This window comes from Phaseolus vulgaris, chromosome 3 (genome assembly GCF_000499845.2).
Source record: "Phaseolus vulgaris cultivar G19833 chromosome 3, P. vulgaris v2.0, whole genome shotgun sequence".
NCBI lineage: Eukaryota > Viridiplantae > Streptophyta > Magnoliopsida > Fabales > Fabaceae > Phaseolus > Phaseolus vulgaris.
The window spans coordinates 49,870,303-50,080,212 of NC_023757.2; the positions used below are offsets into that span (position 1 = coordinate 49,870,303).

The 209,910-nt window shown below is 31.1% G+C and overlaps 18 protein-coding genes, 2 non-coding genes and 1 pseudogene across 34 annotated transcripts; 9 read left to right on the forward strand and 12 right to left on the reverse strand.

Annotated features, from left to right (window-relative positions):
* Positions 1–5,957: 5,957 nt before the first annotated feature.
* LOC137805698 (cytochrome P450 84A1-like) lies at positions 5,958–9,252 on the forward strand (annotated as a pseudogene).
* Positions 9,253–19,077: 9,825 nt separating this feature from the next.
* LOC137808437 (cytochrome P450 84A1-like) lies at positions 19,078–22,140 on the forward strand. The gene is made up of 2 exons (XM_068609544.1): positions 19,078–20,097; positions 21,378–22,140. Exons 1-2 carry the CDS (start codon positions 19,198–19,200, stop codon positions 21,996–21,998), a joined length of 1,521 nt encoding a protein of 506 aa, XP_068465645.1. The 5' UTR covers positions 19,078–19,197; the 3' UTR covers positions 21,999–22,140.
* Positions 22,141–24,359: 2,219 nt separating this feature from the next.
* LOC137808439 (protein FMP32, mitochondrial-like) lies at positions 24,360–28,713 on the reverse strand. The gene is made up of 8 exons (XM_068609546.1): positions 28,425–28,713; positions 27,972–28,229; positions 27,677–27,808; positions 27,476–27,535; positions 25,220–25,296; positions 25,064–25,120; positions 24,892–24,958; positions 24,360–24,812 (listed from the first exon to the last, which is right to left on the reverse strand). Exons 2-8 carry the CDS (start codon positions 28,164–28,166, stop codon positions 24,693–24,695), a joined length of 708 nt encoding a protein of 235 aa, XP_068465647.1. The 5' UTR covers positions 28,167–28,229; positions 28,425–28,713; the 3' UTR covers positions 24,360–24,692.
* A 534-nt stretch (positions 28,714–29,247) lies between these two features.
* LOC137808438 (uncharacterized) lies at positions 29,248–35,928 on the reverse strand. Its single transcript, XM_068609545.1, has 15 exons — positions 35,471–35,928; positions 35,313–35,394; positions 34,629–35,123; positions 34,167–34,335; positions 33,917–34,069; positions 33,327–33,424; positions 33,040–33,131; positions 32,767–32,837; positions 32,541–32,676; positions 31,755–31,814; positions 31,587–31,669; positions 31,317–31,393; positions 31,160–31,230; positions 29,670–29,727; positions 29,248–29,555 (listed from the first exon to the last, which is right to left on the reverse strand). The coding sequence occupies exons 1-15, from the start codon at positions 35,707–35,709 to the stop codon at positions 29,433–29,435; spliced, it is 2,007 nt and encodes a 668-aa protein (XP_068465646.1). The 5' UTR covers positions 35,710–35,928; the 3' UTR covers positions 29,248–29,432.
* Positions 35,929–39,279: 3,351 nt separating this feature from the next.
* LOC137808440 (protein CHAPERONE-LIKE PROTEIN OF POR1, chloroplastic) lies at positions 39,280–43,022 on the forward strand. 9 transcript variants are annotated; one of them, XM_068609547.1, is made up of 5 exons: positions 39,280–39,443; positions 40,295–40,469; positions 40,575–40,678; positions 41,915–42,359; positions 42,548–43,022. In XM_068609547.1, the coding sequence occupies exons 2-5, from the start codon at positions 40,327–40,329 to the stop codon at positions 42,702–42,704; spliced, it is 849 nt and encodes a 282-aa protein (XP_068465648.1). In that variant the 5' UTR covers positions 39,280–39,443; positions 40,295–40,326; the 3' UTR covers positions 42,705–43,022. The 9 variants fall into 9 exon arrangements, with proteins under 9 accessions (XP_068465648.1, XP_068465649.1, XP_068465655.1 ...); XM_068609548.1 differs by having other exon boundaries at positions 39,280–39,407; XM_068609554.1 differs by having other exon boundaries at positions 39,280–39,407; positions 40,611–40,678.
* A 1,725-nt stretch (positions 43,023–44,747) lies between these two features.
* LOC137808441 (probable serine protease EDA2) lies at positions 44,748–60,033 on the reverse strand. Of its 2 annotated transcripts, none has more exons than XM_068609557.1 (12): positions 59,590–60,033; positions 59,336–59,461; positions 57,719–57,874; positions 48,028–48,210; positions 47,723–47,839; positions 47,530–47,583; positions 47,357–47,428; positions 46,268–46,473; positions 46,059–46,153; positions 45,597–45,671; positions 45,116–45,199; positions 44,748–45,013 (listed from the first exon to the last, which is right to left on the reverse strand). In XM_068609557.1, the coding sequence occupies exons 1-12, from the start codon at positions 59,773–59,775 to the stop codon at positions 44,898–44,900; spliced, it is 1,470 nt and encodes a 489-aa protein (XP_068465658.1). In that variant the 5' UTR covers positions 59,776–60,033; the 3' UTR covers positions 44,748–44,897. The 2 variants fall into 2 exon arrangements, with proteins under 2 accessions (XP_068465658.1, XP_068465657.1); XM_068609556.1 differs by having other exon boundaries at positions 47,530–47,586; positions 59,590–59,941.
* Positions 58,289–58,362, forward strand: TRNAP-UGG (transfer RNA proline (anticodon UGG)). The gene has a single exon. It is a non-coding gene; the product is annotated as a tRNA-Pro (tRNA).
* Positions 58,536–58,609, forward strand: TRNAW-CCA (transfer RNA tryptophan (anticodon CCA)). Its single transcript has one exon. It is a non-coding gene; the product is annotated as a tRNA-Trp (tRNA).
* Positions 60,034–62,646: 2,613 nt separating the features above from the next.
* On the reverse strand, positions 62,647–67,781 carry LOC137808442 (probable serine protease EDA2). 2 transcript variants are annotated; one of them, XM_068609558.1, is made up of 12 exons: positions 67,536–67,779; positions 66,891–67,016; positions 65,909–66,064; positions 65,362–65,544; positions 65,122–65,238; positions 64,956–65,009; positions 64,785–64,856; positions 64,039–64,244; positions 63,830–63,924; positions 63,275–63,349; positions 62,980–63,063; positions 62,647–62,909 (listed from the first exon to the last, which is right to left on the reverse strand). In XM_068609558.1, exons 1-12 carry the CDS (start codon positions 67,719–67,721, stop codon positions 62,797–62,799), a joined length of 1,467 nt encoding a protein of 488 aa, XP_068465659.1. In that variant the 5' UTR covers positions 67,722–67,779; the 3' UTR covers positions 62,647–62,796. The 2 variants fall into 2 exon arrangements, 1 of the variants encoding a protein (XP_068465659.1); XR_011080707.1 differs by having other exon boundaries at positions 62,852–62,909; positions 63,802–63,924; positions 67,536–67,781.
* A 10,628-nt stretch (positions 67,782–78,409) lies between these two features.
* Positions 78,410–87,773, reverse strand: LOC137808443 (B-box zinc finger protein 18-like). Of its 2 annotated transcripts, none has more exons than XM_068609559.1 (5): positions 87,475–87,772; positions 86,631–86,727; positions 86,429–86,544; positions 86,082–86,324; positions 78,410–78,720 (listed from the first exon to the last, which is right to left on the reverse strand). In XM_068609559.1, the coding sequence occupies exons 1-5, from the start codon at positions 87,595–87,597 to the stop codon at positions 78,709–78,711; spliced, it is 591 nt and encodes a 196-aa protein (XP_068465660.1). In that variant the 5' UTR covers positions 87,598–87,772; the 3' UTR covers positions 78,410–78,708. The 2 variants fall into 2 exon arrangements, with proteins under 2 accessions (XP_068465660.1, XP_068465661.1); XM_068609560.1 differs by lacking the exon at positions 78,410–78,720 and adding an exon at positions 84,789–85,232 and having other exon boundaries at positions 87,475–87,773.
* A 4,197-nt stretch (positions 87,774–91,970) lies between these two features.
* LOC137808444 (kinesin-like protein KIN-7G) lies at positions 91,971–99,352 on the forward strand. Of its 3 annotated transcripts, none has more exons than XM_068609561.1 (14): positions 91,971–92,208; positions 93,195–93,611; positions 94,149–94,238; positions 94,341–94,441; positions 94,530–94,643; positions 94,717–94,798; positions 94,923–94,990; positions 95,076–95,141; positions 95,239–95,363; positions 96,139–96,475; positions 96,995–97,099; positions 97,191–98,135; positions 98,345–98,664; positions 98,779–99,352. In XM_068609561.1, the coding sequence occupies exons 2-14, from the start codon at positions 93,401–93,403 to the stop codon at positions 99,098–99,100; spliced, it is 2,886 nt and encodes a 961-aa protein (XP_068465662.1). In that variant the 5' UTR covers positions 91,971–92,208; positions 93,195–93,400; the 3' UTR covers positions 99,101–99,352. The 3 variants fall into 3 exon arrangements, with proteins under 3 accessions (XP_068465662.1, XP_068465664.1, XP_068465663.1); XM_068609563.1 differs by having other exon boundaries at positions 92,008–92,208; positions 93,201–93,611; XM_068609562.1 differs by lacking the exon at positions 91,971–92,208 and adding an exon at positions 92,743–92,914.
* Positions 99,353–110,786: 11,434 nt separating this feature from the next.
* On the forward strand, positions 110,787–115,011 carry LOC137808445 (probable LRR receptor-like serine/threonine-protein kinase At4g36180). Its single transcript, XM_068609564.1, has one exon. The coding sequence runs from the start codon at positions 111,089–111,091 to the stop codon at positions 114,551–114,553; it is 3,465 nt and encodes a 1,154-aa protein (XP_068465665.1). The 5' UTR covers positions 110,787–111,088; the 3' UTR covers positions 114,554–115,011.
* Positions 115,012–119,606: 4,595 nt separating this feature from the next.
* LOC137808446 (V-type proton ATPase 16 kDa proteolipid subunit-like) lies at positions 119,607–122,150 on the reverse strand. The gene is made up of 3 exons (XM_068609565.1): positions 121,897–122,150; positions 121,530–121,815; positions 119,607–120,063 (listed from the first exon to the last, which is right to left on the reverse strand). Exons 1-3 carry the CDS (start codon positions 121,970–121,972, stop codon positions 119,931–119,933), a joined length of 495 nt encoding a protein of 164 aa, XP_068465666.1. The 5' UTR covers positions 121,973–122,150; the 3' UTR covers positions 119,607–119,930.
* A 2,451-nt stretch (positions 122,151–124,601) lies between these two features.
* LOC137808447 (NAC domain-containing protein 37) lies at positions 124,602–128,671 on the reverse strand. The gene is made up of 3 exons (XM_068609566.1): positions 127,430–128,671; positions 126,822–127,093; positions 124,602–125,551 (listed from the first exon to the last, which is right to left on the reverse strand). The coding sequence occupies exons 1-3, from the start codon at positions 127,584–127,586 to the stop codon at positions 124,988–124,990; spliced, it is 993 nt and encodes a 330-aa protein (XP_068465667.1). The 5' UTR covers positions 127,587–128,671; the 3' UTR covers positions 124,602–124,987.
* Positions 128,672–143,753: 15,082 nt separating this feature from the next.
* Positions 143,754–153,552, reverse strand: LOC137808448 (uncharacterized). Its single transcript, XM_068609567.1, has 11 exons — positions 153,242–153,552; positions 151,653–152,983; positions 151,474–151,563; positions 150,927–151,391; positions 145,383–145,497; positions 145,118–145,285; positions 144,771–145,012; positions 144,558–144,648; positions 144,413–144,465; positions 144,246–144,327; positions 143,754–144,159 (listed from the first exon to the last, which is right to left on the reverse strand). The coding sequence occupies exons 1-10, from the start codon at positions 153,405–153,407 to the stop codon at positions 144,259–144,261; spliced, it is 2,790 nt and encodes a 929-aa protein (XP_068465668.1). The 5' UTR covers positions 153,408–153,552; the 3' UTR covers positions 143,754–144,159; positions 144,246–144,258.
* Positions 153,553–157,659: 4,107 nt separating this feature from the next.
* Positions 157,660–166,229, forward strand: LOC137808452 (zinc finger CCCH domain-containing protein 6). 2 transcript variants are annotated; one of them, XM_068609573.1, is made up of 5 exons: positions 157,699–158,132; positions 163,265–163,474; positions 163,619–163,743; positions 163,831–164,927; positions 165,432–166,229. In XM_068609573.1, exons 1-5 carry the CDS (start codon positions 158,073–158,075, stop codon positions 165,509–165,511), a joined length of 1,572 nt encoding a protein of 523 aa, XP_068465674.1. In that variant the 5' UTR covers positions 157,699–158,072; the 3' UTR covers positions 165,512–166,229. The 2 variants fall into 2 exon arrangements, with proteins under 2 accessions (XP_068465673.1, XP_068465674.1); XM_068609572.1 differs by having other exon boundaries at positions 157,660–158,132; positions 163,831–165,437.
* A 2,592-nt stretch (positions 166,230–168,821) lies between these two features.
* Positions 168,822–172,107, forward strand: LOC137808454 (peptidyl-prolyl cis-trans isomerase Pin1). The gene is made up of 2 exons (XM_068609574.1): positions 168,822–169,206; positions 171,730–172,107. Exons 1-2 carry the CDS (start codon positions 168,963–168,965, stop codon positions 171,852–171,854), a joined length of 369 nt encoding a protein of 122 aa, XP_068465675.1. The 5' UTR covers positions 168,822–168,962; the 3' UTR covers positions 171,855–172,107.
* A 4,204-nt stretch (positions 172,108–176,311) lies between these two features.
* Positions 176,312–180,831, reverse strand: LOC137808449 (peptide methionine sulfoxide reductase A5). Its single transcript, XM_068609569.1, has 4 exons — positions 180,320–180,831; positions 178,733–178,845; positions 178,490–178,634; positions 176,312–176,993 (listed from the first exon to the last, which is right to left on the reverse strand). The coding sequence occupies exons 1-4, from the start codon at positions 180,647–180,649 to the stop codon at positions 176,796–176,798; spliced, it is 786 nt and encodes a 261-aa protein (XP_068465670.1). The 5' UTR covers positions 180,650–180,831; the 3' UTR covers positions 176,312–176,795.
* A 1,333-nt stretch (positions 180,832–182,164) lies between these two features.
* Positions 182,165–183,587, reverse strand: LOC137808450 (large ribosomal subunit protein uL2x). The gene is made up of 2 exons (XM_068609570.1): positions 183,091–183,587; positions 182,165–182,668 (listed from the first exon to the last, which is right to left on the reverse strand). The coding sequence occupies exons 1-2, from the start codon at positions 183,528–183,530 to the stop codon at positions 182,326–182,328; spliced, it is 783 nt and encodes a 260-aa protein (XP_068465671.1). The 5' UTR covers positions 183,531–183,587; the 3' UTR covers positions 182,165–182,325.
* Positions 183,588–191,034: 7,447 nt separating this feature from the next.
* On the reverse strand, positions 191,035–193,793 carry LOC137808451 (uncharacterized). The gene has a single exon (XM_068609571.1). The coding sequence runs from the start codon at positions 193,274–193,276 to the stop codon at positions 191,273–191,275; it is 2,004 nt and encodes a 667-aa protein (XP_068465672.1). The 5' UTR covers positions 193,277–193,793; the 3' UTR covers positions 191,035–191,272.
* An 11,074-nt stretch (positions 193,794–204,867) lies between these two features.
* LOC137808455 (small ribosomal subunit protein eS4z) lies at positions 204,868–207,097 on the reverse strand. The gene is made up of 5 exons (XM_068609575.1): positions 206,961–207,097; positions 206,376–206,453; positions 206,116–206,296; positions 205,714–205,811; positions 204,868–205,471 (listed from the first exon to the last, which is right to left on the reverse strand). Exons 1-5 carry the CDS (start codon positions 206,961–206,963, stop codon positions 205,037–205,039), a joined length of 795 nt encoding a protein of 264 aa, XP_068465676.1. The 5' UTR covers positions 206,964–207,097; the 3' UTR covers positions 204,868–205,036.
* Positions 207,098–209,910: the final 2,813 nt, after the last annotated feature.

Genomic DNA, 209,910 nt, shown 5'->3' on the forward strand with positions numbered 1-209,910 from the left:
GAGCATATTATTAATAACACTAGTACGTAAAATCTCTTAGTCCCGGTTCGTGTTTAGGACACATATAATTACTCAAACTCAAAGTTCTTTATTACTTAGTTCACTTTATTCTGGAAAATGTCTCCTTGTTATTGGAGCACCCAAGCATGAAATACCTAAGTGAAAGCATATAAAATGGTGTAATTGTGGTGATGAAATTCGTTATTTGGCTTTTCATGGACCCTATAGTGTTTCATAGAATTTAGAAACGTCAACAAATATTATATTAAATATTCTTTCTAATAAGAACTTAAATTATATCATACATGTTTCTCAATATTCAAGAACAAGAACAGTGTTGTTATATAAGTACCTGTTATAGTACTCTAAATAAAAACTATCAGAACAAACAACTGCTCTAATAATAAAACTGCATAAAAATTTAGTTCTTTAGATTTAAGAATCAATTACCAATACCCATTGTGTTATGAGAGATAAATATACACAAAGAACCACATAATGATGTCTAGATCTCCAAATGTATTCCTTTTTTTATGTATATTAATTAGCATAAATGATAACACATGATGTTTGTTCTGCATCATGTTTGATAGCAGCAGTGCATTATAGTCTTTATTTCTGCTATAGATTAGATTATGTTGGTCTGCTAATTACATATAAGAAGCACTTCCTCTGAGAAGGTTAGCCATTGGCTTTGCAAGTTGAAAACCTCTATAGCTATTATAATTGCAAGTCCATTAAGTAAAGAGATTGACGATGGTGTATATGTATATTGCGTAAAGCACATGGAATGGAGAGGGGATATTGTTGGGTGGGATGGTGTTGGCTTTTTCTTAAAGATTAGAATTTTGGTGGAAGCTGTGGTAGTGGCCTCGTGACAAAGATGACATGTGGTGGACCTGAAGAAACAATATCGAATAGGTATGGCAGGGATGATTGGTAGTAGTGGAGGTAATGTGAATGTTGCATAATGGTGCAGTGTCTTGGATTTTTGAAGTGCATTAAAAGAGTTGCAATATGTGGGTCTTGGTTGATGCGAATTGGAAGGTGGATTTGTTCTTGTCCTCCCATCATTTCTAAGTATGGAGGAAATACTTGCTTATCCTTCTGTTCCTTCTACTTCAGCCTTCTTCAACCTTCCAGAGGGTCTCATACTAGTACTCGTTTAGGTGCTCAATCTTTATGGACAAAATTGACTAGTGATTTCACTCGAATGAAAGGAAAATAATACCTTTACCACCAAGTCACAACCATTATGATAACAGTAGTGCAAACCCCAGTAATATATATATATATATATATATATATATATATATATATATATATTTTTTTTTTTTTTTTTCTCAACATGTTGAATAAACTTTAAATGTTAATTTGTAGGTTTTAAAATTAAAAATTACTAAAAATAAAAGAATAGAAAGACAGTTTTGTGAGTGAGATTTTATTATATTGTTAGTGGGATTTTAAAACTATAATGAAAATTTTTCTATAAGAACTTCATAAAATCTATAAATAGATGTCCACTCAGTTGTAAGATATATCGAAATACAATAAAGAAGAAATACAAGAAAAAGAGTATTTCTTTAGAAAAAATAATGTGTTTTTTTTTTTTTTAAGTGACTACCTTGGAGTGTTATCTTGGATAAAACATCACATTCACTTAAAGTGTGTTATCCAACTTTAAACTAAAGATCAATTTTATTTCACTTTTAAAGATTCATTCATTTTATCTCTTTAAACCACATTTGTCCTCTTTCAAGTTAAAATGTTTGTTGAAATAACTACATATACTTATTTAGACAATCTTATAATTTTATGATAGATTGTCTCATAACAATTTATAACAAAATAATATTTTTTAAAGTGATATGTATAATTTTGTGACAGAAAATAAATTATTTGTAACAATATGTTTTCTGTCTTATGACAACGTTATAATTTTGTTATAAATTATCTCACTAATATTTGGTAACCGGTTTTATTTGTTTTGTGACATACCTTTTGTCACAAAATAATTTTTTTTTATTAATAAAATAATAATTAACATGTATTTTTGGTAATATTTTATTATTATAAGATGTTTAACAACTTTTTTAGAAAATATTATATATTTTCTGTAAAAAAATATTTTATAATAAAAGGTTTGACAATTTTATAATAACAAAAACTACAAAAAAGAATCAAATAAATCTGGAAAACATTGATTTTGTTTAACTCAAATTTTATATTAAATTTAAACCAAATCAAACCTAGAGCTAATTATTATGTTTAATTCAAATGATTATTTAATAAAAAAATTGAAGCAAACTAAGTCACATGCATCCCAATAAATAACATGGTTTTTTTATATGTAAACCACCAGATTCCAACTATAATCATTCAGTGGGGCTACGATGTGAGTGTGTATATATATAGAGAGAGAGAAGGTCCAAGGAGTGACTCTTGATTCTGATTAGCCCATGCAAGTTGTAGCCCAACAAACAAAGATTTCAAAATAGACCATTAATATTGGCACAGCCAAAAATTACTATTAAAACCTCCCCTGGTAATATTTTTTAACCATGGAAACTTTCGTTGTATATTTATTTACACTAGATTTATGAATCAGGTGAAAAATATCTTTGGAATATAATTGTTCTATCAGACATATTTTTATACTTTTCTTTTTCTTATTTTCAAAATGGATTAAATAGTAATTTACTTTCTCTCTTTTCTCTTATAAAAAATATAGATAAAGAAAAGGAGGTTGTGTAATAAGATTATGTTTTAGATTATGGGGTGGCAATTCAACTAGATAACAAAACTGGGAGCACTTTTGTATCGTAAAAGGATTGGATCACTTTGAAGTAATATATATTTATTAATTTTTATTGCTGATAAAAAAATATTTTAAATTATTAAGAAAAAAAATTATAACAAAAGCATCCACATTAATTAAAGAGTAACAAATTCCAAACTGTCACCCATAAAAGGATAAACATGAAGTTAACTATGTTTCGATTTTCAAAATTGTCTTTTGCTTATTAATTGGTTGAACAAATTTGATATTGGATGGAAACTTTTAACGTAAGAAATATCAATGAAAGACCTTAAAACTAATGAATCAATGTTGAAGCTTCCATTTGTAATTACCAGTATGCCATCTTTCTTGTTATATTTAAATTTAGAGAGACGATTCCTCAACTGTCATTTTTTAGGCATTATTATATTTGTACGAGAATTTTTCAACTCCATAAAGAGCTCGGTATTCAATCCTTTCAGTCCTTGTTCTTCACCTCCTTTTTTTATTTTTATTCTTTTTCTTTGTCCATTTGGTAACTGTGTTTGTCACTCAAAATAAACTAATCAAATTAAAACATACCGAGACAGCTTAAAAAGAGATAAAGGAGAAGATGGAAATGTGGTGTAATAAGTATATTGTTTAAAATTAAATTAAATTCAATTCAATTAATTAAATCCATAGAGTTACCACTTTGACTTGGTTAGCCCAGATATGAAAATGGTGTTATTTGAAACTATTAATACCGATAAAAACAAAGTCGTGAGAATGGTACTCAGTTTCGTGTTGAAATTATGTAGTGGTATTTGCACAATTTTGTTTAATATGTTAATTAATTAAGTTGGGTATGGATGATGATAAAGTTTGTTAGTTTGTTTTTTTGTTAATTTATTTTGGAATTTTTCTATTTGTAACTCCTTTGCCCTTATATTTGGACCTTTTGTTTACTGTTTTGCCTTTTTATATAATGCACCCTTGTAATTACTAAACACATTGAATAATAAATTCTCTTTTCTCGGTATTATTGTTCATTGTTGTTATTTTTGTTATTCCTTTTAGTTTAGGGTTCATCATGCACCTCTGTTTTCTCCTTTTCTGTTTCTTTCGGAACGTTGAGTCTCTATGCTTTCTTTGTTGCCGAAGACACGTTCTTCATAAGTGCTTCTTCACCACGAGAAAAAGCCATCATGTGCACCATCATCTTCCTCAAGGCGATTACTCCACCACTATTTGGATCAATCTTATTAGATGACATAATATTCTGCATAATAGTGTTTTAATGAAGATTAAAAATGTTATATTAAAACGGTTTGATAACCATTGTTACTCTGGATGTCAATATAAACAAATGATTTATAATGACAGTTCTAGAACTGTCATTATAAATGATTGTTGGTTGAAAACAAAAAATTAAAAAAAAAACATATTTTTAAAGACGGTTACAAATGGTTTAGGGTTCCAGATGGAATCTTCGTTATAAGTATATTTTTTTAAAATAAAATATTTTATTATTATGCATATACTCTAATCTTGCATAAAATATCAAATTTTTATAACAATAATGCATGTAATATCATAATTTAAATATAAAAGTCTACATACAATAAATTTGTACATATAACATTCTACAAAATGTTGTACAAAATATGAATCATAAACCCCAAATTTTAAAATGTTTTTGTATTGAGGTATTACTTGAAACCTCTATCAATTTCAGCTTGCACAATAGTCGATATCCAGTGCATAACATAGTAACCATACTCATAATTTTCATATTGCTTTAAAGTGAGTGAACAAATATATTTTAAATATTTTAAGGTGCATCCAAGTGAGGTTTTTTTTTCATTTGCACTTCCCCTCCCACTCAACATGTTATATCCAAAATAAGCACTAAAATAATAAGATTTCATGTTAGAATATGTATGAGTAATAAATTTGTGAATGTAATATAATCATAATGGTTTGATAAATCTCTAAATTTATACTAGGGAACATCATGCAAAATTTCAAATTTTTCTGACAAGTGAAAACATAGGAACTAAAACCTTAAAATACCTAACAAATACCTAAATAAACCTTAAAAATAAAAAAATAATAGTAAAGGGTAGATTTTTGGAATTTGGTCGACTCCAATCCCCTTTAGGGCAACTATCTTTGTTTGGGGTCGTCATATTCATATTTTGTACTAGTCAGTGTAAAATAATACAACTGAAGTTGTGTTACCCGTGCACAACTTCAGTTGTATTTTTCTCCACTGAAATTGTGTCAGTCAAGCACAACTTTAGTTTGGTTGTGAAAAAAATAGGTTTAATGCGTGAAAGGTCTTAATTTTTTTTACTTTGTGGTATATTTACAAATTTTAAAAATATATTTTTTTCTGTATATTATTTTAAAGAGTGGTAAAATTTATATTTGTTATAATGTGTTAATTGTAATTATTTGCAAATTACAGTATTATGTAAATTTGCACATGTTAGTTGAATGACATATAAGCATAATAAATGAAAATTCAAGAAAATGTGAGGTATTTTTTTATAATAAAAAAGTTTATTTACAAGTGATGACACGCTATTGTCGATACGAACAATTGTTCTTATTGTGTTCTTCATTTTTACAATAAAAACACTTTTTTAGTTTGTTTCGATCTGGATCATCTATTTCGATACGTCTAGTCTTTGATCTTCCAATTTTGATACTTTTACATCTCACAAAAACATATTTTCTATAACGTCCAACATATTTGTTACTTCTACCATGACACATTCATCATCATACAATCCACTTTCACTATTTGTATGAATATTCATTATTTTTATCATTTAATTATTCTTGTTTCGTTTAACTTAATCATACAAATTTTTTATTCAAAAAATAAGAAAGACAACATAATTACACAAATAATAATATATATTTTAAAAAACCCAACTTCTTCGTGTTATCAAATTATTCAACAAAAATAATATAAACCAATACACTAAAAGAAAAATAGTTTTAACAAAATTATTTTTACATTATCTAAATTAAAAAATCTGTTAAGAAATTTAAAACTATCGATTTTATAAAAGAAATCAACGAATTGCAGCTTTTTCTTAATAAAACGACCGGTAAGTGAGCCCATAAAAGGAACCGTCTGCCCTACCGTAGCAACTCACGGGATTACAATCTGTACAAACTTTTCAAACTACTCCTTTCCTTTCATTCCGATCATAATCAAAACAGCAGAATATCATATAGGAATCAGAATAAAAGTTTTGTTAACACTGCAAAATACTAAATAACGGCATAAGATTTCGTAACCAAAATCCACACCATGGATTTACTCCTACCATTGTTAATAATCCCGTTCACGTTGGTGCTGTGGGTTTTACTGTCTTCAATTCGCAGAAAAACGGCGCCGTATCCACCGGGGCCAAAAGGCCTTCCCATCATAGGCAACATCAACATCATGGATCAGTTCACACACAGAGGCTTGGCCAAAATCGCCAAGCAATACGGCGCCGTTTTGCACCTCCGCATCGGCTTCCTCCACACGGTGGTCATTTCAAATGCCGAAGCGGCGCGTGAAGTGCTCCAAGCCCAAGACAAAATATTTTCCAACCGCCCTGCCACCGCAGCCATCAGGTACCTAACCTACGACCGCGCCGACATGGCTTTCGCAAACTACGGACCCTTCTGGCGCCAGATGCGCAAAATCTGCGTCATCAAACTCTTCAGCCGCAAGCGCCCCGAGTCCTGGAACTCCGTCAGAGACGAAGTCGACACCGTCGTCCGCACCGTTGCGGCGAACGTGGGCAGCCCCGTTAACGTGGGGGAACTGGTGTTTAACCTCACGAAAAACATCATCTACCGTGCCGCGTTCGGGTCCAGTTCCCAACAGGAACAGGAGAAGTTCATTTCAATTATTCTGGAGTTTTCAGTGTTGTTTGGAGCCTTGAACATTGCGGACTTTGTGCCTTGTCTCGGGTGGATTGATCCTCAGGGCCTCAACTTGAGACTGGTGCAGGCACGCGCCGCCTTGGATAGCTTCATTGATAAGATCATTGAGGAGCATGTGGAGAAGAAGAGGAGTGGGAAGAGTTGTGACGATGAAAGTGACATGGTTGATGAGTTGCTGAACTTTTACAGTGAAAATCCCAAATTGAATGAAGAATCAAACGACCTCCACAACTCCATCACACTCACCAAACACAACATCAAAGCCATAATCATGGTATCCTACTTCTATGCCCTTTTAACTCTTCTCTTCTCTTCTCTTCTCTTATATTTCTATATAATTATTCCAATCAAATACTTCTCTTCAGATTTACATCGAGGGATTCATCCATTAAATTAAGTTTTTAAAACTCTTTTTTTAAAAATAATTTTTAAATCTTATTACTTCTAATTATTTATCATATTTAACTATGGCATACAAGCGATGGTAAAAAAGTTAAATATTTTCTTTTGTAAAAAACAATTTAGCGAAAAATTAAGTTAAAAAATTCTCAAAAAAATGTTTTCTGCAAATATAGTTTTTTAAATGATAAACTAAATATGCAAAATTTATGGTTGAAATTTTGAAAACTTTATATTTTTTTTGCAAAGGCTACCTTGTACCCACACAGTTTTTTTATGGTAAAAATTAATATTTAATAAGATTTGTGTACATATTGTACTTTACTGAGAATTAAGGACTATCAAGTGTTTACTGTTCCTAATTTAAACTTTCTATATATAATAAAAAATTGAATGAATTCAATCGCATAACATGTAATTATTACATTTGGCTCTATGTTTAGAATATTTATCTCAGTATATATATTGTTTTCTAAAAAATCAAATAAATTAAAATAATTATTTTTAATGTTATTTTAGGGTGTCACACTAGATTAAACAGTCGAAAAGGTTTGGTTTGCGTAATTTAAAACAACAATTATTCTTTCTTTTTACATATTTTCTTATTCATTAAAACTAAACAAAAAAAGTTAATGCTAAAAATGGTAATTGTAATGTAAGTGAGGACTTGGACATTACGAACAAATGATATCACGTAGTGTGTATTGCATGAGAGAGTGCATGCATAATTTTCCAAAGAATAAGGTGAAAGCATAGAAGTTCGTTACTATTTCACTTTCACTTTTTCGACCATAAAAGGGAAAAACAAATAAGTGATAACAATTGCACAACATGCAGCACGTTGTGCAGGACGTCATGTGTAGAAACATTGCAAAAGACAGAGTTTTGGGATAAACCTGTTTCAAGCAATTTTTACTCTGTTGTATTTGGCTACATCTTTTTGTTTTTTTATGTGGTTTTTAACGTGGAGATGAGAGAATAAATATTATCATTGAAGAATTAATTTCTATATTTGATCATTTTGGTCAGTGTAACTACAAAAAGTATTTTGTCATTCAAATAAATATTTGGTATTTGGGTACAATAATTACTATAACAATAATATATATTTATTTTGGTAGAAATGTTCAATATTTAAGTGTAATTATTATTATAATAATAATGTATACTTGTTTTGCTTATTATACCTATTTATAATACATAATATATTGATGGACTTTTTACTTTTGGACTTAAATCAAAGTGTATATGTTAAAATTAATTTGATACTACTTAATTCCTAATCATAATACTTTGGATCGATACCGGAATACTATATAACTCAATTGATTGTTGGGATTATATACCTTATCTTTTTATATTATATATGGATTGTAACATTTCTAATATTTATTTATTTATTTATTAATTAATTAGTGAGAAAAAATAAATAAAAATGCAGGACGTGATGTTCGGAGGGACCGAAACGGTGGCATTAGCAATTGAATGGACGATGGTGGAGCTAATGAGAAGCCCAGAAGACCTGCAACGCGTGCAGCAAGAACTCGCTGACGTGGCAGGTCTGGACCGGCGCGTGGAGGAATCGGACCTTGAAAAGCTCGCCTTTCTGAAATGTGCGGTGAAGGAGACGCTGCGGATGCACCCGCCGATTCCACTTCTCCCCCACGCGGCGGCGGAGGACGCGGTGGTGTGTGGGTACCACGTGCCGAAGGGGTCGCGGCTGATGATAAACGCGTGGGCCATAGGAAGGGACGGGGACTCGTGGGAGGAGCCGGAAGCGTTCAAGCCGTCGCGGTTTCTGAACCCGAGCGTGCCTGATTTCAAAGGGAGCAACTACGAGTTCATTCCGTTCGGGTCGGGTCGCAGATCCTGCCCCGGAATGCAACTGGGTCTTTATGCGCTGGAAGTGGTCGTGGCGCACTTGCTTCACTGCTTCACGTGGGAGTTACCCGATGGGTTGAAACCAGCGAGTTGGACACGAGTGACGTGTTCGGACTCACCGCGCCCGGGCGAGTCGACTCGTGGCGATTCCATCGAAACGTGTGTCATGCATGTCCTCTCTAACGTTTGCTTATGCAAAGAAGAAAAAAAGTACCTCAAGTGTACGAATAACGGTCATAAGAAATTTAAATAAATAAAAATATAAATTAGTTTATAAATAAATAAAATTTACTATTCAATTCATTTCACAAAAATCATTATATCTCTTCCACCTTTCTTTTATAATTTTGAATCCACCTTAAATATTTTCTATGAACTGAATTATTCAACTTCTTTCTGTATGAGTGTGAAATTATGTAAAAGATTAACGCATTACTATTAATCCAAAACCTTATATATATCTAGTGGTTATTATTTAATATGGATTGATAATATATACTATCATGTTATGAGTATTTTCATTTAAAAGCCAACATTTTCTTATTATTAACGTGATTTGCTATATCCTAGTTAGAAGAAAATAATTATATAAGTGGTAAATGACCAGCTAGTAAAAGAAATTTATTTGTGAAATATATAAATATAAAAAAATATTTGGGTATTCTCTTGTGAAATATAAAAATATATATTATTCTAAGAAGTCTAAAAGTTATTTGATTAATAATGTTAATAGTTATTTGATTCAAATTGGCTTTAATCTAGATGTTTCAATCAAGATTTATGTTGATCATGTTTCTGCAATTAATCTTGCAAAAAAATCTTGTTTTTCATCAAAGAATTAAACACATTGATATTCGATATCATTTTCTTATAGACCAAGTTGGAAAGAACATGATAAATTCAAATTCAAACATGAAGGTGGTTCAAAATCAGAATTAATGGATTATGTTGATATTAATTCAGATTTTATTTACTAAATTAAAGTTTGAATTAGTCTTAAATTGTTGTCTTAGTTTAGTGTTAATATTGTATTAATGGTTTAGTGGTTTTGAAAGTGTAATCCGGTATTAGTATTGTAGGTGAGAGTTGAGTTATTACTCCTATTTTATAGGTTCTGATAGTTTTGTAATTTTATTTATATATATTGTCAAAGTAAATCAACAATATGCATCAACATTATATTGACTTCTATTATTTCTTTCAAATACATTAAGATTTGATGTTGATTGCTTGCTATATAGGTAAATGCAGAGATTTATTAGACGTATAAGAAGTAGATTCTATAAGTTATACAGTATTTATATAATATGATATAACATCAAATTAAACAATAAAACTGTAAAATTAATCAGAAACAAAAACAAGTTGATTCAGATTTTTTTTCTATTCAAACTTAACTATACATGACTTTTATGTTTTTATTTGGATATATTTTTAATAATAAATTAAACCAACCCATATCACGAACACCCTAATTTTAAATTATTTATGATAAAAATTAAGAATTTGAACACACATATATATATAGTATCAATTATTGATTGAATAAGTGGATTAAAAAATAGAACTATGTTAGTGCATTTGAATTAAATTATAATAATAATAATAATATATTGTTTAATTTAAAAAGCAAAAAAAGACATCATAATAATATTTTTTTTAAAAGAAAACTAGGATAGAGAAAATGTCTTTCAACATATGTGGGAAATGATGTATACTTTTCATAAATTATTTTTTGTTCGGCAAAGTATACTTTTTATAAATATCTATTCCGAATGACAAATTGAACGGGGTGACGTGATAAGCTTGGATAAAAATAAATAATAAAATACAGAAAGAGGCATACCTTAAATAAAAATTATAATTTTTTTTTTGAAAAATTTATATTGTGTTTTTCTATAAATATGTGTATTTTCATATATAGTTTCAAAAGCCTACCTAGAATAGGTGGCTCTACCTTAATTAATTCTCATTTAATTCTTTTAATATTTTTAGTTGTAAGATTTTTCACAAAGTTTTAATTATGTAGTAATTTTAACATTTCACTTTCAACAAAGGGTACTGTATTTGAGTAATTTATTTCATTTATTTTCAATATATTTGATCTTAAATAAATTTAAGAAATTTTAATTTTAAGATTAAATAACAATTATAAGTATTATCAGTAATATTATGTGAGTAATACGTGCATTAAACATATAACCTTTTAATATAATATATTATTTTTGAAAAAAAATTATAATAAGACAACATATTATTCAATTATTTAAATCAATAGTAATTTTAACTCTAATGTATTAAAAATGCTTGAGCCTTCCAAACTTTGAACCTTAGCCACTAAGTTTATGATCTAATATTAAAGGCAATCATAAAACCGTTACCATGTCTCCATCCGTCTCATTATTTTTTAGTATTTTTCACTCTTTTAATAACTAAAATTTGTAATACAAACTTGCACATAATATTAAAATAGCCTATTTATTTCTTAATAAAAACAGTATATTTAGAAAGATAGAAAATTTCAAACTTTAAATTAAATATTAAAATACATTTTATATAATTTTGAATATATCACTACAAGAAAATCATGAAATAGAAACCAATTTTTAGAAACCAAAATAATTAGTTACAATAGAAACTAAAATAGAGACCATTTTAAAAACTAAAAAAAAAATTGGTTTTTAAATTAGTTTCTATTATTTTCTATTATTGTTAAATAGTTTCTAAATTGATATCTAATTAGCAAGATACCAATTATTTAGTTTCTAAATTTAGTTTCTAAAACCTTGGTTGCTAATTAGATACCAATTTAGAAACTATTTAACAATAATACAAAATAATAGAAACTAATTTAGACACCAATTTTTTTTTTAGTTTCTAAAGTGGTCTCTAATTTAGTTATTATTGTAACTAATTATTTTGGTTTCTAAAAATTGGTTTCTATTTCATGATTTTCTTGTAGTGTATAATGAAATTGATGAAAGTCCTCCATCACATGCTAGACTTTTTCCCTTATATCATGTTATAAATTAGTCATCTTATTAAATAAATTAGAATGTCTTTTCCTCGTCATTCGAATTTTTAGAATTCTTATCTTACTCGCTTGATATCGAGTCTTTTCTCAGTAAAATGAATGATACATGCAAAAGATCATCCAATGTTCAAGTTAGTGATCGGTATTCGGTGGTTGAAGGTAATAATTATCATGGAAAACATACCTCTTATCTTGTTCCTGATTGTGTATTTATAGGATTAAAGAGGTCCAGGTGAGTTAATCTTATCATTATGGAAGATTTCGTACACATGAGTTATGCTTAATTAATTATCTTAAATGGTGGTTAATCTTGAAATTTCAAGATATGTTAGACTTTTAGAAGGTTTAGCCACTTGTACCGGTTTCTAGTCCATCATATGAAATATAGTATTTTTGAAATATTCAGACACGCATGTCGATTCCTAGTCGGTCATGCACAATATAAATCTCATTTGTGATACTATGTTTATAAATAATTTGTAATTTTTATTGTGTTTATAGATAGTTTGAATTTTTATATTTGTCAAAAATTAAATTTAATATTTTCTATCAAATAAATCATCCGTATGAATAGTTAGTGATTATCACTTATAGATTTGTAATAAATAATTTATATCAGAGTATAAAGTAAAGCCTAATTATTTGATGATTTATTTATAAAAATTATTGACTAGATTTAGAAATAAAGATAAAGATATGGAAGATTAAGTAGGTAAATAAAGAAGTAAAGAATAATTTATTACTATTTAGAGATAAATGTGGCGAGCAACTTTTTGGTATTTATATATTTAGTGATTGAATTATATATTCTTATTGAAATGATTTTTATATAATATGATATCTTCAGTGAATCAGATTTTTATACATATGGTTATGAACTGGTTTTAATATATTAAATTGGTTTTCATATAATTGTTCATTAAACTAGTTTATGTATAATTGTTCGCTAAATTGAACTTTTATATAATTAGTTTCTTTATAATGATAATTGTTAGAAATGTAAATAGAAAAGTTGAGTAATATTTACAAACTTAATATCTTAAAGTTTTATATTGAATATGGCATTATAGTGTTTTTTATTGACTAAACTCGTGAGTTACTTATGGTGAATCTCCTTAATGTAATTGATGATAAATTAATTTTTAAATCAAAATTAAAATTAATTTTTAAGATTATCTATCAAAGTTTTACCTACTTTCTAAGAAATTATCTCTACTTTAATTCTTTTCTTATACAAAATTTTGAACTGTCAATACTCGAGTAAAGCAAATTATAACACCTTCTTTATGTTGATTTGTTGTGAATAAAAATATTATTTTGATGTAGGTCTCACATAATTAGATTTATGAGTGTTCTATGGTATGGTTTAATTTACTTTTAGACTAAAAATTATCCAAACCAAAAAAAGTGTGATGTGATTTGTTTTGGTTGAAATTAACCATGGAATCTATATTTAATCAAACTTTTGCCGCTTGAGTTGATACTATTTATGGTTATAAAATAATTTTGCTATGTATTATTTATTAAAAAAAACATTAATTAAAACATAAACTAAATAAAATATAAATAAATAAACATAATGTACTGCGTGATTGGATTTGCTTTAGTCTTTAACTCCTAAACTACTAACTGAATCGAATAGAAGATTTTGAAGGAAAAAAAAAATCAAATACAATGAAATGATGTCCAATTTTTCACAATTTACAATTTTTAATTTGATTTTCAATTTTTAAATTAGATTGGTTAGATTCTAAAAATCTTTAATTCAATTGTTTAAATTTGAACAATTATTAATAATTCTCTTCAATCTCAAATCACTCAAATTATGACACCTACTTAAAATTTAGGTTTTTATTTATATTTTTTTATAAATAACTCTTATAAAAAAACACTAGGAGTGTGATAACTTAATTACACAAAATTATAGATTTAAACGAGTTGCATTATCAAATTTATCCACTTTTAATACTAAATATTGATTATTTTATTTTCATTAATTTCATTTATTATATATATATATATATTTTTCATGACTTAATACGAAATAAAACAATTTTTCTTCTTGTCTTCCTTTTCATCTTCCACAGTATTGTTGATAATTTGACTTTTGGTTACTAGGCTGGTTGACTTGAAGTTTCCTTGATTGAATTGATTTAGGTTTTTTCTCAATTAGATAGACTTAGATTCTCTTCTAATTAGATGAATATATTTATAAAGTACTTCAATAATAAAGTTAGAATCTGTTCGATTAAGTTATACTTTCATAAAAATATTTTATTTCTCTCAATAGCCATGTATTTTCCTACCCTCTATATATACATAATTACCACTTAATTAATTATGTCTTGGTTGAAAAAAATAATCGATAATATGAATAAAATGTTTTTTAACATGATATTTATTTATTTTATTTACATAACAAAAGGTTAACATTTTTATTCAATCAAATAAAAACACATTTTAAACTAATTTAGTGACGTACCCAAGTAAAATTTTACTTCGACTTCGTCCTGTTTACTTGGTCTCTGAATCTTGCTTTCTCTTTAATTTAGTCTAAAGTTATTTTACAATTGTATTGTAATATTCATGCACCTTTTTTTTGTTTCTAATTAAGCTTTTAGGTTTATTTTAAAAAAAAGTTTGTTCCGTTGTCTAAAATCATATTATTTAAATTAAATTTGTTTGCGATCCTTCGTTTAATCATAGTTATTAAATGATCAATCCAAAGTTAGTGTTTAATCATGATTTAAAAGATCAAGGAACAATTTTTTAAACGGAAATACATACAAAGAAAAATTGAAAGAAGTCTTAAGCAACCCATTTATTTTATTTTATTTCTTACTTGCTAGATAAATTTAGGATTAAAAAATAAAGAACTCAGAAAACCTCATATAGTTTGTGCTGCAAATCATATTTTGACCCTCTTTTCACCCTCCCACCCTTCCTAAGAAACAATAAAGAATAAACAACATGCACATATAAATATATAATGGTAGTTGCACAAGCAATTTAAACTTTATATAATAAAAAAAATCTTCCTAAGAAACCAAATTAACACAGAGATTTCTTTTAATAAAAAAAACAAATTGACAAAGACATGGGTTCGCAATAAAGCAAACTTAGGATGATAATAAACTATATTCATTGCTTAATGTATAATTTAAAAGAAAACCCAACAACCCAGCATGAATAAAATACAACACACATGTATGCGTTTCTCTTATAAATTTACCAATTATAATTAATCCATTGGTAAGATATTTGCACTAACAAGTTGGTTAGGGTACCACATTTCTATCACATGATGCTTTTTTTATATTATAGAAATCTCAATTAGCCTCAACTTTTGAATATGAGTGAGTGTCTTTAACTCTTTATAGCTAACCACCTTCGCTTTGTTCATCATTGAGTTTGATTTTCAACTATGGTGAGCAAAGTTCCTACAAACCCATTTTCGATGGTGAAGGCAGTGTTTCACTGAATCATGTTAATGGCACAATCTTCACATTTAAAACGTTAGAGTTATGAAGTTTTAAAAGTTTAATGACATTGTACATTAGTTTTATTCAACCACTTGATGTCAAATCTTAGAAAAATGGGTTTGAATTTATCTATCCAAAGCATTTAAGTGTAATGTCACTTCATCTTTAGGACAATAATGAATCTTATAGATTTGGGAGATATAGAAGAAGAAACTTTTAATCTTCTAAGAATTTAAAGCTGGAAAAACATCTTCTCTATGTTCGATTTATGTTTAAAAGCTAAAGTTTTCAATAAATAAGGTTTCGGAGTTGGTTTTTATATGTCAATATTCATAAAAAAGTCATGGAAGAGATAAAAACTAACTTTTCTAAATTAATTAACATAAATATTTTGATGAAAAAATAACATTTTTTATTTCATCATTTTATATAATAATGAATAAAGATTTTGATAAAAAAAAAATATATATACTATCTATACATAGTTCATAATTTCTAAGACTTCATATAAAGTTCCTTTTTAAAAGTTATGTAGCAAAGCATGACCATGTTCAAATGTAAGCACCCTTGACTAAATAAGATCATGTCCTTGTTGGATCACTATTATTGTGTTTTCAGTCAAAACAATTGTTACCTCAATACAGTTTTGTTGAAACTTGCATCTATATAAAGCATTATTATAGAAAATAGGCATCCAAATTATTTTTTAAATATATTATTTTCTATAACTGAAATTTAAATTTGATTTTTTTATCAATGAAATACAAACCATACATATATAGGTACATAGGAATATTAGAGGTGCTATGACCTTATACAAATTGCTCTCAATACAAATATGATAATATAAGAACTAAACCTCAAAATTAAATAGATAATCATTTTATATCTCACCACTTAAAACCAACAATAATTTTAATTCTAGACATTATAATAAAAAATATCATAAAATCTTGAAACCTAATTGTGAAATTGAATTTGGAAATGAGATTAAATACCAATATCCTTTTGAATAAGATCTAAGTTAGTCCCTAGTATTACATTATTTTGTAAAATATTTTTTGATATATTTATGCAACTAGAATGGTGTCATCACTTTTTTTTGACAAATAAGTACTTGTAGTTTTTTAACCAAAATATGTAGTTCATTTGTAAAAGCTTTTAGTTTATCCTTGATATTTTTTAATAGCTTAAGTTCGATGGTTGCCTTTTGATCTATTGTTGCTAGAACTATTTTACTTTGTTTATGGATTTCTTTCACGTGTTCCTTGTGCTACTTTTATAAATCTCTCGTATGTTTATTATTTTTCTTTTTGTACCCCCAATCAAGTTTATGAAGTTGTTAGCAACTCAAGAATTGTTCATGTTTTCTGTTCATTGAATTACATAATGTGGCTTAGGAAAGAAAATTCCTAGACTTTATGATGGGTGTCAAATATTTTTAGTAAAAGGTGGAATGTTGTTAAATGAGTTAGGTATTCTCACCAAGTTGTATAGATTCTTAAGTTTTAAAAGAGATCACTCAATATAGAATGAATATCTTTTTGAATAAGATTCTTCAATACTCATATTTGTTATAAAATAAATTATTTTTATTAATATAAAGAGCAAGTGAATTGAGTGAGATAATACACTCTTGAATATTAATGTAATCATATATATGCTTTTAGCTTAAACAAACAAGGTCAAATTAATCGGATAATCCAACAAAAATTAAAATTTATTATAAAATTGTTTTGTTACCTATAATAGCAAAATATATTATTGGAGATCTCACATCAATTAGAAATAAAATCAATTTATAAGAATAATTTTGAAGTCGATTTTGTAAAAATGAGTTGATCTTAAATTTTTTTTTTAATATGATATCAATGTCTCTTAATCAAGATTATTGTGTCTAGTGTGGAAATAACCCATAAATATTTAGTTTCACATAAAGATGTTTATACCTCAACGAAAAAGTATATGTTGGACATCTCATAAAAAAAAAAAAAGTTAATTTATAATATATAATTGAAAACAATCCTTACCTTTCAACTTGGTTTTTTATATTTAAATATAAAAATAAATTAAGATTAAATTCACTTTTTAATATATATAATTTTGGTTAATAGTTAATTCGATTAAGATGTAATTATGATGATGAACAGATAATATAGTTATAGAATCTGAAAAAGAAAAACACGTTAAATAGCAATAGTAATTTCTGGTGTGTAGTAAATTATGGTTGGAGCACGAATAGTTGTATTAAAATAGTAAAGATAAAAAAACTCCTTTGACGGTTCTATAGCTACCCTATTTGTTTAGGTAGCTTTTATGTTTTGCTAAAGGGCAAAACAAACGTAGTTCATCCTAATTCTACACGTTATGGACATGCAGGTTTGCTAAAGGACTATTCTCTTTCTAACTACTGAAAGTGAAATTAGTACAAATAACGTTTTTTGAGTTTGAAACAAAAGGTTAAAAAATATTTACTTTGATCTAAAAGTATTTTGTGTTACGGATTCCCGTGAACAAAATGAACAAATAATTGGGAGACACTATTGTTTTTCGGAGTACATTTTAAATTCTCCTCACTAAAATCAAAACATACACAAGAAACATGCAAATATATACCAGTTGTAATTATGTTCGGTAATACTTGCTGTACGAACTGGTAAAAAAATAGGTTTCGTCTAATAATATTAACTACTAATAATTTAAATTATAAAATAGTTAAAATCTTTAAAACTAATTATATATTAATTTAAAAATGATTTATTAATAATAAAAACTATTTTAAATATTAATAATTTTTTAATTTTTATAATAATGTCTAATTTAATTAATATAGTAATGGATTATTTTTAGTTTTAAAATTAATTTTTATTTAATAATATTTTTATAATGAAATAATATTATCAGATTTTATTAGATGGAGTTGACATTATGTAATAGTGTGAAATAACACTTCCTAACAGAAGTCATATTGTCATTATAAATGAAATCACTAATTAAGATGTTGATGGTTCCTTATATTTCTTATTCATCATGTTTTGTGGTTAATCATTTTGTTTTATCAGTTATCTCATCATTTAAATATTTTTCTATTAATAAAAAATAATAAAATAAAATGGAACATTTTAGATATGTTGAAATCCTTATTCATCATTGTAATGTTATTTTCCTTCGATATTGATGTACAAAATTATTAGAATTAACTTCGTTATACTCTTGTATTTATAAGGGTATGAAATTAATAACACATGTATTCTCTATTTTATGGAATAATTAAAAATTCATGGCTCCTTCCATTGTTTTTCTTTCAATCAAGAGCATCAAAGGTGGAATATATAATGATTAAAATAAATAAATAATCAAACACCCTTTATAATACATACACCTATCCATGTACTAAAAATAATTATATTTATAAAATACGAAAAATAATAAAGTAACACATGGCAGTGAGATGATTAGATCTCCTTAGGTCATTAGTCTCTGTCTAACTTTAAGTCTAAGTCTCATATATATTATAAATAACTAATAATGATACTTGATAATCTACATTAAATTAGAATTAGAGAAATAAATAACTTTTAATCTCCGCTTATAAAAGAGAGTATGTGGCCTACGTAGAAACAAACACGGGTTTCACAAACTCTTCAAACTTCTTTCATTCCGATCATAAGCAGCAGAGCACAGCCATGGATTTACTCCTACCATTGTTAATAATCCCGTTCACGTTGGTGCTGTGGGTTTTACTGTCTCCAATTCGCACAAAAACGGCGCCGTATCCACCGGGGCCAAAAGGCCTTCCGATCATAGGCAACATCAACATCATGGATCAGCTCACACACAGAGGCTTGGCCAAACTCGCCAAGAAATACGGCGGCGTTTTGCACCTCCGCATCGGCTTCCTCCACACGGTCGCCATTTCAAATGCGGAAGCGGCGCGTGAAGTGCTCCAAGCCCAAGACAACATATTCTCCAACCGCCCTGCCACCGCAGCCATCAGGCACCTAACCTACGACCGCGCCGACATGGCTTTCGCTCACTACGGACCCTTCTGGCGACAGATGCGCAAAATCTGTGTCATCAAACTCTTCAGCCGCAAGCGCGCAGAGTCCTGGAACTCCGTCAGAGACGAAGTCGACACCGTCGTCCGCGCCGTCGCGGCGAACGTGGGCAACCCCGTTAACGTGGGGGAACTGGTGTTTAACCTCACGAAAAACATCACCTACCGCGCCGCTTTCGGGTCCAGTTCCCAACAAGGACAGGAGAAGTTCATTTCAATTATTCAGGAGTTTTCAGTGTTGTTTGGGGCCTTCAATATTGCGGACTTTGTGCCTTGTATCGGGTGGATTGATCCTCAGGGCCTCAACTTGAGACTGGTGCAGGCACGCGCCGCCTTGGATAGCTTCATTGATAAGATAATTGAGGAGCATGTGGAGAAGAAGAGGAGTGGGAAGAGTTGTGAGGATGAAAGTGACATGGTTGATGAGTTGCTGAACTTTTACAGTGAAAATCCCAAATTGAATGAAGAATCAAACGACCTACACACCTCCATCACACTCACCAAAGACAACATCAAAGCCATAATAATGGTATTGTACTTCTATGCCCTTTTAAATCATCTCTTATATTTCTATATAAGAGAAATATATATAGAAAAGTTTTTAAAACTCTTTTTCTAATATTTCATTTTTTACCCACGAAAATATTTTATTTTTCAATGGAGTGGATATTCGTCAACTTTTAAATTCTGTATTTAGTAGTACAGAATGTTTTTTCTATAAATCATGATTTATTAATGATTAAAATGTTTTTTTGAAAATACTTTTTAAATCTTGTTACTTTTAATTATTTGTCATATTTAACTATATGATACAAAAACGATGGTAAAATATTAAGTCTTTTCTTTTTGTAAAAAAAAAATTAGCGAAAAATTAAGTTAAGAAAAATCTTAAAAAAATCTTTTCTGGAAATATAGTTTTTTAAATAATAAACTAAAGGAAAAAGTTTTGTTGATACTCTTCCAAAAAAATAACATATACTTGGCACACCGATTTAATAATATAATAATATATATTAAAATTTTAAGTTTAAAAATAACACAAATATTATTAAAATATTATTATTTAGAGTGTCGTGTATGTTTTTTATTTAATGGTGTCAATCTATCATCATCCTAAATTAAATATGAAAAATATCCATTTTCTATTTCATAGTTTTGAAATTTTATATTTTTTTTAGCAAAGGCTGCCTTGTACCCACATACAGTTTTTTTATGATAAAAAATAACTATTTAATAAGATTTTTGTACATATTATTGTACTTTACTGATAATTAGGGACCACCAAGTGTTTACTGTTCCTAATTTTAACTTTCTGTCTATAATAAAAAAAATCAATAAAATTTAATGTTATTTTAGGGTGTCACACTAGATTAAACAGTCGAAAAGGTTTGGTTTTGAGTAATTTAAAACAATAATTTTTTCTTTTTCTTTTTACATATTCTCTTATTCATTAAAACAAAACAAAAAAGTTAATGCTAAAAATGGTAATTATTATGCATGTAAGGAGTTGGATTTTAGGAAGAATTGATATCACGTTAGCATGAGAGTGTGCATGCATAATTTTCAAAAGAATAAGGCGAAAGCATAGAAGTTCGTTACTATTTCACTTTCAAGTTTTCAACCATAAAAATCAAAAACATAAAACACATACACTCTACAAACTAATAAATTATTATTTTAATTATATTTATTTTAGTTTTTAATTTAGAATATTATTATAATTATTTATTAAATGTGTGTTTTACTATTTGGTTTCAAAATAAACTTTTCCAAACCCAAACAAATAACTGATAACAATTGCACATGCAGGATGTCATGTTCGGAGGGACCGAAACGGTGGCATCAGCAATTGAATGGACGATGACGGAGCTAATGAGAAGCCCAGAAGACCTGCGGCGCGTGCAGCAAGAACTCGCTGACGTGGCGGGTCTGGACCGGCGCGTGGAGGAATCAGACATTGAAAAGCTCGTCTTTCTGAAATGTGTTCTGAAGGAGACGCTGCGGTTGCACCCGCCGATTCCTCTTCTCCTCCACGAGGCGGCGGAGGACGCGGTGGTGTGTGGGTACCACGTGCCGAAGGGGTCGCGGCTGATGATAAACGCGTGGGCCATAGGAAGGGACGGGGACTCGTGGGAGGAGCCGGAAGCGTTCAAGCCGTCGCGTTTTTTGAAGTCTAGCGTGCCCGATTTCAAAGGGAGCAACTTCGAGTTCATTCCGTTCGGGTCGGGTCGGAGATCCTGCCCCGGAATGCAACTGGGTCTTTACGCGCTGGAAGTGGCCGTGGCGCACTTGCTTCACTGCTTCACGTGGGAGTTACCCGATGGGTTGAAACCCAGTGAGTTGGACACGAGTGACGTGTTCGGACTCACCGCGCCCAGGGCGAGTCGACTCGTGGCGATTCCGTCGAAACGTGTGTTATGTCCTCTCTAATGTTTGGTTATGCAAAGAAGAAAAAAAATACCCCAAATGTAAGAATAACGGCTTCTAATGGCCCTACTTTTCTGGATTTCAACTACATATTTCGCATTAAAATTACTATTCAATTCATTTCAAAAAGTTATTATCTCTAAAATATTTTTCATCTACTTTTTCTCTAAGTTTTTTTGAGAGATCCACTCACATTAATGTTACTTTATTTAAATAAAACCACGTCGTGAGAAATAATAAATAATATATAAATACTTATACTATGATTAATCACACTATTGTTAAATTATTTAAACTAAATTTTTCTATAAATAAGTTTAAAGAAAACCTCTTTTTACCATCTTGAAAAACCGGAACAAAAGGAAATTATCGTGCAAAAGTCTGGAAAAACAAATTAGGATTTTATAAGACAAAGATTACAAGAACACTAAATATACAAATAAAATAAAATCGTAAGTTTAAAATTAATATATTAAAGGAGTTATCAATATAACTTTTCTGTTATAACAATTAATTAGAAATGAGTTTAAAAGATATAGAACACCAACGTTAAAAGGATTATACCGTATCTCAAATAGAACTTAATGTTAAGATATATATATATATATATATATATATATATAAAAGTTAACAAATTTAACATATGTGATAGTTTATGACCAAATAATATTGTAAAATAATTTATATTATTTTTTCATTATAAATTGTTTTAAACACAAGTTCTAAAAGTAAGAGTGTTTATACCTGAACTGATAAAAAAATTAATAATCAATCCAAAAAATGTTATCCGTTAAAATTGAATTTTTTATTGATTTGGATTTTTTTAAAATTAAACTTTGATACTTAATCAATCAAAATTGAACCGGATCGAAACTAATTTTTTAAATATTATTATAGTATCTATTATTTCAACAACAAATTATATTATGAGTATGTAAGAGAAAGAATAATGTATTTAATTTCATTCATGCTAATAAATATGCGACAAATTAATAATACAATATGTTTAATAAAGTGGAAAATGCCTAAATATAATATAAAAATTGAACATATAATTTGAACATAAAATTAAACATTATCAGTAATATTATATGAGTAATACGTTGTATTATTTTTGAAAATGTATAATAAGACAACATATTATTCAATTATTTAAATCAATAGTAATTTGAACTCTAATGTATTAAAAATGCTTGAGCCTTCCAAAATTTGAACCTTAGCCACTAAGTTAATGATCTAATATTAAAGGCAGTCATAACACCGTTACCATGTCTCCATCCATCTCATTTTTTTTTAGTATTTTAACTCTTTTAATAACTAAAATTTGTAATACAAACTTGCACATAATATTAAAATACCCTATTTATTTCTTAATAAAAACAGTATATTTAGAAAGATAGAAAATTTCAAACTTTAAATTAAATATTAAAATACATTTTATATAATTTTTAATACACAGTGAATCTGCTTGAAAGTCCCTTCATAATATCACTGTTAGTTTTTTTTTTCTATCATGTTATAAATTAGTCTCATTGGTGATATATTATGTTTATTGATAGTTTTCTATTTTTATATTTGGCAGAAATTAAATATAATATTTCTATCAAATAAATCATCCGTGTGAATAGTTAGTGTTTAATTATTATGCTAATCCATCGAATTTGTTTTTTAATACATATTTACGGTAAAAGTTGAAGTATTTACTTTTGGTATCAATTATTTGTACTTGAACGTAAAAGATATTTTACATCTAAATTTATTTTTCAAGAACTTTTATTAAATAAATTTACAAGTAAAAATAAGTGAGAACTGGAAAATAAAGTAAAAGGAAAATGAAAGAAAAAACAATACAAATCACCTTTTTTTCAAACAACACAAAGATGGTGTGTAGAAACGTTTACCATAGAATCTAATAACACAGAAAACCTTCCATATCTAGATCTACTGAAAATATTTACCATCACCACATAAGTTAAGATTTTTTTTTATTAATACCAATTTAATATAATTGAACAATCGAAATCCTTAAATCAATGGTTTAAAACTCAAAGTTAAAGTTAATTCTATTGACAGGTATGAGCAATTTACCACTATCTGATAATATTTTTCCCTTTTTCTTCCTTCGTGTTAAGTGAAAACACATTGTGCTTATAGCATTATGTATATATATAATACAACTATGACTGAAAGTCGATTGTACAACAATGTCGTGAAATTCAAAAGCAAATTAGAGCATCTCCTTACAAGAGTTATTTATGAATTGAACATTATTTCAATCTAAGTTTTATACATTTAAGTTCAATTTAAGTAATCTAAATACGTGGAACCTAGAATAATAAAATAATATTTTTATTCACAAACAACTTTGAAGATGCTATAAAAATATGCATTTAAATTCTTCCGCTTACGCATTATAATATCCAAGATGCTTGTGTTTGTATTCATACCATATGGCAAATAAATAAACAGAAAGAATATGGAATGGGGCTTAAAAAACAGGCCCAATTCGTGCCTACTTGGAGCTTCTTCCTTTCTGCTCCACTAGTGTACGGACCAAAGCAAAATAAAGGAAAAAGAAAAGGTTGAACTAGTATTGTAATGCAATTGTTTCTCTGAGAGAAGACAGATCTTCAAAGCAGCTAGGTACCCTAGATTCTTTTCCACCTCATTTTTTAAGCTAATTGGAATACAATCAATTTACATCAAAATACGTAACACAGCAAGACCAACAGCAGAGATCGAAACCAGTGTTCCTATGCAGTATTTTATGACATCATATTTGGCTGCTTCCAGCTGTGCTCTTAAAGAATGGATCTCCTGCATATGAATAAGAGCAAAGGGTTTCAGAATGTAAATTACTAAATTGGCAACTTCTAAATGTCACATAATTGCTTACTCTGTCAAGTTTGTTTGTCAAGTTGTTAGTTTCAGCATTCTGATTAGACAATTCATCCCTTATTCTCCTGCATTTTTAGCGACTCATCAGCACTAACAGATGAAAATGGGAATTTCAGTCTAACAAAAGTTCTGTAATCTATGACAATCAACAGTTTATTCTCAACTCTTACCCCCTTTCAAGGTTCAAATCTAATCGCTGCCCAGCAGTGACTTTATCAATCTCATATCTGCATCGCAAATCATGTTATTTTACCATAAAATCGTAACAAAACAAAAGACGACTATAGTTTGATCAAGGCCAGTTGCTAAAATTGATAAAAACATACGTCAACTGATTACGCATCTTCTCTATATCATTCCTAAGCTTCTCAGTCTCATGTTGTAAGAGAGAGAAATGGTGTCCCTGAATTACAAGTTTTTCAGCACATTACAACATCGTCAAACAAAACCAACATCATCAGCATCAGTATAACATTCATTTTGAGGTAAATAAGATTACAAGGATGAAGAAATGTGAAATAAAGACAAAGAAAAACGGTTCCTAACTTCCTAATATAAAATGAATGCACTCCCAGCATAAATGTTTCAACAAAATGCAACAGAAACAATCATAAATGCTTAGCATGTAATTTGCCAGCACATGAATTATGATCCAACCATTTGAATTACTCCCCTAAAAAACATATAAGTACCACGAATTTACGGGGCATGAGTTCGACCTTTCCATTTGGAAAAAAAAAACAAGTGCCATAAGGTTTTTCGTTTTCACTTTCAATCACAAAAATGCCACATTTCCAATTAGTAAATAATGTTTTCATTGTTTCCTATCCTCTACACAAATATTTGGAAACAAGAAACAAAATTAAAATAACATAGATATTTTGTAATTAAAGTGAAAACAAAGAACAAAAAACTAAAAAGATGATATTTTCTCAACCAAACATTTTAGAAATTAATCTTATGTTTTGTTTTCCCATTATTAAATGAGATAAACCTGGAGGAGGATGACAATCGTTATCCTATCATTGTTGTCAAATTCTCATGTGAACTCAAACTCTTACAAATTTATGATTCAAAGTAGAAAAATGAATTAAATCGCCATCAAACTAATTTGGATAAATCCATATAAAAACTCAAATACTTTAATCAAGAAACAAGTCTATTATTTCAAAATCAAATGAATTTTTGCACGATATTGACTCCAAAGTGACTGTTCTATACAGCTCAAGCATTGTTTTTTAAGCCAACATAAATATAACATTTTCTAAGGGCTCAAATGATTTGAAGAAATTAACTCTTTTCAAATGTTTTTACTTAAAGAACTTATGTTTTTATGAATCTATAGATTATGTGATTATTTATGTAGTTTGATATTATGTAGTAATAATTACTATCACATACTACTGTGAGTCGGTACTTCGCTTTATTATGGAATTGAAATTTTGAATCATTGCATTGTGTCATTAATAGAATTTTTATATTATCTTTCAACCATATAAGTCAAGTCTTTAGAATCTTTACCAGTTTAAATATACTCTCAAGTTCGATAACCTTGCTTCCTACCACTGCGAGAAACACATGAATAATTTCAAGAAAACATAGAGCCCATTTAATTTAAAGATTTTCAAATATATAGGTTAACCGGACAAAAGGATTTAACAAGTTTATCTTAACCAAAAAACACTACAAAACGGACATCTAAATATCATAAATAACCATTTAATAAACAATAGATACTTAGTATATCATCTTTCTTTTCTGTTTCTAAATTAAAATTTGTGCTTACTTTCATCCTTAGCATTTTATAACAGTATTCAACAAACACCGTATGTTAGCAAGCTTCCCCACAGAGGTTTGAACATGTCATTGACTATCTTATGCAGCAAAGTTAATAACTAAAATAAATATAACATCATCATGAAATGTGACAACATACTACCAGATCATAAGTTTCTATTAAATCCCAAAATTGAAGTGCTTCTAGAAATCCAACAACTCATTGATCATGACCACACCAATTAAAAGAGGGACTAAGAAAGTACATTATGCTATGGATGCTAGACGCAACTGAGAAGATCATCTACAAAGAAAAATTGAGGAAAGAAGAAGAAAAGAAAAGAAAGTGAAGTGTCGGCCTCAAGAGAGAAGCATAGTGAAGAAAGTACGTGAGCAACTTAATCTTATATCTTCATTCTAATTACTTTCAGCTTCAGAGAACATGATCAAACAATGCCATACGCATGTTTTATTGCTGCATTAGAACAAAGACAACAATGGCCACTTCTCATTCCTAATAATGGAGAAGCAGGATGCACATATTCACCAAGACATTTTGGAGGATCCAGGCTCAACGTTTTATCAGTAAGTAAATGTAAAAGGTACTTTTCATCCGGAGTTATTATAATCCACGGAAGTCAAATTTATGGCAGTAAAACAGGATGCTGGCAATGAATATAAGCACTATACCAAATACATTCTTCAACCCTACCACCTTAACTACCGGTAGAACCAGGGCATAAGACCACATGCACCAAAATCATAACCCTCAAAGTTTACAAAACATCAACATATTTAAGAAATACCTGTAAGCTCTGCACCTCTGCTTTAAACTTGGACAGATTGGATTCTTGCATCATCTCAGTCTTCAAAAGAAAATTGACCGAAACAGCTTATATTAGTACCAATTGTACCGTTATGAAATTTATAAAACTGACAAGGGACAATGTGAAGGCGGATTTTAAATCCACAAAACAAGGATTATAGTTGGCACTAAGGGGTCTTACTTTCTGCATTTCTCCTTTAGATACTAACGACTGAGACACATTTTCGAGACTGTCATTCAAAACTTCGGTTATGGCAGCGGTTATTGCCTCAGCTTGTTTCGAGGGTACTCCTTCCCCCTCTAGTCTTCTAACCTATACGCCAAAAAAAAATAAAAAAATTAAGCAAACAAATCAAGCCAATAAATTGAAGCAAACAATTTGCAACATGGCAATTCACTAACCCTTGTTCGGAATTGCAAATAAAAGTGAATTCCAAACAAGGGAAACAAATGAGAGGGAAAATGTAAATTATTACAAGGGCTAAGGTGTCAACGAGAAACAAGTGTTTTCCGTTAGATTTCACCAATTGAGAAAAATGTCTTGTCCCCGAAACAGGAAATGGATGGAATATTGCTCTTTCGAACGACGACGACGACGAGACTTGGGATTTGAAACCCCCAAAAGCTCCGATCCCAGATAACTGCCATACCCGCTTACGAACCGCGGCCATTTCTGATTCCACGAACAAACCCCAAAAGTCGCACAACAATTTTCAGCCTTCGCAGCAAGTAATCTACAAATCGAACAAAGCACAGATTTATATCGCACGAAGAGAGCACATAAGTTTGTAAAAAAATCACGTTTCTTATTTCTCTCTCTTTAATCCTTGTTTTTTCAGTAATGGGAATGAAAGGGTGTGAAAGAATGTTAAAAGAAAAGGAAAAGGTAAAGATTGATCGGCCTGGGGAAGTGTGAAATGGACGGTTACCTCAAGCAATGACCAATGGGAGGAGGAGAATGAGAGAGAAGCTGCTCCACCTCGTTAATCAGTGTTGTTGCAGTGATGAGTCATCAAATCGAAGACACGAATACTAATGGTGCTCGTCAACAAAAGGAGTTGCTTTGCTACTATCAAAGGCAAGCAAAAAACGGAACGAATCTCTTGGGGGTTCACCACACCATCCCTTTCCCTTTCTTCAACTGCAGACACTGAACGCGTTACGACAATCACAATTTCAACTTATTTTCTAATACGGATTTTGATTTATCGGTTTCTCAAAAATAAAAATTTGGTTGAAATTTCATATTTAGAGTTTAATGTATTGATTTTAAGATCATTTTCTTAATCTTTAATACTCTAGTTAATTGCACATGCACCAAAAATAAAATGAACCACGTTATCAGTTAATTTTATACCTTAATTTTGATTTGTCTATAAAACCTTACGTCGTAGCTGTATATAAAAAATAATACAAGGGACTTTTATCATTAGGGAATTTTATTTAGGGAAGCTGCTATCAGAAACACCTTTCAGAAAACTACAGAAAGCTGTTGTTTTTCATTATTTTATTGTATAATAATGACAACAAAATTTAAGTTTACTACTATACAAACTTTTTAAACTCTGTTAAGCCAATCCTAATGGGTTGCTTTTGTTATCCATTATTAAATCCTATTTTGCACCTTTTAATTTTAATTGAAATTTGTTTTGAGACCCATGCACTTCGTGCTGTTTTCTATAGTAACAAACAGGTAATATTATTAGGTCCAGAATGCGATGAAGAATAAGATTAAATGGCAAGAAACCAACATCCAAGTTAAAATATACCCAATTTCTTTATAAAAAAAAGTAACATAAATAGAACTTTTTACATTTGAAACTAAAAAAAGTAATACATCCTTATAGTAATGCTAATACAGAAATAAATTTCATGCATAACTTCTGAATAATGTCAAACTTTTAAGTGTATGCAAGAAAAGCACCCTCATGAAAGGTTCACTGTATGCAAGAAATGTTGTTATATACAGGATAATATGTATCCAATTGAAGTTGGTCTAAGATCCTTGGGGTAGCCCACAGATAAGACGAATGGCCTTCAATGTGATCTGTCACATCCACCTGCAAACCAAGAACAGACGCACATTCTCTTAAAACATAAATATTCATAACTTATGAATGCAACTTAGAAAACTAGTTCTGTATGTCAGCAAAGAGGATGAAGAAGCATCTTACATTTTGGATCCCAGGAATATCGACAGGTTGGATTCCAGCTAATCCTTTCGTAAGTAGACTGCTCAAATTTAAAAAAATATAATGCTAAATAATTATTTTTTATTTGTGTCTATTAAAATCAATTCTTCTAAATTAAATTGTTTTACATGTTCCTAAAAGAATGGCAAATAATCACTAACACTGCGAACTACACAGGTCAGCTACACATAATAAGTAGAAAATTTCTCGTGATATGGCTGAAAGTAACACCTCATCTCCAAAAGCAATTGTCCCATATGCACCTATTGTTCAAGTTGTGTCACCTATTCATTTCCTATATGATACTTAAGTCATAGTTATCAATGAAATATCTATTCCATACAACTAAAAATAATTTATAATTTTTTATTTAGACAATCTAACAAATATAATTTTAATTTGGATCCGCACAATTACAATTATATATTTATTATGTTTTAAGAATTTTTACACATTTTTAAATATATATTTATCTCGCACCATATCCTCTTATGTTCAAAATAAGCATATCACTACATCATAGGCAATGAGTCTACTACCACACACAAAAAGGTTTATGCCTTGTTTGGATTAGGAAGTGGGTTTGAGGGAGTAGATTTGAGATGATTCGAAGGAAATGTGTGAAGAAAATGAGATTGTTTGGATTAAGGTAAATAAAATAGAAAGTGTAGAAAAAGTTTATGAAAATTTGTGAGTGATGGGATGCATCTGATTGAAATTATATTTTTCTAATTGATAAAATTATAAATTTACAAATTTACTTTTATATTTAAAAATTATTAAAAAAATTAATTGGATTGATTTATTTATAAATTAAATAACTTTATTATTTTTATCTTTATCTTTTATAATTAATATAATTATTATATAAATATATTTTTTTATTTAAATATATTTATTATTATTATTATTGTTTATATTTATACTTATAAATAATTAATTATGTTATTTTATAATAAATATTTTTTTACAGTTTTAATTATATTTTTATATTTGAATTATAATCTTATTTTAAATAAAAATAATAATTTTAGTTTAAAATAAATAAAAAAACTAACCTAAGCTATAAAGCAACTTTTGTGGCAATTCTTTCTTACCACAGAAAGTTTTAAGCAGACAACCTTTTTTTTTTCGTGTTTTATTTAATATCTTGTTTTTCATGTTTTACTCTCAAACAATAAATCTTCTCCTTTCCGCTCCCAAAAACAAACGGAGCCTTAATGTGAAGATGACGACAATCCACAAAAAGACATACTTGAAGAGGCATCAATGAATACTTACCAACTTCCACTTCAGGTATAAACATACAGACCAAAACATTGGACGATGGGCTATGTAGTGTGAAACTTCTTCTCACGTACAAAAAGTTATGCAATTTCATGATATTGGTTTCTTTTATCAAGTTAATAGGTATCACGGCCAACTTGAAATACATAACTTTGCATACATTTAACAATTATATCTCAAGATACCTGGCACGGAAGGCAAGTCCAAGCATCCAGTCATTCCTCGAATAAGCATTTACAAATCTTCCTGCTACCATCTATAGAATACCGTGATGTTAGAAAAGATTTATTCTCATTATACGGATGAGAAAGTTGTACTAAGAAAATTAAATGCCCCACAAACCTTTCGAGCTGCTTCCCAGTTCTCGTCCTTGATTGGGATGGGTGCTCCAAGAAGTACAACTCTTTCTACTAGTTCAGCTGCCAATAAATAAAAGTGACAAGGTAACTTCATTCAATGAATAAAGATGGCTAGAGTATACCAAGGACGTAACATTATATGCATCCGTCACTAGAATCAATAAATGAATAAAAGAACAGGAAATGATCTCATGTGTAGTAAAATAATCTAAACACATCAAGGATGAACAAAGGAAAGGGAGGAAATACCTACCACTGTTTTCAGTTTTAGCCAAACACTGTAAGCACTTAAAAATAACCCTCGCCCCTAGTGAGTAACCTATAAGTGTCACGGGCCTGAAATTCAAACATCGATAAGAATACATCCATCTACAATTTTCTTGGAGCGGGAGTAAAAGTAACTCTGGAATTCGTCAAATACCTATTTCCCTGCAGTCCTTTTAACAATACTTCAGCAAGCAACTTACCAGCTTTGTTTGATCTGAAAATCAAGACTAACTCAGCATGTAGATCCAAAAGTAATCAAAGAAAGGAAACTGATCATGACAAATTTTTCATTGAGATTGTGAAGCCATCACATTAACAAAACCTTTTATCAAGAAAAAAAAAGCACTAGATACTCCTTGACATGCCAAATCAAAACCACCTTGACATCAGCTTTCAGCTTTGCATATTAATGATCAATTAAATTGACACTTTAAAAATACAAGTTAAAACATAATGAAACTAAACTTGAACATGATGATCAAACAACAATTCAATCCTCAAATAATAATTTTCTAATATCTTTAGTGGTGAAAAAAGTGAGGGGCAACTTTAAATTCCTCAGAAATTTAAGTTAGTCCCAGGCAGCCGTCAGATACCAGGACCCAGTTATTCAACAGATTAACTCACTAATACCACAATCCAACAAAAACAGTTGAAACCTTGAACTGAAAATTAGAACACTGATATTAAATGTGATATGTTGTTTAAAAAATTCACCTTATCCATATATTTATAACAACACTCTAGGATCAGTAACTTTAATAGTCCAAATAGTACAAACATAGCCAAAACAATAAGAATCATAATTCCTGATATTTTAACCATTTAGCAAATTGAATTGCATTCATGATATTCAGTAACAAAAGAAACAGGAAGAAGCTTCTTCTCCCCGCTACCAAGCAATGTTGTATTCTAGACAGAATCGGGAAACAAAATACACCTGCTTATAGCAATTGTCCATTTACTGTCTATAAAATCGGTTGCTGCAAGTAATGCAGCTGGCCAAGCCAAAGCAGTTAAGAGTGAACTCAAAACAGTCATCATAGCCCCTCGTTTCATCAGCTCCATCGCAAGTCCTGATGCAAGTCACAGCAATATAAACATCATTCAAAGAGGTACTTATGTAATAATAACAGTTTTATTAGAATCCTAAATCCCAAACTCACTTGAAGTAAGCCAATCTTGAATTGCAGTGCTCACAGCAATCAGATTCTTGGACTCCCACTGCAGCGCATACCTAACTTTAGGCAACATAACAAGAAAGGTCATTTCTGTTGGCAAGGATGGTCACTGTCAATCATAAGAATAATAACACTACAGTTTCAAGATAAACTAAACTAAAAATACAAGCTGATTTCAATAGAACAGTGTAATTTTCTATCAACATCAAGCTTTCTAAGGTGTCCTTGACCATTGAAGGGCAATATTCACTATTGTACCTCTCCAAGTTGTCATTACATCCTTCCCAAGGCCTTATAAAATCTTCCTTCTCAAAGACAAATCCAGAGACTAAGATCTCAACCCCTAGCCTCTGCAAGCAGAAGTTCAACAAGAAACTAATTTAAAAAAATAACCAGGTACAGATGTATTGTTTGATATATAAGAAAGGTGGGACAAAGTTCATACAAATGCACACAGAAACATAGTTACAGAAACATAGTTCATAACTCAATTTAAGCAAGTGAAGTCACAAGAAAACAGGAACATGAAAGATATAAAAACCTACGCCTTGGTTATGGTTTTCTCCAATAGCCTTGAATTCAAACTCATCAACTCCCCCAACTCTCCTAGCCATTTTGCTTCCAGTAAGTCCAGCTCCTGCAGCTGGAAGAAGTAGAACAAAGAGATACATAAAAAATTTCATTGTTTAAAAAAGGAATTTGACTGATACAAAAAAGTATAAAGAACTGCAAGATCAATGAATCAATTGCCCTACACATTGACACTTTCATCACAATAATAATAATATTATTATTTGTTAACAGATAAGGAACCAGCGTTGTGTACTTTGAAGAAATCAAATGTACTGTCATCACAAAACAGGATATATCAGATATTATATGGGCCTGCATCACTCCTCCAGTTAGTTACAATCTAAAGTAAACACAAACTCTCATGTAAAATTTGTATTTATGGCAATCTAAGAGGAAGTTATCTTATTTAAGCAGATAGTGTAAGCATGTAAATGGATAATTACAACAACAAAAAGCCTTAAACTACAAACTAAACTTTAAAAAAAATGAGAGAAAGGATGCCATAGAAACGGGATATGATCGAATTCTAGGAAATCTAATCACATTATAGGCAAATATAAACCTCCAAATGATGCAGCAACAGCAACAGAACCAGCAACTGTTCCTGCAGCACTAGCGGCTGCAGCAAATCCACTTGCTCCAATTACAGGGATCAGAGTACCCAATGTTGGAGCCAAAGCACCTAGACCTGCTGCAATGGCTGGTGCAGCTAACCCTGTTGAATGAAAACAAACATATTTTCTAAAAAGCTAATTCATGTGGAAATTCTATATTCCATAATACAGTTACAAAAGATAACATGGTCTGCATACCACCAGTAATAGCCAACAAAGTTCCACCAGTTATTGCTGCAGCACCAATTATACCACCCCGCTTCAATTTAGCCCACTTGCTTTCTTTTGGTTGAGTTTCTTCTTTCTTTGATTCTTGTGCCTTAATAAAAGCCATCGCAGAACAAGCAGCCATGGTCTCAATGGCCTCCTACAAAAACCAATACTCGTCTTAATCATTAAAGATACAGGACCAGTGAATATGAGAGATTCAAATAACTGACAATACAACGCAATTTTATAACATACAAACATTTACAATCACATTCAACTTGAATTCCAGTAGCTTAGAAATCAAGGCAAACATATAGGCAATGTTCACCACAATCCAGCATACAAAGTCAGAAGCCAAGGCACTCATCTAACGATTCCCAACATAAGACAAGTTATTTACCAATCAGGCAATCATATAAAGTTCCATTCTAAAAATTTCATCAAACAAACCATTTTCATCCACTTGACATCAAGCCATGTTGCGAGCAACCGCAGAGCCACACGATGTCGAGCATCATAGCCCTTCCTTCTCTGCCCGATATCTTCACCTAAATTTGACAAACAAGCAGACAGTAGTTCATACAGAACTGTCACCTTCCTCTGATCACTCAGCATCATTACTTCCTCATTTGGTCTATCATCAATCTTCCAACTAACAGACCCATGCTGTGGCTCTTCAGAGTCAACTATAGGAGCAATATCCATTACCTTCTGAACTTCGAAATGATCATCTACCTTTTCATCAAGAGGCTGAACCTCACCAATTGAGAACTTCTCACGACATTGATTCTCATATTCGCGAAGCATCTCCCTTTTAGACTCGGAAGACTCCAAGTTTTGCTGCATTTCATGTGTGATACCATCAACTGCACTTGACAAAGCAAGTTCTTGATCTAACGTTTGAGAAGAACCATCGTCCAATTCTTGTGAAAGTAACCTCAAGAACTGTAACATTCAAATGCATATTATTTTCTATTAGCAATATATCAAAATGAAAAAAAATGCCAGTTACACGCTGTCTAACAAACGATTTCCACCACAAGTTCTACTGTTAATTGAAACTCTTTAGAAATCAACAGAATCACTAATGCGTAATTTCCTTACGAATGAGAACGAACAAGTAGTGAAACGTACCGGTCCCACGTGATGCGTAGCGGAAGAAGAACCAGCGGTTTCCTCTAGTCCAAGCCACGCAGCGGAATCAATTTCAAGAAACCTGTTCAAATTCGGATTCATATTCAGAGATTCAAAATAACTATCAGGATTTTCCCTGAATTAGAATTAACACGTACTTAAAAACGGGGCGGAGCAAACCCGAATTGTTGTGGACCCAAAGATCCGGGTCCTCGGAGACCGAGTCGCTGCTGGAGCTACTACTGGTTCGCTGCTCGGATTCCTCCGTAACGGGTAACGGCAACGGGTTGGTTTGATTGAGTTGAGCCTCGTGCAGTGCCAGGCCAAACAATGCGCCGGCAGCGTACCTCTGCGTCGGCGACAAAAGCGACGGCGCCGTCGTCGTGGGTTCCGCCATGTGCGGTGCGATGATTGCGAAGATGAAGTATCGTTTTCTTCTTAGGAAGGGTTATCTGAGAGAGAAAGAGGAATCGACGTCGTTTGGAGGTGAAGGGAAATGAAAATGGGGAACATGTGTGTGCGCTTCAAGGAAAGACGAAACCAAAGAGGTTTAATATGTTTGCATTTTTAACTTCGTCGTGTGGGGTGACGTGGCGCACCGGACCTTTTCAGAATCTGAACTATGTATCAATGCCGGATAAATATAGTGTTTTTTTTTATAATTTAATAATTCAATATTATTAAAAAAAAAGTAAAAAAAAAACTCGAGCACACAAAAAAAAAAAGGTCAACCTTGTGTATATCGATATAATTTCTTACTTTTTAAATAGGTGAAATTTGATAAAAAAAAATATAAATAGAGATATTCAGTTAATTCAGTTTTTAATATGGATTATATTGAATATTCTGAAAATATTTTTTTATTCTTAATGGGTTTATTAAACTCTTGTAAAATTACTTCTCATAAACAACTATTGGTGACCCTCTGAAAAAACAATAATTAGAGACTCGGAAGAAAAAAAAAGTGTATATAAAGATGTAACATCTTTTTACAAAGTGAAATCATGTTAAAATTCAATTTTATAACTATGATATACATTATGCCATGGAATATAGATATGGAAAATATCACATATTTTATCATTTATCTTACATCATACTTGAATGAATCATTGGTTATTTAGATTTAGACTTGCTTTACCATTAATAGTTGAATAATTATGCCTCGTATATATATGAGGTATATTGACTAAAGGATGAAGTGTAGGTAGTATAAGTATCATCTTGTAAGCATATAAAGAAATATATTCAAAAAAAATACTAGAAATTTATAATTAATTCTTTTAACTGGATTAAACAAACATACACAAAAGAAGATAACAAAATCATTTAAATAAAATCTATATAAAATGCTATGATTCTTATATAATAAATGTAATACTTGATATAATGCACACATTAGACAAAAGATATGTACACATATATAAATTGTAACATAATATTTTAATTTTACCCAAGAAAGTGCTTTTAAAACATGATCTTTATATAATAGATACTTTTAAAAAAAATAATTAAATATGTATATCTTCATAGTCCAAAAAAGGAGAGGTTTATATGAAAAATCTATATATGCCTAATAATGCCTTCAAAATATTCATTGACATTTATTCATGTATTAAATTCTATCATAACAAACCAAATAATCATTGACTTTTTAACATTAAATCTGTATACAACTAAATATGGTGAACACAATTTGACACAAGACAAAAAAAAAAAAAAACTTATAAAATTCATATTATAGTATGATATATTAGAAAACTAACACCTTATTCAATCAAACACTTTGATCTCTAAATAGATAAAAAAAAATCAAAGATCAATGTAAGTTCATTACAATTGATAATTGTATATCTACAAATATTTTATGTTTGTAATAATTTTTCCTCAACTTCTTAACATATGATGTCTTAAATTATATAATTTAGATAATTAGTGAGTAAGGAGATTTTTTGTTATATTGAAAGTTTTATTACTTAATAATCACAAATACGATCAAGATCAACACGTCATCCATGCATATGCGACTTAACCAATCTAATTCTAACATAATAATATCATATATAAATAAAAATATAATATTTGAAACCATTTATAATAATTATAACACATGAAACTACTTCCACACATATAAAATCATAACAAAGTTCATTAGTTGAGTGATTTACACTTAAGAGATATAAAATCATAACAAAGTTCATTAGTTGAGTGATTTACTCTTAAAATAATTCTTAGCTCACTAATTTATTTTAGCTAGACGAATTTTATTTTATTTGGCTTACTCACCTAAATTCATTGAGAAAATGGTTATTAGTTGGACGAATTTAGTTTAAAACATACCTTAACTTTATGACTGAGATTTTATCTCTAAACAAATTATACAAACCAACCGTTTTACAAAATTTACTAAAATTAATTTCAAATCCAAATTAACGCATTCACATAATTCTAATAAATATCGATTAATACATATAAAGTATAAATTTCATGTAATGACTAGTATTATTCAAACGAGGTAATACAACCTAAATTCAAGTGAAAAATCAACAATTCCAGATAAAAGATAATTTAATCCAATCATATTCCATTTAAATAATTATTTCTAACTACGTAGTAACAAGTCTTAAACTTCAATACTAATATGTTTTTCAATCCAAATTTTATATATTTCAACTTAATATGGCTACCTAAAACATAAGTATCCATTTAAAATCAAACCTTCAAGTTTAACAATAATAACAATATATATAGCAAATAAATGGGAAGATATAATTTTTTTATTTTTATTTTGTTTAAAATTAAATTAAATTATCGTGTCCTCATCTTTTATCATCTAAAAGAGATAAGAGTTAAAGTTAAAATTTAAGACTAAAAACGATTACTTTATGGAAAATAAAGAAAGAAAAGAGAGAAAATAGTAGAAAAAAATGAGACTTTTAACTTATAGATCCAACCATAGTTGTGAGTTATGAAAAAGATTAGCCCAAGTAACTATTGTATTGATTTAGAAGAGAAAACCATTTTATTCAATTATTTCGATTTTCTTAAATGATAATTCATTCAATTGGTTTAAGTAAAAAAATTATATAATTTAAATTGGTTTTATTGAAATTCATTTTTATTTTTATTTATTCTTACTTTTTAAACATCAAGATGCATAATCTATAACAAATATATATAAAAGGGATTTTTTTTACATATTTCATTTTCTAATTTTATCCTTTATAATATTAAAATATAATAAATTCAATAATTATTTATTTTAAATTAAAAAATTTAGAAAAAATGAATTTGAAAATAAAACAAAGAATCCAATTTCAATTTTACTTTTTAAATAACTACTTTTTTTTAAAATTCAAATAATTCTTCCTAATCAACTACACAATAACAAAATTACATACAACAAACTTAAAAAATTATTTTTCTATAATTATTTTTAATAAAAATATTTTGTATAATTTAATAGTAAAAATAGTCTAGATTTCATTTACACGTCATTACATAATTAGTAATAGTATACAGTTTTAAATATACACTGCATCAATGTTTTTTTATACAAACATATAATTATATGCATGCATTACTCAAATAATTAATAAATTGTTTAAATTAAATAGATTCTTATAGAAAGCCATAAGTTACATGATGACGATGCAAAGATAATGTAATAAATAAAAATATAAACACAAGTAATTTTAAAAATTACTTAAACGTTTTTAGTTAGGAGTGAGTTTTGATTTTGGTTTCTTAATTTTTATTTATTTTTACTGTTTAAAATTGCAGTAAGAGTGTAATGAAAAATGAAGTTAGTGTGTTGTTATTGTCATTTTTCTTTTAATAATGTTTCTTTTGACACTTTTTTTTTTAATTTTTATTTTACAATTTTTTTAATAATAAAATAAATAATTTTTTAAAAGAAAATAATAATATTATTGGTGGTGAAGTTAAGAGTTTCTTTTTCACAGTTGTTGTTACTGTTATTGATTTTCATAAAATTGTGTGGAACAGGGTTTTGGTCTTCTCCTAATTCTCCCCTCTCTCTTCTCGTTCCCATTGCTATCCGTTGCCCCTTTCATTTTCTTACACCTTTCAGTGGTAACGAGCGTATCAACTTCTTCTTTCGATTCAATTGTATGTAATATGCAATAGTTTTTTGTTGTTTTCTCATTAACTTAATCCCTCTGTTCTGGAATACTATTTGATGATGCTTATTTCTTTTTTTGAACGGTTCTTACAACGTTCTAGTCTGTGCCCAATTGCGCCGGTATTAAAGTTCAATTTTTTCTGTCTCTCCTTACAGTCCCTGAGGTGGCTGCACCTATTTTTATGATTGTTCTTTTTGTTATAATGAACTCCAGTTGTAGTGGCATGAAGGTTTTAAATTGAGCTTGAAATTGCGGAAAACTGATGGTAAATGATTAAATGTGGCCGGAGTTGCGATTGGGGAGATTTTGGAATCAAAACCTCTGGTTGCAACTTAGTATGACACTAGGGTGGTCTGCCCTAGTTGGTGTATGGTGGTAGTAATAGGTGTATATTATCTCGTCTTTTTGTGGTTAAATACTAGATGTGCTGAAGTTGATGCATGGTAGTAGTAATAGATGTGTGGAATTGTTACCTTGGTAGTGCTGAAGTTTCAATGTGGATAATAAGATGATTAAAGGTGTTTATACTGAACAACTCGAACTAAGTTTTTTAGTTTATGACAGTTAAGTTGGGTCTACTAATCCCTCGAGAAAAAGGGGGAAATGGTGATATATATAATCAGAAAATTATAAATTTAGAGACTAAGTTTAGGAATCTAACAATTAGTGGATTAATTATATTATGATAGCAATTGGTTTGTATCTGTAATATGCTTATAATTGTCTTTTTATATACTGCAATCTTTGTCCATAGATTTTGATTTTCTTGTCTATTTTTTTTTCTTTGGACATTGAAATATCAAGTTGTGTTCTCAATTTCTCACAAAGCATAAACAGGTAGGTCATATTCCCAGAGGATTTTAGTAACAATGACTGCATCTGGGTTGAGTGGCTGTCCCTCAAGATGTCCCCAGCTACCTTTTAGTCGCCTAGGATCACGCCATGTTCGGGTTATGGCTTTCTCTGTGGCTGGGAAATCCAAACAAGGAATGGAGTTTCTCCAGGTTAAAAGGTACACTATTAATCATCACCTCATGAGTTTGAAAATTCATGCAAGGTTCATAGCAAGTTAAATGGATAAACAGTTTTTTATTTTCCTCACCTTTTCACTTTACAGAACAAGTTATTTTTCTCCTTTATTAAAATGCAATAGACGACGAGTTCAGTTGATCAAAAGTGCCATGGATGCTTCATTTGGTGATATGGCTAATGATTCTGCTGGTAACATTTCTTTCTTGAAGAAGCTCTATCCTTATGTTTTATGATGTAGAAAATTTCACTGCTAGGGCATTGATAATGTAAACTGATTTGTTAGGTGCTTGGTAAATGGTACTTTTTCCTCAAGCAATACATTAGTAAAATAAAACTTAATTGAAAATGATTATGTGATCATCGTGGATGTTTGGTCCTCTCTGAGTGCTAGGCTGGGAATTTAAGCACATTGTTCATAGCTCTTGGGGTGTTTTTGAGAACTGGAACTGGAATGTGATATAAATGTTAGTGGTACCCTACCAGCTGGGGAGGCTAGGTGAACTAACTGAATGCTAGGCTGGGAATTTAAGCACATTGTTCATAGGTCTTGGGGTATTTTTGAGAACTAGAACTGGAATGTGATATAAATAGAGTGACACCTTATCTGCTGGGGAGGCTAGGTGGACTAACTGTAGGAGATTGAAGGTGGACTAACTGAATGCTAGGCTGGGAATCTAAGCACATTGTTCATAACTCTTGGGGTGGTTTTGGGAACTGGAACTGGAACTGAAGTGTGATATAAATGGAGTGGTACCCTACCAGCTGGGGAGGCTAGGTGTGGACTAACTGAATGAGATTGAAGGTGGACTAACTGTAGGAGATTGAAGGTGGAAACTGTTTTTCATTCTTTTGATTTCGAGGGTACAATTTTTTTTTTCTTTTAGTTTATTAATTGGTTTATCGGTAATAGATTATGCTTTACTGTTTGGCCAGAATGGATATTTCCCTTCTTTCCCAAGCCCCCACCTTTCTTGTTGAAAACTGAAAGATATTAGTTGCTAGTTTGATGGATTTCATTGTAATGAATTTTTTCATTAATTATTTTCCACCTAAAGCGTATGAAACTTGAATCTCTTACAAAAAAAGCCATTAGGGTTTTAAATAGCGTGCCATAGTGGTGGAGCAGTTGGGAGAAGCCCCTGCAGAGGGGCAATAGCAAAGTGGTTTATTGTAGTGGGTGTAGCACACGAAATAGTGGCACGCTGTAGTGGTTCCAGAAAGCCCTTTGAACAGAGAAATTAGAACTTTTTTGGGGAGGGTGTTTTTGGGATTTCAATTTCCAAAATGAAATCTTCAGCTGTAATAGTACGTGGTAGATGCTATATCTTTTTTGGGTTCATCCGCTATCCAGGATTTAAAACTATGAAACCAATAATATATTATTGCGTAGGTTATCATTTTACTGATGATTTGCTGCAAATGCAGCTGTTTTTCCAAGAATTAATGTGAAGGACCCATATAAACGACTTGGAATAAGCAGGGAAGCTTCTGAAGATGAGATTCAAGGAGCAAGAAACTTCCTGATTCAAAAATATGCGGGACACAAGCCAAGTGTAGATGCTATTGAATCAGCGCATGACAAAATAATCATGCAGAAGTTCTATGAACGGAAAAACCCAAAAATTGACATTAAGAAGAAAATGAGGGAAGTTAATCAATCCAAAATTGTTCAAACTGTCAGAGGAAGATTTCAAACTCCATCCACAAAATTCATTATAAAAACATCACTAGCATTCTTGGTACTTGGAATTTTAACTGTCCTCTTTCCAACTGAGGAAGGGCCAACTCTTCAGGTAGCAATATCTCTGATTGCCACAATGTACTTTCTATATGAGCGGCTGAAGAGCAAGATTCGAACTTTACTATATGGGTACGTACACAAATGCGTTTTGTTCTTTCAAATGTTATTCTCTGTTAGCTCATCATATGTTATTTTTTCATTTAGAAACATCACATTGCCATGGTGTGACATTCTGATGTTGATTTCATTGTGCCTATCTCTAGAATTTTATTCATCTGTGGTTTTTCTTCTTATATAACGTGATGCTTTGATGCAAGGTTTGGAGCCTTTGCTATTTCGTGGCTGTTGGGAACCTTCTTGATGGTGTCAGTAATTCCTCCTATTACCATACTTAAGGGACCAAGGGCATTTGAAGTGATCTCATCATTGATTACATATGTTTTATTATGGGTTTCATCGACCTATGTTAGGTGAAGAGGGTTTAAGGCAGAAGACCAGTTTTTGCAGTGGAAGTTCACAAAATATTATGGCTTACCTTATTCAGTGTTCAAATTATAGCTCAAAGGAAAAAAAATGAAATTCCTTATTTTGTTGATGAGCTGTTTTTTTTTCTAGATTCAATATTTCAATGAGCCAAGGAACTGGAGTTTTTTAGACACGGAAATGAGTGCGTTTTGTTCAGTATGGCATGAAAGTTTTAGCTTTCATCAAATTGACATATATCTCCTTCAAAGAGATCTTTGTCCCCTTGAACGAGTCTATCTAACGTGATTCGAATTACTTGTGATCTAATGTAATTTCTAGGGATCAAGGGTCTAAAAAATGTTTACATGCATTAATGTTGTTATTCAGAACTGTGTGACCAAAGCTTTTCTGATATAATATAATACATAACCAGTTTTCTTTCTATATAAATAAAAACAAAATTCTTACAAACACAGTCATGCCCTGCAAGCAAGTTCATTTCCCAAAATGCTACTAATGACATTTCAGTCTTGGTAGTAAAAATAATATTAATCTTAGGCCATGCTTGGTGGTTATAGTTATAAGTTTTGAAACTTTGAACTTCTGATCATTTTTTGAATTATATCAATTTTAATTGTTACTTTTTTCGACTTTTATCATTTTAAGTGTTATCTTTTGCGTTTATCTGATTTTCACATTTTTAATTTTCATCATTTTATCCTTTTTCTAAAATTCATTGTCGTAACATATGGCTACACATTTAACGGGCTGATATAAAAAGTAGAATATTAAAAAAAGTTATAGAATATGAAATCAACTTTAAATTTTTAAAAATTAAAACTAGTTTTTTGTTTTTTCTTCTTTTTAAATCTTCATGTTAATCTTATAATTTTCCGTTAAAAAGTTCATTGGTAAGATGCAAGACACTTCACGTGAGGCAATTATAAAGATCTGAGAGTTATGAGAATCGAATTAGTCAACAAGCCATCAACTTAGTTATGAATCTGTATCACTAGTATAATACCCTCCTTTTTGTTTGATTTTTTTGTATATGTGAATAATTATTACGAGAATTTTCTAAATAAGTAGTTAAATAAATTTTAATTGCAACATAAGTTTGGATTTTTATAATTAAAAATGGTAAAAAGGTTATTTATTGACGGAGTTTTGTATCAGGCACCTTATCTTATAGTATATAAACATTTTCCCTGGTAAATGAAAAAAAGCTTAAACTTGGAAAATGCTCCCTCCACCGTATCAATTTTTCCATGCACCTTTTCCCTAATACGAGAGGATTGGGAAGGACGCACCTCTCGTGTGCCAGTTATCATGTCCACGGTAAACGCTGAACGGATAACTACTGAAAGCATCTAAGTAGGAAACCCACCCCAAGATAAGTGCTCTCCTATTCTGACTTTCCCAGAGCCTCCGATAGCACAACCAAGACAATGATGGATTCTCTACCCCAATAGGGATGGAGCAAATGAAGTTTTGAGAATTCAAGAAAAGATTACGACGAGACGAGCCGTTTCTAATTAATGATAAGTGTCAAGTGGAAGTGCAGTGATGTATGCAACTCAACCTGTTATTGAAAATGACAAAAATACCCTCTAAAAATGACAAAAGTAATCTTAAATAAAAAGAGTAATCCATAACCTTTTATCTGAAAATATTCTGAATTTGAATATTCAGAACACATTTTTGAATTCCAAATTCTTTTATCAAAAATGGATTTTTTATTTATTTATTTTTGAATTATATTTACTATTCCAGATTTTTAAATCCGAAATAAGAGTAATTTTGAAAATTTAAAAAAATATAAAGTGTATGTTAGAATTGATATAGTGCTGTGCCCTTAAACTTTACAATCCAAACCCAAATTTTAAGTCTTGAACTCAATCTCACTAATATACTATGATATTAGAAAATCAACTTTAAATTAACTCGACTTACAAAATTAATTTGTAAAATAGAATTTACACCTACTTATCTTTAATCAAGGTGAAATATCTAATACAACTCTTACGATGAGATAAAAACATAAACATGCAGTGAGTAGATATGTTCTGCTTTATATTTGGTCATTTTATATAAAGTTACTTAACAAATATTGCACGGTGTGATAATTATCTTTTTAAAGGAAAGAAATTCGAAAAGTAATCGAAAGTTATAGTGCATCATTGAAAGGGTGCATGTAAATAATCATATAAAACTGCTGCCTGTGTCCATGCATTCAGATAACCATAAGTCCATATTGTCTGAAATCTTTTGCCTTACTTTGTGAACTGCATCAGGAGAGGTACAGTTTTTCTCACTACCTGAAAACAAAATACAAAATTACAATGTTGGCTCATATTATAACATGATTAAGCTAAACCAATCTGAATATCATTTATTAAAAACATAAAAGAGACACATACCTCCAATGGTGAACGGAGCTTGAGGACATCCTCGATAATCAGAACAGTGGCCACAGTTATAACATGAAACAACGTAGGAAGGCACTGAAAGGTTTAATAACAATTAGGCAGCATTCAATGAACTGAAAAAATAACAGTATTGCTTGCATTGCACACAATCAAGGCAAAACAATGTATATTTTTTACGATGTAGCTACATGATTCAGAATACTTCTTTTCCCCCCCCTTTATTAGTCAAATAAGGATAATGTTTGAGCTGTAACCTAAGATCATGTTGCTAACATTCAAGCAATTGAACAGGGTCACACATTGGTTAATGTAACTTTTATTGGAAATGAGCCACTCATTTGTCCTAGATAACCATCAAATAAACAATCCAAGTAAGATTCTAGAGAAATATGGTTCAAGTATAACCCCCCAGAAATAACAAGGATCACAAAAGTTACTAACTAAACTGATAAAAAAGTAACTAGCAACTTACAATCAGGAGATGAAGTTTGTTTGGACGCATGGCGCCAAGGATCTTGTGAGCCGTTTGTAAATATTATTTTGGAACCTGTTCACGTACACCAGAATAGAATTACATAAAATCAGGTCATATTCAAGAAATAGTATGCATAGTAAAACCATAAGACGCCATAAAAAGATTGTACTGAAGATTTTTTTCATATACTAACTTATAAATTTGAAATATGCAACAGAGAATATAATTTTTTTCAAAATGACATCTTAAGCTCGTGTCAGGATAAATAACTATGAGCAAATCTATGAGCAGGATAAATAACAACAGTATATATAATATAATGGGAAAGTCAATGTCATGTAAATATATTATTTATGAATTTTGACATGTATTGTTAAATGTACATATGTTGCTAAAATGACTGGGGTGTTAAGGTGGAGGAGAATAACATAAAATTCAGGCAAAGGCAAGTTTCTATACCAGCAATTTTTGTGCCACCATAGTATAAATTAGTTGCATCAACGTCAGGAAAGGTGCCCTTTCCAAAGACATTTTCGCAAAGGTCCAAGTGGTATCTGCAATGTATGAGAAACCACTCTGTACATATTAACAACATTATAAAGAAAAAAAATCCAATAACTACAAACATGAGAAGTATGTAAAGCGAATAGTGAGGATAAGGAACTTGCTTTGTATCAACTTTTGAGGAGCGAATACTATCATTTGAGGGAGCCACCTGAAAGTATGCAACTTCAGTGCAAACTTGAAACCACCATAATCGAGAAGCACTGTCTTCATTAATATCAGTTCTTTTCAAGTACTTCTGATCATAACTCTGTACAGTAACACCAAAAGTTCCAGAGTAGTACTCTTTAACATATTTGGCATAAGCATCCTGCATGTTAAAATTATTGTTTCCATCAGATGTATTAATCCACAAAGACAACTTTCTAATGAATTTAAAATGGTGATCCCGTGCACAAGGCTGCCACCTGGTGCAGTTAGGGGAGGGTAGATGCGCACAACCTAACTCACAAGATGGAAGAAACCTTACCACTGTGCCAAGACTTGCCCTCTAACAAATGAATGTAAAATTGAATAAAGACAATCATTGTCTGATTAAATGCACTATCTCTTGCATATTACTTAAGAAAGATACAAGTGACAAAATGAAAAACAAAAATAGAACATTATTTCAATGTGCTAAGAAAAGAGGTGGATGGAGCTAATGAACATATCAAATCAAGACACTCAATCTAGAGAATTCCTTTGTGACAAAATACCAAATTACATGTTTAGTTATGAAGATCATGATTAAGGGGCTGAATACATCAGCTAGTGTGACCATAACGAAGTAATTGGAGTTAAGAGAAAACTAGTAAAGTAGATATGTTGTTTGTAAATATTTCAGATAAAAGGGGCAGCATAAATGAAGAACCACACGCTATCATAGTGTACATCATATTCAAATTTGAGACTTTAAACCCCACCACCTTTTATGCAATGTGAGGAATAGAACAAATCTTGACTGAGTTGTATAAAATGACCAAGAATCTTCATACTATTAGACTATAATTTAGAGTGGCAAAAGGAAACAAAAAACTATATAAACTATCCATTTGCAAACCGAGTGAACAATTGGAGGGGGTGGGGAGTGTCAGAGGTTGTCAGTAAGTTATACTAAATCTCCCACCAGTACACACACACATAAGGGAGAGAAGAACTCCATCCACCAGTTTCCTAATTTTTGGGAAAAGGAACCAAGTTGAAAAGCATACCACCAAGTCCTCTCCGGCCTTCTTTGCTTCAACAAGAGGCTCACATACTTTATCTGGATTTCCATATTGAAACTGTAAAATTCAAAGATCCAGAAAAAAGAGAAGACTGTTAATGAAATTTGAATACAAGAAATTGCAATTAATAACAAAACCACTTTAATCGAAACACTTACTGCTGTAGCAGCAGCATCAGCCAAATAATAAAAAAAGTCTCCATCTATTTCAAGCTGCAAAACAGAGGGAAATAGTCAGTGTACAACATGACAAGAAAACTAGTAAGCCTAATAATGAGCAAGATAATTCATGTCCTGTGGCAAAATATAATATCCTTTTGCAAGGAAAGAGTAGCAAAGGAACAAAGCATACAGCATCTGCATCAAAAGTGGCCTTCACTTCGCTTCCACTGCTTGCAAGTTTTTGTTCAACAAGTTGAGTAATCTCTTGAAGCACTGCTTTACATTCAGGACCTGCTGACTCACCAATCTGCAGGTGAAAAATAAAACCAAAAACTTAAAATTGGTGGAAATTAAATAAGAGAAAACTTTATTCTCCTTCTATTTCATTTTATCACTCGTTTAAAGAAAAACAATAGATCAATAAAGGAAGAGCATTTTTTCACAGTGAAATGGGGGGGAGTCAATGCTACTAAAGAAACAAAATATCTTCTCCACCTGCTGATCAAATTCGGTGAAGTTATAAACAGCAAGAACAACTGCTGAGCTTGCTAGACTTCCACATGTTAAATGGGGAAATTTAAGACGGAACCATGCACTGAGTGCTCCAGAATATGAGCCACCAAAAATGAACCAGGGGTTTTCAATTTTTGTTCTATTAAGCTTGGCATTTAAGGACTCCTGCATGAAATGACAGCAATAAATCAAACAAAATTGACAGGAAACCGGCAATCTAATAAACTATAAATACCATATCTAGGAATGGATTATTTAAAAGTTTGAGTCATGTCATAGACAAACCTGAAGTACAGTGAAAAAAATCAAACAGAAGAGGGAAATATGATTAATTGATATCTAGAAAGCATCCCAAAACTATTAACAAAATACTTGATTGGTTTAACAGATATTACCTGAGATATAATCAAATATGTTAGCAGGAAACTGTACAACTAGAAATTGAGGCTTGAGTGCAGGAGTAATGTACATGCAACCACAACTCTGATATGACGGAGAATGAGGCAAACCAAACTAGGGTAAACAGGGTAAAGAGACCGTATACATCTATTATTAGGATTGGGATTCTATTTTGTTGAGATGGCATTCTATTAGGGCATTCTATTAGAATATTTTTAGTTAGAATCTTAGCACATGGACCATCACTCTATCATGTTATTTAGCCTTTCACTATTTTGGATATGCACAATCTAGTCAATATTTCTTTTCTCATATGTCATTCAAGGAGCTTCTTTTGACCTCAAACTCAGAAGAATACATACTCTCATTTAGTTCTTTCATTGGGAGTACCTCACTCCATCTTGACCATGGTTGGCATACACGTCCAAGAATACTAGCTCTCGAGCTAATAGGTTTGAGGAAATTGTTTAACAGTTGACTCGCTCCAAACTTATTTCACTAACAAGACAGAGAATGTGGTCAATTGAATAGTGGCTTTGAAGGGTGATCTCCCATTGTTTTGCATGACTCTAGTCACATTTTCACGAGAAGCATTTTTTGAAGCTTGATGCCTTTGATTGATGGTGACGATCCTCATGGTTGGATCTTTAAAAATCATAGTTCTTTTATTATCATGCAACTTGAGAAGAGAGAATCACAAAAACCCCATTGCCTAAATGCATTATGGGGTTAAACACCTCCTTCTTGTTGAGTTTCTTTGCCAAAAATCAAACATGAGGCATTAGCGCAACAACTTAGCACACTTAACTTAACCATGTTGCACCTCACATGGTTGAATTAAGATAAATTGCAAGATCTTCTTTGCCTTGCTCACCACCGCCCACCACAAGAATGTTCACCCTCGTGACCCATTGTGCCACTCCCGCACCATCACCCATACAACAATTTTCTCCACTACTTTTGGCTCCTCTACCAAATGCTTGATTTAAGCATCTCACCAAGGTTGAAATTGCAGATTGAAGTGAGATTGGTCTTTGCTTCAATTGTAAACAAATAAGGTCACAATTGCCAAGTGAGATATTATTTTTGGTGGCCGAAGAAGTTGACATGTTTCAAGGAGACTTGAGAGTGTGACCACAGACCTAGAAGGCATTACATCTCAATTGTCAATAGAAGCCCAATCGACCCAATCAATCCTTAATGCTTTGTCCACAAAACTTGCATCAAATAAAACGGGACAAATTGCCCACCATCCAATAATGATTCTTGTTGATAGTAGGAACCATACTACCTTCAAGATGGAACAACTGATGCTTTGGGCCTCACTCACAACCCAACTTCATTGATACGTGCAATGATTAGGAATGGGGTGCAATTGACGTGTAATCGAGTTTGTAAAACAATACAAGGATTGATTCAAGGTCAACAATTCATTGTGGACCTCTACCTCTTGGAAATGAGTGGCTTAGATATAGTACAAGGAGTCCAGTGGTTGAAACAACTTGGCCCTATCTTCGTGGACTACCAAGCTCTCACCATAAAATTTGTTCATGGGCATCATATGTGGAATTGAAGGGTTATACCAGTTTTAGCCCAAATCCACTCAGTTATAACCATATATGTAAGTAGTGTTATCAATATCGGATAATGAAAATTATAATAGGTTATGGCGGAAGCATCAATACAATATATACATATAGATAATTTAAAAAAATATAGAAATGTAATTGTAATGCAAAAATAATGAAAGAGACAACCATAAATAATAATAATATTATGTCTAGAAATTCAAATATAATCACATCAAATAAAAACACCACAAATTTCAAGTTTAAAACATAAAATAAATGTCTTAAATTTTTAATTATCTGACTCTTCTTCAATCCTAACATAATTATCTTCAATATTATCCAGTGGGTCATTTCCCTCCTCCTCTTCCCTCTCAGAGAAACTCTTGTCAAAGTTAAGTAATTTTTCGAACTTAAAACCAGAGCTATCATGACAACCCCAATTTGAATCTTCTCTTTGCCCCTCCTTGTAGGGGTTGAAGTTGTCCCTCGACCTTTCTTACAAGCATGGGAAGATCCAATAACAATACCACCACTTGATGGTTGTTTTCTTTTATTGGTTGCATGTGTAAATTATTGGTTCTTCAACACCTAAAGCTTCATAAATAGTTATCCAATTCAGAGTGGGATCATCATAACAAAAAAGCAACTCATTCGCCCGCTCTTCATTATCCACTGGTCCCACTAACCACTCATTAATGTCATTCAGTACAATAAGGTTTATTTCATCCCTAATATTGTATCTTTGAGCAAGTTGTTGGTTATACTTTATATAAACCAAATCATGCAACATTTTATGGTCCATCCTATTCCTTTTGAGTGAATCTGCATTATGAATAAGTAAAATATAAATTAATTTCTTTCTAAATTTTATAAAAAAAGATAACAATGAAATGAATCATGAACAATAATTATTTCTTGCTCAAATACATTCCAATTGTGCTCACATCCCAATAAACTACATGTCAAACTTAAAATCTTGATTACTAGCTTTTGTAAGTTAGTAGCTACGTGTCTATAATTCCTCCACCATTGAGCTATAAAAGCAAAGAAAATGAACATTATATCTTAACGAAATTTAGAAAGTGTTTAAGTGTCTTACCTGAGACTATGTCTTTCTTGATTCTTTGCAAAATCATCACCAAAGAGTATACTTCCACTCTTATAAAGAACTGAGTTAAATTTTTTTGTTGCACATCTTTACTTGACACCAACCTCTTATACAAACACACAATTCATTTGTAGCTTCCAAATCATATTCTTTTTCCAGACTGGAATAACAAAACTTTGGGTTCAAAAAGTGACCAGTCGAATGCAATGGTCGATGAAGTTGACATGTCCATCTATTATCAGTGATTCTAAATACATCCTTGTATTTACTTTCATTATTATTGAATGACTTCATTATTGTTTTTTTGGCTTTCTCCATTGCTTCATATATATAACCCATATCTACTTTTCTTTCCATCCACCAGACAAAATACATAAACAAGAGTCGCCATGAATTAGAGAGTAAATATTACATCATTCCAAAATGAAAACCTAAGAACAATTTTTGTAGCTTCCCTCTCCTTAGCTACCTTAGACAACTTGTTCTTGCTCCATTCATTTGAAATGAACATCTTTCTCAAATTTCCATTCTTTTGATGCAACCTTTGTAATGATAAATAAGAGGTACCAAACCTTGTAACTGTTGGCTTACCAATTCCCTCTTATTTGTAAATTGTCTTAACAAACTAGAATGACTATAAATAAAACCAAGAAGACTAACTCCTCTTTGAATTGTTTTATTTATCATAGAAAGCTTTCCAATTTTTTCAAGCATCAAATCTATACAATGGGTAACATAAAGAGTCCAACAAAGATGAGGTAATTTCTCTTCCAATAATTTACCAACTAACACATAATTGCTTCCATTATTTGTGATAACTTGAGCCGCATTTTCTTCTCCACAAGGATATCAAACATCTCAAATAGTTTCTCCCCTGTATTTACAAATTTAGAACAATCATTGGACTTGACAAACATTTTTGTTGCATAGGAGTTCACCAAAAATTTAATCAAACATCGTTGCTTCCGATCAGTCCATGCATTTGACATGATAGAACAATCATATTTGCTTCATTGCAATATATAATTTTTCAACAACTTTAGTGTAGTCAACTTCCTTGTTGAGAAGCGGAACTCTAATTTCATGATAAGTAGGAGCTATCAAATTAGGTTCATAAGCACCTATAGCATCCATCATATCTCCAAAACTCTTCAATCTTACAAGGTTGAATGACAAGCTGCTTAGTACCAAAATCGAGCAATATATTGATGAACTAATGCCTTTAAATTTTTGTCAGAAAATTTCTTTGATATGTTAGGCATAAATCCACTTACTAAGAGTCACCTTGTGCATCTTACATACAATGTTACTGAAAATTTGTTATGGCAGTGTCATGGTGGAAACCGTTGGCGAATTTGCAGCGTATCGCCACAACATGGCAGTGGTGATCCGGGTTTCCCAATGTGGCTTTAAAGGCATCGACTCGTCAATACATTGCTCAATTTTGGTATCAAACAGACTTGTTATTCAATCTTATAAGATTGAAGAGTTTTCATTATATGATTGATGTTATAGGTGCTGATGAACCTCATTTGTCAGCTCGTACTTAACATGAAATTAAAGTTTCACTTTTCAACAAGTTGATTACACTGAAAAGTTGTTGAAAAACATGGTTGTTCTATCATGTCAGATGCATGGACTGATAAAAAACAACGATGTTTGATTAACTTTTAGTGAGCTCCCCTAGGACAATGTTGGTCAAGTCCATTGATGATTCTAAAGTGAAAACAGGAGAAAAACTCTTTGAAATGCTTGATAGCCTTGTGGAGAAGATTGAAAAAGAAAATGTTGTTCAAGTTATCACAGATAATAAAAACAATGTGTTGGTTGGTAAATTATTGAAGAAAAAAGATCTCATATCTATTGGACTCCTTGTCCATTGTATAGATTTGATGCTTGAAGTCAATTCAAAAAGCAGTTAGTCTTGTTGGCTTTAGTTGCTTGAGTTTGTTGAGAGACAATTTACACGGGAATTGGTAAGACACACGGTTATAAGGTTTGCTACCTCTTATTTATCATTACAAAGATTGCATCAAGAGAAATTTGAAAAATATGTTCACTTCAAATGAGTGGAACAAAAACCAGTTGTCTAAGAAAGCTATGGGGAAGAAAGCTACACAAATTGTTCTTATGTCTTCATTTTGGAATCATGTCGTATTTACTCTCAAAGTCATAGCTCCTCTTATTCATGTACTTCGTCTAGTGGATGGAAGCTATATATATAAAGCAATGGAGAAAATCAAGGAAACAATAACGAAGTCATTCATTAACAATGAAAGTTTAATAAAATTATGTATTTACAATAATTGATAATAGATGGACATGCCAACATCATCGCCCCTTGCATGCAACTTGTCACTTTTTGAACTCAAAGTTCTATTATTCCAACTCAAAAATGGAATATGATTTAGAAGTTACTGAAGCATATTATTCCATAATTAATGCAAATTTCATTTTCTATTTATTAGAACATATTTGATATCTTTTGGAGTTTTGATTTGTATAGCTTTAATCACCTATTTTTTATTTCCTTAATTAGGTTGTAAATAGTCTATAAATTCATATTGTAATCACATATGAAAATACATTCAATCTTTTTCTTTCAACTTGGTATAGAGTCATGTAGAGCCTATCCTAACAAGAGTTTGTTGAACTTATCAGGTTACCCGATATTAGACCACTCATAAATATATAGTCTCACACACGAGTTGGCAGATCTCGGTGTAACAACGACTAGAGATAAGGACATTTCATAGTTATATAAGTAGGTGCAAACCTCATTTTATAAACCAGTTTATAAGGTTAAGTTAGGCTTAAATTTCACTTCCTAATATGTACTTGAAAGAAAAATATTTAATGTATTTGTGAATGTATTTTCAAATGTGATTACAATATGAATTTATAGACTATGTACAACTTAATTAAGGAAAGAAATAATAGGTAATTAGTTATAAAAATAAAAACTCCAAAAAGATACCAAATATATCCTAATAAATAGAAGATTGAATCTGCATTAATTATGGAATAATCTGCAACACTCTCCCTCCAGCTGGTGAATGTATATCTATCATGACCAGCTTGCAAGTAAGATCTTTGAATTGTTTTGAGGGAAGTCCCTTAGTGAACATATCTGCCAATTGGAGTCTTGAAGGGATATACTAGGTGGATATACTCCTTAATGAAATGTTGGCATATCTTTATGTGCTTTGTTTGGTTATGTTAAACTAGATTGTATGCAATACTGATGACAGACTTATTAGAAGTTACAAATGGATTGTATGCTTGCATCAAGAGGTTGGGGCCAAGTAAAGATGTGCAACAAAAAAATTTAACTGAGTTGTCTCTTTATAAGAGTGAAAGTGGACTCTTTGGTGATGACTTTGCCAAAGAATCAAGGAAGACCACAGTCTCAGGTGAGACACTTAAACGCTCTCTAAATTGCGTTAAGATATAAATTAAATCATGTAATGATTACATTCTAAATTACTTTCTTTGCTTTTATAGCTCAATTGTGGAAGAATTATCGGCATGCAACTCCCAACTTACAAAAGATAGCAATCAAGATTTTAAATTTGACATGTAGTTCAATTCGGATGTGAGCGTAGTTGGAGTGTATTTGAGCATGTAATAATCATTTTTCATGACATGACGCATTTCATTATTATATTTTTTGTAGAATGTAGAAATAAATTAATTCACATTTTACTTATTCATAATGCAAATTCATTCAAAAATAAAGTAATAGACTGGAGCACAAAAGGTTGCATGATTTGGTTTACATAAAGTATAACCAATGCTCAAAGATACAATATTAGGGATGAAATAAACCCTATTGTACTCAAGGACATTGATGAGTGAAATGAGTGGTTAGTGGAACAAATAAATGATGATAATGATAATGAAGAGGGGGAAATGAGTTGATTTTTATTAATGATATCTCACTCTTAATTGGGCAATTAGTTTATGAAACTTCAAGTGTTGGAGAACCAATAATTTACACAAGGAAACAAACAACTAGTAAAAGAAAACAACCATCGTGGTGGTGGTATTGTCATTGGATCTTCCCATGCTTTTAAGAAAGGTCCAGTTGCAACTTCATCCCCAACAAGGAGGGGCAAATAGAATATTCAAATTGGGGTTCAGAATGAATTGCATGATAGCTCTGATTCTAAGTTTGAAAAATTACTTAACTTTTACAAGAGTTTCTCTGAAGTGGAAGAGGAGGAGGGATATGCCACATTGGATAATATTGAAGACAATTATGTTGGGATTGAAGAAGAGTTGGATAATTAGAAGCATAAGACATTTCTTGTATGTTTGTTGTTATTTTAAGTTTTGAATTTGAAATTTGTGGTGTTTTGATTTGATGATATTGTTATTTTAATTTCTAGACTTAATATTATTATTAGTTATGTTTGTCTCTCAATTTTTGTTCTTAGACGATCTTAAACAAGACTTGTAATTGCATCCTCTATTCCCAGGAGTTGTGTGCCAAATGCCAAGATACTCCTGACATTGTCCACAATTTCAACTCAATGATAGATTTCTTAATTTTCCAAAGCAAAATTTGGATTAGCCTCTATTGTTTCGCAATCTACTCTTGAAGGTATTCCATGAATCCCATATTATAGGGCATGCTGGTTTCGCCAAAGCATTGAAGCACCTGCCACAAAATTTAACTGGCCTAACATGGACCAAGAGGTGCGAAGTTTTGTACCACAATGTCCAACTCGCTAGCAAACCAAGTACTCTCCACTAAATCCTACTGGTTTACTTCAGCCACTTCCAATTCCAAGCAACGTGTGGGGAGATGTTTCTCTTGATTTCAAAACTAGACTTCCTCCACCATACAACTTCATTATTCTTGTCATAGTGGACCATTTCTCCAAAGCCATTCATTTAGGTGCCCTGCCTTAGGATTTTACTAGTTACAAAGTGGTTGAGTTATTTGTCTCCATTGTTTACAAGCACCACAACTTCCCAAGAAGTGTTGTCTTCGACCATGATCCTAAATTTATTAGTCATCTTTTGGTCTGACCTAGTCAAATTAAGTGGCACCCTATTGTGCATGAGTTCTTCTTACCACTTGCAAATTGATGGATAGATAAGGGTTGTGAACCACATTGTTGATCAGTATTTGCACGCTTTTGCTCACATTAAGCCTTCTCTCTGATTTTGCTACTTGTGTTGGGCAGAACTCCATTATAACACCTCGGTTCATTCTTCCTTGGGCTTCTCTCCCAATCAAATTGTATTTGGCAAACTACCTCCCTCTTTTCTCTCCTACACAGCAGGTGTCTCTTCAATAGCTGCTTGTGGTTCTAAGTTACAAAGCCGTGATGAGATTTTTTTCTTTGCTACATAGAAATTTACTTAAGGCACAAAAGTCCATGAAATCTGCAGCAAATAAGCATCATATTGATCTTAGTTTTGTGGTTGACTTGTGGGTTTATGTGGAGCTTCAGCCATAAGCTTTCTAAGCACTTTTATGATCCTTATAGAGTGCTTGGCATCTAGGCCTTGTGGCTTACTGCTTAGACCTGCCACCTTCATCTAAGATACACAATTTTTCACTGCTGCCCCTGAAGGCACATGCAGCAGGTCCACCTCCTACTCACATTGATCAGATTCCATGTTTCTTTGTTGACAACAATCCTGCGGTGTCTCCTTTGGCAATATTGGTTCTTCAAGACTACTTTTGCACATGGCTCTCCTATCAAATTCGCCTTGTCCAATGGCGCCTTATCCCCTGACGATGCCATGTGGAAGACTTGGGATGACCTACTAGTTGCTTACAATCTTGAGGACAAGGTTGTTGTGGATGGGGTGGGGGAGATAATGTGACAGAGAACGAGGCAGCCGAAACTAGTAGGTCCAAGAGGATTAGTGAACAGAATAAAGGCGCTGTATGCATCTATTATAAGGAGATTCTGTTTTGCTGAGATGGCATTCTATTAGGTATTATGTTTGAATATTTTCTATTAGAACGTCTAAGCACATAGACGATCATTCTATCGTGCTATTTAGCCTTATACCCTTCACTATTTTGGATATGCAGAATCTGGTCAATATTTCCTTTCTCATATCTTATTCTAGGAGGCACCTCTAACCTCAAATTCAGAGGAATACATACTCTTTCAAACTCCACGTACAATCATAACATATTTCAAGCCCAGGTAAAGTACAAAATCAATTATTTCTTCTTTAAAACATTAGGAATATCCAAGATTTATCTTTCTTATACTTCATTCAATGCAATTTAACTTATTTTAAATAGATGAAAGTTAGGTAAACTGTGTAACAGAAAACATCATTCGAGAATCAACTCAATCCCACTGAACGTTGCCTTAATCTGTATCCAAATGTCAATCACAACCACACTAATCATTTCTGATGAACGTTTACAGTTTTTTAAAATTTGTCAATCACAACCACACAAATGGCTTGCATTATTCATGCTCTTTTAGTCATCTAAAAAACTTCAAACAAAAAACAATCCACTATTTTTTTAACCCAATTTCTTAGGCCAACTTTTTTACTAGCGTCATTTCTACCAAATTGTTATCATCTACAACAGAAAAACACTGTAGCTTACCTGATAATACTGGCGAAAAGCGGCCAAATCAGAGAGTGCCTGCTTGGATGAAAGATATTTCAAATTTTCTGTCTCCAAAGAATTAAACGGAGAGCTCTTTCCATAGTAGCGATGTTCCAGAGAAACCAAAGCTGCTCCAAACTTCTTTGCCAGTACCTAAGGACGAAAAATAACAAGGAAATATGTTTATAATATTACGTTTTCTTCAAAAAGACCCACATAATTATTTGTTGGAGCAAAAAGAAAATTCACTCTTGTTGGGGAGTGGATCCTAACTTCCTCATAGACGATAAATACACGGGCCAACCCAATATTTGTTAGTACAGATGAGTACCCTTTTCCAACAAAAATATATTTTCTCTCACTCTGCCTTATTACAAGACTCAATTACCTAATTTATCAAAATTAAGGAAAACGCGGAAAGATATGTTTTTAGATCTCGCATTTCAAATCCTCCTTTCTTTTGATTTATTATTTAAGTCTTTTTTTCTCTGTTGATAGATATCAACAAAGAAAAATGTGGAAAACAATATAAAGATTCTTTACAATAACACTAGAAACAAATGGAAAAGGGATGTAGCGCAGCTTGGTAGCGCGTTTGTTTTGGGTACAAAATGTCACGGGTTCAAATCCTGTCATCCCTATCCCTAACTATTACTTATCATATGATATTCCGTATTCTATGAGATGAGCAATAAACCGGGACCCCCTTCCCTTTGAAGACGAATTCAAATTGAACATACATACTGAATATATATATATATATATATATATGCAAAATTAATTTGGATCAGATAAAAGAATTAATGAAAACAAAACGCTCTTAGTTCAGTTCGGCAGAACGTGGGTCTCCAAAACCCGATGTCGTAGGTTCAAATCCTACAGAGCGTGATTCTAGTCTTGTTCGCTTGATAATTACACTGAAATAATTGAACATTCAAAAGAAAGTATGAATTTTATCCTTGTCGATTAGGATTAAAACTAAATAAATAGGAAATCCACAAAAAAAGAGACATTAATGAATCAAAGATCCAACTGATCACCTCGTCGGTATTGTAAATATGCAGTTACAAATAATCCAGCCAAAGTAATAGGAATTAATCCTAAAACGATTCCAAATAGAAAGACTTCAATCATTTTTATTTGTTCGGAAAGTAAAAAGAAAGGTAATATCTATCCTTAAATATTAATCTGTATTGCTCATGAATCTCAACGACCGAGAATTGGAAATTTACATAGTAAGGAATGATAGAATGTCTTATACCAAAATGGACTCTTCCTCTTCTCTCAAAATTACAAATCAAATAAGTTGTATTTTACTAAGACCAATAAATAGAGACGAGGTTATAATTAAAACCGCTAGTAAAAAACCGAAATAACTAGTGATAGCGTTGGATGTAATAAACCTGTCATAAATATCTATATTTTAAAACCACCCTTTTCATTTTCTAACTTTTTTTATCTGTACAATTTCTTTCTCTTCTAATTAGGGGTATTTTAGTCTAAAAGCAATTAACGCAACAGACATTGTAATTGGCTCTTAGGAAAATGAAACTGCATTTCATAAATAAAAAATGGAGAGTGCTGTGCAAATTCGGTCAAAGAATTTCAGCTTACAGCTAGATAGTCATTTGCTATGCCATTGGATGTGCCTTCACCACCGATTAACAAAAAAATTGGTCCATCAGGAATCCGGAAATAGTCCAGGAACTCATAGTAACGCTGCCGGAATTGTCGGTGATCCTGCAGTGAAACGACCAATTTTCTTAACACACAATAACATTAATTTTCCAAAATTAGAAAAGCACAAAGAAGTGTAACGCACTGAAAATTGTGGTTCTAATTTAGTATTTAGAGAGAGAAGGGGATACATAGGGAGAGAAGTGATCGAGGGTTTGGTCGAACCAGAGCGCCTGATTAGTGAGATATTTGCTCTCCGACAACTTATTGAGCAGCGTACGAGGAGGAACAAGCCCGTAACTGAACGTCGGAAAAGAAAGAAACAGCAACAACGTTAACGCCGTCGCAATCACCCAGTCTTTCTGTCTCATGGTCATGAATACTCGGTTCTCTCGCGCTTGCGCTTCAGTGTGTGTTTCCTTGTGAAAATGAAGTGTTTTGCAGAGTCTTCCAACCTCAGATATTAAAATATATGCATGCTACATGAGATGCAAACAAGAAAAAATATCAGAGACCAGCGCCACGCATGTATAATTTTATTTTAATATATCTAAAAAACATAATTCATATAAAAGATGCAAGAATTGAAATAAATAAAAAAAATTATATCAAGCAAAAAAAGTATAAAGACACATGAGAATGATAGTCTCGTCTCTATCTATATATAAAAGAGAGAAGAGAGTGAGGTTTGGAATATGTTATTTAAAAGATGTTATAATTAATAATTTAAAGGGGAATAAAAATTATTAAACTGACCAAGTTATTATATTGATAACGATTACCTAAACTGACCAAATAATAAGTTATGATGAGAATCTTCATTATTATATTTGGAAGTGAAGTTATTAAATTGATAACTGTTATTTTTTTTTTAAATATAAAATTGAAAAAAAAAGTTATAGAAACAGAGAAAAAATTGTGTACATGAAAATGAAAAGTAAAAACTATGTGTATCTGCAATTTTTTATTTTTATATATATAATTATGTTTAATATTAAAAACTAAATAAATTATGTCATTATTCATACACTTATATTGTCAGTATAAATTTATAGTTAATTTTAACAAATATGAATATACATGAGAAGCCACACAAAATTTCTGAGTTCACATAGTGATATATTATAATCAAAACATAGCTAACATAGGAGTTATATATGGTATATTTACAAATGTCATGCAAAATTATAACATATATTTATATATATACATATGTGCTAAAGAAAAAAAAACGCTAATTTGAAATGTCATGATTTTGCATCAATAATTTATTCTTTAATTAGGAGACCAGATAAAAATTGATATTCATGATGTCTTTTCAACTCCTGTGTCATTCATGGTTGTTAACGAATATGATCAATCACCACATTCTAAGTATTGTCTGCTTTGGAGTTTGTGAACTTCGTCACGATTTTGTCTTTAAAAAACGTATCCGTGGGTTAAGGGAGGAAGGTATTTACAAATTACTTTTGACTTTGACACCAAAACGATGTGATACTATATTGGACGTAACAGAACAAATTAAAAATATTTTATTAATTAAAGTGATAGAAAAATATTTTTATATTATTTTTTATATTTATCAATTCGATAATCAATTATTGGATATTTAAATTTGGTATCTCTAGAAATATCAATTTATCCACATTAAAACAACCACAATTAGCTATTTTAGAAAAAAATTAACAAACACATTTGTTGGGCTAAAATTAATTTTAGAAAATAAAAATTCACATTTAAATTTGAAGAGATTAAAAAATTTACTTTTAAATTTTGGAAAGTAAACAACTACTTTTGAATTTTGAAATTAAAAAAAAATACTTTCAAATTCAGAAAACTAAAATAAGCTAATTTACACTGATAAGATACCATCAATCTAAACGATTTCAACTCAATTAAAATAGTTTGACTTACAAAATGTATGAGTAGAACTCAATTATCCATGTTATAATTGATACACTTTTATAACAAAAATTAAGAAGTCTATTTATCCATACATTTTTTTTTTATCTTTTTTTCACTTCTGGGTTAATATTTTCTTCTTTTGGTTTAAATTATTTCATCAAAGTTCATATGTAGTATAAATATTTAAAATTTATATAAAAATGCATTGGTAAAATATACCAAAATAATGTATTAAAAAATATACTAAATTTAAAATTAAAACACACATATAAAATTTTAATTCAATTAAATAGCGTAAGAAAATTTCAACACAAAGAAAAATATGCAATATTTGACCCCACTTTTCAATCTTTTATTAAAAACTATATATATTGATAAAGTGAATTTAAGTGTGTTTAAAAATATTGTTACATAAACTCTTATGAAAGATATAAGGTATGCGGGATGTAAATTTGATAAGGGATGACTGTTTATTAAATTTTGTTTGGATAAATTCTGATATAATTTAAATATAATTTATTCTTGCAAAATTAATTTGTAAGAAAAAAATATATCGTATTTATATATTTTATATTAATTTTATTTATAATCGATATGAAATTTATAAGATTTTAAAATTAAAATTATTCATATAATTGAGAATTTTATATATTATTTGTGGATAAAGATCTTTAACATGTCTTAATTGTGACTAAACAATCTATTTCAACTTGATTTTAGCAAGTAGATAATAAAAAGAACCAAAGTATAACATGTTTACATGTTTTTTAACTCTTTTCTTACAATATGCTCTACCAAACCTCCAATATTCTCTTACTTTATTCCTTATTTTGTCTCTTCCTTTCTCTTAACAAACAGACCTAATTGCATGTTATGCATGTGATTTGGAATTCCTAAACCCTAAATAATTCAAATAAAATCTTAAGTTTAAATTTTATGAAAATAATATGATAAAATAAACTTAGACACATTCCATTTTTAGCAAAAGATTAGTGACAAACAAAATTAATTTACACTCTTAATCAATATAATTAAAAAAAGGAGGGAAATTCAAATGAACAACGTTCACTTCATCAATTTTTTTTTTAATCGTCTTTTTATGGTAGTTAATACATGAGATGAGTTTCGAGTTATTTTACGAGTCATCCATAAGAGATTTTGACACAACTTTCAATTCAAAACCAAATACATTAATAATGTGAGTCTTTCTCCTTGAATATGTCCTTCTCCCTCATCTCCACCCAATATAAGATTCTAGACTCCACACTTGAATTTCTAAAAAAAATAAATCCTTTTTATTTAAGTATAACTCTGAAATTCTTTTTTATTATTAGTTAATACTATTATTATATAAACAAACAGGGTGACATGTTTTCATATTTATTTCTAAATATATAATAGCTATGGATGAATATGAATTTGGTATGGAGTAGTATATTTAGCAGTACATACATAAACACATCTTGGGTGAGTGCATTGTGAACATATAGTAATCACATATAACTCTTCCCTGCATCGCACTCAGATAGCCACAATTCCATATGTTTTGAAATCTGTAGCCTGACTTTGCGAACTGCATGAGGGGAGGAGCAGTAGTTCTCATTACCTGAAAAGTATAAAGAATCGTTATCACTAAGCAATTGACAAAGGTATGACAATAATTGGAGTAGAAATACCTTCAAGGGTCAAAGGAAACAGAGGACATCCTCGTAAATCAGTGCAATGAGCACAATTAAAACATGTGATAGTGTAGGAAGGCACTGAAATAACAATTAGGTAGCATTCAGTGAACGACTTAAAAACTCTATGGCCATTGCAAAATGAACACAGAACATTATATATAACCTAAGATCATGCTTCTAACATTCAAGAAAATAACCCCACCTGGGATTCTTGAAAAAAATACACACCAAGATAGCCAGAATAAAGAGTGTTATTGCTAAATTCATTAAAAAGCATATGGTAACTCACGATCAGTAGATGGAGTTTGTTTGGATGCATGACGCCAAGGATCCTGTGAGCCATTTGAAAATATTATCTTCGAACCTGTTTATGTACGCACAGCACAGAAAGATGAGATCATGTCAGATTCAAGATGCTTTGTGTAATAGTATATTAAGAGTAAAAGCATAAAAGAATGGAAAATATGAAGCATCCACAAAGAAGGATGAGATCATGTCAAATTCAGGATGCTTTGTATAGTAAAAGCATAAAAGAATGTAAATGTGATGCCATAATGAAGTTTTAGGGTGAAGAATACATGTTTAATGAACTAACTTATAATGGTATGCACATGGTTCAGATTGAAATATGTAAACATAAAAGAGATTTTTTTTTTCAGAATGAGTTTGTAGTTTGTGTTTCAGGAAAATAATCATGACAGTCTGGAGATATATGATAAAAAAATAAAAGGAAAAATGGAACCATGAGGGTCATATAAGCATATTCTTTATGAATTTTTGATTGTATTATTTGAATGAAGGGAAAAAAGAGAATACAAGTTCAAGCATAAGTAAGTTTCTAGACCAGCAATATTTGTGCCTCCGTAGTATAAATTAGTTTCATCCACATCAGGGAAGACACCCTCTCCAAAGACATTTCTGCAAAGGTCCAAGTGGTATCTGTAATGTAAGAGGAAAGAGCCAACAACCACAATGTTAAAGAGTAGTGCAATAATGATATGTTAAATAAGAGCAAAGAGTATAGAAAGTGAACAGTGAGGATAAAGAACTTGCTTTGTGTCAAGTTTTGAGGAGCGAATACTATCATTTGATGGAGCCACCTGAAAGTTTGCAACTTCAGTACAAACTTGAAACCACCATAATCTAGTAGAACTGTCTTCATTGATAGAAGTTTTTTTTAAGTACTCCTGGTCATAAATCTGTACATTAAAACCAAAGGTTCCAAAGAAGAACTCTTTGACATACTTGGCATAAGCATCCTGCATATTGAATTATATAGTTTCCGTCAGATGTATTGGACTAAAATACACAACTAGCCCCAGAGGGAGACAGAGGAAGTGGAATTCATATTGATAATTGAATGTGGAAGGATAATCCAATGCAAATCACTGACCTAATGGGGTCTACCTGTTATGACCCCATACTAGAAAATTAAATAAAAGAGAGAAATTTGGATTTCTTGATGGCCAAAGAACAAAATAAAGAAAATAGGTCTTTCTATCACCAATATGTGCCTTCTGGAGTTATTAGGATAAAAGCCCTTATGAGTTAGTTTATGAAGAGTTTCCCAATCTCAGATTTAAGAGCTTTTGGTTTTTTATGCTATGTTTCTATCCTAGCACTGCATAGGTCGAAGTTTGACACTTTTAAGCAATGTGAGGGATATAACAGATCCTTTGCAAATGGTGACCAATTGATGTAGTGAGGTAGTTTATAAGTTATATTAGCAACCCCCTTCCTCACCAAGTTTAATTGACAGTTCCATAATATACTGAAAAAGGATCTTAAATGAAAAATACCACCAAGTCTTCTCCTGCCTTCTTTGTTTTAACCATAGGATTGCATAATTTATCAGGAGTTCCATTTTGAATCTGTGACATTCAAAAATCCAGAAAAGAGAAGACAGCATAATGAGTTGAATAAAAGAGATGGAAATGACCAAGAGTAACAGCTAAAGTCATAGATCTTACTGCTAAAGCAGTAGCATCAGCCACTAAATACATAAAGTCTCCATCTCTTTCAAGCTTCAAAACAGGGAAAAGGTCAAAATGCAACATCAAAATCACACTAGATAGTCTACTGGGCATCATGATTCATGTTCTTCGGCAAAAAAAGTAACACAGGAACAGATCATACATCATCTGCATTAAAAGATGCCTTCAGTTCCTCTCCATTGCTTGCAAGTTTGTGCTCAATGAGTTGAGTAGTTTCTTGTAATACTGCTTTACATTCAGCACCAGCTGAGGTACCAACCTGCATGTTAAAGATACAATATAACTAACTCAACTTAAAATTTGACTGAACTAAAATAAAAGGGAACTTCAAATTATTTATAGCATATAAAAAAATACATGAAATAAAAATCATTATCTTAACCTGCTGATCATATTCTGTGTAGTTATAAACAGAAAGAACAACTGCAGAACTTGCCAGACTTCCACATGTTAAATGGGGAAACTTGAGACGGAACCATGCACTGAGTGCTCCAGCATACGAGCCACCAAAAACGAACCAGGAGTTTTCAATTTTTGTTCCATTAAGCTTTGCATTTAAGGAATTCTACATGAAAATGACAGCAAGAAGTCAAATAAAACGAGTAGCAATCTAATAAACACCATATACAACAATGGATTATTTAAAAATGACTTATACCATAAAAAAACTAGAACTGAAGTGAAAAAACAAACAAAAGATGGAAGTATATTAAACTGACAGCTACAAAAGTACTGAAGAAATAGTAACACAAAGAATTGCTTGATGAATTACCAGATATGCATTAATCAAACAAGCATGGTGGAAACTATAGAACTTCAAACTACTGCATGCATGTTTGAATTTATTGTTTGGAGAAAGTAATAAGTGACAATGCCAATAACTTGCATTGCCTATGTTCCTGTAGTCATCTAAACAGCTTCAAACTTGCCTGATAATACTGACGAAAAACAGCCAAATCAAAAAGTGCCTGCTTGGATGAAAGATATTTCAAATTTTGTGTCTCCAAAGAATCAAATGGGGAACTCTTTCCATAGTAGCGATGTTCAACAGAAACTATAGCTGCTCCAAACTTCTTTGCCAGCACCTATAGATAGAATAAAATAAGGGATGAAGATTTGTTTATAATATTATCTTTTCTTGCCAAAAGCTACACCACTGTTCACAAATTTACTAGTAAGGCACTTTGCCACTACCCCCATAGTGTTTATTTATTAACTCTCAATTTCATAATTTTTACAAACAATTTAACCAATTAGAGTAAATGTTATTATTATTATTTTCTTTATTAATTATTTTATTCATTTATTATAAATAGAGGTTTAAAAAAATACCTCAAATCTCCTATAATCGAATAAGGACCCAGTTCTGCATTTTTTCTTGGTTATTGTGCTGCAAATAAATTTTTGAAATCCCACACCATTAATAAACTAGTCACTTCTCTCTCTTTTTTTCTTCCACCACCTGTTACTTATCTCTTACTAAATTCCTGTGAATTTTTTGTATCTACCTCCCCATAAGAAATAAATGCACGAAAATATCTAATATGTTTTTCGTTTCTTTACATTTGTTTTAATGTTGGAGTAATTTTTAAATAATTTACAACGTATATTTATTATACTAGATAGATAAACAAATGAATAAAACAAAACACTATAATTATTTCATTAAAATTAAAAAAATATTTTTATTTTTTAAAATAACATTAAAAGACATATAAAAAGGAAACAACCAAAATATAGAGAAGAATAAGTACAATACAAAATTATATAACTATTATATTGAAATTTTAAAAAAATATTAATCTTAAAAAACATGAAAAATGAAGTAGCTAGAGAGTAGGGTATACTAGGAGAGAGAGATATAGTGATGAATGCAAGCAATAAAAATGTGTACCAACACTTGCAACTTACACCAACATAGTCATTCTCAATCCCCATCAATTCACTTTCACCACCGATTACCAAGAAAATTGGTCTATCAGAAATCTCAAAATATTCTACAAACTCATAGTATCGTTGCGCAAATTCACGGTGATCCTGCAGTGCAAACCTCATCACAACTTGATTAACATATGTGCCAAAAAAACACAAAACAATCCTACTCAATAGGGTGTGCCATATTCAAAGAATTTGTCAAAAAAAAATATTAAAAAATAAACTTTAAGTCTAACTCAACCCCATAAAACCGGTTCATGGAGTGAAATTTGCACTCACTTACACTCCCTCACGTTGAGGGGTGACCTGATAAGCCCAGCAAACACTCGCTCTGATACCATATTACATAGTGAACTTTAAGCCTAACTCAATCCCATAAAACCGACTCATGAAATGAAGTTTGCACCCACTTATATACAATGAAAGTCCTAATCTCTAGTCGACGTGGATCTCCAACCAGAAAGAAATTAGAATAACTATAAACTATTTTTTCTCCTTAACTTGGAATAAAAGTTGGCTTGATAAGTTTAACTCCACAATAATGTAAAGGGTTAGCATGGAAGTTAAGAAATTGCAGAGAAATATATGTATTGAGAGCGAGAGAGAGAGAGAAAGAGAGACATGGGGAGAGAAGTGATCTAGGGTTTGGTGAAACCAGAGCTCCCGAGTGGTGAGAAAAGTTCCCTTAGACAGCTTACTGAGCAGCGTACGAGGAGGAAGAAGTCCGTAACTGAACGCAGGAAAAGAAAGAAACAGCAACAACGTTAACGCTGTTGTGATCACCCCATCATGTTCTCTCATCCTCATTGATACTTTGGTTCTTTCTCTCTGAAAGTAGAATACTGTTGAGTCTATTTAGAAGGCCATGATATTTAAGTGTGTGGGGGGTACTAAAATCCACAGCACAATAAAAATAAATAAATGTGAATAAATGAAAATGCAATTTCATGTTGGATTTGTGTTGTACTCATAAATGGAATGCAGAAATGTTCATTCTCCCACTAAGATTATCAAGGTGGATGAAAAAAAAATATGTGAAGGATTTTGTTTTTAGTTCCAAAGGAAGTGGAAGGGAACTAGAGGGCTGATTTTAGAAAAAAATTATGTTCTTTTGTACAAGAGAATATTTAATATTTTTTTACTTGAATTTCTAATCACAATAACTATAATATAAAAAGATAAATAAGTTTTTTTTTTAACTTTTATATATGGATCCAAGACGTAGGACTTGTTATGTATATCTTTTGAACAGTCTCAGTTCTCATATTCGTGACATTTTATGATATCTTAAATGATAAAAGCTTCTCTAGTTATACATTAAGGGTTTGTTTGGATTGAGGTGGGGATTTGTGGGGAGGGGAGGGAGTGGATTAGAGAGGATTAGAGAGGATTAAAGAGGATGTGTGAGGTTGTTTGGATTAAGGGATAATAGAGTGGATTTGTGAGGATGGTTTATTGAAGTTTGTGAGTGATGTGATAGTTAAGAGATAATTTAGAAATTATTTTAAAGATGTAAAATGCAAATTTACAAATTTATCCTTATCATTATTAAAATATAATGAATTATGATTTTTTTTTTGTAAGTTTGAGTTAATTGTTTTTTTCAATATATAATATTTATAATTATTCTTATTTTTTTAATAAATGATAATTTTGTGTTAAATTCAAATAAATTTATTAAATATATTAAAATTTATGAAAGTAATTTTTATTGTTATATACATTTGTTATTTTATATAATTATATATATTTTGTTGATATTATCATTTTATTTTATTATTTTTATTATTTATAATTATATGATGTTATTAATAGTATAATTAAAAATATTTGAAATTATTAAATAAATTTATGTAATATTTAAATTTGTATATTGTATGTATATAATTATATTAATAATTATAATAGTACTAAAATAAATAATACTGTTAATATTTTGAATAATTATATATTTTAAAAATAATGTACAATTTAAACATAGTAGCATGATAAAATTCACATATTTTCATAAATATTATGAAATATTAACTACCAACAAGAAAAAAATTATATTTTATTTTTTATGTATATTTTTTTCTCTCATTTTGTATCCAATAAAAAAAAATAACAACTTTCGCTTATCATTAATAAACATTAGATTAACATGAAATAGTCGGTGATTAAAATAAATAAATGAAGTCATTAAATTAGAATCCTAAATGATGTGTCATGAAAATTTAAAAAATTACAAACATAATAATGTCCAATAACACATTAAATTTAACTGACAATCAAAATAAGTTCAACATAAAAAATAATAATAACACAATAAAAATACAATTAATGTTCTTTATTGAGTTTAAGCTCGTGAAGTGTATCTTCAATTCGGTCCAAACGTGTGTGGATATTTTGAATTCCCCCCCAAATTTGTGTTAACATTGCCGAATCATGGGGGATCTCGGGTTGAGGATGACCGCCTGCAACATGAGGCAGTGGAATGTCTTCGTGTTCTTGTTCATGTTCATCGTCAGGCCTTCCAAGTTGCCACACACCATTGACCTCAAAGATATTCATTTTCTTCATGGTTTTTTCCCCGAAGAAGTTATTCCACCCTAACGTGATTGATGACTCTCCCATCAAGTTAATGCCATATAGCAACATGAGGTGTGTGATTAAACAACCATATGAAAGAGGCATATCATTGTCACGACATTTTATCATATGTTGCATGATATAATGAGGCCAATTAATCATCACATTACTTTTTAGGCACCATAACATGAAAACATCTTCATGAACCAACTGCGAGAAGTTGCTCCCCCGAGGACACAACATGTGCACCCATGTGTAATGAAGTAGTCTATCATTCATAGTTAAACTACCTATGTTTCTTATATTTTGGCCGTGCACCTCTTCTCTTGTCATGGTTAATAGGGCTTGTTGACGATCAAAATGTATGTCCTCAGGGATGGTACCAGGGGTTAACAAGAGACCATCATATTTCAGATTCGCCACGTTCATCCAATCCCTATGTCTAATTATAATCTTGTGGGTGCCAATCTGAGTAGCAAGATAACCCTGTGTCGTTAGATGGAGATTTGAATAAAAAACCCTAACCATATCCTCATAATATGGTAGTCTTATACTAAGAAAGTTTTGCAATCCTTGGAAGTTCAAATATTCTTGAAACTGAAAACCAGATGTGGCAAAAAATGGGAAATCTAAGACTTTTGGAGGTATGACTGGTCTTCCATGAAAATTTTCCTCAAATGCAACCATCTGACGTTTCGTTTGGAAATACCGGGAATAATCTAAAACACCCTCCCTCCTTTGTAATGGGATCATAGGAACTTCATCATCATTTCTTCTGCTTTTACCCTTACCCTTGGCATTTTTTGTCTCTTCGTAGATGAAGATGCCATCGATAAAGAAATTCAAACCTATGATGAAAATGTTACGAAACAATGACAAAATAATAGTATATTAGAAAATATCCTCGCACATAAATTTCAAATGAAAAACAGTTCAACAATAATAATATAAGAAGTACAATGTTTGTCTTAAATTAAAAGTAGATTGATTAAATTACAAATTGAAGAACATAAAAACATAATTAAACATAATTTATTGACGCCGAGTCATGATGTTAAACAATTTTGCCATTCTTCGCTCTTTCGGCATACCAAATACTCGCATTGCAATAGCTGGATTTTCACAGAGAAAGTCATAGCATTGGTCCATGACTGCTTCATCTTGAATATTTAGATCAATTAGCATGGACCAAATATCTGAAGGCGAGTATTGATATGAACTCTTACGACGATCATTTTGTACGTGTTCACCATAATAGTCATTCCGTCGTTTGATTTCCGCAGCGATTTCTTGTGATGAAGTGGCTTGTACACGAGCAATGGCTAATACCTCATCAACAGCATCGTTACCACGGTTCATGGAAGCGACACAATTTTGCAGGTTCGTATTCAACATATTGAACTGATTCTCAATTACATCCACCATGGGGCCTTTTCTCTTTGATCCCCTAGATGACGATGTCCCACCGGATGGTTGAGAGGGCGCAGATGGAGTATTACTTGGACTGTCTGTTGATTGAACATGCGCTACAGGTGAGCATGGAAGTTCATGGTCTGCAACATTAAACTCTGGCGGCTCAGGTATGTAGTCCATGTTATGATCGCCTAGGTCCACACTTAAATTTTCCGTGTGCACCTGTCTAGATGCCAATCGGATTGTCCTTTGACCACTTCCAGTGGCCCTGTCGTTTGACCACAACTCCTCCATAAGATTGTAGTGTCGAATGGATTTGGCACGCCACTTATCAGCAGATGGTTTCGCCTACAAAAAGTTGGGTGTTATTATAATAACAAATTAAGGGATATTGTCATATTTAATTATTGGATATTGTCATCTTTAATTACTTTACCTGAATCAAGTTTTCCCAGACTTCGTCCTCGGCCTCAAAACATTTTGTGGCTTGGTTCCAACCAAAACCACTAAGACCACTAAATAGGTCGTGGACCTCCCGCCACCTGTCCTTCAAACATTTTTGTCGGTTCTTTACATTATTTTTCGTAATGGCAGGGAGTCCAGCCTCGTGTAATGCAAGTACAATGTTATTATATCCCTGAGTCGTCCAACTGCCATCGATTCTCGACCCTCGTCGTGCCTCGTCCACCATGGCATTAAGCAGGATAAAATCCATATCCGTGGTCCACTTTGTTGTTTGTGTGAACCCAATGGATGAACTTAGCTGAACATTTTTACTACGATCCATCTAAACAACCATTATGAAAGTTAGGACCAAATAGAGTAAGCATAATATAAAACAACATTTAGTAAAGTATCAATTGTTTACATAATCTTGCCACATTTCATTTGCTATAGTGTCTCTAATGTGTGAACCTAGTCTATGATCATCGTCACGGACTTGAGAAGCTGAAACTTGTATATCTTGTTGCAACAATTCACGATCCACTTCTTCTATTAAAGAGTCATCATTGTCCACTCCGCGAAGAAAGTTATGCAAAATACAACAAGCTAAAATAATATTTGTCATGGTATGCAAATCGTAATGTGGCTCGATCCCACTAGCTATAATTGGGAAACGTTTTTTCATGACACCAAATGTCCTTTCAATTACATTTCTAAGCGACGAATGACGATGATTAAACAATTCTCTTGAATCCTGTGGTCCTCTTCGAGAATACTCTTTCAAGTGGTATCTAACCCCACGATAAGGTGTTAATATTTTTGGTTTTAACATAAAACCTGCATCGCCAAGATAGTATTTTCCTACAAACATTCCAAGGAAACATCCATTAGTTATGTATATTATCACCTTTGTATCTATTGTTATGAATTCTCAAACACCTTAAACTTGCCTTCTGGAATAACCAAAGGATCCTCTCCTATGAAAGCCTCCTTCAATATCCTCGAATCTGAGGCTGTTCCTTCCCACCCAGCTAGAACATACGTGAATTTCATATCCAAATCACAAGCTGCGAATACGTTTTGAGTTGGCCAATCTTTTCTTCCTCGAAAACGAGGTGCATCAGCACGTGGGACCTTCACACGTACATGAGTGCCATCAATGGCCCCTAAACAATCCTAATGGTAACCAAAATTTCAGGTCTAAACAAATACAAATACAAAAGACATTATGAGAATTGTAAAGGAAATTTGTAATAAACAAACCTTAAAGTAAGGGAAAAATCGATTGTTGTGTAAGATTTGGGGTTGGACATCAATACCATCTGCTTGCTTTATGAATTGTCCTTCCAACATCAAAATTGCATTTAATACGTTGTGAAAGTGACGAGAAACTGTTTCTCCAGACCGATGGAAAAAAAATGAAACACTTCGATTCTTGACGTTATGTCCAATAATATGAAGAAATTTAGCAACTTGTTCTTCAACTGTTGAACGATATGCATCCTTAACAACTTCGGTTGCCCTAATCCGTTCACATAATTGAATGAAAGCTTCTGGTCCCATGCGAATAATGTCACGAGAACGTTCGGTGTGCACCAAATACTCCATCAATTCTTGTCTACGACGCTCTTTTCTTGGTTCAAACTCAGTAATAGAGTTCGTTGTACCACTTAACATACGCAACAAATTCAAACCAAAAGCAATGATGCAAAGGATCATCACTGATGTAAGTTCAGTATTTCTTTTCAATTGTTCTTGTATTTTTGAAATTAGATTCATGTTCGCACGAGTAAGATCATTATAAATTGCAATTGTATCCTCAAATTCTTGCATGTCTTCGTCGTCCCAAAGTGGTTTCCAATTGTTCTCGTTATCCATGTAATCTTGACCTTGCCATTCACAACCATAAAATAGTTTATGGATACATGTGAAATAGTTTATGTTACGAATAACTCTAACCACTTTAAGTTAGAGTTACTATAATAGCATTAGGGTTAGGATTAAGATTATAATTAGGGTTAGGTGAAAAATACTAATAGGGATAAGATGTACTTGGATTCTTATAATTAAATCTATACACAAGTAATAACACTACCAATAATAAAAAGAAATAAACACATAATAATAAAAAATATAAAAAGTAAACATATAATAATAAAAAAATATAAAAACAGTAAACACAACCAACACATAATAACAAAAAAAATATAAATAAAATTGTAAAAATTAAAAACAGTAAATGCATAAAATAAAAAATTAAACAGTAAAGACATAATAATAAAAAATATAAAAACATTAAACAAATAATAAAAAATATAAAAGCAGTAAACACATAATATAAAAGAATATAAATACATTTATAAAAATAAATAAAATTGTAAACACATAATAAAAAAATGTAAATACATTTATAAATATTAAAAACAGTAAACACATAATAAAAAATCAAATAAAAGTCTAAATATATTTATAAAAGTTGAAAACAGTACATACGTAAAAAAATAAACAACAGAGTAAAAATCTAAAAAAATGCAAATTCAATTATTAAGATTAAAAACAGTAAACATATACAAAAATTAAACAGTATCTTGTTAATAAAAAAAATAAAAACAATAAAGACATAATAAATATATATATATATATATTTATAAAATTAAAAACAATACAAATAAAAAAACTAAACAGTAAACACAAAATAATAAAAAATATAAAAACAGTAAAAAAATAAGAAGAAGAAAATATAAATAAATTTTTAAAATTTAAAAACAATAAACACATACAAAATTTTAAATACATTTATAAAAATTAAAAATGATAAATACATAAAAAATAAACAAAACAGTAAATACCTAAAAAAACTGTAAACAACAATTATTAAAATTAAAAATAATAAAAACCTAAAAAAACACATAACATAAAAAGACGTAATAATAAAAAAAATAAAAAATTAAACACCTAATAATATAAAAAATAAAAACAGTAAAAAAATAAGAAGAAGAAAATATAAATAAATTTTTAAAATTTAAAAACAATAAACACATACAAAATTTTAAATACATTTATAAAAATTAAAAATGATAAATACATAAAAAATAAACAAAACAGTAAATACCTAAAAAAACTGTAAACAACAATTATTAAAATTAAAAATAATAAAAACCTAAAAAAAACACATAACATAAAAAGACGTAATAATAAAAAAAATTAAAATATTAAAAACGTAATAATATAAAATATAAAAACAGTAAAATCATAAAATAAAAAACTAGTAAACATAATAATAAAAACTGTAAAATCAACAAACACATAATAATAAAGAAAAATAAATACATTCATAAAAATCAAAAACATAACCACATAATAATAAAAAATAACTACATTCATAAAAATCTGAAAAAAAAAACTGTAAACAAGAAAATAAATTAAACAATAAACACATAACAGAATATAAATATATTTATTAAAAATAATAACAGTAAATATATACAAAATAAATGTGAATATATTTTTAAAAATTAAAAAAGTAACAGCACATCATAAACTAAACTGTAAATATATTTATAAAAAAATAAATAAAAAAACTTACTTGAAGGTGAAGAGCACAAGAAGAAGCACTGCAAAGAAGAGATGAACTGGAAAGAAGATGCACTGGAAAGAAGAAGAAGAAGAAGCAATGTGATGAAGAGAATGTGGAAAAATAAAAAAAATACATAAAAGAATCCAACATTTTTCTCAATCTCACACAAGGGAGAATGGATTCTCCTTCTACCTTCAAAAACCACAAAATCGATTCTCCCAAATCACTTCTATATAGAGAATCGATTCTGCATCTTTTGAAAAAATTTAAAATCGATTTTCCACCATCAAACAATATGTAAAATCGATTCTATACCATACACAAACATTGGAAAATCGATTCTCTAGCATGTAAGAGATAAGAAAATCGATTCTACAGCTTTTACAGTGATACGAAAATCGATTTTGGAAAAGGATGGAGAGAAACCAGTGCACCAAAAGTGAGTTTTACCTTCCTCAAACCAATTCTCTTTCGTTTTCTTCTTCTTGTTCTGGGCACAGCACAACAATCAAACCTCATCTCATCTCATTTATAGCAAACACATTCAGATTCACGGGTCTACTGTTTTGTTTTGGTCAAGATTCTTCTGCACAAGTAGCACTGCGGAGAGTCTAGTGAAAAGAAAACTCTGGCTCAGAACTGCACCATACTAATTCATTCACATGTGCAAGGATAGAAAAGTAAAATCCTATGTCAATAGTATTTGCCAGCTGTAATCGTCTCAAATCTCCTCACTTTTGTGAGGATGAGAAAAACTGCCCCCTCCGCTCACCCATCTTCGCCTGCGCCTTCAAATAAACCGATCCAAACGTAAATCATACCCGCTCGCCCCTCCCTCCTCATTGCTGGCACCCGGAAACAAACACTGCGTAAGCAAACGTGTTATGGATTATTAGTTCTTAGTAAATTTGAAGTAATATGTTATATTATTTGAAGGGAGATGATTAAAAGGTTATATGTTTTTAGAGTTAAATATGTTTTTCGTCCCTCTTGTAGTATAAAAAATTGATTTTGTTTCTGGTCTAAACTTTAGACTATCCAAATATTTATAATATGAAAATTATTAGAATAAGTCATGTTATAAGTAAAATTGGTTGAATTTGAGGTTCCACTTCATCAACATATTGGAAGTAGTTACACTGGTCATCAATCTGCAATCAAAGCACCAACGAATTTTGAAAAAAACTATCAATCTTTGAAAAAATACTAATAATAATTTTGTATAGTTCAATTTGAGATTTCACTTCACCAACACATTGAAAATATTTACAGTAGACATCAATCTACAACAAAAACAACAATAAATTTTGAAAAAAACCTATCAATCTTTGAAAAAAAACTAACAATCATTTTGCATACAGAATGACTTATTTCAATTATTTCCATACTACAATCATTTGGATGGTCTAAAGAACCAGAGACGAAAACCAATTTTGTATTGCAGTAAAGAGGCGAAAACTTATGAAAGAGAAGGATAAAATAAAAGGTTATGTAAATAAGGATGAGGAACATGCAAGGGATATGACGAAGGTCTTAGTAGAGGTGTGAGGATTTGAGGGAATAGATGTGTGAGGATTTGAAAGAAAAGTGTGAAGAAAGTTAGTGTGTTTAGATTGAGTATGTTAGAGTGGATTTGTGAGAAAGTTTATTGAAGTTTGTTAGTGATGTGATGTTGTGGAAGTATTTTTATTTTTTTCAAAAATGTAAAATGTAAGACTACAAATTTACCATTGTCTTTATAAAAAATAAAATAATCAAATATTATATATTTTTGTGTAAATTTAGATTAATTAAAAATATTAGTAGTATAATATAATACAATTCGAGAATTAATTTCTGGAAAAAAAAAATACGAGTTACTTGACGAAAAAATAATTTACATGCAAAATTTTGAATATGTAAAAAATTGTCAATTGTTATATGGAAATAAAAAATTTAAATATTCATAAATTTAAAAATTGTAATTAGAAAATCCTTTTGTATTAAATGTAAATAGTATTATTATATTTATAATTATTATTATTATATAATTTGTTTATTATAAATAAGTATATATTTTTTTATTCAAATTTTATTTTATTATTAATTATTATTATTATTTCATTTTATTAAAATATTTGTGTTAGATAAATTTATTTAATAAAAATAAATTCAAAAATAATCTCATAACATGAGGTAAATTTCCTATTTAGTACCATTTACACTTTTATTTCCCTAACTAGCACCTTTTTGTTTTTATTTCCCTATCTAGCATCCTTTTATTTTTTATTTCCCTATCTAGTACCATTTCAAAAATAAATAAATAAATTATTTTTTTTTTATAATTTTAATTTTGAATACATTAAAAAGTAAATATTTTTAATGTTTAAAATAGTTAGAAATATAATTAATGAATAAAGAAATGAGTTTTTATAAAATAAAAATAAAAAATAATAATAAATTTAAAATTTTTAGTTTAAAATTATTTTTTTAAGAATGAAGAAAATAAAAAATTAAACCCTACAACAACATAAAAATTGAATCTATAAACATAAATTAATATTTATTTTTATTATTATTGATGATGTAATCATGTTAATTTCAAGTGAAAAATACATGACATAATTAAAAAAAAAAATCAAAGTCGTAATAATTGAATTGTACTGATATCCTAAGATATATTAAATAAGGTAGAATCTGAAAAAAAAATTGTGTATACTAAAAAAACAGAAATCCTCTCTATATATAAGTATAAATAATATTTTTTCTATGTAAAATACACGTAACTTTCTTTTAACCCTTTCATCCGGTTTTTATCTTTTAATATCTTAAATATGAAATAATTCAAAAGGACAAAATTAGAATATATTTTAATTTTTTTATAACTTTTTAATTATAATTTATAATAATATATGATAGAAACTCCCTATTTAATGTACATATTGTTTTATTTTTTTATTCTTAATAATATTGTAGAGTCATAATGCAAAATTCACAGTGATATCAAGATACTAAAAATAAAAAAGAAATTAAAACATAGTGGAGAAAAAAAATTAATAGGAAGTGACTACTACATATATAGATTACAAGAATAATTGTTCACATTATATACAGTTAAGTTCTAAGTATTTAGAATATTTAATATTTAATTTTATACAATCAAACCTTCTTCTTTTTTTCTTTTTTTGAACCATGAAAAAATTTCGGAAAAATTTCGAGAATTATCGGAAAAAATTTGAGAATTTTGGAAAATTTTTGAGATTTTTCAAAAATGATTTTTTCATCAAACCTTTTTTATTTACAACATAACTTTATTATAATGTACAATAAATAATATATTTAATTATTTTTTTATAATAAATAAATTTACATAAAATAAATAATAATAGTAATGGACATACACATGACATAATAAAAATTATATACACAGGAATGTGACCTATTTTTTTTTTAAAAATTAATTAAACATTACTATAAAACCTGATATCTTAATTAAGCTAATAGACATGTATTTTTAATAGGATTTAAAACATGTTTATTGATGTGTTTTTGGCTAATATCATATATGATTTCATAATACAGTATCTAACTTAACATAATAACATTTTACAATTATAAAAAGACATAGTAAATTGTCTCATCTATTTACATCCTAAATTGTCCTAAAACGTATTGGTTTTTTTTTTCTTTCTCATTTGAACTTCTCAAACTCTTAACTAAAAGCATCTCTGGTTCTTCTTGTGGGAAAAAATGATAGAGGCTTCTGTTTCCCCATGCAATGTGAGAGGGCCAAAAGAAGAGGAACATCTCTTAACTGTAATACTGAACGGAAAACACATGCAAATTAGAGAAATACAAAATTTACTTACAATAGTTCAATATAAACAGTTTGATCGTTGTTAGAGTGACCACCATTTAAAGAAAGCAATAAAAAATTTCACAAGCAAACCATATTCGTGCACACAACAAGATATCCTAATTTAAGGGAATATGCATGCTCTCGTATTTGATACTATACCAAGTTTGTTTTGGCTTTTATATATATGAATTTATGTTAGATATTATTATACAACTTGACATTTAAGTTAAACTGACACCTCAAATAACAACAATAATTTGTTATCACATGAAAAAAATATTATTAAAAAAAATACAAGAATAAGAAAAAAAATTTGTTAACAAAAACAATACATACATATAGCTAAATTATATCTATTCATCGTGGAAATTTTTTTTTCTATCAACTTAGTGTATTTTCAAGTTGTCCCTTTCATCCTGTTATATACTTTAAATATATAGAGACTTGGACAATAAAACCATGAATAAACATAGGACAATTCATTATAGAAAGATAATACTTTTACATTCCTAGAAAATAATATATAAACTTTACAACTCATTTTAATATATATATTAAAAAAATTAAGTTAAAAAGTAAAATAAATATGATTAAAATATTATTATTTTAAGTTGTTAAAAAAAATATGTGTTTTTGTTTGGTGGGTGTCAAAGTATCACGATTCTTCATTTTATGTGCGATCTTATACTATTCTCAATCATGGAATTTTATATGTATGTGCGATCTTATACTATTTTTAACCATGGAATTTTATTTGTATTGCTCTCATCACAAAACCCTTCCCCTCTACCACGCATTTATTTCTTTCCTTCCACATGCACCATACAAATTGTGGCTACTTGCAAACCAACATTACACAATGGTTCTACAATCATTTTGACTAGTCATGCAATAATCATATTGAAGACCATTGATATTAGATTAGTAAATAAGTTTTGTAAAGGTTGTTAATATTCTACTTATTAATCTTGTATAGAACATAGGATGCATTGTCTCTCGTTGATTCTCTCTGCTACCAACTAGAAACGTATACAGACTTATAGGTTGTTGTCTACGTTTTAGCTCATTGTATTAATGTGAAAAACATGTTTATATTATATAGAAGTGACTAATGACATGATTCACAAAATTAGTTATAATTTTTTTTATACATATAGGACATTGTGTGAATGCACTAACATTGTGAGAGAGCATTCATTTGAGATAGAAATGTTTGAGTTATAATATCTGAAGTTTTTTATGTGACTTTGAGGAAGAAGAACTTGTTTTATAGTGAATTGTTTGTGGATGCATATTAAAGTAAGTTCATTAATAATCTTGATGAACCGGTCTAACTTGTGTATTTTTATTCTTTCTTTTTTATTTCTTGTCAATGTTTTTAATGTTTTTAATATTATTGTCATGTTTGTTGATTGTGGTGTTCTTGAGTTTGGTGAACTTTTCCAAAATACATAACAAAATTATATGATGAATAAGGTTCTTTGATTCAATTATGTCTTATACAAAGTACGAAGTTGAGAAGTTTACTAAAGTCAATGATTTTAGATTATGGTGATTTACAATGTGTGCACTTTTTTTCAACAAGGCCTTTCGAAAGTGAATCCAAGATAGATTTTGGGATGCTGGGAAGGATAAGAGAATTTTGTTGAAAATAACTTACAATGCTATTATTTTTAACCTTGACGATAAGGTATTAAGGTAGGTGTCAAAGGAAAATATAGTTGCAATACTATAAACTGTACTCGACAGGAGTATTTGGGATCTCGGTCCAAGCACTTGGGTGTGGTCAGCTCGGGTTTTGGACAAGTATGGGCCAAAGGGTGGATCATGAGTTTGATTCGGATATTGGTAGTCAGCTCAGGAAAAATAATTAAAGATAAAATAGGTATTTTATTCTAGTTGTAATACATATGTTAGTTAAATACAAATAAAAAATTGTTGAGAATAATGTTGTTAGCACCCGAGAATAATAGTGTACATGTAAATAGAATATTTTCTTGTTGTTAACACTTGAAGATTAGAGGTGCACGTGAACAAGTGATTTTTCTGTTATGGTTATATGCTTTTTGTTGAGGTTATACTTTCATTGGTAGAAGTTGTAGAGGGGATATCTATAAAAAAGGGCTTGAGATCCCCGGTAAAGGTACGTTGTTTCTGAATAATTAAGACTGAAACTAATTTGATATTTGAATGTTCTCACTGACTTGATCGTCGGAGTGTGATCAACAGGTAGAACCCCTTTATCCTAGCGAAGCGGCACCTTGAAGCAACAATTGGAGACAAAGCAGAAGAGTAACTTACCCATTCAATCCGTTCGAAGTCAACCGACGAGAACATAAACTAAGCTTGAAGTCTTTATATGACGAAGTCTCTAGTGAATAATCTAGTTCAATCAAGTCGAACCCTACACTTATAAACCACTCATTCTTAAAAATAATAATTATATGTAAAAAAGTAAAACATATTATAATAAAAGTTAAAAAAAATTATTAAAAGACATGTATTATAATTTATATATCACATCAGTATATATATAAAATTTATAATTAATTTCATTAATATAACTTAAATTTTTAAAATACATATATTTTTTATTTTTTTATTTAAAATTATTTTATTACTTTTAAAGCAAACCAAAATAGTCACTTGATCTGATATAGGGTCGATTTGAGCCAAAAAAAATTATATTGTATTTATAATATGGGTTGAGCTAATATAAATTTATTAGGCAATTCATTACACCAGGTTAGGCCAGATTGTTTGACACCTCTAATCTTACCCAATATTTTATTCATTCTTATACTTTGAGCATCTCAAATTTAACCTTGTCCCTATAATGACTTGACCTCAAATATTTTCTTTAGCTCCAACTATTTTTAGCTCAACTTCACACTTTAAATATCCTTACACCGACTTAACATTTTAAGTACTAAGTCAAGTTTTAGGTCTTGAACACTTAATTTGTACTGGTAAACCTACTTGGAATTAGGGGTGAGAAATTGTATCCCTTCATTTTTCTATTGCAAGAAAATGCCAAATTTTAAATTTGTGTGTCAATAAATTTATATATATTAATGACTCCATTATCAAATGAGACATATCTTCTCACTCACCTTAGGTTTCCTCTTCCTTCAAGCTCATCTCACCTCCTCCTTCAAGTTTGCATGTGACAACTATGACGATGAAAACTTACTCTTTAAAATTCACACATGAACATGTAACACCCATGAACAAAACTCATCTCACCTTACTTTAGGGTTTCTCCTCCTTCAAGCTTGGAACATGACAACTACGAGACATCTCACACACAATGTCAATTAGGTTTTCATCTCTTAAGGTATGGTTTTTTCCTTCTCTCCCGAAAGGTTTTCAGTTTTTATTGTTATGCTATTGCTATAATATGGCATATGAATGTGTAGGCCAAGTCACATGTTTGGAGTTATGTGGATCAAACAAATTTATTAGGCATATGAATCAAACAAAATAATACACAATTGTTAAAGAGACTATTTCATTCCAATTCATTTTTTAAAAGTTAAATGTGACCTTAACATAAGAGTCTTTATTTTTTATTATGTTGCTTTTCTTTATTAATATTTTCTTCCAAATTATATGCGATGGTCTTTTTCCCCCTCATTATTTCTACTACTTCAATGCATTTGTGTTCATGATTGTTGAACTTGTAACCAAGATTTTTCTAATCTCTAGTCCCATAATTTACTAGTTGAACAACATTCTTTGGGCAAAATAGCTCAAGATAAAACAATACTTATTATCTAAATCTCTAAAATATTTGTTATTTTCTTATCATATATTTCTTCATTTGACAATATCATTGCATAAAAATATGAATAAAATAAAAGTATATTGCTTTTTATCTTTCAGAAACTGAAAATTGTCATATTTAACTAGAATCTTACTATCATTAAACCTCTACTAAAGTTTTTCTATTTTTCCATGCCTTGAATCATAAATAGTTTCAAGAATTTCAATTTATAGGTTATGTGGCTTAATAATCTTCTAATAAATTATATTTGTTTAAACTTTATGTTTTTTCTATTAGAATTGAGCCAATTAGTATTGTCAATATCATCTGTAACAGATTGTTCGCTAACTTATTCATCAACTAAACTCATTGCTAAATTCTTTTCATGCCGAGTAACAATTTTATCAAGAACACCACATTGAGACTGAGTTAATTTTTTGAACATTTATCCTTTTTTTCATATTTTTAAAACCAAATTCATATATTATATTTTACATTTTCCATTGCAATTCTATAAAGTGTAAAAATATAATAATAAAAATAATAAGAAATATAAATTAACAAATTTTGCAAAGTAAATAATAGAAAAGTATGAGTAGATAGGACTGAAAATAAAATAGAACTACACATTGTTATTTCCTAAATAACAATTTCATATCAATTATTCAATTGAGATATCAGATAGTTTAAAAAATTCAAAAGAAAAATGATTAAACTAAAAGTTAAAAAACTGGTTGACTATAAAGGTTGAAATAAGGCATTTTAGAATTTAGGTCGACTTAATTATACATTTAAAAAAGAGTATATATAATAATAACGCTTTACGCATTAGAAAATTTTCTTTAAATATGTTAATGGACCTATACTTATATATAGAGGTTAGTAACAAATATGTAACATTAAAATATTACTCTAAAAATCTTAATATAAATATTTTATCATTACAAATAGTATTTTAAAAAATCATTCTTTAATGTCCAACTATTTTTAAATAGATGGTGCAACTACAAATTATTTAACATTGAATCAAAATATATTTCAAAAATTGAAGTATGTTTAAAATATTTTTTTTGGAATGATGGAATGAAGTAATTGATTCAAACTTTATTAGTATCTGAACCAAACTATGTGGACTTTTTTGCACGTTTTATCTTAGACTAGCTCTCTTTTACATAATTATTCTGACTTTTTAGACCCCATTAAGAAAGCAGAGAAAAAAAATGCTGCTTACACACTAGTTTCTCTGTCATTCAATTATATATACCTTTCGAAGCATATTAACCATAGGGTAGTATCCCTGCTGAGCATTGATTTAAAGTGGAGGGACCACAGACTAAAACAGAGTAATGCCAACCAAGTTCCATGTGTTGTCGTTGTTGTAGTTGGTGTTTTGGACCAATACAATAAAAGGAGAGAAAATTTGCACCATCTTTTGTTAGGATGTCCCTTTCTTGAGTTTCAAGAAAGATGTGCTCCAAAGCAAAGAGATAAGGGTCATGAAAGTAAATGAATGAAAAGAAAAAAATGGAAGAGACAATTAGATACTGAATATGTTTCGGTTCCCCGAATGGCTGAGAGACACATAAATAAGTAGTTGCAACAGTGAAGGTCATCATTATAGTAGTAAATGATGGTGCCTTTCAGAGATAGACAAGTGCTCAATAATTCAATATTTCCACATGTGTAATAAGCCAACTGAGTCTTTTGAAGATAAACAAGTAAAGCTAGAAATCAAGGCTACTTCTACTTCCAACCTTGAAACAAAATGTCTTAATCAATCAATCAAAGAACTAGGAAAAAATAAAAGATTTCAGATGCGACAACCTACCACCATAGGTGGTTTGGCTAAAGTTTGAGTTATTATACTCTCTATATCTACCCTTCCCTACCCCGTGTTTGTTGGAAATATAAGAGAAACACTGTGTTGTATCGTGATAAATAAGACTTCCCTGTAAGCAAATTCAATTCAAGTGATCTGTGGTGCAACCCTTTATTCAGTTTGCTCATCAAGGTTTATACACTGCGTGTTTCAACCTATGCACTCAAGATCAAACATGTTGAAACTTCACAAACAATCCCCAGAAAATTCTAAAAGAAAACAATCCCAAAAAAGTTCCAAAAGAAAGACAGAAAAAAATATTGTAGAAAGAATGTATTCTCGTCTCACATAGTCTCTCGTGATTGTTCTATGTATACTCCATTGGATATATGTTTCTGTTAGCCACCATTAAAACACAACTTCCAGCCTTTTGAGAACAAAATCAATGGATTTAAAAGACTACAATTATCATGATATTGAATCTTACAACTGACAAAACCACTTTGAACTTTATAAGAAATATAAAAGATATTAAACCTCTAATTCATTGTCATAAAATAATTTCAATAATATGAATAAATAAAAAGATTAATTGCCGTTATTCCAACGTGTTGGCTTTTTCAATGGCACAAAAATCCTTCGAACCTTAAAAGTTACCACACAATCCATTGCATGGGGATTAAAGATTTACAGTTAACAATGCTAAGCAGTAACATATGTGTTAAAATAGGAAATTGGTCTCCACCATACTCCTCAAATGACTTGATGATCCAACACATTTGAGAGAATAGGATTGTGAACACAGTAGTATGGCAATGCATGAGAAATATATAAAGCCTTTCCACTTTAAAGATATCTGGTGTATGATCCTGTTGCAACTGCATTTATTGCTGCCAAGATAGACAAACATTCCTGAGAAATGTGTATGCCACTACATGTTATGCATACTGTAACATGGATATGTGTAGTAGTACAAAAGTTACATGGTTCTACTTTACTTTCTTAGTCACCGGTTGACTGCACTCTAGATGAAAAGAGGAGGGATATAGAATGGGAGTCATAAAAGGGTCTTTTAATTGTTCTCTATATCATTCTTTACTTCAACTCTCTAACCAAACAATGGTTAAGCAACAGACGAGCAGAAATTTCAGTGTTGTTAGGCGGAACATTGACCCAGCGTTACAACAGGTTCTTACCATATAGAGAAATCAATTTCTAATGTTTTGCCAGGATTTACTGGTCCCTACTTCAGAAGGAAGAAGCAATTCCTAAAAGTATGTAAAATTCCTTTTTACCAGTGTAACTTTTCTTTACGTCAATATATATCTGAAGGATTTTCCATCCCACAATTAGGAAAACATACTAATAGTCCTTGGAGGTTGCTAAACTGCTTATTCACTAAACAACTAGGTACCCGAGGTTGAATGATGCCATGACAGCCATGCTTTAAATGACGTTTAGTTAATCGTTTAACACGATAACTAATTGAAGACAACATAACACTAGAGATGAATGCAACAACAATTTCAAGGCAATGATCCAGGTTCAAGTGTAGTAAGATGAAATTCTGCTATTTGAGTCAAAACTTCATAAATTCATTATCCTAGTAAGACTTTAAAGAGGAGATGTGCTTGCAATATATGCAAGTACCTGAAATGATTACATTTATGTGCAACATACCCATAGCAGAACATACTTTCTAACTAGTAAGGCAAAAATTACTTTTCTTGCATCCTAACCTGATTATTTGATGCTGGCTCATGTATTCTCTGAGGCTTCATGTTCAAATCAATCATTTTGGTTCCCATCATGGCATGCTCATCAGCATTGGGTTCTGGCGTCAGAATCAGAGGCATCCTGTAATTTTGCTGTTTCTCTCCCATTTTTATTTTGGGCAGTGCATTTTGTCCTCTTTTAGTCTCACCTGGATCCAGAGGCTGTGAAGCTGGGTTTTCTGACTTACCAGGTTTATCTCCTGGAAACTATGTTGCAAGCAGACATTAATTTTTTTTCTTAAAACAAAAGGCATCACTAAGACCCTCCTAAACCATGGCCAATTCATGTTTGCAAGGAGAGAAATACATACCTCAACTCTCTGCCTAAAAAGAAGATATCTTTCGTGTGTCCTTTTACCTCCAACATGAACTATCATATCACACTGCAAGCAGAGGGAACTTCCATCTGTCTCACAATAGAAGAAAGCTGCATCCAGATTCAAAGGAAAAAACAGCAAATGAGGAAAAAGAATATGAGAATCAGAATGAGGATAGTGAAAGAAGAGTATCTACCAGGTGCATTCTCACAAATGTCGCAGCGCGGCACATCACTTGGACTTGCTAGACCAACCCTTGCATGCCGGCTTGCTAGCTTATTACACATGTGAACCTGCCACCCCAACATAGTTTAAACTGTGAGCCACTGTTTGAAAGATTTTGACCAGGAAAGGAAAAGCCAAGACATTAAGTAAACCTTCGAAAGATTTTGACCAGGAAAAGCCAAGACACGAATTAAACCAACTTGGATTTCAGAACTACCCAAGTCCAAAGAAAGATAATTTGATAAAAAAAAGCATTTACCTATTATGAAGCAACATCAAAATAGGTGAGTTAAATTCAAGTCCTTCAATTTGAAGTACCATTTAGGCATAACAGCCCATAGGTACTTACTTTTAGTAAGGAACTTTCTGCTTTCTCGAAGTTCAGCCAATGATTCCAACACTTTTTGGCATAACCAAGTGGTATGCCTTGACACAGCACTAAAGTTGCGCCTTGGTAACCGATTCGTCATAGATTCAAATCCAGAAATAACCTCTTTACCTTGAAAAGACAAGGTCATGTATAATCCAGAAGTATAGTTGACCCTTTTCCATACTAAAGGGAGGATCAAACACTAGACTTGATTAAGGGATGTCACACAGCATTTGGTTCAATAATTTCAACATTGTTAAGTCTTGGTTAAAGCTTTGTGGGTGAAAAAAAGACGAAAACTTCCACTAAATGGAACAAAATTGATAAAATGAATGTAAAAGAAGCATGAAAGGTTGAGAAAAGAAGATAGTATATAAGAGACATTGAGGGAGCAACATGAATGGATAGTTGATCGAGTAAGAAAGAAAAGGGTGGAGAATTGCACCTTCTTATCACAGGCACGGCATAGGGCGGCCTCATCGGCGGCGCAGAAAACGATAGCGGCGGCGCTCTCACAAGCATCACAAAGCGTTCGCATAATTGAAGTTGAAGGTGTGTTGTTTTGCATGATCCAAGAGAGAGAGATGCATATGTTTGTTTATTTATTGTTAAAAATTCAGAAGCAGTGACACAATAAATGTGTGTTTGTCAATTTTGTTGGTCTGAGAGATTACTTCTCAGCCACAAATTGAAAGCCACTCTGTCTCTGTGCGGTGTTGTGTGGCCTTGACAGCACCTCTCCCATTATTCTCTTCCTAAACGATTCATATCGCACCTGAGTGGGACCCATTTAATGCTCTTTATTTATGCTTAAACTCAAAAATCAAAATCTTTTGCTTATTTCAATAAACAATCCATCCACTTCCAAACCCTTTCAATACTCTCATATTAAACATCTACATTTATATATAAAATTTTAACTCAATTATTTAATTATTTAGATTTTAAATTTGATAGAAAAAAAACTTTATAGCTAATTAGATACCAATTTATAAAATCACTAAATAAAAATCAATTTTAGAGATAAAAATAATTAGTTGCTATAATAATTAAATTATAAACCATTTTAGAGACTAAAAAAATTATTGGTTTCTAAATTAGTTTCTATTATTGATAAATAGTTTCTAAATTGATATCTAATTAGCTACCAAGGTTTTAACTACCAATTATTTAGATTCTAAATTTGGTAACAAAAAACTTTGGTAACTAATTAGATACCAATTTAGAAACTATTTATCAATAATAAAAACTAATTTAGAAACCAATTTTTTTAGTCTCTAAAATAGTCTCTAATTTATTCACTCAACCCATCTTTTGGCTTCCAAAAAAATTAGATTTTGAAATGACAACTAACATAATTTTATAAGAGAAATGTTACATTAGACATTCTAGCAGCCTTTCGACAAAAGCCAGCACCCACACCATACTTAGATAAGGACATTAATCTCAATTAAAGAGATAATAAAACGATATCAACGTCTATTGGGCCTGTTTGGGCCATCTTGGCACGACAAAACCCATCAGAGTAGTATAAATAAGGGAGGAACCCTCATGGTGAAAGAGAATGTTATTTTGAATCTTGAACTATACTATTGATATTGATCTCAACTGACTTAAACGTCTTTACAGGTACTTCTCCCGCCTAAAAAATAATAGAAGGATAGTCGAACTAAAAGGAAAAACAAGATAAATTATATAAATAATATTCGATCTCAAATAAATTTGTAAGAACAATAAAGCTTGTTATCTTAAATATATACATAAATAAATGGAAGAAAAACAAGAAAGTTTGTTATCTTGAATATAAACATAAATAAATGGAAGAATAATGTGAAAAACAATTATGCAATGCAATACCCATCAGACTCAACAATGTTTGGTTTCACTTTAAAATTTCATATTTTGTTTTTAATGTGAAAAATTGAATAATTCCAAGTAATTTTAATTTTAATAGAAAATAACATTTTAAAAATATTGTTAAATTTTTTTAGTAACATTTGTTTAATAAAAAATAAATTATAAAATTTAATTTGAAAATTTTGTAGTAAGCTTCTTTTAATAAAAAACACAACATTCTAAAAATGTTTCTAAATTTTTTTATTTTAATAAAGACAGCATTGCAAAAATATTACTAATTTAAATATTTTGTAAAGCTCTAAAATTATTACTAAAAAATTTTAATAACAATTTTTTAACAAAGGCAAGGTTATAACAATTGTAAAATTTTGCAACATTAAACAAAAGTTCTTAAATTATTTATTTTAAAATAAAATAGTTTTTTAATAAATTATACAGACAAAAATTCTCTTTATTAATGTTGATTTTTATTATAACTGAAACACATTACTAGTATAGTGTAATATATTTAGTTAAATTTAGTATTTACAAAAATAATTTAAAAACCATAATATCTTTATTATCATTATTATCTATATACTATTCAAATGATAAATTTTCTTATATGATCATCCTTATTTAGTGTTTGAGAAGGATAATATTATAAAGGCTACAAATAAAATGTGAATTAAAGTTGAAAAGGGCTATGAAATGTGCATAAGGAGTATTTTAGCCTAATAATATGAGATATGTTAGGGACATGAATTTATGGTGAAACCAGAGTAGTGTGGAACCATTAACAATACCTAAGTGCAATAGCTATTAATTCTAAAACTGCTATAAGCCATTAAGACATGGAATGAAAATCTATTTCTGGGTGCTTCAGTAATATAGGTATGGAATTAAATTAAATAAGATGGAAATTATAAGTATAAAGATCACACATGCAAAAGAGTTATAAATATAAAAACAACAGTAGAATAAATATAATTTTAAAAAATAAATAAAATATAAATAAATTTAAGTTTATGAATTTACTAAAAATAAAAAGATATGAATTTACTAAAATTGTTAAATTTATACTTAAATTTAAAAAAATATAATATGCATTTGAGTTACTTTTATCTATACATTACAAATAAATGTGTATGTGGTGATTGTTATTTTTTTATAAAATGATGTTTATATTCGTTAAAATATATGTGTGTAGCGATTTTGTGTATGTTCATAGATATGACCGCCACAAAATATAATATGAGAGTTTATTACAAACCGTCCGTCCTAGCATGCATTATATAATATCTTGTATAAAATGATGATTTTAAACATGTAATTTATATCAACTATAAATATTGTAATTTTCTAATAGGGTAAAACAATTCCAACACTTTAAACGTCACTATATACTATATAATATGATATTTATATATTAAATAGTGAATATTTATTTAAAAAATATCACAGTAATATATATATATATATATATTATTTATAGTAATATTTGGGTTTGATTTTCACGGACGGTATTAATATTCTGATTTCAAGTCTATTAAGATAATATTACTAGGTTAATTATCTCAGGTATTGTCCGCTTTAAAGTTCATTCATTTGACATGAATTTTTAAGCGATATGAAACGTGTTGAGTGTAGTGGAACAACTATTATAATTTGTATAATATTTTTAATAAATGTAACTAAGAAAAGAAAATAATTTGAAAAGTACTAAGTGGTGTAGTGAAGAATGTACGAGTTTGTTTTCCAAGGATCGATCATCATGGACCAGTTTTTGGATCTTAGCCCCTTGTCTCTGTACCCTCAACTCAACAACCAAATAACATCACAGCTTGCTCTGTGTCCTATTGGTTTCCAGAAGAAAAATTGTGTGACAAAGTAATTATGAAGACGTATGATAAAAACACAGGAGTTTGGTTTCTAAGCATTGATCATATAAGAATTTGTATACGGTGATTTCCAATTAAGGTAATCTCAAACGCAGGTGTTGTACCAAATTTGGATTCAATGATTAATTTTTTCACACCTTTCTTCCTACAAACTTGTGGCTTCTAGTGTTATACATTGGATAAAACACGAAAAGATAATATTTCGTACGAAAAACAGAGTGTAGAAGTTGAAATTATGTTGGAGGTAAGTGTGGTGCCGTAGTACAGTGGTTATCTTTTTTCACACACACACGTCAACGACTGCACCTGTAAAAGTTGAAAAAAAGAAGGTACCACGTGCATGTGTTTCACCCATTTATTTATGCTCTCTTCTCTTCCTACATAATTCAACCCATCTCCTTTCTTTTCCTTTTTTGCCTCTCATCAAAAATATATATAATTTTTAAAATATAAAACACGAATATATATATATTATATAATTTATATAATTTAAAATTATATAAATTAAAAATAAATATTTATATAAAAAATATGTTTGAAATTCTTTTGGAAACATAAAGATATTTTTTTATGATAAATTCAAAAGAATTTATTTCTTATTTTTTAATTATAATAAAAATTTATACAATAAATTTGAGTTCTTATAAAATATTGTATTTATATCTTTTAAAATTGTGTTAGAACCGTGCTAGAATTTTAAAAAGTCCAACAAATAATTTTTGAATTAAACACTTCACTAATAAGTGTCTTACGAGTGTGGACACCAATACGTATGTTCGACACGGATACGTCATTTAAGAGAATTATTTAAGCTTATACTACATTAATTAAATTGCATTTCGTAATAAATCAAATTATTAAAATATCATTAATATTATTTTATAAAATAGAGTTAAACTTAAAATTAATTTTTTATGATTGTACTAGAATTATATAGAATTTATTTTAGTGAAAATTTATTAGTTTTATTCTGCTCTTGAATTATTTATTGTGTAGTTTTACACATAAATTGATAGTATCGAGAGAATATGTTATAGATTTAAAAAAATAAAAAATTAAAGATATTTAGCAATGTGAATCAGGTAGACTGGTACAATGTAGCGGGTAGGTTGGTAATTTCCAGCGATTGTGATCTGTGATCTCTGAGCGAGGAGTGTTTGTTTATAGCGCGGTCGTTAAATTTGTTTGAAAAAAAGAAAGAAAAAAGGGTGAAAAAAAATGTAGAGTGAACTGCAACTAACAAATTAAGAGGGAGACGCTATATCTTCTCCTCACTGTTTCAAAAGCACATAACACACTCTCACCATTTTCATGCTTTCACCATTTTCCTTTCTTCTCTTTAACAACGCATCTTACTGCACCTCTCAACAACTTTCAACTTCCATTTTTCCTTTTTCTCACCTTCTTCTCTTACTGTTCGATTTCAGCTTGCGTTTGCGCAGGTGAAGAAATGCTTCGACGTTTTTTTTTTCTTTCAAGTTTTTTTTCCTGCATTTTTATTTTGCTTTTCCGTTCATTTTTTTCAGAACTTGTTTCTCAACTTCCGCATTGTATTTTATTTTTCACACTACCGAGGCTAAAAGCCTTCTCTGTTGTTGCTTATTAAGGCTTATGAATATTATCATCATTCGTGTTGTTGTCTTTATTGATTTGTTAGTATTTGTGAGAGCTTTTTCTTTTTTCTTTTTAATTTGATATAGAGTTTTGTTTTTGCTGAAAATGTGAATTTCCTTGTGCTTGATCCGTACTAATAGATTAATGTTTATTATCTGAAGCTCGGATATTTATTCGGGATCTCCAGTTCTAATTTTAACCGTTTCTTCTTAAACACGGCAAAATTTGCGTCAGATTAACGGTTCAGCAATGAGGCACTTTACAATTATGGTTTTATTTTTAATATAATCTTTTGTTTCTAATTTATCTCCTTTTTTGTTTGGATCATCTTATACATGTTAAATTTAGGAGAACAAGAAGACAATTCTACACAAGAGAAACACGTAGGAATTTTAGTAAGATAATTACATCCATTCAAAATTTTCTTTTCTTCTGGCAATACCATTCCAGATATTTTATTCCTAAATTTCGCAGCACACCAAGTTGGTGAAGAATTTCCTGCAAAACTTGACTCCCTAGTCTTTGTCGCCGTTGGTAACTCTCTAAAACTAAGTCTAAAAGTTCAATGTTCCATGTGAGGGAGAATTTGACAGTCTGTTCTGTGTCTTGGGGAACATCCCAGAAAACTACAATTTTTCGATTAGAATAGGCAGAGCACCGTATTTTTGTGTAAAATTATATGAGCATGTCATGCTGGTCAATTATTATTTTTGGCCCCTCTCTGGTATCTTTGAATTTAAAACTGCGAGAACAATATCATTCTTTTTATTTTCATTTCTTGTTTATGGAGTTGTAACCTTCGATTATTTTGTAGCAGCAGATAATGATTGGGGGTTGAAAGCTTTGGTGGCCCTTGTGTTCCATACCGTCCCAGCAATAGTACAAAACAAGATTCAGAAAACAACTTAAAAAGTAATAAAATAACTGAATGCCGAAGTGGCCTTTTTGGGGTACTTTGAATTCGGGACATGGTTTCGTTGTCACTGGGGGCATTGAAGTTTTAGAGAGAAAGTAGAAGAAATGGGTTCCATTGCAGAGGAGGAGGCAATGCAAGGCTCAGCAGGCAGTGAGGAGAGGATTCTTGTTTCTGTTCGCGTGAGACCTGTGAATGAAAAGGAGCTCGCAAGAAATGATCTGTCTGAATGGGAATGCATTAATGACGCTACCATCATGTACAGGAGCAACCTTTCAGCTACAGAAAGGTCCCTGTATCCAACAACTTATACATTTGGTATGAAGAGGCTAACCTTACGAATCCATGCGTATATTTGCTGATGTTAGGTTTATGTATGAAAGCTTATGGTCGAGATGCAGAATGCTTTGGGCTGAAAACATTTTTGAGTGAATAATAAGTTAGTGGAAACACGGACTTAAATTAATTTGCTTCATACAAGGCTACCAGGGTTGTGAAATTGTTGGGTGTTTTGAATGGTTTTTCATTTATAAGATAAGGCCAAATGAATTAACTTGGAGGATGTGGTAGGAATTCATCATAATTGATGTTGGTGGCGCAAGTTGCTGGAATGTTTCGGGGTTTTCAATCAAGGGCTCTTTGGGATCTTTGTTTAGTCAAAGTTATATAAAACTGTCATAAATCTGGTCGTTTCTATACATGGAAATAGAAGGCGGTTCATTGTTTTTATCCATTTAAACAATTCTACCAACACCATACTCATGGCTTTAATTTCATTAGATCAACATGGGTTAAAAGCTAAAATTAAGTTCCTCTCTTGATTCACCTTAATTTTTTTTTTCTTTTTTGCTGTAGATCGAGTATTTAGTAGTGACGCCCACACAAGGCAGGTGTATGAAGAAGCAGCTAAGGAAGTTGCTCTTTCAGTTCTCAGGGGCATCAACTGTGAGTTTTTTCCCCTTTATCTGCCTTTCTTCCTTCATTAGAATGAACTTCCTTGGAATTCCTATATGGGCTTATTTGGTCTTTGATTAACTATTTGATCAGCAAGCATTTTCGCATATGGACAAACAAGCAGCGGAAAAACACACACCATGAGTGGTGTAACAGAGTACGCTTTAGCAGATATTTTCAACTACATTCAAAAGGTAAATGAAATCTGAACTCATCGATTAATCACTGCATGGCCTTTTCATTGTCAGAACCCTATATTGATTACATTTTGATTTTTCACAGCACGCGGAAAGGGATTTTGTTTTGAAGTTTTCGGCATTGGAGATCTATAATGAATCTGTCAGGGACCTCCTTAGCGTTGACAGTACACCTCTCAGACTTCTTGATGATCCAGAGGTAAATATCTTTTATCAGATTTTTCAAAAAGCTAGTGCTTCTACATTATATTAACAGTTTGCAAGTTGAACAGAAAGGGACAGTTGTTGAGAGACTCACAGAGGAAACTTTAAGGAACTGGAACCATTTTCAAGAACTCATTTTTTTCTGTGAAGGTAAGGACTAAGGAGATTTGCTCTATTAATTTTTGTTTTCGTTTAATTTTCCTCAATACAAATTGAGTTTTTGCCCTGCCAGAGCTGACTGCTAAGTTATCACAAAATTGATTGCATTTTTCAGCTCAAAGGCAAATAGGGGAGACAGCACTGAATGAAGTGAGCTCCAGATCTCATCAGATTCTTAGACTGGTACGTATGTTCCTATTTTTGTGCAAGGGAAAAGAAGTTAATTGGACCTCATTGCTAAGATTTCCTAAATAATGTGATTCTTCAGACAGTTGAAAGTTCTGCAAGTGAATTTATGGGAAATGACAAAATGAGCTCCCTTGCCGCTTCTGTGGTACGACTGATTCACTCTGATTACAGAAAAATATAGAAGAATACTTTTTTATGTTGAAGAACAGTAATCGAAACTAAATATTTTTCCCCGGGTACAGAATTTCGTTGATCTTGCTGGGAGTGAGCGGGCATCCCAAACTAATTCAGGTGGTACGAGGTTGAAAGAGGGTTGCCACATAAATCGTAGTTTACTAACTCTAGGAACTGTCATCCGCAAACTGAGGTTAGCTTATGAAGTTTGCATTTCAATATATATTTTACTCAACTAAATGCATACTGTCTCCACATACGTTTAGCCTTATCCAGAACTTTACCCCACAAGCAACCAATCTTTGAGCATGTTTGAAATAGCAGAGATAAGTGTTGTTGGAAGATTGTTCACTGTTTTATAAACATATAGCTTTTTTTGGCTACATGAGGTTACTTTTCTTATAATGACATATGGTGATTTCTTAACCCCCTCTTCAAAATTCAAATATGAGGTGATTTTTTTTATTTACTGATCTTTACAACGCTAGAACCTGCAAAACTGTATTAATACAAAAAAGGAAACCACCATAGTTTTTCTGTCGTCTTTCTCTCTTTTTTTTCATCATCTGTCATTTCACTGTTCACTTGTATGCATGTTCATATAGATTAACTGGTGAGCTTTTTCTCTGTTTTTATAGATATACTCTAATTGTGGTACAAAAAGATTATAGATAATAAATATTGACAACCAATGAAAGACACAAATATTTACCATTTAATGCCGAAAACACTAGGACACTACTTAATCGTTAATTTACATTATTATTATGCAATAATCTGGCCATTGACTCTGTTACTACGAAGTTTATTATTATATTGGGAATTATGAAGAGAAGAAACGTTTTCAAACTTTTTTTCATTAACTGACCGAATGTGTCAATACAATCAATGTTTGATATATAAAGAATCTTTTGTACTCATTTTTAAGAAACATTGCTTTAACCTAAAAACAATTATTTTGATGACAGCAAGGGGAGAAATGGACATATTCCTTTCAGAGATTCAAAGCTAACGCGCATACTGCAGTCCTCATTAGCTGGCAATGCTAAAACTGCAATCATCTGCACCATGAGCCCTGCAAGAAGCCATGTTGAACAAACCAGAAATACCCTTTTATTTGCTAGTTGTGCTAAAGAAGTGACAACCAACGCAAAAGTCAACGTAGTGATGTCTGATAAGTTGTTGGTCAAGCAACTGCAAAAAGAGTTGGCTAGACTGGAAAGTGACTTAAAAAATTCAGGGCCAACGTGCCTTAAACCTGATACTTCAGCATTACTGAAGGAAAAAGATCTCCTGATTGAGATGGTAAGGATCAACATTTTCAGAACAAAGATTCATTACGTCTGTCAGAGTAGAATTTATTACGCTAATGAAATATATTAACCACAATGTTACATCATGTAAGTGCATTTCCTTAAAAGGTAAAAGTAGATTTTGCACTGTTTGTAAGATAGTACATTCTTTCCTGATTGTTATTTAATTTAAACTATTTGTTACTAGTCCTGTAATGTTCAGCAGTTCAGGGTTTATTCCACACCTTCCCTGATGTAGACTTTTTATTCTTAGACAACAAGGGTCCCTGAAGTGCTCACAGAACAGCTAGTTTCAGCTGGTCTTTTTAGATATATAAAAAAAAAAAGCATTTTGGTGACATAACTTCAAATGTTTTCCACTATGTATCGTTACTGACCATGTACGCCCAACCAGCAGATGAGTTTTAGAATATATGGGGAATGAGGGCACTATGATTTCCTAAAGTCTGAGCTTGTGTTTCCCTTTTAAGCTGTAAATATGAAACCAGCTGTTGTTCCTCTGTTCTTGCAGTTAAAGAGAGAGGTAATGGATCTGAGGATGCAGCGGGACCTTGCTCAATCTCAAATTAAGGATATGCTTCAAGTGGTTGGAGAAGATACGTCCTCAACTGAATTGGTATGTGTACTATATTTGCCTACTCTAAAGCATTAAAAGTAGTAATTGTCATTCTTTTTTAATTTATTTTATGTTCAAACCCAATATACAGGACAGTTTGGGTAATCAATATCCCAAATTACGTGTGCGAAGTTCATATGACTTTGATAATCAAACTGCCGAGCGACCAAAATTGCCAAGTTTTGACTGCATTGAGAGTGTCAGATCTTTTGATGCATCTCAATATTCAGATGGACATAGCATTAGTTCTGATGAGAACTATTTCCAACTTCCTGATTTGGAAAAGAGTATTCCCGTCAGGATTCCTTCTCCTGTGTTTTCTATTGAAAGTCTTGATGGTGCAAGTAATGATTTGGATCAGAAAAGTGTTGAAGAACAGCACGAAGATAATTTAGAGGAAGGTTGCAGGGAAGTTAGGTGCATTGAGTCAGAAGACATGATTACAGACACCCCTACACATTCAAATCCAGCAGATATAAGTAAAAATGTATACACAGACTCTGTTGCATCATCTCCAACCGTCTCAGGATTAACCGAAGTTGATAACAGATGCAAAGAAAATCTAGATTTGTGGTCAGCTGAGCTAAAGGAAAACAAAGAAATAAACAGCTTAGAAGAACGTTTTGTTCTTCCCTCTCCAGAGAAAATATCTCCATCGCTGACACAAAGTGGTTCATCTTGTTCTAAAGCCGTCAAATTAACCAGAAGCAGAAGTTGTAAAGCGACTCTCATGAGAGATACATCTTCAGATTGGTTTGACCAAGAAGAAATAATTCAGAACACACCCCCAATAGGAAGCGAAAAAGACTTCACTGGAAGACCGGAGGGCCTTCAAAAGACTTATACACTCAATTGTAATGCCAATACTGAGATGTTACCATGGGATGATCACGAGAATTCCCAGGGAAGTACTGTAGATATACTGAATACGAAAACAGATATCGATTACGTAGGTTATGACGACAATTCATTAGCACCGGGAGAAAAGGAAAAAGATGATGGTCTTGAAAGTTCAAATCTGCAAGCGAACCCCGAGGTATGCTTCTAGTTGTTCATCTTCCTTAATTTGTTTTTTTGTGTGTCTTCCTTTGATCCAACTAAGAATGCTTCTAATCTACTATACCGATTCAGTTTTGAATTTTGGTTAACCATGCAAGTGATGGGAAGTAGCATTCCTATATTATTAACCAAGCCCATCCTGTAATGAGATTTCAACCAGTGATTATGACTTAACTTGCATGGCAGGTTCCAGCAACTGGTTTGCAGTCCGATAATACTGCAAAGAAGTTCAAAGATGTCGGTTTGGACCCATTGCAATCTGAGGAAGGAAAACAGTTGGAATGGCCTTCAGAATTTAAGCGGCTGCAGGAAGAGATTATTGGACTCTGGCATGCTTGTCATGTTTCATTGGTTCACAGGACTTACTTTTTCCTTCTATTCAAAGGAGACCCATCAGATTCTATCTATATGGAAGTAGAGCTAAGAAGGCTGTTTTATCTCAAGCAAACTTTTGCCAAAGGGAATGAGACTGTGGAAGACGGACGTATCCTTAACCCTGAAACAAGGTAAGACTTCAAGCATTAATCCTCTTTAAAAAGATTTATGAATTTTTATTTAAACTATAAGTTTCACAACTTTTTGTGATTACAAAACCTACAATGCCTTTCTTTTGCAAACAGCCAGAGGTACCTGAGAGTTGAGAGACAGATGTTGAGCAAACAAATGGAGAAGAAGCTGTCAAAATCTGAAAGAGAGAACTTGTATATTAAATGGGGAATTCGTATAAGTTCAAAGCATAGAAGGTTGCAGCTGTCCCATCGCTTGTGGTCAAAAACAGATGACATAGACCACATTAGAGAGAGTGCCAACATTGTTGCAAAGCTGGTGGGTTCGGTAGAGCCGGATCAGGCTTTCAAGGAGATGTTTGGGCTCAACTTTGCCCCACGGTACACAAAAAAGAAACATTTTGGATGGACAACTAGTATGAAGAATATTTTGTAAGCTTGATTGTCAAAGCAAATTATTTTTTAGGAAGTTTGATTTGGCCATGTAAAAATTCCCCTTTGGCTCCATTTAACATAGGACATTCTTTTTTTCAACCTTCTTAAAACAATCAGATCTCTATTTTATGTTTCTAACTTCAATTGCTGCTTGATTGTAAAGAGTTTATCAGGATGTGCAATTCCTAGCTACAGATTTCTTTTGTACAATGTGCTTACCTAATCATTGAGAACTACCCTTACTGTGTATAAATGAATGCATAGCACTAGTCAACAGTTAGTTTTTATATATAAACCTTTTCTTTCACATATCTCGACTTTCACATTTGAGGAATCTATAAAGCATTATCTAGCCTTTGCAATTTGAGTTAGAGACGAAGTTGTTAGAACAAGAGAAGAAAATTATAAAGAAAACTCAATTTTGATTAAATTTCATATGAGAAGTCTAGGTTTTCTTGCGGAGCAAGAAGTTATGATAATAAGTTTTAACCTTATTTGGTCAAGTTCAATAGAGATGGACTCTTGTTAAACTCAGATGATCATTTTGCTAGTTTAAGAGTTACGTTATGTTTGGATCTGCAGATGTACAGTTGCTGAAGACGGAATTGTAGAATGAAGCGCTTGGTTCTACGGATGTGTGAAGAAATGCTAGCAAAGATTTATGCGATGCTACACTGTAGACATCCTTTGTGAGCTACGAAGAAAGCAAGAAGAGAAGGAAATTCATGTCAGCAAATGCCCTTGCTAATCTAAAAGGGTAATTGATTATGTTGGTTAACACAGAAAGGAATAGATTGTGTATATAATTTTATAATATAATATTATTTTATAACATAATAATAGTATAAATACATTTATATATTTATAATAATAAAAAATATTATTAATACTAATAATATAAATAATAATATTAACTAAAATAAAATTTTAAAATAATCATGATAAATGTAAATCAAATAATTTTAATAAATATTATTATTAATAATTATTTTAAATTAATTTTATTTGTATTAGATATTAATAAAAATAAAAATAATTATTTATATACAAAAATTATATAATAATAAATAATATTAATTATATAAATTAATTTACTAATTTTTGTATATATTAAATAAATTTGTGATTTTTTTTTCAATTACAGTGATCATATTATTTATAATTTTTTTTATAAAAAAATTGTGTTCTAAAATTGATAAGAGACTTGTATTTTTTATATAAAAAATTAATTAAATTAAATTTTACAAAATATTTTAAATATTTTAAAGATAAGGGTAAATTTGTAAACTTACATTTTAAACATTCAAAAAATAAATAATTTTTTTCTACAACCATCACATCACTCACAAACTTCAATAAACTTTCCTCAGTCATCCACTCTAACCTACACATCCCAACACACTAAACTTTCTTCTCAAATTCTCACATTTTCACTTCTCCACACCCTCAATTTTTCACTCTTCAATCCAAACAAAACATTAAAGATATTGATAACACTCACTCGAATTAAAAGATGTTATTTTTCATGATTTAGTCACATCAACCCTATCTTCCTTTCCATTCTCATATTTAATATTTTAGATCAAATTTATGTATTTTTATTATTTTATATTTTTGGGAGTAGTTTCTATTTTTATTTTTTTTTATAAAAAAATATATTTAAGAGAATGCAATATCAAGACGATTAGGAGTAAGCATTTGATGAGATTGAACGGGAAAAGAAGCCCCACGTTCGAGGAGTCCTCCTGCAAGACAACATTTGGATCTCGAGTTGGTTGTTCGAGGAGGTTTTTGCTACCAATTATTTAGATTTTAAATTTGGTAGCTAATTAGATACCAATTTAGAAACTATTTAACTATAATAGAAACTAATTTAGAAACCAAAAACTCTTTTAGTCTCTAAAATGGTCTGTAATTTAGTTACTATAACAACTAATTATTTTTAGTCTCTAAAATTAGTTTCTATTTAATGATTTTCTTGTAGTGATTGTCTCCCTAACTCATCTCATCTTATTCGATAACTCTATAAAAATGAATTTTAAGCTTAATTCAACCTTACAAAACTGGTTTGTAAAAACGAGATTTGCATCGACTTATTTACTATAAATTGACCTTATCTCTAATCGATGTGGGATATTCAATACTAACGATTTTTTTTTCTATAGAGCTTCGTTGGTACCGTGAAACTATAAATGTAAAACATTTTTTTCACTCAATATAAGCAAGTAATTTGATTAAAAAAATTCAAAATTTCTTATTCTTTTGTGAAAACAATCTTACATACCGAAAACTCAGATACTATTAATATTGGAAACCAAGTTACACATTAAAAGGTTATTACCAAAGTTAGACATAGTCAACCTTCACTTGTTAACTAATCCAAAAGATTAACAATTATTCTCTTTTGTTACAAAGAAATTTTGCAAAGACTTATGGCTTGCTTGCTAGAATGCATATCATATCACTTGAGATTGTGAAGAAAAATAATTTTAATGAAGTTTTTTGCCACAACATCACCCACATATTCAATGGACTACTTTAGACCACGCAAGAGGGTCTTTGTATTGAGCTCACAAGTTTTCCTAATATTAGCTTTGGTGGAACCAAATAAGTGATGGAACCAAAGTTATGTAGTTGAGTTGGTTGGAAGTTTGTCTTCATAAAAGTTATACATGTGGGTTAGGGTTAGGATGCTCTCATTTGATTGCTTTCGGACTCTCTAATATACAAGAAGAATTGGAGATTTATGAATCTATTATTTTTATCAATTTAAAGAAAAAAAATTTTGTCACAAGAAAATCATTAAATAAATGTCCTACAAGAAAATCATTAAATAAAAACCAATTTTAGAGACAAAAAAATTAGTTGCTATAGTGACTAAATTAGAGATCATTTCAGAGATTAAAAAAAATTACTTTCTAAATTAATTTATATTATTTTTAAATAGTTTCTAAATTGGTATCTAATTAACTATCAAGATTTTAACTACCAATTATTTATATTCTAAATTTGGTAACAAAAAACTTGATTGCTAATTAGATACCAATTTAAAAATTATTTAATAATAATATAAACTAATTTAAAAACCAATAATTTTTTATTTTTAAAATAGTGTCTAATTTAGTCACTATAACAACTCATTATTTTTTTCGTTTTTAAAATTAATTTTTATTTCATAATTTTCTTATAAAGATTTACTGATAAAAAAATAATAATTTCTCTTTCATAAACATAAACAGAAGTAGTAGGAATAGAGCATTAGAAGAGAAGTATGTTGGAAGCTACAAGTAAGGGTTTAATGGGAGATTTTTTTACATAAAATAGGAAATGGAATTATCAAAAAGGAAAACAGGGAATGGATATGAAGTTGATGCCTTAGAAGAATAGATTCTGCAACCTTTCATCTCATGACCACTACAATTAATACTCATAAGTGTTGTCATTTATTTTGATGTCCCATTCACATGGGTTTCTACTTTGGGTTGGTTTGCAAAGAGGTGAATAGTAAGTTTTCCAGCTTCTGACAAACTAAACTCAGATTTACTTACAATTTTTTTAGTTCACATATATTTTCATAAAAGACAATTTTGTTCAAGTGGGAAAAAAAATAGTGAAAACTCTTTGTTAACACAGTCGCTTACTAACTTTTGATTAAGTTAGAATACTCTTATATCAATTTACTGAGGTACTCATACTTAATGTTCTTAAATGAGCAACTTAGGAGATTAAAAAAGAAAAACTGAAAACAAAAAACATTAACTCAACACATTCAAGTGAATATAGAGTAATTAATTGATTACTTAATTTTTTATTCTTGAGTTGCATTCTCTTAACTTCTTTCTTTGTTTTTTTGTTTTGTTTTATTAACAAAAACAAAATAAAAAATGAAGAACAAAAGGCTAAAAAAAAAAACTTTTTAGAAGATAACATTATTTACTATTGATATTATGATAGAAAATACCTACAAATAAAAGAAAGAAGAACATTGAAGTTTTATTCATAAAAAAAACAAGGTATACATTTGAGACAAAGAAGAAAGAAAAACGAAAAACATATAATCATATTATGTAAATTATAGAGAAGTAAAAAGAATCTATAATAGGAAGAGAAATTGTTACTCAGGAGAAAACGTTGACCGTCTAACACTTAGTAGACGTTGATTTAACACTAAAAAGACATATGAGTGTCTGCTTATGTGTAGACCGTCTAACACTATACTCCATAGTGACCGTCTATCACAATATTATACAAAAATATCTATTTCTAATAAAATCGTCTAAGACCAAATGATACAAAACACAGATCGTTCGTGTGATAGAAAAATCAAACTATAAAAAAAAAAAAGTTAAGAGTATTGAGTTAGTTAAAGTTTTATAGATAAGAAAAGTAAGAAAAGTATGGGTAGTGTGGAAAATGAAGGTGTGGTGGGTTGGGTTTGTGTGGTGGTACATAGTGATTATTGATAAAGTATCTATTTGTGTCCAAAAAATGGTATGCATAAGAGGTGTTGATGCATGGCCACTCTGCTTGGTGTATAGAGAACATGTAGAATTGACAATTAACCCACTTCCCATTCCCATCTCTGTATAAGGTTAAGACCATTCAACATCATTATGCTTATGTCTCTTCACTCACCAATCAACAAAGTTTCCAACTACCATAGTCCTTTGCAAACCATTGTATTATGCTGTTTATTTCTACACAAGGCTACATATTAATAAAATATATGTTTATGGTGCACCCTTTATTATAAGGTCCACTACTCTACTATTTCAAACTACAACACTGTATGTTGTTGTTGCAAGCTTTCATTAAATGCATTGCATTAAATTTATATATAATGCAATGAAAATTGTGGAAAGAAAAAGACCATAAAGTACTTTTTTTCTTTTAATTTCAAGTTATTTACAATAAGTCTTAGTAGGCAAGATTTTAGTAGTAAATTATATACCAGTTTAAAAATTAATTCATAAATTTTATTTTATATATTTATAATTTCTAAAATAATATTTTATTGAATTAATATAATGATTATTTATTTTTAATTTCTAAAATTAATTTTTATTTAATAGTTTTTTTTTATTGTGGGTTCTAAAAAAATGAAAAAACCTTAGTAGGAGTTCTTCTACTTCCATAACCATTAACAAAGGCTTATCCATAATATAGATTCGAGCATTATTCTATAGTTTTTAAATTCTCTTCAGTACCTGATTGAATGGGAGTGAATATTTTCGATTAATTGTTTCTTCTTATTTTTATAAAATTTCTAGGACGAGTTCAATAAAAATATGTAATATTATGTGTTTGTTTTTATTTTTTTGGGTTTTCTCTTTTCGATTGAAGGATACAAATAAATTATAATATATAAATAAAGACAAATTTCATTTTATTAAGTCAGAGATTAACTTAAACTTAAAGTGTTGTATTTTTATAAAGATAAAACCAAAATAGCTTCTAACCTAGTATACCTATAACTAAGGAAGTGTTGCTTTGGATGTATCTTGAGTAATGTTCATGGTTTGTTTATAAAAAGTGATTTTCTGAGTTTTGCTGGTTCTGGATTTTTTAAAATGATTTCTTCTACCCTTTTGTTAATGACATGGCCTACATATTTGTAGGGTGTTCGATTGGATCCAATAATTCAACAATAATGCGATTATAAATTTACACTGCAACAAAATCATTAAATAGAAATCAATTTTAGAGACAAAAAATAATTAATTGTTATGACTAAATTAAAAATCATTTTAGAGACTAAAAAAATTATAAATTTCTAAATTAGTTTCTATTATTGATAAATAGTTTCTAAATTTGTATCTAATTAACTACAAATGTTTTAACTATCAATTATTTAGATTCTAAATTTGGTAGCAAAAACTTTGATAACTAATTAGATATTAATTTATAAACTATTTATCAATAATAGAAACTAATTTAGAAACCAAAAAATTGTTTAGTCTCTAAAATAGTATTTAATTTAGTCAATATAACAACTCTTTTTTTTTTTATATAAAATTGGTTTCTATTCAATGATTTTTTTTATTTATTGTTATTTCATTTTAGAATCATATTCACGACCCTATTTAACATGATACTTAACTAAAATTACTAAATAACATTAATAAAAATAATAACAATATAGTTATTATTCATTTTATTCTATAATTTTATTAAGTAATAGTGTATTTATAAAAAAATAAATTATCCAATACTTTAATATTAAATAATATAGTTTATTTTGAAAATAAAAATCTAAAAAAAGTTATGAAGATGACAAAACATTGACATCGAAAAAGTTATGATTAATTTTAATAATGATAGCTTAATAGAATTGATGACAAAACATTGACATTGTCAATAGAAAGAAAATGAAGGTTTAAATCACTTCAACTTCTTATTCTTTTATTAGGGAGTTTAATTGGATATATTCAAAAGTTTCATATAATAATTAAGGTCAATAGTAAATTATACACTATTTTTTTTTATTTCATTAAGACATCTTTTTAGCACAAAATTGAGATCAAAGTCACAAAATGTTAAAAGTTCAATACTTCAAGCAAGTTTTTTTTGGTCTAATCACAATATCTTTAAGGTACATTGATAAATTATACTACCATTTTGTTTCGGGTAAGGAATGCGAGTAAAAAATGGACTTTCATTCTACTCTCACCTCTATTAGAATTATTAACATCACATTTTTATCATTATCTTTAATATGGCGTTTATTATTCCTCAAATATTGTCATTATCATTTTCAGAACTTTTATTATGTTACCATTATTATTACTATCATCATTTCTATTAACATTAACATTTATATTATTATTATTTTTATCATTATATCATCATACCAATTCCCACCATCTATCATCAATATTATCCAATATTTATGATATTATACATTAAATATGAGATAAAATTGATATATATATATATAAATATATCTTATTTTTAAAAAGCTTATATTGCATCATCGTGTCTTTTATTTCATTCCATTTTATTTTCTCATATCTTTATCCCCAATATATTAGTGTCTACTAAATGGGTTATGAATGGGTTTAAAGTCAAAAGAGTGAAAGGTCGTTAAATAGGTGATCTATTTTACAATTGTTTTTAATAATTAAGATTTTATCATTATAATATCTTACAAGTACACTCATCAAATCTTGATTGAATGTGAATCTGGATCCAAGTTAAAAGTTGACCCAAATCTAATAATTAAGAAATAGTCTAAATCCAGTAATTGAGAACAAGTAAAATCCACATAGATTGAATGAAAAAAACATAAATCATCAGTAAAAGATCGAGAAACCGTGTGAGGGAGAAAAGGAAAATTAATTGTTTCACCGTCCTCTTTTAGTTTTTTAAATTTTTGAATGAAATTGAAAATCATGAATGGAATTGAAATGATGAAGCAGAGTGGGTAGAGCACATTCCATTTCTCAACGACTGCATAAAAGCATGCAGTGTTATTAGCAGAAGAGGGTTGTGATTAATGTGTTACAGGGCAGTTATTGGTGGCAGGAGAGGACCATGGTTCATTGCCACATAATTAAGAATAAAGGATCAAAACCCTTTTCCCTTTGTTCTGTACTTTTTGTTTTTTCCCACTAAACTACCTTCAAAAACATTGCGCTGATTAGAAATTTTGTCGTATGGCTTGTCTTCGAATTGTCAAAAATTTCAACTGAAATGAGTATGGACGTATCTTTCCACTTGTGGTCCTTCATATCCAATCACGTCACTCCAACTTCTTCTTCCTGCCACAACTTTATGCCCAAAAATACATTCCAAACCCTAAAAACACTCCAAACTTCCCTCTTTCTGCTTTCAACTTCGCCTAATCTATTCACCACTTCCCAATCCTCCACCAATTCACCCCAAACCTATTATTACAACTTATTATTCCACATCGACTTGAGATAAGGACATTTTATAATATATAAATGGGTGCAAACCTCATCCCTATGAGTCAGTTTTATGAGGTTGAGTTAGGCTTAAAACCCACTTCTTTACATGGTATCAGAGCCATTTCGATCTCTACGCATGAGTTGGTAGCCTCGGCGTGAGGGAGGTGTGTTGAAAATCCTACATCGACTAGAGATAAGGACATTTCATAATATATAAATGGGTGCAAACCTCACCTCCATGAACCGATTTTATGAGGTTGAGTTAGGCTTAAAATCCATTTCTTTACCTACAGTAATTTCGATCCAATAGATACATATAAATAAACACAAGTTTCAAGTAAAAGTTTACACAAAATATCAAACACTTGAATTTCAGAACCTGTAAAAATCTTTTCGATCGAGAGCGAAAGAAGAAAAACTAAGATAATGAATAAGAATTGAGAAAAACTAAACCTAAAAAGTTAAAAAATATTGTGCAGATGGAAAGAGAAAAATCAATTATTTCTTTTTCAAGAAAACAAACTATTTTATTTTAATGTATTTAATCACCATAAAGTAATTGGTGTCGCTTTCTTAGGAGAATCTTTTAACTCAATGTAAAATATTGTTAGAGATAAGAAAAGTGACATTGACCTTTGAAGGCCATAGAACCAAAGTGAACATTTAAAAAAGAACAGTGAAGGTGCAGCCAAAATCTGGGGATGGAAGTGTAAGTAGCAAACAAGTAAAATATGTCATATCCATCAGAACATCAAGAAACCTCAGCTTCATAAAATTCAATTATCGTCCCCTTGTTCTTTATTTTGGCGCAAGCATTTGTCACCCCATTATTCCAACTCAAGACCAGAAGTGGATCAGATCCAAACCTCAATTCCAACATTAAATTATACAAAATAAAATGAAACATCTGGGACAGATTGCTTGTTTCCACATACGACCAAGAGAATTTCTTAGGAAGCATCAAACATTATTAAAATTGACATCAAAGAATATAGATTCATTATAACTAATGTATTTACTTTTATACATATTAACATAATAAAAAAGTAAAAAAAAAAAAAACTGTAGAAAAGATAAGGTAAAATGAATGATGAAAAACACTACTCCAAAGTTTCACGTAACTCATACCACATATAAGATGAATCTTCATAAATTCTAAATCTTAAACCCTAACTCATACTACGACACCTATCACAAACTGAACTCCCTCACGCTGAGACCCAACACAAAACTTGCTAGGATAGACTCAAAATGGTTCTGATACCATATTACAAAATGGACTTTAAACCTAACTCAACCTCATAAAAACAACTCATAGAGTTGAGGTTTGCACCACTTATATACAATAAAAGACTCTAATCTCTAGTCGATGTGAGATCTCCAACAACACCATTTTAAAAAAAGTTTTTGAAGTTACTCGGATTTGTAAAAAGATAGTTAATGCATGTTTTTTTCCTATGGACGAAGAGGGTTTGAAGTAGGCAACGAATTGGAGGCAATTAGATGCAGTGATTAAAAGGGTCGACAAGAAAACAGAAGGGAAAGTTAAACATGCAAAGATAAGATAGATAGCTCAATCATTCTTCAATCACATCCTTCACAAACATTTAACTATGCCAATTCATTCAAAACCTACCACATTAGGCCAAACATTAACATATATATATATATATATATATATATATATTTATAACTAAATTAATATCTGTTACATTTAAATAAAAATCACATTATTTTTATTCAGATAACCTTCTCAATTATTTTGAAGCCCTGATCCCTTTCATATTGGATTAGATTATGATCCTTATTTAAATTACAATTTATATTTTTTAAATTATTCTATTAAAATTATTAAATTAAAAAATTAAAAAATGGTTCTAACTAACAGTTTACTGTACCTTCACATATTAATGTTCACCCTCTATCGAATCTGAATCTGGAGTCTCTGTTTATAATTTGTTATCTTAATATTAAAATAATGTTTCATTAATTGAGGTTGGCATTCTTAATTTCCCTTTCTTTGGTCCAAATTCCGTTTTAATTAATTTTTAATATCGAATAAAAGTACTTATTACGGCGGTCCCCACAAAAAAAGACTATTGATACATACTAGTTAAATAAATATTATAAGGAGAAATAAGCGGATTTAATAATAATTATTAATTTTTTTTTAAATGTCTTGATATTATTTAAAGAAATATCCATAAGGGAAAGTGTACGAGAGGAAAATATGAGATAGATAATATTAGTAGTGAATATAGATGTAAAGATTATTATTAAATATTTTTATCTCTCACAGTAATTTTGTGTGTGACTTAATGTGTCCTATATATATATATATTTATATTTGTACGTACAATTTTTTTAAATATTTTAATTCATGGAAAGTTAATTAATAAGAAATGAATAATAATTTAATTGAAAGTCGATTTTACACATTAATTTTTTTTAAAGAAGATAGTAAAAAATACATGGAATTGATATTTTTTTTATGTAACTACATATAATTAGAAACCTAAAAATTAATTTTATTTAATATTTGGTTGAAAAAATGGAAAAAAAGTCACATTGAAAATATGGAAACAATGATTTATAAAGGACACTAAAATCGCAAATACTTGTCTTTTTATATAGCAGTTGATATGATGCTAGTATGTTTTTTTTTTTTTCAAAATGTTCATTTCTTTCTATCACGTTTTTATATTAATAATTTTAGACTCATGCTTTAATATAGTCTTATTCGTTTATATACTTCTTTCATCTTTAATTATCTGGAGATCTTTTAAGAATGAAATTGTTTTTAAGAATAGAACTGGATAGAATATCCATCTTCAAAATAAATAATATCTCAAATACAATGATTGATTATAATTATATTATTTAATAATAATATATTGATGTGATGCATATATAAAAAGTAATAAATAAAAAGATTAGATATAAAAGAGAGATAGAAGTTATGTTATTATGGAGTTGGGAGGAAATAACAGTTCACATGCCTTTTCCCTTCTGCCGGTCTACTTGATGTCCTAGCAAAGGACTCTATTTCCCTTCATTACTTCCTTTTGTTGCTTTATTTCCGTACTCCATCCATAAACACAACACCTACCATACACCAATTCTCTTTTTTCATTACCTCTCTCATCATACAACTGCATCAAATTCTTGAAATTATATTTTAATTCAAATCAATTTTCATTTCTATAATTTTGAAAGAAAAAGATATACTATTGGTGAGGTACGGTGGAGAAGTGTATTAAATAGAGGGAATCAAATCGGATGAGAGATTCAGTATATGAAGAAGAAAAAAAATGACCGTTAAATTAGTGTTTAGTGCAGCAGAGTGTGAACAGCTGGCTTGCATTGCATTCTTAATCTAATAAATTGTTTTGAGCAGACAGACTCCATGACTTACTTCTTCCTCTATCTAACTATCAATAACAACTTTACTTTTGTCTTCTCCATGCATTTAGCCAAATGGCACAGCTAGCTTGCTTCTAAATTGTTTATGCATAAAAACAAATATCATATTAAACTTTATAACAAATAGATATTTTAACTGTATATATTTTCGAACCGGTTTGAGAACGATTCCTCCAACATGTCAATACTTTAAACTACTTTAAACTTTGTGTTTCATCTTCTTTTCTTGTCTGATTCCATAAACGGATGGTACATATAGAAGACACTTCAATACTCAAGTTAATCGGAATGTCAGCATTCGAGTGTAAGAATATGATAAATAATAACATACATTTTTATTTAAAATACGTATTATTTATACTATCTTAATAGACATTCATTAACGAATCGAATTAAGAGATTGATTCATATTTATGATTGGACTAAGAATTATGGATTAATCTTTTGAATTGTCGCCAAAAGTTAGTCGTTCAAACATAGTATTTTACCTTCTCACCGTCCAAGTAGACTAGGACTCACTTACTCCTTGTACAATATATATAAATAAATATATATTTTGAAATGAGTGTATAGATAATTATAGAGAAATAGTGAAAGTGAAAGTTGAGTGTTTAAAGAGAGTGTATGAGGAATTGTTGTAGGAATGGGGAGGGAAGATGGGAAGTGAGGATGTTGGAATAACTCAAAACAACACACTCATCACTAAATTTCTTCTTCTTCTTCTTCCCTCGACTACCATGACTAAATTTCTCATCCTCCTCTTATTCTGCGCACGCTTCTTATCATGCGCCCACTGCGCCTCCGTCACCGAGATCCAAGCCTTGACGTCCTTCAAGCTCAACCTTCACGACCCTCTCGGTGCGCTTAACGCCTGGGACCCGTCAACGCCGTTAGCTCCCTGCGACTGGCGTGGCGTTTATTGCGAAAACGACCGAGTCACCGAGTTACGCCTGCCTCGCCTTCAACTCAGTGGCCAGCTTGGTGACCGCATTTCTGACCTACGCATGCTTCGAAGGCTAAGCCTTCGCTCCAACTTCTTCAACGGCACCATTCCCCACTCTCTCTCCAAATGCACGCTTTTACGCGCCTTGTTCCTACAGTATAACGACCTCTCCGGCCAACTCCCTTCGGAGATCGGAAACCTCGCCGCTCTCCAGATTCTCAACGTCGCCGGCAACAACCTCTCCGGGAAAATCCCCACCGAACTTCCTCTCCATCTCAAATACGTTGACCTTTCCGCCAACGCCTTCTCCGGCGAGATTCCGACCACCATCCCCGGGCTTTCCGAGCTTCAGCTTATCAACCTCTCCTACAACAAGTTCTCCGGCCAGATTCCGGCGCGCATTGGAGAGCTTCAGAATCTGCAGTACCTTTGGCTCGATCACAATGTTCTCGACGGAACCTTACCTTCGTCTCTCGCGAATTGTTCCTCGCTCGTGCATTTGAGCGTCGAAGGGAACGCGCTCGCCGGGGTGTTACCGGCTGCGATTGCGGCTCTCCCGAACCTCCAGGTGTTGTCACTCGCGCAGAACAACTTCACCGGCACCGTTCCGGCTTCGGTTTTCTGCAACGTGTCGCTCAAAGCGCCGTCACTTCGCATAGTTCAGTTAGGGTTTAATCGTTTCACGGATTTCGCGTGGCCTCAAGCCGCCACGTGTTTCAGTGTTCTTGAGGTTTTGAATGTTCAGCAAAATAGCGTGCGCGGCATGTTTCCGCTGTGGTTAACGAACGTGATCACGCTGTCGGTTCTCGACATTTCTGGTAACGCACTTTCCGGCGAGGTTCCGCCGGAAATTGGAAATCTCTGGAAATTGGTAGAGCTGAAGATGGCCAATAATACGTTCTCAGGTGAGATTCCGCCGGAATTAGTAAAATGTAGGTCCCTGCGTGTTCTTGATTTCGAAGGAAACAGGTTTTCCGGTGTGGTTCCTTCGTTTATAGGAAATTTGACAACGCTGAAGGTTCTCTCTCTTGGTGTGAACCATTTCTCTGGTTCTGTTCCGGTGAGTTTTGGTGGGCTCCATTCTCTTGAAACTATGAGTTTAAGGGGTAATAGATTGAATGGTACAATGCCAGAAGAAGTGATGAGGTTGAAGAATTTGACTGTGTTGGACCTCAGTGGAAACCAGTTTTCGGGTCATGTTTCTGGGGAAATTGGGAATCTGAGTAAATTAATGGTTCTGAATCTGAGTGGTAATGGCTTCTATGGGGAAATTCCTTCCACTTTGGGGAATCTTTTCAGGCTCACTACACTTGATTTGAGCAAACAAAATCTCTCCGGCAAATTGCCATATGAAATTTCCGGGCTTCCCAGTTTGCAGGTCATTGCTCTTCAAGAGAACAAGTTGTCTGGGGTGATCCCTGAAGGGTTTAGCAGCTTGACCAGTTTGAAATATGTGAACCTAAGCTCCAACGAGTTTTCTGGGCATGTTCCTAAGAGCTATGGCTTCCTCCGATCGTTGGTTGTTCTTTCATTGTCTGATAACCGCATCATGGGAATGATTCCCCCGGAAATTGGAAACTGCCCTGACATTGAAATTCTCGAGCTTAGATCAAATCACTTGGGGGGTCCCATTCCCACGGATCTCTCTGGCCTAGCCCATTTGAAAGTCCTTGATTTAGGTAAAAACAACTTAACTGGGGCTTTGCCTGAGGATATCTCCAAATGCTCAGAGTTAACAGTTATGTTAGCAGATCACAACCAACTTTCGGGTGCTATACCAGGGTCATTGGCCAAGTTATCATACCTAAGTATGCTGGATCTCTCGGCCAATAAATTGAGTGGCGAAATTCCCAGTAATCTAAACACCATCCCTGGTTTGGTGTACTTCAATGTCTCAGGCAACAACTTAGAAGGTGAGATTCCACCAATGTTGGGTTCTAAATTCAACAACTCCGCTGTATTTGCTGGCAACCAGAACTTGTGCGGGAAGCCATTGAATAGAAAGTGCGAAGAGACAGACAGTAGGGAGAGAAATAGGTTGATAGTGTTAATCATTATCATCGCGGTTGGAGGCTGCTTATTGGCTTTGTGTTGCTGCTTCTACATCACCAGCCTTCTGAGATGGCGCAGAAGGATTAAAGCAGCAGTGTCAGGGGAGAAGAAAAAGAGTCCAAGAACAAGTTCGGGAACAAGTCAAGGTCGAAGCAGCACTGACTCCAACGGACCAAAACTCGTCATGTTCAACGCCAAAATCACACTCGCCGAAACAATTGAAGCAACGAGGCAATTCGACGAAGAAAGCGTGCTGAGCAGAACAAAACACGGTTTAGTATTCAAGGCCTGCTACAACGACGGAATGGTTCTTTCCATTCGCAAGCTACAGCACGGGTCACTAGACGAAAACATGTTCAGAAAAGAAGCCGAATCGATAGGAAAAATCAGGCACCGAAACCTAACCGTTCTCAGAGGCTACTATGCAGGTCCATCGGATGTTAGACTCCTGGTCTACGATTACATGCCCAATGGGAACCTCGCAACGTTGCTCCAAGAAGCATCACACCTAGACGGTCACGTTCTGAATTGGCCAATGCGACACCTCATTGCATTAGGAATAGCCCGTGGCATCGCGTTTCTACACCAATCCTCACTTGTCCACGGTGACATCAAACCCCAAAACGTGCTCTTTGATGCAGACTTCGAAGCCCATTTATCAGATTTCGGGTTGGACAAGTTAACAGTTACCGACCCAGTTGAAGCCTCCACTTCAAGCACTGCTTCAGTTGGCACGTTGGGTTACGTGTCCCCAGAGGCTGTGCTAACAGGGGAACCCACGAAAGAGTGTGACGTGTACAGCTTCGGCATCGTTTTGCTGGAACTTCTCACTGGGAAGAGACCAGTGATGTTCACGCAGGATGAGGATATAGTGAAGTGGGTGAAGAAACAGTTACAGAACGGTCAAATTACGGAGCTACTAGAGCCTGGTTTGTTTGAACTGGACCCAGAGTCTTCGGAATGGGAAGAGTTCTTGCTGGGCGTGAAAGTTGGTCTGCTTTGCACAGCACCAGACCCTCTTGATCGACCAACCATGGCTGACATCGTGTTCATGCTTGAAGGTTGTCGTGTTGGACCCGACATTGCATCCTCCGCTGAACCCACGACGCAACCTTCTCCGGTGTAACATAAACAACAGACACGTGTCTGTTGAAGTTTGACACTTTTTTTTTTCTTTCAGGAAAAATGGTTTTCTGACTTCTAATGCAACTTGATGATGTCAGACATTGTTTCTGTTACCAAGGATAGGGGTGGTGTTTTGTAGTGGTGGCAGATACGAGTTTCTTGATGCTACACGTGGCTCTCACTGTTGTCCTAATTGTAGTTTAAAAAATAGAAAAAAATTGAAATTGGAATTCATGAGTTAGAGGTCTCAATTATTAGGCACTGTGTAGAGTGGGTCCTCATTTATTTGATTTGGATTATTGCAGTATGATCTGTCATTTTGACCATTTTTTGAGTTTTGGGCGTGTATCAGCAACAGGGATTCAGAGAAGGAAAAAGTAATCATTTGTCACTCACCTTTTATCTCTCATCTTCCATATTGTTTTCAAATATCAATAAATATGTTCTTTTAATTTTTAATAGTATTAAATATTATGTTTTTAATATAATGCTATATGCAATTTAATTATCAGTATTATTTTCTTGATACCAGTTGAATAGTCCTTGTCTGCATTACTATCTTTGGTAGCATGTGGAAGATGCAGAAGTAAAATTTAGGTATGAATTCTTATATGGACACAGGAACGTGTAAGCATGTTTGGTTAAAAAGCAGGGATTGGCTTGTGATGTTGCGTTATAGAAGGTTAAATTAAATGTTGTTTGAGTTGTTTTGTAGTGTGAAAGAAGAAAATTTGAAAGTAGGTGAAGCGCCAGAGAAAATATAGAAATGAAAAAGGAAGAATTGATGCGACATGAAGCATCACAAGTCTAAGTTCATAATAACAATCCTCAAAATTTTCACTCTTTTCAACTGTTCAATTTGAAGTACTCTTCACTTTACAGAGCAAATCTCGCCAAATCTTTTCAAGTAATTCAGCTAAAAAAATTACATGTTTGTAACACTTTATCTCAATCACACCGTTTTTTTTATTTATTACATATTTTTCTCTTTATGTCAATTTCGGAATTTTAATTGAGATAATATTTTTAAAACAATTTGTTCCCTTTAAACTCGATATTTTATTAAGGTTTTATTTTTAAAACATTAAAAAAATATGTATTTAAATTGTTGTTCATATCAATATTAAAATAATAAATTTGTAAGTTTCTTTTATATATTTATTTAACTTTTTTTTCTATCAAATATCAAACTCTCAACAAGTATATTTTTAATCATTATTTGTGCTTTAGCAGAGATGTTTTGTAAGTTTAAGCTTAATATCACTTTTATACTAGTTTAATTTGAACAGGGTATTAATTCAGTTTTTAATTTTTGAACTTATTAAATATCTTTATTTTTAAATTAAATAAATTTGTTCCTCAGTTAACTCCTTTTCCATTTATCTTCAAAGATTGAATTGATTACATTTTTGTAAGAATAAAAAAAGCATTCAAATCTCCTTAACTTAATTTTTTTTACAAATTGATACTCCAAACTGTAATTTATCCAATTTTGAATTTTACAACGTTTGTAAACAGATACCTTAATTTCAATTTCAATTAATATTTAAAATTTAGCACTTTTATTAAATTCAAATTAATTTTCTAGTAAAGAAAAGGCCCTGGTTGTTGATTTATTTTAAATCATTATTATTTATTAATTTTTATTTTTATAAATAGCCTTTTCAAATATTAACATCTGATAAAATTTAGAACTAAAAAGTTTGTAAATACTTCTAGTGAAAGTATATTCTATTGACATGCTTACAATAACTTCTCCAGAAGGCTTTTTTAAAAAAAATAAAAATGAGAACTTATGTACAACTGAAGATAAAACTAAAGAAATTACATGAAATAACATTTATACACAAATTTATATATAAGTTAATTTTAATTTGTAGCATAGAAGTCTTTAAGGATAAATATCTCTCCATCCCGATACGAGAAGTGATGTATGGGTTGGAAATGTTTTTTCTTATAGTTGTTCTCTGCTAGGTGCACTTAATTTTTCGTTGCATGGAATTTAATTTTAAACAACTGAGAATGGTACCGGTAAAAAGTATTTCGATATCTAAGTTATGATTCAATATAAGGTAGGTGAAAGTAATAAATATTGTTTAGTGATACATACATTTATCTTGAATGTAATGCATATTTATTTATAAGATCCTAATGGGACATCAATTTTAAACATGTATTATAATAGACTCCAAAGTTAATTTCATACCTTTGATAAAACTCATTGCATTCTATAAATCATACTCAATCATATCATCCATGGAATGTCCGATATCACAACCAATCGACCACGTCACCTAATGGGACACTCAATCATTGATACCGATGGTAGAATTGATAATATTTTTTAATATAATACACTATGCACAAGATGAAAATATTGAAGTAAAAAAATAATAATCTTTGGATTTAAGATTCAACATTAATTAAAAGTATAAATTATAGTTGAAAATTTGCTGATGAAATTAACATTTATATGAATGTATAACAGAACATGTTTATTCTGTGCTTTTATTTTGTAACTAGTAATTTTACTACATATTTATAATTTCATATTTTTAACTAACAAAATTCAAGTAATAGCTAATTTTGTTAACTCGTATTCATCTATTAAATTTGTTAAACATAGGTCATTTTCAACTAAAATAGGTCTAATAAAAAATTAAGATACTAATGCGTGTTACTCTTATATTATAAATTAAGACACTTACTTTGCATATAAAACTTTTATTTTCTTTACTCTTTTTAATTAATTCACTTTTTATATATCCATTTCTTTCATTATTTTTAATAGACCTCCACGGCATAACAATGACAATTATGAATAAAACGATCTACTCAATGAGCCTTTACTGATGACAACTATTTATGAAACAATAAATGACTATCATGCGATAAATCCAAAGCTCGCCATCGAAAAGAAATATAAATACCTACTCTCTAGGGAATATAATCCATTATAATATACATCCTTAACTCTCATATTATTAAACCTTTATCATTATCTTGGCGCTCCCACTGACTCATGTATCAAAAAATCTTTTTTCTAGTGGAGTCCTCCTCTTGCTCGAGACCAACCGAAAATCCATTCACTTAGGAACATCTAGTCCTTATTAAGACGCTCTCCAAATACATTTTTTATAGGAGCAATAATGATAACAATGTCATTTTTATTCATGTATCTTGTGAGAGTGGATAGGTATACAAACTTCCAAACTTAGAATTTATTTGAACATAGGGTCAAGTGCTCCTTTATGAAGGAGGGACTTTGAAATTCCTGAAACATATTAAATGATGGCTATTTAAAGTTGTTTTGGTTTGCCTCTCCCTCTTTATGCTATTTTGGAATTGTTCACAAGCATATTCATGAGTGTTTTGCTTTCTTTATTCTCTTTACATTTTTTCAGTTTAGTTATCATCCTCCGTTTTATTAAAACTAGGTACACTTCTTCTCACAATGTTTTTTTTTTTCTTTTGTTCTTCTCTTGGTGGTAAGGAGGGTGCTAACATTGAGGAAGAATATTTCTTTGATAAAGGAGATGTGGTAGAGATTTTGAGCCTTGCTTCCCTTAGTGATGTAGTTGTGATGGAGGCTTCTCCAACAAAAGAGGCTAAACTAAGTGGGGCAGAGTATCCTTCGGAGGAAATGAATGGGCAAATTCTCCCTTATCTCAAATTTTGAGTATCATTCCCAATGAGATCGATGCATATCCTTCCAAAGAATTAGTTTATGACTTCTCAAAATATTTGAACATATGTTGTAATGTAACAATATTTCCTCAAGGATTTAGACCATTTGTTTCTTTTATCTAGTTTTGAGTATATGATGTTAACAACAATGAAAAACATTTTTTAAAGCTTTTCAAATCTTATATGTGAATATGTTTGCATGATCCTTATAGAAAGAAGTCCAATCTCATTGCCCAATCCACGTTTTATGTTTTTATTTTCAAATTTAAACTAAATCATATTCTTTACAAAATTAATTAAAACAATTATTTATAGTTATTTTTGCCTTATAATAAATAATTTTTTATGAATATTCTCTTCAAATTCAAGCCAAATTCTATTTTATATTAAAATCTAACAACTTTTGTTATCTTTAAAATATTATTTCGATAACTGTACTATTATCATTAAATTAAAATTTATTTAATATTTATTTTAAAATTATTTGAATTCATTAACAAAATGAGTTATACAGTTAAACAAATCGTATACAAAATATTTAAACTATATATTTGTTGGAGTTAAATTTTAATTACTTATTATTTGTCGTAAAACTACATAAAAAAATTATAATATCAATAATCATTTATTTTTAAAAGGAGATATTTTGAGAATAAAAGGGAAATATTGGGTGAAACATATTTTAAAAAATATCGTAAAAATTACGAAGTTTATTTTTTAAAAAGAATTAATGGTAGTTTTGGTTGTAACGTATTTTTCCAAAATAAAATAATAAATTATTTAATTGGAAATTGTGACATGGTATCAACAAGTTCTCAACCAGACCTTTTCCCCCTTCATTGCTTTTGGTTTGGGTGTGGGTTTGTTTGCAGTTCATGGTATGGGTGTTTCTTCTTCCACCCCATCAATTTCCAAAAACACTATTTTACCCTTTTTTTAATGACTTAATGATTATCTTTTCAGGATGTTTTTTCAGAATATCATTTCCAGAATTCATTAAATGTATTTCAGAAAATCAATCTAAAACCCATATAATAAGATTCCAAAAATGTGTTTTCTGAAATAACTTTTCTAGAATATGTTTTGAAAAGAACTTTCCCAGAATGAGGGCGAATCAGAAGAGACATTTGGTCATTTCACCTATTTGATTGGGATGCAGGAAGAGTTTTGATAGGGTGCTGGAAGAAACACCCTCATGGTATCGACTTCATTAATGTTGTTTCATGGCTTTGGAGAACTTTTTGTTCTCGCTTCAGTCGCGTGGTTACATGGAAGGCAAGGACGCAGAAATATTTTTGGATCCTTGTTTCAATTGAGCCTTGTGCTGTTTCTCTATGGCGAAAGATAGAATGAATGCGACATGAGGATTTCAGCTGGAACTTAATGCTGTCTTATTTTGAATAAATTTAGGGGGAGGCATTTTGAAGAGTAGAAAAAACAGTGAAAGTAAATGGAATCAAAACATACATCTGTCTTATTATGGAGATCTCTATTCTAGTTTGGATTGAGCATATAATTAAAGAAATAATTACGGCCTAGGAAGAGATTGATTGACATTATTCCTGGACAGCCTCAATTTTATAATGCGAACATAAGTAGACTCACATGAGCAAGCCAAAGCAGGAGTCAGTGTACAGTCATTACCCATCAAAATCTGTGGCTGTGTATCACATCCAACAGCAAATTTTATATCAATCAGCCCTGGATTGGCCGGCACGGGAAGAGAGGATGATGCCAACAATAAGACCATACAAGGCCAAAGCCTCAGCAAAAATGAGGATGAGAATCATTCCAACAAAAAGCTTTGGCTGCTGAGCATTTGCTCTGCAAAATAATTACCAACATGTCACATTCAGTTTGTTAAAATGAAACTTAAAATCTTAAATTATCATTAGTAATTCTGAATCAACAGGCGGAGTAAACTAAAATGCAATGTGATGTGTCACCTAAAACTAACCATATCGAATTTTACCAAACTAGAGACACCATACTATCATCCCAGGATCTGAAGAAATTAACAATTCCTTGCAGCAGAGTACACACGTGTGATTACGGCTCTGCACTACTTTTTGTTGTCCATGCATTTTATCACGATAAATGCATGGAAACATTCAATCTCTATATCAGCAACCCCATAAGATCTCTTCCACCCATCACTAGCAACTTGGTTACTGTTTATCTTCAACTGATAAGACACTAATTAGTACATCAAAGGAAATTTTCACATATGGTTTAAGCACACATTCCTTCTGCCCAATTGTACGCTAAAGCAGTCTTCAACATTTCACCACATTGCATCTCTCCAAATTGCGAAATGTAAAAGGCCATTGTGATTTTGGATTCACTAATTAATTCAAGGATTGCAGCATTTGGAAATGAAACTTAGTTGACTTGACAATACGTACACAGAAACACATCTAAATATCAACAACATTCATTAAAAAGTGAGTAGAAAGAAGCTACTTTGATGGGTACCAAAGCAGTGGTAGGTTGCACAAAGATGAGGCTCAAAATATCACATCAGGTGGATTCACATGGAATCATCCATGTTCAAAATAACGTTGAAATGTCATGCCATCTAATGTGATTTTAAGTAAATTTTCACAATTCCCGCGTGGAGGAATTGATTATGGGTCTAAGAATTGATTTTAAGTTCAAACAACTTTAGATAGCTTTTGCATTTGATAAAAAGTATTCTACTTAGTCTTACTACTAACTTTCGTTTAGAACAAAAGAAAATCCAAACGCATCAAACAACTTCAAAATCAATTTTAACCAACATGGCATAATTAATTTCATTCAAAATCAATTTCACATACACACAGTGAACAAAGTATTTCAAATCACAAACAACAGTGGTAATACTAGTAGTAAAAATACTAGAAGTAGCAATAATAAGTTCAATAAAAGAAAAAACCAATGAGACGCATTCATCACTAAACACTTCCAAACTGGCTAACAAGACCCAAATAGATGTTTCTTCATTTCTTCATTCTAGTGTTGCAACTTGCAAGTTGTAAACTCGCGAGTTACAACCACACAAAACACTCCGAAAAACTAATTCACACAAGTAAAAATATATGTATTTTGATGTTATACTAGAATAACTGATACCAATAACACCATAAAAAAAAATAAAAATATGACAAAGTAAAACTGTACACACACTCCCCCCTCACACATGCGTAGTATTTGATAACTAACCAATAACAAGCAAACAGAACAGTTGCAATAACTCGATTTAGAAGAACAGTTCATGATGGAAAGGGAAGAATTGAGAAGATGAATACCTGACACCAGCGTCGCCGACGATGCCGATGGCCATGCCGGCGGAGAGGCCGGCGAGGCCACAAGCGAGACCCGAAGATAGGTGAGCGTAACCGTCGAAGAGGTAATAGGATTTGGCCTTAGGGTTAATGCCCGTACTTATGATAACCGCAATGATCAAACCGTAGATCCCCAACACACCAGCCATCACGACCGGCACGATCGATTTCATCACCAGCTCCGGTCTCATCACTCCCATCGACGCTACACCCACGCCGCTCTTCGCGGTGCCGTACGCCGCACCCATGCCTGAAACGACGCAAAAATTCAGGTAAATGACATCGCGAATCAAAACGATGATACCAAAAAAAAAAATAGTGAAGAGAGTACAGGAAAAAACGAGAGCGGCGGCGGCTCCGAGGAAGCCAAAGAAAGGAGCGGTTTCGTCACCGCTGAAGGCAGCCATTTTGTTTTTGTTCGGAGAGAAAGCGATTCCGTTGCGGTTGTTCGTTCTTTGATCGCTACCTCTTCTCTGTTTCGTTTCTTTATTTTACTTTCTTCTCTGCTTTCAAATAAATTATTTTTCAAATTAAAGATTAAGAAAACAATTTCAATTTTAGAGGACAGAAGGAAACTAACCACAAATTTAAGAATCTAAAAATATATTTAAATAAAAAAAAAATTATGAGATGAGGTTTATTTGAATTGGGCTTCGGCTTGGTTTGATTAGCCGTGATCAGTTTTATGGCTTTCTACACCCTCCAGTTTTATCTTTCCACCTCCTCTTTATTCTGATATTTGGAATATAAATTTTGTATTTTAAATTATATAATCTAGATTGTAAAAATCACAAATTTTAGTTTATGGATAGATTTAATCTTGAAGTTTCTAGATTTCATATTCTGAAATTAAAAAAATGTTCAATAAAAAATATAAAAGAATAATTTTGTATTTTTGAAAGTTTGCATATGTATAACAGTTTTAGGGTCTTGGCCTTGTACATTTTTCGTCCTCCACAACCTTTATTTTTAAGTTTTGGATCTTTTTTTTATTTAGAGAACATTCTACTGAAATAATTAAGTGGATTTTCTTCTAGCACAAACAATTCATTTATAATTTTTTTCTAACTTGAAACATGCTAACATAATCGAAAAGTCTTTAAAATTCACATTTTAAATAAAAATATATAAAACGAAAACAACTTTCTCCTCTTAATACAGATCTAAACCTTTTTTAGAAAATAAAGTTAGTAAAATAATATATATAGGAAAAAAATATAAATTTGAAACCCAAATTTTTGGTTCAAACATGACAGCAAAACATAAAGAAATAAGTTTTAGGGTGCCCAATTTAAAAGCAAGCAATAGAAATGTAACATTATTTTAGTTTCACGATACAAAAAATCTATCATAACTAGGTTGTAGATGAAATTAAACTGTTTTGGTCAAATATACTTTTCTAGATAGTAGAGACCGAAATAATTTCATTTGTAAATCGAGATGGGTAATAATATTCTCTCTCACAATAATCTATCACATGAGATGGATTTTCATTTCTCTTTAATTTTGTGTCAAATTTCTTTGGAGACGAAAATATAACGAGTTTAGAGCTATGAAGCCCAGACACGGATACGAGTATGGATACGACACGGATACGGACACGGAAATACGACTAAATTGAAAACTATAGGACATGGGACACGACTATGTATGAATTATTTCCTTTTTTATTTGTGGATTTTCTTAAGATTTTTATATATATTTTTATTTAAATGATTTGTTTAAGATTTTATGATTTTATTTGAGATTTTAGTTAAGATTTTCTGTGAAATAAGGGTTTACAGAGTGAACCACGCCCCTCCAGCGTGTCCAAGGAGCGAACCGCGTCTCCTTCGTCGTGTCCTGGAAGAAGGCCGTATCTGACCCATACAACACCGTGTCGTGCACACCCGCCGCATATCTGCGTCGCTGACGTGTCGGAAGCACAAACGGTTCGATTTTGGCCGTATCCGAGCTTCACAGGTTTAGAGATAGAAAATATCTATCTTTATATATATATTTTTCACTAGTTGTGACATTGAATAATTGTATATGATAAAAATAGTTTATAGAAATTCAAAAGAAAAGGAAGTAAGTAGTTTAAAGATGTTACAAGGTGATTTTAAAATGTCAAGATACCAATATCATTTTATTTTAAAGATTCATTGATGATGACACTAGTAATGTTATATATTTTGAAACCTTTCAAGTTATATATATAAAATCTACAAAAGCATTAATATATGTTTTTATTTTTTTTAATAAATATTTGATGATAGATAACTTTGTTTTAAAATAGTGTGGTTGTTAGCTCCCTTGGTAGACTAAACAAAACAATCACAAAAATTACTACTAGTTCAGCCTGAAATCATGCATTATGGAAAAAAAAAAGTTACTAAAGTGCCATACCATGACCAAAACAACACACCTGCATACATTACAAAAAAATCATCAAATAGAAACCAATTTGTAGAAACCAAAATAATTAGTTGCAATAATAACTAAATTAGAGACTATTTTAGAAATTAAAAAGAAATTTGGTTTCTAAATTAGTTTATATTATTTTCTATTATTGTTAAATAGTTTCTAAATTGGTATCTAATTAACAACCAATGTTTTTGCTACCAAATTTAGAAACTAAATAATTGGTAGTTAAAACCTTAGTTGCTAATTAGATATCAATTTAGAAACTATTTAACAATAATAAAAAATAATATAAACTAATTTAGAAACCAATTTTTTTTTAGTTTCTAAAATGGTCTCTATTTTAGTTTCTATTGTAACTAATTATTTTAGAATTTAAAAACTTAGTATATGTAAATCAATTTTTCTTAGTGGAATTAAACTATGATAAACTATTATAAATGGTTTATATATAGTGATTTGCGACGTTGAATTAACACAAATATTTTATTCATGTCTTTTGCAAAGATTAAGCTTATACTCAAACAGAGAAATAAAGCAAATTGAACCAGAGAAATGTGAGCAAATCTAAGTGGCTTCTAAACATCACCTAAGAAAGAAGTGGCAACATGCATGCTTAATGAAGAGGGCACATGATAAGGTTTCTTTTACTAAAAACTTAAAGAATACAACATTTAATAGCTAGGAATAAGAGTGATGAGATGGTGGAATATCACTATTTTTGTGGTGTGGCTAGGCACTAGGGGACTCATTATTACGCAACATATAGCACAGTATGTGTTTGTGATAATTTAAGTGTTAAACTACTTAGCTCCTGAGAACTCATATTGGCAGCATCAATCTTAATTTACACTGACACACCGCACTCGTGTCTGATGGGAGCAGAGAGATTCTAAATTCTCACTCCTCCATGCATTTTTTTACAAATTAAGATTACATATCATCATGTCTCTCAACATCCATAAAACATTTATATAGTTACTACCAATGCAACAAATTAACCCTACTCATGGATCCCTTCATTTTTCAAATACACATATCCCAATGTCACAGTCTGATGAACTTGTATTCAAAAACGGGTTGAACTTGTTCCTTTCATTAGTATTCTGGAGTAGCAACAATGCCATGTCCGAGCCAGTGTGATGAGTTGCAAAGCTTGACATCCCTTCTATTTCATGCCTCTCTTCTTGACTCAACTGAGATGCCACAAACTTGTCAAGTGCCCTCCAATCAGTCACTTTCTTTGTGTTGGATAATTCCTCTGGGGAACCATTTTCGTTGTTAATATTCTCTGATATTAGTAATGGCATGGAAGGACTTTCTAGCTGAGGAAGCTGCATCACTCCTTCTGCATGCATCAACCTCAAATTATTATCTGCTTCTATCTCTTGCTTGTACAAGAAACTTTTAGCTGTAATTTGATTCCTCTGAGGTTGCCTTAACATGAGGTCAATAGGGTTCACTGAAGAGTTGACACCACGTGCTTGTTCATCGTATATGTAGCTTCGATCCCATCCTTCAATACTCTTTGTTTGGCCGTTAGTTCTTTTCCTGAAGGCTCTGCACACAACCCATCCTTCTTCCTGCATACACTCGATTATGTGTTGGAAAGCTAAGATGAGACTTTTGTGGACTTCTTTCACTGTCTCTTCAAATGTATTATGTTTGACTTGACTAGGTCAACCAATGTTTTTAAAGGAAAAAAAAGTGAAAGTTCGTGTTTAACTTTTTATGAGTGTTTTTTTGCTGTTAGCTTTTGCAATTTTTCGGTCTGTTTGTAAGAAATAGTAGTCAAATAAGCAAATCAATAATTACATCCGATAGAAAAGCATTTAATAAAAAGATATTGTTGTGGCTTATTACATGTTATGTTTGATAACGAAATAAGACTCCTTTTGGTTCTTTTATTTGTTTACCTTTTCTGTCTTCCTAATTAAAAATTGATATGTACTAGCAAAAGGTTTGTAAATGGTGACATTTTCTTAATTATTAGCTTTATTTCTGGTTGATATCTATGTCAATTTTCAACCAGAATGACAAGAGAAAAGATGAAACAAAAACTGACAATTGATTTGAATCCACTACTATGACTTTAAAACAATTTCTTACTTTTTATAAGTAAATAACAATTTATTGAAAACAAATGACTACGATTTTTTGTTCAAAGTCATTCCCGGCCATAATGTGGCTGTGCTTCTGTTGGTGTAGAGACACGTTCCTTTGTTTCTCAAAATTTCTTTTACCATATAAAGGTAAAAAAGAAGAAGATGGGTTTTCACATATGACAAGAATTAAAAGAGTAGCAGAAAAGAAAAAGAAAAAAGTTGAATAAATAGGCTTTTGAAAGAACTGACTTTTGACTTGCTGTTGGTAAAAGTTCTGTAGCAAATAGGTAGAAAGCTTGTACGTGCCTTGAATATTCAGCTAGTGGTGTACGAAAGCAAACTTGTCATTAGGGTGTATATTAAATTATAAAACTGATTTAGGGGAACCAATCAAGTGCTTAATATGAGACTAAACTAACGTGAGAAACAACGTTTTGGGTTCCTTGGAAGTGATTAATTAACAGTGACTAAGCTAGGAATAGTAGTGGATCCCCAGTATAAAAAAAGTTTCCTTGGTTGCGAGTGTGAATAGGACAAGGTTAGGGTAGTGAAATGTGTGATAATTACGTATAATTGAGTAAATGAAGGGCCATCTAAAGCCACTCATCAAGTGTGAACTTATATAAGATCTCAAATTCAACTCCATAAACAAGAAGATAATTGTTTATATATAGTTGAGAAAGCAAGAATTTAGGAATGAATACGTAAAAGGGTATATGGTAGTGGTAATATATAAAGATATACTTGCCTGTGGAGGTCCATTCTCGAGAGTTTCAAGCCTATACTCGTGCATGATCCAATCACTTTTTTGTCCATTAGGGGCTCTTCCTTTGTAGAAAACGAGGGTCTTTCTCATGCCAATAAGTTTGGTCCTTTCGTACACTGATTTGTCTCTTCCTGTCGCCTTCCAGAACCCTGCCATGGTAGCTCTGTTCGTTCTTGTCCCAGTTGGATATTTTTTATCTTTATGACTAAAGAAATACCACTCATTCTGCTCCTCATACCCAATCCTGCATCTCTCTGCCAAACTCAAAAATAAATAAATAAATCTACCTACACAACACTTCTTCAACAAAACTTTCATCAATTTCACAGTTAAAACATACTTTGATTCACAAACAACTCAAGGTCTAAGTGGGTGTTTGGGAATAAGAAATAATCGTTTCTTTTTCCTTTTAAAGTTCATTAAGCTGAAACAAATGGAAGATTTCACTTCTTCTTAAATAAACTGAAGCAACTAAACGTTCAGTACATGTATATATATCATGCATTACCTTGTAGGATACTAATTAAGCAGTACTAGCATACGTATAATATATATATATAATACGTTTATGTATTTGTGCATATACATACCTTTGAGATCCCATGGTTCAATACGATATAGGTCTATTTCTTTGATAACGTCAAGATCAATGTTCTGAGAAGCAACTTTTTTCCTGAGATAATAACCCACAAGTTCTTCATCTGTTGGGTGGAACCGAAACCCCGGTGGGACACATGACTCCATCATATATATATCAATCACTGGAACTGCATCAAATTCACCACCACCACCACCATTAATACCTTCCACCCTTGACTTTCTCCATCATGTATAAATTATAAGCTTGAAGAAATGAATGTATGTGTGTATGAATGTGAATGTGGGAGAGAATAGAGAGTGAGAGAGAGAGGGTGAAAGAAGAGAAGCAAAGAGAAAACACTCCAGTAACCAAAAAGCTAAAAAGGCAAACCCCAAGAAAAGGAAATATATAATAGGAGTCCTCTTGGTGAAAAGGTGGCAAAGTGGCATCAGAGATAAGCATGATCTGATTTGGTGGAGAAATTGAAAAGGAAATAAAAATAAGCGCGTGTTATAAACAAAAACCCATAATTTGAGAAACAATGATTAATTTCTTCCCTGGGTGCACAGAGATCATGAGAGTTAGGTTTTGATGAAAACCATGAGGAGTTGGAGCTTAGACCTCTGTTAGTGAAGGGTGTGCGAGAAACGGACAGCTAGAGCCTTGTGCTAATCATGCTGTCTTGTGTTGCTGAATGGTGCGAATCATTCTCCAAGAACGGGGTTTCCCAATCCACGTTACCATTCATAATTATACATATTCTCAAATAATCACATCAAAACATTTTCACATAAACACTCTACTTTTTATTTGTTAAAAAACACTCATGTTTTTGCACTGCACTTGTACTTGGTGGTAAAAATATTATAAGAGTGAAAGTAAAGAAAGGGTAGATGAGATGACGTTATCAGAAATTGGGCACGCGTTTGGTCGAAAGCTAAAAGCTCGAGGGACAAAAAGAGAGGCACCGTTTTATTGGATGAAGGCCTGCCACGAGCAAAGGGATAATAATAATAAAAAGAAAAGAGAAAAAGTTAAGGATAGAACACAACACAACACAACCACAGTAGCCATTCCCCAAAGTCTGTCTCATTGTGGAAGCTCACCCTCTGACTCTGCTGTCCCTTTGTCGAGAATTTTCACAGCACACATCAGTCTTCAACTACAACTTTTCGGGTACCCTACCCTTACCCTTTGCCCTACGTCCTTCCTTTTCTCGTTTTCATCAACATTTTTCATCAACACTCATTCACTATATTAATCAGTTATCAGCATTAGACATAATTAAATATGCAAAGTTAAGATGAAGAAACAAACCAACACACATGATTATAAAATATTTTATAAACCTGTAAGCTGTGTTCTGAGGGTTAATTGTTATGAGATGTTTGGATTTGGCATGCAGAGATGGCAATGAGCTGAGCTGATAATCAGTGTTAGTGTTAAAGAGAAGTGCAATGAGGAAGAAGTGGAGAGAATTATAATGATGATGATGATGAGGTGAAGGAGAAAGTAAGAAGATGAATGTAGAAGTATGAGGGAGAGAGAGTGAGAAGAAAAATGGTGTCATATATAAAAGAGAGGAAGGACCACTGAGTTGCGCATGGCTTCATGGTTGTTCCCTCCATAGGTGACGTCATATCTTACCTTCTTTTCTCTTTTTGGTCATGTTTTTGTTTTTTTCTTTTTGTTAGTTTTGTTTTACCTTTCTTCTTCTCCTCCCACCTTCATCTTAGCCAACCTATTTATTTTACTCTCTCAGATTATTTTGTTTTTTTGAACGGCTGTTGTTAAGTATCGTAGACTCAACGTTTACATCATATGGCAAAAATATGGATGGACCCTTCCTTTCTAGAGACATCATGTCTCGTACCGTCACTCACTTCATCCAATTCATTTTTCATATATTTTCAGCTATTGAAACTGAACTTCAAACCATTCTATCGTGGAACTAACTTAAATTAAAGCTTTTAACATGCATCAATTTACTATGTAACTTTCTTAGTGGTGTACATTTTTTTTAAGTTTTTTTCTATCTGCAACAAAGAATATCATGGAAGTATTTGAGGATACTTACCAATTATCTCGAGTAGTCTGTTAGAAAAGACTACTCGAAACAAAATTGAGCCTTACAAATGATACAAAACAAAGTAACTTAGCATGTTTCGAAAAAGGCATACACTTAGCCACATATATATTTCTGACAAAGAATTTTGTTTTATCAGCAAGAAACAATATATACACAAGAAATGTATTTTATAAATTGTTGGAGATCCTACATCGACTAGAGATTAGAGTCTTTCATTGTATATAAGTGGGTGTAAACCTCAATCCTATGAGCCGGTTTTATGGGGTTGAGTTAGGCTTAAAGTCCACTTTGTAACATGGTATCAGAGCCATTTTCGAGACTCTGTGGCTCCATGTTACTTCAAATCAAACAAAGCCGAAAATATAGCAAATCCATGCCTAAATCTGCATACTACGTTGCCTCACACCATTGGCTTTTGGTGCTCCTTTTGAACTTCTACTCCATATTTCATAACAGTTCAGTTTAGACTTCTGCATCATGAAGATGCCCCATTGATCCTGCATAACCACTTCTAGTCTGCAAGAGTATCTGCGCCATGATAGAGCCAAAGAACTTATGCAATCCATTCTGGAACCTGTAATCTCCAAACAACAAGAAAAACACCTTTCCCAGTAGAAGATACTGAAGACCATCATAAAACAAATAGCAAAGGCCACATCATATAAATTAAAAAAATTAGATTTTTTATACATACAATAGGGTATAAATAATAAGAGAAAATTGACACATTTTTTAAGTAGAACATATAATATACATGTCGTTTGGTCTTAACAAGTCAAAACATTGTAAATCGTTTTCTATCATATAAAATGTTACTAAGTTGGTTTATAACTTCACTGTCGGTAATTATTGATTTGGTCTTTCTATTATTAGGTTTTATGAGTAGATACAAGAGGAGTACTGATATAAGATCATAACCTTGCACCAGATTATAATGGATAAGAGAAACAATATTTTACTCAAATGGATAAATTTTTAAACTGATGTCTTTCTATGTGCTATCAAGGTAACATTTTCCTAACGAGAGAGTTAGTATCTTGAGACTTCAGTCCATCAAAGACTATATATAATCCATATAAGATAATAGTGATCTTTTTTATCAGTAATAATTATATGTAATAGTGATAATAATAAAATATAATAAGTATATAAGATAATAGTGATCTTAATAAAATGGAGGTATTTCAGGAATACTACAATCCTTATACAAACATTTTTCGTCTAAGTTCCTTGCCCAAATAAAACAGAAGAACTAGACAAACAAAATTAGCACCCTTAAAGAACCCCTATAAAACCCCACATCGCAAAAAACCACCTAGTAATTTCTGACATATCTCATACATACCAGAGGCTCAAGACACCAATCGGAATACGAAAAACTTATTCTGCGGATTTTGGATAACACCCTTAAGTTGCACCATTGTGAAAATTTCAATGTGGTCTATCATGCCATTTTTAAATTTTTTTTTATCAGCAAAAAAAAGAATATATAATGGAGGTATTTAATGGATACCTCAACCCGCTTTTAAAAATCTTCCTATTCCTATGATTCCACAACTTAACTATCACAGCTACACATACACAACCCCAAACTGGTTAACACTTTTATTCGCCCCACTAATCTTAAAATTTAAAAAATGCGTTTTTGGTTCCCAATGATCTGTCAAAGCCACCCTTATTCACTCATAACACTTGAACCATACTAGCTAAGCAACTCTGCATGTGTAAAAGAGGTGAGACATGATTTCCTCTTCCTCCCCACACAGACAACAAATGCAGCTATCCATCTTGATCCCTCTTCTTGTCAGATTCGCTCTAGACGAAATCTTGTCCTCCAGAACCCTCCATACTGTAACAAGAGCCAATGGTTGAGCCTTAATCTTTCAAAAACCCACGTATAAATCCCCCTCTTCCCCGTGGGCGTCTTCTTTAAGGATTTTATATGCAAATTTGACTGTGAACTCCTTTGTCTCGCCATCTTTCCATATTAACGTATCCTCCTTATCCATATTTACGCTCTTCTCCCAAAAGAAGTAGCAACTCTTGTTCCTGCTTCTTCTCTCATTCAAACAGATTCCTCCTCCAATCAATCTTCCAAACCCACTCTAAATTTTTGTTCAACTCCCCTCCTTGCCAAAGAAAAGATTCCTTATCCACACAATTGAAAAAATCCTCAAAAATTTGGTCTTGACACAACTCTAAATCCAAATTTTTGATACACTATAATCCAAATCCAAATTTACGTTCAACACAACTCTAAAGTTAGACTCACATTTACTATGTAGTATGCATCCATCTAAATTGATAACGACAATTTATATTTCCACGTGATGAATATAAATCCTTTCTTAAAGCAAGACGATCTTAAGTTAATTAGTTATGCTCTGAACAAAAGGATAATGAAGAGAGATTATTTACATGAATGTTTTTCTCGTGCTTTTCGTTTTCTAAAGCCAAATTGTGTCCATTTGAATACCCATTGTAGAACTTTTGTGAAGTGTTATTTCAAAGAAGGGAATGGGGAAATGGGGTAATGAACGTAGGTTGAGTAGTGGGATCAACCAACGTGTCTTTGGTGGGTTGGTGAACTTTTGTCTCCCACCTTGACGTAGAAGATAAACATATACATAATAATAAATTAAGACTTGAAACAAAATCCCTTCCAATTAACTAAGAACATGCCTTCTCTTACACACCATCCTCTTATTCTTTGCTCCTCAACTCAAACTAAAACTACAAATGAAATTTGTTTCCAAATTTAGCTTAATTTTTTTTATACATTATTATACATAGTTGAATTTCTCTTCTTTCTTTTGTATAAGGATTAAACCACTCTTGAAATGACTCACATTTATTAATTTATTATTGACAATAAAAAAAAATTCACAGTTGAATTAAAAAAAACTATTATAATTCATATCCTAGCATAAAAGTTCATTCATATGGTCAGATATTTCACATAAACTATTTATAAAAACATTATAAAGATGTATGCAAATTTTACTTATGAATCAATTTTATAAGGTTGAATTAAACTTGAAGTTTAATTCCTAATATAATATCAGAGTTATATAGAATCTATCATAATGAAAATTTGTTCGACTGATCATGTTACCACTCATAGATATATAGTTTTGCATTCGAGTTGACAGGTCTGAATATGAGAAAATGTATTAAAAATTGCATATCGACTAAAAATAATAATTTTTCATAATATATAAATGATTGCAAATCTTATCTTATAAATTTATTTTCTAATACATCTTACTATAGTAAAAGAAATGCCAAATTAGTGATATATTTTGTGTTAAAAGGAAAAGAAAATGTGGCTCTACTTGTAGAAATTGAATTGGATGCAATCCCTTTCATTACGTATTACAATGACATATATAAGGAACTTGGGTATAATGATTTGTGAGAGTATAGTGATGTGAAATGATACTGTATTCAGTGTTACTATTTTGCTGAAGCAGTTAGAACAGTGAGAGTTTGAAATAAATCTTGCATAATCTGAGGTAATCAGAAAATAGGAAGAAAACGCATGCAGCAAGCATCGTTTAGTGGGTAGTGAAATCACATATCTTTTACGCAAAATCATTGCTCATTAGTAGTAATTTTGTAATCATAATAGTTATGGTGCACGTGTCGTTCTAATACCCTAATTTGGATGCAAACTATTTACCTTTATTTATTGCTTCCTTCTTTTGTTCCGCATTTGGATCAAAAGATAACTAAGCCATAATTTACCCTCTCATTTCCTCCATTAGTAACTTCTAAACTTCATATTAGCTTATTACTATTACAATCTCATCTCTTTTGTTTAATTATAAAGGAGTTAAGATAATGTAAAATAAAGTGAAGAGAAATACAATACAAGCAAAGTGATTCAAAAATTCAACCTAAAAAGAAAGTTCTATAAATAATTATATACCTTTCTATAACAATGATACAGGTAAGATATTTTATTTTATTTTTGAGCATTTATATAATCATTCCTATGCTGCTATTCTCAATTTACTTATGTATAAAGTCAATAAATTAATAAATAACTTTTTTTATTAAATTTTACAAAAAATGCAAGTCTTTATATGTTTATTAAGTTGATACAATCATAGAAGCAACAGTAAATAAATAAAATGATATTAGGATATATCATAAATTATAAAAGTAGAAAGATATATAGTTAAAATAATTATATATATTATCCAAACATAATAGAAAAGTCCAACTATAATAAAAATATCCCAACATGTTGCTATTGATTGGCTTTAACGCAAATTTGTAAGTAGTGTGTGTAATACAATTTTCTTAACAAATTATTGATTTTGTGGTTGGTGACTATGTGTGCAACCACTGTTACTCAAGGTGATAGGTATTGCTTGACCCATTTCCATTCAATTTTGAAGATAAGTACTTATCTTGAATTTTTTTTAATCAGCAATGTAACCATTCTTATAAATGAATGAATACTTACCTTTTATTTATTTATTTATATATATATATATATATATATTACTATTGCCCAAGATATAAAAAGTAAAAAAGAATAATGATACCGAAAATTTGTAACATGGGAAAACTTCATCAACTTGAGAGATAAAAATTAACGGGATCTACTACAGAAAATGTTTTCAATGTGAAAGTAAAATTACAATATTTTTTCTCACTCTATGAGGATAACACTTAATCTCACCTAACAATGATGAATACAATGTCTCTCTAGTCTATCATTAGGATTTTTAATTTCTCACTATGGTGGATATCTATTCTCATGTTTACTCTCTATGTTGCTCTTCTCCCTTACACACATCTCTTCCTCATACGTTTCCTTTATATAGAGAAAGAGATGAAGGATTCTTCATAAAGAGATAATTGATAAATAATGTTTATCACATTTTCAAGATACCTTTAAAATATTATCTTCAACTTTCTAGATTGAACTTCATAGTCTTCAAGAGAGATATAATTACAAGTAAAACCTACACACCACAAACATTTAACGGGATGTTATAATAGAATCAATGTTGAAACTCTCTCAACATATGACAAACTTGTTAAAAATATCTATTGACAAGAACGTGTTACGTGACTTTATAAAATGAAGGGAGACAATATGTTTATTCTTTAAAAAAATATATTATAATTCTAAGACGAAAAATATATTAAATCATTTTTTATATAAGTTAAATATCTTTTATATAAATTATATCAAGATCAATCTTTCAATCAGTTAAAAATTTTACTTAGAGTATAAATGTACAGAAACTTCTTATATGAGTTGTATAAATAGACACAAACTTCTTATATGAATTTATTCACGCTTTATTAATACCAAACCTTTCTAATGTGTTAGTTAAAAAAACACACAACCAATATAAAAATTCAATTCGAGATGATTTAAGCTTGTGTCCATTAAAAAAATCATGCTTAAATAAACTTCATTTATTTCCTATATTTTCTTGCATTGATTTGACGACTTTGAATACAGTTTTAAACTGTCTAACCAAAAGCTTACGTACTCGTATCTAGATACACTACATCTAAATTCATGGAATAAAACCAGATTGTTCATCATTACAATAAAATCATACATAATTGTTTAAATTAATGTTAGTAAGAATGAAGAAATAAAGCAGAGTACAAGACTTAATAACTAGAATTGTAAGTAGGCATGGAAAAAGGTCAAATTATTATTTACCAGAACTGAGTTTCTGCAAGGCATAGGGATTATATAATCTGTGAAAAGCATTGAAGACTTGGTAAGTTACACAATTAACGTGCTTCATGAATGCATTGTAGTGCAATGTAACAACATTATGGCAAAGATAAAAACAACTTTATTAAACTTTCACACTTTCGACATTGATGTGGACAGCCTTAGTCCACGTAGGACGGCGGTGTGGTGCATGTCGGCCGTGGGTCGGGAATCATGCGGCGGACCACATCATTCTAACTGATAAGAGACCCCAATGTGGACCCCACCATCATCGTTTCTTCTCCAACCCATTTGCCCTAATAAGGTTCCATTGCTAAAAATTCTCCATTTCTAAACATATTTAAAGTTCTTTACCCTTTCTCTGCTGAACTTTGTTCTTTTCTGTGTAGGTCATCGATTAGTCAATGGATTAAATGAAACTAAAATCAGATTTTAATTCGAATATTGTAAATTAACAAAAATGTTATTAGAAGAATATTATATTACTTTGTGTACTACCGGAAGGTCGAAAGACCGAATAGTCGATAAGACCGAACGAACGTGAAAGCATATGATAAACTGCGATTAACTATAATTAAGTCAGTTTTACCATAAACTATGATTAAAGCACAAATGAACTTTCGCTTGAGTCCAAAAGAAGGTCCATAACAGCTGAAGTCCAACACAAGGTTAAAAATATCATAAGGAACCATGTGCTAAAGGTAATCTTCTAATCTCTAACCTATCCACATATAATACTCAGACTGACTTGAACGTCGGAGAACCTTCGCAGGTTTCTCATCCCGTCGTTTTTGGAGAACTTACTAGACGAAAGCTACAAGAGTGATTCCGAAAGTTACCCGACCCGACCTTGTAACAACATTGTAAAGATAATATACAATAACATTATAAAAAGATAATATGTAAGAATAAAAGAACGTATTATTAATAATTTATTTCCATGGGCATGAGAAAAAGGTTGAAAGAAACACATAGCGTAACCGGCTAAAGGAGATCCTTGATGGGTCCTAGAAGGATCTTCACCCTTTTGACATGGACACTGCTCCAAATTCCTTCTATCTCCATCAATGAACTACACTTTACCCTCTTAATTTTTTATTGATGGAATTTTAGTATATGGTTGACGGTGGTTGGTGAAGAGAAATCACAGTATCAAATTTGCAATTTGAATTGTGTGGCTTTACACGAAAAGCAAGATTAAAAGAAGAAGGAAAAATCGAAATGGGGTTCACCAAATTCTTCAACTTGAATTAGGTGTGAAGCAGAAGGTTCATGAAAGGGGGGCACGAAGCATGATTGCATCCCTCATAGTTGCTAGTTCTTTCATTGCACAGAAAGGAGTAAAAAAATGTGTGTGTTCGCTTTCTAGAGCGCAGACCCTAACATGTTACTCAATGCACTATCATTAAAACGAATTTTTAGACCCCCTTGATGGGATTTCTCTGTGCCCTTTTGCACACTGTTTGTGGGAGTGAAATTATAGGCATTAATCACCTTGTGATTTTTCATTCAATGAGGTGATGATTGATCATTATGTTCATCAAGAGTGGGCATTCCTGTTCCGAATGTCTATTACAGTCAGATCTTAAAAGTTGGATCGATTGCAAAACCCACCAATGTTATGGCAAATCGAGACATCATGTTGTGCCGATCGAGGTTTCTTCTGGATATTTAGAATCATGATTATAGGATGAGATCGTATTAGAGTAGAATTGAGGGACCAAAGTTTTACCAATGATGTTAAAAGGAGGTGTAAGACGTGTAATGCCATGGTAAGCTTTCCTTCAACATGTTCTTTTGAATATAGCTTTACAATTTAATCCTCAAGAGTCATCATTTGGTCTCGCAAACCTTGGATTTGTACAATTTACTCACTCATTAAACTCAACTCAAACAATCTTAGTTTATCGTGATGAGTTAGTATCTTTAAGATTGTATCATAGTAGAGTAGGTTAAGGTGTATTTTGTTTTTGCTAGTCTTCATGTTTATTCTTTTTTTTTTTCTAAAAATCAATGGAGTCATCATTATAAAAACAATTTCTAGAATTGACCCATACCTAAATTCTACTAATGTCTCTTTTTTTATTCCGGAGAGAATCCAGAACTAATTGTTTCCTCCATCCCTCAATAAGACCAAGACTAGTTATCACATTTGGAGTAGAAATATAAGAATGGTTGTTGTGGTCAAGGTAGAGGTAGAGGAAGATCAAGCAATTAGGATAAAGAATGTTTTTATTGTCATAAAATGAACCACAAAGTGAATACGTGCTATTCTAAACATGGATATCCTCCATTGTACTAAAAGACAGAACAATTTACTACAAGTCAATATAAAGCTTGTGTAATCTAAATGTATAGAGTGATTCTTTACAACCTATCCAAAGTCAAGAAGAGAAACAAAAGTGTAGTCCTTTTACTACTAAACAAATACAAAGACTTTGACAACTCTTAGATGTATCAAACTCCTCAAACCATAACATCAACCAGATTCAAAGGTATAATGGTGAATCTCTTGCACCAGAAACACAAAGGGTAAGATTTTATGGATTCTTGACACTGGTCCTATTGACCACATTACCCATATTAGACATCATTTTTTTTAAATTTTACAAAATTAAACATGTTAGTATAAAATTAATTAACGGTTCTTTTATTATTGCTTATCATGTTGGAACTATTTAGTTTTCCAATTTTTTTATCACATTCAATGTTTTATATATACCTAAATTATCACTTAATATCATTCTTGTTATCACAATGCTTTTTTTTGCATGGAGACCTAAATGAAGAGGTGTGTGAAACACCTCCTCCAAGGCTATTTACAAAAAAAAAAATGAAATCAAGTTTGCATACTTACAAAGTCTATACTTACAAAGTCTTTATATTGGACTGATGCAAGCAAGCAAAAAATGGTTTGCCAAATTTTCCTCCTTTCTTAATTCTATTGGTTCCTCTCAATCTAAATCTAATTATTCTCTTTCTATTAGAACATCTTCAAATACATTCACAATTTTGCTTATGTATGTAGATGGTATAATTCTTGAAGGTTATTCTTTACCAAAAATTGAAAGAACTAAAAGTTCTTTAAATGATTCTTTCAAGATAAAAATATTGGAGAGGTCAAATACTTTCTCGGTCTAAAGGTGAGCGAAAAGGGAATTCATCTATCTCAAGGGAAATATGTCCTTCAAATGTTTACAAAAATTAGGATGCTTGCAAGTAAACCATACTCTACACCTCTTATGCCTAATAACAAAGTTCTTTTTGAAGGTGCAGATAAGCTATAGAACCTAGATTCCTATAAAAGACTCATTGGCAAAATCTTATAACACTATTAAAAAATTATTAAATAGAAACCAATTTTAGAAACAAAAAATAATTAGTTATTATATATATTGACTAAATTAGATAACATTTTAGAGACTAAAAAAATTATAGGTATTTAGATTAATTTTTATTATTGATAAATAGTTTTTAGATTGACATAACTAGCTACCAGGATTTTAGCTACCAATTATTTAGATTCTAAAGTTGGTAGCTAAAACATTGGTAGCTAATTAGATACAAATTTAAAAAATATTTATCAATAATAAAAACTAATTTATAGATACCAATCACTCTTTTAGTCTCTAAAATAATATATAATTTAGTTCATATAGCAATTAATTATTTTTTGTCTCTAGAATTAGTTTCTATTTAATGTTTTTCTTTTAGTGTAAGTTTTGTTATTCATCTTCTCGGCCAATACCTACAAGAATCCACAAGTCATCATCAACAAGCTGAACAACATATTCTACGTTACATCAAAGCTAATCTTACATAATTATTGTTCTTTGCACTTAAGTTTGAAATTCAAATAAAGAGTTTCAAATACAACTTGTGAATTATAGTAGCTCGAGTATATCTTTCAAGATCTTCACATATAGACATTCACTGCTAGTACTTTAAGAAATTTCTACTTTAATCATCATTCAACTTGCATAACGCACAATCCTAATTTTCACGAATGTGCAAAACACATAGACATAGACTCTCATGTGACTCATCCTATTTCATCATCTACTTATATGATCTTCCAATCAACTAGTAGACATATTAAAAAAAAAACTTTAAGTCTAACAAATTTCAAATTGATTGTTACCAAACTTTACATGTTCAATATACATCATTCAGCTTTAAGGAAGGGTATTGAAATAGGTTTTGCTCTAGCATCATATTGCATTGTTTTTGTTTTTTCTAATAATAAAAGTTCTGAAATTTTTTCTGTTACCAGTGTGTACGTGGTCTTTCTCTCTGTGCTGTTTCTCTCGCGGAACCCTAATATTGCGATGGGTTACCATCTTCTCAACTTGAAAATACAAAGCACACATGTTCCACCAAATGTCACATTTGATTTGGTTTGCCTCAACAACAATTTGGTATAGAAAGACCACAGGAACTGCAAATGATGGGAAATTATTAAGTAATTAATTTGAAGAAGAACTTTCCAAGCATGTAATCAAAATGGGGCAGGATAGGGACCTTTGATTGAGAAAGACTGGCAAATATATGACAAGATGAGTTGCCCACAGAGTCCTGCTTCAGAGATGACAGTGACTCAATTTCAAACTGCAGTGGAACACAGGTTCTTTAAAATTAAATCAAATTTATATAAACATTATTAAAATATTTTCTGTTAATAAAGATTTCTTATAAAAACTCCCATTGATAGAAGAGAGAGATATACTGTTGCACTCACTCCCTTTTCAGTTATAGATACAGTGTCATTTTTTCCATTATTGGAAAACTTTCTTTCGTGCTACTATGCCAAAAAGGGATAATTACCTTCAGTTACTTTTATTTTTTTCTACTTTCATCATAAATTTAGTCAACACTCATAATTAATGAAAAACTTGAGGTTGATTGCTTAACTGCAGAAAGGGTATGAGTGGCAAACTGAATGCATAGTTTTGAACAATCAAAGAAAATTATATTCCAAAATGGAATGGAACGTGCGTCATGTACCTAGCTAGGGCATCTTCGTGTGCATCAAAATCCAGGAGGGCTTAATAGTTTTGCCATTGATGCTACGTATACAATATGATGTTTTTTTTATATTAATTCATCACATAAAATTATGTTAACCTTTTCTTTTATCTCATGACGATTAGATTAGAGATTAAAACATTTTATTATACATAAGTGGATGCAAATCTCACTTTATAAATTAATTTTATAAAGTTGAGTTAAATTTAAAATTTACTTTTTAATATCAGAATCATTTAAAGTTTATTCTACTTAAAGTTTGTTTGACTTATCTATCACCAGTTTGGGCTTCTGTCGGAACATTCATATATAGTTTCACGCATAATTCATATGTGGTTGTGAACATCATCTTATAAACTAATTTTTTGTAAGATTGATTTATATTTACAAAATTTAATATTTGGGTGATAACTCCATGTTCCTAAAAAGTTAGATAGTAAGAGGTGTGTCCTTAAAAAAACACTTTTTTTTTTAAGTTATGAGATATTAGTAAAACACTCTTTTTTTTCATTCTCTTTGAATTTTGATATCATTAAATTTAATATAAGATAAATTAGTCTAAAGTTACTACTAATATTATTATAAGAAAAATCTTATTAATATCGGTTAAAAAGTAATTTTGACCTACATTGTGGTTGAAAACAACTTAAGACTAACTTGCAAATAATCTCTATTGATGTTAATTGAAGAAAATTATGCTTGATTAAGAGTTGAAAAATATTGATGTTGACAAAAAAAAATCTTTAACTAATTTTAGGTGAGAAAAATAATATTGACTTATATCAACAAAAATATAATTCTGAAAATAATTACGATCAACTATAATCTAAAAAATCTTCTTATATTAGTCAAAAACAACATTAAATCAGTGAAAATTTGTCATGAATGAAGTCCCAATAAAAAGTCAAGCAAATGATATTCATATTGATATTGATAGAGAAATGCAATGGATTTAAGAGAAAAGAGAATATGAAGAATTTTGAGTAAAAATTAAATTTTCTAACTTTAAATAATCAAAATATTCTTATATTTTTTTCTCATTTTAATTTCTTTTTAAATCCTCTATTCAAACAACATATTTTTTAAATTTCTTTATAGAATAAACTATCCTTTAATTTTAATTCAAATACAAGGTTTGAAAAACTTAAAATCAATGTAGTCAATCAGTTACTTGTTGAAGAAAGAAAAATATCTGATTGATGATATTTTCAATAAAAATAATTTAGTGAAAAAAAATATATTAGTTCTTATATAAGAGACCAAATACTTCCTCTAATATTTTTTTTGTTAAAAACATTTCCTAATTTGAGTCTTGTAGAAAAGAATAGAAGAGGATAATATCTTCTTTAATTTTAAAAACTCTATTGATTTCATCTTGGGAGATAGAATATACACTTCAATATATATATGTAGATGAACTTTTTCGTGATGAATCAAAATAAAATTTAAAAGTGTTTTTTTCTTCACTTTCTATACTCTTAACGCTCTTTAGGATCATTAAAAAATCTATCTTCTAATGTTCTTCGTAGTGGTTATTATTTATTTAAATTTCAAACCCATGCTGAACATACGACTATATTAAACATTCAAAATAGAAGTATAACTCCTAAATATGATTATCTCTTATAGAAAACATTTAGTCTAGAGGATGTTTAATTACCTGTAATTGTTAAATTAAAGCATAATGAAATTCTCGCTGTTAGCTTGAGATCTGGAAATATGCCATGTCAATGTAATTACACTAATATAAATTGATTGTATCATATCTCATTCATCTCTCCTTTTTAATTTCAAGAAACATATATTCTGCATGAACTGAAAAACATAATTCGATATCATCTTTTTTTCTCTATATGACATTTCTCCTAATATTATTACATATCTTCAATTTCATAGTTTTTTTTCATCTTGTTATCTATCTTATCAAAATGGGTAATTCCTTCTACTGTGGAAGCTGTTGTGTATGTTCTTACTCCTCCAAAAAAATTCTTTAAAGACATTTTTTTATATAATCTTATTATCCATACTAAAATTTTCTTAAAAATTGTTCGCATTGAATCTTCCTGAGTCTTTTAATAATGTTGGAATGTAAAAAAGCCTTAGCTGCTTAACTTTCGGAAGAAAACCATTAAGGAAACAAGACAGATTTAAATAAGGAGTTGAAGAACTTTCAGATCTTTGTATGAACGAGGCATAAACCAATTATTTGTACTCGATAAAATTTCATTTTTAATACTTTTTTATTTGGAAGTATGAATTAAGTTGAACAGGACAAAAAAAGGAGTCTTTTGTCCTACTAAAAGACTGAATTATCCCTGAGCCTTCTCTTAGTCGGGAGAAGGTTAACATTTCCCTTTATGCAATAAAGTGAAGCCAAGAGGATAACAAAAAATGAGAGACGCACACCAATGTGTTCCTTATACTCAATTCAAGAGACTTGATAACAAAATACATAATTGTCACCATAGATTAGAGTGTAAAAGACAGTTAAAAACTAATAAGCTACAAGAAAACAACACTACCGACACTTCTAAGACAAGACAGCAGAAATGTAAGGTCACACATAGAAAACACCCAAAGAAAATCCTAGTAAAAAATGGAATGCACGACTACCAAATCTTCTAGCATTCTACTTATCTTCAATCCAAGTCTTGTTCTAACCTTTAAGCTGTTAAGCATGACACATTACACTTTTAACTGCTTTAGGTGAGTTTTGTGATTTTTAAACAAATTAGTACAGCTCGAACGTTTAGATATTTCATAACTTAATCATTCAATATTCAAGAGACAGGCACTGGTCCATGCTACATAAAAAAATTAGCATTCCTATCATTTTGCACCCACCACCTATTCACTACAATAAAAGTTCTAAAAACTACAGAAAGAGAAACAACCTAGAAATCTTCACTGCAAAATGAACATTTTTCCAAAGTTCCATATGATTGGTGCTTCACAATTCGTTTCAAAAAACCGCCCACCTAATGACACTACAATAAAAAAATCTAAAACACTATATAAAGAGAAGCAACCTAGTAATCTTCACTACAAAAATGTTCCATTTGATTGATGATTCACAATATGTTTCAGCAATTACTGAGTGTGGATATCTCCTCAAGGAAACCCAAATTAGTAATAACTTAGTATCATAAGGAATCAAACCAATAATATAGATCATTTGCTCCATAAGCATAGCATTATCCATGAAACATCATCCCAAATGAAAGTCGGCCTTTCACTGTATTTAGTCCCTAGTCTAGTCTTCCAGTAAATTCATTAAGCATAAAGTACACCATAACAAGGCTGCTGCTTATGCATGGATACCAATAAATATTTGAAGGATCCCAGCCAATCATAAGAACTCCAAAAATGGTAAAGCTTTCAGTTCAGATCAATATTGGCTCCTAATAATGAAAGTGAACTGTAGCAAACTCTCCAAAGTCGTCCATAAGAACCACAAGAGCCTCAATATGTATATTCAAATACCAAACCTTGTCTATCACTTGATAAAAAGATAAATCCATCATGGATAAGTATTTTTACTTCCAATAGTCCTTTAAACTTTCCGATCATCAAAGTTATATTCGATGAGTCAGATTTATATTGTTCATTCAACAAAGCATCCTCAAATACAAGTCCCTGATCTCATCATACCTAAGTTGTTAAAGAAAAACTAGCCCGTTCCATATAATCTTATTAATACCTTACTCCAGGACCAGAAAGACAACCTACCCGACAATCATTAAACAATTTAGTCTATACCACCTATGACCAAATAGATATAGATATATAGAAACAAACCAGGTGGAAGAGGAATAAGAGAAGTGTGTAAAATAAATATGCAACTTCAGAATTGCATGCTGAAGCAGCATGCTTATATTTGAAGATGTCTGTCCCACAATTCCAGATCCACCTACACAAGAATAAAGGTCCACAAAATATTAGAAGAGAATTCACTGCACCAAATCGGAATATAAAATTCTACAAAATAATCCTTACCAAATGATTCACACTAATAATAGTATCCATGTCCATGTGAGCCATCACCCCCATAATAAGATGAATACGAACCTCTACCGTACTGTAACAAGAAAAGCAAAATTTGTAACTGATATTACAATTTAATTATATGAACAATAAAAATAGGTTAGACAATGTTAACTAACATCGGAACCATAATAGTCCGGCGGGTACTGTCTGCTGCCAGCCCCAAAAGAATCTACAAAAGAATTTAAAAAGAAAAAAGTCAACAAGAATATAATCCACATTATGAGCAATTGATTAAGAATAAAATGGGAGTAAAGGTTAGACCATTGTGATGAGTTCCATGAAATATAGGAGGATCTGCATAATCCAATCGGGGACGAAGTCTATTAGGCCCCATGTAATCAGGTTCAGGGTCCTTGAACAGGAATACAATAAATTCAAATTAGTTAGTATCTTTTAGTTGTGAATGGAATTAACAAAAAAATCTACAGAGATACAACCACATTTATAAGCAAAATTAAAAAAATAAATTCTTACAGTCATATAAAACGGACGTTTCATTCCATGCATGTTGTCATCGTATAGATATGGATCATCAAAATGTCTTCCCACAAAAGGCATGTCAAATTGTCCACCAGGGGAGTAGGTCCTCCTTGGAGGAATAGGCTCACTAGGGCCTCCATCAGGCATACCATACCATGCTCTATCGTGATAAGGTCTAGATGGTCCAGCAAATGAAGCACCTCGGCTACCAACATAATGTCCACCCCTCACAGCTCCTGCTTTACAATATAGTAAAATATAAAATCATTCAAAAACCTTCATGCCAATGCATGCAAAAATAAATCTGAACTAAAATTATAGCACGTCTCTCTACAAGTAACCTTGTGGACCAAATTGCCTCTGACGGAAATCCGGATGCATATTAAAATCAAAGTCATCCCGAAAACCCATTCTTCCAATTTGATTGTGTCCACTGTGATAGAAACTCCTATCCCTGTTGAAATTTCCCCTGTTATTGAAGGGCTGTCTTCCTCGTCCAAACCCCCTCCCTGTAGTAGGTAGGGACTGTGATTAGATAAATTTAATATTGGACTCAACAATATAATTTAGGTTCCAAGTTAATTGTCAGAGAAAAACCTAAATTACCTGGTCTTGAAAAGGCTGCACTCCTAGCATGACCAATTCGGAACCCACCACACATACCACCTTTGACAGCCTGTGTTTTAGGCAGAGGGTTTGAGAGTCTAGCTCTCACTTTTATCTGAAAAGCATGCCAAAATTTGAATATTTGCACCAGATGCAAAACCAAGTCCAAATAAAAAGAAAAATAAAATATTAGAATGTTAGATGGGTGTAGAATAGAAATTAAGCCCAAAATAATGATATTGATAGTCATGAATATTAATCTTTGAGAGCCAGCGAGGGGGAAGAGGGAGTGAAGGAGATCAATGAACATTGTCATCAAACTCTCAAATTAACTTACAGAATCATATGATTTTACAATTCTAGGTAGTAAAATGGGTTTAACTTGCTCTTAAAACTTATTAATCTTTTCCTGGTAGATGAGTAGCTCGGTCCAATAGGCTCAAACTCACATAATTGCAAGTATCACACAAGAGTCAACAAATCTGTTTTCTAACATTAATATCTGCCCTAAATTTCCTAGAACAAAAGAGCCTTTAGCTGTACTTTTCCTTTCATTGCACCAGTCAACAACAGAAAACACAGTTGAAATCCTCATATTGCCTCATTGGCCCAGTTTGTTACTAGTGACCTAGAAAGCTTGTTGCCCAAACAAATCTGTATTAGAAACCAAGCTGCACATTTGTAACCATCAATTCAACATAGTGTGTTTTACAAAAATATAAATTTATCCTATAAATCATGACCCAACAATTTGTCTACACAAATTTTTAGCTGACAATCGGGTCATGACTCTTGAACCCAGCAACACACTCAAATGGTTTTCAATACCTGTTCTATTATCAATCTACAAACCGTTGTTATATCAGCCATATCTGTCTGCAGATCATTTTATGTGTTTGGTTCAGTGCTTTAAATGCTAAAATTTGAGCAAGGTATTGGTATGATTGAAAATAAAAATAGAAAAGTTGTGAATGAAACACACTAAAGTTTTTGAAGTGTTTTACAAAAGAACAAAGAATGAAAAATGTAAGATTTATTTCCTTGCCAAAACCAGCAAACAGAAAACAAGAATATATTAAGGTGTATTAAAGATGTAGAAGGGAAACTTCTGACCCCAAATATGAGAAATTGGAGAGTTGATTTTATATATGAAGCACCCACTGCAACACAACAATGACAGGCACCAGAGCATAGCTAATGTCCAAAATAAAGGACATGGCGACACTGCATATATGTGTATGTATGCATGTATATATAATATGACAAAAAATATCAATCAAGAATTAAGACTTATATAATTCACAATGTAAAAACAAATCTGCTACAGGTTCCCTAGAGTAAATAACGACCCTCACAATAGAATTCTAGTTAAGAAACATATATCTTAATAGAGAAAGGAAAAAAAGGATAAATCTTGCATTATTTATAGTAAAAGTTATTTCTTTCAATTTCTTCTTTTTTTAAGATAATAGTATCTAGGAAGATTTAGTTGAAAATAGGTGTCAGTTCACATTCTTTACTCATGTTCAAGTTGTGTCGAGAAAGTGTCTTAGATGTGTTGAGGAGGTATGTATGCTGAAAAAGAAAATAATTGGAACACAGCTCAGGAGTTTTGGGCATGTGTCGAATGCATATCCAATAAGTGTCGTATCCAAAAAGTATCAAACACAACAGCACACTATTCTACAGATATTTCAAAGCTTCCTGGATTTTTATAAGCTTTTCAATTATGGGCAAGGGATAGGCTCACATGGAAGGTGTACAGATCCAAAAGAAAGAACATAATTTGGCATACTACAGTAGAATTTGGATAAGAGAGAGAGAAAACCTTAAGATGAGGACAATGGCAAAACTATGGGTTTGGAATGATGGCACTTCTAAAGAAGTTTGGAAATGTAAAGGAGAACAAGGTTCATTTAGCTCACAAACCTATTTAATGAGACTTGAGAGTGAAAATAGAAAGAATGCTTAAGAGATAAATCATCTCTTAGCTGATTCATATATTTATGAAGACCCTTGAATTAGAGATACTCAAAAAGATATGAGCAACCTACACATAGGTGACAGGACGAAACAAATTAACCTATTCTAACAAGCTAACCCATTCAAATAAGTTAACAATTTTGATATTTCCGTCGAGCTGGAGCATGTAAATTGTATGTAATAAGCTTAGAACATATAAATTGAATTTGAGGTCTCAAGAGCTTAGTCAAAATATATGCAAGCTAATCATTGGAGGTGACAAATTTCCTACAAATTTTCTTAGACAACTTCTCGAACAAAATGATAATCAATTTCTATATGGTTGATTCTCTCATGAAGTATAGGACTGGAAGCAATATGAATAGCTTCCCAGTTATCACAATACATGCTAATTTGTTGAATTTCATAAAATATTAGCTCTTAATGGAATTGTTTTATCCTCACAAGTTCATAAAAGAGTGTTGTCTCATCACTCTATACTCAGCTTTGGGACTAAATTGAACAACCACATTTTGTTTCTTGCTTTTCCAAGAAACAATATTGCCTCGAAGGAACATGTCTATAGGAGATCCTAACCAATCAACATCCCAATATTCAGTCAATTGGATATCTCTCATATCTTCATATAGCAGTCCTTATCCTAGAGTCTTTGTAAGGTATCTGAGGATGTGAATGACCTCATTCCAGTGATCAAGACAAGGAGCCTGCATAAATTGACTAACCACTCCAACTACAAAAGACTAGTCATGTCTAGTAATAATGAGACAAATAAGTTTCCAACAAATCTTATATATCTTTCTGGGTCTAAGAAGGGTTCAATATGCTCTGTCATTAATTTCTTATTTGAATGCATGGTCTACAATCAATCATACATGTTTCTTTAAGGATATCTAAGGCATTTTTTCTATGAGAAATTATAATACCTTCCTTCTATTGAGTTACTTCAATACCCATAAAGTATTTAAGACATCTAATATCTTTGGTCTGAGAGTGATTTCATTAATGTTTCTTTAGCATAGAAACTTTTGTGGCCCTATTCCCCATAATGACTATATCATCAACATACACTATTAAGTACATGCATTTCCCAAGAGAGACATGACAACAAAAGACCAAATGATCTACTTCACTATGTTTCAACACAAGTTATACAATCTAATTGAATTTGACCAACCAAGCATGTGGAGATTGCTTAAAATGTATCACAATAATCAAGACTTTGTATATGTGTGTATACACGTTGGCAACTAGTTTTGCTTGAAGGTCATCAATTTGATTATTTCGTCCAACTTTGATAGCATAAACTCACCTACATCCATCTGTCTTATTTCTAGATGCAAGAGAAACAAGCTCCCATGTTTGGTTCTGGTCAAAAGTTTTAATTTCATCAATCATAACTTGTTGCCATCCATGATGCTCAAGTGCTTCAAGTACATTTGTGGAGATCAAAATAGAGGACATGGATGAGACAAAGGAGGTAAAAAAAAGAGATAATTGATGACAACTTAGAAAATTGTTAATAGAATGAGGCTATCAAGTAAAGCAAGTACGTTTTCAAAAAGTTATGGATCAATCAGGGTCTACATTATGGATGTTGTAGTATGGGTAAATGGTGGTGAAGAACTTCAAGAAGAGAACTCAACAGTCTCTCGTGTTTTGCATTGATAAGTGATCAAAGGAGGTGATGATGGTTATGGTAGACTTAGAGGAGGAGAGGGACTTCGAGAAGTGAGTGGATTTAGAATGACAAAAGGGAGATGATTGTGGTTCAACAAATGGAACAAGTAAGACTTGTGATACAACAAAACTAGCATCTTGAAGTGAAGAGAAAGAAAGGAATCTCCTCAAAAAAGATGACACTTACAGAGTTGTAGTGGTTTTTAGTTTCTGGAGAATAACATTAATACTTTTTTTTTTATGATAAGAATAGCCCAAAAAAACACATTTGATAACTCTTGCAGAGATCTTGTCCAACCCAGGAAACATATCATAACAAAAAACACAAACACACACAAAGACATAGGACAAACATGAAATAAAGGTTCATCAAGAAATAGGATAGTATAGGAAATGTGATTGTTACGAAAGGAAGAGAGCATTCTATTTATAAGGAAGCAAATAGTAAGAATACCTCACCATGAGCTGGTATATTAGTACCAAGGAACAAAGTACAAGCAATTTCAACCAAGTGCTATTTTTTCTTTTTGTAATACTATTTTGCTAAGGTGTATCAGGTGGAATGATGTAAAATATCATGTGAACTTAAAAGAATAGAAAAGCCAAAAGAAAAGTATTCTTTAGTAGTATCATCCCTCAATTTTGATAACTTGACCAAACTGATTTTTTGTTGCAATAAGGAAAGATTCTAAAGACAATAGTCAGATCGATATTTCATTAAATAAATCCAAGTACAGCGAAAAATTTCATCGATAAAACATAATAAAATATTGAAATCCTAAGATCTGACTCTACTTGGACCCCAAATTGCAGAATGAATTATAGAAAAGACAAGGTTACATCTTGTTTTAGGTCTTTCTGGAATAGGAATATTTAACATGTTTTCCTAATTGACATGATTCACTCTTGGACTTGAAGTTTCATGAGGTTGAGAACTATTTTCTTCAATTTTGATAAGTATAGATAACCCAAGCAATCGTGCAGAAGTTTAGAATTACACTAAGAAATGGAAGAAAATGACTATTACCAAAATTATGATCAGAGGCACCTCAATCAAGTATCCATAGACATTGACTTTTCACGATTTGAGAAATGCAAGTTGTTGACAAATCAGACTAGGTGGATGATTGTGTTTGGCTGCTAGATTTTAACCTTAACTATTCATGGTACCCTTCATTGGAAAACGTGGATTCAATCTACTTAGATTGGAGGCATCAATTGTCTTGTCAAGGAAGCCATGTAAAGAGAAATAGTTTTCTTGAGTATGGCCAGTATGGCCCATTTCCTTACTATAAGGACATACACAACCACTTCATCCCCCTTTATTTCCACCATCGCAAGTAGACACCATGGCAAATGATACAACAGAATCATGCAGATTTTTTCCGACAAGAGTAGGCAAGGTTATCAGACTCAAAACTCTAAATAGATTCATGGGAGTTATGTAAACCGAACTTTACAGGTCTACATTATATGAAAAAAACCGATATAATACATATCAATTCAACATTCAACACCATAACCAATCAAAATAATAGACAATATGATGCAATCCTAGTTTCATCACAATAAATCCATAATTATAGAGTAACTAAGTTTAGTAATGCACATGGCATGACTAATAAGTTCAAACTACACCAAATCGATAAATCCATACAATTGCAAAAAAAATGTTCTTAAGGTGATAACAATTAAATAACTAAATAGAAAATTCTAGGTTTTTGCTTAAAAATGAGACGGGAGAGGTACTATAGTTTAAAAATAATGCAGTAGAAGTTGATATTCCCAACATTCTGAAAACCGGCAGAAGGGAAGACACTAAAAATGGAGAATAATTTTGTACGCTCATAAAATCAGAGTCAAGTAACAAACAAGAGTGAATACCTTTGATGCCACATCACCCATTTCTGACTTATTTACACCATCAACACAAGCTACAGCAGCTTCATGTGTAAGAAAATCAACAAATCCATAATCCTTCCTCTTAGCAGTAGACATATTCCGTGCTAACACGATTCTCACAATTTCACCATAAGATTTAAACAACTCCCTCACATGATCTTCGTCCCAGTGTGGAGGGAGACCATTAATAAACACAGACTTCACCTGTGCCATTATCTCTGGGTCAGGTTCACGTATGGGTTCAGCAAAGGCTACCTTGGCAGTTCGTTCAGCGTGGCCAAAGATAACATCAGGCTTTTGAAGCCTCTTATATGCAAGCATGGCATCTGCATGACAAGAGAACTCTACAAATGCAAAGCCCCGGCTCAAGCCCTCATGTTGAACATCTGGGACAAGCGTAATGTTTTCAACCCCTTCAATACCATAGTCCTTCAGCTTCTGTTTGATCTGCCACCCATATATTGAGAAATAAGTTAACACGCCAGGGAAGTAAACACTTGCAACCAAAAAAAAACATGCGTACACTTACAGCTTCTTTTGTCCAAGTATTGCAAATGTTTCCCAAGAATAATGTGTCATTATCCTCGCTAGGTGCAGTGCCACACCGTTTACCATGTATCTGTAAACAATGGGAGGTAAAAACATAGCAAAAGAAAGAAAATATTGTAAAGTCAAGGAAATAAACAATCAGGTGTAATAGAAACATACAACAGGGTTCTTCATTTCAGACAAAGCTTTCTTAGCATGCTCCTTATTAGCAAACTTCACAAAAGCATAGCCCTTGTTTTTATTTGTTGAAGAATTTTTATGCAACCTGACTTCAACTATCTCCCCAATCCTCTGAAAAACCTTTCTCAGATCTTCCTCTGTAGCATCACGATCCAACCCACCAACAAAAATCTCATGCTCTTTTTTAATCTTTCGCTGATTTGCAATGGCCTCCAGTTCCCTATGCTCCTGCTCCAACGCCTCAATTTCTTCTAGAGGTTCTTCTGGATCTTCCTCCGGATCCTCTTCAGAAAGCTCCACCCTCCCCCCTTGTTCTCGAAGATCTAACTTTTCACCACTCTTTGGTCCTTCACCACCATCTTTAATGGGATTAGCATCTTCTGTTTGCATCTGGGCTTTCACTTCTAGACCAAGAGGAACAGTGTTCTCTTCGTGTCCAAAAAGGTTTGTTTCCTCTTCCTCTGCTTTCTCTGGATCCTGCTCTTTCAACTTTCCTTTGTCTACTTCCTGTTCTTTCAATTCAACCTTTCCTTTATGTCCTACTTGTTCTATCATCTCTTCTTTACCTTTCTCTCCTTCACATTCTATCAATTCCTCCTTACCTTTCTCTGGTTCATGTTCTTTCAACTCTTCCTTACCTTTCACTCCATCGAGTTCTTTCAACTCTTCCTTTTCTTTCTCTCCATCGAGTTCTTTCATCTCTTCCTTTTCTTTCTCTCCATCGACTTCTTTCAACTCTCCCATTCCGTTGTCTCCTTCCAGTTCTTTCAACTCTTCCTTTCCTTTGTCCCCTTCATGCACTTTCACCTCTTCCTTCCCTTCATCTACTTCCTGTTCTTTCAACTTATCCTTTCCTTTGTCCCCTTCTTGATTTTTGAACACTTCCTTTCCTTTCTCACCCTCCTTTTCACCAGTACAATCTTCATTATCTGCAGATATATTGAGGTCCATAATGGGCCGCCCTAGTCGCTGAAAAGAAACAGAAACATCCTGTGAAGCATTTACTTCAACTCCCATCATGTCATTTCCCTTTTCAACAACAGGTTCATCCACTTCCATCGACTTCTCTTCAGAAAACCCAACACCTTGTTCCCCCTCTTTCTCACCCTCGATACTATCTGCATCAACAACTCCAACATCTTTCACTTTCTCTGCAGCCTCGGTTTTGTCTTCAATTGGAGTTTCATCAGCTACTGCCTCACGTTGTTCTTCCAAATTCGGAGTATCAATTGCTTTAAGTCTAGGTCTCCCTGGAGCCTTCCTTTTCACAGTTTTTGTACTGCTACCACTAGCTACCGGTTTCTGTTCCACTGTCATAAATTTCAACAACAGATAAGGTTAAAAAAATAGCACTGAAAAATAATCAACAGTTTCAAACAAGGACAACCCTAAATGAAATAAATAAATAGAAAATACAGCAAAATCACAAAAGAAAACATGAATTCCCCAATAATACTACGACATAGATGAAGCAAACATGAAACCCTGAACAAATGATTTCAGTGCAAGTCTTGCTTTTCTATACTCTCAAACTAAGCTTCGGAAACAGAAGAGGGGGAAGGGCTTACGAGGAGGTTGATCGGTGTTGGAATCGGGGGCGGGTGAAACCTCTTTCTTCTTTGTACTTCTGGTTTTGGTGGCGACGGTGCGCTTCGCCGCAGGGGATTTCCTCGGTGGTGGCGTCTTCTTGGGGATTGCGGATTTAGAAGCGGGATCAGCATTTCGTGTTCTCATGGTTGAAAAGATTCAATAATGAATCAATCGTCGTTGATCAAATGAACGAGAACTAAACCTACGTAACCAGAACTGAAGTGAAGTCACCTGTTTCCAATGCTTCCAAATGACGATTTTCTCCTATAATCTTGCTGCTTTTTGTTATAGGTCGGTCTAAGTGTAATTTTAGTGTTTTATTTTTTTTATTTGTTAACACGATTTATATCTATTTACTTTTACTTTTTGGTAGTTTTAATATTGGTATTTTTGCCAATTACTAGGAAAATATAAATATTATCGCGATTCTGTGACTGTATTTTTGTTAAGTTTAATTTTTAAAATTAATTTTAATTATATTTTATTATAACTTCTTGGTAAGAAAATAATGTCTATTATTTTGATATATCCTAACTCCTAAATTAGGAAGACAGTCAACACTGTTGCCCTTGTAAATAACTTTAATTATAATAATAATATATTATAGATATATTAAATATTTTGGTGTGATGTATTATAGATATATTAAATATTTTGGTGTGATATGTTATAGACATGTTAAATAAAATTTTAGATGCAAGTGATGTAACTCATCTCAAACTTGTAGAATATTAGTATGAGTTTGAAAATAATATATGTTACAAACTATACCAAATAAAATAATATCATAAAGACAAGTATGACCAAGACTATATAACTCGGTAAAAAATGTGATCTTGGACATGCAAAATTTATGAAAAATAAATATTAAATCATTTTAATTATTTCTATACTAGTGAATAAAGATATTTAAAATAATATTTTTACTTAGTGTGTTCACCAGGTACACAAACAAGTACTTAGTGTGTTGTTATTTTATAATGAATCACTGTGTGAATTAAAGTTATATTCAAATATATTATTAATGTTAATTGAAATACATTGGTTATTTTAAATGAATCATATTATATATTATGTGGAAAAAAATATGTATTATAAAATATTTTATTATTGTACTTTTTTTCTTTATTACACTTAGCAACGAGTACAATAATGTAAAAAAAAAAATCAATGAAAATACAAAATTCATCTCAAAGTAATTTTACATGACAATATCTTTAAAGATTTTAATTTAAAGATTTGTGTCAATTGAAGTTTATTTAAGAAAAAAAACAACATAAAAATAAAATTACACAATCTTAGTTTATTGTTCACATCTCATTTTCATTTTACAAATTACACAATGTTTTATAGTTTATTGTTCACATCTCATTTTCATTTTACAAATTACACAATGCTTTATGGTTTATTGTTCACATCTCATTTTTATTTTACAAATTTGCTGTACACATTTTCATTTCAAATATAATTGTTGATATGTCAACCCTTAGGTTGTGTTTGGTTCCGCATGAGGAGGTGTTTCAAGTTTGCTTCCAGTGATGGAGGAGGGAGAAGGGAAGTGAAAAGGAAAGTTTGATGAATTTTTGAGCTTCTCATTGATGAAGAGAAAGCTGAAGGGGAGAAGAGAAAGCCAGCTAGACATCTCTAAATTACATTTTTACCCACAAAAGCTAATTAAAATCATTTAATTTTTTTAAATAAACTGTGTATACCCAAATAAATAATAATAATAATAATGTAAAGTATTATTAATACTAATAATATAAATATTAAAATAATAATAATATTTAAAATTAATTTATAAAATAATAATAATAAATGCAAATCAAATAATTTTAATAAAGAATAATAATTATTATTATTATTATTATTTTTATTTTATTTTATTTATATTAAATATTAATAATTTTATTAATAATAAAATATATATATATATATAATTATTTATAAAAATAAATTTATATAATAATAAATAATATTAATCATCTAAAATACTTAATTAATTTTTTTATATATTTCTATATATAACATAACATAATTTAAAAATTCACATATAATATTAAAATTATGTAAATAAATTAACTTAAATAAAAAATAAATTTTAATTAATAAAATGTTAAATAATAAAATTATACTTTAATTTTAAATTATAATTAACTAAAATATGAAATAGGATTAATCATTATTTTATTTTTTATATATACAAGGGTAAAATTGTAATCTTACAAACTTTACTATTCAAAATAATTTATAATATTCTTACAACTATCACATCACTCACAAATTTCAATAAACTTTCTTCACATATCCACTCTAACATACCCCAATCCAAACAACATCAACTTTTTTCACACTTCCACTTTCACTCACCCTCAACTTTCCACTCCCACACACCCTCTAATCCAAACACACCCTTAATAATTTGATTCACAATTATGAATGTTGTAGTATGGGTAAATGGTGGTGAAAAACTTCAAAAAGTGTTTTGCGTTGATAAGTGGTCAAAAGATGTGATAATGGTTATGGTAAATTTAGAGGAAGAGAGGAACTTCAAGAAGTGAATGGATTTTGAATGTGAAAAGATAGATAAATACTTTTTTTTTTATATAAGAATAGTTCAAAAAAACACATTTGATAATTCTTGCAGAGATTTTGTCCAACCTATAAAACATATCATAAACAAAACACACACACAAAGATACGAGAGAGACATGAAATAAAGGTTCTTTGAGAAATAGGATAGTACAGATAGACATGTGAACTTAAAAGAATAGAAAATCTCCGATAACAGGTGGTCTGATAAACTAACAAATACTCGTTAGGATATGATCAAAATGACTCTAATACTATATTACAAAGTGAATTTTAAGTCTAACTTAATCCCATAAAACTGGTTCAATGAGGTGAGGTTTGCACCCACTTATATATTATGAAAGGCTTTAATCTCTAGTCGATGTGGGATCTCTAACACACTTCCTCATGCTGAGACTGTCAATTTGTGTGTGAAACTATATATTATGAGTTCATTGTATATAAGTGGGTGCAAACCTCAATCTCATGAGTCGGTTTTATGGGATTGAGTTAGACTTAAAATACATTTGGTTAAATTGAATTTTTGTTGCATTAAGGAAAGATTTTAAAGACAATAGTTAAGATCGATATTTCATCAAATAAATCAAAGTACAAAGAATTTTTTTTATCGATAAAACATAACAAAATATTGAAATCCTAAGATGTGACTCTACTTGGACCATATTGCAAAATGAATTATAAACCGAGTACATCTTGTTTTAATTCATTTTGGAATAGGAATATTTAACATGTTTTCTTAATTGACATTATTCACTCTTGGATTTGAAGTTTCATGAGGTTTGGAACTATTTTCTTCAATTTTGATAAGTATAGATAACCTAAACAATTGTGCAAATGTTTAGAATACGGTGATGCAAAATATGATATAGGGGATCTGATGCAAAAAAATAAAGTTCCATAGATTCATTGTCAATCAACCGACATATACTACGCTACGAAATGAAAGAAAATGAGTATTACCAAAAATATTATCAGATGCACCTGAATTGAGTACCCATAAACTTTGACTTTTCACGATTTCAAACAGAATTTCTCGGGTACACAATTTCTTTTCAATTTTATCATTATTAATATATCTCATCTCATTATTTTTTTTAAAATTTAAAAATTACGAAAAAGAGTATTTTTGTCATTTTATATGAATTACTTAATTTTTTTTTAAATTAATGTTAAGAGATATTTTTTTTTAAATAAACTAACTCCTTATTTTAAGATCTAAGAAATAATTTTTTTTATGAGATAGATTTTTGTTTTGGAATAAAAAGAAGATAATGTGGAGAAAGAAAGACAGAGCACATTCTTACTCTCATTTTTTTATTTTACATGTTTGTTTTTATTTTTTAATTTCTTTTCATATAAAATTACTTTAGTATCTTATTACTATGATCCTGAAAATTCACATATACAAAATTCACGTGTAGAAAACCACAAAACACATATAGAAAATGAAAAATTTATATAACATTCTTTATATAGTAAGGTTAAATTTTTATCATCATATACGTCGAACAAGAAAATGAATTTATTCTGTAATTAAAATTAAAAAAATATGGATACGACAAATGTTTTAGTTAGTATAAATAAAAAAAATATGTAAGAAAAAAGGTATACAAAGCTATATATATTATTATTATATAAACGAAGAGAGATTTTTACGGTACGAAGAAAGAGACGTAAAGCAATTGATATTGTTTATTTAAGATTATGTACTCTAATCACACACGTCGGTTTCAAAAGCAAATGCTTAATTTATATTAGAAAAAAAAAGCAGAAGAGCTAAAATGCGCATTGGTCGTATACTGTTGGCACCGCTGTTTTGTTTGAAATGCATTGGGCCCAACCCAACTCACGCAACCACACACACACAAACTTGAATTGAAGGTATCGTTTCGTCAGTGTTGCATCTATGCGCTGTCACTGCCAACAGAAGCCACCATCACCCTCTCCCTAGATTTTCCTAATCTCACGCCCCGTTCACCCTCACCCTCACCGTCAAACTCTATATAAGGATAGCAGCCACCCCCAAAAACGCCACTCTTCCCTTCTAGGGTTTCCCCTTCCCAATCTCTCTCTCTCTCTTCTCTCTCTGTGCCGCGCGAGATTTCGTTGTAGAAACGCGACGCATTTGTTGGTTAATGATTTTGATTTTGCCTTTTCTCATATTAACCGTTTCTCTTATGAATCTGAGTGTTTTTTTACTTTGATTCTGGATTTAATATGAAGCGAGCAAGGAAATCCAACCGGGTTTCGTGGGCTACTGGAGGGAACCTGTGTCAGGTATATACATTTGACGATTTTTTTATCCAAGATTCTCTGTTTTAGCCAATTTTTTTTGTAGTGATTTCTTGTCGTTTATTCAAATCCTTCTTCTCCTTTGCTGTCGCTGTGCGATGTCGTTCCTACGCCCTATTTGGTTTGAGTTTTGTGTTTTCTGCGGTGTTTCCTGACATTTTATGCACAGGCTGCTATCAAGAAACAGGGGTCACTGCTGTCGATAATAATAATAATAATCAATATATTTATTATTAAATTATTATTAAAACAATAATAATGAAAATGATAGTAATCTTACTAACGATAAGGAATTTACGAGATTAACAATAATAGAGAAATGTATAATAATGATACTGAGAAGAGGAAGAAAATGAAAAAAAAGGTTTTATGGATAAAAAATATAATCTAGGTATTTTGTTCTGAACTATTTATTAATTAAATGCGTGTATACGCAATTAAAATTTGGAAATAATAAGAAGAAATACAATAAGGAAGAATACTCTATGAGATCTTCCATTGAAAAGTTTGAAAATCTTTAAAATATGTTTTAAACATCTCATTAATTTGAATGGAGGATGAATGCTTAATAATGCTAGTTTACAGAAAATTCGAAATTGTGAAAACAAGAATAATAAGAAAAAGAGTAATTAAGAAATACTGAGAGAACCTCACAATGGAAATTTTTAAAATGTCATTATTTAAAATTTAATGTGTGCGTACTTAAGTAGCGCATGACTGCAGAAAATCTGGAAATGTGAAAAAGAACAAGGAAGAATACTCTTTATAACTCAATGGAGAAAATTACAATCTAAATACTACGTTTTACAAGATTCATTAAGTGTGTAAGTTCTTTATCAGTGCTAGATTACAGAAAATTGTTAAATTTCGCAAACGGAAAAAAAATTCAATCAAAAGTAAACAATAAATCTTACTGATACTTGTAATATAAGAAACTAATGTTTCAAAATAAAACTTTATTAGTTGGTGAAGATGTAATGTGCATTACAACTTGGGAGTTGATGATGACAATATATTAAAGAGTTTATGAGTGTTGCAGTTAATATGAAACTTGCAGAAGTTGGTGACATAATCCTAAACTTTAAAATGTTTATACAGATTAAAATCCATGAAGTGTCTTTGTCCTTTATTTGATAACCTTGGGTGTAGTACTTCTATTTCCTTAGTAAACAAGGGTTTGTTTGGTTTGATAAAAGGATTTTTCACTTTCATATTTTATTTTCATAGGTATTAGAAAATGGCCGTATTGTTTAACACCAAATAAAGGTTTATTGTTTGCAAAGACTTATAAATTGTTTAATACCAAATAAAGGCTTATATGCTGTTTAACATAAAAAGAAGACTCTACATTGTTTTTGATAGAAGTATTTGAAAGTAGAAACAAAGTAAAAGTAATGTAATTTGCATTTGTAATTAATTGTGAATACAAGAAGTAAAATATTTTCTCAAAGTAAACATTTCCTTAAACTTTGTTAATTCAAACTTTGCATGGATGTTTACAACTAATATTTTTTGTACTGCTAGCCATATCTTAGGATTTCATCTCAGTTTGTCACAATTTATTGATGACAAATGTTAAATCTTGGAATGCAAGTAGAGGCACTTGACCACCCCAAAAATGTTTCACTAAAGATAAAGAAAGTGCAATTAATTTATATAATGACTTATCCTTAAACTTGAAAAGTACTCAAGATTTAAGATAAATTTATCTGTACTAAAAAAATCATAGCTTAAAGACATAGTTAACAGTCAAGGAATAACTGATAATAATAAGAAAATGATAATGAAAAGTGCAATGAAACAGAACAACTAGCCTTGATAAGTGCTCTGAAACAGAACTGATAAATGATTTTAAATAGAGGTGTAAAATGGCAGCATAAGAGCACACTGCAAAACCTTGTGTGTAATCTCCGTTGGTTGCTGCAGCATTCTGTGCTGTTAATATAGTGGCACTATTTGCTGCTTTCAACTTTTATGCATGTTGAGAAAGTGGTAGATGCATGCATGTTGTCTTTGTCCCTGATATGAATTCACAAACATAATGGCTGCATTTGTACAGCCTAAACCCCATCATTATTCTCATTGTCATCATGCTCTGCTGCTAATACTGTGATACACAGTCATTTCCTCAGTGGATCTCTGTTGTTGCCCCAACGACCACACTGTTGACACTGCTCATGTCCAGCAGTTCATGAAGAACAAAGTGGCTCCTTAGAAGATGTGCTTCAGCCCTTCCTTGACCCACTTTTTCTAAAACAATTAACTTAGTCAGAAAGTATAGTATTTTTTGTAGAACCTAGAGTTTGTTTAGTCTGAGAAAACTTTTTATTTATTTGTTTCTGTTTTCACTTTTAATTACCAAAAATAACTTTGTTTTCTGGTATAGAAAATAGTGAAAACAGAAAACAATAAAAAATATTTTCACTGATATGTGAGATCTTGACTGCGGGAATCTGGGCGAATCTGTGCATAATAATTTACTACCCAGATGTAATTGAAGTAATTGTTTTAGATGAATTTCATAATCCGCCGCTGCAAAAGAGTATATAGTAAGTAAAATATCATGTTGGTAATGGAATAAATTTGTTAGTGATGTTCAAGACATGTAATTAAATTAAGATATCATACAATTTATTGTAGTTTGACCAAATATTGAACCATGAATTTTGATGTTGTATTACTAGAAACAGATGCAATCTTGTCATGGTCACAAACCAAAAAAATTGTCTTACTAAGTAATGCTAATTTCAGAAGCCATAACAAACATTACACCTGTCTTGTATATCATTTGTCCTAACAAAATTGTATAACAAGAATGATAATAAGAATAGATAGTGTCCGAACTATATACCAAAGTGTTTTAGTAGTGTCCTTATGGTTTGAAAGATTTGCTAGGACACCTTCATAGGAAGGTGAGTATACTAATCTTGTTTGTTGTATGTTCTATGTTATGTAGATTTAACTTTTAATGTGTAGTGTGATTTATAATTTTTACATTAGCCATGTCAAAGTGTTGAAGCTAGTGTTAGTGTTTTATAAACTGGTTCGGACTGGTTGTTTCAAATAGATGGACTGAGAATTGGCAGTATTATTGGTCTAAGCCACTTATTAGATTCAACATGTGAATGAACAGATTTAAATTGGTATTTTACTGTTAAACCAGAGAAGTAATGAGTGTGAGCTGTGATTCAGACTGGTTTGTTCCCCTTTGACTAAAAGTGGTGTGGTCCTGTGAGTAGCTGGTGAGGTGGTAGTGACTGAATTAGTGGCTGATGGTGGAGTGTTTTAATTTTTCACAGTTGAGGAATTGGGTGCTTCGGGGATTACAGAGATCAAAATTTATATAAGAGTGCAACAAGTTTTGGTTTGATGGAAATTAATTTTGGTGGGCCCATGGAAAAAATCCCTTTGATTGTTATTTTCCTTTGCAATCCATTTTTTATCATGTCAATCCTTCTTTACTCTAAACAAAGTGTAGGTGTGCATTGATTATAGTACGGATTGCATCTATAAATTTAATTACTAAGGGACTAAATTTATAGAAGTTGTGTCCATGTGAGACAGAAATGACATTTCCTCCTTGGTTGGAAATCTCACCAAATCAAGTTGTCCAATGACATTGTGTGATTCATGTAGCCATCCTCATCTAGTTCAGTATGGCTTTTGTTGTTTACTGCCTATTATTAAATCTGACACAATTGTTGAGATAAGGAGTGTGGGCACTTTTCCTACTTGAAACAGTAAAATGACATTCTGTCTTTGGTTGGAAATACTATTACAGTCAAATTATCCGAAGATATAGGGTGATTCATGTAACCAATCTCACTTAGTAGAATAAGGCTTTTGTTATTTACTTAATTGCCCACAACTGTGAAGATGGGGAGTAGACACCCTTTCTTTTAAGATGTCATTGCATCATGCTTGGTAAGTAGAGGCTGTTGCCCCAGAATAGTGGCTGAAATTGCACTCAAAAGCAGATTTCCTGCTGCTTAGTTTTTTTAGTCAAAGGGCAAAAATACCACTGAAACAGGGGAGACTCAGTTGGTAAACACAAAATTGCGTGTTTTCTGCTCAGCCATGATGGGTTCACGGCCAGCCCTAGAGGGTTTAAGATGATGATGTTGATGATAATTGAATGATTTTAATGTTTAGTAGCTGTTCTTAGTCTTTAAGCCCCAGAGGCTTAAACTTGTTTTTGATTTGATGGTTTCCTTTATTGTGTAATTCAGTAATTGACACTTTGACTTGCTGACTTGGTTATGCAACTTTAAGTTTCAGCGCATACATGTGTGTCTGTATAATACATAATACATTGTGTATATATAATTTTCTATTTTTTTTATCCCTTTGTGAAACTTTATGCTCGGGTCTCAGTAAGGATAAGAAAATAGATATATTAGTATGGATATTATTGTACTTTCATAAAACATTAGTAATTATATGTTTGTAAGTTTGATTTGGTTTGGTTAGATTTGTGGTTGATTTCAACATTGGAATTGGAAGAATTTGGTTATTTTGTTCTGTTCTTCTATTTTTTGACGTTTGCATTGAATAGGACTAGATTGGATATTTCTGTTTTATTACTGGTTGTATTGAATTCTTTTCAGCTAAAGAATACGTTTTAATGTGTCCTAGCCTTGAAAAATTGTTCTCATCGCAGTTTATTAATCAATTCTCAGATAGAAGTGAGATAAATAGAACTCATTACTGGAATTTAAGTATTCTTATTTGTTTGAAATGTAAATTTGGCTTCTGGTTTGATTAATGACCTAAAACCGAAACTTTTCAGGAAGCGGGTGACAGTGGATTGATTAGAGTCTATTTTCATTTTGATCTCTCAGTAACTAACTGCTTACCTAACTGGTTGCAACAGCTGATATTATTCTTTATTTTGTGCTTTGAATGGGATTTTGTAGTTCTCATAATCTATTCTTTTTAAACTGTATGATGTTGTTATTAGTGAATTTGTTATCTTCGATTTGTAGATGTATTCTTCTCATGAGGCTCCAACATATCAGTATTTTTGTGATTGCTTATTTATAGTGTTTTTTAATTATGTACTGATATAACTTCACATCAACCCCTCTTTTGTAACATTAATAATTGTGGCCGAACAGGTAAAATTGTTTTTGTCTGACGATTTCCCCTCAAAAGTAGGCCAACATTCTCAAGATCATCTTCAAGTAAAGACATCGATGCTAAATTCAAATTCCACTATAATTGATCCTAGTGATTTGCCCCCTGGGTTTGAAAGCAGTCATTTCCTAAAACAAACAAAGGTTGATTTCTCCAGCATTTCCCCGATAAAATGGGAATGCCCTCTGCCGGTAATTTTGTCGCATGTTATTTAGAATCTCCTTTTGCAAGTGACTAACCTTGTTAAATATTTATTGTTTTTTAAGCCATTATCTCCAACTGGTTTGTTATCATTCTTCAATTACTATATCAATTTCTTTATTTTTATATTACAGTTTGTTGTCAGTCCTAAATGGTGTGTTGTAGCGGGTGAAGAAAGTAGGGAGAAAGAGAATCAGAAACTGAGAGAAAATAGGGTGCTTGAAGCTGTTTATCCCCGTCTTTCAGCCATTCCTCCTTGGTAAAATGTCTCACCTTAGTGTACAAATTTTTGTGGTACTTCTTTTTATTCCGTACTAACATTGTTGAGTTGCGATTGGGTGTTTAGCCCTTCTGTCTCTTTGGACGTAGAAGAGGAAGATTATGATGATGACGTAACTCCCCTCATCCCTATCATTCCCATTGAAGAGGAAGAATCTATGGATATTTTACCTGAAGTGGCAGTAGCTGGGAACCCTTTCCCCTTGGATAACCCTCTGCAGTATATATCTGCTGAAACTTCCATTCGTTCACCCTCTAACTCCTTTTATACTGATTCCTCAGATCCCTGTACAGGGATCCCCTTGGGTGGAGTATCTTTTGGTTTGGAAGCTGATTTGGCAGCTTCGGTTGTTGCAACCATTATGAGGAGTTCTGAGCAAGGGTCCCCGATTGATATGGATTTACTGGTTAAAATATTTAATGATCCAAAAATACTCGACAAGTTGATTAATGAACATAGAACTGCAGCTACCACCATAAGTGCTTCCTCAAGTACTGTGGATACCACTCCTGGTGTAAAGCCTGCCATTCCAGTTCTGTTGTCTACATCTGCTGATGTGAAAGCTTCTGGGGCTACACATACAAGTGCAGTAGGTTCATTGCCTTTTGGGGTGAAAACTGCAAATTCATCAGTTGCAGCATTGAGTCCTACACCTGACAAGCCAGCCACTCTATCAGTGCCTGCAATTCCATCAGTTTCACTGTTGTCTTCGGCTCATGATAATCCTGTTACTGCATCAGTTCCAATGTCTAGGCCTGTATCTGGTAAGCGAGTAACACCCTCAGTTTCATTGCTCACAAATACACCTGCATCTCATATACCCAGGTCTGCTAGCAATCAAATTCACCATGTGTCAAGTGGGATTTCCCCTGTTTTAAATACTCAGTATCAACAAGATACAGCTCTGGCATCTGGGCCAAAGCGAGCCGCCGCAGTGGCGTCCGTATGTTCTGGTGAATTAAGCACTTTAAGCACTGGTCCATTGCCATCTCTTACGAGGAACTTGCATGCTGTTGTGAATCCGGTGCAATCCACTGCTAGTACATTGCCTTATAAACTAAGCACAGGTTCATCAGCATTTGCTGTAAAGGATGCCAACTACTATAAAAACCTCATCAGGCAACATGGTGCAGATAAGCAAGATATGCAGGACCCACACATAGGTATTCGTCATAGTAACCTTCAAGATATGAAACCGGTACATAACTTTAAAGAAGGAGAAGTGAAACACAAAATCCAGAAACCATGCATATACTTTAAAAGCTCAAAAGGGTGCCGAAATGGTTTCAATTGCCCCTATCAGCATGATGTTTCAGCTCAGTGGGGAGCTGGTAACATCTTAGGGTCACAGAGTGCAAAAAGATTGAAATCAGGACCTTAGTTTTAGAACTAAATCTTAAGCGGCATATTTTAACGGTAAAAATGATAAGGCTTCTTTTGTTTAACCGTAAAGAACTTGCACATACAGAGAGGGGGAGAGAGTAAAAAGTGGGACATTGATTTGATTAGTTTACGAAGTTTTCTGGGAGTGTTTTGGTGGCCATTTTACTTAAATTTTGGGCCTGCAGGAACTTTCAAACAATTAGGTGGAGGGTTTTATGGTTCTTTGAAGGGGTTTTATTGTCGAAATTAGTGTTTTGGTCAAAATGGTATTTTCGATTTTGCAGGTTGGAGAGATTTGTGCAGTCACAGTGAAGTTGTGGCCATCCGTGGAGTTCTTTGGCGGATGTCACCTAGCCATAAATAATTAATTCACTGCATAATAAGAAATCATGAAAGACACAATAAAATAATACCAAGATTTTAACTCATGAGAAAGATAAAATAAGATAATGACCAAATAATGAAGCATGTGCATGAGTGATATAATCAATGATAATGCTTTTGAAAAATGCTCCACGTAGCACATTATTTTTACGAATATGGTAGTTGATTCAAGGACCATATTAAGTAAGTTTGGCCTGTTTAAATATATGGTTGATTTTAGGCTGTTTGAATACATGACAAGTTGTTAATCACTCATAGTTAAGTCCACCAAATAATTTAAGATATAAATGAAATGAATTAGATTTGACTTATTGGATTAACCAGAGTCCACCATACTATTTTATTTATTTGGATAGTGTGATGAAAACAAAGGAAGGGGTGAATTTTTTTTTCTAGATTAAGTGAAAGAAAGTGAAAAACAAGTTAAAAAAAATTATTATATAATAAAAGATGTTCATATAAATTATACTGACTATATTTTTTGTTTTTTAACATAATTCTTTCAAAGTTATTATAATATGCCTTCTTGCATAAACTTTGAATGGATGCAAATAAATATGCCTTTAAATTTTGAATCCGAATTAAATATACATTTTTAGTTTGATATGGTTAACTCAAGGTGGTGGTTGAGTTCAATCAAACTTCTACCTGTGATTTTTTTTTATAATTTTATTGAAAATAAAGTGTTAGAAGCTATTGAATATTAATTGGTTGGAATGAGTAAATAGGGTATATATAAAATGATAAATGTTTCATTTTTATGAATTTCGAAAATAAAAAAGGAAATGAAAACAAACAAGAGTAGTTTTTAGTATAATAGAAAATTTGAGTTTCATTCACTTTTTACAATAATTCATATAACTGATATTAATTAGATTTGGTTTCAATGTTGTTTATTTATAATTTAAAAAAGTATTTTAAATTTTAGTTATATAAAATCAAAATAAACATTTATCCTAGACTAAATACTATTTAATTATAAATTAACGTGACTGTCAAAAGTAGCTTACAATTTTTTATTTTTTTTTATATTTTGGAAATAAATATAATTGATTCAATAGCTTTCAAATACTAAAAGGGCTATTTTACGAATTATAAATTGAATCATTTATGCATTGTATGATACAAAATCAATAGAATAATATGTTTTTCTTTGTAAAATACAAGATGAATAAAACAATAACATTTTTAAGTAAAAAGTAAGCGGCACAAGTAAAAAAATCCTAATATATTGAGTTATGAATTACAAAATAATCTAAGATCAAATTATAAAATAAAATCTTCTTCCCTAAAAGAATTATGATTCCATGTTATTGGTCTTTGCAAATTTTAATTACTAATTATATCTCTTAATATTAAACATTGCTATTTTCAGTCTTGATAATGTTAGACCTGAAGATTATCTCCAATAAATGGTGTGTTGATATGAAGAATGAAGATGAAGATGCTTTAGCTGTGTCTATTTTTTTTTTTAATTATTATGTGAGTCTTTCAAAAAAACTATTAATAATACCAACACACAACAAATTTAAAATAAATTAAAAATGTTTTTAAAAAGAGAAAAAATATTTTAAAAAGATTTTTAGAAAAAAATAAATTAAATAAATTTGTATTTAATTGATTAATGACTTTTGATAATCAATTATTTCATCAATAATCAATTAAACCATTCAACCAATTTTTGTGTTTTCATAATTCTTAGTATAATAATTGATTACATAATTTATTAAATGAGTTTTAAAATTAAATATTAGAGTTAAATTAATCAATTAGCACATATTGTAATCAATTAGAATACAAATCATCTTTAGTCGATTTGCAAAGAATAATTGATCAATATTTAACATAATTGGTTAACTGTGTAAGATGGGAGTGATTTTCAAATTTATAAATACAGCACTTGAATCTCTTTCAAATAAGAATGATCAAGTATTCAAAAAGTTTTTTTTTTTTAAGAATTCTAATCATTTTCTTATACTCAATTTTGTGCTATAAGGATTTGAAATAAGATTTTGTAGTGGTGTTAATCTTGTGACTGTTTTTGTTGTGTAAATGGTAACATATTTATTTGATATTATATTATTTCATTGTTTTTGTTGTAATTGGTGATAAGTTATACATTTATTAGATTGTTAGAGTTGATAAGAGTTAATATTTTTTTTATCAATATTTTCTTGATTTTGTTGATGAATTGATTCTTTGTATAACTTATAACTCTGTGAAAGTTAGTGGAATCAACAATTTTAAAGTTGAATAATTGAAATTCATGTAGGATTGATTGAACTGAACCAATATAACTTTTTTTACACTTTATTTTATTTCTTAATGCATCCAATTTTTGAATCAATCTTAATTAAGGTTTTTTTTTAAAAAAAATATATTAAAATCAATTCACCCTGTACCCTGTGGATCTAATGAATTCATTCTCTCCTTTCATAATAGATAATACAAGTCACATCTTTAAAATAAGAAATATCCTTCTATTAAACACATCATTTATCATAGTTCCTCCCATTAAAAATAAGGAAAAAAATAGTAAATTTTATATTAATATCATTTTTTTCATTCTTTAAAATGAATCATTCTTTTCAAAACAAAAGCTCATAATGCTAATTATTAGCATAGAAGAACAATTGTTAAGAAAAAAGAAAACTGAATAAAACTAAACAAAATTATATTTACTTCATATATAAAAAAAAGGTATACATTTGCATATTTACACATTTCATAGAAACTTATTTTTGTAACTAACTATTTCTAACAAACACTTATTTAATAGCAACAAGATTTTAAGTGATTACCACCAGCATAATGAATGATCTAGAAATATAACTAGTATGTTAAGATATTATTTTTTATTTAAACAAGTACAGTCATAAATGTTATAATATATAATATATAATATATAGAATAATAAATAAGTTTTGTTTTTTTGTTGCAAAATAAATAAATAAAATAACAGGAGGAAACTGCTCTGCACTTCACAATTGATTTGTGAGTACAAATAGATGGGAATAGTTGTAGATGACGTTGGAATTGCCCATTGCACTTACTTGTATTCATGCCCACTGAGAAAAAGAGCATAATCACCATTAAACAGTAGCAAAGACCAATAAGATGAAGACACGCGGCGCAAACAGTGTTAGGGTATTGGTTTTTGATCAACAAAGAAGCGATAATGAATCTGACCCGCACGATGGATCTCAAACGGACGTCTCAGATATCCACAAACACGAGTGACCCTTGTTTTAGGACCACTCTATAAATACCGGAGCGTGAAGCGTAAAGCGTTCAGTTTCGCATAGTTTGGTTCTGTCTCGGGAGTTAGGGTGACCGGAGCGGCGAAGATTGAGTCGGATCGGAAGAGGAAGAAGGCGTCCACCTCGGCGGCGGATCGATCGGAGAAGGAGAACCGGAAGAAGAAGGTGAAGATGTCGTCGTCAAAAGTTGGCGGTGAGATTAGGGCTTCGCACATACTGATAAAGCACGAAGGTTCTAGAAGGAAGGCGTCGTGGAAGGATCCAGAAGGACGCATAATCAAGAGCACCACAAGAGAAGCTGCCGTTTCTCAGCTCAAGGCCCTTCGCGATGACATCGTTTCGGGCAAGGCAACCTTCGAGGACGTCGCATCTCGCTTCTCCGATTGCAACTCCTCCAAGCGGGGTGGCGATCTCGGTCAGTTCTGAGATAACTATTTCCATAATAATAATAATAATAATATTTTTAAATAAGGATAAAAAGATTAAAGTGCATTTGGATTTATTGTGTATGTTTTTGAGCGTTCAGTATTCTGATGACCATTTTTGATAATTGAAAATCGTGTTAGTAGTTAAAATTTATGCTTCTGAGGTGTCGGTAGTGGTGATCCGAATTTTGGGTCAATTGTGCAATGTGAATCGTAAGATTGGTTACTATTAAATCTCAGTGCAGGATCACAATCAACTTGTCTTGAAGTGACTTTATGGCTTTGATACTCCGGAATATTTTCCGAAATACTATCCTTAAAGCTTCTTGAGCATTTATATTGTTCTTCATGCTAGGTGTGGAATTAGAGTACATACTTCTTCTTTCATTGTTTTGAAGAGGATCAAAATTGATTTTAAAAAGATTGAATATTTATGTCTAGAAAAGGTGAAAGATATGTATTCTATAAAAAAGGAGAGGCAAGGTTTGTGGGACTTTAGTGGAGATATATTCATGTGATAATGATGTTGAGCTTCTTGAATTGGTAGAATTCTCTCTTGATTAATCAAACTTAGAAGCTATGCGTTCCCCGGATGATGGTAATGAAGGCGAGGATAGTGATATTATAAGAATTAAATAGTTATTTAGCAACAATGCTTGTGCATTTGAGGCTGTTTTGAGGTCTACAAAACATGTTTTTATTACCCATGACTTATCATGTTTTTGTTTTGATCACAAATATCTTTTTTGTAAATTGTGATCATTATAGTTATCAATTATTGAGAAAGAATAATTGTCTCTTTCTTTGCCAATATTCTGAATCTATATAAAATATTTCATAAATTTTTGTTGACGCATCCATAACTTTTCATATCTTAAATTTTAAAATTTTGTCTTGTTCCCATATTCTTGGTCGTCTTGTATCCCATGTCGTAGTAGGTGTCCAGGCTTCATAGTCCCAAGTATTGCTCAGGTAGCTTGACGTATGGAGCTGTGTTTAGTTATTCGAGGACTTCTTGTTAGTTTATTGCAATGTAACAAAACAGAACAAGATTTATGAGCTTAATTATATGAGAAAAACTTAGATGTAGTCCCACATAGGTGTTTTGGCCGTATTTCTAAATCAGAATTTGAGTTTTACTCTGGTAATCCGTATAATAAAAGTTTTCATTAAATGTCAGAAGTTGGGTAGGTTTACATGCATTATGTATTATTCAAACTAGCTGTGTATGCTCTTTTACTATCTCACTTTACATGCCTGCCCCAATTAGTGGCACCAAATCTGCTGATGCCACTTGTTTCTCTTGTGTTTCTTATTAAGAGAACATCATCTGAACTTTCATTAACATTTCTTATTGTGTATCATAAGAATTCCCATATTTCACCAATGCTCACTTTTTATGTCATCTTCCACACTTTCGTGAGCTTTTACATAAACATCACGTTTGTGTTTTCTTTCATCTTTTTATGTGGAATTTCCTCCATATTATTTTAATGTACCAGATTCTTATCACGTGTATTAGATTATATATGTGTTGCCATGGGGAATTAGTTTTCTACGATGTAGCAAATCGAGTTTAGATATCTACTTTTAGTGTTCGATTGTACCTCTGAACAAGATTGTCACCAAAGAAGCATGCGAGAGACTAAAAAGAAGATACCTGTTCTTGCATCAAGTATGAAGTTGATGCGACTTCTACCAGTTTTCAAAGTAATTTGGTTTCATCTTCTGGTGTTCATTAATCCCAGATGTTTCCAAAGTATCCCTTGAGTTTTTGTTATCATTTTACCAAAATAAAACTATAAAAACTTAATTGTTTTGTATCCAAAACCATATATTTTAGTTCCTCAGTACCACAAACAGTATCTAAAATAGTACTCATTTCATGTCATTGTGTTTAATATAAATTGGAAGACCTGAAAAAGGCTGCTACTTGTTTGAGAACTGAGAAGCACTTTATAAGTTCCAAGTCAGTATCGAAAAAAAAGCTTTTGATTTGATGGTGATGGTATATATTTGTTGCCCTCTTGATGTTTCTATGGCAATCGGCATCTGCCAGCCTTACTGTAAACGGATCAAATAGTTGCTTGAATGTCATTTAAAGGGCTACTATGCTCAATCTTTTAAAACAACGAATCTTTCAATCTTTGTAACTGTCTGGTATGATCTATTGTGTGGTTGTGAAGGTAGTGTCTTCATGAATGCAGTTCCTTCTAACAACAAACTTGTAAGTTAATTCATTTTTACTTGTTGAGTGTACTTAGCAGTGGACGTGTCACTCACTTTTGAAGTAACTAACAGTTGCTCACTAGTTTTTTGTAAATTTTGATGTTAATCTTGCAAAAAAACGTAAGTAAAGCTTTAGATGCACAACCAAAACCAAACTCATCCTTCGTCATAATGGATTGGGGATCTACTTTCAGTCATGATATGCATATGTTAAGTGACACACAAGCATACATTTTTCATCCCTTATTTTAGCAATTAAACTGAAATAACTTTCGTGGGTGCAGGTCCTTTTGGTCGTGGGCAGATGCAGAAGCCTTTTGAAGATGCAACCCTTGCTCTTAAAGTTGGTGAACTTAGTGACATTGTGGATACCGACAGTGGAGTCCACATTATTAAGAGGACGAAATGATTACACGGAGTTATCTCCTTTTAACATCTGTAGAAGATATCCAGGATTCTTGTTGAGGTCAAGATCTGCTGATATAAATATATCAGGTTTTAGATTGGATCATATATTGCTTTCATGACAATTAAAATCGTGTGTTATGCTTGTAATTTTTAATGACATTTAGAAGTTTGAATGACATGTGAATGTGGCTGAAACATATGAGACCCTACAGTTTGATATCATAATTTTGATAATACTCCTCCCTTCCCCAAAATTCTTATATTTCAACTGTAAGCTATTTGTTTGTTGGAAAGAATGTGTGTTTGGTAAACAATTAGCAATGCGCTTATTAGTGAAAAGTAAATGTTAAATTAATATTATAAGTCAAAAAATAGTTTATGTATTTGTTTTTTATAAAAAGGTTTTAAACTATTTTTTTTTCTCTTTTCTTTTAAAGTGCTTATGCAAGAAAAGTAATATCAGTAGAGTTTGAGTTTGCTAATACTTTTTAAGCTTTTGACTTAGGAGGATTAGAGTTCAATTCTTGGTTAACTAAGGGTTATTTAATTCGTTTCTACACTGACCCCTTAAGCTTAAGGAACTTAAGGAGCGATGAAGAGCCTAAAGGTACAAAAGAATATTCATGTTTTTAGTCCAGTGTACTTGGTCCATTCTATACACTGGTCCCCTAGATTTGAGGAGCTCAAGGAGTGGCATGGAGTCTAGAAGTGAAAAAGAAAAATTCAATTCTTTGGTTTAGGTACTTAATCCATTTTACATAATTCCTACAAAGAAATTAATTGTATATACCCCTCAAGAAGTATAGCCAAGTGTGAGTCAACTTAAAAAGAAGCTTGATTGTTAGATCAAGTTCAAGAGGTCCCTTAACCTTTGTAGTTGTGAACTTTGTAGTTGTGAGAAACAACAAGAGAGTGAACCAAATCTTGCAAGACATATCCCTCTTTTAGTTACCAATCTAATAATTTTTTAAATTACTTTCTTTGTAAACCTTTCGATTATAGTCAAGTATGACTATATTTTAAACAATACTTGGTAAATTAGTCAAAAATATAATACTTAGTGTTTTAATTAGGAGTACATGCGGTCCAAATACTACTTAAGAGTTTTAGTCAATAGTGGTTGTTGTTTAAATAATATTTGTGTTTTTAGTGAAAAGTGATTACATTCCAAATCATACTCGTTTGTATTCTTGCAATATTAGTCTGCTTAATGAAATTTAATTAGTTTATTGAGAATTAGATATAGTTTTTTTTTTCAGACGAACTAGTATAAAAATATTTAGACTAAATCTTTTCTCTCTTTAATATTTCTTTAATATTTTTGTATTGCATATTATTTAAATCTAACTAATCTTAGAAGATATTTGTGAAAACAAGTTTTGAAAAGATTTTTAGAGAGTTTCGTTTGTCAATTAAAATTGTGTGATATTTCTTATAGTTTTTTTTACGGAAGAATTAGTATAAAAATATTTAGACTAAATATTTTCTTTTTTTAATATTTTTGTATTACATATTATTTAAATCTAACTAATCTTAGAAGAAGATATTTGTGAAAACAAGTTTTGAAAAAAAATTTAGACCGTTCGTTTGTCAATTAAAATTGTGTACATTTCTTATCTCACTAAACTTTTAAAAAAAACTCCTTGATAATGCGTCAATCAAGTATATATTTTGTCTCTTCACATTCATCATATGAGGACTTGCAAAATTCATCATTTCTTCTTGTGTTTTGAATTATTTTCACATTAATGACATGGGAAAAATAATGATTCTCATTGGTTGTCATCCAACATTTGCTTATAGTTGTAGTTGTACAATCCTAAAAGTAAGAAAGTTCACATCAATAGAGAAGTTTTTATTGATGAATCAGAAAGATGGATCGATCTAATATAATATTTTACAAAAATATTCTTATGCATCTTTGAGGATCTAAGTGATATTCAGTACATTACTGAATCACTTGACCACCAACAAAAAGGTCTCAAATCATTTAAAGACTACGAAGTTTACTTTGATACATCATTCAATGTAGAGGGAGAATTAGTGCACTGCCTTTTGCCTTTCTTGTTGAATCAAAACCATTGGTCAAGAAGAAACATCTCAAAGTATTCACTACATAAATTATAGAAGTCCATTAAAAAAACAAGACTTAGGAAATGGAAATAAGAAACTTCATATAAAATGGGTTTTTCACACTAAAATGATGCCAATTGGAGTGGTCTATATAAGGTTAGGCTTCTTAAAAGAGGATTTTACAGAAGTGTGGTCAAGATTATAATGTAGTTTTTACTCTAGTAGCAGCAAAGCACTGTCAATATTCCTTGATGGTCCTCTGCTAGAGGATGTTTATACCACACAACCACCAAGATATGTAGTAAGTGGACAAGAAGAAAAAGTACATAAATTAAAGAAGGCTCTACGTGATCATAAATAAGTTCTAAGAGCTTGGAATTTGAGATTGATGACTTTATTTATTCAACAGAAATTCAGTAAATGCACTATTCAGCAAGGCATTTGTATTAGAAATCATAAAAACAATTTATTGATATTTATCTCTCTGTATATTATCTTTTGATAACGAAAAGTAACCTGAATGATATAATTAAGTTTAAAAAAACATCATGCAAGAATTTGAAATGACAAATTTAGGAGAGTTATCATATTCATAGGCATTGAATTTATTAAGACAAGCAAAGGGATGTTCATTCATGCATCACTAAGGTATCTATGGAATACCAGATCATACATTGCATACAATGTAGGGTTGACAAACATGTTTATAAGGAACCTCAGACTTCTCATTTTCAAGCAACAAAGAGAATTCTAAGGTACTTAAAGGGTACTTTAGATTTGAGAGTTTTCTATCCTCAAATGAGAAGAATGCAGAAGAAGAGGTTCATGATTATAGTAACTCAGATTGGTGTTAAGATAGAGGAGACAGAAAAAACACCCTAGCTACATCAGCATGTGAATCAACTTGGCTTGAGACTATGATGAAAGAGCATCGAATTGCATATGGAAAGAACAAACATATAAAATTAAAGCTTCAATTCTTAAAAGATCAAATAAGCAAATATAAGTTTAAACTTAATTTTGAGAATCAACAAACAGACACAAACCAAGCCTTCCTTTAAAGAGTATCAAGTTCATTGAAGTAAGACACAAGTAAGGATTGATTTCCTTTAAGAATTTTAACTAATAGGATGTATTGTAATAAATTAAAACTCTATTGCTGTTAAATAACTGATAATTAGACAGTTAGTTTAGTTGGGAAAAAATTGAAAAACTACCTTCTATAAAGCATGCTTAAATGTAAAGACGTTGGACTTTTTTGACAGAAAACATATACAGTTTCATATTTTGTGAATAAGTGCTAAATACTAACGATGTTTGGGAACTTGAACCATTTTCTTTGTTGGGCAAATGGTTGGTTCACGTAGAGTGGTGGACCTAGGAACTAAGGTTATGAGATTCATGTTTGTAAGAGGTTGGATACGTGATTAGAGGATTTGTCTTTTCCCATGCTTGTGCTGAAGTCACAACTTGAATATGGGAGTTTGATTGACAAATGTTTAGTGTGTGTTTACTTTATGGCTTGAGTTTGCTTATTTAACTAAAAGAAATGAGTAATTAACATTAATAGTTATATGGTGAGAAAAAAAAATAGTTTAATTGTTTTCATTTTAAGATTTTGAATCTTTTAAATATTTTGTTTTGATAAGAAAATTTAATTTATTGATTTTTAATTTTATTATTTAAATAAAATATTTCACCGCCGAATACAAAAATATTAAATATAAGAATTATTACTAAAAAGATTAGTGGCATTGATAAAAAAATTCTATAGACATAAAACAAAAATTACAAAACATAGTATTAATTTTTTAAAGTTTACATTTTATTCATTTATATAATCAATTAACTAGGCAAACCGGAATAGTTTGACTTATTCACTAGTTAAACTGGAATAAATTAACTTATTCTGGAGGTTCACGTAAAAGGTATTCATATGAAATTGCATTATACTAATAATAATGAATTGGGATTATTAGAAATTGGATTATATTGATAATAATGAATTGGCATATAAGAAAAATCCTACAGGATATTCTTGCTCAAAAAGATATGTGTTGGTTTAAAGAACGTAGAAAAACTTGGGTTAGACGTGAAAATAAAATTACAAAAATTTAAACATTAAAAGAATTGTTAGGAAATTCCTTTATAAACATTTCCGGAAGAAAAAATATTTTCTAAAATTAGCTCATGCTTGTAGAGAAATTTCCTTCCATCAACCACATTGTTTAGAATACAAAAAAAAAATGAAATAATGTAAAACACATTTTGAAGTGTACATTCAAAGATAATTTAACTATATACTTCAGTGAAAGTCCTAAAAATCCCTCCCCCTCCTATGCACCACAAGGGAGAAGAACAAATAGTAGTGGCAACACAACTAAATAAATAAAGCAACCATCCAAACCTGTGGACAGATTTATTAGTGCATACATAATAATTACTTGATTACAACAAATATAGGGAAGAATTCAAAAAATATTTTTTCCAAGAATATTATGATTTTCACTGAGAAGCCCATTAAACAATGTAGGAGCTTATGAAAAATGATAAGATTCTAAAATAGGCACCAACATAATCAGTTACTCTTCCCCTTGACTGATACCAAGCTGAAATTTACTAGTTTCTCTCTTGTCCTCATAATAAAAGAGAACAAAAAATACAAAGTTCTTTTTAAAGATGAGGGAGAGTAAAGACTTTACACGTACAATAATCAAAACACAGTGGTTTAATCAGCAAGCACTATATTTTTTACGTCTAGCCCTGCAACTGATACAAGCTATTGAACAAACCTATAGGTAATACTGAAGCGAGCGAGTTAGGTGAATAATGAAACGTTGACAATCTGAGCAACTTCCCACGAGGCCAACTACAACTCCCTCAAAATTGGCCAACCCCTTTTGATAATATCATTGATCTTGGCATCAATACGCTTTTGGATATTAGGAGGGCAAAGCTCTGCTACATATCCATTCAATTTCGTTGCCAGGCTAGACCTCTCAAGCTCCTCGGCAGGAAGGTTGCCAATTAATTGAAGAAGAATGGTATTTTGCTTGAGTTCAAATTTCTGCATATTAAGAACAAAACAGGCAATATTTTAGTTTTCACCTGTTACAGAAAATTGTCTAATGTTTCATCCAATGTAACATCAATCCAAGACTATGCATGTATGACCATTGAAATGTGAACAACTTCCATTCAATGCCCTTTCAAACAGGTATCCTGGCAATTTCCAGTAGTATTTTTTTCCCAGAATAACAACTCCAACAAATAAATAACTATTGCAATGTACAGACGATAAAACAATCCTTTTATTTGTCGTTAAGGCTTTTATAAAGCTGGTTTTTTTATTTATCTAGAAGGGTGGTTGCCCCCTATTCCCTTTTCTTCTTTCTCTTGTACACTACCTTTTTTTTAATACAAACACAATATAGACCAATGAGTGGCAAGAAACTCGCAGGCTCTCTAAAATCTCAAAGTTGACATCAGAGAAGGTACAATCCTGCTGTCTCTTCCATTCACCACCATCTGTTCCGTCTGCTATCAGGATATCACCAATGAGATTAGGGTCTTGTGTGCCTCGATGAGCACAACCTAACCCAACTAGTCATGCGGCCAGAATCACAGCCACACTCCCTCATGCGCCCCCTTCTTCAGGTGCCCGGTTTGATATGTGAAGCCACACACAGCCATTCGGTTGTTGGAACATCATTGCATCTGCCCAGAAATGTTTGTTGGTGCAGTCTAGTTCCTTATCTAGCCTCACCTCCATTTTGCCTCTACTAAAAAGGAGTAAATCTAGCCTTCGTCTGAAAAAAAAAGTGCTTTCTTCTCCCTTTTCACAAAACGGCTTCCACATATTGTCTATCTCTCAAACTCCCACTATTACAACAAAGAAACTAAAGGACAACAATTTTCTATCATGGGCTTCCTTTGTGGAACTTTGGTTCTTAGGTCAAGGTTATCATGATCTTCAGGTGCTTCTGATCACATAGTTGGTAATGCTTCTTTAATTTCTTCCATGTCACCCCTTAAATTTCCTCACCTAATTACCTGCCTAATTACCTTGGCAGATATAGGAATAGAATTGCTTCCCAAAACTTTGGTTAAGTTTCTCTTTATCCCTCATATAATCTAAGTTCTGTTTTATTTATCCTTAACTATCCTTTCAAACTAATCACTTTGAGTAAAATTTGACAATCCTTTAATTGCTCAATAACATCTAATGATGATTCTTTTGTCATTCAGGAACATGGTATGACTTAGATAATTGGAAGAATACATGAGTCTCGGGGCCTCTACTATTGTGAAATACAGTCATTTGAATTTTGCCCTGTTGTTTTGTCTCCTAAGCTTGTTCATGATCTGCTGAGTCATCCAAGTTTGTCAAAATTAAAACTTTTTGGTTCCACGTCTTAAAAAAATTAGAAGTATTAGACCATGAATCATATCAGTCAGACAAACATTATTTCCCAAACAAACTTAAAAAGACGTAATTTGATTTTTACTACCATTCACTCAAATTAGTGTTGTCAAACATCAAAACGATTTTGGAAACGAAACCTGGTGATCAGGCTCTGCAGGGTAAAATGTTCCAAGTTGTAGAATTTGAGTAGTCACGATGCTGCTTCTTGACCTGGTTTGTTCCTGCTCTTTGCTGACAGAAGCCATTCTTGATTCTTCAGTTCCATTGACAAAAATAATAGATCTGCCAGAATACAGGCATTGTTCAGTACATAACACTAAGCGTGAGGCTGAATATGGGGAGGATCTCAAAAGTGGTGGTTGCGATAGTACTCCTCCTACCTGTATTGTTTACCCACATCAGGACCTTGGCCATACACTTGCCTAGGATCATGGTTAGACCAAAAGACATCCAGTAGATCCCTAAAACTATTCTGCTGTGGATCATACTCAACCTGCATTGTAATAGCAACCCATGATGGCTAATTTAATTAAGATCGACCAACATCAACTCATAATAATAAATTCAAGCAGTTATATCTGAATATTAAGATGTAGCATGGATTGATGAATTTAGTTTCTTCACAAAAAATAAAAAAAATTCTCTTATTTGTTCAATATTACAAAATATTATCAATATATACTAGTCTTCACGGATTCAAGAATCAAGACAACCATGACATGATAAAGCATGCAATAATACTCTCTTTGCCAGATCCACAAATAAAAGTTTTTCTTTCATGAACAATGGACATATGACTCCAAATTATTCAACACATATCACAGTCCCTGCCATCCACAACTTAAAGTCAAATGTTCACGAGTTCCTCCATAGCTTGACAATTTCATGATTTATAGAATAATAAGGATATATATACAGATCAAACAAAGTGATGGAAGACATTAGTCCGCCTATGGGCTTTGGAGTTTACAGACATAAAAGAACGCAAAATTTCACTCAGTTATTGGTACATTGGTTTGACACATACTAACCATTAGCACTCTTTATGCAACCTTTGCCACATGTGAGGACATAGCATTTCTTTGGAAATAGAAGCCTTGAGCTGTTATTGGATTTTGTTGGATTCTTTAGATGTTTCATGTTTTCAACTCTAGCAAGGTAACTCAGTTACGATGACAATCTAGGAACAAGAAACATACTGCAATACACCAGGGGCAAAAATTAAAAAAACACAGAACAACTACTTACCAATCCTAACAACCGGGCATCATTATGAGATGGTTGGGTGTTTGGAATAAGTCAACCAGCGCCAAATTCAAAAGTTGACCAAAATATCGAGATGATTTTATTGTTTTAAACTTTTACTTTTCTTGAGTCTAAAGCACTCTGTATCACTAAAGGACATAAAACTCAGCAAGGTGGGCAACACCACAACAATGTCTAGACGAATAGAATGTTCTTGTTTCCACTGAAAACACGTCTATTGAAAAGAAGACAATGGCGAGCCAGAAAACTTATTCCCTGAACTGCTACTAGGAAATACATAGAAAATGTGGGTAAGGTTGTAACAATAAGCAAACACCACAGTCTAATTGCTGGTTGGACAAATCTCATTCACCAATCATTTGATGAAATGCAATAATCCCAATTCCAAACATCAATATAGAGAAACTTTACTCGGGGAAATGAACTGAACTCTAATATCATCAGAGTAGTTTCAACAAGAACGATTAACATAGTCATTTCAAACCGACATCACAGTTACTCATCCATTCCAAGCTCTAGTAATTAAAATGAGATTCATCCTATAAACAATTGATTAAAAAATGAACCTATTAAATTTGAACACTTCACAGTTTGTCACGAATACGGACGTCACAATTTCAACCAATTAGTGATAGTAAGTTCATTTTATCTTTTAGTAAGAATAAGAGGCAATTGAGTGGGAAATTAGAGAAACTTGGAACCTTGACGCATTCCGCATGGTCACCCAAGCTTCGGTATTCGGGGTTGGACTTGGATCCGCCGGCGTAGCCAACGGTAGTGTGAACAACGCCGGGCAAGCAGCCGAAGACGGCTTCGGATCGCCAGAAGCTCCCGAGGGCGAAGACAGCCACCTGCAAGCGCTGTTGGTCGGATTGGTGGAGGGCGGGTGGGGCGACCCGATCGGGAAATCTGATGCAGAGAGCATTGTCCACGTGGATGAGGAATAGAACGATTAACACTGAGAAAACTTGATGTTGATGATGATGATGAAGATGATAAAAACGGTTATGGTTCCTCTCTGGAACTGCCATTTTCCCACTCGCCCAGGTGTTGCGTTTTGTCTCTGGGAACGAGTTTTGGTTGTCGTTTTAGGGAGGTGAACCTCACAAAATGCCCCTACGCGCCTCCCACCTTCCACCTGTATGTCGTTTTGTTCATTTCTCTCTATCATACGACACCAATGCGATGGAGGACTGTGGCGTTTCACACACACAGGGAATAATTTTCGTATTTAAATTTACCTACATTATTACGTGCGATATATTTTTAAAAGTTAAATCATTATTAATATTCTTCTTTTTATCAGATCACCGTTAGTTTTCTCGACGTTTATAAAACACAGTATGAGAGAGTATTAATCTTCTTTATCTAAGTTTATTTACTTTTATGAGTGCTTTTTTTATAAAAAATAAATTAAAAGGAAGGAAAGAGAAATTGAAAAAATGTGAGATGATTTATATGACAAAAACTGAAAGAAAAAAATGGTAATTATAGATCGGATATTTAAATTTAAGTTTCGTCACGTTAGTTTAAGACTGAAAAATTGTGTATTAATAAAAATTTGCCAAATAAAATCGAGATCGATATATTTAAGTAGATATTTTGAATGAGAAAAAAAGTTATTGAAGAAAGTGATAGTCTTATTCCATAACAAATGTATCAGTAACTTTATAATTACGTAATTATAATAATTATATAGTTATTTGATTCTAATTTATTTATTATTTTTTAAAGGGACAAGTTTTCCTTCTTCACGTTTTGTTCATCGTATTTTTTCACTTTATTCATATCTCTGTCCCACATTTTCTTTCATTTCCTTCCTTACCACCAAAGGTAGAACAAGAAGGATGCCACAAAATTAATTACTATTAGAAAATAAATACTGATTTTATCTTTCACTAAGAGAGATACATGTCTCATTCATGAAATTTGCTATTGTGTTGCAGAATCCGTGTACAATTGAAGTGGTAAAATTTTATCATCAATCATCTCTTCAATCTATACACAACCTACATCATGAAAAAGCCTTAATAGCTGGATCCAAAAGAAGCCAGATATTTCATCATCCAAAGATTGCCAGTCACAAATGATGATAATAACTATTTGTTGCACTCTCATCTAGACAAAACGTTAAATACACTAATTTAGTAATACTGTCATTCAAAATGCAAAGACACAAAAACACCTCCACAAAGGTATTTAATAATCATCAACGCCGCCTGAGTGAATTTATACAATAAACAATGTAAAATAATGTGTTTGGTAATATACTTTTCAATCAAAATCAAAACTCATACAGAATTGCTAGAGCTTTTACGCTGTGTTCAATCTTTTATGATTATATATTGGATTCTATTAAAAATAATGTAAATTTATATCACGGTTAAGTTATACGAACGAGTTAATCAAAGAGAATAAAAAAGAACTTGAAGTATTAGTTATTAACCACTGCAACTCCGAAAAGCTACAAAGAATCCAAAAACAAATCACCAATGTCACCATAACAATAACAGTGCCATCATTCAGCAATAGGTAGGACATGTAACTTAAAAAGATATAAATGACCGTCTATTAAAAACTCCATGTTCTGGGGAGAAAATGGTTCTCAAAACAGAGGATAAACAGATTAACATAACAATCTAGTAAGAAAAACAAAAATGGAAAACACGAAATGAAATAATATACCAATCCTAACAACACTCTCTCCTTAAACCTTATCAGCCTTGGAAGCAGTTGCAGCAGCTTGTCCTCTAAGACGACCAGTCCTCCTAGCAGCAATGAGACCAACCTTCTGTCCAGGAGGAGCATCACGCCTGACAGTACTGGCGTGACCAATGTGCTGGTGGTTACCTCCTCCGTGAGGATGCTCAACAGGATTCATAGCAACACCACGCACCTTGGGCCAGCAATTCCTCTTCACTCTAAACTTGTGGTAAGCATTTCCAGCCTTAAGAAGAGGCTTCTCAGTTCTTCCACCGCCTGCAACTTGCCCAATCATGGCCCTGCAGTCACTGGGGACAATCTTCTTCGCACCAGATGGAAGCTTAATCCTGTATCAAAGCAGGAACCACAGTTAAACAACACTCAAATGCCCCACCATTTCAATAACAATCCACAAACCCTTAAATCAATTCACCAAAACCCTAAACCATTCTCGTCACTAAATTGTATATTATGATGTGCACTGTAATGAGACGTGCTCGCCCACAACAATCGAATTGCACCTAGCATATCAATTAAAACTCGTAATCCAATTCACCCAAATTCCCAACATTCCTCAACAATGAATTAAACATTGTGGTAAGCCCTCCAGAATTACAATTTCAATAATTGCAAAGACAGATTAAAATGCTACGATCACTTGTAAAATCCTAAACAATTCTACCCAAATACTGAAACTGTAAATTATAAATTACGTTGAGCAACTAAAAATATGTAATTATCACAGAACAACAAAAACGTGGATACAGACCTAGATGTGTCATTATCAGGGTTGTGACTGATAACGATGGCATAGTCGCCAGAAGCCCTAGCGAAGACACCACGGTCACCGACATGGTGCTCAACATTGCATATAACAGCTCCTTCAGGGATAGAGCGAATGGGCAAAACATTACCAACTACGAGAGTGGCCTTCTTGCCGCAGTAGATGAACTGACCAGTATAAAGGCCTTCGGCGGCAACGAAGAGCTCATTTTGCTTCTTGTATCTGAAGGGATGACGGAAAGTAACCTTAGCAAGTGGGGCACCGCGGCCAGGGTCGTGGATGACGTCGGTGACGACACCCTTGAGGTAGCCGTTCCGCTCCCCAAAGTCGAGACTGCGGAAGCGAGCCGGACCCTTGCGGTGGTGAGTGTGGGACTTGAAGACTGAGCCCGCACCCTTACGCTGCGCACGGATCACACGTCCCATTACAGCTCTGCAAACTTCGATAACCTACCTCTCAGATGGAAATGAGAATTCTAGGTTAACGGAGGCTTACATTAGACTATACCAAGTTTTCTCTTCCTGGGCTTAGGTCAATTTGGACCGGCCCAAACCCATAAGACTTCTTGAAGAAAATAACGTAGGAATTAATGACTAAATTCCATTGATAATTTTTTTTGTTTGCTATTTCATATATTAACTTCGGCTGCTTCTTCCTGCACCTCCATACCTTCTTGTGCCACCCTCAAAAAAATTTCATATTCCAAAAATATCCTTTTCAATATTTCGGATTACATAATCTAGAAGTCTTTTTCTAGATTCAGAATTAGCTTCCGGATTATGTAATCCAGAAGTCTTTTGTGATTAACTTCCAGATTACATAATCCGGAAGTCTTTTCTATACATAAGATTAGCTTTCGGATTATGTAATCCGAAAGTCTTTTTTTCATATGTGTTATTAGCTTCCGGATTACATAATCTGAAAGTTTTTTCTAAATATAAAATTGACTTCCGGATTATGTAATCCGAAATATATCTGGATTACATAATCCATAGGTTTATTATTTTAAATTTAAGGGATGGAAAAAAAGAGGATAAAATGGTATTTTCATATTTAGTATGCCAAGAAGGTATGGAGGTGTAGGAAGAAAGAGTCATTAACTTCAGGTCTGTCTTCATAGGAATATAAAAGAATAAGACATGTTTGATAAATATTTTTAGAATACATTTTGTTTAAAGTTCTAATGTGAAAACCATTTCTTTATAAGAGCTATCAAAAAATAATATATCAATAAAATTACATAAATGTTTTTATATTATTAAAATTATCATAAAAGTATATATAAGATAAATTTATTTAAATTAAAAATATTCTTTCAATTTCATAGTAACAAGAATAAAACTTATTTAATATAAATTTATATATTATATATTTATAAGGATTTTTTATAACTATTCTGTAACTGAGTTTTGTATAAATAATTCGTTATTAATGTATTTTATCATTATTTTATTTTATTATTTTTAATTGTTTTTTAACTTGAATTAACTATTTATAATAAAATTTACCCATGACAAAATTATTAAAATTATTTACTTTATAATTATTTTTATAATAATATTTTTTATAAATTTTAATAAAAAATATATTTTAATAACTATGATAACAATTATTTTTATATTTTTAATCATCTATACCTACATATAAATTTGTTCCCCTCTTTAACTGCTCTTAAATTTTTTCTATTTTATCCTTAGATTAATATTTAATTTTATTTCATTATTTTGGGTATTGCATCATTTTCTTCTTTTTAAAAATATTTGGAATAAAGAGAGGAGCGGTTGCTTAAAGGGAGGGAGTGTTTGAGAAGAAAGATATTAGGAGACGTGAGTAAGTAATGACCAAACGTAAGCGGTTACTTCCAACTTTTGATTTGTCTGAATTTGTTTCTCTCTCTTTACTCTTAATTGAAACAAATTGTAAATTAAGGATTTACTTCAATTTTTAATCGTCTTCACCTCTGCATTTCGTCCCGGTTCCTGGATCCTTTCTTTCTCTAATGTTAGAGTTAATTATATTTTGTGATTTAGTTGTGAATCTTTGTTCCCCTGTTTTGTGATTTAGTTGTGAATCTTTGGCTAACATTGTGGTTTCTTTGTTTTTAAACCCTGCATACAAGGAAAAAAAATGAGGATTCATTCATTTTGTTGGCTAATCGAGGAACCTCCGACGACTTATTCTCTTAAATTTGAAACACCCACCAACATCACTCATCGAAAATTCATTTGTTATGCTTCTATGTTTTCTTTTATGTGTCGTTTAAATTAAATGTGAATGTTGTATTTATTTCCAAGTTCTTATTTATTTATTTCACTTCTAAATATTTTTTTTTCTTACAAAATGCATATTGAGGACTTATCTACCCACAAGAAAAAGCACCCTCTTTCAAATTCCTTTCTTCACCGCTTCAAGAACAAACGGAGTTTTTCCGTTCCGATCTTACTTCTACTATATCAATTTTCATTTTTCTAATTGGGTTTTCACCATCATGAATTTTATGTGTTTTGAAGAAATTGGGTTATTACTGCGTATTCATTATTTAAGGTTGTGTGATAGGAATGGTGTCAAAAGCAAATGGAGTTTCTCAACTTCTTGGAGGGGCGAAAGCAAAAGATTAATCAAGTAATGAGAGCGGGCATATAACCAACTATTATAAAAATTTAGAGTAACCGTCCCACGTCCACTACATCCATTCCGCCTTTTCATCAGCCTCCACTCTTTCTCAATGCTCTCTCACAAGAGTATAAAAGAAGCACAAAAGAAGGCCTATATAATTTTGATTATTTAATTGTTGGAAGAGCAACTGGAGGCGGAAGAAGTATCCAGGTCAATTCTGACCTCGCTTGCTTGAATCCTCCATGAGCAGGTTTCACTTTTATTCATCTTTTTCTCATTCTACTATATTCTCTCATCTTCACCCCCTTTAATTTGGGAAAAATAATTATTAACGTAACATTGATTTGTTTGTTTGCTTTTTCATGTGTTTTGGCAGATTTTTTTTTTTTCTTCAGTATATGCAAGGTAAAACAAATATTTAGGGTACGAGCATTGCCTTGATGTGGCAACTTCAAGTTCAATAAGGACAGAGAAGAGACCTTTTTTTTTGTTGTTAATGAAAATGAGATTGGTGAAAAATTATTACTTCTATGATTGTTATAATTGTAATCACTTTTGTTGTCATATTAAATCATTATTATTATTATCTTATTTTATATTTAGTATATTACTGCTTCTCAATTATGATAGTTAGCAAATTACATGGAAGAGAAGACAATTGGACCTTTTCTAAGTGCAAACCTTCACAAGGAACAATGTTGAGAAAAAAAAAATTTAATAATGTTGAGGCCTCACAAAGCTGGTGTTTGGTCGAGGTTAATATGAAAAAAGGTACTTCAAGAATCAAGTACTCTGTGTAAAAAATGTATATTTGGAAATTGATAAAGTGTACCTTACACCTCTGTGAAAGGTTTATTTATAATGTTGGTCATGGGTCCAAGTTGTAATGGGTTGAATATCAGTTGCGCACTGATGTATATCGTGATCACTGACTTATAGGAAGATATGTTGGTATATCTAAAGAATATATTTAATATCTTTCAGTTAATCAGTATTTAGCTGATTTCTCAGAGATAGTTCTCGCATAATCTGAGATGTGATTATGACCTATTAAATACTTTGGTAATTGTTGTTGCTTCCATTTATTAACTACCTTGAGATGTTCTTTGACACGATTAGTTGGTCACCGAGGTCGAGATTGACTTGTCCGGTACTGACCAATACACTTGCCCTTCAAGCTCGAGAAAATTATTAATTTCTGAGGAGTTGAGATGTGACCGTTGGGTGCCCCGAGACGAGATGTGATTGTTGAGCACATTTAATGTTTGTCAGAGATGTGACATTCCTTTTCTCAAAATGTCGTTCGATGAGCACTGTTTGATCTAACGGCTGGCAATTTGTGTTGTTTCAATTATCGAGTATGGTGAGCCTTTGGATTAAGAATGATCCAACGGTGCTAAGTAACGCACACTTATTTCTCTTTCCTCTGGATTGTCTATAAATAGCAATGTTCATGAACGTTGAAAAGTTGAACCCTCCTTATTGGAGGTCTTTGAACCCTTGTAATTTCAACATTTGTAAATTTATTCATATCAACTTGGGCCAGGATGTGAGCATAAAACACTTTAACAATTGCCTTGTTCAATTTAAAGCTTTAACTTTTGTGGTGATGGTTTGAAATGGCTGACTGAGCCTTGATGTAATTTGCAATTTTGTCGAGCATTGAGATAGGCGACATAGTCGTTGCCAAGTAGAATGGAATAGTTTGGTTGAAGCAGTAATATGAGGCCTATGTAATCGATAATGGTTGACCGAGCTTTTAAGTTTCCTTCAACTTTGACTTGGGAATACTAATAAGCTTTTATGGAAATAATATGTATGGCTGACACAAGCCCAACATTTAATAAAAGTAGCATAGAACATGTTGAACTTGATAACTGAATGATGCTAAAATTCATCTAATAATTCCCTGTGACGGATGGGTCTTAACAGACTGGCCGGAGCAAAAAATTGAGTCGTACGAATTGTATGAAATTAGTTAATAAAAATTGTCTCTGATTTATGATGCATGAGAACAATCCATGTTCAACGAGAAAAATCATCAATAGTAAGAAAGTAACGCAAACCAATGTGTGTAGGAATTTATGAGGAGGACCCCAGACATCACAATGTAAAAGTGAAAAAAGAAATTTTGTGGTTATTGAGCTTTTGGAAAAAGGCATGAGTGTCTACTTAGCCTTTGGAAAAATTGTACAACTATTTCCTAGTTCTTTAGGATGATCAAGGAGTAAATGTCACATTACTTAAAAACGAGAAAAAGAGGGATGTCCCAAGCGTAAATGCCATAAGTTGGACGACTGAGAGACATGGAAAATAGTCGATTTATTCTTTGATGGATGCATGTAGTATAGACCACCACACTGTCTACCCAAGTCAATCATCTTCTCGAAACCAAGTCCTGCAAAATACAAAATTCAGGAAAGAATAAAATGCAACAATTTAGGCCTTTTGTGAGTTTGTTAGCTAAAACCAAGTTCAAGTTAAAAGATGGGACACGTAGGACATTTTTAAGTGTGAGTTTGACATTAAAAATAACGGTGGCCGTGTGTGACTTGTGTTGTAGCACAATTCGGTAAATTGACACTTGTATGGAAGATTTGGGTTTAGTTAAAAGAGACATGTGGGAAACAATGTGATTCATGGCGTCGATATCCAAAATCCAAGAACTTGCGCTACTAGAATTAATCGACACAAGAGTTAATGGAATCAAACCTGTGAAATTTGCGTATGCGTCAACATTACCAAAATTGTTTTGATTTAATGCATTGATTGCTTGAGCCAATTTTTGGATGTGCTCCACGATGAATCTTTGTACTGCACTAGAAGAAGTTGAATGATATACTTCCTGAGATTTTGTCATGTTTTTCGTGGATTGATAGTTGATGTCATTTAGTTTGATATGAATCAAGAGATGGTCTGGTTGATTTGAATGATGAATATAGAACGGGAGTGGGGGATCAGTGGTTTTGATATCTGATCCAAAACCATTCGAATCGTCTACCATGGCAGTATTGGTGTTTTTAGAATACATGAAAATTTTGATAACAAGAGCACTAAGGTCATGCTACGATACCATGACCAGAATAAATATATTGGTTTCAAATAGAATGAATTTGGAGTGTAGTATATATATATACTAAAACAAAATTGTAACTTTAGAAAAGGAATATAAAACATAATCATGTCTATTTAATCAACTAAATATATCATATAATAATTTATATACAATTTCTTTAATAACTAATTAAGTTATATAATAATTAATAATATCAATAATTAGTGATATATTCCTTAATAACTTCTCATTTGTAAATCAGAATATATGATTTTGATTTCGGTTTTTGATTTTTTTTTCATTGTTGTTTCTCCCGTGTTTTTGTGATCCTGTTTCTAATCAACATTGCGTGAACGCAAGGAAATGAATGTGATGCATGTAAGCAATCACTAGGAGGAATTAGGATGAGCAATGAGCGTGGTGTTCGATAATAGAAAGATTAACTTTGAATAAATAAGTAGTGGTCTCTCATTGATTTGATTTTGTTATAGTTAAAAGTCTATTTCACATTAAGCTAAAAATTTAAGTGTCTTTAGGATCACCATTAAATTCTTGACTTATAGAGTAGAGAATTCTTGAAGTGAATAATTAATTATTGGAAAACAATCTTCTATTAACCCTAAACTCTATTTCTATATATTCTTTCTCCCTATCTTATTCTAATACAATATGTTTTGTATGTTTCATCATACAAAATCTCTTTCTCTTCTCTGATATCCTCACAATGCACAAAGATCACCCAAAAAACTAATTACACAGATAGTTACAAATCCGATCCGACCCTGAAGAAACTTTTCGAACTTTAACCAATTTTCCTAATACTTCTAAAATTATAGTTTGTATAGAATTTCATTCTTCAATTAGTCGTCTTTGAAAATTTAGTCTTTTAAATCATTATATTTGTGATAAGTTAGTTTAACTTTACTGCAAATATTTATTACTAGTTAACAAACAAATTCAGAAATTGCATACTTCTAATCTAAATTGACACAAATGAATACTTTTGAAGACAAATTGCCTACTTACTTTTTAATTTTCTATCATTATTGGTTGAAAGTGAAGAATACACCAGTGGCCAAACTGTGCGTGGTGTGGTAATAGGAGTATGAATTAGTTGTAACTCTGCCCTCAGCATTCCTAAATGTTGGTTTTGAAAGAGTAGTGTAGGGTACAGATTGATGCACTTAGCCGAACTACCCACTGTGACGAGGGTTTTTTCTGTTGTCAGATTGGACAATAGTTTCTATTGTGAAGAATGATAATAGAGGAGAAGAAAGATAATTATAATAAAATGATAACCGACTTGACGAAGAAGATAGTTAGAAAGTAAAAATATCATTATTGTCAGTATTACAGATGAGAAAAGAAATATAAAACCTTTCAATTTCTCATGGGATGCTGTTGTTAAGACACCAATTCTGGCTTGATGACTTTTTTCTGTATAATTAACGGGCTCTGATTTCACTTGTTTGATATTAAAGTGTATTGCTTCCCTTTGATATCTTAACAGATTTCCTTGTCATAAAATAAACCATGTCACTTTCTTAGCTGTTTTTCCGTATGCCTAAGTAGTGAGCTTCTTAATTGATAATATAGAATCTTTTCAAGATCATTATGGCCATTCCTTTTACTGTATTTTGCCCTGATTCCTCGTTGTTTGAGGTACTAGCAACACTTTTTCTAGATGATAGCAATTTATCCACCATGATGAAATGGCCTACATGTGATACTTGTATACAAACAATATAATATGGCCAGTTGAAATGAATATATGCATGCCAAAAATTATCATAATCTACTATTGGCCCCCATGCCACTAAAATTCAGTGGCGAATATCATCGTGTCAGAGGGTTCATCTGCCCCCAATCATTATTATTTTCTTTGAACTTTCTCTGATGAAATTATACAGATTGCTTTGGCAATTGAAGGTTTGGGAAATTATCAACTTCGATTGGTTGCCCTGAAAGCTTTGGAATTAACTACGCATCCGGCCACTGTTTTTTTCATCTAAAATCTATATAAGTTCCTTGACATGGAAAATGGAACATCTTTAGAACATGCATGTATCAGCCTCAGTGCTTTAATTAGACTAATAGGTCCTTCGTTATGAAAATTAACGTCTAATGGCCATTGTGGAAAACAAAAATTTGCTACTACTACAACCCATTGTAGCTGAATAACTCAGGAAAACAGTTCAGCTGTACATTTTACTTTCCCATTAGAAAAGAGCAACAGTAGAGTGTTTACGAAGGCACGATTACAAAGTATAACTTTATAACTGTTTTCATTGGTTACAATTTCTATGAGAGGGTCAACTTGAGAGGTAGAAAGGAAAGTTAGAACAAATGGTTTAGGCAAACAATTCTCTTTATAGTTGAAAACAAATCTGAACAATTGGATAAGGCATTTGATTGTATATACACTCACAAGAACAATGGATTAGACACGAATGATTGACAAACCTCACAACCACACCAATGAATTACTAATTGTTCCTATTGATGTAATTTTTGGAATCCTCTTGAACCTCTAGACTGATAAAGCTCCAGCCTACCTTTGGATTCCTGCAACAAAGCATCGATAGTTTCATCCTGCGTCACGTTAGGTTGCTTGGAAGCCCATTCAAGCACTCCAAGAACCTCGGCCTTAGCAAGTTCCTCACTGTCTGGCACATGCAATGCAATGTAGGAGAGCAGAACTAGTGCTGAAATCTGAACTGTCTGTTCTCCAAAATACACAAGCTGGACCAAGTGCTTTGCACCACCAGCACTTATAATTGCCTTGGAGTGATCAAGGCAGAGGTAGTTTTCCGTGCAGGCAAATTTTGTGAGAGAGATTGCTGCTTCCCTTGACACCTCTGCCCCTCTTTCGTCAAGAAGCCGGACCAAGGGACCAATTATCCTTGTCTCCGTTGCCCGGAATGTCCTTGCCAAATTCCCTATAGCCTTTATGCAAGGAATCAGGAGTTTTGTATCTTCCTTCTCAATGATCTTAAGCACTTGATCAACAACTGCCTTGCAAGCGGGAGAGTTGGGTTTGAAAGCTGATCTTCTCAATTCTGCGTCTTTTTCTGCCACTGCCGTTATCTCCTTCACTGCCAAGGCAGAATTGTACTTCACATCTTCAGACCCTTTCTCAAGAAGAATGGAAAAGCACAACAGAGCCCTCGATTCAGTGATGCTCCGACAAATGGCTACGTTGCCCTTGGCGAGCTGCCGGAGGGCTCTTGCTGCCATTGCTTTCATGTAAGCCTTATTCTCAGGGTCCTCCAGTTCCCTTCCCTTCATGTTAATTCCAGAGTAGGTATAGCTTTGCTGGTGGGACTGATGGCTCTGCTTGCCATTACTATTCCCATTGGCCTTTGGCGGAGCACCCTGTGAGTTCTGAGTCCCTTCATTGTCTTGACTTAACTGTTGCTGCTGCTTGTTGGCAGCATGCATTGCCATGGTACTTGTGACCACTTTAAGCATCTGATTTGTGGACTTATCACCTAAGGGATGCTGCATGCGACTTTGCATAAGCTTGTCCTCATATTCACTCTCCTTTTTCAAAGTATTGCCATTAGAATTATTACTAGCCATCACAACAGCATGGATTGATGTGGGTTTGTTGCTAACAATTGCGTATTTACTATGCTCCTGAACGGTTTCAAAAGCAAGATGACTTACAAGCAAGCGAACGATATTATGCTGAGCAAAAAGATCTTGACATTTTGGGTACTTAGCTGCCAACTCAGACACGGCCCAGGCAACCACAGCTTGAACTTTCATGGGACCTTCTTTCAGGACTTTGGCGAACACAGAGCACACCCCGGCAAGGATCATAAGCTCCACGCTCTCAGGGTCACGACCCAGAAGCCCAATAGCCCTGGCGGCGTTCTCTTGACCCTCTTTTTTACCCTCCTTTATCAGCTTCAACAAAGGTCCAACCCCACCTTCCTCGATTATCAACTTCCCGTACCGGTCGTTGTCACGTGCCAGCGACACGAGCGAGGCGGCTGCGTCAGATCGGTCGTCAAGAGACCCCGTGTGGAGGGTCGCCACCTGCTCCCAAATGAGGCCCAAAATGGGCTCGTTCGCGGCGATCGGAGGGAGGCCGAGATACTCGTCACCGCGATCCTCCGCCGGAGCCGAAACCCGGAGGAGCCACGACACGTCCCCGATGGAATTCTCGAGCTGGGACGACATCTTGCGAAACGCCGCCGTCGGAATGATGCTGAACACGCGCTTCATGAGGCCGTTGGCGCGGCATTTCAGGACCAAAGACAGGGCCTTGTCGAGCACGAGTTCGGTGTCGGCGATTATACGCCGCGTGGGACGCTCGTACAGGTCGGAGCTGGCACGCGCTGCTTGTCGAAGAAGCCCCGCGAGTTTCTCTGTCTTGGATTTGAGTTCTAAGCACTCTTGCTTGAAAGAGGAACTGGCCTCTTCCGCCGCCTTGGTGACTTGGTCAGCCAATTGGATCGGCTTTGCCAACAGTTGCTTCACTATGTCTGACATGGTTCTCTTCTTTAACGCTCCGATCCAAAACCCCAGTTGCAAAAGTTTGAGCCTTTATTGAAGGAACGAGTGATGAGCGAAAAAGGGGTTGAAACAGGAATCTGGGGTTTGATGGAGAGGGAAAACGGAGAAGTTGTTGAAAGGTGCCAAGAGAATGGGGTGTCTTATGATCTGGCTATTGTCTGTGAGTGAAATATGTGTATGTTTGAAGTGATGACCATGTTCTTTATGCCGGGCTTCAGGGCATGATTTCTACAAATTTTGGAACTTTTTATTTGTGTCAAAGTGCTTCTGTGGACGGGTCTTACAACATCCAACGCGCTTTCTTTCCCCTCTCTACTCTAATAATAGCTTATCTCAACTCTTTAGGAATAATCAACCCTTCTTTTTTTCCCTTCAGTAATCAAATTAGAAGAGACAAACATCTTAAACAGATATAATAATGGTAGGTTTTGAGATTTGAAAGGTATTAATTTGCATGAAAAAGAGAGTGGTCCGAGCTGTATAATGTTGGGTCACCATAGATTCACAAATAAATGTGTGACCATGTTATTAAAAGCATTTGGATTGAGTTAGTTGAGTATTAACAATTAATTGGAAATTCTGTTTTCGTGTTTAAACTTTTTCTTTGGTAATAAAATGTATGTGTGCTTTGATTGAAAACTTGATAGATCATGAAGTGCTTGTTTTAAATCATGTAGACTTTTTATAAATCTGAAAACATTGTGTCAACTCCATACTTTGGAAACTAAACATTGTTTAACATATATTTCTTTCTCAATCACCATAGTTTAAAAAAAAATACACTTTTCATCTCCATTTAAGAGAGTTTGATGTGTTCGTTAGTAGTAACTACAAGCATAATTATGACTAATTCAAATACAAGTGTAAAGGTTTGAGTAAAGTCAAATACATTGTTTATTGTAAATTGAGCTACTATGTTTATCTTATTATGTACCATTTTATCTTATCATTCAATTTGTTAAAAAAAAAAGTTTATTTCATACCAATTATACTTGTTCTTTCTTGGTTTGGTATTAAATTCTATTCATCTTCCCTCGTAATTCATTTTTTTTTTACATGCCTAAAATCCTATTTTTTCATTAGCAAGTGTGTACTTTGATTTGGTTCTAACACTCAATTTTTTCATCACTCATCTTCATCTTATTATTATTATTGAAAAGGTTGTTTTTAAAATCTATATGTTGGAAGCCTTTCACTTATTATTACCCATAGTAAGAAAATTTTCCTTTGGACATATATATTTAATTTATTAAGAAAAAATAAAGCTTTTGCGCCTTAACTCCAATTGAAAGAGGAGAGAAGGGACACTAAGATACATTCGAAGATATAAAATGATTTGATGAATTCATTGATGAGGGTTGGTGGTTCTACCTCTAAAAAAAAGAAACTCAAGTTGTATATTAAACATCTAACTTTGACAATTATGAGCATCCTAGAAGATGATGATAATGAAATTGAATATGTGTTTTTAATTTTAAACAATGTAGAAAATTTATATAACCCAAAAACAATTATGTTTATTCTTGTATTAGGATAAAACATTCATCTTACTTTTTTTATCTTTACATTAATTAAAACAAATAAAATTTACGTTGCCTTAAGTTTATTTTTCATTGATATTTGTTCCTTTTAAATTAATCAAAGGACACTTTGTTGTTGTTTTTATGTTAATTATACACATTTTGAAATATAATAAAGATATGAAAAATAAACCTCAAATTCTTTATTTTGATGGATTATCAAAACCACTTGTAAGGTGAGTTTGAAAATTATCAAAACAAGATTCTACAAGCAAAAAAAAAAATATTATTCAAAACCACTTGTTTTGTTGGAGAAATTGTTTTCAGAAGTAATTTTCTATGTCAAAGATTCCACATATTATAAAAGAATCCTTTGCAGGCTACGCAACTTGCTTTGTGGAAAATAAGTGAAAAAGATTCGATCAATTTTAGAATAATGCATTCAATACCACAAACTTATAAATTGGTGCCATAAGACACTTCTATGATTCCTATGATGGATGACATAGACATTAATTTGGTCCACTTTTTTCATTTTGCAATTATTTTTCATATATGTTATGCCTTACACGTGGATATTCTCAGCCACTAACATAACATGTATCAATCATCGTTCATAAATTTAGTTTTTTTTTATATAAAATTGTACATGTACTAATTTTAAATTTTAAAAATAGCTTTCAACTAAATATAAAAAAATATATATCTTATTAAAAATATACTTAAAATTTAACTCAACTTTAAAAATTGACTTATAAAATAAAATTTGTATCGATTATTTATTATTAAGTATTATTATCTGTAATTAATGTGGGATATCCAACACATACTCCTGGTACCGAAATAGCACAACACACTCTCACTAGAATAGACTCTAATGTTTTATTTGGATTAGGGAGTGGATTTAAGATGATTTGTAGAGAAAGTGTGAAGAAAGTGAGGTTGTTTGGATTAAGCTAAATAAAATAAAAAGTGTAGGGAAAGTTTATGAAAGTTTGGGAGTAATGTGACGAATAAATTAAAATTATATTTTTTTTAATTGATAAAATATAAGTTTACAAAATGACCCTTATATTTAAAAATTATTAAAAATATAATTTGATTAATTTATATATAAATTATAATTATTTTTAATTAAAATATTATTTTCTTTGATTTTGAAATATTACTTTTGGTAATATATCAGAACTAACTTTGAAAAAATAAAAAATAATATAAAATTTGATAAAAAAAATTAATAAAAACTTATTTTTATATTAAATAGCATTATTGATTTTATCTTTATTTTTATAATTAATATAATTATTATATATATTTATTTTTTATCATAAAATTTTTATTTATTATTATTATTTATAATTATAATTTTATAATAACTATTAATTATTAAATATTAATTATTATATATTTTTATAACATAAATATATTTAACATTTAATGTTTTTATTTGTTTATTATATTATATTTAATTATGTAATTTTATTTTGAATAAAAAATATTTGAGTTTAAAATAGAAAAGAATAAAAAAAATAAATTATAAATAGTTAATTATATATATATATATATATATTTAAAACTTTCTTCGCAAATCTCTTATAAGAAGCTAAGAAAGTTTGAAATAAAAAAGACTTTTTAATTTCTGTGTTTATTCTCTTATTTTTTGTTCTTTCTTTGTCAACAGTAAAATTTTGCATTTCTATATGCTATAAAATATTCTTATATATAATCTTTAACATATATAATTTTACATTAATAGGTATTAAATAAGTATTTAACTTTTAATTTGATATAAAATATATATTTTTTAAATTACCCTTGATTATATCTATTGAAGATGATATTTTCATTTGAATAATTTTAATGTATTTTAAGTAATAACGACACTAAATAGAACTGAATTGGTTTAATGTATTTTTTCCACTAATTAACAAAATTCTTTTATATTTAAATTCAGAAAAAAAAAGTGTTGAAGTTATATGTAACTTTAGATGATTGTCATGATTGTAGACATAATAATATATTTAGATATGTATCACGTCATACTAATTTAAAAAAAATATTTAAAAAATATATAAAAAGTAAAGTCAATACTTTGAAAATTTAAAATAAAAATGTATGGAATAAAAATACATTTAAGTCCGTTTCGAAGAAGCACATTGGATAGTTATCGATCGAAACTTTTAGCTTAAATGAATTGTTTGTACAAAAGTGCATCACACTTTTAATTCGTCAACGTGAGAAAAATAAATGCATTTAACAACGTGAAAATCATGGAGCAAGTTAGGTTAAAGAGATTTATTATCACCAAAAAGTACTTTTTTTTCACTATAACGTATACCTAGTCTTCATTCTAGGAAACCAAAAACTTCTTTTTTTAATCACTAATACAAAAATTCGTATACATTATTATAAGATATAACTCAATATAAGTGATGAAACAGTTATAAAATATTAATGATCCCAATAAAAAATAATATAAATAATCATTCATTTAATGATATAATTTACCACTCAAAAAATCTACGTTACACATGAATTAAAAACATTAAAAAAAAATCATTCCAAAACAATTAATTTATAGACAAAAAATAATTAGCGGCTATAGTGACTAAATTAAAAACTATTTTAAAGACTACAAAAATTATTAGTTTTTAAATAATTTTTAAATTGGTATTTAATTATTTATCAAGATTTTTGTTACCAAACTTAGAATTTAAATAATTGGTAGTTAAAATCTTGGTAGCTAACTAGATATCAATTTAAAAACTATTTATCAATAATAAAAAATAATTTAGAAATCAATAATTTTTTTAGTATATAAAATAGTATATAATTTAGTCATTATAGCAACTAATTATTTTTGTCTATAAAATTGGTTTTTATTTAATAATTTTCTTGTAATGAAAAAATAGTTTTTTCATGTTACTCTTTCTTTCTGCATATGTTTAATCCATGAAAGAAAACTAATAACTTATTTTCAATTCAATTTGATACAAAATGAGTGATTTTTTTTTTGTCAAAACGTTATTTTTATACTAATTATTTCCTATTATTATTAAAGTGTGTAAAACAAAAGAAAAATAAAATAAAATAACTATTTAAACATATTATTATTTTCTTAAATATCATATTTTGTCTATATGTTTTATGGTGAATTTGTTTTTGTGATTTTATTATTGACTGCAACAAACCAATCAATGCACATGTGATATATGTTTAGAATTTAGGGTTTAAAATTTAAGATTTAGTGTGATGATAAAAAAAAAAAAAAAAGTAAGAATTATGTTAGAAGCATGAAATTTGGCGTGGACGTTGATTTAGGGTTAGTGAAGAAAAGTGGAAATGGGAAGTGAGATTCTTTGGGTCCAATATGAGTTGGGATTCCAATAACAACACGACACATAAAGTCTCTTTCACGTTAAAAATTAAGCTTTTCCTAAATCAAGATTTAGTGTGTGATTAGTTAAATAAAGTACAAAGAGCACAAATAAAAAAAAAAGTTTTTTCTTACTCAAAAATTTATAAATACAAACATATTAGAAAGAAAGTAACTTGATTATCATATTAATGTTATTTTGTAATTTTATTAACTAAAGCATTAAAGAGTTTTTGGTTAGTGGATTTATATTCGATACTTGAATACTATCATAAAAAAATCACCATCTAAAAATTTACAACTCGTCTTATAACTCTCATCATTTTGATGGGAGTATCATCCAAAAATTCACAACTCGTCTAATACTTGTCAGCATTTTTATAGGAGTATTTGATGTACCGATGTCCAATTAAATATTTTGATGGGAGTATTTGATGGGAGTTCTCTTGTTCACTTTGTTCAAAACGAAAATGCAAAGAAAGGTGAGCAACACATGAAAATCAACAAAATAAAAACAAGAACAAATAGGTTCCTAATAAAGAACAAGACCAACACATACAAGTTCGACATGAAGAACCTTAAAATGTTTAAGGGGTCATAAGTACAATTGCGGGTTGGTAGATTTTTTTATTATAGGAAGTTTAAAATCAGATCGAAAAAGACAATTCCATAGTGTAAACAATTGGAATTGAAGAGAAGACCCAAGTGAAGATGTTTTGATAATGATGTCTGGAGATGAAGATTCTCAAGATTTTTTGAGAGTTTTTAGCTTTCATTGTATGTTGTTGATGTAGGTGCAATTGGCTCTAGAAGGGAGGGGTTGAACGAAGTCTTTAAACTCTTTTTTCGCGTTAGATAATCAGTTTGTCTATTAGACCATCTAACAAAAACATATAATAAGATCGTCTAATAGATTGTTTAGTAAGATTGTCTAGTAAATCGTCGAATAGTGAAAATTAAAATAATAGTAAAAGTAAATAGATATCAACACAAAAGATTTATCATATTTCACCCAAACTCAGACTATGTCTAGTCTTTTTAAGCAATTGCTTAAGATATCTCCCACTAACCAACTGGTTATAACAAGTATCACCACCTCTCCATATTCAATAAGTATTTTCACCTCTCCAGGTTCAACAAGTATTTTTATTTCTCCAAGTTACATTGAGTATTAACACCTCTTCAGGTTACAAAACTTCCCCCAAAGATTAAGAACTCTTCAAAGAACAATAAAGCACTTTCAAATAGAACACAAAAAAGTTCATACGGGTATAACTTCACAATGTAAAGAATTACAATGGTTCAACACTTAACTCGATAGACTAGACACTCTAATAGCTAGATTAGACACTCACTACAGCTCTTTTATATTCTGAGCAAGATTACTAATATGACTTTGTTGCTTGACTTGCCTTTTGTTATGCTCCTTCAATCTCTTCATATCTCTCTTTTAAGTTGACCCTTAATCCTCAAATTGGTTAATGTTAAATTGTGCATTATCTTTTATCTTCATATTTCTGACCCCTGATCCTCAAAAATAACAAAAAGTCAATCTTTCAAATGTTTGCTTTGAATTTGAAACACGAATTTTGTGAAACATGAATTCTGTTAAGATCATTTGAGTTATTACCGTGTGCAAATTGCTTTCAATTTTTCTTTGAGAATAAAAATGTTGTGTTTTCTCTTCTTGGATTTGTAAACGAACAATTTCATATTGGGAGATATGTTGATTTGTTTATCACATTCACTATTTGATGGTATGATACATCTTAGTTGAAGCATTTATGTCCTACAATGTCCTTATTAGACAAAGAACACTAAATTAAATTGACATCATTGTCTCCAAAACCATTAATTGACGTGTAGATGTGAAGCACTGTACAAGTGTGTACACAACTTATCTAGTACAGCAAAATCTATGTACCTCAGACAAAGGGTCAATATGAGACCAACTTTGTGGCACCAACAATGCAAACAAACCAATCTAATCCTTTTTTTTTCTAACTTTTGTTGGTACAATCTTCATTCGTGGAAGCTTCACCCTTTTGGACTATCCATGAAAACACTATCATGGAAAAGTAAGTTGTCATTGTCATGTTTCATGTGCACAATTTCACACCCATTCTCACCTTTTTCTTCTACAAAACCATTATGATTTGAGGACTCCAAATAATTTGTTCAAAACTTTAGTGATGCACATTCAACTCTTTCATGGTACTTTTATGGTACTCAAAATATTAAACTCAATAAAATAGCACAATTAATCTATTATTTTATTTGTTATGTGTTTGTGATACCCAAACGTGATGAAAGTGATTTCATATATAAATTTACACACTTCGAAAGGAAATTGAAACCCCTTATACAAACAAATAAACTAATAATATGTAGCCGTGAACATGAAGTTGCAAAGACAACATGTGTAGAAAATAAAAGTTTATAATTATTCACTTGAGCCATATTTTTACGTGATTTTAACGTTTTGGTCCGTGTAATCCAGCAATGTACAATAAATAATTTTTAATATTCAAATTTTGAAATTTTCATTTTAAATCTTGAAAAAAAATTGCGACAATTAATTATGTTGAATGTAAAAATCAGTCATTGTGTAAGTAACTAAATTTTTAAACTGTTTTTGTTTTTTTAACTCGAAAAAAAGCTAATTGAAATTTATCACATGATAACAATATTGAAGGAAAACGTGGATAAAAGACACTTTAAAAAAACATAATTTGTTGATGTTGTCTTTAAAATATAAATACAATATTGAGAACCAAACATTTTTAATTTCAAATTCATAAAAGTCTGAAATTTTTTCTTTGCCGAAATAGTTCGTTCAACTTTTTTTTATATAATTTTTTTCGTAATAGTATTTTTCCTTTTTTACAAAGTTGAGACGACTTTCATTATATTGTATTTATTTCTTAACTCTTCTAGTGAGCAGGATAATAAATATGCAAGTAATCATAATAATTAATATCTTATAAATTTTTATTTATTTCTATTATTCATAATGAGTCTTTTCCTTAATAAATTTTGAAGATGAATTCGAACTTCATTTAATCTTGATTTAATTCTTATAAATTTTGTTTAAAGAAAATATAACAAGAGGATTATTTATTGCGTATTTAATTTAGTTGTTAAAAATAGTTTTATTAATCAATTTTGAATAATTTTTTTATAGAATAAGTTGAAACAAAATAACTTGTTTGATAAAAAAACTATTAGAAGATGAGAAAGAGAGAATATTAAGAAGTAAACTTTATGTCTAACTCAACATTATCAAATCGGTTTATGAGATGAGGTTTACACCTACTTATATACAATGAAATGTCTTAATCTCTAATCCATGTGGGATCTCCAACAGAGAAAAGGGTCGTCTTTGAATTTTGAGCAAAATTGAGCAAATTTTGATGGCAGGTTAAGAAAAGCAAAATAAAAATACCCATTTTTATCTAACAAAATTATTCATGAAAATTATCTTTGACTTCAATTTCTTTTTAAAGTGAAAATGGTGAAGGAACAAATTTTGGGTTTGAGTATCTATTGATTAAAATTAACAATTTTCAATTGAGAACATTTTCATTCTTTCATCTTTCAAGATTGTGACTCTTTTAGTTAAAAATATATAAAAAAAAATATTTTTGTTCTCCTTACACATTTGTGTTTGTTTTCATCAATGAGGAAGGAGTGGCCATAGGATGTTTATTGTGTTTGTTTCACTGATTTTGAGAGTAAGGAAGTGGATGAGGGAGAAGGTGAGAACATTTTTATTATTTTTTTCACAATTGACATTATTGATTCCACCTATTCTTATTGTATTTTATCCAAATATATTTGTACATGTATTTTCAAAACATAATTATATATATAATATATAATATACAAATTAAATATTAGATAAATTTATTTCACAATTTAAAAAACATCTAATTATACTATTAATAACAACATGTAATTATAAATAATGAAAATAATAAAATAAAATTATAATTTCAACAAAACATATATAATTATATAAAATAACAAATATATATAATAATAAATATTATTTTCATAAATTTTAATATATTTAATAAATTTATTTCAATTTAACACAATTATTTTTATTATATTTTTTAATTTTTTATTAAAAAATATAAGTAATTATGGATATTATATATTAGAAAGTTTAATTAACTCAAACATGCAAAAAATAAATATATGATATTTGGTAGAAAATATCATATTTTAAAATATAATCTTTTAAAAAATATAATCTTTTAAAATATTAGTAAGTTGTACATGCCTCACATGTGTAACCCTATCACGAGATTGAGTTTTTGTAGTTTTAAGAATAACATCAAGCTAGAATAATCACACACTTCCTATATCATACCATCGATCTTTGTTTTAAAAGATACAAAGAAAAGAAAGATAAATTTTGATATGGTAGTTTACTAAAATCTATTTTGTACAACTTACTTTGTTTTTAGTAGAAAATATTATTGTTGTGTCATCATTTTCTATTACAAATAGGTCTTTATTAGAGAAAACATTGTATCTACTATCACATAATTAACTTCTGATAAGAATATTATATTTTTTATCATATACTAATTAAAATAAATATATATAAGGAATGAACCATACTTATTTATTCAACTCCTATTATTATTATCATTCCTTTTTTATTTCTTTAAATTTGACTTCTTTACTGGTTTTATTCTTAAAGTCTCAAAATATAAATTTGTATTTCACCATGTATCATTAACACCTACTCTCCAAGTATCATGACATATTTTTCTTCTTGTTGTGAAGTAAATAATCAAAAGAAATTATTTTATCTTTAGATACCCAAATAGACTTTGGATCCTTTCTTGATAATTATCAAGAGCTTAACAACTTCTCATTTAACAAGTAGAAATGTTGCGTGTTTTTCACCTTTGAAGATTGTTCTTCCTCAAATCTTAAATCATGCTTGTCATAAGATTTACATGATGGTTTTATTAGAAGATTAAGTATATTGTCTTCTTTTATAGTTGTGAATATGTCTTTTCTCAAAGTTTCATTTTTTAAGAGTAGATTGTCAGTCACAACTTAGTTTCAAGTTTTGATGTTCTCTGTTTAATTATTTATAATCATCTGATAGATTAACATGTTTATGCGAAAGATCTTGTATGAGAATGTGGACTTATTGTTCAAAGACTTGATTTGTTTTGACAAAAACTTTACTTATCTTTTTGGAGCTTTTATAAGCTTGGGAGAGAATAGAGTAACTAGATAAAATTTCATTATATGCTTCAGTGATAAAATAAAGATCTATTAAATCTACATCTTCATCAAATTCCTCCAATGAGGGATCAGATAATATATTGCACATAAGACAAAGATTTTTCAACTTCCTTTGCTTCTTCTATTTTAGATTCTAATTCATCAAGGTTTTCCATGTTTATTGACATCCTTCTCAAAGCCAAATAAACATCTTTGTTTGTCTTTATTCTTCTCTTTCTCAGGACACTTTGGTTTGAAGTGGCCTGATTTCTTGCATTTGTAATGAACAATTTGGGTTCAAGCATTTGTCTATGGACCTAATGTCAAATTGAGTTCAAATTTAATGAAAAAACTATCCGAGATACATAAGTAGGTGTATCACTATTACAAATATCATATGACAATAAGAACTAAAAGTAAATTTTAATTTTTTAGATGAATTCTCTAGTTTGGGTTATTTAAGAACTAAAATAAAACACAATCATACCATAACCACAGTGAATCCAAACCTTAGAAATCCTATCAATTTTGTGTATTGGTTCACAAATCAACAGGAATTGAAAATATTGTAATAAAACTCTAAAAAACGTTCAAAGTGCAAATTATCCTATAATTCTTGTATTCAAGCCTACTTCAAGTATAGATCTCAGTATTCTTTCTCATATGAATGATAACGATAAATAAGATATACATTTCTAAACATGGACTAATGGAAATTTAACGTCTAAACAACTGTTTTATGAACCTTGGTACTTTTCTTGATATATTGGCTAAACCTATTTTTAAGTCATCACACTCACTACTCTTATTTCATCTATAAAAATTAATGTTTAGTTCTTTAACCAAAAAATATATTTTAAAACTTTAAAATCTTATTTTTTTAAAATTTGGTTAATATAAGTTTTTAAATAAAATAACGAAAGTGAATATCAATTTATTAAAATTATAAGAAACAGAATGTTTACTTTAAATATTATAAAAGGATTTATATATTATGTTATTAAAAATATAAGAAAGTCAGATGTTAATTTGAAAACTAGAAGAGGCACGAATATCATTTAGCATGAATTGAGAAAAACATATAATATCTCTTTACACATCACCTCAAAATGTTATTCATTTTATGAAAGAGAAACATAATACACTTAATTATTGTTAATTAATTAATTTAAAATTCAATAAAAGGCTTAGATTAAGAGGAATTTTGTATACTTTTGTTGTGTAATTATTTATACCTTCGCGAGAGTAGAGTAAATCAATCTCTACTATCTCTCGCACAGTTTGAATTATTACGAAAGAACGTTTTAGAAGGGAAAAACAATCTGAAATAGAAACAAGAGTAGTTTCTTAAAAAGATGCATTGAGTGGACTTGCTTAAGAGACTTGTTCCAGCTAAAACAACATTAAAAAAAACTATGGAATGGAAGGATTCCTTCATGACTATATAGCAGCAGCAATAAAAGTTCTATAGTGCATTGAAGAGACAAAATTCAACGGATAAAATCTCCAGATAATAAAAATTAGAAGCAAAAAGCATCGCATGAAAACTAAAAGCACTCAAAATTCTATTGATATCCTAATGATGATTTAAGCAGCAGTAGATTGTTGGGCGGAAATCCTCTTCCTAGCTTCCTCGATGATGGAAAGCTTGATACCTTTACCCTTGGGAAGAGATACCCAAGGTTTTGTTCCCTTGCCGATGGTAAACACATTGCCCAAACGAGTTGCAAATTCGTGCCCAGTAGCATCTTGGACATGGATAGTCTCAAAACTTCCCTTGTTCTTATCTCTGCTCTTGATCACTCCAACACGCCCTCTATTCCTTCCACCTGTCACCATGACTACATTCCCAACATCAAATTTGATGAACTCAACAATCTTGTTTTCCTCCAAGTCCAACTTGATGGTGTCATTAGCCTTGATGAGAGGGTCTGGGTAGCGGATAGTGCGCCCGTCATAGGTGTTCAGGTATGGGATGCCCTTTTGCCCAAACTGCACTGACCGAACCTTGCAAAGCTTGAACTGCCATCATACAAGGAAAACAAGTGGACATAATTACTAAAGTGAAAACTAGGTCGCAGCTGCAAAATTCAAAAAACTAAACAACCTAGATCGGTGGAGTGAACATTCTGCACCAGGTTAATAGTATATAAACAAGAACTTAACACGATGAATCCACGTCTGTTATTGTATAATAGTAGAGTAGTGTAATCTCATAAAGTAGTTAAGAACGAAAGTTATTCCGCGTAATCAAGCAAAAGTACCTTAGCTTCTTCGTCCCTGACTGAGTGAAGACGGAATCTGCCTTTAGTGTCATACAGCAGGCGGAAGTTCTCATTTGTTTTAGGGATGGATACAACATCTGTAAAGATATAAATATAATTCAAAAAAGTATTACATTGAGCAGAAAATCTCTTCTATATTCTAGGTTTAGCCGGGAGTTGCATTTCATCATAAAAAGGGAAATACATCAAAAACTCACGAAGCAAATAATAATAATGATAAAAACGAATAATCATAGCATATGATACCCCACTCAGCAAACACACCAAAAATAAAGACTAAAACTCATGAAGCAAATAATAATAATGATAGCAACGAATTATCATAGCATATCATACAATCCCAACTCAGCAAACACACCAAAAGTAATTCTTAATACATACCCATAAAACCAGAAGGATATGTCTTGTCTGTCCTGACTTTGCCATCAACGAGGACATGTCGTTGCATCAGAATAGAAATGACTTCACGGTATGTCAGGGCATACTTCAGCCGGTTTCGCAAAATGAGAATCAGTGGTAGGCATTCCCTAGATTTGTGTGGTCCAGATGAGGGCTTGGGAGCCTAAACACGGAAAAACACACATCAGACTCTGAAATTCTCCGTTGAAAACTGATCAAAAGACGATGAAATTTTCACTTACAAATGCACCACCCAGTTTGTCAAGCATCCAATGCTTTGGGGCATTGAGCCTCTTCAAATGCTTCTTCAATCCTCTAGCCTGTCACAGTCATGCATTCAAATCCAAAGCTCAAACAAAAAATCAATTTAAAAAAAAAAACACAATACTTCATCATCAAGTCTACGTTAAACAAATAAAACCCCGGGCCACAATATACTGATTCATCCGCCTCGAAGTTATCTTTACATATAACACACACAGAACAGATCACATTCAAATCGCAACATTCTTCCACTTTCATATACAAAGCGAAACCTAGATAAACCCCATTAAACTCTTCAAAGGCTTGAAGCAATTTCTAATCGAATGCCAACACCATGATTTCAAAAACGGATCTGAATTGTAAACAAATAACAGCACTCTTGTCGCAAAGAACAAAACGATAAGTTCAGATGCAACAGAAAATAGAGTAAAGCAAGCCATTTCAAGAAAATTAGAGAGATAAAGTAAAATGCCAAAAGGACTAAGATCAAAACCATTATGAAAACGAGATTCAAAAGACATGAAAACCCTAAAGTAGAATGATAGGTTAGAAGAAAAACGAACCATTCTGGAATTGAGAGATACGCTGAAGCTCCCTGCTACGGCACCACCGAACTGAAGAAACAGAGCAGAGGAGTTGCGTCTCTTTAAAACCCTAATCGCAATTCATGCATTCATTTCTCTTTATATTTTTTGGTCCCTGAGACAACTCCACCGGACCAACTTACAAAGGCCCAAAACTCAGGCCCAAATTACCCATCTTGGCCCAGCTCTTTAAATTTTCGTATCTGTTATTTTTAATTTCTAGTTTTATTGATTTGCCTCCTTTTTTATAACATTTTTTCCACAAATATCCTTTTTGTTTAAACACTTTTCAAAAAATATTTAAAATTATAATTCTGAAAAGCAATTTTTGAAGTTAAAAAATAAATTATATTTAAGTTGATCTGTACTTATATTATATTGGTTATTTTCTTTATTTCCTTCTAAAATATATGAATTTTTAGAAAATCATATAAATAAAAATTGGTAAAAATATGAAATTATAAATAACAATAAATATTTAAAAAATAAAATGGACACTCCAGAGTAATTAAATTTTATAAAACTATTTTCTAAAAATAAATATTTTTTAACTATGATTTTCCTGTATTTAAAGATTATTAACATGAACAGAAACTTGTGAAAATTTTCATCTTTAAAATATTTAAGTTCATACACAAAATTAAATTTATTAATACCTAATTAGTCATCATAATTAGATTATAATCTATTTTTAAATATATGTATGCATTTATTTCGTTTCCCCGTTTGTAAAGGAGAGAAATGTTTAAATTTATAAAGTTTTATAAATTTAATTTACATTTTAGAAATATGTAATCTCATATCCACTTTAAAAAAAATATATATATTTGATCCCAGAAATATTTTAATATAATTCAATTTGATTACAACACATATAATTTAAATTTAATATGCAGAGGAAACGTTGAAGTAAATCTATTACAATAACACAATTTAATAAAATAAAATTTGTAGTCAATTGTTTATAAAACTTTAGGATCATACAAAACAAAACAAAATTAAATAACTGGAATGAATTTGCATTTTTTTTAAAACGTTGAGACCAAAATGTTCATTAAACCTAAATACAAATCTTAAATTTATTTAATGTACTAGAATAAAAAAATTTAAATAAGTAAAATTCCTACATTATTCAAAATCTGAAATAAATACAAATCATAAATTATAATTTTCTAATTAAATAAAAAATTTAAATAAATAAAATTTATAAATTATTAAAAAATTTAAATAAATACAAATCATAAATTATTTAATGTCATACTTAAATAAAAATATGAAGTAAATACAATTTTTAAATGGTTCAAAATTCTACACAAATAGAAAGCTTTAATTATTTAATGTTATACTCAAATAAAATATCTGAAATAAAAAAAATCATAAATTATACAAATTCATAATAAATACAAATTCTAAATTATATAATGTGCTAATAAAGATATAAAATAAAATAAAAAATGTAAATTATTCAAAATCGTAAAAAACACAAATCCTAAATTATTTGTTATTTTGTCGACTCTAACATGTTTTGTCACTTATATTGATTTTTCTCTCTTATATTTTGTGACTTATTGCAAGTTTTTGTTAATATCTTTATGTATTAGTTTTTAAATTCGTTAATAATGTTTTGTTTCGAATGATCCCATGTTGCTTATTTTAAATTTTATTGATTCAATAATATAGTGCTTTAAAGTAATGTTGTTTCATGTACACATCTATATTTTGGTACTTACTTCTCTATAAATATAATTATGTTTTTTTTTTCAGTTTGCTTTTACAATGAATATTGTCATGTGGTAAACACTTAAAATTTGTCAACTACATTAAAATAGTCTAATTTATATTATTAAATGTGATTATTATTTTTACATTTAATTTTTACTTTTATTTTCAATTAATTACAAATATTCTTTAAAAAAAATAGTATTGTGTTGCATTATTATTTTTTATTTTATTTGTTAATATTATAATTGATATTTTTTAAGAAATCTCATGTGCACGGGTACCGTGCTAGTATGAGATAATTGAGATTAGGATAATGATACATTGACAATCCACATTTTGTATACAATCACATTGCAACTCTCAATATTATTATTTTAATATTTTTTATATCATTTAATTCCAAACTTAATGTATATTTATTTTTAAACCCATCACATCAAAAGTTTTACATAACTATAAGGATTGTCAAATCAAGTTACTGATTTTTCAATAAATTTGCTCAGTCTTTGAGACTATTTGTGTTCCAAACATGCTCTACAAACTATAAAAAACAAATCATCAAAAAATAAAGCAAAACATAAATATAAAGTTTCTCCGAGTGTAAAAATCCAAAAATAAATGAATAAATCCAACAAGATAAAGTGTTGAGGTCTAAGAATACACAAAGTAAAGAAAACGAAACAAGAGACGAACAAGAGACTCGAGTCACCAAACCCGCAAAATACATGGTAGTTTTTTAAACGATAATTATTACAATTTAGAACGAAAATGCATCAGAGAATAATTTGTTCCCAAAAACAAACAATACAATAGTTATAAAAATGATCTAAGTCGTGTAAAATGTAGAAAAATAAAAATCAAATTTGAAAAATAATTTAGGACACAAGATGAGAGAACATCAGATTGGAGATTATGATATACAATGAAAAATCTCATTTTGTAAACAAGATGAACTTGTGATTTGTAAACAAATGTATGATAACGTGTACCATCTAAGTGTGTTGTTTTGTAAAAAAAATCCAGGTAATAGTTTTCTTTAAGAGATATTAATGTTAAAATTAAAAAAAAAAATACTTTGCATGCAATTTATTAAGAAACCGTGGAAATTTAAGAGGGGTTAAAAATATCGTCTATTGTGTCTTACTAGTTTTACTAGAGGTTAATCCTAACAAACTCTTACTAAAATGAATTAAGAATTGTGTAGTCA

What these genes read in the sequence shown, in the direction of transcription:
- LOC137808437 (XM_068609544.1), top strand. Translation starts at nt 19,198, where the DNA reads ATGGATTTACTCCTACCATTGTTAATAATCCCGTTCACGTTGGTGCTG. An exon ending in ACATCAAAGCCATAATAATG is followed by an intron (nt 20,098 to 21,377) that starts GTATTGTACTTC and finishes TTGCACATGCAG; the next exon opens with GATGTCATGTTCGGAGGGAC.
- LOC137808439 (XM_068609546.1), bottom strand. Translation starts at nt 28,166, where the DNA reads ATGGCCGCGGTTCGTAAGCGGGTATGGCAGTTATCTGGGATCGGAGCT. An exon ending in CTAAAGGAGAAATGCAGAAA is followed by an intron (nt 27,536 to 27,676) that starts GTAAGACCCCTT and finishes TTTCTTTTGAAG; the next exon opens with ACTGAGATGATGCAAGAATC. An exon ending in TGACAAACAAACTTGACAGA is followed by an intron (nt 24,813 to 24,891) that starts GTAAGCAATTAT and finishes ATTCATATGCAG; the next exon opens with GAGATCCATTCTTTAAGAGC.
- LOC137808438 (XM_068609545.1), bottom strand. Translation starts at nt 35,709, where the DNA reads ATGGCGGAACCCACGACGACGGCGCCGTCGCTTTTGTCGCCGACGCAG. An exon ending in TTTGTTGGCTATTACTGGTG is followed by an intron (nt 34,070 to 34,166) that starts GTATGCAGACCA and finishes TTCATTCAACAG; the next exon opens with GGTTAGCTGCACCAGCCATT. An exon ending in TGTAATGACAACTTGGAGAG is followed by an intron (nt 32,838 to 33,039) that starts GTACAATAGTGA and finishes GCCTAAAGTTAG; the next exon opens with GTATGCGCTGCAGTGGGAGT.
- LOC137808440 (XM_068609547.1), top strand. Translation starts at nt 40,327, where the DNA reads ATGACTGCATCTGGGTTGAGTGGCTGTCCCTCAAGATGTCCCCAGCTA. An exon ending in GAGTTTCTCCAGGTTAAAAG is followed by an intron (nt 40,470 to 40,574) that starts GTACACTATTAA and finishes TTCACTTTACAG; the next exon opens with AACAAGTTATTTTTCTCCTT. An exon ending in ATTCGAACTTTACTATATGG is followed by an intron (nt 42,360 to 42,547) that starts GTACGTACACAA and finishes CTTTGATGCAAG; the next exon opens with GTTTGGAGCCTTTGCTATTT.
- LOC137808441 (XM_068609556.1), bottom strand. Translation starts at nt 59,775, where the DNA reads ATGACCATGAGACAGAAAGACTGGGTGATTGCGACGGCGTTAACGTTG. An exon ending in TCGATCACTTCTCTCCCTAT is followed by an intron (nt 59,462 to 59,589) that starts GTATCCCCTTCT and finishes GTTTCACTGCAG; the next exon opens with GATCACCGACAATTCCGGCA. An exon ending in ACAAACTTCATCTCCTGATT is followed by an intron (nt 45,200 to 45,596) that starts GTAAGTTGCTAG and finishes TAAACCTTTCAG; the next exon opens with TGCCTTCCTACGTTGTTTCA.
- LOC137808442 (XM_068609558.1), bottom strand. Translation starts at nt 67,721, where the DNA reads ATGAGGATGAGAGAACATGATGGGGTGATCACAACAGCGTTAACGTTG. An exon ending in TTGAGAATGACTATGTTGGT is followed by an intron (nt 66,065 to 66,890) that starts GTAAGTTGCAAG and finishes TTCTATCTATAG; the next exon opens with GTGCTGGCAAAGAAGTTTGG. An exon ending in TCCTCAAAACTTGACACAAA is followed by an intron (nt 63,925 to 64,038) that starts GCAAGTTCTTTA and finishes CTTACATTACAG; the next exon opens with ATACCACTTGGACCTTTGCA.
- LOC137808443 (XM_068609559.1), bottom strand. Translation starts at nt 87,597, where the DNA reads ATGCAAAACAACACACCTTCAACTTCAATTATGCGAACGCTTTGTGAT. An exon ending in CATTTGTGAGAATGCACCTG is followed by an intron (nt 86,545 to 86,630) that starts GTAGATACTCTT and finishes ATCTGGATGCAG; the next exon opens with CTTTCTTCTATTGTGAGACA. An exon ending in TTTTTAGGCAGAGAGTTGAG is followed by an intron (nt 86,325 to 86,428) that starts GTATGTATTTCT and finishes CTTGCAACATAG; the next exon opens with TTTCCAGGAGATAAACCTGG.
- LOC137808444 (XM_068609561.1), top strand. Translation starts at nt 93,401, where the DNA reads ATGGGTTCCATTGCAGAGGAGGAGGCAATGCAAGGCTCAGCAGGCAGT. An exon ending in TCCAACAACTTATACATTTG is followed by an intron (nt 93,612 to 94,148) that starts GTATGAAGAGGC and finishes TTTTTGCTGTAG; the next exon opens with ATCGAGTATTTAGTAGTGAC. An exon ending in ACTGTCATCCGCAAACTGAG is followed by an intron (nt 95,364 to 96,138) that starts GTTAGCTTATGA and finishes TTTTGATGACAG; the next exon opens with CAAGGGGAGAAATGGACATA.
- LOC137808445 (XM_068609564.1), top strand. Translation starts at nt 111,089, where the DNA reads ATGGGAAGTGAGGATGTTGGAATAACTCAAAACAACACACTCATCACT.
- LOC137808446 (XM_068609565.1), bottom strand. Translation starts at nt 121,972, where the DNA reads ATGGCTGCCTTCAGCGGTGACGAAACCGCTCCTTTCTTTGGCTTCCTC. An exon ending in CGCCGCTCTCGTTTTTTCCT is followed by an intron (nt 121,816 to 121,896) that starts GTACTCTCTTCA and finishes GCGTCGTTTCAG; the next exon opens with GCATGGGTGCGGCGTACGGC. An exon ending in GTCGGCGACGCTGGTGTCAG is followed by an intron (nt 120,064 to 121,529) that starts GTATTCATCTTC and finishes ATTATTTTGCAG; the next exon opens with AGCAAATGCTCAGCAGCCAA.
- LOC137808447 (XM_068609566.1), bottom strand. Translation starts at nt 127,586, where the DNA reads ATGATGGAGTCATGTGTCCCACCGGGGTTTCGGTTCCACCCAACAGAT. An exon ending in TGAACCATGGGATCTCAAAG is followed by an intron (nt 127,094 to 127,429) that starts GTATGTATATGC and finishes TGAGTTTGGCAG; the next exon opens with AGAGATGCAGGATTGGGTAT. An exon ending in TCGAGAATGGACCTCCACAG is followed by an intron (nt 125,552 to 126,821) that starts GCAAGTATATCT and finishes GAGTGTATGCAG; the next exon opens with GAAGAAGGATGGGTTGTGTG.
- LOC137808448 (XM_068609567.1), bottom strand. Translation starts at nt 153,407, where the DNA reads ATGAGAACACGAAATGCTGATCCCGCTTCTAAATCCGCAATCCCCAAG. An exon ending in CAACACCGATCAACCTCCTC is followed by an intron (nt 152,984 to 153,241) that starts GTAAGCCCTTCC and finishes AATTTATGACAG; the next exon opens with TGGAACAGAAACCGGTAGCT. An exon ending in TGCAGCCTTTTCAAGACCAG is followed by an intron (nt 145,286 to 145,382) that starts GTAATTTAGGTT and finishes TACCTACTACAG; the next exon opens with GGAGGGGGTTTGGACGAGGA.
- LOC137808452 (XM_068609572.1), top strand. Translation starts at nt 158,073, where the DNA reads ATGAAGCGAGCAAGGAAATCCAACCGGGTTTCGTGGGCTACTGGAGGG. An exon ending in CTGGAGGGAACCTGTGTCAG is followed by an intron (nt 158,133 to 163,264) that starts GTATATACATTT and finishes GTGGCCGAACAG; the next exon opens with GTAAAATTGTTTTTGTCTGA. An exon ending in CTTTCAGCCATTCCTCCTTG is followed by an intron (nt 163,744 to 163,830) that starts GTAAAATGTCTC and finishes TTGGGTGTTTAG; the next exon opens with CCCTTCTGTCTCTTTGGACG.
- LOC137808454 (XM_068609574.1), top strand. Translation starts at nt 168,963, where the DNA reads ATGTCGTCGTCAAAAGTTGGCGGTGAGATTAGGGCTTCGCACATACTG. An exon ending in CAAGCGGGGTGGCGATCTCG is followed by an intron (nt 169,207 to 171,729) that starts GTCAGTTCTGAG and finishes TCGTGGGTGCAG; the next exon opens with GTCCTTTTGGTCGTGGGCAG.
- LOC137808449 (XM_068609569.1), bottom strand. Translation starts at nt 180,649, where the DNA reads ATGGCAGTTCCAGAGAGGAACCATAACCGTTTTTATCATCTTCATCAT. An exon ending in ACCATGCGGAATGCGTCAAG is followed by an intron (nt 178,846 to 180,319) that starts GTTCCAAGTTTC and finishes ATTACAATGCAG; the next exon opens with GTTGAGTATGATCCACAGCA. An exon ending in GATGTGGGTAAACAATACAG is followed by an intron (nt 178,635 to 178,732) that starts GTAGGAGGAGTA and finishes GTATTCTGGCAG; the next exon opens with ATCTATTATTTTTGTCAATG.
- LOC137808450 (XM_068609570.1), bottom strand. Translation starts at nt 183,530, where the DNA reads ATGGGACGTGTGATCCGTGCGCAGCGTAAGGGTGCGGGCTCAGTCTTC. An exon ending in CCTGATAATGACACATCTAG is followed by an intron (nt 182,669 to 183,090) that starts GTCTGTATCCAC and finishes GCTTTGATACAG; the next exon opens with GATTAAGCTTCCATCTGGTG.
- LOC137808451 (XM_068609571.1), bottom strand. Translation starts at nt 193,276, where the DNA reads ATGTCAGACATAGTGAAGCAACTGTTGGCAAAGCCGATCCAATTGGCT.
- LOC137808455 (XM_068609575.1), bottom strand. An exon ending in ATATCCTTCTGGTTTTATGG is followed by an intron (nt 205,812 to 206,115) that starts GTATGTATTAAG and finishes ATATCTTTACAG; the next exon opens with ATGTTGTATCCATCCCTAAA. An exon ending in TCAGGGACGAAGAAGCTAAG is followed by an intron (nt 205,472 to 205,713) that starts GTACTTTTGCTT and finishes GTATGATGGCAG; the next exon opens with TTCAAGCTTTGCAAGGTTCG.